Source organism: Chiloscyllium punctatum, chromosome 1, assembly GCF_047496795.1.
Source record: "Chiloscyllium punctatum isolate Juve2018m chromosome 1, sChiPun1.3, whole genome shotgun sequence".
Taxonomy (NCBI): Eukaryota; Metazoa; Chordata; class Chondrichthyes; order Orectolobiformes; family Hemiscylliidae; genus Chiloscyllium; species Chiloscyllium punctatum.
In genome coordinates this window covers 49,259,163-49,492,069 of record NC_092739.1, presented here as the reverse complement: position 1 = coordinate 49,492,069, position 232,907 = coordinate 49,259,163, and the positions used below count along the sequence as shown (strand labels likewise).

Here is a 232,907-nt window from a genome sequence, read left to right as displayed (position 1 = left end):
TCATGGACTGCTTCCTCACCAAGTCTGAAGCTATCTGACAACTGTGTCTGTCAAAGACCCCTTCTGTCCTAGCACTGAACCCAAATCATTCACTTGTTTTTCTCACATCTTTCCTCATGATCTCTTTGTACTCATCTTGTCCAAGAGGTACACCTCCTGATCGTCAGTTCTATTTCCATGAAACTGCTGATCAACCTATTCTCTTTTTAGTTCAAAGCAAAGGCACAATGCTGCAAATGTGGGAAATCTGAAACAGAAACAGAAATTGCTGGAGAAACTCAGCAGCTCCGGCATTATCTGTGGAGAGACACAGAGATAAAATTTTGAGTTGAATTTCATTCTTATTCAAAACTCCACTGCTGAATTTGTCCAGCATTTTCAGTTTTTATTCCCCGTCTAGATCCTCCTGTTCACTGGGCCTCCATCTTTAAATTTCTCCACCTGAATCTTGCCATAAAACTGTATTGTAATGGGTCATACTAAAGTCACAAACAATACCCTAAGAGTCTGTGACCACGGTGAACGAACTCTCCTTATTTCTCTGATCTGACTGCAGTCTTTGTCTTATTAATCACATCTTCGTCCTCCAACAAACCTCTAATACCATCCAGCTGGGTGAGACAAACTCAGCTCTTTCCAATCTGAGCAACTAAATTATAGTCAGATTAACACTTGGAATGACTTCTCTTCCTGCTCCTTCTGGTGCCCCCCCCCCCCCCCGGACAATCTATCGCGTATTTCTTGCCTAAATACTGTCCATTCACCTCATTAGCTGGAGACACAGCAATGGGTTTCACTGCAAGCTAACTGCTCACTGCTCCACCTCACTATCTCCACTCATGACTCTTCCATTGTTGTTAACTGATTGGATTTGTAGTTTGACAAATAGGACTGGATAACCAGAAAACTCTTCCAATTCATCCTTACAAAGAATGAATCTGTTTTCTTCAGTTCCCACTCCAAATGCAATTCGCTTGCTATTACCTCAACCTTTCCCTAACAACTTTGAGAATTTGAAACACATTGTCCACAACCTTAACTTAAATGGGATTCTTTCCATTAAATATGTGTGCAATCACTAAACTTGCTTAGCGAGTTTTGAGAAGATTTGTAGCTCAGGTTGAGGTTCTTTGTCCAGAGGCCCACTGAAGATGTTACCTAATATATTGATGAAAATGAACCTTGCAGCTCAGCGAGCAAACCTACATCCAGAACTAAACTTGCTTATTTCTTTATCCATAATTTTGACCCACCTGCTGCCTCAGCTCATCAGCTGCTCAAACCCTCATTCATTCCTTAGTTAACTCTAGGTTTGAGGTCATCCAAAACTCTAGTTGCTTTACCAGGCCCATTCAATCATCTACATGTCCATTGATTCACATTGGCTACTGGTCAGGAGATGCCATGGTTTTAAAATTCTTGTTTTTGTTTTTAAGTCTTGTCCCTCTCTATCTCTGGGATCACCACCAGCCTCACAACCCTGTTGGAAAGCTACACTCATCTAACTGGCCTCTTGAACATCCATATTTTTAATTGCAGTAGCATTGGTGGCCTTGCCATCAAAAGACAAGGCTCTCAATTCCAGAATGCAATTCCTAAACCTTTCTCTTTCTTTCTAGAAAACACTTCTTCAAACTAAGCTCCCTGGATATACTTTTAAAAACCTGTCAGCATGGGTTCCACAGTGTTAGTGCTGCTGCCTCATGGCACCAGGGACCTGAGCTCAATTCCCACCTCAGGTGACTGTCTGTGTGGAGTTTGCATGTTTGCCCTATGTCTGTGTGGGTTTCCTCCCACAATTCAAAGATGTGAATTGGCCATGTTAAATTGCCCATTGTGTTGGGTGCATTAGTTAGGGGTAAATATAGGGTGGAGGAATGGGTCTGGGTGGATTATTCTTCGGAGATTGGTTTGGACCTGTTGGCCTGAAGGGCCAGTTTCCATACTGTAGGGAATCTAATCTGTTCACCTGGCTCAGTCCCACATTTTGCCCTATACACCATCCTGAAGCTCCACGGGATGATTTATAGGTTGAAGGCAAGTGTTCTAGCCACTGCAACTCACTGATGCAACTCAAATAATATCCAGAGAATTTTGCTGGATCCCAATGGCCTTTGATGTTTTCAGGTGACACTCCAATTGTGTTTTGCACTCAGGTCTCACACCAATTGATTTCATCCTTTTGCGAGAGCTGGAAGAAACGAACATTTTAAAAGAAACAAAGAGTGGAAAGGGACAGCTCGGAAAACACATGCACACACAAAAGAAGACATACTGAGGTGTAAAGCGTTTAAATGGAAAATACAAGTTGGTTAAAGGACATTAGACAGCAGGTGGAGGCAAGCCTGCGGAACATTCCTCCTGCAACTTAAAGCGCTACTGGGAGGAGACGTCTTGCTAAGCAAATGAAATGGAGTTAGGGGAGTAACTGAAGTAGTTGTCTATCTTGTTGCTGACAATGGAAGTGATGGCCATCAAGAGCTTTTCAGAGGAAAATGCAACATTCCCCTTGTAATGAAGGGCTACATTGTCTAATGTTCAGGCTAGTGAAGCTTCACAAGACCCTCCTGTGGAGATGGTAGCATCTTGTCAACAGCAGCTTGTAACACATTGCAGTCACTTTCATGAGCAGAGTTGTTCAGGGAGGTGATTGCTAGGCCCCACATGCTGAATCTACCCTTGCACCTATCTCTCATGCAACTGAGTCTTGCCCAGGAGTCTCAAGAACAAAGAACAGTACAGCATTGAGAGTCACACAATGTCATAGCAGAATAAAACTGTTGCTCAGTGACAGCAGGCCAGCAGGGTGGTGTGTGCTCAGGATGTATGACATAAAGAGATTTTAGGCTTCTTGATTTCATGAGCCCCATTCCATAATATCAGGCTTTGCTGAGTAAGAGAATATTCCCACATATGTGTAGATAGATGTTGTTTGAGAGACCAATCAAAGCCAGAAACTATAAAGATGATATACTTCATTATCATATCATCGAGGAGGCTATTGATAGTGAGGGTAACTCCAGTTTATTTCCCTGATATCAGAATGCTATGTATATGCACCAAGGAAACACGTTTATATGATATCTCCCCTACAATTGAAGCTAATGACTTCCACATGTTATAGGCTGTGGGTTCATAGGAAGCTGATGTAGTTAGCAGCATCACATGTTGCAGATGTAATAAAACAGTGATGATGGATACTAGAACCAAATGGACAACGTGGAAATTAGGAGGAGGTCTGGTGAATACAAGTGTAACTTCATCATACTCTATGTACAGTCACTGCATTACCTTTGGCACATACCATCACATCAGTAGGACATACATTTTAAGTCATATTTCCAGCTGGCACTTTTGGCTGGAGGGCATAGCAATATAAAGCTATGACTCATTGATCGCCTTTAATGTAAATAACTACCGTCCAGGCTATGAAGTGTTTCTCAATGTGTATCTATTGATTATCTTGAGGTCAAGGTAAATGGCAGCCATGGTTTCAGCCCCGCTGACGACTCAGACTTTCAGTATGTCCTAGTGATTTTCAACCTTGTTGGGAGTGAACATTTCTCTGAACATGTGCAGTTTCCATGAAAAAGGACAATAATGTGGATGCTGCTCAGTAAGAAGAGGCTAACAGACTTGGTTACCTATCCTATTGTGCAATTTGGAGAATTTTCTATTCAGAGATATTTGGCTATTATCTCCTTTTGTATGAGCCAGCAGTGGTACGTGGGTCTGGCCATCAGGTGGTCTCCCATTACTACTCTCTGTCTCCACGCGAGTTTCTCCACCTTGCACCACTTCCTCACTACCTACTGTAGCAGCACATACCAAACCCTCTGTCTGTAGGTGCTGCTAAATTCAGCATACTATTGTGCTGGAGACCCTTGCAGGGGAATATCAATCCTTCTTCAAGTGGTCAAGTCATCTGAAGTGTAGTGTCACAGTGCTATGGGTTTGCACATGTCTGCTACTGCACTACCTTTCAGGCATCTGCAGCCCCCTACAGGAGGTCATCAGCCCCATCTTCTGATCCTCCAAAAAGAACAAGAGACCCATGTTGTACTCTGAAATAGTTGAGGTAGCCGTGAATTTCTGAGTATAAATGAGTCATGGCAGCCACAAATCTTGTAATTATACTGGTGGACATTCTGTAGCATATCTTTACATTTTCTGTGTTCTCCAAAAATATCATCAATGTTTCCAAAGACCTTCCAATTGGTTTCCAAATTTGTCACAAAGTTACGAGCAGCATTTGGCACTGACGTACATCAGTTCTAATTTAACTCAGTTTTAGTTTAACTCAGATAGAGTTTTAAATGTTCCACAGGATTTGTAGAAACTGACTTGAACAATGTCTTGCCCCCTTTCCAAACCTCTCCCTGACAGATAAAAGCAAATTACTGCGGATGCTGGAATCTGAAACAAAGGGTCAGTTAGACTCAAAACGTCAGCTCTCTTCTCTCCTTACAGATGCTGCCAGACCTGCTGAGAGTGTCCAGCATTTTCTCTTTAGCTCTCCCTGACAGAGCCTTTGGCTTATATAACATGGCAGTTGGTGAGTGAGGACTTCAAATCTGGGCAGCATGCATCATTTTCAATCGACTGCAGAGTCCCCAAGATTCCGTGAAAATCTAGGACAAAGGTTCAGGAAGATGATCTTTCCTCAAAGGGGAAAGTCCCACTCTCACACTAAGGATACACTAGGCTCAGTCATTTTGTTAGTCAATAGCATCGTGCAAAATACTACAGATTCAGAAGTGAGTTAGCAACTCAAAATTGTGAACCCATGAACTGCTTTGGGCCATTATTTGAAATACAACTTTTAATCTCATGACAGACTACATATACATACTACCATTCCAACCCAGCCAAAAACCAATGCTAGCTCACTGAGGTATGTAGAAGGGCATGCCAGAAGCAACACCAGGCATATCTACAAATGGATGGCATGCCAGTGAAACAATAAGACTGCAAGCATGCTAAACCGCAGAGGGAAGCGTGCTATAGGGACAGAGTTAGGCGATATCAAAAATGGATCAGTTCATATTGCTGCAACCCTACCACATCCCATTGTGAATAATGGTGGGACAATGAATCAGTCAAAGGGAAGAGGTCTGCTCCATTAACACCCACATCCCCAACAATGGTGAAGTCCAGCACATCAGTGCAAAAGAAAAGGTTAAAACACTTGCAAATATTCATCAGGCAGCAGTCCTGACTGGACCTGAAGAACATCACTGGAGGCCCAGGGAGTGGTGGGATCATGAAGTGGGTTGTGTGGAGAGTGAGTCAGCATAAATGCAAGGTTAACAGCCATCTGCCTGTCCCACTAACCCTGCCTCAAACTGTGGTAATGGAAGGACGCCCCATCCCAGCAGGGAGACCCTGTTGGATAGCAGCCTCTTACTCCCATTGGCCAGGAAGGTTTGGTGGTGGGTTGTGAATGTTGCCCATGGGAATGCTTACCTAGAACTTAATTGCTGAGGTGGCAGGAAGGTGTTGAGTCTTTCCTCGTGTCAACATACCCAATTATTTGCCCTTTATGCCACCTTCAGGAAAAATTACATGCTGTGTGCCCCTGTGCTACAAGACTTGGGCAATATTTGTTTCTGGGTTGCTAAGTGGTAAGTAACATTTGTTCCACACAGGTGACAACTAATTACCATATGTAAAAATTAAGTTTCATTTCCCATCACCAACATCCAGGGGATTATCATTGCCCTACAATTTAACTGGACAAACCACATAAATACTTACCAGAGCAGGTCAGAGGCTGAAAATTCTGTGCCGAGTCATCTCTTGGCACTCCAAAGCCTGTCCATCATCTACAAGATATAAATTAGGCACATGCTGTCCACTTGCCTGGATGAATGCAGTTCCAACAATACTCAAGAAGCTCGACACCATCTAGGATAAAGCATCCCATTTAAATTATAAGCATTCAATCACACATTATAAACATTCAATCCTTACAGCATGAACACACAATGATTGCAGAATGTACCACTGTCTGTTCCAATATGACGCGAAAACTCATGTGAACCTGCGATATAAGAAAATCACGTAATAGCAGCACCATTTAAACCAATGGGACTGGAATCGCGTTATAGTTAATACGAGTAAGGAAAGTTCACATTCTACAAATAATAGTGTATATTCTTGAATGGCATTATAGCCAATTCGCGTTGAAGAAACGCTTAATATAGCAGAACTGACTGCATCGACAAGTTGTACTGCAACAATTTGCCAAGCTTCTTTTGACATCATAGTCATAAGATGTAACCTCTACCATACAGCAGACAAGGGCATTAGAGGCATGGGAATATCTCCAAATGCCCCTCCAAATCACACACTACTGACTTGGAAATTGAGAGTCCAGAGTCACATGTAGATCAGACTAAGGAAGGATGGTAGCTTTCCTTCCCTAAAGTGCATCAGGTTTTGTTTTTACAATAATGGTCACATGGTTACCATTGAGCAATTTCAATCTTAGACTTTTGAAAAAATCAGATTGAAGTTCCACTATGGTGGGATTCAAACCCATGTCCCAGGAACATTAGGAAGTAGATTACAAGGTCAATGACATTACCATTACACCATTGCTTCTCTTGCTGGTGTTAAATTCTACTTTTTGGCAAATGCTCAGTAATTTTATACATGGTTGTGCAGATAACCTCTTTCAAAATCTCTTTCTTCTTCTAGTTTCATGTTCTTCCTATGTACAATTAAGTTTTTAGATCTATTCAGTTCTATCTATTCGATATGATCTACATTAATGCTTTCCAAACTTGTTTCCAAGAGCCCATTTTAATGCTTCACTATTGGTGAGAATCCAGAGTGAAAACTGGGAGAGGAAGGAAGAGGAGAAGGAGCTATGGGTGGATGGAAGAAGAAGAGTTGATGAGAGGGTTAGAGTTAGATCGGGAATTCAAACATGGACTAGGCACAACAAAATAATGGCAGCGCTACATTTTGCTGTTTGGCCCTCAGGACTCATTAGATTAGAACATGTCCACAAACAGAAAAAAGTGCACACTTAAAGGGGCCTCAACATCAAGACTTTTTAACCTGATCCTTTGCACCACAGTCACCACTCCTTCAGAATTCATGACCACAATGGCTCATCCTGCGACTCTACCAGTTTTGGAAGCCCTGGTCTAGCTCCTATTCTAATTTCTTGACTCCCCTAACAGATCCCTTTTGTTCACTAACTGCAATCCCAGGTTTTGTAGCTTTGTGAAACTGACCACATTACATAGCAACATTAACATGAGACAGTTTCAGGTCACTCTTTAATCCATATGGAGCAATCAGGAATGGAAACATTGTCCAACTCTCATCTCTGGCTTGGCCAATTCCATTTTCATGATGAAAACTACCTAATGCAGCACAGACCGATGATTCAATAATCATCACCTTTGTATGATATTAGTTATATTATAATTTTAGTAAACTGTAGTGGAAACTTCTTCAAGGTTTACATAACACAATTTAAAATACCACACCAAGTATCCTATCCTAAAGAAATACTTGGGGTAAACAGTTACCTACATTTAAAATCTTTCAGTAGAATGAGATTTTTAAAATAGTCACTCATGGGAAGTGGACATTGCTGGCTTTTATTATCCATCCCTAGTTGCCCTCGAGAAGAGGATGATGAACTGCCTTCTTGAATCACTGCAGATACCTCCGTCAATGCTTTCAAGAAAGAGTTCCAGGTTTATAACCTAGCAACACAGGAGTGGCGATATACTTCCAACTCAGTATTGAGAGTAGCGTGCAGGTGAATTTGCAGTTCCCACTTATTCCCTGTCCTTGTCTTTCTCAATTATCATGGTAATGAGTTTGGAAGGTGCAGTGTAAGGAGCTTTGGTATTTTTCTGCAATGCAATACTTATTGCTGCCAGTGAACGTTGATGATAGAGGCAGTGGATATTATAGTACTAATCAAATGGGCTGCTTTGCTCTGTATGGTGTCAAGCTTTGAGTTCCTGCACTCATCCAGGCCAGTGGGGAGCATTCCATCATACTCCTGACTTGTGCCAGTTAGATGGTGGGCAGGCTTCGGAGAGTCAGGAGTTGCTTTAATTGCTACAATATTCCTAGTGTCTGAGCTGCTCTTGTTGTCACAGCATTTAAATTGGCAGTCTAGTTCAGATTTTGGTCAATGGTAATTGCCAGGATGTTTACAGTAGGGTTTCAGTGATGGAATGATGGCTTGATTTGCCTTACTGGAGATGATCATTGCACGGCATTTGTGTGGCATGAATGTTACTTGCCACTTGTCAGCTCAAACCTGGAAACTGTTGCATTTGAACATAAATAGCTTCAGTATTGGAAAAATCATAAATGGTGCTGATCATTGAGCAATCATCAGCAAACATCCCCATTTCTGACCTTTTGACGGATGCAAGGTCATAAATGTAGCAGCTGAAAATGGTTTGGCCAAAGACACTATCCTGAGGAACTCCTGCAGAGATACCATGGAGCTTACAGCCCAGCAAACACCACACCTGTAATGATCGTAACAAAGTCAGCCAGCTGAACCTTACAGAATAGGAGTGCCCTAATTGGGGCTGTTAACCTGGCCCAATCAGGGAGTCCTGGCTGACATAAAAAGGTTGAGTGTCAGGGATACTGACAGTTTGGTGGCTGACTCTGTATGAGGCAGTACTATAGTCAAGGAATGATGGATGTGGGGTGCAATTACAATGTTTAAAAGGCATTTGGATAAGTACCTGAATAGAAAAGGTTTGGGGGGGATATGAGCCAGGAACAGGCAGGTAGGACTACTTTACTTTGGGATTATGTTTGGCATGGACTGGCTGGACCAAAGAATCTGTTTCTTTGCCGTATGATGCTAAGACTGTTCAGATGTAAACAAAGGGTGACTTGGTGACTGCATACCAGCCTCTCTAGAATTACTTCAACCAGCGTCTTTCTTTGTGCCAGACATGACTCCAACCAACAGAGAGTTTTCCATGTTTGAACCAAGCCTTCAAAGAGATCAGGAGCTGAGAGGCTCTGATGGAACCCCCAAACTGGGCATCACTGAGCAGGTGCTGCTTGATAGCACTGTTGATGATACCTTCCATCACTTTTTCGATGATCAAGAGTGGCCACATGGGGCCAAATGTGGCTGAATTGCGATTATCCTGCTTTTTGTGGCCATGACATACCCGGGCAATTTGCCTCATTGTGAGGGAAAAGCTAGTGCTGTCACTGTTCCAGGACAGCTTGGCTAGGGATGTGGCAAGTTCTAGAGAATGAGTATTTAGCATTATTGATGGAATGTTGTCACAGCCTTTGCAATATCCAATGCCTCCAAGTGTTCCTTGATATCACATGGAGTGAACTGAATTGGCTGAAGACTGCCATCTATGATGCAGGGGACCACTGGAGGAGACTGAAATGGATTGTCCATTTGACACTTCTAGCTGAAGATTATTGTGAAATCTTCAGCCTGACCTTTTGCGCTGATGTGCTGGGCTCTCCATCACTGGAGATGGGGGTATTTGTGCAGCCTTCTCCTCCAGTGAATTGTTTAATTCATCCATTATAATGTACGACTGGAATTAGAACTGATCTACTTGTTATGGAATGACTTAGCTCCTTTTATGGCATGCTGCTTATGCTGTTTGGTGAGCAGTCCTGTCTTGTAGCTTCATCAAGCTGACACTTCATTTTTAAGTAATATCTGGTGTTGCTTCAACCATTCCCTTCTGCACAGTCCACTGATACAGCATAAAATGAGGGTGTGAGTGTAAGCTGCAATGAGATTCTAGTTTTTAAAAAAAAACACATATTCATAAATTTAACAATGCATAATTTAATATTTCAATACCTGGCAAGTACATTTCTCTATAAAAATACAAATGTGGATAAAAACATGTATAAAATTCTTAAGTACATCGGCATGATATAAAACATCTGCAAATCCTCAGAATAGAATCACAAATAGATTTGGGTTTACAAAAAAACTAATGGCACACCATATTTTATGCAAAAGATGTAAAATGTCAACTGATTCCATATAAAATCTTACTTATAATGCTGGTGGAGCAGTTTGTACCATGTTTGGCTGCACAGTATAGGAAGCATAGCATCTAATTTGCATTCTATCAGGAAAAGTAAATATTAAGACTTATACAAATTTAAGGTATTTTCATTCAACAAGAAATTTTCGGATGATTTGTTAGAGGTGTTTAAAATTAGATAGGAGATGGTAAAAGATAGAACCATTAATTCTAGTGATTTAATACGACGAGAACAAAGCCACATAAATAAAATGCAGGTGATTTAGGGTAAGACAGCATTAGATTTTGATTTAGCTATAAAGATGTAAGGCTATGAACTGTATTACCAGAATTAATGACTTAAGCAGTCAATTTCAATATTTAAGAACTTGGTTAGATTGAAGGGAAGAGAATAAAAGGGATATGGGAACAGAGTAGATAAATGCTTGGTAGTACAGAATTTAAACATTGCTAAAAGGAGACTAGACGCTGAGGCTTTTCATCTTGTACTCATCAGATCCAGGATGCAAGAAAAAGACTTGAATGAAAGAGAATGAAAATTATATAAAATGGCTTGTCTTTTTTCCAAATCTATTTCTTCCATTCTCGTTTTGGTGAGTGCATGACAAAAACTTTAACATCTGTTTCTTTTTAGCAAAGAACACAGTAGACACATACTTGACCACTGGTCAGACAAAATATAAACATGGATGACTCCTGGTTTATGAGTTGTAATTTATATCACAATCTCTGCTGATGTTTTCCAATATTAAAAACATTATACTTTTTTGTTGTAATTCAATGTAAATAAATACTTGTAACATACAATTAAACTCATTTCTATGAAACAATTGTGTTCCATATATCTCACATGATCCCTGGAAGAATGGACTGTCACAAATTCCATCACTCTTATCATGCAAGTTATTTGAACAAACATATTCATACAGTTGTAAGATTTACAAAATATTATGGCACATGTAAAATGCTATTCCTGTGGTTCTCAGCAGACAAATCAAATCATTTTACAATTATTGTTTTTGAGTAAAAAATCTTATCTTAAAAACTACAATCACATCTAATATATTAAAACAGTATTTACTGTGATGAGTAAATCGATTAAACATGGACTTTAGAGGTCCCACATGGTTTTCACTAAAGTAACAGAATGGGAATGGAATGAAATAACATAAAATATTGTAGGATTAACTTATTTTCAATTATTATGATCGGATTAAGCAAAGGAGGAATCAAATTACATTGTTTAATTACCATAGATGTAAAACACTTTCTGTGAGGAAGAATACCTATATGGCCTAGGTGAAAAGTTGAATCATGGGTTTATACTTTTATAACAATTTTTATGGTCCAGACTAATGCAAATTCAAGCAAAGAAATATGAAAGTAGTTTGGTATAAAAAGCTTATAGACAAGGGACATTAGAAATTGTTCAGTTTTGTAACTTAATGTAGGTAATAGGTCTTTGTATATCTATATGATAATTTTGAGCTTTTTGCATGTTGTTGTATCACTGTGTTACTTTGTTATTTTACTTCTGTGATAATGAACAATTCTTATTAATGTGGCATACTTCTCTTTTAGAGAATAAAAGAAGCCAATAACTTTCAAAGGAACGTTTGTTAATTTGTTTCAGGCATCACCCGCTATCATGATGTCACAGATAGTTCTTTTAAATAAAGAATATTGATAGGATATTTTTTAAAATCAAACTTTAAAAAAAAAAGGTTGGTTGTAAATTACTTCCACTTGGCATTAACTTCATTCTGTGTTATGTTTAAAGCAAATAAAACTACTATTGGATTCAAAATTTAGTGCAATAAAGACACAACACCAGCTCAAGTATACAGGATATAAGCAATGCTCGCTTTTCTGCTGAAATCAAAAATGGTAAGGATTATAGTTATATTTTTGTTATCTGCTGCGCACCAAGGATGCCACATAAATCCAAACAGACAAAACGTTGTTGGGATATGGGTGAACATATACAGCCAAAGCGAACTCCACCTGAGGAATCATTGTGTTATGGACGCCAGTGCTATGTACAGCTTCAATAATGGGACTCAATTCAGAGAAAGACATATTAATGGGAAAGCCAGAAATCTGCAGGGAAAAAAAAAGTGACAGAAAGTGAATGAAGACCAATTTCTTCATTGAGCAACAACAGCCTGTTCAATAACCAGTACAATAATTAAATGGGGCAACGACTCTCTAATACTTAAACAACACTTTTAAGGCAATGGTGAATTCTGGATATTATAAAAGCCAAATTCTGAAGCAGTTCTGAAGAACAGTCATATTGGACTCAAAACATTAACACTGTTTCTCTCTCTGCACTAATGCTGACAAACCGGAATTTCTTCAGGAATTTCTGCTTGTTTGAGAATTTTTAATATTGTCTATCTAATAATGGAAGAGAAGATGAAGAAAAAAAGATGTTTTCTTTGATTTGAAGTGTGGAACTATTTAATGTCAAGACCAGAGCAGAGGTTGTTTAAATAACATTGGTCAATTCAGTCAAGTAATGCGGCACAATTGGATAATACATATACATGGAATTGATATGGACCATACAGCAATTTCCCTGAACAAGGCTTTTTGAGACCATCTCAAAATTACATTTCATACTTTCTAAAATAGGTTAGGATCTCATACTTAACATCAGCAGAGAAATGTACTGAAGGAACTTAAGGGACTAAAAGACAATAAATCCCCAATCTCACAATCAAAACACTCTAAAAGAGGTAGCTGCAGAAAGACTGGATGCAATGGTTAAGATTTTTTCAAAATTAACTGGGTTCTAGAATAACCTGGGTAGATTGGGCGTTAGCAAAGGTAACTCTGATATTCAAAAGGAGGGAGAGAGAAAACACAGAATTACATGCCAGTTAGCCAGAAAGACATCAAGAAAATGCTAGAATCTATTATTAAGGAAGTCTTAACAACCACTTAACAACGCACATGGAAAATCATGCTATGATCAGACAATGTTAACATAGCTTTGCTGTAGAAAAATTTAATAAATTTATCTGAGTTTTTATAATTGTGGTGAATATGGATAATGGAATTTTAACATACTCATTTGATTATTATACTTGAGACCTTTCATGGACTAAAATGGTTTTCAAAAAGAAACATAGGACTAAAATGACTGTAGTGGTCACTTAATCACAGACCGAGGTAAGTCTTTGTAAGACCCTGGAAGTGGAATAATGACATAACAAATGGAATAAATAAAATGACATGCATTGAGATCATTATATTGTTGAAAGACTTTAAAATCAAGTGAGTCAGGGTCATGAAACTGACAGCTCCTGCTCTATTTCAGACATTTATGTTAATTTCACACATTGGGAGACTGTGCTATTCGGTTTGACAGCATAAATATGGAACAAAAAAACCCCAAAGACCTGTGGGTGCTAGAAATCAGAACCAAAATCAGTAATTTCTGGGAAAATTCTGCAAGTCTGGTAGCAACTACCGAGAGAAACAGAATTCACATTTTGGGTCCAGAAATCCTTCTTCAAAATAGAATGTGATATGGAAGCTGTTTCCTCTGGCTGCCGTGAACAAGAACATGGTGGTACAGAGTCTAGAGAATGGTCAATCATTCAGGACTGAGATGAGGAGAAATGTCTTCACTCAGATAGTGGTGAATCTTTGAAATTCTTGCCCCCAGAACATTGTGGATACTCCAGGGAACATATTCAATATTGGGATGGACAGAATTTCTATCTCTGAAGGAATCAAAAGATAAGTAGGAATGTGGAGTGAATTAGATTGACTGTTATTGCAATTAATGTTGAAGGAGACTCAAGGGCCCCATGACTTATGCTTAGTCCTATTTTAAAAAATCTGCTTTGATTCATTTATTCCTTCACAGCATGTGGATAGTGCCTTGCAAAGGAGATGGTGAAAAATCATTTAAATGTACAAACATGCTAAAATGCCATATTTGCAGGATAATCAGTCCTCAGAAATACTGCTCCTATTGTGAATCACTGCAGTTACAGGTCCAATGGTCAGGGTTGTGAGTGATGCCAGACAATTGAATCAGTAAATTTAGGTGGTGATGGCAAAGTTGAATCAGAGTTTGAACCTTGTGGGACAGCAGGTCTAAGGTATTTCAGGAAGAGCAACTGTGTATCTGTTAAGCATAAATGAGGAAGGAAACAAGAAATCAGCTCATGAACTCAGTGCCCCAGCCATGATGCTCACTTGTTGTTGAGGGTGAAAATGGGAGGGAGGCTTTTGAGCAGCAAAGAGGAAAGCGCTGAGGTGTGGAGGAATGAGCAAAGTTGAGGGAGATCACCACTACACTTGCAAATTATTTAGAACAAAATAATCGAATTTCTACATTTCATTCAATCTTAGGAAAATGTATTTGGGTTTTAAATAACTGTATAAACCAGTAAAATTCTAGCATAGCAAATTTTGATCCCTATCCCAACTTCCTGTACTGTTGTTGAGTTTGGAATTGGTTATTACCCTGTAGTCTCCAAGCTGATTTTGCAGTTCTGCGCTATGGTCATCTCCAACCTCCCCACCACGGCTGAACTCCAGCTTTGGCAGGAACTGGCGAAGGGTAGCAGTACAGTATCTATTCCATCGAGTTGGATGCCTTGGTCTCCATTCCATAATCTTCTCTTTCAAGATCTTTTCAATCCTGCACGAGATGACATAAAGGATAATTTAGTTTTTAAAAAAAATATATCAAGTACCTTAATCCCTTTAGAGGACTGATTATGTATAATGGAGAACAGTTTAATAGGTTTCTTTAGTTCCGCAACACTGTTCTGGAACGGTCTGTGGTAAATGCCATGTTGTACACTGTGTGTGTGCAGGCCTCCTACATATGGACCAGAAGAATGCAGCAAGCGCACATTGTGTGCTCAGTCAGTTATAGTCACAACTTGATTTTGGAACTTGACCCTTTCTCTGAAATATATACAACAGGGATTCTCTCAAGTGATATTTAAAGTCAGGCTACACCATTCTCCTTCGAGACGAGGTACCTTCACTATCTGACTTGCAGCAGTTGAGTTATCAGAAGTCATCTTTGACAAGACATGTTGCCAAAGGTTTGGAAGTAGTTTTGTGCTTTTGAAGGCTTGAGAATGGCCGCAATCAGGAGGTTCACAGTTTAGAGGGAGATGGACTAGGAGGTGGGAAGAAGGAGGACTCTCAGCAGAGACCTTTCCCAGGTAAGTTTTCCAGGGTTTCTTCTACCTCCGACACAACCAGAAACAGTGTGTTTGGCAACTGTGCTTCACTGAGGAAGTGGTAATGTAACTAAGAAACCTCCATATAGACCTGCAACTTCAAAACAGGGCAAGGATGACCCTCTAACCGGCTGACAATGTACCACTGGTCTCAGAGTCTACACCATTTGGTCCATCCTGGTTGAAGTATGTGACAGTCAGTAGGTCAATAGTTCACAGTTTGTACATCACAATACCAATGAGGACACCAAGCAAGGGACCATACTTAACTGTTTTTTTTAAGAACAGATAGGAGAAGGAATGTGCACATGAACAATTTGTTTCAGGTACTGATAACACTTCTTAGGATAGGGTCTTCTGACTGGGTCAATGGTCAGGGCCAGCAGGGTGTGTCTGAGTGAGACAGATGAAGGCACTCACAAGGCAGGATGGCAGGAGCCCAGCCTTTGTACGTGCCTGATCATTTTGAGGATCTCTCAGCCTGTTTGATGAGAGTGTGGACTGCACAGTGGATGAACTAAACCCCATACCATTGTATTACAGAAAGTTAAAAAAGCAGAGGGCATGAATAGAAATGTAGCGATCACAGGGGACAGTATATTCAGGAGGACTGTCAGTTCTCTGTCCAGGCTGTGCTTCCTGCCCATTGATAATGAGAGGAAATACACTGGGAGGGGAGGGATACAGATGATGTGATCCACATGGGCATCAATGACTTAGGTTTGCTGAGGACAAAGTTTCTGCTGAGAGAGCCTGAGCAGCTCAGGTCTAGATTAAAAAGCCGAACCTTAAAAACCAATAGCTCTAGACTATTGCAAGAGCCATAAACTAAGTGACATAGGGCAAGCAAAATTAGAGAAATGAATGTGTGCCTTAAAAATTGGGTTGGGAGGAACATGTTTCAGTTCACATGACATTGGCTTCAGTGTGGGAGCTATACTGTTGGGGTGGCCCACACCTGAACTGTGCTGGGATCAGGCAAATTGTACAACTAGGATGGTAAACAGGGTTTTACATTAAATTGGGCGTGTGAAGGGATCAAGTGAAGGGTGATAAAGTGAAGTAAGAGGTAACAACAACAAAAATGAATATGGGGGCTTTTGGGTAATGATTATCAGAGTGTGATAGGAAGGGACAGAACATACAAATCTAATACTGGCACAGCAGACATGACCAGAAATTGTAAAAATGGTCAAAAAAGGAGTTTAAGACCCTGCATTAATAACAAGGTCGATGAATTCTTCATACAGATGGAGATACGTATGTATTATTTGATAGGCACTACAGAGACATCATGGTTGGTGACCAAGACAGGGACCTAAATGGGGAAGGTATTTCACATACTGGAATGATAGAAAGCGAGATGCAAAGTGACATGGTGATGCATGTATGTAATGAGCTGTAAGAGGAAGTGGTGGAAGTGAGTACAATTACAGCATTTAAAAGGAATCTGGATGGGTATCTTAATAGGAAGGGTTTAAAAGGGACATGGGTCAAATGCTGGTAAATGGCACTCAGTCAGATTGGGATGGCTGGTCAGATGAGTTGGACCAAAGGATCTGTTTCCGTGCTGTATGGCTCGATGACAACACAAGTGACCAATAGCAAACAATAATGGAGAGCACTACAGTGTCATTTTCCATTTAAACAAGGAAAGGATCAATTATTTTTGATACCCTTTCACAGAATGGAATTAAATATAGTAGATAATTGGTTAATGGAACCTAGAAGACCCTTACGTAGGGGACCCATAACAAATGATACTAAAAATCACAAATTCAATTGAGAGTAAATCAGTATTACTTGTCCTGAAGTTCTACTGCAGCAGCCTTGTCAGTACGGCGATAAACCAGCTCTTCTGGCTAAAACAAAAGCAGCAAAAACACATGAACATGTAGAACACAGTGTCAAAGAATCTCACACAAAACAGACAATACTGGTACATTTTCAAAGACAAAACTAACTGAATCAATTTATGGCATTAGCTACAAAGATGCTTTACCTCATAGATGTTTGCTAAGCATAGAAGGAAATGATAATGACATGAACGTTTACATTATGGAAAGAGACCATTCAGCCCACTGTGTTTCTAGGAGCACTTTGTTAAACCAAACTACAACTAACCTCACTCCCATACTCCTTTTGATAACTGTATCAATATTTTGAAACATTTTTCTTCAGAAGATAGCAATGATAATCAACCACCTGCTGTGGTAAAGCTCAAAGCTCCAACTAACACCCCCCTCCCCCACCACATCAGTTTCATTTTTAGTCCCTCTCCTCATTCAGTGTAACCATTATCTTTGTTTCTTATTCTCTCTTACAAAGCCAGCTACAGTTTACAAAAAAGTAACTTAAATCTCCTGTTAACTTTTGTCAATCCAGTGAACATGTCCCTGTGTAACAAGGTTATCCTTCTCAACAGAATTTCTCCCTTCTCGCATTTTTCTATTTGATCTATACTGTACAAACTTTATAGCTGTTCTACAGGTATAATATCCTTTTCATAACGGGATACCTAAAACTAAATCTAGTCCTTTGTGGTCAAACATTCCTTTGGAAATCTTTATACTTAGTTTACTTTCATCCTCTTATCTATGATGACAAAAATGGCAATAATCTTTTTATATTTGACTGTCTGCATTTGAGCAGAGAGAATTGCTATATACTCATAGATGAGTCAATCTTTATTCCATTATAATGCTCTTTTTTGGATTTTATTTGGGCCCAATGAAGAATGCATATTCTTTCTGTATAAAAGTTGACACTACCATTTTTGACCTAAAACACTTCTATAAAATTCAATGTTTACATTAGTACATACAGTATTAATTTGACAACCTCAATCCCATTTACAGTGTCAAATATTTCCCGTTTCTGTTTATTCTTCAAAAATATATTACGTCACATGCATCCATTGTCCTATCAGAATATTTATTTGTACTCTATCCAAATTTATCTAAACTGTTGGAATATTTTCTATTGTTGAACAATCAGCCTGCATGTTACATTTTCTACTGAGTGAATTTGTTCTTGCTTAATTGACTCTTCCTTAAGTAGCTACTTCTGTTTATACCACAACAGCTCTGCCATGATCAGTCATTAGTTGCTGGTTTGCATTCCAACTTTTGATGACTGCCTCTACCTAGCTACACACCTACATTGTTGTAGCATGAACAAGTACACACTTGTCATTTTATTCACTGTGCAATAAAACATCACTGTACTTTTCTGACAAATATTTGTAGCATTACTAACATTTTTGCCAACATTTTATTCATATTATAAACAGAATCTCTGTACAACTGTACCTGCACACTTGACAAGCCAGGAAAAGGAAAGTTTCGTGAAAAAAATGGCTTCCAAAGGTTGGGTTTGCTGGTGTCAAAATGTACGCGCATGACAGTTTCATATTTCTGTACATTGAACCAGACCTAGAAAATAAATCCTACAGAGATTAGCCCAAGAGAAAAAAAATTGTAATAGAGCCTTTTCATATGTCACATTGATGTGAGAAAACAGCAACAATATAAAACACTAACTGATTAATTGCACTTTCCAAAAGTACATGTTAAGGATGTAATGTTTATATAACATTCCTTTGTTTAGAATCTGAAATTTCTATGTATGAAACAATTCATCAAAGTAATTCATCTGAGCTTCATCATCAGAGACTGGTTTTAATTTAATTACCCTTCAGGATTCAGATCCTTTGCTGGATTTCACTGTCATTTCAAGAAGAATGTTTAAGTGAGACTTACATTATCAGCACTAACCAAGCAGCTGACGCTCTGCAATGGACAGAACGCATCAAACTGTCCATAGTACTGTCCAGTGGTGGAGTTCCAGATCACATACTGGTTCTGTTCATAGGTCAGTACATATGCTGTTGGGCCCTGAAAATAAATTTGAGCATTGTTTTATCATGAACATTTTTATATCAACTCATAAAAAGATTACATTAGAAAAATCTGAGAAGATAACTACAAGGTCAATGTTATTTATATGGAGGTTTCACACTTCTAGGTCAAAATTTTCTGCTCTTGCTAGTGGTGAATTTGAAGGTGGGAAAGGCATTAAATCAGTTCACTGGTAGGTAACTGAACCCCATTACTGTCCCACCTCAGCCAGAATTAAATTCTAGGTAAGATGACCCATGGTCACTTCCAGTTTCTGACAGTTGAGGCCCTTGAATGGACAATTAAAGACCATTAAAGGGCCACATCTAACGGACACTGAGAATAACCAAGTCGCAGTTGGGTCTGTCACCAAATGGCCTGGACAGAACTGCTCAAACAGTGTGGATTGCTCCATTCGCCAGACAGAACTGCCAGAGGTGGCTGCTCAGTGATATACCACTGGGAAGGAGTTGCCTGGTTAACATTGATTTTGGACTGCATGAAGCCACATGGATTAGGGCAAACATAGACAAGGAAGCACCCTGCTGATTACTGCTTATTGTCTGCTCCTTCACCTGATGAAGATATTGACTATCACCTGGAGAAAAGTCTGAGGATGACAAGAGCAAAGAATAGACTCTGGGGGGAGACTTCAATACCCATCACCAACAATAGCACCATTACTGACTTAGCTGCGCAAATCCTCAAGCTGCTGGACTGGACCTGCTGTAAGTGACAAGGGAGGGAAAAATCTATTTGACCTCATCCTCACTAATCTACCTGTAACAGATATGTCTTTCTGTGATCATGTCAGTAGCAATGATCATCAAAGTCTTGTTTTCTCATTGAGAATACTCTCCTCCATGGGGCACATTTTGAATAGATCGAGTAACTCAAGACTGAGCATCCATGAGATGCCAGTATTCAACTAAAATCAAAATCTCTTGTCTTGGCTACTCCTATTTTACCAATTTATCCTAATTAACCTCTTCAGAGATGTAATTACACACTTCTGGAGGAGGTGGGACTTGAACCTGGCCCTCCCAGTCCAGGAGTAGGGACACTACCATCATAACACAACAGGGCCATTGTACCATTACCATCAAGCCAGGACATGAACTCAGATTCAGTGAAGAGGGTAGGAGAGCATCCCAAGACCAGCAACAGGCAAACGTAAGAGTGAGGTGTCAGGCTGATGAAGGTGCAACACAGGACTATTTCCAAGCCAGATAACAGAAGCAGCATGCAAAGACAAGGCAGAGTGATCCTCAAACAGTGAATCTGATCTACAATCTGTAGTCTTGCAACATACAATTATGAATGACAGTGGGCAAATAAAATATCTAACAATAACTAACAGGTGGAGGATCCACAAATATCCTCATCTTGAATGTCTGGGGAGGACAGCACATCACGGCACAAGGTAAGACTGAATCATTTGCATCCAACTTCAGCCAGAAGTGTACGCTGCATCATTGCCTCTTCGGGAAGTCCCAAGTATCAAAGATATCAGTCTTCAAACAATTTGATTCAGTCCATGTGATTTCAAGAAATGGCTGAAGGCAAGGCAATGGGCCCTAGCAATATTCTGCAATCATACTGAAGACTTGTGTTCCAGAACTAGCTACAACCTTAGGCCAGTACAGTTATAACACAGTCCTGGAGTTATAAAGGTCAAAAGCATTGTTTTCTCGGCCTTTCAGCATACCACCTTTCAAAAACAAGGACCAAACTATTCTAACCCCATTTTCCAGCACTTGGCCCATAGCCCTGTATACATTGGCATCGTAAGTGCACACCTAAATACTTATTAAATGTTTTGATAGTTTCTGTCTCTATCACCCTTTCAGGCAGTGAATTCCAGATTTTCAACTCTGGGTGAAAAACATTTTCCTCACATTTCCTTGCCTTAAATCCATGCCACACAGTCACTGATATCTCCACCAAGATCTATCCTATCTACGCCCAACAACATTTTATACATCTCAATTTTGTCACCTCTTAATCTCCTAAGCTCCAAGGAAAACAACCCTAGTCTATCCAACTTCACTTCATAACTAAAACTCTCCAGCCCAGGCAACATCTATTAAACTTCCTCTGTACCCTCTCCAGTGCAATCAGACCCTTCCCACCCGACAATGTAGAAAATTGCCCAGTTTTGTCCTGACCACAAAAAGCAGACAAATTTAACCCTGCCAATTACTGCTCAACCAGACTATAATTGATCAGCAGCAAAATGATGGAAGGTGTCACCCATTGAGCCAGCAAGCTCCACTTACTAAGGAATAACCTGCTCACTGCTCCTTAGTTTGCACTCCGGCAGGCCCACTCAGCTCCTAATCTCATTACAATGATGGTTCGAGCATGGACGACAGGGGTGAACTCCAGAGGTGAATTAACAGTGACAGCTCTTGACATCAATGCTGCATTTAACGGATTGTGGCATCAAGGAATCCTGGCAAAACTGGAATTACTGGGAACTGGGGAAACTTTCCACTGATTGGAGTTATACCTGGCGCAAGGGAAGATGGTTGCTGGAGATTAGTCTTCTCAGCTCCAGGACCTCTCTGCAGGGGTTCCTCATTCTGGGTCCAACCATCTTCAGCTGCTTCATTCATGACGTTGTCTCCATTATAAGGTCAAAAGTGGAGATGTTCACACTGATGACTGCATGATGTTCAGCACTATTAACAACTCCTCAGATACCAAAACAGCTGGTGTCCAAATGCTGCAAGACCAAGCCAATACACAGGCTTGAGCTGAAAACTGGCAAGTAACATTTGAACCACATAAGTGCCAGTCAAAGATCATCGCCAACAAGTATCCTACCATCGCCACTGCCATCAATGAAACCCCCACTTTGAATGTGCTGGGCATTACCACTAATGAGAGACTGAACTGGACTCGCCATAAAAATCTAAGCACAGGACAGAGGCTAGGAATTCTATGGAGAGGAACTCACCCTCTGACTCCCCACTATCTACAAAGCACAAGTCAGGAGTTTGATGGAATACTCCCCTCTTGCCTGGATGTGTGAAGCTCCAAATACATTCAAGAAGTTCAACACCATTCACTACAAAGCAGCCTGCTCCATTGGCACACCACCAAGATTCAACATTCAATCTCTTCGCTACTGTGTCAGCAATATTTATCATCTACAATATCCACTGATGGAACTCACCGAGGCTCCTTGCACCTTTCAAACCCATGATATCTACTACTTTCAAAGAAAAGGACAGTAGATGTATGGGAGCACCATCACCTGCAAGTTCCCCTCCAAGGTGCACGCCAATCTGACTTGGAAACTCGCTGTCACTGGGTGGAAATCCTGCAACTTCTTTCCTGACAGCATGGTAGGCATCTCTGTACCCTGCAGCAATTCAAGAAAGTAGCTCACAAACACCTTCTCTAGGGTTGACCAACTAGGGATAGTCATCAAACGATGGCGTGGCCAACATTGTCTAAATCCCACAAATCATATATTAAAAATATAGAAAATTCTGGCTGATTTTCATCTCATATCCTTGTTTCTGTAACTCTTGATACCTTTACCCAACAAAGGAACAAATATCTCTCAGTTGTGGGATTTTCAACTGAATGACCCTCAACTGTTTCCAGATTAGTTACATGAAGAGCAGCTTCCTGCAATAAGTCCAGAAAGATCGAGCTCTAATCTTAACATTATGACAATTGATCTGGACGTCCTTAATAGAGGAAATCAGTTCCTTCCATCTGACCCATCATCTCCAATTAGATCATCACTTACTCATTGATTGCCAATTTATCACATAAAATTATAGGAATCGTCATTTTATGAGAAGGGTTGTTTAAAGAATTAATTTCTCTATGGAAACTCTGCCAACATAGTAATTAAGAATACACAATCTCTTACCTCGGGGATGGCAGTTCCTATCACTAGCCAAGCTTTCTTCCCCATTGCTAGGAAATAGTTACAGAGCAGAACTGCATGTTCCTCTTCATCACCTGCTAACAAATTCAGGAATTGCTGCATTGAAAGGAAGACAGAAAGAAAAATGTTGATTTGAAAAGAAATCTACACAATCACTATAGTAACCCTGATCCCCAAGCATAAAGGACTTGGCAGCTGAAAAGTGTTGTTGATGAAGACGGTATGTCTTCACAGACACAGGTGACCCATTGTTAGATATATGTAAAGTGAGCATTGAGGTTTTGAAGCATAGAAAAAATACATATGGGTCAAAATAGAGGCAGCTGCAGACTAAAAGCCCTTTTCTCTTTTGATTATGCCCTCAGCCTCAAAAAACACCCTTAACACAGTGGTGTGACATCATTATATCTGTCACATCTGTCATCTGTTTGGTCTTTCAGTCAGATTCCAGCTTAGAGCTGAATTAAGATGTAGTATTTTGTTGCTGTACTGGTGAGTGAAGTACAATTTACTTTTCCGTTCTGAGAAACGTGAATGGAAGTTTCATCCTGTCAGGGTACTGTAAGTTAGATAGCTAGACTATGGAGGATAGAAATGAAATCTAAGGTGGAACCTTCTCCTTTCTGTTGCGGCAGTGAGAAAAGTGTGAAAATACAGCAGGAACAAAAAACAAAATCAGATCCTCAACAGCAAGGAAAGTTTTCCCAAGTTTCCCCCAAATGGTGAGTTCAGAATTTTGTCATTAAGAGGTGACAACTTTGTTCCCATACAATTGCAACTCATTAAAGTCCCAATTCACTTTATTTGGACACCATTTCCAATTCTCTGCTCCTTCTGAGCAAGTAAATGGTGCACATTCCTGACGTGTTAATCAGAGTGGTGGCTTCAGCTCACCGAATGCTTGTCCCTCTTATCATGCAACTCCTTCTTCACAATAATATTCCTACATACTCCACAGTCAACATCACTTTTGAACCCTCATCCAAACAAGTCAACATCGACAATTCACTTGTCTTACCATGTCATTGTCACTCTTCACAGAACAACACAAAAACTACTTCAGCCCTTCAATGGTTTACACTGGAGTTCAGAAAACCTTCAGGCAGGTCATTTTATATGGAGGGACAGACATGTTCCTTGTGCATTTACAAAGGACACTTTTATGTTCACAAGGATTTGTGAACCTGATGTCTCTTAGCTTGCTTTCTTCAGGCTTACTCACTTCAATTCTTACTTGTAGGCTCCCAGCCACTGTCTATTTTACATTGCTTTCTTAGCGCAAACATGACTTATAGGTTACCGGACCCTGTGAGACTTTCACCACGTCTTCAGTGCACAGAAAGAGGCAGACAGATTGTGACAATAGGAAGCACTGAGAAAGTAAACCCGTCAGTCAAATAGGGGTGGACATGTTACTCTGCAACACCATGTTACATCAAAGTTAGAACTGTAGCAAACACACTGCATGTGCTTCAAGCCAACAGCCATTGGCAAAAGTCAAAGGCAAGCTGTCCTTGTAGGGTTGACAGGAGACTACTGTCAATCAGGGACTACAGTTGTAGTCAGTCAAGGGGCTTGTCCTATTCTGGGCCCTAGGGTTGATCAGGCATTTAGTTCAATCAGAGTCTGGGGACCCGTGTCCTTTGTAATCTGGGGACTGAGCCACAGTCAGTCCTACAGGCCAAGTGCAAGAGGTCCAGGGTTGACAAAGGCCGATGTGACATGAGCCTGAGACATCAGCCTGGGGAATAGCCTATGGTCAGTCCTGGCTTCCCAATCAAGTCGGTCTAGGGCTGGGCAGGTCCTGGTTAATCCTGGGAGTTTGATCAATAATATTCAAGAAGCTCTTCAAAGGAAAGGGCAGTCAATGGACTGATGGGGCAAATGGGCAAAAAGTGTGGAGATGAGCCTCACTGGATCACTGAGGGAACAAGTGAAGAGAGTAGGCTGAGATCTCAGGGAATAGCAGAGGTCTGGGAGCTCTGGAAATTGGAAAAGAATTCAAACAAGTCATGTTAACTCTGGCCCTTTGCAAGGGAAGGCTATAGGGTCAACAAGGGGTTAGGAAGTAATGACATGAGATCTCTGGGGCAAACTGGGGATATTAGGAGTTGTGTTAAGGTGGTCCAATGGAAATGTGATGGTGGTGATGAGAGGGATTTTGGCTGGAAGATAATAAGGCCTATAGAGGTGGCAACACAAAAGGTAACAAAGGAATGGAGGACATTCATGCTTCACAGGCAGAACCGTCAAGTCATCCAAGGTTAGCATCTTGCCATGTCAAAAGATACCTACAAAATAAATAGTGAACACTCAAGTACAATTGTCACATTATGTTTAGATTAGGTTAGATTAGATTCCCTACAGTGTGGAAACAGGCCCTTTGGCCTGACAAGTCCACATCGAGCCTCCGAAGAGTAACCCACCCAGACAAATTTCCCTACATTTACCCCGACTAATACACTTAACACTATGGGCAATTTAGCATGGCCAATTCACCTAACCTGCACATCTTTGGACTGTGGGAGGTAACTGGAGCACCCGGAGGAAACCCACGGAGACACGGGGAGAATGTGCAAACTCCACACAGACAGTCGCGCGAGGCTGGATTCGAACCCAGGTCCCTAGCGCTGTGAGGCAGCACTGCTAACCACTGAGCAACTGTGCCGCCCCATGAAAATAAGTTTTGTGGGCACATCAGAATTTCAAAATCTGTTGAAGTGAATCTGTTGAATGGGCTGAAATGAAATGGGAACCTTCTCTGAAAGGCTGTCCAACTCCAGTCACACCAAGAGCAGTATAATTCCAGCTTTAAAGCTGTGCTCATCTGTATGTTATTTTCTCTAAAACACAATGTAATTTCTCATTATAGCCAAGAACACAAAATTCCAGGAGGAGGGTAACACAGGTATTCAACAACTTACATCTGAAGTGCACCATAAGTCACAAATACCAGCAAAAGAAATACTGTCTGGAAGAAAGGGCATCAGAGAAACGTAACGAGCCACCAGCTCCTAAAACATACAAGAGCAAGAAATATTTATTTCTTGACATGTATCAATACAAATTGACGAAATAATCTATTCACATCGACAAAAATGTTTTAATTAGAGTAAATCAGCATCATAATTGCACCTGTCGTGGACATCAAACAACATACAACTGATGAATTTTTAAATGTACATTGTATTAACAACATAAAGGTTTTTTAAAAAGTTGTCTCACAGTAATTACCACTCTACAAATTAAACTATTTTGGTGAAGCCAAAATGCATTTTAAAATGTGCACAAGTTTATCAAACATTCTTGTCACTGCAACACATTACGAAATGAATGACTTTTTAAAGTGTGAAAGAGGAAAGCAAGGGTGGTAATCAGTTTTCACTTTTTACTTACAGTGATAAATTTTTTTTGGGGGGGGGAGGTGGAAGAGAGGAATTAATACAAAAAGCATTTGGGTCTTGCTTTCATCTGTTCAAACTGCTCACCACTCCACTTCCATCCTGGTATGCAAAAATAAACCTCGGCTTTGCTCTCCCCTGTAACTTGCCTTCTTCAACCCCACCACCCTTGTCTCCTTCATGCTCACTTCAAACAGGGTGAGAGAAAGTCCTGGATATTTTTATCAACTCGATCAATAAAACTCAATTAGCTGCCCTCACAAGTCTGTATAGTAGGCCACACTTCCTTTAGTGTTCCTATTGTCCAAATCCTGAACTTGCAACTTTCTTCAGTTTCTCCTCTATCTCCCATCATGTCCTCTTCAAGTTTTTACTTGCTGATATATGAGACTTACATTGTGCTCGCTTGAGCCTATTCCCACTAAAGTGCCTACTGTTAAATTTCCACTCTTGGTTTGCTGTTTGCTGATACTGTTAACAGTTCTCTTCTTCAGATGTTGTCCCTTTTTCCTATAAACGTGTGGTCAACATCCCTCTCATCCCTCCTCGCAAACTACTGCCTATTCCTAACTCTCTCCCTTTCCTCCTCAAAGTCTGTGAATATCCTTGTTGCTGCCTTCCAACTTCACTCCCACCTTTACTCAAACTCTACATTTGAATTCCTCCAGTTTCTGCACATGCTAGAGTACTGAAACAGTTCTTAACAGAATTACAAATGACACCTTCTGCGACAGTGACAAAGTTGAGCTATTTCTCTCCTAGTCTTCGACATGGTTGACCAATGTCTCCTCACTGTCATCCAGGGAGGACTTGCAGCTGGTTCTATTCTTATTGAAGCAATCACAACCAGAATCAATTGCACTGTGGGTCATCCTACACCACTACTGTGGTTCAAGAATGCATCTGACTGCTATCTTCTCAAAGACAATTTGGAATGGGAAATAAATGCTGACTCAGACAGTGAAGCCCACGTTCCCTGACTGAAGAAGAAAAGACAGAATATCACATGCAATGGCTTCTTTTTCTGCTCTTGCATTGTTGCCTCTGATATCTCACCCGTATCGCATTTTTAGTTCCCTCTAATTCTCATGTCATGCTGTCCTTTGGTGGCATCATCCAGAGGGTCATACTTATTTCCATTGAGGGCACCCAACTGCACCTCTTTAACACATCTCTTGACTCCTCCACAACTATGATCAGAAAGCTGATCTGTCATTCAATACTGGATTTTTAGGAATTTCCTTCAATTAAATATTGGGAAGACCAAGCCCTGCTCCATAGCTACCAAACCTATCGCACTCTCTGGTCACAGTCTGAAATTATAGCAGACTGCTCACATAACCAATACCACATTTGATCCCAATCAAATGTTTCTGACAATCTATTCACGTTATCACTGAGATTGCCGACTTCCATCACCAATGTGGCAAGTGACTTTGCCTTGTCACTGGTCAACTGTTGCTAAAGCTTTCAGCCATGCTTTATTAACTCTAAAATGGTCAATTGCAATGTACTCTTGGTTGCCTTACCACATTCTACTCCATAAACTTGAAGTCATCCATAAGTCTGCTCTCTGTATCTTAATGGGCAGCATATCCTATTTATTTATCGACTCCTGTGTTTGCCAACCTATGTGACTCCTCATCAAACAATATGTTGATATTAAAGTTCCCATTCTTGATTTCACATTCCTTTATGGTGTCACCCTTCTCTAACCTTGGAATCACCTGCAATCCCACAACCCTCTGAGATATCTGTACCTATCTAATTCTGGTGTTTGAGCATGCCCAGTATACAAGCTGCATCACTGCCCTACGCTGTGAAATGTCTTCCCTGTATGTCACTGTGTTGTTATTTCACTCTGAAGGTTTTGTGACTTTGAAAACACTCTGTCTCAAAAGATGGTGAAAGCAGGGTTACTGAAGATTTTAAGGTGGACGTCGATAGGTTTTTGTTAGTCGAGGAAATCAAAGGATATTAAGGGGGGGTTTGAAGATTACATGGGAATATGGAATTTGAAACACCATTGGATTAGCTATGAAATTATTGAATGGTGACACAAGTTTAATGGGGCTGTGTAATCTACTTCTATTTCACATGTTCATGTGGAAAACCACTTTGTCTGATTAAGGAGTCAACAAAGAAGAATCGCTATATAAAAATAATGGTCAGCAAGTGAGAAGCTGTTGTGAACATGTCATTTATACAAGTAAGTTGTTAAAAAACAGAATCCTTTGCTGGGGACAGTGAAAGAAGAAGCAATAATAGTTGTTAAAGGAGATGTTCAGGTAAATATTTGGATCAGAGACAGATACAGGATTATGCCTCCAATTTATCTCTTGGCCCACAACACCAACATTCTCCAACATTCCTGATGATGGGCTTATGCCCGAAACATCAATTCTCCTGCTCCTTGGATGCTGCCTGACCTGCTGTGCTTTCCCAATGCCACACTTTTTGACTCTGATCTCCAGTATTTGCAGTCCTCATTTTCTCACAGTACAATTTGTCTTAAGTGATTCTCGCAAAAAAAGCAGCACAGACATTCTGTGGTGGATGATAATCAGAAGTGAATTAGATTAGTGAGGCAAAGGAGTTTTGGGGTCAATGTCATAGAATGGTTTGCTTTCTGAGAGCCACTGGTAATTGGTCTATCCAACAGTTCATTTTATAACCGATTCTTAAGTATAAATTTAGTTAACTAGTCGGGTAATGTTTGCAAATGACACAGAATATATCAAATCAAGTTTCATTTGTAGTTGTCATGTAAAAAGAACTCACTGTTGTGGCCTCATAATCCTGAGGGAAGGCATCAAGGAGCTCCTGAGGTGGAGAAAGTGCTTTAATGAATCTTGTAATGAAAACCAGTTTGCCAGTGAGATCTGTGACCAAAGTAACACACCTACGATTTGGAAACTTCTGTTTCACTTCCTTCTGGAACTTTTCTGCTTTTTGAAGTAGTTTCTCATCCTCCTGAGTCTCAAGCTAAAAATCAAATCAAAACATTAAGTACCAGGAAATATTTATTTTAAAATCCAGCAAAAATCTCTGATATGACATGAAACACTAATATGAATCATCAAAACAAACCACAAGTAAATTATCACACATATTACACTCATCAGCAGACAGAAAGATGTTATTTTGTGATAATTAAACAAAACTTAGCTGTTTTTAAGATGTACAGTGTTCTGAGAAAAACTAAATGTAAAATAATCTTAAGCTATTGAAACATTTAAATTATTTGCCCGAATATTTTAACTGTTCATATTATAAGCTCAAAGCAGTTAAACCTGCAAGATAATTTACCTTTCTCAGCATCTCAATCATCTACAAAAGAGCAGCAAAAATGAGAGAGAAAATAGAGACAGATATAAAGAGCAGGAGGTGAACAACTTTATAGGTGTAGAAGCTGATTACTGATATGAAAGTTGAATAAAGCAAAACTTCAAAATCTAAACAGCACAGAACAACATTTCACAATGCAGATTGGTTTGCTTAGGTAAACAAAATATCTACATATTTTCTCAGAAATTTTGCAATAGATTGTTCCTTTTGATGAGCCTTGTCAATTGGAAGTTCACATTAGAAAATATTTTTCTACTCAACATTTGTTAACCATTTATTTTAATTGCGTAAAAAGTAAGTGAAGCGGGTGATAACTGTTGCCACATGTGTACCACAAGACAAAACCACCCATAATAATATAAAGGAAAAACATTGTTGCTCTGGCTACATCCAGTATTCTTTTCTTTGAGAAAGATTCAGCTGTGTGTTTTCTTCTTCATTTTCACTACATGTGACCATTTTCTAACGAGATGTCCATTTGTTTGGTGAATTCTGATAACACACATGTTGTTGGATAACTTAAAATATTAATACCAAAATGGTTAATGGTTAATGAAATGTAGTCTCTATTGTAATATAGAAAATGTGGTTAAAAGAAACTGCAGAGCAAATTCCCACAAACAATAACAAAATAAATGACCAGGTCATCCATTTTTATGTTTACGTTAAGAGATTCATGTTGATGATAATGCTGGGAGAAACCCTTTACTCTAAGGAACACAGATGGATCGTTTATGTAAATCTGAGTAGGCAGATAGCACCTTGGTTTTAACAGCTGAAGAACCTTTATAAGGCACTGATCCAATTACAGATGGAGCATTGTGTCACTTCCATTTCCACTCATTCACGGGATGTGGGTATCACAGGGCTCAGCCACATTTATTGCCCATCCCTAATTATCCTGGAGAAGGTACTGCTCTTCTAAAATTGCTGCAGTTCATTTGATGAACCTACAGTGATGTTAGGAAGGATTTTGGCACAGTGACCGTAAAGGAATGGCAATATATTTCCAACTCAGCATAGTTTATGGCTTGAAGGGAAACTTGCACGTGGCAGTGTTCCCATGGCTCTACTGTCCCTGTGTGCCACATCAGAAAGACAGCATCTACACCAGTGAAACGATCCCTCTGTACCCCAGCAGATATTCTATCGGAAGAGGTGGTAATTTTAAATATCAACAGCAGCAGTTTGAGAAAACCTTACCACCAGCTTTTCAAGGGCAGTTAGGGATGGGGAATAAATTTTGATCTAGCCAGTGAAGCCCACATCCTGTGGACAAACAAATAAAAAGACAACCTACAAAAAATATTGGGGCAATTGTTCAGTACTGTCTATATTAGAAATAGTGGGAATGGAGGAAACACCTTAATACATTTTTAAAACTACAAGTCTGACTTTTGTAAAAATACATTCTGTCAATTAGCACCTATAAGAAAAAGAATGTGTGTGTAGATACATAATAAACATAACAAATGAAAACTGTAGAAAATTACATCAGTTAAAGGATGTTGACATTGCTGGAGCCAGATCCCTCACTAAATACAGTGGCAGCAATTTTAACATTGTGCAATAGAGTAAATGGGAAAAAGTGAATTTTCAGCATGTTTCTCATCTTTACAATGGAAATTAAAAATCATGAGGTGTAAAAGAGCCAATATATTATCACCAGTATTATGTATCACAAAGTAAAACTATCCCTACTGAGTTATATCATCCAGCATTAGAAATATGTCACTGGTTAACATTTGCACAAAACACACTATATGTAATTTCAAATTCAAGTCTATGGTGGTCTTATGCACTCTGAAATTTGATATTTTTTTCCTGGTGGCATTATCCTGTATGATAATGAAGGTTTGATTGTGTGTTCTCTCACTGAAAGCAGAAACCTTTTCCAGATTGAAAAAAAATTAATTAGTTAACATAAATGCCCTTTTGTTATGACATTACATTGCTTGGTAAATTTCATTCTAATATTTAAGCACAAAACCTACTCTGCAATACTGGAAAATAACTGTTCCACAATGCTAGCTGTGCAGTCAAAAGCTCCTGTTTCAGCTGTTTCTCCTGCTCTGCTCTTCTGTCAGCATTATATTCCTCAGACTCTGGCTCCACCAAGCACTGTAACTATTCCTAAGATCTGGGGAAAAGTTAATTCAATTAGACTCTCACTCAACATGAGCTGAAGTACATTTCAAATAGATTCCTCAATTTTCCTTTCCAGCAACGTCATTTAAACATTCAATTCCATATCAGAAATAACAATGGGAGCAGAATCCATAGTTTATGAAAGAGATGCATGTAATTATTTGAAAAATAATTAAACAGGGCATGGAGAAATAGCTAGGAGAAAGGGAACCCAGGGTTCCATCACTATGTGATGTCTGCATCACAACACTATTTTCAGAGGGGAGCTTGGCACCAAATTAGTCGCCTAGAATTGAGACCTGACTCTAGAGGGCATTTCTCAATTAGATTACCTAGATTAGATTACTTACAGTGTGGAAACAGGCCCTTTGGCCCAACAAGTCCACACCGACCCGCCGAAGCGAAACCCACCAAGACCCACTCTCCTACATCTACCCCTTCACTTAACATTACGGGTAATTTAACTTGACCAATTCACCTGACCTGCACATCTTTGGACTGTGGGAGGAAACCGGAGCACCCGGAGGAAACCCACGCAGACACGGGGAGAACGTGCAAACTCCACACAGAGAGTCGCCTGAGGCGGGAATTGAACCCAGGTCTCTGGCGCAGTGAGGCAGCAGTGCTAACCACTGTGCCACCGTGCCACCCACGAATTGTAGGCCATAACCATAATTGGATTTCTTATGGCCTTGCAGAACGGAGCAGATGGGAGAACAGACAGTAAGCAGCCTCACACGGTTCATCTAAGTGTCCAAATGGTCACAATGAAATACTACAAAACATACCAATTGCGAGTATAAAATAATTCCATTCTTGAATTAAGCTGATTTCTATTGAAAGTACGAGTATATAAATATTAATGATTTGCTTTGGTGAAACATTTCATAATCCCATTTGGACACATGAAAAGGATCTGACTCTGACAGCTTGAAGTGAATTTTAGGAGGCATTTTCCATGAAAGCATTTTTAACATTGAGAATTTATATTACCTTTTCATTTACAGCTTCTCCAGGTACAAGGTGAGGCTCAACAGTAATAAAGAGGGACAAATAAGAGCCTTCACTTAAGCTTCGAACTGCCTCCCAACCCCTTTCACTTGACAGGTTACGCTCTTTGCTGTAGCCCAGAAGAACTGGTGGTGTATTAATCCTGAAGGTACCATCAATCTATAAAACAGACAATTCAAAAAGTGATTTGTGACACCAATTGCACGTCCTGACAACGTTTCTCCATTGTTGTCAAATCTGAACATAAAAATGTGTCAAGTTACAGAGTTAGGTTGGTTCAAATTAAAAGCTGGAGTCTAAAGTGGGAGTGACTTGGTCTGCAGCAAGTTGCACAGCAACAACCAGCAAAGGTGATGAATAACTAATCGTTAAATGACAACACACAAAAGTTGTCCAAGTCTCACACTTTACAACATGATTTATGAAAATGGCATTTTCATCGACTGCTTCAGCACAAATGTGTATTGAAAGTAATAATGTTCTATAATTGACAAGTGTTGTGATTACCAGTGCAAAAAGCAGTTACTAAAATCATGATTATAACTGATTACTGCAAATTTTTTACACTAAAAGTTAATCAGATGCACAATATAGGAAGTCTAAAACTTTCAGGACAGTGACAGTGTTGGATTTCAAATTTTTCTCAAGTATGGATTAACAATAAATTTCTCAGAGATAGAGAGAAACAACTGATTTCTGATCCTCTCCCCTGAAAGCAGCTGAGAATGTTGCAATTGTAAGTGCAGTGTTCGCACAAATGGAAGAGGCAGCTTTGTGTCTGGGGATTAGGGAGGGCCAAGTGGGGAGGCAGACCTTAAAACTCAGCAATGGACTCAGGTCCTATACAAAACTCTTTCTGATCCTATTCTTTGGGGTTAAGCTAAGAATGGCCTCTCAATTCCCATATTTTCTCTGCCCTGGGTGTGGCCTCGGGAAAAAAAATTGTTTTCACAAAGCTGGGCTTGGCCAGTAGTACAGTATGGAGCTTCATTAAATATAAATAAGTCATTGGAGATTTTCAAATGGGAAATTTAAAACAAAATCCTGTTAGTATCTGTTTTTTAATCCAACTTTTGTTTTCTCTTTCTCTATCTGATTTGATCGAATTGACTTTGTTTAATTCATTCTCCTTCTCAATTCTTTCATTCTGGGTTGTGTTCACAAAGGTCCCTCAGATTTGTTTCTCTCAGATTGTTGCATCAGCTCGTACTTGTCAATAACATTGTTGATAAAAATGTTTTGAGCTAAAAGAGATTGAATCGTTGGAAAACATGACCCCATATAATTATAAATTAATTCTCAGCACCAAAAGCAGAAGTTCAGTATTCATGTCAGGTCTAGCAGACATCGAAAGAAAACAAAATCAAAACACTCTTCAAAAATTACAATCAACCGTAACAATTTATAAGTTGCAGCATTTGTCAGTTTTTAATTTGCACCCTTTTTGCTTGCTTGGAATCTCTTGCTGAAATTTCACTCGAGGCAGTTCAGAGAAGGTTCACAAGGATGATCCCTGGTGTGGAGGGATTGTCTTCTGACCATAAGTTGAACAAGTTGGGGCTCTACTCATTGGAATTTACAGAAATGAGACGTGATCTGATCATATAGGATTCTTAAAGGGCTTGACAGCGTAAATGCTGAGAGGATGTTTCCTCTTACCGGAGAGTCCAGAACCAGAAGATATAACACCAGGATTAAGGGTTGCCAATTTAAGACCAACATAGATAGATTCTTGATCTGTAGGGGTATCAAGGGTCATTGGGAAAAGGAAAGTGGGCAAGAGAATTGTCAAATCAGCCATGATCCTGGTGACTGGGGAGGTAATTTCAAGGGGCTGAACATGCTACTCTCATTCCTATTTCTTTTGGTCTTATTGTCCATGTCTCCCCAAACTGGCTACTGGTTGTGCCCTTTCACTTGAATGCCATCGCCTTGAGTACCAGTAGACATAAATATTTTTCTTTAAAATCATAAAGTTATCAGAGAAGTTAGTCAGGTTCTGTAGGGATACGCCAAGTCTTCAGAGATTGGACTCTGAGTACAAATGCAAGGGCACCATTTTGCCATACAGTTTGTTCAATGGATGTATCTGGACCAGTGAACCCAGTTTTAGTTTCCTCACATGAGATGCCATCGTGGCTGTGCAAAAGGATCAAAATCTACGAGATGCCATCGTGGCTGTGCAAAAGGATCAAAATCTATTTGCTAGTTAGATATGCTTAAGCAGCTGGGCTTACTTATTGAAGAGCAGTGTGCCAACTTCAGGATAGAGGTTTACATCGTAATGAAAGAGCTGGACAGTAAGCCTTTTGACAGATTTTTTTTCTTTCTTTTGAAAGAGCATACCAGTTTGAGTGGGAACAGCCAGGTGTCATTCATTTAACTAATACATCATTAAAAAGTCAGAGAAGTAGGATGTTCTTTAACCAAAGTATGAGACCACAAATCTCTGTCCAGCTGCTGACACTCTACATGCCTTCAAAAGAGAACTGGATGAGTTTCTGGCTGACCAGAAATTGCATCATCTCAAAGACAAATGGATCAAGAGATAACATATTTTTGCTTGATTGACCCTGGATTTGTTTTTGTGTTTTCTCTTTATTCAGAAATTTCATGACTGCAGATGAAAGCATCAAGCTTAAGTGCTCCAACCCTCTTCAATCAACTGAAGGCTTCCAACTGTCATGACTTGGAACTATATCGCAGGGGCTGAGGAGATTGACTTCCATTGGGCTGTCTCCCATTGAGCCATGTAGAACTCCAACCAGAAGATCATTCTCTCTCTGATTTCCATTGACTCCAGTTTTGTAAGGGTTTCTTGATACATCACAGCATCACCTCACCTTAGGGGGAGTTGATGGCCTAGTGGTATTATGGCTGTACTGTCCTTTCAGGGACCCAGGTAATGTTCTCGCCACTGCATTTGGTGGAATTTGAACTCAATATTTTTATAAAAATCAGGAATGAAGAGTCTAATGATGACCATCGATCCTTGTCGATTTTCTGAAAAACCCATCTGGTTCACTGATGTCCGTTAGGGCAGGAAATGCAATCCTTACCTGGTCTGGCTTATATGTGACTCCAGACTGACAACAATGTGGCTGACTCTTAACTGCCCACTGGGCAATAGAAATGGGTAATAAGTGCTGGCCTAGCCAGTGATGCCCTCATCCCATGAATGAATAAATGTGGCCTTGGTGTTAAAAGCAGTCATTTGCAGCTCACAGATACAAACAATAAATTCTCAAGATCTTGAGCTGTAGAGCTATTAATTATGGAAAAAATAAACATGCAAGTGTAATCACACAAAGTTCGCAAAGGAACTGAGTTGCAAAGTGGTGAAACTTGCATAAAACAAATACAAATGACATAGGCTAGCTTTTGGATACATATATTTCTCACATAAATTTACATTTTACCATTATGAAAATACTCTCCACTACAGACAAACAAGACTCCTTACCCTGGACTGGGAGTAGATGGTACTGAATGGGACCTGCACAGCCCCTAGCCAGTGTCGCTCAACACGGGTATGAACATCACTTCCTCTTTCTCTGTCATCCTAAAAAACGAGAATTATTTTTCAAGAGTTCATATGATTATTTTAGGAATGGGGTTGATTTTGTTAAATATGACAATCATTTAAGGTTACCTCGAGAACGTCATAAACAACTTCGTCGAAGACATTGATGAACACGTCATCAGAAACAGACTGCAGACTTGCTGTGCTGTAATCGCCATTTGGTGCTCTAAATCAAACAAAACAGGCACTAACTGTTACAGCACTCACACACCAACTCATCTTTGCAGTTACTACTATTTAATAACAAATTCTTAAGAATTAGTAAATAATTTCACAGCAGGATGCTTTGTATCGCTATTTGTATCACTGAACAAATTAGGAGTAGTCTACCATTGTGCTTATATTAATTTTGAAAGGGCAATTAATCAATCCCACTCCCTTGCTCCTTCACCAACTGACCGAAAATCTTGCCTTTTTAAAGTACATATCCACTCAATGTTGCCCCTTGGGGGTACTGGGTCCAGGGTAAATCACACTGTGCACTCTTCACCCAGCCATTCCCTTGCTCCTCCCCACCACTCCATAACTCTCTAGCTTTTCCTAACAGTCTGGGAACAAAGGTCCTTTACATTGCTTATGCCTAGCTGCCTTCAAGCTTAAAAACAAAACGTAAGGTTACATTGTGCAGCTCTCAGCTATTCAAAGGTTACCCCTTCCTGACTTCTAGCTCCTCCCAGGTGCCTATGCTCACAACATGAAGTTGCTCATGGGACGAAGGACAGTCACTCTAGTGATGCGCTGTCTGCACTGAATTACAAACCTTAAAGAAAGGCCAGAAGAGAAAATTAAAATGATTCATAAAATAACCAGAAAATACTGAGAAAATAAAAACATACTAAGTTGCAATATGGTAATCACTAGACAACATTTATTTAGCTCATCTATGGAATGTGGATGTCAATCTCTGGCCAGCATTTATTGCCTGCCCCTAGTTACCATTCAGAAGGTGGTGATGAGCGAACTTCTTGAACCGCTGCAGTCCATCTGCTATTAGGTTGACCCACAATACCCTTAGGGAGAGAATTCCAGAATTTTGACCTAGTGACTGTGAAGGAACAGCGATATATTTCCAAGTCAAGATGGTGAATGGCTTGGAGGGGATCTTGCAGGTGGTGGTGTTCCCGAATATCTCCTATCCTTGCCCTTCTAGATCAAAGTGGTCAAGAGTTTGGAAGATGCTGTTTGAAGAGCCTTGGTGAATTTCTGCAGTGCATCTTGTAGTAGTACACACTGCTGCTTTGAGCGTTGACGGTGGAGGGAGTGGATGCTTGAGGATGCGTTGCTAATCAAGCGGGCTGCTTTATCCTGGATGGTGTCAAGCTTCTTGAATCTTGTTGGAGCTGCACCTATCCAGGCAAATGAGAAGTATTCCATCACACTCCTGACTTGTGCTTTGTAGATGATGGCTAGGCTTTGGAGAGTCAGGTGAGTTATTTGCCGCACCATTCCTAGCCTCTGACCTCCTCTTGCAGCCACTATATTGATATGGTGAGTATGGGAGATTTAGTGATGGTAACTCTATGGAATGTCAAGGGGCGGTTGTTAGATGACTTCCTATTGGAGATGGTCAATGCCTGGCATTTTAATGGTATAAATGTTACATTTAGTTTATACCCTCTAAAGTAGAAAAAGAAGCACTTATTTTATAGATAGCAAATGGTATCATGTGTTGGCACACATTCTTCACACTTGTGAAATGGATCTTGTACTACATTCAGGAATGGCATTCCTGAAGAAGGGCTTATGCCCGAAACGTCGCTTCTCCTGCTCCTTTGATGCTGCCTGACCTGCTGCGCTTTTCCAGCAACACATTTTTCAGCTCTGATCTCCAGCATCTGCAGTCCTCACTTTCTCCCTGTACGACATTGTCACAGTGGAAATTGTTTTTAAACAGTATTAATCATTGACAGAGAAGAACCAAAGAAACGTGAAACTGAAATTAAAAATGTTAAACCAAAAGGGACAATAACATTTATTGGTCGACTATTCAAAGATCATTGATCAGATAACAATATCTGTGACTCAGCTCAGAATTACTGGGGAACTATAATAACTTCCACAGATGCACGCAATTACTCCTAAAGGTTAGAATCCATAGGGCTATTGGAAACAAACAATAAACATACATACGTAAGCACCACAAATTTGCCAAAGCAATTAATGGCAATGCGTTGAAACTTGCACATAACAAAATTAAATCTTATGAAACACAAACTGAGTAGGCTAATTTTCAGGTACAGCAAGTAATTGCATATACTTCCCACACAAATTAACATTTCACAATCTTAAAAACAGCCTGCAAGGAAACTTGTAAATTGACAAAATTAGTGTTTGACTTTTCTTTTAGTTTTAGATAAAATGCAGTTAGTGTAATCTAACTTTCCCAGCCTCAGAATGCCATGGGCAATGCCAAATCAGTTGGGAAGATATGGGGAGGTGAAAATGAGATTCTCTACAGCGGGAAAAAAAAGTTTAATTGTGCAACTAAGTGGTGGGGGGAGAATCAGAGTGGTGATCGGCAAGTGGCCTATTTGCACTAATTAACAGCACGTTATTACCTATTCTCGCCTCACTCATGCACAATTGCCTGTTCTCCCTCATGGTGGAGAGAAATCAGACGATAACCATTCCTGACGGGAAAGTCAAACTGCGTCACCTGCTGCTCCAGCACATCATTTGCTCCAGCTCAGCCAGTGATCTCCAACATATCAGGGCATCCTCCACAGACAGTGACTGTATCTCCCACCCCATCGCCAGGAAATGGAGATTGGCATCAGACGCACACCAGTCTCTTCATAAAACCACAGTACATCTCTCAACCCCTTCGAATACAGTTCATCCCTTCAATCTAGCACCTTGGACCAAACTGACCCCTTTCATCAGTACGTTGATGTCAGGCTGATTTGAATGGCGATGAAGAGCTTATGCCCGAAATGTCGATTCTCCTGCTCCTCGGATGCTGCCTGACCTGCTGTGCTTTTCCAGTGCCACCCTTTTCAAGTCTGACCCTCCAGGATCTGCGGTTCTCATTTTCTCCTGATTTGAATGGAGGGACAGACACATATCTCATGCATTGAAACTTGATTTTTTAGCGCTCATTTTGCACTTACAACATCCCTGCCTTGCTTTGTCTTTTTTTATGTGGCCACCATTCTTCCAAGTGGCAGTGGAGCAGGTCTCCTGAGCTGGAGCTCATCTCGTCCATTGCTTTTCTTTTCTCTTTCTCTCCTTTCGCATTTTTTAGCTTTTTCGTTTTTCCTCCCGTTCTCGGGTGGCACGGGCGAAGTCCAAGTTGAAAGCCAGCACGGACGTGGACTCTCGGCCTCCGTGTGGAGTCAGATGTCTGGTACTCCTGCCTCAAGAGTTGGAAGGACTGTTATTCTGAACTCTTATTTCTGTATTTTTCGAATTTATTGCTGGACTTTTTATGTCTTTATTTTCCTAATTTTTCCCTAGGTACCAAAGATGGTGCAGTAAGTGGTGACTTGTAAACTTTTCACTGTACTCATGTGAGTACATGTGACAATAAAGCTAATTCCAAAACTTACAGGTTAACAAAGTTTCTGTCTTATCACATTTCCTAGCAGGAGATGGACATGTTGTTGCATGGTGCTGTGCTACATCAATGTCACAGCTGCTTAAGTGGCAAAGACACTGCATGTGTTTCAAACAAACGAGCATGTCTCAAAGTCTGTCAGGAAAGGGGAAGCTGATTTTCTCTCATCTTAGACTGCAGGTACTTAACAACCTGTTTTTCTATGCAATGTTACCTTTCTTGAACAATGTAAAGGTTCAGATTAGGGTAGCTATATAGTTTCAGAAATCCTCCCACGCTGGTACTACAGAGATTGAATTAAGTCCCACTATGTCAAAGGTCCACACACAAGCATTCCATCGCCCTCTTTGTCAAAGTCCTCCATGTCCCAAATCATCGTGTGTGCAAATACTGACTGCTCACATTGTTAGGGCATGATGGTCCTCATATATATCTTTTAAAATCAGGACTGATGAATTCATCCACAGCAGGGATTATCATCACTGGCTGCAGTACAACAAAGATGCAGAGAGATTGAGGAGGGACAGTTGCACAAGACAGCCCAAGACCAGCAAAAACCTCCAATGGCTGCCAAATTGCATCCACATGAAGAAGTCGTTGCTATAAGATGTGTAAAAGAGGTTTACCAGGATGGTGCCTGGATTGGAGTATATTAGCTATAAGGAGAGTTTGGACAAACCTGGATTGCTTTCACTGGAGCGTCAGAGGCTGAGGGCGAGTTGAAAGAAGTACATAAAATTATATTGGCAAGGATAAGGTGAATAATCCCCAAAGCGAAAATGTCAAACTCTAGAGGGCATAGATTTAAGGTGATGGGGGGAAATGTTTCAAGGAGATTTGCAAAGCACTTTTTCTTTTAATGCAGAGTGTGGTGGGTGCCTGGAACACATTGCTGGGGAGATGGTAGAAGCAGATATGACAGGAATGCTTAATAGGCTTTTAGACAAACATATGAATAGGCAGAGAATAGAGGGAAAAAAGGTAAAAACAATGACTGCAGATGCTGAAAACCAAATACTGGATTAGTGGTGCTGGAAGAGCACAGCAGTTCAGGCAGCATCCAACGAGCAGCGAAATCGATGTTTCGGATAAAAGCCCTTGTCCATGTGCAGGCAGATGGGATTAGTTTATAATGGCATCATGGTCAGCACAGACATGGTGGGCCGAAGGACCTATTCCTGTGCTGTACTATTCAATGTCTACAGGTCCCCTCAGGATACAGAGGAAGTACAGGAGGTCACTTGAGCAGGAGGTCACTTCTCCTGTTACTAAGACAGTTGATCAGACAGGTGATGATGTAAAGCAGAACACTTTTATGGATGTGAGATTCTATTTCCAACGAAGTCTCTCCAATCCCATTTTTATGTGAAACTTTTTTTTTGCTTCCTTCCCATTATATTTACTGTATAGGGCAGTTCCTGGCTGATAGTGGAAATCTCAGGTGGTCTCTTCTGCTGCTGGTGAGTGCAAGATAAAGCAAGAAAGGCACATGGAGGCATGATGCATAGATCATAAAGTGAGCAGCAGACAATTGAGAGAGAAAACTCACTGGGGCTCATGGAGAGAGACCCTCTATTAAACAGGCAACCAGTGTCGATTGTATCATTGAGGGAAATCTGCCGTCCATAGCTGGTGTGACTCATATACATATGACTCACAGCAACATGGTTGGCCCTTAACTGCCCTTTGAAATGCTGAGCAAACTACATTGTTGAAGGGTAATTAGGGATGAAAACAAATGCTGCCCTAGTCAACAACACACACATCCCATAAAAAGAATTTTAAAAATTGATTTGGAAGGAATAGATCAAAAGGATTAAAGGCCACTTTAATCTAAATAACTTCTTTTTTAAAAAGATTACCTGAATGGTATTTCCAATTCTTCATTCCAGTTAGGGTTTTGACCTTCTGCAGTACTGGTTTGACGGACTGTACGTTGGAATGAAACCTCCACAAAAGGACGCACTGAGGTCTTTGACAAAAAGAAATCCCAATGTTAGTCTGCTTATTCTCGATATGGCTTTTCTCAGTTTTTGCACAGCTCATTTTTCATACAGATGAAAAACTGCCATCCCAAACTGGGAAAACCAGGGAACAATGTCACTTCAAGATATTTCAAATTTGCATTAACTCATCGAGTTAAACAACAAGTCAGTTCATAAATTATCATTGTGCTTGCGACAAAGCTCTTTAAAGAAGAGTAGCATACACATAGGCCAAAACAGACACCATGTACTAAACACACTGTAAAACCAAAACAAAAACTTGCATTTCTGTAGTGTTCACTGCTAGTGTAGTAAAAACGTCCCAAAGCAATTCACAGTGGTATTATTTAATAAAATCTGACACTAAACTGTATAATGCAACATTATGGCAGATGACCAATAGATTGGTTAAAGAGATCGGTTTTGAGCAGAAGTTGGAGAAACTTAGGGAGAGCAGTCCAGAACTTAGGGTCTAATTTGAATGCACAACCGCCAAAGGTGCAGTAATTCAAACTGAGGTATACAAAAGTTCAAAATTGGAGGAGTCAAGGTATCTTAGAGGTTTCTAGGGCTGGAGAGATTAGAGAGAGATAAGCACATAGCAGTGGAGAAACCTGAAACAAGCTTAAAAATAATGGCTCCAAAAATCTTCATGGGTCAGATTGGAGGCAGGAAATATGGAAGGATAGTTCAATTAGGGCACAAAGCAGCTCAGTTTCTAGTTGATATGGTGCTGATTCCACTGAAGTTGTTCCACTCGAAATCAATGTCTTCCTGCTGATGCTTATGTTTTCGAGTAAAGTGAATGATTTCATTTGAAGTATTCAATACAATTAAAAGGATTGATAGGTTTTCCAAACATTCTGAAACTATTATTTCACCTTGTGAAAACTAGCATATTACACTCAAGACTGAGTTTAACCACTTATCTTCCTAAAGCCCAGGGTTCAAATGTTTTTTTGCTGTCCCAATGTAGACTAGTGTTTTTTTAAAATAAAAATGTGTTCTCAATATGGTAAGATTCACAAGGCCACATGTACTATCTGCAGTTATAAGCAGCTGTCATCAGAGTCTAACACTATGGAAAAGTAAGTGAACATGTCTCATCTGATGTTCCATAGGAGCAAAAGTTATTGATGCAGCAGCTAAGGATCTTTGGTTTGATGATCCTTTTCCTCAGAAACCCCTGCAGCAATATGCTGGAAGTTTGATGACAGAATGCAGCCATCACAACCATCTTTGTTTCTGTCAGGCAAAATTACAGTCACTGGAGAATCGAGCTGATGTTGTTTAGTAAATGAGTTTCAGTACAGATCCCTGTTGCTATTCTCTGTTGGATGCAGCATTATGTTGAGAGGAGGTATTCAGATCAACTGTTTGCCATTCAGCTCTTAAATCCAGTATTACTATGGGTCTGATGAAGTTTGTAATAGAAGGTGGTTTTTTTTGGTTGCCTGCAGCAGCAATAGCAATGGTGAGAAAGTTGGGAAAAGCGCAACAAGAATGAAAAAAAATCAACTCCCCAATGTTGAAAAATAAATTCCTACTTTCCCATAAAGTTTACATGGCAAGTTCTGAATCTTGTTAATGAGCAGTAATTATCTTATTTCCAGGTATCTGTATCTCATTAACAGCTAATCTCATCTCATTTTTATATGACTCACATCTACCTGAGAAATGAGGCAGTGCCAGTTCCCGACAATAAAGTCAGATTAGTTACCTGGCAGCACAGCTCACTGCTCACTTCTCCATCATTTCCTTGCATGCTCTAAGAACACTGTCCTCTTCCACCTTCTCTCTATTCAAGTGGGCATCGCTGATTCATCAGCTTCACCACATCATCACAGCTATGCAACCCACTCAGCATTTTAGCCCTTCAGGAGTTCACCTGCAGCTCAGGGCACGATTATGGTTTGTACATTTCTGCCTGGTTTGTTTGGCCACAGGGGTACACACAGATCTCACGCATCTGCACATGGTGCATCTTATGTCACTTGAATTACTTTCTTGGTGCTCACAAATTTTGCACTGGCTTGGAGGCTGCCAGCCTCTCTGGCTTGCACTGCTTCTCACCAAATAGGCTCTTCAGTCCTAAATTACAGACTGACAGCCTCTGTTACTTGCACTGCTTTTTAATGCAATAGGTTCTTCAGCCATAACTTACAGGCTGCCAACTTCCCTGGTTTGCATTGCTGTTTTGTGCAGAGGAACAGGCAGACAGCTTGTTACGATTCAGAGCCCTGAACAGTTTAAGGGGTAGATATATCACTGTACAGCACCAGCCCACATCAATGTCACAGCTACAACAGGTTATGTAACAACACAGCGTCTGTGTTTCAACCAAATTCAATCATTACTGGCAGTCAAAGGAGACCAGCCCTGAGTGAAGTGAAGGAGGTGGTGGCAGCACGGTGGTAACGACACTGGATTAGTAATCCAAACCTTTGTGATTGGTGTTTAAATCCCATGGCAGATGGTAACATCTGAATTCAATAAAATCTAGAATTAAAATCCTAATGATGACCAAGTAAACACTATTAGAACAACCCTTCTGATTCACTAATGTCCTTAAGGGAAGGAAATTACTGTCCTTACCTGGTCTGGTCTGCATTTGAATCCAGACCCACAGCAATGTGGTTAACTCTTAACTGTCCTCTGAAACGGCCTAACAAGTTACTCAGGTCAAGAACAATTAGGGATGGGCAAAAAACCCTGGCTTAGCATTAAAAAAAACTGGGAAAAATAACTATGACCTAAAAAACTAGACATAGCTAAGAAAAATAACTACGGCTAGTTATTGGTAAAGGGATCATCTAATGGCAGACCATTGTTTTAGCTATGGTTACTCAGGCAATTGGCTCTACTAGAGTTGGCGAACAGTGCCTTTGCAGTCCAGGCATTGGGCCATGGTCAGTCCTGAAGGTTAGAAAGAGTCATCTGGGTATCACAGGTACATCGGTCAGTGTGGGGAATCCATTTGAAGACTGTGCTGTCCTCCCAACATAGCCCAGGCACTAGCCATAGTCAGTCAGGGGTCTGGGTATTAATAGTGAGAGTGCTCATCAGTGGCATTCTGTACAGAACTAGCAAAAGTGGGAAGCCAAGAGCCTGAATCTCCCAGCATCATTGTCACTATCTACGGCTGTCAGAGAACCAATGCAGGCAGAGATTAAAAATATTGCGAGCCATTATCAATGAACCTTGTCATCTGGAGAAGGACTTGAACTCAGAAAGACTGGGTGACAGCTGTTAGTGGCTGCCATGTCATAGCTGCCCTGAATTTTATTCCAATGGCTTGTTCCAAGGAACAAGTGAGACCTGTGTAGCATCTCCTATTCTTTGGTTCTCAAATGAATGTGAAAAGTCGCAGGTACGATTCTCTCCATATCGTAGTTTTTGATATCCTTTCCCTCTGAGGAGGAGAGTTAAGCAGCTTGGGCAGTGGGATTCTCCAGCACTGTTTGCTGCCCCCGATGCAGGATGCTATAAACTGCACTCATGCTGCTTTGAGACAATGTACTGAAACAATGGTATTGCTGATGAAATTATACCTGATAATAGTCCACACCTTGTACATGAAAACTTTGTTTGTAGAAAAATACAGTTTTCACTAAGTAGCCAGTTCACTACACCATCCACAAGCTACCAATGAAAGAGAGAGAGGTGCAAAAACGATAAAAATGCTGATAACAAAAAAAATGAAGTTGAAGCACAAGGTTTACAGAATGACTGAATGACACTGAGAGTAACACTGGTCTTCAATGGGCTAAATATTCAGCAACAGAAGCTCAGGCCTAATGTTGCATTACAAGACCATGACCATATTAAAATTACACAAAATAAGCCAAAGCAAGCAAGCATCTGAAGTGGTACAACCACAGACAATGGACAAAAATCATATTCTGCCAGGGCAGAACGTGTGAATAAACAATCAACATGCTGAAGTTATAGTTATCAAAAAGTGGAACAGCTACAATCATGTCTTGTCCAAACAACAACTGGATTTTCCAGGCGAAACCAAAGAGCTTTGATACTTTTATAAAACATAAGGAGTGATTCACAGGAATACTATTGAAACTGAGTAACCGAAACACATCCTACAGCAAATTCCTCACAGAATGTAACCAGAGTCCAAGAGTTGAGAACAGTCCATCGACCCAGACCAACAGCACTGAGAACAAGATCAGAAAGAACAGTGAAACCACCAGAAACTCAGCATATGAAAATACAACTTCTTGGTGGGAGGGAGGTAGTAGGAATGTAAGTAGTTTAATAACTTCTTGGAAGTTAAACTGGTAAGAGAATGTGGAGGAAGGAATTAATGTAATTCAGTCAGTGATGTAACTGATGATGTTAGCATTACAAAAACTGAAGAGTCTGAACTGGAGATGGTATATACTGTGAATAAAGAGAAGGAATTACATTACTAATAATCTAGCCGTGGGAATAGTAAAGTAGATGTACAGCGGGATACATGTACAGCACAGCAAACAAGATTGACTGACCAAAGTAGTAGAAGAGGACAAGGACAAAAGCCTCCTCCACATTGATCACAATCCCAAACCAGTCCTGATCTCCCAAAATGACACAACAGGAGCAGGCAGGTGGGACTAGCTTAGTTTGGGATTACGTTTGGCATGGACTGGTTGGATCGAAGGGTCTGTTTACGTGTTTTATGACACTGTAACTGGCCGAAAAGATCATAGAGATAAAATTGAATTCGTGCAACGAACCAGCTTGGCGTCATTCCTTTGAAGGACATTAAATAATGCAACATAAATGTTCAGATGATAATTTGTACCTCTCATTTATTATTTAAAGATTTCATTAAAATACTGTATTTGGATTTGTAAAATTGCATTGCAGAAACAGGCTTATATTTCGATCTGCATAAAGGCGCTTAAAATTCCATGAATAACAAAAAAAAAGGAGACGTTGGTGACAACAATAAATTAAACAGAGTTCTATATTCCCCCTTTATACATCTAGTCCCCAAGCCTCTGAGTTTCCTGTTTGTTTCATACCTGGTTAGTAAACCATTCATGGCTTTGAGTAGGACTCTGAGGTATCTGAGAGGTTGAAAATGTTTCATTAATGGATCTTGCTGATCTGGATGTCAGCGCTGGTTTGCTGGAAGAAAACAAAGAAAACTTTTATCTTCAAATGATGTTCTATTAAATAAACCTGCAAAAGGAGAACTTTAGAGTCTACGTTACAAACAATATCCAAGAATATACTATGCATTCATTCAAAGGCAAACTGATCAAAGGATAAGTAAGTTTTAGCTTACAAAAAAATTGTTTAAGGAGTTAGGATGCCACTGGCTGAGCCAGCATTTATTGTCCATCACAAGCTGCTCTTGAGAAGGTGGTGGCGAGATGTCTTCTCCAACCAGTGCTGTTTATGTGTTGTGGGTAGACTCATAACACTGCTCCGGAAAGAGTTCCAGGAAATTGGCCTCGCAACAGTGAAGGAGAGGGGATGTATTTCCAATTCAGGATAGTGAGTAGCTTGCAGGGGAATTTGTAGGTGGTGGCGTTCACAAGCATTTCCTTATCCTTCAAGATGGTAAAGATTGTGGGTTGGAAGTTGCTCTTTCAGGAGCACATTTCTGCAGTGCATCTTGTAGTTGGTATACAATGCTGCTACTGTGCTTCTGTAATAAAGGCTCTGAATGTTTACTGATGTTATGCCAATCAATCGGGCTTCTTTGTCCTGAATGGCACTTAACTTCTTAGTAGTGTTGGAGCTGCAGCATCCAGACAAGTGGGGAATATTCCATCACACTCCTGATTTGTGCTTTGTGAATGGGGGCAGGCTATGGGGAGTCAGGAGGTGAATTACTGCAAGATTCGTAGCCTCTGCCCTGCTCTTGTAGCCACTGTACTTTTATGGAAAGTCCAGATGAATTTCTAGTCAAAGGTAACCTCCAGGATGTTGATAGCGGGGAATTCAGTGATGGTGATGCCATTGAATGTCAATGAGCGATGATTAAATTCTCTAACATTGGAGATGGTCATCACCTGGCACTTGTGAATTTCGAATGCTACTTGAGAAATGTTACAAATCAATAACAAAGTAGTAGGATAGTAATAATTTCAAAGCAAAGACAAAATCAAGTATTTTGCTAGTTTACAAGTAACTTAATTTTAAAGATCAAATTTTCTGCAAATCACTTCACTGATGATTATTTAATCACACTAATTGTTACAAAGCAATATCTAAATTCTCAGAGATGTACAAAAAGTCTCTCAATGACATTCACATTGTATATGAGCCTGGAGAGATCAGTCAGTTCAGTTAGTTGGACGGCTGGCTTGCAACTATGACATGGTAATCCTCAGGTTAAACTCAACACAAGTCATCTCTCTCCAGAGCAGCCTTCTGGACCTCTGGAACTATGGCGACTTTACTTACTTGCTGTATATAAGCTTGCAAGGGTCTGCAAGCATCAATACTTGATTGAATGTAATAAGGCCCACATGCTGTGACTTTGTGGGAGAGTAAGGTAGGATATTGTGTAAGTTAGACCTAAGGCTAGGTTTTCCTATCAGTTTCTGCAGTAATACAAAGCCTAATTTTATAACTTCGAAATAGAGCAGAGACTGTTCTCTTATTCAGCCAGAAAGTTCCTGTGCTCGTACACATTAGAACATGTAAGTGCCTAAAGAAACTACATACCAAGATGATATGGGTGGCAGCACAGACAACAAGTATTGCTTACCCTCCAATGGATTTACGAATAGGTACATCATAGGCTCGGATAATGTTGACCAAAAGTTTGATGTCCCCATCAGAAAGGTTCTGGGCTGTAACTTTTTTTCTTTCTTTTCTTCGTGGTCTAAGTGGTCTCCTTGGTTCAGCCAGTTTGAACAGGCTGATACCTAACATACTATTGGGCACAAAATATTAAATTTTGCTCAGCACAGGTTCTATACCATTCACCATCACTTCTTAAAAGTAGCAAATGATAATTGCAATGTGAATTAAATTCTATTTAATAAATTAAGTTAAAAAGCAAGCATTGATAGTAAGATATCTTAGTGATAGACATGGAAAGGAAATGATGAGAATAGTACAACATACCGTGAGTCACCAGAACTGCACAGAAAATGGAAGAATAAAGAGAGATGAAGATACATGAAAGGAAGCAAAGTAGTGGCAGACCTAATACTTTAAAATAAAAATACTTTTTATAATGAAATGCAAGCAGTTTTATAACAGAAATATTAGAAAGGAAATTGAAAAGAAACGTGCCCTTTATGCTACAATTTTGCTTATACTTAGACATTTTTCTCAACTTGGTGATATGTTGCAAAGATATTCCCATTAAAGTCTACAGTCCAGATAATGGTCTATCACATACAGTAAATATCTGACCATGTCATGACCCTAGTGGCCTAAACAAAATCCTTCATACTACATCTACTTCACTGAATATTACCAGGTTATTGTCACCATCAAATGCCCTCTTGTAAATCAGTTTCTCTCTGTACAGATACTGCCAGAATGCTTACACCTTTATTTGAGTTCACCTGAGACTGATGTTCACTGTTCAGGCAGACTGACTTACTCAGCAACTTGATTTAAATAAGAAAATAAATAGAGAACTACAAAAATGTGGAGACACTCTTATAATCTGAAATCAATTCATCACAAAACCAAGCAGGTCAAAACATATCCATGCTCATTCCATTCAAGTATTTATAAAATGGATGCCAGAATGTACAAAAAGAAAGGCAAAACAGAAAAAATAAGTTTTTGCTAGTTCTTCAACATTTGGAGTCAATGTTTGACTGATTAGCAGTTCTAGATATGATAAAAACCTATCTGTGCAGTTGAATTCAAAATGTTGCTGCTGGAAAATGATGAAAATTGCCTGTTGTAGCTGGAAGTTCACATACTCAGTTGATGGCTGGAATCTCAATGAAGCTGGGATAAAAAAATAAGCCAAGTAGTCATGCACTGGCCGAAACAGTGAAATGATAATTCACATATTTCCATGAGCAAAAATAGATCACGAGCTACTGGAACAGCTTCTTAGTAGAAACATCAGAAATACTCTGGGGTCCACAGTGAACATACTTCCTGAAGCACATTTTGCTTTGAAGAAAGCAAATGCTCCAGCAATCGTAACATTTCTTTAAACAAGTCAAATACCAGAGATTAATTGCTGGTTAGTGAGAATCCAGACATATATTTTTCTAGTCAGAATTTTACTTGCACCCCACCAGTTCCCATCACACTGAGCATTTGTCTCGCAGATATATAGACACCCAGCCAAGTTCTCATCCATTTACCTCTTCATTAACATGCCTTGTTATTCCATTTGGTTTCATGTGTGTATATTCTCTCTGGAAGTGTGATGGCAAAGCACTGCCAAAGATGGCTGAGGGCTTGTCTAGACCAGAGTAAACCTACTGTGTTGGAAAACATCATAAAGTAACTCAAAATCTGATTTTCAATTATTGGAGAGCCAGAGGTTCCCAGACAGCTGTATCCTGATTCCCTCCTTGTCTTCCAAAGTAAAATGATTCCATCGTATGGCACAAGAAGAATAAATAATAAAACACATTTTGACATTCAATTCTGATTTTTTAAAAAAATTAACCCCATTAATAAGCAGACAGTAAGATGTTTGAAAATAATGCAAAGTACAATACACACCTTATGCTGGGGACTGCTTCCTCAACAACCATATCTGACAAGATGTAATGATGCTTTGCCAACAGAAATCTATTTTTTACAGAGTCCCGAACCTAAGAAATTAAAAATATGACAATTATTCCTTACTATCAGAAATACTTGTGCAATTGCTACAGTAGTCATTCCATGTTATATTAAGCCATCCTTACCATTGTCTCAATTACCACTGAAAACAATTTAAATATATTTTTTAAAAATCCTTTCACACTGGTCTAACCGATACCTTGTTCAAATTCTATATCACTTTCTCACTTTTATATTTCTTACTTCTTAATTCCATTCCCTTTATTATGGTGTCTTTAACTTACATTGAACATTATGCAAACTCTCTACACACCATCTGGACTCTAGCAATAAAAGAATTCTGTGATACAAGTTGCTATGTCCCTAAAATCATTATTTTCAGCAAGGAATGGTATTATTCCTTTTGTAACTATATCCAAATAATTTGTAAATATGGAAAATAAACCATTCCAATACACTACTCACATGATATCAATTCAATTATTCATCAATTCAAATTCAATATTTACTCCCTACTTTCCCAAGCCAATCCGCTCCATTTTGCTCTTCCAGAACTCTGATTTTCACAAACAGTTAAAATAAATGAATCAGGGCCTTTTGATTTAGTAGACTCTGATTTAACAATTACTTTATCATTTTCAGAAAACATACCAGATGTTTCGGCAAAACCTGTAGGCTTACAGTCCTTGGATGGTCCTTTTGCTCTTGCCTGAACAAGAATTTGGCACACCAGTCATTTTGCAAAATTTGCTTGGAAAATTGTAGTTGACAGTATATTGCCCCAATATAACTTATTACTACATGACTCACACATGACTCAAAGTGAAACTTTATGTTTTTGATTTGAGTTTTCTCCTCAATAATTATCTCCAAGAGTAGCTCTGATATATCTTCTGATAGTTCTGCAGTTCTTCGTTTACCTTCCTTTGTAAAAGGTATATGATAGAAATGTTTAAGTATATCATTCCCTCTTTATAAAGTACAGGTTATCTCCTTGAGCTTTAAAAAAATCCTTTCATGAGATTTGGATATCACTGGCAAGGCTGACATTTATTGCTCATCTTTCGACTTGGAATCATATTTGGGTCAAACTAAGAAAGAATGGCAGATTCCTTCTCTAAAGGAAATTAGTAAATTAGGTGGATTCTTATAATAATTGATAATAGTCTCTTGGGATTTACGGAGACAATTTTATGTTCCAGCCTTTTTATTAACTGAATTTAAGTTCTAACAGCTGCTATGGTAAGATATGAGAGGGTGTCCCTAAAGCATTAGCCTAACCCTCTGGGATTTTAGTCCGTTCTTTGACTGCACTTGAGAGGAAAGAAATGTATATTTTGTTACGTTTTATATTTGTAGACTAATTTATTTGACAGCTATTTTGCTAGTACTGTTAGGTGCACTAACTCAAGAGATAATATTCGAGAAGAATATGATGGTGCACAAAAAACCTGGAGAGACAGATGGCACTAGCGTAGTGAATAGTAAGTTAATGTATGAAGTTGTCGTAATGGAGATGGTAATGAGGTCCAAAGCATGATGACTGTCCATAAATGTGAATGCACAGATCTTAGTAAATAAGATTGGGTAGTTACAGATTGCCATGTGGAATGTGATGTTGTGGCAGTCATAGAGAGGTGACCCAAAGGCTGGGTATTAAATATTCCTGGATACGAATGCTCAGAAAAGATTGAAAAGGATTGAAGGGAGAAGAGTTGGCAGTATTGGCTAAGCAGTCAATTGAGTACTGGAACAAAGACAGAATCAATTTGACTAGAACTAAGGAACAAAATGGACACAATTATATTGTTCAGTGGCCAGCATGAGCATTTATAATGGAGGGCTTCAATAAAGACTGGCATAGTGGTAGTGTAAGGGACAAATAGGGGCAAGTGTTCCTAGAGTGAGTTTAGGAGAATTTCCAACAGCAATACATGCCCAGCCCAACAAAAGGGATGCACTGTTGAATGCAGTTCTTGGAAATGAGTCAAACCGAGTCGATCAATTGTCAGTGGGAACTGTGATCATTGTATTATAAGTGGAGAATGCCAATTGTCAATCCAAAGTGACAAAAATCAAATGGCAAAGGGCTGACTTTAACAGGACAAGAACAAAGCTACATAGGATGGACTGGAGTGAAACGTTGACTGGAAAACCTATAACCAATTAATGGGCTATCTTTGTAAGAGGATGGATCAGGTATAGTCAAGTGTATTTCCTTAAAAGATAAGGCACACAAATGCAGAGATCCTCAGGTGACAAAGGAGTTAGAAATCAAGATAAAGAAAAATTTGTGTGTTTCTGAAGGTGCCCTGTAGAAGGTCCAACTGAGAGGTCTTTCCTGTTAATCACTCTTGAGTTGTGGACATCACTAACAGGCCAGCAATCTGCCCATAGTTGCTCTCGAGAAGATGGCAGTGAGCTGCCCTCTTGAACTGCTGCAGTTCATGTGCTTAGGTAAGCTCACAATGCTATTAGGAAGGGAATTCCAAGATGTTGAACCAGCAACAGTGAAGGAATGGTGATATATTTCTAAGTCAAGATGGCGAGTTGCTTGGAAGGGAACTTGCAGATGGTGGTGTTCCCATGTATCTGCTCCCCTTGTCCATCTAGGTGGAAGTGGTCATGGGTTTAGAAGTTTCTGAAGAATTCCAAGAGAAATACAGAAGTTTGGAAGGGAGGTGAGAAGCATATTAGAGAAGCAAAGGGAAAGACTGATGGTCAACATGTTGGAAAATCTTCTCTTGTCATATCAACAGAGAAGTAGGAGGTGTAAGGCTGATTAGGGACCCAAATAGCGATTTGCACAGGAGCTAACTGTATAGCTGAGATATCAATTGAGTACTTCGCATCTATCTTTATACAGAATTTTACCAAGAGTGTAATGGCATTCAGGCAATGGTGTCAGAAGAGCAAAATGTTGTTAGAAGATTTCAAAATAGATGAGGAGGAATTGTTGGATTGAATTGCTAGTACTTAAAAGTTGACAAAACACTGGAAGGATTTTGATGGAACTGAGAGTATAAATTTGCTAGGGCATTAGCCCCAATTTTTCGGTCATCCCTAGATTTGAGATAAGGTGCCAGTAGAGTAGATAATTACAAATCATGCCCTTATTCAAAAATATTTCTATGGATTAGCAATTACAGACCAGTCAGATTAATTTCAGTGGTGGGGAAGCTTCTAGAGCCAATTCAGGATAGAATTAGTAGACACATAGAAAAAAGGTGTATTGTTTAGGAAGAACTGGCATGGATTTCTAAAGGCAAAATCATATTTTACGAACTTGTTGGGTATTTCGGAAGGTCATGCGGTTTACGTGGACTTCTCCTAAGCACTGAAACATTGTCATAGATTTGTGACAAAAGTTTTAACTTTTGGACTGAAAGTTACAGTAGCAACATGGATACAAAATTGTCTGAGTGATAAGAAGCAATCAATAACAGTTAATTTTGCTTTGAGCTGGAAGGAGCCTTTTAATGGAGCTCTCTAGAAGTTGCTATTGGGAGCCTTGGTTTTCCGGATAAATAGTCTAGCTCTTGCTCTGCAGGGAATATTTTCAGAATTTGTAGATAATCCAAAACGTGGAAGTATTTAAACTGTGAGAAGGACAGTGTAATCCTCCAAAATGACATAGAAAGATTGGTACAGTGGGTGGATATGTGGCAGATGAAGTTCTATTTAGAGAAGTTTTTTTATTCATTCACAGAATGAGGGCATCACTGTCTGGTGCAGCATTTATTACCCTTCCTTAATTGTCCAGAGAGCAGTTGACAGTCAACCACAGTCCTGTGGGTCTAGTGTTACATGTAGGCCTGACCAGGTAAGGATGGCAGTTTCCTTCCCTAAAGGATATTAGTGAACCAAATGAGTTTTTACAACAATCGACAATGGATTAATGGTCATATTCATGGTCATCATTATATCGTTAATTCCAGATTTTTTTAATTGAATTCAAATTCCACCAACTACCATGGCTGGATTCGAACTCGGGTCCCCAGTACATTATCTGGGTCGCTGGATTAACAGTCCAGCGACAATACCACTAGGCTATTACCTCCCCTCAAGAAGACTGAGGTGATGCATTATGCTACAAAGTACATCAATACCCATTAAAAAATAAGACATACAATTCTAAAGGATGTTTTGGAGCTGAGCTAGCTGGGTGTACATATAAGTCATTGGATGGGGCATGTGGTGTGGAGAGAGCAGCCAAGAAAGCATACAGAATTGGGGACTGTCTTAATAAATGCACAGAGTACAAGAACAAGGGGAGCACAACACACTTGTGTTATAGTTCTGGATGCTGCTCTATAGAAAAGGTGTAAATGCATTAGAAGAGATTTACAAAAACTGTTTGAAAGAAGAGAAACTTTAGTTAGGAAGATAAATTGAAAAGGAGATAACTGGAGAGAAGACAGCAAAGAGGAGATTTGGCAGATGTTTTCAAAATCATGAGGGTTGGATAAAGTTGATCGGGAGAACTGTTCCCACTTGTGAACAGATCAAGAACTAGAGGGCACAGATTAATGTGATTTGTAAGAGAAGCAAATGTCATGCAAACAAAAAAAAACTTTTTCCACACAATGAGTGGTTTGGGTTTGGAATGCACTGATTGGGAAGTGTAGTGGAGGTAGAATCAACTCAGGCATTAAAAGGGGTGCTGGACAATTAACTGTATAGAAACAATATACAAGGGACAGGGGAGAAGCAGGAGAATGATACTGATTCCCAATGCTCATTTGGAGAGTGAGTAAAGACATAATGCCCCAAATGATTTCCTTCTGTGCTGTAACACTTTGACTCTGAGATTTTTTTATAACATATGAATTCTATTTATGATGTCCTTTCTTTCTCCCTCCACCGCCTCCACCCTCCACCCACCCCCCCCCCACCCCACCCCCACCCCACCCCCCAACCCCGACCCCCACCTCAAACCTAGCTTTGGCTCTATTATCCCACAGCACCCAAGACTTTCATAAAAACCCTTTATGTCTGATTCAAATACATTTAAACTGCATCTTAATCAGTTAATTTTTAAATATAATCCCACCATTCAAAACATCTCCCTGTTTGATCTGACATATCTTCAAAGTGATTTACAATTCCTTTGAGCTAATGTGGTTGGGGAGGGATTAAACTAAAATAGCAGGGGGATGGGAGGCTATACAAGGAAACAGTACAGAGGGAATCAAAAGCAAAAATAATAAAAAAAAACAAATAGGGAAAAATAAGAGAAGAATAAGTTTTCAGGGCACATAGAAACCTACTGTACAAGCTTCTGTCAGTATGTGAAGAGAGCAAGAATTAGTAAAAACAAATATAGGCTCCTTACAATCAGAAGAAGGGGAATTTATCAAAGGGAAAATTAAAGAGATGGTTGATCAATTAAATATATTTTTTGGATCTGTCTTCATAAAGGAGAACACAAATAACATCATGGTCTCATGACAGACAGGAATTGAAGGAAAGCAGCATTAGTAGTGAGAAATGGTGTTGGAGAAATTAAAAGGATAAAGGTCAACAAATCCTCATGGCCTGATAATCTACATCTCAGAGTGCTTAAGAAAATTGCCCTCGAAATGGTGGATATATTGGTGGTCATCTTTCAAGATTCTCTAGATTTTGGAATAGTTCATACAGATTGAAGGATAAATAACATAACTTCACTATTTTAAAAAAGGTTAAGTCAAAACAGGGAATTGTAGACTGGTTAGCCGGTTATTGGTATTATGAAAATGTTATAGACTATTATAAAAGAATTAGTAGCATAATACTTGGAAAAGAGAGACATAATTGTGCAGAAGCAATACTGACTTAAAAGAGGGAAATCATGCTTGATAAATTTATTGGAGGTTTTTGAGGATGTAACTACTGGAGTTGATAAGGGGGAACCAGTGGATGTGGTTCACTTGAAGTATCAGAATGTGTTTGATAAGGCCTCACACAAGAACAGCATGGTGGTTCACTGGTTAGCATTGCTGCCTCTCAGCGCCAAGGACCCATGTTCCATGCCAACCTCCGGTAACTGTCTGCGTGGAGTTTGCACATTCTCCCCATGTCTGCATGGGTTTCCACCTGCAGATTAGGTGAACTGGCCATGTTAAATTGCCCAAAGAGTCCACAAAATGCAGGATAGGAGGAATAGCCATGAAAATGCAACATTACAAGGTTAGGGTGGATCTGGGTGGGATGTTCTCTGGTGGGTTGCTGTAGACTCAATGGGCCGAATGGCATGGTTCCATACTGTAGGGATTCTATGATTCTACCCAGAGATTAGCATGTAAAACTGAAGCACATGGGATTGAAGTAGTCAACTGACATGGATAGAGAACTGGCTGACAGACAGGAAACAAAGATTAGAAATAAATGGGTAATTTAGAGTCGCAGCAAGTGACCAATCAAGTATCTCAGGGATCAGTGTTTGAACCCCAGCTATTCACAATAAATATTAATGATTGAGATGAATGAACTAAATATAAGATCCCGACACAAAGCTGTGTGGGAGGGCGAGGTGTGAGGAGGATGCAGAGAAGCTCCAGTATGGTTTAGACAAATTAACTAAGTGGGCAAATATATGGCTGATGAAGTATACTGTGGAGAAAAGTGAGGTTATTCACTTTTGCAGCAAAAGCCTTTGCAGGCATATTATTATTCAATGGCAATAAGCAAGACCTGGGTGTCCTTGTACATAATCGCTGAAAGTAAGCATGCAGTTTCAGCAGCCGTGAAGAAGGCAAATGGTATGATGGGCTTCGTAGCAAGACAATTCAAGTACAGAAGCAGGAATGCTGCAATTATACAGGGACCTGTTGAGAGCACACCCAGGGTATTGCATGCAGTTCTGGTCTTGTTCTGAAGAAGCATGTTCCATCTGTGTAGGGACCACAACACAGTGTCGAACTGATTCCTGGGATGGCAGGACTGATGTATGAAGACAGACTGGATAGGTTAGGTTTATTTTCACTGGAATTTAGAAGAATGAGAGGGATCTTTTAGAAACTTTAGAATCCCAACAGCGTAAATGCATGACCAGGCAGTCCAGCACCAGGGATCATTTGTCTTTAAGGACTGAGGAGGAACTTCTTCCACAGGACGGTGAACCTGTGGAATTCTCTGCCACAGAAAATGCTTGATGTCAAAACATTTAATGTTTTCAATGAGATAGACATAATTCTTAGAGCTAAAAGGCTCACAGCTTAATTCCTTAATTATGATGGTCAAACTTTGCCAAATACTTGCCAGGCTCTTTAGCCTTCTTCCCCGAAGACTAACGTTTCCTTGATGATTTTAGTCTATTCAAACATTCCATTACATTTATGTCGAAGTCATTTTTTCAGAATATTTGCTATCAGTATACTTGCATGGCTCTCACCCCTTTTGACTACTGGTTACTGTGGTGGAGCTAATTTTTTTTTAATGTTTACCTTAGCAACATTTCAATCTAAATCTTTCTTTATCCCTCTGATCATACTTTTGTTTCTGCATAATATAGGGCTGAATCTTGCTGGAAAAATAATGGTGATTAAATGAATGAAAGCATTAATGAGAAAGTTAGTCAACAATTTCATGAAATTAGAAGACATGGCAAGAGTTTATAAAGTCCACAACTTTCTAACTGCATCACACAATATTCCAGTTTAAGAATTTACTGCAATTGCTCATAATTGGCCATTAAACTAGTTAAGCTGGTGATTAAGAGTGCAAATTCCCTTTTAATGACCTTATAATTATATTTCTATAATTACAATCAACCTCTTTTGTATGCTCAGCCTACTATTAAATGCACACTTAACATCTAGCAATGTAATGAAAAACTTTCTCAATTCATCTGCTTTAGTTACACACTGCTTTTAATTGATAATAATTCTCATTAATCTGGGCCAGAACCTTCTTATCATGTTGATTATTCTGTTGTCAATACTCCTCAGGTGGCATAAATTCTATATCGTACGTGTTCTGCATAATAAATAAATACCAGATAAAATGAGATTTCACTCACTGGATGTACAATAAGATCAGTAAGAATTTCATTGTAAATAATTCACAAATATGCATTTAATGAAAAGCACTGAAAAAAACTCTTTTGTAAATTGTTCTTATAACACTAAGTCACTTAGTTTGACAGTTGGAATTATGCAGTGCTGAACTGCAGCTGTATACTTAGACTTTGAAAGTAGTGCCAAATCCTAAACCTATGCTGGTTGTATATACATTACCTTCTGGAGGAATCTAGCTACTAGTGCTCTGTGTGGATCAAGATGGCTTGTGATATCAACTGTATCTTTTTCATGACATTTCTTCTCATATTCCTAACGTAAAAAAGAAAATAAAACAAAGCATGGTACACAAAGTTAGGTTGGTTTACAAATGGATTCCAAACTTAGCAAATTTCTTCCTCAGTCTTTTGTTGATTAGCTCATCCACCCAGTTTCTTCCTTTCTCTCATGAAACCCCTGTGGCTTATTATGCCAGTGTGACTGAACTCATAAACTCAATGTGCAGAATGATGACCAAACATCCCTAAAATGTGGAAGGAGGCCGTTTGGCCCACTGAATCAACATCAATCTTCAAAAGGGCATCTCACCCAGATCTACCCCTCCCACCCTATCTCCAAAATGCTGCATTTCCCATGGCCAACCCACCTAGCCTGCATATCCCTAGACACAATGGGCAATTTAGCATGTTCAATTCACCTAACCTGCACATCTGTGGGAAGAAACTGGACCACACGGAGGAAACCCACACACACACGGGCAGAATGTGCAAACTCCACACAAACAGTCGCCTGAGGCTGGAATTGAACCTAGAATTGAACCTGGGTCACCGGTGCTTTGAGGCAGCAGTGTGCTTTGTACGTTTATGGGATTGGTGCACACAAGTAGATTGGATCTGAAAGGTGTGCAGGGTAAAAGCTTTGCAGCAAGACCTTGTGAATATGTGCTCAGATGTTTTTGTTGGGGAGCTCATAAAAAAGTTAATCAGGGCTCATGGCAGTGCTTCCTTATTGTAAGTGAGCAATTTTTTTCATGATAACTTCGATATTGACGCTAAGAACAATCTTCTGATTTTCATACTGAGGAACCTAGCAATGTTAACAGTCATTATTTGTATGGAATACTGTTCTTTGCAAATTAATCTGTTGGTTCATAGCTGAAGCCTCATATAGAATTTGCAATCACATGCTTTTTTGAAGTGGAGGTGCCAGTGTTAGACTGGGGTGGACAAAGTTAAAAATCACACAACATCAGGTTATAGTCCAACAGGTTTATTTGGAAGCACTAGCTTTCGGAGTGCTGCTCCTTCATCAGGTAGCTGTGGAGCAGGATCATAAGACACAGAATTTTTAGCAAATAACTGAAACAATATATTGAATAATATGGGATGTAGGTTTGCTCACTGAGCTGAAAGGTCCATTTCCAGAGGTTTCATTACCTTACTAGGTAACATCTTCAGTGGACTTCATGCGAAGCAATCTGAAACTTCCTGCTTTCTATTTATATTTTTGGGTTTCTTTGGGTTGGTGGTGTCATTTCCTTTCGTGATGTCATTTCCTGTGGTGAGGTCACTTCCGATTCCTTTTCTCAAGGTGTGGTAGATGGGGTCTAACTCGATATGTTTGTTGATAGAGTTCTGGTTGGAATGCCATGCTTCTAGGAATTCTGCATGTCTTTGTTTGGCTTGTCCTAGGATGAATGCATTGTCCCAGTCGAAGTGGTGTCCTTCCTCATCACTATGTGAGGATACTAGTGAGAGAGGGTCATGTCTTTTTGTGGCTAGTTGGTGTTCATGTATCCTGGTGGCTAGTTTTCTGCCTGTTGTCCAATGTATTGTTTGTTACAGTCCTTGCATGGTATTTTGTAAATGACATTAGTTTTGCTCATTGTCTGTACAGGGTCTTTCAAGTTCATTAGCTGCTGTTTTAGTGTGTTGGTGGGTTTGTGGGCTACCATGATGCCAAGGGGTCTGAGTAGTCTGGCAGTCATTCTCAAGATGTCTTTGATGTAGGGGAGAGTGGCTAGGGTTTCTGGACGTGTTTTGAATGCTTGTTTGGGTTTGTTGCTGAGAAATCGGAGGACTGTGTTCATTGGGTACCCAGAAACAGGTACTACCTAAATATCTTCAATACAAACCTCCCCTTAACACCCCACCAGCCATAAGAATAGCAGAGCAAAACGGCTGCAGAATATTTTGGAAAATGAATAATGATGCCCACTACAGACTCCGTAAATACAACAGAGAAATTTTGCATCAAAAATCTTTACTTAGTCATGCAACAGACCATGAATGGACAGACCCAGTACAACAAGCCGTAGATATTAGACAACGACAAACACAGAAAATGAAAAAACTAGGCCTGCAGAAAAAACTAGATAAACTTACACAAAGTAACAACACTGATAACACAGAAGCATAGATAAAAAAAACTTATCTGATTGACCCTTAACAGATACTGAAAAAGCCGTCTTAGTAAGAGGATTAAATTACAACTGCCAGGATGCGGACAAGAAAGATTTCTTAGCAGCATTAAAAACAACACTAAAAGACAACCAACTCACAGGAGAAACCCAACAATCCAATCAGACAAGTAGTTGCACCAACATTAAGCAGAAAAAAGGAAACACATTCAATACACAAGAAAGGAAAACACTGGAAAGACTAAAAAAAGATAAAAACATTGTTATCCTATCTGCAGACAAAAGACGCTTGACAGTCATTCTAAATCGAAGAGGCTACATTGAAAAAGCAAACTCACTACTTACAGATACCAACACTTACCAACAAGGACTGTAACAAACAATACATTGGACAAACAGGCAGAAAATTAGCCACCAGGATACATGAACACCAACTAGCCACAAAAAGACATATAGAACATAGAACATAGAAAAATACAGCGCAGTACAGGCCCTTCGGCCCTCGATGTTGCGCCGACTGAAGCCTACCTAACCTACACTAACCCAATAACCTCCATATGCCTATCCAATGCCCGCTTGAATGACCATAAAGAGGGAGAGTCCACCACTGATACTGGCAGGGCATTCCATGAACTCAAAACCCGCTGTGTAAAGAATCTACCCCTAACATCTGTCCTATACCAACCTCCCCTTAATTTAAAGCTGTGTCCCGTAGTAACAGCTGACTCCATACGCGGAAAAAGGTTCTCACTGTCAACCCTATCATCTTGTACACCTCTATCAAATCTCCCCTAAACCTTCTTTTCTCTAATGAAAACAGCCCCAAGTGCCTCAGCCTTTCCTCATACGATCTTCCTACCATACCAGGCAACATCCTGGTAAACCTCCTCTGCACCCGTTCCAGTGCCTCCACATCCTTCCTATAGTATGGCGACCAAAACTGCACCCAATACTCCAGATGTGGCCGCACCAGAGTTTTATATAACTGCAACATGATCCTCTCTCACTAGTATCCTCACATACGGATGAGGAAGGACACCACTTCGACTGGGACAATACATTCATCCTGGGACAAGCCAAACAAAGACATGCATGAGAATTCCTAGAAGTATGGCTTTCCAACTGGAACTCTATCAACAAACACATCGAGTTAGAACCCATCTACCACACCCTGAGAAAAGGAACAGGAAATAACATTACCAAAGGAAATGCCAACACCAGCCAAAAGAAACCCAAACATATAAATAGAAAGCAGGAAGTTTTAGCATTGCTTCGCATGAGGTCCACTGAAGATATAACCTAGTAATGTAATGAAGCATCTGGAAATGAACCTTTCAGCTCAGCGAGCAAACCTACATCCAAAACCTCAACCTGAGCTACAAATCTTTTCAAAACTCGCTATTGATTAATATGTATCTGTTCAACATATCATTTCAGTTGCATGACACTGTAATCTTTTGCTATAAATTGTGATTTATGATCATGCTCCACAGCTACCTGAAGGAGCAGCGGTCGAAAGCTAGTGCTTCCAAATAAAACTGTTGGACAATAACCTGATGTTGTGAGATTTTTAACTTTATGCGTTTTGAAGACAAGATTACTCTGCAGCACATGTAGTATTACAGTAAGTAACCATGAAGTAAGAAGGCAATCTGTCTAACCCTGGGACTCACTATATTTACTTTGATATTGAGCACGTAAAAGGACATTCTAATTCTTTGAAGATTTGAGATCTAGCAAGTCTATCTAGCAGTTCTGAAGATTCATCATATTGGATTCAAAACATTTAACTTTGTTTCTCTCTCCACAGATGTTACCAGACCTGCTGAGATTCTCCAGCATTTTGTTTGTTTCAGATTTCCAGCATCCGCACTATTTTGCTTTTATTATTATGTAGAGTTGACTCAGTTCTCAAAGCTCCACAGCCAGCCATGAAGAAGCCATGACAGGGTATTCCAAACTGGAGAAGCTGTTCGAATCCTCCCAGTTCCCTCTCCTGATTAGTGAGCAAGATTTTGTTGCTTGCACAAAAAAAAAGAACCTGTTAAACTTTGGTCTTCCAACTGACACAAAGTTTTCTGAATTAAAACTAAATGAGTATGGTGTATCCCTACAATGAGGCTGAATGCACCTCTTCCTGAGCAAATAGACATGTTGCAGACTATCAAGTGAATCACACACCCACTTCTGAAAATCTTATGAAGAACCTCTGTTAAATTAAAATGAGTGGTGGAAACTTTGTGTCACTTCCATATATATTAAGCTTAGTAGCCTTCACTAGGTGCCTAATTACTTGATTTTGTTGGAGCAATGGCAGAGGCAGGAGTGTTTTTGCCCTCGTCCTGAGTAATCAATGCTTATGTAAGTGTAGTGACATCAAATAATCACAAAGTTTGATTTAAAGCTGATTTTGTTTAAGTTTTAGGAATATTTTACTGCAATGTGAGATGGACAGAACTCACTTTTATTAATCAAAAGTTATGAGTTTAACCTTTACTGCTAGACAATTTACCAAAGTGATCTGGGTTTTCAAGCTAACATAGGTGAACAGGCGACAACAGCTTTGGAGAAATACTGGATTAGACAATTCTTGCCTTAAAGCTACCTTTATAATCAGGAGTGATGAGTGAATTTGTGACCAGTTTCACAGCCCTCCGTCTCTCCCCTGCAACTTCCAGAGGGAAGTCTTAAATGGTACAACTTCATGCTCTTATCAGAAAAGGAACCACTGACATTGTCCAGCAGAAATCTCAGCAGTTCCATCTCCTTTGACCTCAATAGAAAGCATGGCAGCTTGCTTGCCAGGCCAATGACAAATATATTTGGACCAGACTTAAACAAAAAAAAGTTCACAGTTGAAACCATTATCTACTCCCCCATCTCATAGGCATCCAGAAAATACTGTCACTAGCTCTTTGATGCTAATAAGCCCAACCCAGGATTTGGCCAATGCTCATTCAGGCAGGTGGTCCGCAAGTACAGCAAACCTCGCTTCCCAAAGGAGCAGCCAATGAAGAATTTATAAGCTAACATTTCGAGGAAGTCATAACCTCTTTGCTTTCTCACTTTGCAAGAGAGCCAGGGGTGTGGGGGCAGGGTCCTCAACGACCAACACCCAATGCATGACCAGCTTCCCATGCTGGGCAGAAGGTCGAGTGCCATGTGGGTGCAGATGTTAGGAGGGAGCTACTGACAGAGCCTGAGCCTCCTGAGGCAATGGTATCTGTAGATGTCGTGTTCGCTGATCCATTGCCTTTTGACTATCAGCTGGGTTCTCATTTCCTTCCATCTGTATCTCAGTGGCCGTTACTTCTAGTCTGTGGAAGGACATGAGAAGGCAGCTGGTGCAGCTGTCAGTGTTACAGAGTCATAGTCATAGAGTCACAGACATGCATACTGCCATGGGAAGCACCTTGCATTAGAGCCTCAGCATTGTTGAAGGAAAAGCTACACACTCTGTCTCTATGGTGCTGTGAATGCTGTTATGAAGATGTGCAGCTGAAAGTGGGTAAAGTGCCTTCCAACCATGTTATAATTTCCCATTATGCATCTTTTAACAGTACATGTGCTTGCAAGAGCAGCTTTTCAGCTTATCTGTTTATTACTTGGAATAATCAAATCACAGTTTGTCAGTTACACTGAAACAGTTCCTGGTTTATTGATCGCTTCTGTTCACCTTTGGTTTGGAGACAGCCTGAGACTGCTCCCATTTTGGTTATGAGGGACCTCTCTCAGATAATCTCTCTTTATTGCCCCTTTAACAAATTCAATGATCATCCCTCCTCAGCTGTGAGAATTCCAGACTTTTTTTTCTGAAACTGCCTGGGGAAAGACAGGAGGAGATAGGAAAATGGTGAAATAATTGTCTGATGATACTTAGGAACCTGGAAGGATTTCCCTCATTAACACTGGGTCACTATTCCAGTACCACTACCATATAAATGATTTGCATATAAACATAGGAAGTATAGTTAGTAAGTTTGCAGATGACACCAAAATTGGAGGTGTAGTAGACAGCCAAGAAGATTATCTCAGAGTACAATGAGATCTTGATCAGATGGGCTAATGGGCTGAGGGGTGAAGATGGAGTTTAATTTAGATAAATGGGAGGTGCTACATTTTGGAAAGGCAAATCATGAGCACAACTTATACACCTAATGATATGCTTCAGGGAAGTTTTGCTGAATAAAAGAGAATTTGGTGTGCACGTTCATAGTTCTTTGAAAGTGGAGTCGCAGATTGATAGGATAGCGAAGAAGGTATTTGGTATGCTTGCTTTTATTGGTCAGAGCAGCAAGTATACGAGTTGGGAGGTCATATTGCAGCTGTACAGGACATTGGTAAGGCCACTTTTGGAATATTGTGTGCAATTCTGGTCTCCCTCCTATCGGAAGGATGTTACGAAAGTTGAAAAGGTTTAGTAAAGATTTACAAGGATGTTCCCAGGGTTGGAGGGTTTGAGCAATAAGGAGAGGCAAATGGGACTAGATTAGGTTAGGATATATGGTTGGCATGGATGAGTCAGACTAAGGGTCTGTTTCCATGCTGTACATCTCTATGACTCTATAAAGTAACATACTAGATTGTAAACAGACTGATCTTCAAAAAACAAACATTTTAAATGCTATGGGTCATACCTGGAAAATCTTCTCAGAAATCTCACGATCTAAAATCGGAACTTGTTTAAAATTATGGAACTCTGCCACCTCCTCATTTCGAAGCTGTAGAAGTCGGAATCTCTTGGATTTATTAAACACTTCATCTGAAACAAAGTTAAATTCTTCTTGCAGCTGCTCGAGCCTGAAGTAATCATGGTCAAGAGCCTCACCACTTGTTGCGCTCTGTCAAAACAAAAACAGTGTGTTTGGGAAAACAAAAAGCAACATAGACTCGCTTTTCTCACCTAGCCTCCTTCCCTGAAGTATGACTTTGTAGCTCCTTTAGTACAATGAGATACTGTATAATGCTTCACCGTAAAGGAAAACTATACCAAAAGCAGGAATTGGAGAAATTTGGAGAAGGTTGCCTGAACAAATGGATCTCTTGAAAAGCCTCAGAAATCAGAACTGTCAAACTTCATTACCCACTGCTGGTATGAACACCCAAAACGTAAAGTAGTTAACCCATCTCTAACAACTGGCTTGCAGGGTCAGTAATGTTGGTCTTCACAGGGTTATATCTGTATAATGGTGGCAGCAAAAGACTGTGGGAAACTGAACAAGAATAACTAACTTGCATTTTCATAGCATTTTAATGTAATGAAAATTCCCAATGAACGTCACAGGGTCATCATCAGACTTAACATCAAACCACATAATTCCTCAGGACTGTTGACCAAAATCTTGGCTGAGATAGGTTTGAAGAAGCACATTTTAAGAAAGAAAGGAAAGGGACAGATGGATTTGTGGTGGAAATTCTATATGGTGGTTAGCAACTGGGCAATGGAATCCACAACTGTGAATGACGGATTCATTAAAAATAGGATGTGCAGGAACAAGTGCTCTTGAGCACACAGTGGTAGATGGTGATTTGGCAGGTAAGTGGAGCTGAGGCCATGAAAGATCAGTCATGATCTTATTGAATGGTGGAGCAGGCTTGAGGGGTCAAATGTCCTACTCCTGCTCCTACTTCTTACGTTCTTATTTTCTTATGGTGTTGTCCCTACCTCTGAACCAGGAGACCTGGGTTCAAATCAGATCTGCTTGAAAGGTGTCCAATAACATCACTGAATAGGTTGATTTGAGTGAGGAGTCTCAGGTTCAAACATTCACACCCACCCCCCTTAACCAGCTCCAGAGGTGTGTCATAAAATCTCTGAACAGGTTCGTTTGGAAAATATTTACTTGGGATTTCCAGGAGGCCAGAGATTAGGGACTGTAATGAGTTTGGAAGGTTACAAGAGACTAGGGAAAGGGGGTGGGTTATGAACAAATCTGAAACAAGGTTTGGACTTTCTTAGTTGAGGTGTTGTTAGACCTGGAGCTAATATGGGTCACTGGGCCCAGGACTGATACTGGGTCATTTCATAATTTAGGAAAGCAGTACTTTGGATGAAATTCAGCAATGAATGATATGTAATCCTACTTCAATTTGAACATTAAAATAATAGTCATTGCTTTATTGTAATTATGGGCCTGAACTGAATGAACACATCAATGGAACCCATCCACCAGGTGGAAAACCAAGTGCAACTCAGTCAAACAGGTTGTAGGAGATTGTCATGGGGATGGGTTAGCTATTGAATTCACTTAGGGTCATAGAGATGTATAGCACTAGTTCTGGACTCCTCCACCACAGGGAAGGCCTTGTCTATTTATCCTATCCATGCCCCTCTTTATTTTATAAGGTCATCCCTCAGCCTCCGATGCTTCAGGGGAAACATCCCTAGCCTATTCAACCTCTCCCAATAGCTCAAATCTTCCAACCCTGGCAACATCCTTGTAAATCTTTTCTGAACCTTTTCAAGTTTCACAACATCCTTCTGATAGGATGGAGACCAGAACTGCACACAGTATTCCAAAAGTGGACTAACCAATGTCCTGTACAGCCGCAATGTGACCTCCCAACTCCTACACTCAATGCCCTATCCAATAAAGAAAATCGTACCAAATGCCTTCTTCACTGTCCTATCTACCTACAACTTTACTTTCAAGGAACTATGAACCTGCACTCCTAGGTCTCTTTGTTCAGCAACACACCCCAGGACCTTACCATTAAGTGGATAAATTCTGCTCTGATTTGTTTTTCCAAAAGGCAGCACCTCACATTTATCTAAATTAAACTCCATCTGCCACTCCTCAGCCCATTTGTCCATCTGATCAAGATCGCATTGTCCTGTGAGGTAACTTTCTTCGCTGTCCACTACACCTCCAATTTTGGTGTCGTCTGCAAACTTACTAACTATACCAAAAGAGAAAATGCTGGAAAATCTCAGCATGTCTGGCAGCATCTGTAAGGAGAGAAAAGAGCTGACATTTCAAGTCTGACTGACCCTTTGTAAAAGCTAAAAAAAAGGGAGAAATAGGGAGGTATTTATACTAGGCTGAGAGAAGGTGAGTCATGGCTGTAGAAGCAAAGGTAGCAATAAAGAGGTGATAATGACAGTGCATAGAGAGATTATAGGGAGATTAGGAGCTGTGAATGACCAAGGCTGAAGCCAGTGCTGTGTGACAAAATATGTAGGGGATGTGGGGGATGGATGAAGTAGAGACAAAATGGAAAACAGGGGAGAAGGGTAGCAAAGGGGGGAAAGAGGAGAGGAAAAAGAGGATGAGAGAGTGAGGACTGAGTGAGCGAATGAAAGAGAGACAATCAATAAATAAGAGGTACAGAACAGTGAGATAAATATATATAAAAAAAAGGAAGAAGGGCTTATGCCCGAAATGTTGATTCTCCTGCTCCTTGGATGCTGCCTGACCTTGATGTCAAAGGCTGTCATTCTCACCCTACCTCTGGGTAATCACTCTTTTGTCCATGTTTGAACCAAGACTGTAATAAGGTCAGGACCTGGTGGAACCCAAACTAGGCATCACTGAGCAGGTTATTGCTGAGTAGGTGCTGTTTGACAGCACTGTTGATGACACCTTCCATCACTTTACTGACAATATGGAGGGGAGTAACGATTTATCAGCCAGGAGAGGGTGGTATGTGCTATCCAGCAGGAGGTTTCCTTGCCCTTGTTGACTTAATCCTGTCAGGTAATAATATTTAGTTTTGGATGCACAATGGGATGTTTCAGTAAGGGCGGCTGTCTGTGATCTGTAGGTCACCTGATAGATCACTTGCTCTTTAATAATGGCTTCAGCTTTGCTCTGATGTTAAGAGGAGACATTCCTTTTGTACACGGACTAGCAAAACCTTTGATAATTTTAAAGGCCGCAATGAGATTGCCACCTAACCTCTTCCTTCTGAGCAAAATGAAACCCAGCATGTCAATCCTTTACTGATATAGTAGTTCAAGTGTTTTGTTCAATAATATCCATAATGAACTAACTCTGTATGGCTCTGAGTGATTTTTTCCCATGCTCTTCATCACTAATTATACCACCAAGCTCTCTGGCAGCCTTCTTGGGACACCGTGCAGTATGAGAGGTGAAAACACTTATCAGTATTGGGGCCCTCTGCTGGTACACATCTGGCAATATATTTCAAGCTCAACGCACACCACATCAGACATCATAAAGCAGGGAATGCCCCTTACACCTTGGTGCTCCACCACTGAGACACTGACGGGAAAACCCTCCCTCCCCACCTTGCAGACAGGGAGGTGCTGGTGCATGTGGTTGTGGAGAATGGGGCCATCCTTTTCCATGTGAACTGCCACAAGAAACTGCATCAGCAAACCGAGCCAGACTGAACCCAGGTAGCAGCACAAGCCAGTGTTGTTTCCCAAGTGAAGTCGGAAGCCCAGAACTACAGCAAGAAAGTCAACAATTTCCTACATTCTGCAAGGGTAATGTTCTTTCTACTATCTCACCCTCACAGGCCACCATGCACTCTAAACTCTGCCGGTGTACCACATATCATCAAGGTCCAAAGCCCACAGTTCTCCCTTACTATTGCATGCATCACGTCCACACAGTGGTTCTCACCCAACTTGTCCTCCCAGAGGATTAACCCTTCCTGCCAACCTCATCCTGTAAAAGTATCAACCCTTTCTACCCACTGTGTTTCCTACTCACTCACTGGGCACACCTCCACACCTCTGCTACTCTTGTATCATCACTAAGGGCTCTTCCATCGGCCTCCAACATACTTAGTCCCTTCCTTCATCTCATTGTGAGAATCAATAGACCACAATCAGATTGGGTTGGTTTGGGGGGGGGGCTGGAAATAGTCATATCAGGCTGCTCACTGCCTACAAAAGGGGAAAAAATTCTACAATTAGCTGGAGAAGAACATTGCCACTCATGTGGGGATGGTGAGATCTCAATGGCTAACCGACCTGCTGCTTTTTCATTGATCCGTTCTACGTAACTAATCCGTCTCTTCAATGCAGGCACTAAAGGCAAGCAGCGAACCTCTGTTAAGAAGAAGCCAGCACTGGAGAGCGTCAGCTCCAACTCCATCTCTGAGGAAGAAGTCAATGAACCCTCAAGCAACGCAACAGCAAAGCTTTTACCTGCACTTCTACAAATCCCATCGATGTTGAGACACTCACCTGAGTGAGTATTTTATATAGTTACAATCTAGATGCACAATCTGGTGAGCATATCACTGACAGGTCTATGCACGAGACCAAGGAAGAAAAACCCGAGGTCACTGACACTCAAGGAATGCTGCAGACGAGGCACCCTGCTCAGTCCCAGGTAAAAGACAATCCCATGGCCTCCACCATTAATGATATCATCAAACTGCACAGGCCAGCACAGGAACAACAGGCAGTCAGACATGTTGGAGGACTCCATCAACATTATTAGCACCATGCTGGCATGTTTGAATCTGGTTGTCTCTACGGGCAGGCTGGTGATCGCTGTGGAGAACAGGATCAATGCACACAGTATTCCCCAGATATGCTCACAGATCTGCAAGTCATCGCTTCAGTATGCAAAGTAATTAATGTCTAATGGATCAAGTACGACTGCTGCGAGGCAGTGAGAAAATTATTCAGAGGCCTACATCTGCACTGAACCTGACCCACAATGAGAAGTCAGCTCAAACATCCATGCTATAATGGTGCTCCCAGCAAGTAATATTCCAGGAATGCTACAGGCTCCAAAGTTACAGGTACTAGAACCACATTACAGGACCTGCTGAAGTAACATTTTCAAACAGTGGCCAATGGGTGGAGTACAAATTAAGAACTACAGCTAGGTTTTGGTAAGGCACCTCTTTTAACAGGATATCTGGGAGCATAGTGCACGTTGGACACATTGTAAGAAGATCCTTCAACTGTATTGAAGAGCTGCATTGAGAAGGACTAAGCATACCATACATGTTTTAATCTCAGAATTCTGTACTCAATAATCTTCTGAGGTACCATCTGATCATTACCAGCATCTCAGGTATTAATCAACGTAATAACAAACCCAAAACATGACTACTAAGAATCCACAACATTACTTACTCATTGCGTGTGTTTTACGTCAAGTTAAACCAAACCACTATGGTGTTTGGAAAATGAAGCCCTTTAAACAAGCAATGATTATTGCTGTAATATAATTATTAAAACAATGTATGGTGGACAATTGTAATTTACAGCAGCTAGACCATGTAAATCTTTATAGCACTCATCTTGGTTCATAATACAATAGAAAAATATATTTTTCTTGATTTACCCTACACGCCCTTACCATTATTAACTGCATCAGACACGCATTACTGGGGTCATTTGGATCAAGTCTGGACTCTGCTGCCCACCTAGCCAACTTTTTCATGTCTGTTAATCCAGATGTTCCAATAGACAATATGGCATCCACGTGTTTCAAAGATCTAAAATGAAAATAAATATACACAAGTGCTAATGTCTTATTAACATTCAGTTCTTTAAAAGAGAGAAAAAAATACAGTCACAATGGCTCCAGAGTTTGCCAAGGTGAAAATACTAGAATACTTTGGGAATCCCAAGCCCTGCACCTGAACTTTCACAGGAATGTTTCAGCTTCTTCCACTGGAAAATGAATTCAGAGTCCCTGGTGTCTGGAATGAAGAGTATGGCGGTGTGATCAGGTAAAATAGATCTCAGTGCATTTCTTTTGGATAGACAGGATATCGCCTTGGACAGCTAAGATACTCCTGTGATACTGGCCCAGCCCATTCTGGAGGTGGGGCTTAGCAATGTAATGAGGAGGTGCCCTTGGGACTGTGGATAAGGTTGTGCATAAAAGATGTACATACCCCGTGGAACTGTCCAACTTGTCGAGGCCTATCACCACATGTCGACCTATCAAGCAGTGTTAAGAAATGTCAAAATGTGTATTTATGAATGAGAGTGCTTTTCTCAATAATGTGAAATCTGAATTATAAAAATACAAGTTATAGATCTATGATTTTATCCTGTTTACATGGGACTTATGGATATTCACTGAGTTGGCATGGTAGATGAAGAAAACATATTTGAAAGTAGCATTAAGTTGACAGCTGGGTAAAAGGATCATAGGGAATAAGTGGAGAGTGCTTTATGCATTGGCATGGGTGGGGAATGAGGAGTGTGGAGTGTGTGGAGATGTTGGGCATGGAAGATTAAGGTTGGACGAACATCTTGTAATACTCCTCTTTTGAAGTGATACGGTCTGGTTTTTATCTGATTTTGAGACACTGTTGATGAAGGTAAGTCACCTTTCTGCAAGGTAAGGTACCTTTTTGCAGAGGTAAGGAAATCGTTGGGATTGTGAAAAGGTAGGCTAAAGGGCCTGTTCCTCTGCTGTACAGTTCAGTGTGAAAATACATAAGCTCACTGGGACTGGCCAAACTGTGAAGAAGCTGTTCAAAAACTTGTGGAGTTAAAAATAAAGTGCTACATTTTAGAGAGCCTGTTCACACAGTAATTATGTCATTTGTACTGAATGGATGATTTCCCAAACTATCATTTTAACAATGGGGTGCTGGTGGATGGACAGCTCCAAATGGAAATTCTTGTACATAAACAAATGTGCATTTAAGCAAAACGTTTATTTCCTACAGGATTAGCCAAAACAACTTCAACTTATTAGATAGTTTTTTTGTACCAATGAGTGTACTGCATATCTTTTTCAATGTGGTATCAATAGACTGGCAACTTTATTTTCTGTCAGGATACATCCTGGTGCCTATGTGTGCATAGAGAGGGAACAGCAAAGACTGATGAGTCGACAACAGAGTTGGCATCAATTTTGCACAGGGACTAATGAAGGTCCAGGGGGTGCTCAACAAACTGATAAGAACTTGCCCTTTTAACTACTAATCCTTCTGTGTAAATTCTTGGAAATGAAACGCCTTGAAGGTAGGCGTAATTAGGTTTTTAACAATGCACTAACTTTATAATCATTGCCAAAAAGCTTTCAGGCTTGAAAACGTAGTTCTATACTTGTTGATATGAGGAACAAGTTATGAAAGTGACAGTTACTGACTTTTCAGTGCCTGTCCTGGGGATTTCAGATTTGATCTTAAATCCATATGAATGTCACAATTGTTTATTTTGCTCTCTGTAACATGTAGTTAAATGTGGAAAAACAATGAGAAAATATTATTTTCCATATTGTTGCAGTGAAAATACTTCAATGTGCTTGGTTGCTCAATGACCTCGCCAATGCTGGATGGCTGGAGATTCCCTGGACTCAGTAGCTGATTCAAACTATTGTCGGGAAAGGGAAAACGTTTGCCACTTAGATCATCTGATCATTGTGAGCAGTTCTCTTGGAGGTTAGTAGCAGTATTGTTATTTTGTAAAATCTTTGCAATGTTTCAAAGCAAGGTGACTAATTTACCTTTGAACCCCAACATTTTCATGAAGCACTGGTGGTATCAATGGCACACCGTCCTCTCTGACAGCCCAGGAGACACTACAGGCTAACTTGCCAGAAGTCAGCAGGATCATCTGATTACTTCCATCTGCTTCAAAGGAAAATGGCACACCTACGACAAAAACAACTCAGAATTAGTCTTCTGAAAATCGACTGACAATACTACAATAGTTGATGGATTAAGAAAACATTCACAAAACTTTTTTTTTCTCTCAAAGGGTTGAGTGACTTTGGAGTTAGCCCCTTCAAAAGGGAGTGGATGTAGAATCTTTTTAATGTTTTTATTGCAGAGTATTTGGGGCTTGATTACTAAGAGGATGAAAGATTATCATGAGTATACAGGAATCGGTTCAGCCATAATCTTATTGAATGGCAGAACAGGCTCAAAGGACCAACACGCCTACTCTTGTTCCCTGTTATCCTTAAGATAATTGAGCAATTTTACCACAGCATCATTAAGTGCAACCAAAACTTTGTTCTTTCAGCTGTGATCGATAGGTTTAGAGAGAATAAGGAAGACGATAACATTGGACAGAAAGGACAAACTCGAAATAGACAGTAATGATGCAAAATGAACATGGGAGGGGAATATAGCAAATAATGTTCAGAGTTTTCATTCTTTTCTTCAGTATAATTTAGGATGTATGAATGGGAAAGAATAATGAAAAATTAAAAGGTAAAAAATATCAGAAGGATTATTTCTGGTGTCTACCACATGAGGAAGTACTAACTCAGTAGTGACTATATAATGCTGAACATTCTACAGGGCTTTCAGATTAATATAAAGAAGATACTTGATCAAATGTAGGAACTGATAACCAACTTATCCTCTGAAACTAAATTTTCTCAATCATAGAGAAAGAGAAACACAATTGGTAATGTACCGGCTAAAATCAGTACAAAAGGACAATCAGATACTGGGGAGGGCAAACAAGACTTAGAAACGAGTCATTATTGCAGATAGATTTTTAAAAATGGCGGCAACAAACCTTAGTCAAGTGTGTGATGCAGGAGAAGCACAGCAGGTCAGGCAGCATCCAAGGAGCAGGAGAATCAACGTTTCGGGCATAAGTCTTTTATCAGGAATGAGGCTTAATATTGATTAAGGGATTATGTCGATTCGCCTGCTCCTCGGATGCTGCCTGACCTGCTGTGCTTTTCCAGCGCAACACTCTTGACTCTGATATCCAGCATCTGCAGTCACTTGCTCCTAGACAACAAACCTTACCCTTGCAACCACAGAAGGATTGGCTCAATAACAAGCTATATACATCAGCTGAAGGAGCAGAAAGAACTGCCTGTATAATAATATTTTTTAAAATATACAGCTACCATAGGTCAAGAAGAGGAAATTCCTGGTGGTCAAACCTCCTTGATCTCTGAGGATTCAGCAAATAAGTCAGGAACTGCTGTTCCTTCTGGTAGTAAAGCTCAACTTCTTAATAAAGATGCAAAGCATTTTCAGTCCAATTGAGAATTGACCCTCAGTGAAAAGCAGGAAATACCATCCATTATTTAAAGCTTGCAGCTATTGCTCAAAAGAGGAAGTCTCATTGTCGCTGGTGAGACAATTTGAGTGGCATGATGTACAATGTACAGCATCTCTAATATTTCATGCTGCTTTAGTGGATCTTTTATAAACCAGACGACAAAGAGCACTACTCTGTTTCGACATCAGGATGGGCAAAACTGTATATCAAGAGTAAATCTACATGTCATAGATCTCTTCTTGTGATATTCATTAGCATGCAGAAAATAATAAATAAAAAGGAATTTTCAGAAACATTTTCAACATCAAATACCCAAAGTCAATGATAACTTGTACATTTTATACTTCAACATTAAATTTAATAAATGTTGAGAGTGTTGGATGTTTTAGTTCACAAATTTTAATGCAAAACAACAACTGATGCAAGTAGAATGCTAATGTTCTTTTGTTTCCCTAAATTAATAATCTGATCACTCTAAACTGAAGGACAAATATACCCAAACGATCAGTTGCTTTCTCATTGAGTAAAATTACCAAAGCTTTGAAAACTTTGTTGTTGAAACCTACCACTTCCAACTCCCTCATGGTCAAACGTTATACGGTGAGCATTGCTAAACTCTATTTCATCAATTAGGGCACTCCCTGTGAGGACAGTGGTTTCTGGGATGGGAATGAAGACTTCTGTCTTTGTGCTGCTCATTCCCATGGTTTCAAATATCTAAAAACAAGAAAGAAAATAAAACACAATAACGTCATGCAAACAAATTGATTATTGCTGAATGTGTTGATTCTTGCCAAAATGCGAAAGGCGATGGCTTTCTATGCCCCAGGATTCTCTGACACATAGGCTGAACTTTTAGAAGAAATTTAAGTGCAACATACAGTGGTACAATTAGTATATAAAGTAGTTTTTCAAGCAATCTAATTATCATTCATAATTTAGAATCAAAAACTCACCAGTTAACATTTGACAATGGTAGAAACCAATCAGATAGCATTAGCCAGGTGATAAATCCAAACTGATCACTTTTAATTTATGCAAGCCATCCTTTCCAACTGAATAACACACATTTTGCCAGGTCTTTATGTATAGTACTAATTATTTTAATTAATGCTGCTACAATTCCAGACCACAAGACCGCCAAATTCATGTCACTATCTGGTCTAGGGGACTAGTTACTTTCAAAATAGAACAGTTTATTCTAGTTAGTTCAAACTAAACCTTATACCAAAGTTTTATGAAGTTAGAACATATATATTGCAATTTACATTTTAACATTCACAATTATCGTTAGGTAAATATGGATTGACAGACAAATTATACAGAGCACATCAAGTAGCAGATATGTTCAAGACAAAGTACACAGATTTCTCAGCAGCTCATCAAGATGTCAATGACAGGATCTATCACCAAATCTGATAAAAACTTTATTTACAAGAGCTTCCAATTGTTCACTTTCAATGATCTAGCTGTGGACCTCCCTCAGAAATTGTACCGTCATGAACTGCCTCAAATGCTGCTCATATCTTGACATTTGTTCTCTCCTCGAGACTGCATTCTACTGGATTCCTGAGGCAGTACATGGGTACAGTTACAGCTCCTTTTCAGACAGGTAGCTTCACTAAGCTGACACTGCTACTGCGTTTCTCAGAGTCTCAAATACTGCTTGTAGTCTTCTTGCCCTCCTCATTCTCAGATGCACAAAATCATCAGTGGTACTCCAGGGCTATTCATGAGCTCAAACTCTCTTCAAAATACAACAAACTACTTCCCACCATTATCTCAACTTCCCAGGACCACTCCTGAGTCCTAAGTGCATGGAGTTACTACATGGCTCCTGGGACTTCATACTGAACTCCATTTGCACAAAGCTAGTTTTCAGAGACCTTCTCAGCAACACAGCGAACAGCAGCACTTGCCCTGCATGGAATCTATCTCCCTGTTCCTCTCCATCTGACTCAGTAATCGGTCATGAAACTCTCCCTTTTTTTGGCCAGTCCGGATTTCATTTTGGGTCAAATTTTCGCACCACTGCCACCACAATGCATGCATCTCAGGATGGCTGAGCTGTGCCTGGTCTTGGCAGATCCTGACAAAAATTGGAAATTATAAGTTTAAAATGTGTGGTCGGTCCCACTTTGCGCATGTGCTGGAACTCTAGTGTATGCTAGGAATTGTAGTCCTTGACCTCAACCCATAAAAATAGCTAAATTTGGGACTTTTTTTTTGATGATACTTCCATTCGAAATGGAAGATAGCTCTTTTAAAGCTATTATTTACTAAATTTATAAATAGGTAGTTACTTTTCTTAAGAAAAATAATTGGATGCAATTGTGATTGGTAGATTACAAGAATTACATAAAATTACCTAGGCACAACTTTTTCAATCAACAGTGTGGAAAATCTGTAATTATTGCATTTATTTGTAGCATTGTACATGTTGATAACCACAATGTGACAGGTAACACTGAACTCCACTATTCACACCAAAATAACAAATCTATAATACATTGGTCAGTCCAAAGGACCACCTGATTTAACAGAAATCTATTAAGGTTCTGCAAACTTCATTGCATTATAACTTACAGATATAAATTTCTTTAGCTGTGATGAAATGATGCACACTTAAATTCAATACGTAGTTTAGGAAAGTAACAGCATCCCTCAATTGTACACAGCCTTGGTCAGATCCCATCGCAGTATTGCATTCAGCTTTGTGCATGCACCACAGCAATGATAATAATGGACTGGAACTCTCAAGTTTTCTGCACAATTTTGCAGCACTTGCTGCTCTAACCTTTCTAAATCTGAGCACATTAGGGTTTTGGTTAACAGCAGATTAAAGCAGAAATCCTGAAGTCACAGTTTACCACCCTCGACAGACTATACTGGGAACAAACCATGCTTGATCAACAAAGTTTTATTTGAAATCAGTGGTGAGCAATCTCGCTTCACTGTTGACTACAAAATCTATGCCATAGTGGTTTAGGGAGGGGTTTAGGCATAATTTGACAAGAATGATGCTCTCCTTTCCAGGTTTCATTGTCAGATTAAATGCATACATTTTGCTTCCATTTGAATGCTGGCTTTGAGAGGTGAACTGGGAAATACGGCAAATCAAGTTGATAGAAGGTATTTCCTCTCATGAGAGAATCAAGAACATGGGATAAAATCTGAAAAGGTCTTCCTCAGAAGAATATGAATGACAAGTCAATGTGGTTGCAAGTCCTATCCTAATATATTTTCTTAGGTAAGGATAAGAAATATGAAATATGGTGTGGCAAAGTGGCCAAAGGCTGAAGCAACTAGGCCCATCATAAAATTGGCTGAACAGTTTCTGCAAGCAAGGCCTGATGGAAAGTAAAGAGGTCATGGTTCACAGAGGTCAAAAGCCAAAAAGGAATCAGCCTAGACCTGGAGGACATATTGAACAATAGGACAGTTGTTATGACCAGAAACGCATTGAGATGTACTCAGCCAGAACAATAGGATGAGGCATTATGTTTGTGTATCTTGGAAAGGGATAAGTACACTGAGCCTGACATGGCTTAAACTCACTGGATGCTGTGACCCCATTGGCTGAAGCTAATGAACATTCCAAAAGGGCTCAGAAAGGTGAGAGGGGAGAATAAGAAAGGACACATGACAGCTATCCCCTCAGTGAAAACTCCGCCAGCAAAGATCCCATCACAACCTCACCTTCATACCAAGACAACTCTGAGTGCACCCACTGATTGAATTCAGTGAATTGAATCCAGCAACCTAACCAAGTTCACCCGAGTGGGCAGTATATGTGTAGGCAGTCAGCATTGGGACAAGGTTTAACTTAATTTGTTGCTCAAGGGTTTATTTAACTTGCAATTGTTTTAAAAAAATTGAACTTGAACCCCAGTTCTTCATTTTTCTCATAAATTAAAATTGGGTAAATGCATTTTTGAGCAATAAACTGGTCAAAGGGTCTGGAAAGGAAGTTCTACAGGCCACCAGTGGGGAAACTGAAGATGAAGTAGACTAAACAAGCCATTCCAACAATCCATTCAATAGTGGCTGATCTCTTGTCTGTTTCCCTTATCCCATGATTCATTCGGTCCTCAACTGTCAGGGATAGATGGAGTTGTGAAGATCAGCCATGGTCCAACAGAATGCCCCTTAGGGGCTGAACGGACTACTTATGTGAAATCATTGCTCAAAGCAAGGAAACTGGATATAGTTAGTTTTATGCCAATACACTATTCGTTGGTATAGAATTTACTTTCTCCAACCATTGAGCATTTTCTTCTGCTACCTTTCTGAAACAATCCTTTTGTGTCTTTGAGCAATTCTAACCATCAGGATGCCAAATCTCATCACTGGTCTCTGCTGGGAGGCAATAATGATGTAAGCTCTAGTCACAGGACTCAGAGATAAAATCAGCTGCTGTTTACCTCCCAAACACTCTCGTTAGAAAATGTAGATTGATGTTTGTGAGATGAGAACAGAACAGGATTGAGCCATAGATCAAGATTAAAGTTGGCACATGACAAATAATCAAGAGCAATATGCATTAACATAAGGGAAACAAAAGAAAAAAAACACTAATGGCTGAATGTTTACAGATGCTTTGGCAAAGTTTGAGTTGTGTTGGATATTTTGTAGAGATTTGTGCTGCAAGGATTAACAGGTTCTCTCACCATGTTTTATCAATCTCTCCTCATTAATTACTGCCCCACCCCGTTACATCTCTCAAGTCCAATCCACCTGACCACACACTATTCCTGGAACAACTCGCTACTCAGTGGACAGTCCAGAATTCACTTCCATCCCTTAAGCCTGCAGAATCTTTAAGAGCCCTCTGTCAGTCCAGAGTTCCGAATATTTTCTCCAGACACAGCAGGCCTAGCTTTGCATGCAGGGTCTCTAGAGGTCCTGCTGGATAGGGTAGTGCACTGGAGGGATCTTCTTCATCCCCCAAGACCAGTGGAGCCTACAACACCAGATCATGTCAGCCTGGTCCTCGAGTGCTCTCTAGAATATGGGAGTCTCAGTGCTCAAGAGGAATTCACACCATTATAGGAAGAAGGTCAATGTCTGACAAGGTAAGTGGCACATCTTCTCCCTAATACCTCATACTCATGCTATTGCTGCTACAGTACCCTTCACCCAACAAGGTTCATGCCATAGCACTCTCACTAATGCCTGGAACATCTTCTCTCACTCACTGTGAAGAGCCCAGAGATGCACAGGCCAAGTCCATGAGCTGGGTACGTGTCCCTGAACACAGTGTCCTTGCAGCTGCATTACAATAATAGTTGCTGGTGAAGCTTGCAATTCAGCACTGAAGTGCAGTAGCGACTTGCAAGTGGATTGAAGATGTGCCATAAGGGTTCTTAAATGCTGGTACGTGCTGGATACCAATATCTATGGAGGCGGGAGTATGTGGACAGACGTTGGCGCTCTGTGTCCAACATGGAGGTTGTTTGGAAGAAGTAGCAAGTTGAATCCACCAGAGGCTAACTCTGATTTCCTTGTTGAGTTTTCCTGATGTCTAGCTTACTTGGTGAGTTTGGTGAGATGGGAGTCTGAATATTAATGAGGCAAACATACAACATTAAAACAGGTCTCACAAACAATAATAACCATCAACTGACACCTCACCATTGCCTAGCGAGAATCACATCACACCGATTGCAAAATATGGAGCTAGATATTGAGATGTGCCTCAGTGCACTCGTTCCCGATTTTGCCAAACATCCCCGCATAGTCCACATCACCCAGACCCCTATAAAAAGATTCTGCTCAATGTATTCAAGTAAATATTAAGAAGCACCCATTCAACTCAGAGAACTGCTCCTGTACAAATACCTGGATCTTTATGCTTTCGGGCCAGTTGATTATTTGCACATTGAATATTTGTCCAAAATGAATCCTGAAGTCAGCAGATAATGTTTGGCTGCTGGTTCTGGAGACCTCTTTGTTGTTAAAAATAATTTTGGCATACAGGGTGGACCTCTGTACATCTTGTCTTCGCAGCTGTTCTCCTCTGAGAAGAAAACATATTTTCATAGATTTTTACTAAATTTTGACTTACTTTGCTCTACAAAGTAGAGCAAACAAAAACTGGATGGGAATATACTAGAGGTGAGCAAAGTGTACAACAAATGCACATTTTTAAAAAACCATTATACTTGAAGGAAAGTTACACAATCTTCAATTTAAAAATTCCACAGCAGGGTAAAACCAAAGTAATCTTTTCAAATACTACTCCATTTTCTACAAGAATCTAGAACAGAAAATGTTTTAACATAACAGAAAATTAAAAAGCTATTGTGCATTTTCAGAAATTTTCAAGTCTTCTGATCTCAGCAATTAGATGGGCAATAAACACTGGTCTAACCAGTGACACCCTCATCCTGTGAATGAATAAAAAAAAGTTAGACATTCACATTATTTGCTCCAAATTACAAAAGAACTACTGAGGATGAGAGCGTAGAGTTTGATGCCTTTCGGCCCGCCACATCCATGTCAGTTTTTTCATTTTTGTAATAACCTGATCTCTTCACCAAATTGAAGATAGTTTATGATCTATTACCATCTGCATCACTTCATCATAAAATTAAATCTGATGTTTCATTTCTAATCTAGTGCTCTTCTCACTCCGCAGCATGCTGAATAAATGAATATTATTTTCTCACGTTATTCTTGCCTCTTTTGCACATCATTGTAAATCTGTGACCTCTCATTCCTTTTACAACAGGGACCAGCTTCTCCCCACCCACTCTATCCAGCTGCTCATGATTACGAAAACCTCGATCAAATCTCCTCTTAGACAACTTCTCTCCAAGGAGAACAGTCCAATCTATTAAATTTATCCTCATTACTGAAGTTTTTCATCACTGAACCATTCTTGTGAATTGCTCTCCCCAATACATTTGCAGCATTCCTATAAAGTAGGGAAAGTTATCTCTTCATATGTGCAAGAGTTCAGTTTCTGTGGGGCCCGTTAAAATAATATATAAAAATCAAGAGTTCGCCAGTTGATGTTGAATTTTGTTGCTACTTACTCTTTGGAGTGGATAGACAAATTCACAAGTACAATCACAATGTACAGAGCATTTATTGTACATTGAATGGAAGGACACTAGCTTGTGGACACTAACTTACCAAACAAAATCGGTTCCTAATAATCCTATCTGGATGGCAAGCCACCTGAAGCTCCAGAAAGAGCTTATCATTTTTAAGTGGGGTGGCATGGTGGTTCAGTGGTTAGCACTGCTGCCTCACAGTGCCAGGGACCTGGGTTTGACTCCAGCCTCGGGTGACTGTCTGTGTGGAGTTTGCACATTCTCCCAGTGTCTGTGTGGGTTTCCTCCAACAATCCAAAGATGTGCATGTTAGGTGAATTGGCCATTCTAAATTGCCCGTAATGTTCAGGGATATGTAGGTTAGGTGCATTAGTCAGGGGTAAATGTAGAGTAATAGTTAGAGGAATGGGTTTGGATGGGATACTCTTTGGAGGGTCGGTGTGGACTTGTTGGGCCGAAGAGCCTGTTTCTACACTATACGGATTCTATGGTTCTATAAATTACCACAGCTGAGCTGCAGACTTTCTCAGACTAGAACTGAATGAAGGAAAAATAGAACAAAGTGCATCAAAAATGGAGAGACAACTTATAGGAACCTCTGATGATGCAGTTGTTGATGCAGGCTTGCTCCGAATCTTTTCCTTCAACATGAAAAATATCAGTTTGTCAGGAAAATTAGTTTTGAACAAGCTGTTGGATCTCAGGAGTCAGGTCATATAATCTCCGATATGTTTGAAGAAAATAAAACTTTTACAACTACAAATCTAAAAATTTATGATAGGGACAAAGAGTTCTGAAAGTGTGAAAAGCCGTGACAAATCAAGAGCCATGTTCTGTAGAAAGTGTGCATAGGGAATTTTTTTAATACGCAGAGTGAAACCAACACTCTGAAGTGGATCATCTCAGCACAGCTATCCTGCATTCTATAAATTTGATAATTCAAAAGGCGCAACATTCTGGTATAAGCCCTTTCACTTCTCTCTTTCTAGCTGTACGTCAGAAAACCAGGAACATGCTCTTACCTTGGACACTGGTTGGTAGGTGTGACGGTGGCTGTCATACTCAGTTCAGGAGTTAGAACAGGTTCTCCTGGTTTACGACGAATTCTAGCTGCTGTTGTTCGAACTTGCTGCTCGACAAGTGAAACATCCACTTGCTCTGGAGGATCAGGCTTTGGAAATTCCTCAAACATTGAACTCTCTTCTGTATCATCAGTCTCCTGCTCATCAGAACTTTTCTTCTTTTTCTTCTTTGCCTTCTATCAAATGACAGGAGTCTAGTGTCAGGATTAATTTTTTTTAAAGAAATATAAGTTTGGACAATGGACATTTGGACTGCTGTGAGAAAGAGAATTTTTAAAAAATAATTGGAAGGAAAAATGAAATAGCGTAATGTTACTGATGAGTTCTTAACTAGATTTGATACTTTGGAGAGGCATGCTGGTACCACATTTCTTCGGGTTAAAAATTTCCTAAAAGCAGCTTTTGATTGGTTACGTTGCAGTTTGTCACAGGGTTGAGGGGAAAGCAGCTGCACTCCCATCTTCCAATCCCTACAAAGAGTCTCGATCCCCCTGTGTAGGTGGAAGGAAACCAACACTAAATGACTCCGAAAAGGAAGAATTTCTCATGTAAGTGAAAATCTGGGGCAACCTGACAGTCAATGTGGTCGACAGCAACGTGGTGTCATCCCCGGCAACCAAAGGAATTGTGAGAAGGGCACCTCATCCCAGTCTGGTGCTTCTGCATTTTCCAGACATAATATTTCTGCAAAACAGCCTTTCCATCTAATTTGTGAATGAATATGAGTGTGTTGGGATTTTAAAGGGAATATAATTTATTTTACGTATTAGTAAATAATAATCTGTCTTGCAACTTATTAAAGGATATTTGTTTGAATAAATTGTATGTTTTCTTGTTTATTGATTAAAGCTGATGTGAGTTTTTTTAAATTTGTGATAATGGTTACAGTTTGACATATTAAACTTTTCAGTGATTAGACTGGTCATTTATATAAGTTTGTGATGACCTGTGGAATAGTGAAGCTTGATTTCCAGTGCACTCTGCCCATCAGAATCATAGAGATCTACAGCTCAGAACAAAGGTCCTTTGATTCATTGTATCCCTGCCAATCAATAACAGCCAGCTAACTATTCTTCTGTCATTTCCAGCACTTGGTCCATAGTCTGTATTGCTGACATCGCAAGCGAACACCTGAATACTCCTCAAATGTTATGAGGATTTCTGCCTCTACTTTACAGACAGTGAGTTCCAGATTCACACCATATTCTGGATGAAAAAGTTATTCCTCACATCTCCTCTAAAATTTCTGCCCCTTACCCCTTAAAACTGTACCCCCCGGTCACTGATACCTCCATTAAGGGGAAATGTTTCTTCCCACCTACCTGATCTCTGCCCTCATAATGTTATACATCTCAATCATGCCCCCTCTCAGTCTCCTGCGCTCAGTAAAACAACCCCAGTCTGTCCAATCTTCCTTCATAACTAAAACTCACCATCCTCAGTATTAAGACATCTTAGCCCTACAAGACCATAGGGCCGCTCTCTAAATTAGAGAGAGGTGATTGGTGTGGTTAAACCTGAAGGTCACCATGCGTCAGGCAAAGGAGAGGTTGAGAGGGAGAGACCTTCATGCTAACATCAGCCAGTGCGAGAACTGAACCCATGCTGTTGCTGTTACTCTGCATAGCCAACTGGGCTAACCATATCCCTAATCAATATTGTGACACTGGGTAACATCTCAATTACTATCTATAGACAGCGATATCAATCAAACATAATCTCAAGCATGACAAGTGAAAAGTAAAAACAAAAGATAGATTCTACTTATTCTTCTAAATACATGTTGGATTTCTGTCTAAAGTTCCTAAAACTGCAGGTGGGAACAAGACTCTAGGCTTTGTGTAAATTGGAGAAAGGGGAATTTACAGGCTGCAATTCTCTTAGATTTTTGTTGAACTTGAATAAGCTGATTATCAGTTCATAAAATGCAGGTGATTGCTTCATGTCGCCTGGCCAATTTCATAATGGGTGTGGTGGAGGAGTAATCAATGCCTTAATGAAACAGAGGCATTTCATTCTTCCCTCAGGCAGTAAGCATGTTGGTCATAAACAAATGCATTCTGTTTAAAGAGAATGAACTAAACATGTAGCAGGTAGACAGAAAGCCAAAATAGCCTTATGAACCAGTAACCTGGAATGAAATATGCCTTTTAATCAGACATGCATCTAACTGTAGTTAATCATATTTATAATAATCATAATTTGCAGGCAAGACAAAAGCAGAAACACAAACCTTCGCCTTTCTCCAGGCCTTCCATTCTTCATACTTCTTTTTATATTCTGCTAGTTTATTCTCATATTCTTCTTGGTAGTCTTCCAAAAGTTCCGCGACCTCAGTTTGGATTTCACGTTCATAATTTATTTCATCAGCTTTCCGGTTAATCTGTTGCCTGCAATATTGGCACATACTTGATTTTTTAAAAAAAAAAATATTTTGGGGCGAAACCCTGTTAGAATCATTCAGTAGACTAGGTCTATATTCATTGGAATTTAGAAGAAGGAAGGGTGATCTTAAGGAAACATATAAACTTATGAAGGGAATAGATAAGATAGAATCAGAGAAATTGTTTCCACTGGCAAGTGAAAGTAGAACTAGAGGGCATAATCTCAAAATAAGGGGAAGCAGACTTAGGACTGAGTTGAGAAGGAACTTCTTCACCCACAGAGTTGTGAATCTGTGGAATTCCCTGCCCAGTGAAGCAGTTGAGGCTACCTTGTTGAATTTTCTACAGCAAAGATAGATTTTTGAACAGTAAAGGAATTAAGGGTTATGGTGAGCGGGTGGGTAAGTGGAGCTGATTCTACAAAAAGATTAGCCATGATCTTACTGAATGGCACAGCAGAATCGATGGGCCAAATGGTCTTTTTCTGCTCCTACGTTCTTAACCACACACAGAAAGTAGTCCACACATTTGAACAATCAAGTCTCAAGACCTGGTTGATATTGATTCTTGGTCCTCACTTTACAAAGCAGTGAACTTCTGACACCTACCATACTGCCATAGGCTGTCTGTTGGAAAACTGCTGGGTGGAATGGGGCAAGCAAAGGCTGACCATTTCCCTCAGGAATGGCCTGTAAGGTTCCTTTAAGGAATGCTGGGTAAGCAGGACAAAAGATTGATTGAGGCAAGTGTCATGTCTGAAACAAACACAGAGAATGGTGGAAAAACTCAGCAGGTCTGGCAGAATTTGTAGGGAGAGAAACACAGTTAACCTTTCAAGTCCAGTATGATTCTTATTCAGAACTTCCTTGAGTTTCTCCAGCATTCTGTGTATGTTTCAGATTTCCAGCAGTCGCTGTACTTAGCATTTAAGGTCTCATGTCTGCTCGGCTCAATTGCAAAACATACCTCGAAAGGGAAAAGACATGTAGCTTACTGTCTGTTCCAAGTGATTGCTTGGGACAGTTGCAAAGCCTCTATACCCACACGGCATAATCCATGACTCAAGCGTAGAGTGAATGCAGGATATGTCCTTCAAAGGTCATTTGTTTTGCCCTTCTCTCCCCCACTGGAAAATTGACCTAACTACTGAAATGGACTTACTGTTACGCTCTTTAAAACAAAATCCAAATTAAATTTTTAAAAATCCAAAAATCTTCAGAATCTATGGTGATTTATTCTCAGCGTAAGTGTAATCACGCAGCAAGGCAGGGAATATCTGATAGGAATTCACTCCTGATTTATATTCAGCAATCCCAGCTGGTAGCTGAACATATGAGCATATTAGGAAAAGGAGGTTGAAATCAAATGTGATGTTCGACATGATCTTATAGGCTGCAAATACTCTGGGTCCAGACCTACCCAAGAATCATGGTAAATATAATAATCTACCACACGGTTATCTGAGCTTGTGATCCCAGTGTGTGCCACCCACTTCAGAAAACATTATATAAACACTACTCATCTTACAGAGATACTGGAAAATTCTGTTGAAGGATTATGTATTGTATTCAGCCAGCCCATCCATAGTCTGGTTATACTCAGTCTGTGGCACTGGCTAGCTTTGCAGAATTTTTCCAGCTGCCAGAGGTCAGACTTCAGAGAAGACCTACGTTATTGATATAACTGGGAAGAGAAACCGTACATCCTCTGAATACTGCCATGTGTTGGAAGCAATTGCTACACTATTGGACATAGTAATGAGTTGCAAGCTAGACAAATTCAAACAGATGTGACAAGTCGTTTGATTTGTTTTCCAGACCTTGATTCATAATGGAAACCTTAAACTGAATACCAATGACCTGGTTCAATAATTTTTCCCTGCCCCACTACCCAAAATGTTGTAATAATTTATTACAGATAGTATCTGGAAATGATTGTGATGTTGTAATTTCATCACAGGGATCAGCAGATGCATGTACACATTTCAATATCGGAATCATTCTATATATCTAACATTTACGTGCTATTTCCATCAAATTTTTGGCAGACGTTTGTGTTAAACTCTTCCATTATAAATCCTAATGTTCACATTCATCATGGGTTTTGTCAATCATCGATTTACACCATCTGGTCCCTGCGTTATAACTTCTTTCCATTTGCTATTTTTCCTCCTCAGTAACTTCAATTTAATCAAAATAGAAATTTAACTGATTTAATATTTTGTTGAGTTTCCTCAACTTTCTGCTCACTATCTAGGGGTCTCCAATTTACAAACATCTGACTTAAGGATGCTTGTATTTAGAAGTGCCATCTCGTCAGTGGTGCAATTGTAAAGACCTGTTGTGGTTCTGTTCGCCGAGCTAGGAATATGTCTTGCAAACGTTTCGTCCCCTGTCTAGGTGACATCCTCAGTGCTTGGGAGCCTCCTGTGAAGCACTTCTGTGCTGTTTCCTCCAGCATTTATAGTGGTTTGTCTCTGCCGCTTCCGGTTGTCCGTTCGAGCTGTCCGCTGTAGTGGCCGGTATATTGGGTCCAGGTCGATGTGTTTGTTGATAGAGTCTGTGGATGAGTGCCATGCCTCTAGGAATTCCCTGGCTGTTCTCTGTTTGGCTTGCCCTATAATGGTAGTGTTGTCCCAGTCGAATTCATGTCACTTGTCATCTGTGTGTGTGGCCAGTAAGGATAGCTGGTCGTGTCGTTTCGTGGCTAGTTGGTGTTCGTGTATACCTACAGCTAACGATCCGTATACACAAACACCAACTAGCCACGAAACGACACGACCAGCTATCCTTAGTAGCCACACACACAGACAACAAGCAACATAAATTCGACTGGGATAACACTACCATTATAGGGCAAGCCAAACAGAGAACAGCCAGGGAATTCCTAGAGGCATGGCACTCATCCACAGACTCTATCAACAAACACATCGACCTGGACCCAATATACCGGCCACTACAGCGGACAGCTCGAACGGACAACCGGAAGCGGCAGAGACAGGCCACTATAAATGCCGGAGGAAACAGCACAGAAGTGCTTCACAGGAGGCTCCCAAGCACTGAGGATGTCACCTAGACAGGGGACGAAACGTTTGCAAGACAAATTCCCAGCTCGGCGAACAGAACCACAACAATGAGCACCCGAGCTACAAATCTTCTCCCAAACTTTGAATTGTAAAGACCTGACATACAAGTGTTTCCTTGTACTTACAAACAACTATTTTATATTGCCCTGCATTATGCTCTGACTTGCATACCAATCGATTTGCAAACAGACTAGAGAATGGACCACGTTCACAACCTGGGGACTGTCTGAATTTTCTTCTTGATGGAAGGTAGGAACTGAGGTAAAGAAGGGTGTCTGGGATGGTCATGCTTTTTACAACATTGTAAGATAAGCTCTAGGCCAAAGTGGCCAATGAAGCAAATTAGAACTAACATACAAGAATTGTAAAAATTGTCAGACGTTTACCTTCTAAGACACAGTTTTACAGGTGTATTAGTAAATTTCTGGAATTCTCTGAGTGACTTGACGTCTTTCCACACTTTGACAAGGTTCTTCAGCAGAGTCCAATCTTTCTCCTGTTCCATGTGACACATTCGTCGGGTTGTTCTGTGAAATGACATTTGGACTGATCATTAGCTTATGGTCACAACTAACTTGAACTGAATGAAAAAATTTCCATTCTTGCAACCATTCATTGCACATTTGTTTGGTGTAATAGTGTTAATATCTAGATTTTAGTGAGACCTTCCATTCCTTTGCATTGCTGGTTTCCAAATGACACCATCATATTGTTAAGGATCCTGCAGTAACATCTGACCTAGAAAAATGACAGAACCTATGCCAAGAGTCACTTTGTGAGGTTAAATGTAACCTATTTGATCTGACTATTGAATTCAACACTAGTAAATATTTTAAAATTGAAGGCACATTAATTTACTATACATAGAAATATAGAAAAATACAGCACAGTACAGGCCCTTCGGCCCTCGATGTTGCGCTGACCGAAGCCTACCTAACCTACACTAGCCCAATAACCTCCATATGCTTATCCAATGCTCGCTTAAATGACCATAAAGAGGGAGAGTCCACCACTGATCCTGGCAGGGCATTCCATGAACTCACGACTCGCTGAGTAAAGAATCTACCCCTAACATCTGTCCTATACCTACCACCCCTTAATTTAAAGCTGTGTCCCCTAGTAACAGCTGACTCCATACGCGGAAAAAGGTTCTCACTGTCAACGCTATCTAAACCCCTAATCATCTTGTACACCTCTATCAAATCGCCCCTAAACCTTCTTTTCTCCAATGAGAACAGCCCCAAGTGCCTCAGCCTCTCCTCATACGATCTTCCTACCATGCCAGGCAACATCCTGGTAAACCTCCTCTGCACCCCTTCCAGTGCCTCCACATCCTTCCTATAGTATGGCGACCAGAACTGTACACAATACTCCAGATAAGGCCACACCAGAGTCTTATACAACTGCAACATGACCTCAGGACTCCGGAACTTAATTCCTCTACCAATAAAGCCCAGTACGCCATATGCCTTCTTCAGCGCACTAATTACCTGGGTGGCAACTTTCAGAGATCTGTGTACATGGACACCAAGATCCCTCTGCTCATCCACACTACCAAGTAGCCTACCATTAGCCCAGTAATCCATCTTCTTGTTACTCCTACCAAAGTGAATGACTTCATACTTAGCTACATTGAACTCCATTTGCCACCTTTCTGCCCAGCTCTGCAACTTATCTATATCCCGCTGTAACCTGCCACATCCTACTTCGCTGTCCACAACTCCATCGACTTTCGTGTCATCCGCAAACTTGCTCACCCAGCCTTCAAGCCCCTCCTCCAGGTCATTTATAAAAATGACAAACAGCAATGGTCCCAAAACAGATCCTTGTGGAACACCGCTAGTAACTGCACTCCAAGATGAACCTTTACCATCAACTACTACCCTCTGTCTCCTTCCAGCCAGCCAATTCCTAATCCAAACCTCTAAAGCACCCTCAATGCCATACCTCCGTAATTTTTGCAGTAGCCTACCATGGGGTACCTTATCAAACGCCTTGCTAAAATCCATATACACCACATCTACTGCTTTACCCTCGTCCACTTCCTTAGTCACCTTCTCAAAGAACTCAATAAGGTTTGTGAGGCACGACCTGCCCTTCACAAAACCATGCTGATTATCCTTGATCACATTATTCCTATCCAGATGTTCATAAATCCTATCCCTTACAATTCTCTCTAAGACTCTGCCCACAACAGAAGTGAGACTCACTGACCTATAGTTACTAGGACTGTCCCTACTCCCCTTCTTGAACAAGGGGACCACATTCGCTATCCTCCAGTCCTCTGGCACTATTCCTGTAGACAACGACGACGTAAAAAGCAAGGCAAATGGCTCCGCTATCTCCTCCCTAGCTTCCCAGAGGATCCTAGGATAAATGCCATTATCTATTTTCACCCTTTCTAGCATTCCCCAGACCTCTTCCCTACATACCTCAAAGCCATCCATTCTAATCACTTGTGACTCAATATTCACATCAGCAACAACGTCCTGTTCCTGAGTGAATACTGACGAAAAGTATTGATTTAGTGTCTCTCCAATCTCCTCTGCCTCCAAGCACAACTTCCCACTACTATCCTTGACTGGACTGATACCCACCCTAGTCATCCTTTTATTCTTGACATACCTATAGAAAGCCTTAGGGTTTTCCCTAATCCTACCAACCAAGGACTTCTCATGTCCCCTTCTCGCTGCTCTTAGCTCTCTCTTCAGATCCTTCCTGGCTACCTTATAACTCTCAATTGCCCCTGAACCTTCATGCCTCATCTTTACATAGGCCGCCCTCTTCCCTTTTACAAGGGATTCCAATTCCTTATTAAACCACGGCTCCCTCACAAGACCCTTTCCTCCCTGCCTGACTGGTACATACTTATCAAGGACACCCAATAGCTGCTCCTTGAACAAGCTCCACATATCATTTGTGTCCTTCCCTTGAAGCCTATTTTTCCAATCCACACATCCTAAGTCATGCCTCACCGCATCATAATTTCCCTGCCCCCAGCGATAACTCCTGCCCTGCAGTGCACACTTATCCCTCTCCATCACTAGAGTAAAAGTCACCGAGTTGTGGTCACTGTCCCCGAAGTGCTCACCTACCTCCAAGTCTAACACCTGGCCTGGTTCATTACCTAGAACCAAATCCAGTATGGCCTAACCTCTTGTTGGCCTGTCTACATATTGTGTCAGGAAACTCTCCTGCACACATTGGACAAACACCGACCCATCTAACGAACTTGAGCTGTAGCTTTCCCAGTCAATATCTGGGAAGTTAAAGTCCCCCATAACAACCACCCTATTACTTTCACTCTTCTCCTGAATCATCCTTGCAATACTTTCCTCTACGTCTCTCGGACTATTAGGAGGCCTGTAGAAAACTCCTAACAGGGTGACCTCACCTTTCCTATTTCTAACCTCAGCCCAAACTACCTCAGATGGCAAGTCTTCCTCCATCGTCCTTTCCACCACTGTAATACTATCCTTGACAAGCAATGCCACACCTCCCCCTCTTTTACCCCCACCTCTGACCCTACTGAAACATTTAAACCCTGGAACCTGCAATAGCCATTCCTGTCCCTGTTCTACCCACGTCTCTGTAATGGCCACAACATCGAAGTCCCAGGTACCAACCCACGCTGCAAGTTCACCTACCTTATTTCTTATACTTCTGGCATTGAAGTATACACACTTCAAGCCACCTTCCTGTTTACCGGCACCCTCCTTCGAGATGGATGCCTTGTTCCTAACCTCCCTACACTCAAGGTCCTGTACCCTAAAGCTACAGTCCAGGTTCCCATGCCCCTGCAGAGCTTGTTTAAACCCTCCCAAAGAGCACTAGCAAACCTCTCCCCAATCAACTTCCAAAACTTGATGCCTTAATTTTTCTAGTAAAAGACTGGAATAAAATAAAAACAGAAAATGATACTAATACTCAGCAGGTCTGGGAGTATCCATGGAGGGATGCATAGAATTAACATTTCAGATTTGTAGCCTTTTACCAGAACTAAGAGAACTGAAATGTTAACAGTTTCACTTTACATAGATACTGCCAGACTTCCTGAGTATTGGCAGCATTTTCCGTTGTACGAGCATCTTGCCAACATCCTTAACAGAGTTCACCTTTAAGCTTTCTATCTGTTGCATATATACATTGTTGAGACTCTGCCTGGCAATCACATGATCTAAAACGTTTGCAAAACTTCAACATATCTGTCTTCTGAAAACTGGAGACTCATTATTCTTTGCTAGGATGCACATAAGGTTTAGTACTACTACAGTGTTCCTGAAAATTTCAAACCACATGCATTCACACACAAAGTCAAGCCTACGAAAGCAAAATGTCAGTATATGATAGTTCACCAGTTCCATGTTTAGAAACAATCACTTTCAAATGCAAAAGCAATCAATTCACTTGGATGTTTTAGACTGTCCTCTATAGACTGCTGCTGGACCAGCAAGTGCAGGTCGACCCTGCAAGAATGCCACCATCTCAAACCAGTCACAATTCATGAATCAGTCGAATTGCAGAGACATAACATAGACTACAGTTACTTATTCAAGAAACACTGGCATAACTGAAAAGAAAGAAGAATGGAAAAAATAAAACTACTGGAGTAATAAAGCCTTACTTCAATTGTATTGGAGCTTGATTAGGCCAGACTTGGAGTCGTGTATGAAGTTTTGGTCTTCTTGTCCCAGGAAAGATAGTACTGCCACTGAGGGACAAAGGTTCACCATGGTGGCAGGACTTAAGGAGAGTTGGCTAAACAGTGTCTGTATTCTCTAGATTTTTGAGGAATGAGGTGACCTCACCGAAACTTACAATATACTTAATGAGATTGACAGGGTAGATACAGGTTTAGAACCTGGGGCTCAAAATAAGAGAAATACCACTTTGATCAGAGAGGAGAAGATTTTGTTTTAATTCAGAGGGTTGTGAACCTTTGGAATTCTCAACCACAGATGGCTGTGGAATCTTAGGCTTTGTGTATGTACAGAGATAGATAAGTTTCTGATTGCCAATGGTACACAGGGGTAAGGGGATTATATGTGTAAAAAGATTGAGTATTCAATCAACCACAATTATATTAAAAGGCAGGGCAGGCTCAATGGGCTGAATAGCTGACTCAAGTTCCAATGTTCCCATTTCACATTCTTCTCAATTAGTGAAACTAAAATCTCAGCTGCTTTCGTGAAGAGAAAAATGAAATCCCAAGAGGAAAAGCCTGAACTACAGGTTGGGGATAAATACAATTTTGAAAATATCAACTGAGATGAAGAAGTCTTGAGGAGATGCCTTTGCTCAGCTTGCAAAGATGAATAAAGAGCTGCAAGGAACAGGAAGCTAGATGAACTACAAACTTTGTATCAATCTGATTTAAATCACTGCCAGTTTCTAGGAAGATCTGACGCGACTCAAAATATAAAGTAGATCAAGCTCAGCAGTGGCAGCTATTGAGAAACTGACTTGAGCTCAAAATAACGCTGAAGAGTCCAGAACTAGAGGGCATAGGTTTATGGTGAGAGGCGAAAGATATAAAAGAGACCTACGGAGCAACTTTTTCACACAGAGGGTGGTACGTGTATGGAATGAGCTGCCAGAGGAAGTGGTGGAGGCTGGTACAATTGCAACATTTAAGAGGCATTTGGATGGGTATACGAATAAGAAAGGTTTGGAGGGATATAGGCCGGGTGCTGGCAGGTGGGACTAGATTGGGTTGGGATATCTGGTCGGTATGGACGGGTGGGACCGAAGGGTCTGTTTCCATGCTGTACATCTCTATGACTTTATACCTACAAGGACAGGTGGAGATGCACAGCACATATAAAGGAACTGCAAATCATTCATGAAACTGACCTTTCGGGAATAAATGCCAACAACGATATTCCAATGAACAACCCAAGCAAGACATACACAAAAAGCCAAACAACTATGAAAGCAGCAAGTGGAAGAAGTCCAGGTTTCAAAGAAAATAGAAACAAAACTAAAACCTTTGAAGAGTTGAACACGACATGAAGATGAAGATATTGGACCAACAGAAAGCTAAATCCTTAACAGAATGAGAAGAATGCAGGATATAAAACCAGAAACTTCAAAATGCTATACAAGTCTTTCCAAGTGCCCACTATAACTTCCTTAATATTGATTCAACCACTTTCTCCACAACAGACATCAAGTTAACTCTCCAACAGGTTCTTGTTTTCAACCTTCCTCCCTGCTTGAATAAAGGGGTTAGATTTGTTTCTTGTCAGTTTAATTGAAACTTTTCCGAAACTACAGACTTTTGAAGAATTAACAACAATGCATTTACTAGCTCATTAGTCACTTCTTTTAAGATCTTTGGATGAAATCCATCTGGGCCCAGAGATTTGTCAGACAGCAGCTCCATCAGTTTGATTTATGCTGCTTCCCTCTTGATTGTAATTTCATTAAGTTCCTTTCTCCTTTTGCCCATTTCCTTCATATCTACAATCAACTCTTCATTCCCGTTCTCCAGAGGACCAATGCTCACAATTCTTACTCTTTACATTTTTAAGTACCTGTACAAATTCTCGCTTTCTGTTTTACATTTTTAATTAGCTTCTTTTCATTCTGTAATTTTGTCCTTCTGCTTAACCATTTAATCATCCTACATATTCTGTCCAATCATCTGACCTGCCACTTATCCTTAAGTAGTTAAATTACTTTTACTTCAGTTTGATGTTTCCTTAACTTCTTTAGTTGACCACAGATTGTGGGACTTCCCTTTAGAATTTTTCTTTAAAGCAGTAATGTTCTTATTCTGAACATTATTAAGTAGCCCTTTAAATGTCTGCCTCTGATCTATTCTCCATTGATCTATTCCCTAGTCTATTCCAGCACTTCAGCAAGACAGCACAACTACATCTTCTATTCATCAATTATAAACCCTCAACTTTAAAACAATCTCCTCTCTCTCATTATGATGAGGTCATCAACTTCTTTGGTGTAGTCAGATATCAAGCACTTTTTCCCCCCAAAAAACTTTACTCATTAAATTTGCAACAAAGTCATTTCAACTTAAATACTAGACAACTTTCAAGAAAATTCAACTTGTACAATTTTTATAATCTTCACACTTAGCAATGTGAATACATCCTATATCACATATGAAGGCTCAGTGCAAGACATTACAAATTATAATTGATGCAATCAATGGAAAGTTCTCCACACAGCATTTCACTCTGACATATGCTATTACCATTTCAATACTCTTAATCTACAACAGAATTCTCTGATGTACACAGCCTAAGGTTTTAAAAAATTCCAGCTCCAAGGTATACTATGGCTGAAAGGCCTTAGACACAAACTTTTCCCATTAAGCCTTTACAGAAGCTGCACCAAACTTTACTACATCCCTCAATGTGCAGTCCTGTACTTTGGAATGTGTCAGTCCGCAACATTCCATCAAAGACAATCCTCACTCTGGCAGTGAGCTTCAGGCAGATTAAGGATTGTCTTGCAGGAAGTGGCTGGTTCACCATGCGGAGATAATATTTGTCTCAGGGTGCGCCCTGGGAAGAGTCCATTGAGCATTCCAAAGCTGCTCAGGATGAACCTCAATAAAAACCATTGCATTTCTCTTCAGACTTTCTCTGCAATGGACATTCCATGAGGAGATAGATAACAGTCTCTTCTCTACCACTGTCACCTTTAGGGAAGCATGCTGAAGGAGTGTGATTTTGGGTTTGCAGAAAGGATTTGATGAGGTGATGAGGCACAGCCCAAGTGACTCTGGTAGGCTGGAGAAGGAACTGACAGGATCTACTGTCTCCTCTGCTTCTGGGCCTCAGGAGACATTACGTGCTGATCACCGCTTGATAAAGGTGTGGTCACAGAGATTTCCTGCATTACCTTACTCATGAGGGTCAGGTGATATGGCATAGTTTAACTGTCTGGAGCTTTCCATGATAACGTGGTCAAACCCATCCTTAAAAACACTGGAGACAGGTAGCAAACTTGGTGTTTGCATATTGAAGGACTCGGCTTGAAGAAGCTGCTCCAGAAGTGGTTACCAGGATGAGGGTGGTGTTGGTTCTTTTTCTCCCCCTTTATCTAGAGGGCTGTACATTGTGTTAATGTGAACAGGGTCCATTTTCATCGTCCAGATAAAGGGGAGGTGGATTGGGTGATTGCCACAATGCATTGTGGGAAATGGGTCTGACCTGCACCATGCATAGCTACATGGGAAGGGCCTTGCACTAATGACAAGGTTCTTACCCAGAATGGAGTCAAAGCATCCCTCCCATGTGTTCAGATGTCAGTACATGACTAATTATTCCTTTCCGTTTTTAATGTTGCAGCCTCTCTGATCCATATTCCTCAGTACCTTCATTTAATCTGACCTCACGGTGATGGGACAGAGGATCAATTTTCAAACAGCATGGCCTTGCTCATGCCTTGATTTATGTGGGCTTTGGCAATCAGTTTGTTCTGGTCACAGATGCTTACGCATCTGCACACTGACAGCTGTCCTGAACAGAAAATGGTGCCATCATCTATGTACAGGGATTGGAGAGCCTCCAAAAACCTGGAATAGTCACCCATTCACACTTGCAGCCTTCCTGACAGACTGGCAAAAGCTCTATACAACATATGAATAGGGGAAAGAGGGCAGCACTGTCTGACTACAGATTTGATCAAAAAGCTGTCTGTTTCCACACATGTTGATGGTAACTGTGCAACTGATATTTGCGTATAATCAAATCCAGTTACAGATTCCCTCCCTAAACCCAATTTTAGGCAGCACAACCAATATTCTGTCAAAGGCCTTCTCCTGGTACAGACCGATGAGACAAGGTCACCTTTCAACCTCCCCGTCCCACGATAGGAGATCGTATCCCTGAGCAGCACAAGTCTCTCAGAGATCTTCCTGCCAAATACAGCACAATCTGGTCAGGGTGAGTCAACAACTCCACAGAACACCTGACCCCATCAGCTGGCTTTGGACCAGAAGTTGATAATCCACATTCAGCAGTGAGATGGGTTTCTAAATTCTTCCCTCTTCTCCCTCCCACTTGTGGAAGTGGGTAATAAAGCCTTTCCTTATGGAATCGGATAAGCTGTCAGCCAGAAACATACTCTGAACACCTCCAAACAGGTTTTGCTTGATCAAGTCCTACAAAAATGAATATAACTTATCATTTTACTCTTCTCAAAGGGCCTTAATAGTTCCCCCAGTATTAGTGGTTTGTCTAGACCTTGGTACAGATTTGTGACGGAGGGCAGGAATTACTGGGAGGTCAGTAATCTGTGGATTTCATATCATAGTCTACATTAAAGGATTTAATGATTCTCAAAATGTTAGACTGCAATGACTTCACCAAGTCATCCTCTTCCTTCAGGCTGTTAGTCCCAGAATTCTTTCTGTATCTTCTGGAAGTAGAATTGTAAGCATGTCTCATCCCACTCCACAAACTCTGACCAGAGATGATCTCAGAGGTTCTGAGACCATGAATAAGGCTTGCTCAGTCATGTCGCTGAGCTCCTCATTGATATCAATCCCCACTGACTGCAGCTGGAGAAGAGAGTGCGTACTTTCCTGGAGTCAGCACGTTTCCTTCCGCTCCTCTGTCACTTTCTGAACACTTTTGAAGATGAAGAACCTCTTGATGCTCACCCTGATTGCCTCCCACTAGAGTCCTGGAGAGTCAAAGAGGCTTGTCACCGTTCTCCAACCTTTCGACGCTCTTAAGTTCCTCGATATTTCCTGAGGGAGGTTTCCTTGTTCTTCTGGGAGCCCTTTGTCTCCTCCAAGAAGACCAGTCAGGGAGCAGACGGCAAGGGTCAGAGAAAACCAACTGGACATTGTTAGATCTGACCGTGAGCACACCGTATACAAACAGGAAGTTTATCCTAGAACAGAAACACCAGTCTGGCCTTGACCAGGTGTATCTAAGCAGCGTAAAATCTAATCTAATCCAGTCTAGTCTAAACAGTGATTCTTCTTACAGGATTGCTGAAAATGTTGTGCAGCCTGACATCTTTTACCATTTCTAGGAGCGCCAGGTTGTCTAGCTACAGCAGTTGGGGGGGACAGCCTTGCAGGTGTAAGCTGCAGTGAAGGGGTCTGTGGCTCTGAGATTCAGAAGGGAAAGGGGGAGAAGAGGAGAGCGCTAGTTATAGGGGACTCTCTAGTTAGAGGGACGGACAGGCGGTTCTGTGGACATGGGCGAGACTCTCGGATGGTTTGTTGCCTCCCAGGTGCTAGGGTCCGAGACGTCTCGGACCGTGTCTTCAGAATCCTTAAGGGGGAGGGTGTGCAGCCAGAAGTCGTGGTACACATTGGCACCAACGACATAGGTAGGAAGAGGGGTGGGGAGGTCATTCAAGAGCTCAAGGAGTTAGGCTGGAAGCTAAAAGCTAGGACAGACAGAGTCGTCATCTCTGGGTTGTTGCCGGTGCCACGTGACAGAGAGGCAAAGAATAGGGAGAGAGTGCAGTTGAACACGTGGCTGCAAGGATGGTGTAGGAGGGAGGGCTTCAGATATTTGGACAATTGGACTGCATTCTGGGGAAGGTGGGACCTGTATAAACAGGACGGGTTGCACCTGAACCAGAAGGGCACCAATATCCTGGGGGGTAGGTTTGCTAGCACTCTTCGGGGGGGTTTAAACTAATTTGGCAGGGGGATGGGATCCGGACTTGTAGTCCAGCAAGTAAGCTAGCTGTGTGTCAGGATGCCCAAGACTGTAGGGAGGCTGTGGAGAAGGTAGCACTGACAGGGACTACTTGCGGACACAGAGATGGGCTCAAGTGCGTATACTTCAATGCAAGGAGTATCAGAAATAAGGTGGGTGAACTTAAGGCGTGGATCGGTACCTGGGACTACGATGTTGTGGCCATCACGGAAACATGGATAGATGAGGGACAGGAATGGCTGTTGGAGGTTCCTGGTTACAGATGTTTCAGTAAGATTAGGGAGGGTGGTAAAAAAGGAGGGAGGGTGGCATTGCTAATTAGAAATGGTATAACGGCTGCAGAAAGGAAGTTTGAGGGGGATCTGCCTCTGGAGGTAGTATGGGCTGAAGTCAGAAATAGGAAAGAAGCAGTCACCTTGTTGGGTGTTTATTATAGGCCACCCAGTAGCAGCAGAGATGTGGAGAAACAGATTGGGAAACAGATTTTGGAAAGGTGCAGAAGCCACAGGGTCGTAGTCATGGGCGACTTCAACTTCCCAAATATTGATTGGAAGCTCTTTAGATCAAGTAGATTGGATGGGGCGGTGTTTGTGCAGTGTGTCCAGGAAGCTTTTCTAACGCAGTATGTAGATTGTCCAACCAGAGGGGAGGCCATATTGGATTTGGTACTCGGTAACGAACCGGGACAAGTGGTGGGCTTGTTAGTGGGTGAACATTTTGGTGATGGCGACCACAATTCTGTGACTTTCACCTTGGTTATGGAGAGAGATAGGTGCACACAACAAGGAAGTTTTTACAATTGGGGGAAGGGAAATTACGATGCTGTAAGACAGGATTTGAGGAGCATATGTTGGGAGCATAGGCTGTCAGGGAAGGATGTGGTGGAAATGTGGGACTTTTTCAAGGAGCAGATACGACATGTCCTTGATATGTATGTACCGATCAGGCAGGAAAGAAATGGTCGTGTGAGGGAGCCTTGGTTGACGAGGGAGGTTGAATGTCTAGTAAAGAGGAAGAAGGAGGCTTACATAAGGTTGAGGAAACAAGGTTCAGACAGAGCAGTGGAGGGATACAGGATAGCCAGAAGGGACCTGAAGAAAGGGATTAGGAGAGCTAAGAGAGGGCATGAAAAATCCCTGGCGGAAAGGATCAAGGATAACCCCAAGGCATTCTATGCGTATGTGAGAAACCTGAGAATGACGAGAACGAGGGTAGGTCCGATCAAGGACAGTGGTGGGAGACTGTGTATTGAGTCGGAAGAGATAGGAGAGGTCTTGAACAAGTACTTCTCTTCAGTATTTACGAACGAGAGGGACCGTATTGTTGAAGAGGAGAGTGTGAAACGGACTGATAAGCTAGAAGAGATACCTGTTAGGAAGGAAGATGTGTTGGACATTTTGAACAACTTGAGGATAGACAAGTCCCCCGGGCCTGACGGGATATATCCTAGGATTATGTGGGAAGCAAGAGAGGAAATTGCAGTACCGTTGGCAATGATCTTCTCGCCTTCACTGGCAACTGGGGTGGTACCAGGGGACTGGAGAGTAGCGAATGTTGTGCCCCTGTTCAAAAAAGGGAATAGGGATAACCCCGGGAATTACAGGCCAGTTAGTCTTACTTCTGTGGTAGGCAAAGTAATGGAAAGGGTACTGAGGGATAGGATTTACGAGTATCTGGAAAGACACTGCTTGATTAGGGACAGCCAGCACGGATTTGTGAAGGGTAGGTCTTGCCTTACAAGTCTTATTGAATTCTTCGAGGAGGTGACCAAGCATGTGGATGAGGGTAGAGCAGTGGATGTAGTGTACATGGATTTTAGTAAGGCATTTGATAAGGTTCCCCATGGTAGGCTTATGCGGAAAGTCAGGAGGCATGGGATAGAGGGAAATTTGGCCAATTGGATAGAAAACTGGCTAACCGGTCGAAGTCAGAGAGTGGTGGTAGATGGTAAATATTCAGCATGGAGTCCAGTTACAAGTGGAGTTCCGCAGGGATCAGTTCTGGGTCCTCTGCTGTTTGTAATTTTTATTAATGACTTAGAGGAGGGAGTCGAAGGGTGGGTCCGTAAATTTGCAGATGATACAAAGATAGGTGGAGTTGTGGACAGTGAGGAGGGCTGTTGTCGGCTGCAGAGGGACTTAGATATGATGCAGAGCTGGGCTGAGGAGTGGCAGATGGAGTTCAACCCTGCCAAGTGTGAGGTTGTCCATTTTGGAAGAACAAATAAGAATGCGGAATACAGGGTTAATGGTAGGGTTCTTGGTCAGGTGGAGGAACAGAGGGATCTTGGGGTCTACGTACATAGATCTTTGAAGGTTGCCACTCAGGTGGATAGAGTTTGTAAGAAGGCCTATGGAGTATTATCGTTCATTAGCAGAGGGATTGAATTCAAGAGTCGTGAGGTGATGTTGCAGCTGTACAGGACTTTGGTTAGGCCACATTTGGAGTACTGTGTGCAGTTCTGGTCGCCTCACTTTAGGAAAGATGTGGAAGCTTTGGAGAGGGTGCAGAGAAGATTTACCAGGATGTTGCCTGGAATGGAGAGTAGGTCGTACGAGGATAGGTTGAGAGTTCTCGGCCTTTTCTCGTTGGAACGGCGAAGGATGAGGGGTGACTTGATAGAGGTTTATAAGATGATCAGAGGAATAGATAGAGTAGACAGTCAGAAACTTTTTCCCCGGGTACAACAGAGTGTTACAAGGGGACATAAATTTAAGGTGAAGGGTGGAAGGTATAGGGGAGATGTCAGGGGTGGGTTCTTTACCCAGAGAGTGGTGGGGGCATGGAATGCGCTGCCCGAGGGAGTGGTAGAGTCAGATTCATTGGCGACCTTTAAGCGGCATTTGGATAGGTACATGGATGGGTGCTTAATCTAGGATAGAAGTTCGGCACAACATCGTGGGCCGAAGGGCCTGTTCTGTGCTGTATTGTTCTATGTTCTATGTTCTATGTTCTATGAAACCACTGCCTCGATGGCAGCAGCCCCGGGTGCTGCTGAAGGACATCCAGTTGCCCGTGGTTTGGAGACAAGGAGAACATGTTAGTTAACCAGAGCAGGGCATTTTTGTACATTGCATCTGCTATGATGAAATGCTCATTCATCAACTCCTGAATGTTAGAGGTAGTGAAGTCATCTGCTCACAGATAATATTCAGGCCAGAGTTCACCAGATCGATGGTCCCTGGTCTACTATTGTGAGCTAAGAGGCAAGGTGCAGTATCACACACAACTGCTTTAATATTGGCCAGGTAATCAAAGGTTCAAACATCGTATAGTGGACTTAACACTATGCACATTAATGGAGTGATCTTTACACTCATTTTGAAGCCCATTTTTTCCCCCAATTGTCCTCACCATTTGTCTTTTACCATTCCAGTACTTAGGGCTGTTCTTGCACCTCTGTAGTGATTAAAGATTATTTCACATGTATTAGATTAAAGAAACTGCTTTGGTCTGACCTATTTGAACTAAATAGTCCCTGGATGTTATCAGTGGTTTCTTGCCAAGGGCAGGATTTAGACTACTTCCCTGTTATAGAGTCCTCCTTTGATCCAATTGCTTTGGCAGAGGGCTTGGTGGGTGGATAGTTGCAGGTCTGCTTAGTCCTGGTCACATTTACATTCCAATGCACATGTTGCTCCTTATTTTTTGCTGCATACTGCTGGAGGTTCTTTTGTAAAAGACAGGTCTGCAACAAGAGTGATAGACTTTGAGCTGCCCATAAAAGACCTGGTAGCAATGCAAGTGGACGGAGGATCACTCCATTTTGATTCACCTTCAGAGTTACCTCAACTTGCCTTTTGCTGGTCCAGATCCCAAACACGCCTGTAACTTCAGTATACAGTTAGGAACTTGACTATACCCTCAATGGGGTGGAGTAGGTCAGATTATCACCACTGAAAAAGAATCCACTGGGGTAATTCCTTCGTCATCCTTCATTGACACCTTTGGGGCATCACTGGTTATAGCCAACATTTTCCAGCTCATCCTCTCTCCACTTCTAGATAAGATCCAAAGTATTTATTTAATATCTAAGCCCTGTCCCCTGTTTCCATGCACACATTTCCTTTTAGCACCTACTCAGCTACATGTCTGCTTTTACTACTGTTTTACTCCTACTTGCTACCTTTGTGTCTTTATTATAAACTAACTTATAAAATAATATCTTAAAAAGTTGGAAACATGACACTCCAGAAACAATTTGTCAGGGCCATAAATATTCCTCAGCAGGAATATGTTTCTCAGCAACATTTAGTATGCAGTTAAATATCCAGTTACACTCTATGCAACATTTTTCAAGGGTTTCTACAGTGAGACAAAAATAATAAACATTGTTAATTCATAGAATCTTCACAATGCAGAAAGAGGCCATTCAGCCCATTGAGCCTGCACTGACCCACCAAACAGCATCCCACCCTTACCCAGTTCCCCATCCTATCTCCATGGCCAATCCACCTAAACTGCACATCTTTGGATTGTGGGAGAAAACTGGAGTACTCCATGGAAACCCACACAGGTATGGGGAGAATGTGCTGACTCCACACAGAGAGTTACCCAAGGTCTGGGAATTGAACCTGGGTCCCAGGTAATACGAGCCAGCAGTGCTGACCACTGAATCACCATGCCACCCTAAGATCAGACTCTGACAGATTTGTATAATTTTTTTATATTATAGCCCCTTCTACACTTCTAGGTAAGTACATCACTTACGTTTCTCGTGTACAGATTATTCTATGTTTATTTTCAGATTCTTGCCCATGACTGTTGATGTTAATTTTACATTATCACATACATCACTTTCCCATTACTCTATATCTCCCTTCAAGTATAATTTCAACTTTTTCATTAACATGTTTAACCTTTTATTTACATTCTCATCACTGCCTCCCAAAAGTAATAAATTCAAAAGTTAAACTTTGCATTAGCTTTAAAACTCTCCCCGATCTTGATCTTTTCATTGTTTATCAAAGATGATGATCTTTAATCAGTTCATTGACTCAATCCTCATTTAATGAGATGATTGATACAGTCTTTCTGCTATCATCCCAGTGCTTGTGTTATTTTGGTTTTCAATAACGTTAGGATGTCTTTATTGCTCATGAATGTTCCAAAAGGTGTTTGATCGAAATAGGATCCTGTCTGTACAGTTTGTTTAAGGACTGTGCCTTCAGACTTTTGGTCTCTGATCCACAAATTTCAACCTACTATTATAATTGATTTAACTGCACCCCTAGAATCTCTGACAATCCTCAGTTTCCCTGTTTAACTTCATGCGTACACTTGAGAAGAAAATGACAGCAAAGCCTGACAATTTCACAATTACTACCACAAATCTCAGCTCTTAATAAACGTGGTTGCTGTTGTGATGGATTCCACTGACTTATCTGCACTATTCATGAGCAAAACCAAACACGGTTATTGTACATAGCACCACCAAGTGGATGATACCAACCAGAATGAGCCATGTCATTTGATATGGGAAGCTGGAATCACACTGTGCAAGAACAAATATCTGGTGGCATCTATCTGTCTCAGGAAATGCTGTACCTCATTCAGCTGAGCTGTATGTTTTTTCTGAACTGAACATTGTTCTGGTTGTAGAGAATGATTCATGAATGGTAATTAGTTCCAAATCTGGCACCAATGACCAATGATGTTTAAGGTTACTGATGTTTTTTTTTCCTGCATCTGGTCATTAATTTTAGATGAAGCTGTTTCACCTGACCCATATCATAGCTTGGAAAAATTGAGCCATTACTTCTACATGTGCCACAGCACAAGCTCTGCTGACCTGGTGCTGCACTTCACTGCAGTAACTTCACAATGTTGCTCATTTCCAATCCTACTCATTACTGATTTAATGCTCTGCTAGAATGAGCAACAAGTCAACAGCTTGCACAAAGAAAAGTTATGGGGAAAGGAATCTCCCCACCCAGCTCCTGCCCTTTTAGTTAAAAGTAACTTTCACATAGATATAAATTCTGAAGAGTTGGAAATGTCAGACCTCGAAAAATATAATGGTAAATGACAATACACGTTGCAACAAGTGAAGGCTGTGTATCAATACAGGATGTGCGTTGTCAAGAGTAAAGGTCAGATCAGATACAAAGGGTCTAATTTCCTTCTTTTAACACAATTCTAACATCTGCTTTATGCTCATATTGACATTTTATTGTTATGACTAGTGAATAAGAATACTCTTCAGATCTATATATGTCATTAAAATCGACAGAATATGAGAATCAAAATCAGAAATTGCTGGAAAGACTCAGCAGGTCTGGCAGCATCTGTGGAGAGAGCAAAGTTAACATTTGGAGTCCAGTGACACTTCTTCAGAACTTAAAAGAATGAGACCATATGAGAATGATGACTTATTAGAACATAGAACAGGCCCTTCGGCTCATAATGTATTGCAGAGGATCATTCCTAATCGAAAATAAAATAATCTAACCTACGCACCCCTCAATTCACTGCTGTCCATGTGCATGTCCAGCAGTCGCTTAAATGTCCCTAGTGGCTTTGTTTCCACCACCACCACATTCCATGCATTCACAACTCTCAACGTAAAGAACCTACCTCTGACATCTCCTCGAAACCTTCCTCCTAATATCTTAAACTATGATCCCTCATGCCAGTCAATCCTGCTCTGGGGAAAAGTCTCTGGCTATTGACTCTATCCATGCCTCTCATTACCTTGAATACCTTGATCAGGTCAACTTTCTTCCTCCTGCCCTCCAGCGAGAAAATTCCAAACATAGTCAATCTCTTTTCATAAGACAAGTCTTCAAGCCCAGGCAGCATCCTGGTAAACCTTCTTTGCAACCTCGCCAAAACCTTTGTATCTTTCCGACAATAGGGCGACCAGAACTGGACACAATATTCCAAGTGTGGTCTCATCAGGGTCTTGTAGAGCTGCAGCAAAACCTCGTGTCTCTTAAACTCGATGCTCCTGTTAATGAAGGCCAAAACACCATATGTTTTCTTCACAACCCTATCCACTTGGGTGGCAACTTTTAAGATCTATGCGTGTGAACACCAAGATCCCTCTGTTCCTCCACACTACCAAGAATCCTGTCTTTAATTCTATATTCAGTATTCAAGTTCAACCTTCCAAAATGCATCACTTCGTATTTATTCAGGTTGAACGCCATCTGCCATTTCTCAGCCCAGCTCTGCATCCTGTCTATGTTGTGCTGCAGGCTGCAATAGCCCTCCGTACTATCAACTGCACCTCCAACCTTTGTGTCGTCGGCAAATTTACTAACCCACCCCTCAACCTTCTCACCCAAGTCGTTTATAAAAAATACAAAGAGCAGAAGACCAAGAACAGAGCCCTGCGGGACACCACTCACCACTGACCTCCAGGCAGAATACTTTCCAACTACAACCACTTTCTGCCTTCTGTCAGCCAACCAATTCTGAATCCAGATAGCCAAATCTCCCTGTATCCCATACCTCATGACTTTACAAATGAACCTACTATGTGGAACCTTATCAAATGCCTTGCTGAAGTCCATATACACCATATCCACTGCTCAACCTTCGTCGACCTATCTCGTCTCCTCCTCAAAGAACTCAATAAGATTTGTGAGGCATGGCCTGCCGCTCACAAAGCCATGCTGACTGCCTTTAATCATGCTATGCATTTCCAAATAGTCATAAATCCTATCCCTCAGAATTATTTCCAAAACCTTGCTGACCACAGACGCAAGACTGACTGGTCTGTAATGGCCAGGGATTTCTCATTTGCCCTTCTTGAAAAGAGGAACAACATTCGCTTCCCTCCAATTCTCCTGTACGACTCCCGTGAAGAGTGAGGAAGCAAAGATCTTCGCCAGACAGTGAGTCTGGCGTTATTAGTGAGTTAAAATTGATTAACTTTGAGCACTATCACATTTGCCTACCTGATCTCAGATTTATATTCCACAAGTCTTCGCTGTGTCACTGAGATGTGCACATGATGATAATCAGTAATGCTCTTCACTGCATTCCTTAGAGCACACAGCTGAAAACAGAAACCATTACAGAGTAGTCACTTGAAGAAACATTTAACACCAGTTTGACACTCCAATAACAAGAAACTAATAAAAATGAAATGAAATGAGAAACCTGTATTTTATCTTTCCTGCAACTGATAAGTCACAGACTTCCTATAAGTGACTGTCACCTTGTATCTCTTAACAACCAGCAAAAGCATCTGGAGAAAGATGACTGAAGCAATGTGCTGGCCAGTAGAAGTCATAAATCAGCAACAGAACCTGGGAAAAAAAGACTAATGATCTGTCTTTCTGTTTGTCTGCCTGCGTGGAAGGGGGCATTCATAAGGGGAATTAGAATTTCAATTAGTATTGTCATATGCCAATAGTTTAGAATGGTTTACCTATAGCGGACATCGAATTACTTGTAATAAACAGTAATTCCTGTTCAGCATAAGAGAGAGATGACCTACGATCAGGATGCAGAAGTGATTTGGGTAAAGATGAGAAATTATAAAGTCAAGAAGACATTCGTGGAAAAAAGTCCAGACCGCCTAAAGTGGCAACATGGAATGATGGAGAATAAAGAAATAAATAATGGAAACCTTTCAGCAATAACCATGGGCGACTTTAATCTTCATAAAAATGAAAACAAAATCAGATGGACAAAGGTAACCTAGAAGAGTTCACAGCAAGTTTTTGGAGAGTGTCTGAGAACGGTGTGTTCTGGAGCAAGTCAGTGAGCAGACTATATTAGAACATGTTTTATTTAATTATGTAGGATTAATAAATTGTTTCATAGTGAAAGCACCTTTAAGTAGCAACCATTTGATTAAATATTACATTCAGTTTGAGTGGAGAGGAGTGAATCCAAGACTAGTATTACAAATTTTAAATAGGATAATTATGAGGGCATAAAAGCAGAGCTGGCTAAAGTGAATCGGCAAATTGGGAATCTTAGGTAAATAGAAATGAAGCAACTGGCATTTAAGACAATATTTCAGAATACACAGAATAGGTAAATTCCAAAGGGAAAGAAAAAAATTCAACCTGCCATCCACATTACAAAATAAAACAAAAAAAAGTGTAGCTGCTGGAATCAGAAACAAAAACATCTGCAGGAAGAAGGCAGAGTTAACATCTCAAGTCCTGTAACTTTTGTTCTGATGCACAGTCACTGGATTCAAAATGCTAACTCTGCTTTCTTCTTTCATTTGCTGCCAGATCTGCTGAGTTACACTGGAAATTTCTGCTTTTGTTGCAAACCCCCCCATCCACAAATAATTTAATAAGTTAAAGATATTATCAAACTTAAAGATGGTAAATCAGAAGATTGGACAGAGTATAAAAAAACTGTAAAGAATAAAATAATGGAAAAATTGGAGTATGACAGCTAGCTCGAAATATAAAATCAGATTATCAGAGTTTCTATAGATGTTTGCAGTTAACAAGGTGAGCACTGGTCCTGTACGAAGTGAGTCTGTTGAATTAATAATGAAAAATAGGGAGATGGCAGTAGAAATCAACATACATTTAGCATAAGTCTTCACTCTATGGAATATAAGTAATAACAAAGAAATAATTGTAATCAGGAAATGGAAAGGAGAAAGAAACTCAAAAACATTACCAAGGAAATGGTACCAAGCAAACTGCTGTGACCTGTGAGCAAACAGCTGGTCTTGATGAACTTGAATCCAGCATTTTAAAAGAAGTACCTAGTGAGATAGCTAATGCACTCGATTTAATTTTCCGAAATAACATAGATTTGGGCAAAATTCATTAAATTAGAAAGAAGTGTATGTAACTCCTTTATTTAAAAAGAGTGGGAAAGTGGATAATTAAAGACTAATTAGATGAACATCTATCATAGGGAAGATGTTAGAAGCTGTTATTAATTGCATTGTAGAAAGGCAGTTAGAAAAGTTCAAGGTAAGCAAGCAGGATCAACAACGTTAATGAAAGCAAAATAAAATTTATTAGAGTTCTTGCAAGAAAATAACATGTCCTGTGGATGAAAAGGAACCAGTCTATGTATTGTACTCAGATTTCCAGAAGGCTCCACAGCAAACATTACTGGGGTATAAGGGGGTAGATCATAGAACATAGAACATAGAACAATACAGCACAGAACAGGCCCTTTGGCCCACGATGTTGTGCCGAACTTCTAACCTAGATTAAGCACCCATCCATGTACCTATCCAAATGCCGCTTAAAGGTCGCCAATGAATCTGACTCTACCACTCCCACGGGCAGCGTATTCCATGCCCCCACCACTCTCTGGGTAAAGAACCCACCCCTGGCATCTCCCCTATACCTTCCACCCTTCACCTTAAATTTATGTCCTCTTGTAACACTCTGTTGTACCCGGGTAAAAAGTTTCTGACTGTCTACTCTATCTATTCCTCTGATCATCTTATAAACCTCTATCAAGTCACCCCTCATCCTTCGCCGTTCCAACGAGAAAAGGCCGAGAACTCTCAACCTATCCTCGTACGACCTACTCTCCATTCCAGGCAACATCCTGGTAAATCTTCTCTGCACCCTCTCTAAAGCTTCCATATCTTTCCTAAAGTGAGGCGACCAGAACTGCACACAGTACTCCAACTGTGGCCTAACCAAAGTCCTGTACAGCTGCAACATCACTTCACGACTCTTGAATTCAATCCCTCTGCTAATGAACGATGATACTCCATAGGCCTTCTTACAAACTCTATCCACCTGAGTGGCAACCTTCAAAGATCTATGTACATAGACGCCAAGATCCCTCTGTTCCTCCACCTAAGAACCCTACCATTAACCCTGTATTCTGCATTCTTATTTGTTCTTCCAAAATGGACAACCTCACACTTGGCAGGGTTGAACTCCATCTGCCACTCCTCAGCCCAGCTCTGCATCATATCTAAGTCCCTTTGCAAACGACAAATGCCCTCCTCACTGTCCACAACTCCACCTATCTTCGTATCATCTGCAAATTTACTGACCCACCCTTCGACTCCCTCATCTAAGTCATTTATAAAAATTACAAACAGCAGAGGACCCAGAACTGATCCCTGCGGAACTCCACTTGTAACTGGGCTCCAGGCTGAATATTTACCATCTACCACTACTCTCTGCCTTCGACCGGTTAGCCAGTTTTCTATCCAACTGGCCAAATTTCCCTCTATCCCATGCCTCCTGACTTTCCGCATAAGCCTACCATGGGGAACCTTATCAAATGCCTTACTAAAATCCACGTACACTACATCCACTGCTCTACCCTCATCCACATGCTTGGTCACCTCCTCGAAGAATTCAATAAGACTTGTAAGGCAAGACCTACCCTTCACAAATCCGTGCTGGCTGTCCCTAATCAAGCAGTGTCTTTCCAGATACTCATAAATCCTATCCCTCAGTACCCTTTCCATTACTTTGCCTACCACAGAAGTAAGACTAACTGGCCTGTAATTCCCGGGGTTATCCCTATTCCCTTTTTTGAACAGGGGCACAACATTCGCTACTCTCCAGTCCCCTGGTACCACCCCCGTTGCCAGTGAAGACGAGAAGATCATTGCCAACGGTACTGCAATTTCCTCTCTTGCTTCCCACATAATCCTAGGATATATCCCGTCAGGCCCGGGGGACTTGTCTATCCTCAAGTTGTTCAAAATGTCCAACACATCTTCCTTCCTAACAGGTATCTCTTATAGCTTAACAGTCCGTTTCACACTCTCCTCTTCAACAATACGGTCCCTCTCGTTCGTAAATACTGAAGAGAAGTACTTGTTCAAGACCTCTCCTATCTCTTCTGACTCAATACACAGTCTCCCACTACTGTCCTTGATCGGACCTACCCTCGTTCTCGTCATTCTCAGGTTTCTCACATACGCATAAAATGCCTTGGGGTTATCCTTGATCCTATCCGCCAAGGATTTTTCATGCCCTCTCTTAGCTCTCCTAATCCCTTTCTTCAGGTCCCTTCTGGCTATCCTGTATCCCTCCACTGCTCTGTCTGAACCCTGTTTCCTCAACCTTATGTAAGCCTCCTTCTTCCTCTTTACTAGACATTCAATCACCCTCGTCAACCAAGGCTCCCTCACACGACCATTTCTTTCCTGCCTGATAGGTACATACATATCAAGGACACGTCGTATCTGCTCCTTGAAAAAGTTCACATTTCCACCACATCCTTCCCTGACAGCCTATGCTCCCAACGTATGCTCCTCAAATCCTGTCTTACAGCATCGTAATTTCCCTTCCCCCAATTGTAAAATCTACCTTGTTGTGCGCACCTATCTCTCTCCATAACCAAGGTGAAAGTCACAGAATTGTGGTCACCATCACCAAAATGTTCACCCACTAACAAGCCCACCACTTGTCCCGGTTCATTATCGAGTACCAAATCCAATATGGCCTCCCCTCTGGTTGGACAATCTACATACTGCGTTAGAAAAGCTTCCTGGACACACTGCACAAACACCGCCCCATCCAATCTACTTGATCTAAAGAGCTTCCAATCAATATTTGGGAAGTTGAAGTCGCCCATGACTACGACCCTGTGGCTTCTGCACCTTTCCAAAATCTGTTTCCCAATCTGTTTCTCCACATCTCTGCTGCTATTGGGGGGCCTATAGTAAACACCCAACAAGGTGACTGCTTCTTTCCTATTTCTGACTTCAGCCCATACTACCTCCAGAGGCAGATCCCCCTCAAACTTCCTTTCTGCAGCCGTTATACCATTTCTAATTAGCAATGCCACCTCCCCTCCTTTTTTACCACCCTCCCTAATCTTACTGAAACATCTGTAACCAGGAACCTCCAGCAGCCATTCCTGTCCCTCATCTATCCACGTTTCCGTGATGGCCACAACATCGTAGTCCCAGGTACCGATCCACGCCTTAAGTTCACCCACCTTATTTCTGATACTCCTTGCGTTGAAGTATACGCACTTGAGCCCATCTCTGTGTCCGCAAGTAGTCCCTGTCAGTGCTACCTTCTCCACAGCCTCCCTACAGTCTTGGGCATCCTGACACACAGCTAGCTTACTTGCTGGACTACAAGTCCGGATCCCATCCCCCTGCCAAATTAGTTTAAACCCCCCCGAAGAGTGCTAGCAAACCTACCCCCCAGGATATTGGTGCTCTTCTGGTTCAGGTGCAACCCGTCCTGTTTGTACAGGTCCCACCTTCCCCAGAATGCAGTCCAATTGTCCAAATATCTGAAGCCCTCCCTCCTACACCATCCTTGCAGCCACGTGTTCAACTGCACTCTCTCCCTATTCTTTGCCTCACTGTCACGTGGCACCGGCAACAACCCAGAGATGACGACTCTGTCTGTCCTAGCTTTTAGCTTCCAGCCTATCTCCCTGAGCTCTTGAATGACCTCCCCACCCCTCTTCCTACCTATGTCGTTGGTGCCAATGTGTACCACGACTTCTGGCTGCACACCCTCCCCCTTTAGGATTCTGAAGACACGGTCCGAGACGTCTCGGACCCTAGCATCCGGGAGGCAACAAACCATCCGAGAGTCTCGCCCATGTCCACAGAACCGCCTGTCCGTCCCTCTAACTAGAGAGTCCCCTATAACTAGCGCTCTCCTCCTCTCCCCCTTTCTCTTCTGAGAAAGGGGGACCATGCTGGCATGGTTAGAATACAATAAGCACAAGTAGAGAATTTAATTAATGACAAGAAAGGTACATTTACTAAACTTACTGATGACATAAAAATAGGTAGGGCATTAGAAGATCTCCCTGCTGACTTCATCTGAGGGAAGTGCACCCAACTCCAGCTCCTTAAGAACCGTGTAAGAGAACTGGAGCTGGAGATGGATGAACTTCAGATCATTCAGAAGGTGGAGGGGCTTATTGAGAGGAGTTACAGGGAGGCAGATGGGTTACCATCAGGGGTAGGAAAGGGAACCGGCAGGCAGTGTAGGGATCTCCTGTGGTGGTTCCCTTCAACAACAAGTAGTCTTGGATACTGTTGGGGGGGAATGACTTACCAGGGGTAAGCAATGGGGCAGATGTCTCTGGCATAGACTCTGTGCCTGTTGTTCAGAAGGGAAAGGGGAAGAAGAGCAGAGCTTTAGTCATTAGGGACTCCATGGTTAGGGGTACAGATAAGTGATTTTGTGGAAACAAGAGAGACTCATGGTTGGTGTGTTGCCTCTCAGGTGCCAGGGTTCGTGATGTCTTTGGTCGTGTTTTTGGGATCCTTGAGGGGGAGGAGCCCCAAGTCCTGGTTCACATAGGCACCAATGACATAAGTAGGAAGAAAGGTGGGGATCTAAGGCAGAAATTCAGGGAGCTAGGGTGGAAGCTTAGAGCTAGAACAAACAGAGTTGTTATTTCTGGTTTGTTGCCTGTGCCACATGCTAGTGAAGCGAGGACAGGGAAAGAGGGGAGCTGAACATGTGCTTACAGAGATGGTGCAGGAGGGAGGGTTTTGGATTCTTGGATAATTGGAGCTCTTTCAGGGGAAAGTGGGACCACTACAAACAGGATGGTCTTCATCTGAACCAGAGGGGTACCAATATCCTGGGGGGGAGATTTGCTACAGGAGTGTCCAGGAGGTTCAGGGTAGTAAGGTCAGGGATAGGTTTACAAGGTCGCGAAAGGGCACCGGCAATCAGGATGTTGGTTTGAAATGTGTGTACTTCAATGCCAGGAGCATCTGGAATAAGGTGGGTGAACTTGCTGCATGGGTTGGTACCTGGGATTTCGATGTTGTAGCCATTTCAGAGACATGGCTAGGGGAGGAACAGGAATGGTTGCTGCAGGTTCCGGGATTTAGATGTTTCAATAAGAACAGAGAAGATGGTAAAAGGGAAGGATGGGTGTGGCATTGTTAATCAAGGGTAGTGTTGCAGCAGCTGAGATAACATGAGAGGACTCATCCACTAAGGTAGTTCAGGCTGAAATCAGAAACAGGAAAGGAGAGGTCACCCTGTTGGGAGTTTTCTATAGGCCTCTGAATTGTTCCAAGGATGTAGAGGAAAGGATAGCAAAGATGATTCTCGATAGGAGCGAGTAACAGGATCATTATTATGGGGGACTTTAACTTCCCCAATATTGACTGAGAATACTATAGTTCAAGTATAGTATGGATGGGTCAGTTTTTGTTTAATGTGTGCAGCAGGGTTTACTGACACAGTATGTAGACAGGCCAACAAGAGGCGATGCTATATTGGATTTGGTACTGGGGAATGAACCCACCCAGGTGTTAGATTTGGAGGTAGGTGAGCACTTTGGCAATAGTAACCACAATTCGGTTATGTTTACAATAGCAATGGGCAGGGTTAGGTATATACCGCAAGGAAAAAGGTATAACTGTGGGAAAGACAATTATTATGCAATTAGGCAAGATTTAGGATGCATGGGATGGGAAAGGAAACTGCAGGGGATGGACACACTTAAAATGTGGAGCTAATTCAAGAAACAATTACTGCGCGTCCTTGATAAGTCTATATCAATGAGGCAGCAAGGTAGTAGTCAAGAGAGGAAGCAATGATTTACTAAAGACGTTGAAGCTCTTGTCAAGACAAAGAAGATGGCTTAGTAAGGATGAGGTGTGCGGGCTCAGTTAGGGGAATTGAGAGTTATAAGTTAGTTATAAGATCTAAAGAGAGGGCTATGGAGAGCCAGGAAGGGACATGAGAAGTTGTTTGTGGATATGATCAAGGAAACCCTAAGGCCTTCTATAGGTATATCAGGAATAAAAGAATGACTAGAATAAGATTAGGGCCAATCAAAGACAGTAGTGGAAAGTTGTGTGCGGAATTTGAGGACATGGGGAGGCGCTTCATGAATACTTTTCATCAGTATTCACATTGGAAAAGGGCAATGTTAGTGAGAATACAGAGATACAGACTACTAAGATTAGATGGGATTACAATTGACAAAGAGGAGGTTTTAGCAATTTTGGAAAATCTGAAAATAGATAAGACCTCTGGGCTGGATAGGATTTATCCTCGGATTCTCTGGGACGCCAGGGAGGAGATTGCAGAATCTTTGGCTTTGATCTTTATGTCATCATTGTTGACAGGAGTAGTGCCAGAAAACTGGAGAATTGCAAATGTTGTTCCCTTGTTGAAGAAGGGGAGTCCGGCCAACCCTGGTAACTATAGGCCAGTGAGCCTTACTTCGGTTGTGGGTAAGGTGTTGGAAAAGGTTTTAAGAGATAGGATCTATAATCGTCCGGAAAGGAATAACTTGATTAGGGACAGTCAACACGGTTTATGAAGGGTAGGGCGTGCCTCACTAACCTTATTGAGTTCTTCGGGAAGGTGACAAAACAGGTAGACGAAGGTAAAGCGGTTGATATGGTGTATGTGGATTTCAGCATGGTGTTTGATAAGGTTCCACACGGTAGGCCATTGCACAAAATACGGAGTTTCGAGATTGAAGGTGATTTAGTGAATTAGATCAGAAATTGGCTAGCTGAAAGAAGACAGAGGATGGTGGTTGATAGGAAATGTTCATCCCAGAGCTCAGTTACCAGTGGTGTGCCACAGGATCTGTTCTGGGTCCACTGCTGTTGGTCATTTTTATAATTGATCTGAATGTGGGCGTAGAAGGATGGGTTAGTAAATTTGCGGATGACACCAAGGTAGGCAGAGTTGTGGATAGTGCCAAAGGATGTTGTGGGTTACAGAGGGACATAGATAAGGTGCAGAGCTGAGCACAGAAGTGGCAAACAGAGTTTAATGCAGAAAAGTGTGAGGTAGTTCACCTCAGAAGAAATAACAGAAAGGCAGTGTACTAGGCTAACGGTAAAATTCTTGGCGGTGTAGATGAACAGAGAGATCTTGGTGTCCAGGTGCATAAATCTTTGAAACTTGCCACCCAAGTTGATAAGGTTGTTAAAAAGGCATATGGTGTGTCGGAATTTATTGGTAAAGGGACTGAGTTTCGGAGCCACGAGGTCATACTTCAGCTATACAAGACACTGGTAAGGTTGCACCTGGAGTACTGTGTACAGTTCTCGTCATCGTATTATAGAAAGAATATGGAAAGGGTTCAAGGAGATTTACTAGGATGTTGCCTGGTATGGAAGGAAGGTCTGATGAGGAAAGGCTGAGGGAACTGAGGCCGTTTTCATTGGAGAGAAGAAGGTTGAGAGGTGACTTAATCAAGACGTATAAGATAATCAGAGGGTTAGATAGGGTGGACAGTGGATGGTGAAGGCTAACACGAGGGGACACAGCTTTAAATTGAGGGGTGCTAACTTTAGGACAGATATCAGGGTAGTTTCTTTACTCAGAAAGTAGTAAGGGCGTGGAACAGCCTGACTGCAACAGTAGTAGACTTGCTGATGTTAAGGGCATTTAAATGGGCATTGGACATGGATAATAATGGAATGGTATAGGTTAGATGGGCATCAGATTAATTTCACAGGCTGGCGCAACATTGAGGGCCGAAGGCCCTGTGCTGTGCTGTAACATTCTATGTTCTATGTTACAAAGGGAAATAGATAGATTATTCATGTGGAGAAAGGTCTACCAAATGGAGTATCATGTAGGAAAATGTGAAACTATCCATTTTGCCAGCAAGAATATAAAGAAGCATATAATCTAAATATTGATTTACTCCAGAGCTCGGAGATCCAGAAGGATCTGGATGTCCTATTGCCTGAATCACATGGAGATGCAGCAAATAATTATGAAATGTAATAGAATGTTGTCATTTGTTGTGACAGAAATTGAATGCAAAGTAAAAAGGTTATGCTTTGGTTATAAAGTACCTTGATCATCCCACATCAGGAGTACTGTGTACTGCATGGATGCTCTTATTTAAGGAATTGATTAAATGAGCTGGAAGTAGTTGAGAGGAAGTTTAACAGACTAATACATGGAAAGGCAGGCTGTCTGATGAGGAAAGGTTGGACAGACTAGTTTTTTATCAACTGAGGTTAGAAAAGTAAGAGATGACTTGACTGAAAGATATAAGGCCCTGATAGATCTTTACATGGTAGATGTGGAAAAAAAATGTTTCCTCTTGTGAGCAAATCTATTAATAGAGGCAATTGTTTAGAATTAAGATGTCATCCATTTAAGACAGAGACAAGGAGACTTTGTTTTCACAGAGGATTGTGTACCTTTGGAATTTTCCTCCCGAAATGGTGGTGGAGGCAGAAGCTTTGGACATTTTAAAGGCAGCAGTGGACAGATTCTCAATAAGCAAGGGTTATTTCTTCTATTGAAGAAATAGAATAATCACATCAGCATGATCTTATTAAATGGTAAAGGTTACTTGAGCAGCTGGGTAATCAAATTTGTATGTTTGCGTGAAACTCACATTGATTGTTGTAAAACCCACTTGTATGACAGCGTCTTGTAGGGAAGGAAATTTGCCATCCTTACATGGTATAGTTTACATGTAACCCCAGACTCTCAGTAAGGTGGTTAACATCCAACTTCCCTTCCAATTGCCTATCGATGTCAGTTCAAAGGCAATTTGGAATGATCAACAAATGCTGGCCTTGCCACCTGCCATGAAGGAATAAAATGTGTTGGCTACCCCCTCCAATTGTATTTTGATTTACTCCCTCCTCTCCTCTTCACTTCACTTTGTCGATCACAAAGGCATTGCCCTTGAAGTGCTTGTCACTGGCCAATCAGGTGTTTTTTGCTTCCTGGTGGTGGAATATGAATAAAGTTTTATACACTTGTTTCTTCATTGTGTCCTACATCCACACGCACACAACAGGGTGCTGGGCAGAAATAAGCACTACTGCTGTTTGGCAGCACTGAGGGATTTAAATAAAGAAAAGAAAAAAAACCAGAAGATTAAGGAAATTTCTCCTTAAGAAAAAGAGAAAAAAATAAAATGGTTGGCCAGTTAAAGGCTCAGCTTCATCTATCAGGGTAATGCTGCATGCTGCAGAAAAGCCACTTGAGGCACTTTGCAAGCCCTGCCTGCAAACCCACTGTCAAATAACAGTACTTTGTGTCCATTATACCAAAAGCAGTGACTGAAAATTCATCATTTGATGAATGAATGCAGTGTTAGAAAAGAAATTGCTTTGTCAATACCATTTGATATTGAGCTATAGTATTGGGTCTTCACTTGCCCTGTTGGAACATCTGAATTGAAGTTATAGTGCTACCTGCAAGTTAGGAAGGACATTTAAAATCGTCAGCTGCGAGGCACTTTCACTTATGGCTCTTACAGCTGACGTGACATTTGAGGTTATAATGGTCACTCGTTCATACCTCAGTCTCATACCTTGTCAGAGTAAAGGCCAGCAAGATTATGTTGCTGTCGACACAGGTACTGATCATACAGCTGGACTAACTTGGCTGCCAACACATGCTCACGGCTAAACATGGGGTGGTGTGTGAATACTATGCCAGAAATATCGATGTCCAGTTGAAAACGTCCCTGTAGTTCCATTGAACCAGCAATGTATCGATTATCATCAATGGACTTCTCAGCCTGCAATTACAACACAAACAGAACTTGTAAAAATTAGGGAGTCTGCCACAAATATACAAACTCACACTCCCAGAAATTATAACAGTCAGATTGCACTTTAAGCTGAAGTGTTTTAGCTGCATCACTGTTAATTCGTGCAATTAAATGACCGCTCAGTTATTGCTGACAGGAAATGAGGTGACCCAAAAATAGTTTATTTATTCAATTCCATTCGCAGGGACTTGTAAAGATCTGAACAAAGTATGATTAACAAAACTGAGGGCACAACAAATTAGCGCTGACTTTACAATACAAGTAACTAAATGGACGGGAGAGAAAATTGGATGGGACACAAAATAGATAAAAGGGTATGTTCTCTTGTTCCTGGAATATGGTAATTGATGGACTGAAGTCTCAGCTTTTCACCAAATCTATATTAATGACTTTTATTAATCATCTGGGCAGTAAATGGCAGCCTTGCCAGCAACTCTCATATCATATGACTGCCTTTCCACATTACCATTTTTCAGAGAGAAAGTGCACACCAACAAAATTGTCAAAGCAAATTTAACAGTTTCCTTGATGGTTTTACGGATCAATTCACTATTTAATGTGACTTTAAGCCGTATCAGCTAATTCAGACAAGCGAGTTCACTGCAACAAGAGGAACAGAATGGCGAGACTACAATCAACACCCGCGTACCTTAGTGAATGAAGGAGGTATGAGGAAATACCAGTCCGTATTCTTCGTTTTAATTGTGATCTTTGGGCCATCGGAAAATATGTTTCAGCAGATGGTGACAGGATAAGGGGTCAAATGTCTCCATTTCCACACTCTGCTATAACACTCAAAGCCTAGGCTCAGATGTGAAAAATAATAATTTTGCTGGCACCACAGAAGGCTTCTGGCATTGGTACACTCTACCCCAACAAACATGCATATATAAAAGTGGGAAAGGAGGGGAACTTTCCTTTGCAACAACACAATGTTAATAGTGCAAAACAAACATTTTCTGACTGAATGTGAGGAAGCACTGATTTATAGTAATTAGCAAAAGAAGCGATAGTCACAGAAAGAGAAACATTTCATGCATGAGTGGTTAAGATCTAGGGCATGCTGCCAGACATGTGGTTGAGGCAGACTCAGTCAGGATATTATCGTAAAAGGAAGACTGAGCAGTGCTATAGGGAGTAGCCAAGGGAATGTCTCTGCTGAATTGCTCTTTAGGTCAGCTGATGCAGGCATGATGACTTGAATGGCCTTCTTCACTGCTTGAATAATTCTGCACACTTGTGATTCATAAATAAAGAAGACTAGAGGCCAGGAACAATTTGGGAACTGAAAATTCGAGGGACAAGGAGAGAAGATTCATGTTAACATTGAAGTGACTATTATGATTCCTGAGCTTGTGGGTAAGCTAAGCTATCTTTGAACTGGCTGACCAAGCAGACTCCACTTTCAGGCAGAGATGTCAATTGTCCAATGAAGTACAAAGAACCATAACGCTCCACCTGAAAGTTATCTAATCCTGGAACAGCTGACTTATTATGACTTTTGACCAAATCCAAGAATTATTGACTCAGGCATTACGCTGTGCACACAAATTTATATAATATATATACACATTAAAAAAATACATAAACATGGAGTTTAATACCAGAAACTCAATGCATACGTAGCATTGGAAGACAATAGTCCACAGCTTCCACATTCGCACAGTGAACTGTAACCTTGCAAGAATATGACCAGTGATATGAAAGGGAGCATTTTCTTTGGGATGGATGCTGTAATGGTGGCTTACAAGGAGAATTCTACTTGCCCAAAGTAGCATGGAAAAGGGGCTTTTTCAACCAAAAACATTTGAAAATCAATGTCTTAGTCAACTCCACTCAGCATTGCTGCTTAATCACAAAACAGATATAACAGTTGCTTATGAATAATATGATAACTTTGTTGGGAAACTGAGAAAACCTCCAGAGATACAATGTGAGCATTCATTCTGAACAATTTGTGTCGCTTCTCTGGGAGTTCTGCCAATTTCCGGCCAAAGTTATGGCAAGAGACCTGACAAACTTTAGTGTAAATTCATTGCCAAGAAATTTAATATATAACTGTAACTTGACCCTAATGCAGATGGGCCTCTTAAACAATCAGAGATTTCCAAGAGTAACTGGTGCCATCTCTGCTTTTCCCTACTTTAGAGTGAAGGATTTGGCTTTCTGAAAATAAATCTGATATCCTTCAGCATTAATAGCTTGAAGGAGCCAGGAAAAAGGAAAATTTCAGAGGCAAGCTGATGTTCTTTCAATTGTCCATCACTTCGCAATAACAAATACCTATAGTACTATAGCAAATGATTAACTAATATCCATCTCATCCAAAATGGAGAAGCTAACAGCAATGTGCTTGTACATGGCCCTATATAAAACTACGTTTAAACACTTTGTCAAAGTGAAAGATTCATACTGCAGACTTAAGATTTCTTCATACTCATGGTCTCAATACTGTCTCATTCTCACTAACATACACGATTATTTTAGACAACGCTATTAGATCACTCTAATTATAACTACCAGCAGCTCTGCCCCAGACAAAGAATCAGGGAAATGATGTAATAAAATAATCATGTATGTTGATGAGAATGAGACAGTGGTGTCACCGTGAGTATGGAGAAATCTTAAGTTTGCTGTATGAAACTTTCACTCTTATAAAATATTTAAACATAGTTTTATATAGAGCCACGTACACGCACAGTGCTGTTAGCTTCTTTATTTTGGATGTGATGAACAGAATTTATTTGCAGTTGGAAAAGAATGGGATTTATTAGAGGGAGTCAGCATGGCTTATGCAGGGGGTCTTGGGTCACAAACTTGATTGAGTTTTTTTTGATTAAGTGACGAAGATGATTTATGAGGGTAAGACAGTGGGTGTTGTCCACATGGAATTTACTGAAGTATTTGACAAGGTCCCTCGTGATAGGCTTATCCATAAGACCAAATCATATGGAATCCATGGTGAGTAGGCAAGTTGGATACAAAACTGGCAACTGGCTTGACCATAGAAGACAGAAGGTAACTGTGATGGGTGTTTATTTGACTGGAGTTCTGTGACCAGTGATAGAACATAGAACAAAAGGTAGAACATAGAAAGGTACAAAACGGGCCCTTTGGCCCACGATGTTGAGCCGAGGATTATTCCTATTCTAAAATAAATTGACCTAACCTACACACCCCTCAATTCACTGCTGTCCATGTGCATGTCCAGCAGTTGATTGAATGTCTCTAATGACTCTGCTTCCACCACCACAGCTGGCAACGCATTCCATGCATTCACAACTGTGTGCAAAGAACCTACTTCTGCCGTCTTATCCATATCTTCCTCCAAATATCCTAAAACTATGACCGCCCTCACGCCAGTCAATCCGGTGCTGGGTAAAAGTCCCTGGCAATTGATTCTATCCAAGCCTCTCATTACCTTGTACACCTCGATCAAATCACCTCTCTTCCTCCTTTTCTCCAGTGAGAAAGATCCGATCTTAGTCAACCTCTCGTCGTAAGATAAGCCCTCCAGTCCAGGCAGCGTCCTGGTAAACCTCCATTGCACCCTCTCCAAAGCATCCATATCTTCCCTCTAATAGGGCAACCAGAACTGGACACAATATTCCAAGTGTGGTCTCATCAGGAACTTGTAGAGCTGCAGCAAAACCTCACAGCTCTTAAACTTGATTCCCCTGTTAAGGAAGGCCAAAACATCATATGCTTTCTTAACAACCTTATTCACTTGGGAGGCAACTTTGAGGTATCTATGCACTTGAACACCAAAACCCTTCTGTTCCTCCACACTGCTAAGAATCCTGTCTTTAATCCCATATTTAGCATTCCAGTTCGACCTTCCAAAATGCATCACTTCGCATTTATCCAGGTTGAACTCCATCTGCCATTTCTCAGCCCAGCTCTGCATCCTGTCTATGTTGCACTGCAGCCTGCAATAGCCCTCCATACTATCACTGGCACCTCCAACTTTTGTGTCATTGGCAAATTTACTAACCCACCCCTCAACCTCCTCATCCAAGTCATTGATAAAAACTATAAAGAGCAGAGGCCCAAGAACAGAGCCTTGTGGGACACCACCCACCAGGCAGAATACTTTCCAACTCCAGTTACTCTCTGCCTTCTGTCAGCCAACCAATTCTGAATCTAGATAGCCAAATCTCCCTGTATCCCATATCTCCTGACATTATGAATGAGCCTACTATGGGGAACCTTATCAAATGCCTTGCTGAAGTCCATATACACCACATCCACTGCTAGACCTTTGTCGACCTGTCTCGTCACCTCCTCATAGAACTCATTAAGACTTGTGAGGCACGACCTGCCCCTCACAAAGCCATGCTGACTGCCTTTAATCACTCTATGCTTTTCCAAATAATCATAAATCCTATCCCTCAGAATTCTTTCCAAAAACCTTGCTGACCACAGGCATAAAACTGACTGGTTTTCCCTATTACCCTTCTTGAAAAGAGGAACAACATTCGCCTCCCCCCCAATCCTACCATACGACTCCCATGGAGAATGAAGAAGCAAAGACCTTCATCAGCAGCTTAGCAACCTCTTTACCTGCTTCCCAAAGCAACCTAGGATAAATCTGGTCTGGCCCTGGGGACTTATCAATCTTAATGTTTTCCAAAATGTCCAGCACATCAACTTCATCAATCCTGATCTGTTCAAGTCTGTTTCCCAGCTCTTCAAAGTTCTCATTCACAACAAGTCCCTTTCCTTAGTGAAAACCAAAGCAAAAAAAAACTTATTTAGGGCTTCTCCTATCTGCTCAGACTCCACGCACAAGTTCCCTACTAGATCCCTGACAGGCCCTACCTTCTCCTTGATCATTCTCTTATTCTTCACATATGTGTAAAATGCATTTGGGTTCTCCCTAATCCTTCCTGTCTCTTTTTCATGCCCCCTCCTGGCTCTCCTCAGTCCAATTCTGAGCTCCTTTCTAGTAAGCCTGTATTCCTCTAAAGCTGTGCTAGATCCTTGCTTCCTCCACCTTATGTAAGCTGTCTTCTTCCTTTTCAAGAGAACCTCCCCTGTTCTTGTCATCCAAGGCTCCTTAATCTTACCCCTTCTTGCCTGTCTCAGAGGCACAAACTTGTACATCACTTGCAACAATTGCTCCTTAAACAGTCTCCACATGTCTGTTGTGACATTTCTGTGGAACAATTGCTCCCAATCTGTAATTCTCAACTCCTGTCTTATAGTGTCATAATTTCTTCTTCCTCAAATAAATATCTTCCCTTGGTAACTGCTCCTTTCCCTCTCCAAGGAAATGGTAAATGTGAGGCAGTTGTGGTCACTGTCACAAACTGTTCACCCATCGTGAGATCTGACACCTGTCCAGGCTTATTGCTGAGCACCAATTCCAAAATGGTCTTTCCCCTCGTCGGCCTGTCTACATACTGAGTAAGGAAACCCTCCTGAACACACCTGACAAAAACAGCTCCATCCAAACCATTTGCACTAACGAGGTTCCAGTCAATATTGAGAAAATTGAAGTCACCCATAACAACAACCCTGCTACATCTGCATTTTTCCAAACTCTGCCAGCCTATATGAGTTCTTCAATCTCCCTACTGCTATTAGGGGGTCTGTAGAAACCCCCAATGAGGTGCCTGCTCCCTTGCTGTTCCTAACTTGCACCCATACTGACTCAGTAGACAAACCTTCCTCAACAACCTTCGTTTCTATAGCTGTGATGCACTCTCTAATTAGCAATGCTCCACTCCCTCCTCTTTTTCAGCCTCCATGTTCTTTTTAAACATTCTAAACCCTAAAACATCTAGCAACCCTTCCTGCCCCTGTGAAACCCATGTCTCTGTTATGACCACAACATCATAGTCCCAAGTACTGATCTTTGCTCTACGTTCATCCATCACTTTTATTTCTGACACTCCTTGCATTAAAGCAGACACACTTTAACTGATCCCTTGGTTTCATCACGTGAAAAACCGTCCCGATAGATTCACTATATCTTGTCACTGTCCCATCTACAACTATCCCTCTCTCAGATATGTAGCTCTGGTTCCCACCCCCTTGCCAAACTAGTTTAAACCCTCCTGAACCACACGAGCAAATCTCCCACCCAGGACATTTGTGCCCTTCCAGTTCAGGTGCAATCTGTTCTTCTTGATAAAGTCCCACCTTCCCCAGAAGGTACCCCAGTGGTCTAGGTATCTGAAGCCCTCCCGCCTGCACCAGCCTCACAGCCAAATGTTAAATTGCACTCACTGACTGTTCCTCACCTCACTGTCTCGTGGCACAGGTAGCAAACCTGAGATCATCCTGCTCTTCAGCTTCCAACCTAGCTCTCTGTAGTCACTTTTCAGATCCTCAATCCCTTCCCTGGCTATATCATTGTTACCAATATGTACCACGATATCACCACCAGTGATGTTCTGTAAGGATCAGTGCTGGGACCACTGTCATTTGTAAAATATATAAATGATTTGGATTAAAATATCAGTGGTCTGATTTGCAGACGATATGAAACTTGATGGAGTTGTGGATAGTGGGTAAGGATATCAAAGGAAGCAGTAAGATACAGATCAGCTGGAAAGCTGGGACGAGAAATAGCAAATGTAGTTTAATATGTACAAGAATGAGGTGATATACTTTGGGAAGTCAATTGCAAGAGGAAAGTATACAATAAATGGCCAGACCCTGAGGAGCACAGATACCCAGAGGGATGTCCCTGAAAGTGACAACACAAGTGGCTTATGCCCAAAACGTCGATTCTCCTTCTCCTTGGATGCTGCCTGACCTGTTGCGCTTTTCCAGCAACACATTTTTAAGTGGAAAAGGTGGTAAAGCAAGTGTCTTGCCTTCATCAGTCAGAGCAATGATAATAAAAGTTGACAAGTCATTTTGCATCTGTATACGAGTTTGATCAGGCCACAAGAGTGTGAGGTTGTGGTCGCTGCATTATTGGTTAGGATGTGGAGACTTTGGAGAGAGTGCAGAAGAGGCTTACCAGGATGTTGCCGGGGTTGGAGTGCATTAACTGTAAGGAGAGGCTGACAAACTTGGATTGCTTTCACTAGAACGTCAGAGGCTGAGGGACAACCTTATAGAAGTATATAAAATTATGAGAGACATGGATAGGATGGATAGTCAAAGTTATTGTCCCACGATGGAAATGTGAAACAGGGGGCACAGATTTAAGGTGAGAAGGGGAAAGTTTAAAGGAGATCTGCTAAGCAAGGTCCTTTTAAACAGAAATAGTTGCCTGGAACATGCAACTGGGGAAAGTAATAGAAGCAGATATGACAGCAGTGTTGAAGAGGCATTCAGACAGACAGATAAACAGGCAGGGAACAGAGAGATATGGACCATGTGCAGGCAGACGGGATTAGTTTAGAATGGCATCATGGTTGGCACAGACATGGTGAGCTGAAGGGTTTGTTCCTGCACTGCACTATGATTTAATTTGAATAATTTTTAATTGTGGGACATGGGATGAAGAAGCCATTAAGAACTGTAACAAGAAAGCTTGCTGATTAAACTGAATGTGAGAGTATTCTGCCTAAACACACCCCAAAGTATTCCAAATCTGTTGGGATATTGTATTGGTGTCTACACTGTACTTTGCCTAAGCTCAGAATCATTGGTTTTGGCAGTGGACACCAAAAGTAAAAATATTTTATTTCCCATTATTTACAAACTTGATTCAACTTAGTTGCATTGGAATTCATCACTGGAGGATTGTTGTGCAGTATTATTGTGATTTTCACAGAATTTCCTGTCCAGCTGTGTTGGCTATTCACTGCCATCTGTTGGATAATAAATGTCCGACTAATGGCATAATTGGTATGGGGGTGAGGGACCTTGTGCAGAACAGAAATTCATGTCTGCACATAATCAGTGGCACTACTAAATGTTTACGATCAGATTTCCCTCCTTCCAACATCACCAAACCTAACTTTAGCTGAAGTCATGAATAATACGTTCTGAGGTGATGGATATGGTGAATTATCACCGTTGAAATGTCCAGAACTGAATAGCACACAAGTTTGAACCGAGTGCTAGCAGTTTGTGAACAAAGTCCAAAAATTGAATTACATTTTTATTTCACAGTTAATATTTTATGGCAATTTTCTGCTAAATTCTAATTTCATTAGGTTTAAACCTCTCTCTACTTGAGATCAATTACAAATGGTTAATTAAGGTTTCTAGTGAAACTGTTTCACTATACCTGGGGCTGAGCACACAAGCACATGAATAGCAACATCTCAATGTGACTTTGCAAGCTTGAACAGAATGCCTGTGAGTTAGATGAGGAGAGGAAGGAAGTACAGGTACTCCTCTGTTCTTTCTAACTTTTTCACTCTGTAGGAATTGGTTCTTCCTTTCTATGGGGAAAGAACTAACTATTGCTGAGTGGTTAGAATCCATTCAATTCCTATGGTTTAAAATAAGCGGTAAAGTCAGTAAGTATATATATCAAAAGTGAGGACCATTTTCTATGGTTAACTAAAAATGTTAAAGACAGTATCAAACTTGAGGAAAAAGAAATACTAGTGCAAAGGTGAATGGCTTACAAGATTAGATAGATTAAAGAAAAAACAAAGAATTGCTGTAAGATTAGTAAGGTGGGAGATATCTCAAACTGGCATGACAAAATACTTGTAAACTGTTTAAATTCGTTTAAATGAGTTGGCATTCAGCCAATTGATTTGCCATTGGTACAGAACATCAGTAACCAGCAGTTAATTGAAATCAACAATGCCTACACCTTTATTTGCATCAATTTTTCAAATAACTTTTCAATTTCAGTTTGTAAAATTCAGTAAGTAATAAAAAGCCCATTGATCAAATTCCTGTCAATAATCAATGATATTTGCTCAAGTTGTGGATTCATGAAATTGAAGACTGTATAACTGAGGACGCACAAAATAATTTCACCTTGACAAAGTCACACATTACATCTTAATTGAAATCCAAAGTCTATACTTTTAGCAAGGGTTTAGTTGGGGTAAAATTATTGCCTTGGGAGCTTATATATTGTTGATTTAAGATACATACTTTAATTCAGTACGTATAAAATTTCAAAAAAAAAGGTAAAGTTGCCATAATCTTACCAGAGCATAGGGCTGTTCTCTCATTAGTGAGAAACAATCCAAAGATGTGCAGGTCAGGTGAATTGGCCATGCTAAATTGCCTGTAGTGTTAGGTAAGGGGTAAATGTAGGGGTATGGGTGGGTTGCGCTTCGGCGGATCGGTGTGGACTTGTTGGGCCGAAGGGCTGTAAGTAATCTAATCTAATCTAAAAAATAACTGGTGGTGGGTTTATCCTGAGAGTCACCATGCCTCAGGTGAGGGGAGAGGTTGAATGGAGAGTCCTTCATTGTAACCGCAGCTAATGCATAAAATTACATGCCTTTCAAATCTAGTTTCATTTATATAGGTGGGTAGATTTAACACAGAAACTTCATTATTGATACAGCCTTGGAATTCAAATCCTCAGCAGTTACTTCAGAAAATTACTCTCTTTATTGATGTATCATTTTCCAGTGATATCATAGCCCAAATGCAAATATTTCCATGAGGAACTTGCATCAAGATATTCAAGGAACTTTACTCAAACATATCAGTAAAGGTTCACTTCAATATGAGATAATCAGGCAGAATCAACATGAATTCGTGAAAGTGAAATCATGTTTTTGAGTAAATAACATAGAAGGTGGATATAGGAAAACCAGTATATGTGGTATACATCAATTACCAAAATGCAATCAATAGGATGTCACATAAAAAGTTTTTACACAGAATAAGATCACAAGGTGTAGAGGGTAACATGTTAGCATATACAAAGGATTAACTAACAGGAAGCAGAGCATAGGAATAAAGGTTTATTTAAGGTTAGCAGGCTGCAACTGGAGTGGCTGGGGTGGTACAATGGCTCAGTGGTTAGCACTGTCGTCTCACAGCACCAGGGATCTGGGTTCGATTCAGGTGACTGTATGGAGTTTGCACGTTTTTCACGTGTCTGCGTGAGTTTCCTCCAGGTGCTCTGGTTTCCTCCCACAGTCCAACAACATGCAGGTTGGATGAACAGGCCATGCTAAATTGCCCATAGTGTCCAAGGATGTGTTGGTTAGGTGGATTTCTATATTAAATACAGGATTACAGGGATAGGGTAGGGGGTGGATCTGGGTGAGATGCTCTTCAGGGGATCATGAACTCAATGGCCTGTTTCCACATTTTGGGATTCTATGATTTTTCTGTGGAGGGCCACTGGAATCGGTGATGGGAATCAACTGTTTACAGTCTATGTCAATGATATAGATGCGAGGTGAATAATTATATTTGCCAACGACACTATAATAGTTAGGAAAGCTTAGCAATCTAGAGGTAGAGAATCTGCAAAGGGATGTAGATAGGTTAAGTTACAGAGTAAAAAAAATTGACAGGGGAAATGTAATTTGGGAGATTCTGAACTTGTAAACTTTGACAAGAATGTAAAAGCAGTGTATTGTTTACACAGAAAGGGATTGTAGAACTCTGAAATAGAGAAGGATCTGGATGTGCTGTTATGTAAATCACAAAAGGGTAGTATGCAGGTACAGCAAGTGATTAGGGAGGAAAATGTAACGTTGGCATTTATCGGAAGAAGCACAGAATATAAAATCAGGGAAGTTTTACTGCAGCCATACAGAACCTCGGGAAGACATTTGGAATACTGTGTGCAATGCCGAACTCCTTATTTCATAAAGCTATAATTACATTAGAAGCAGTTCAGAAAATGTTCTTCTGACTTGTTCCAAGGATAAGGGGTTTATGTTTTGATGGAACATTTCACAAGCTGGGCCTGTATTCAATGTATCTTAGAAAAATGAGGGGTGATCTTATTGAACATATAAGATCCTAAGAGATTTCCTAAGGTGGATGCTGGGAGGAAGTTTCCTTTTGCGGAGGAGGCTAGAACTAGGGCACATAGTTTAAGAATAAGAGGTCTTCCTTTTGGGTGGAGACGAGCAGAAATGTTCTTTTTTCCCTCAGAAGTGTTATTCTTTTCCCCAGAAAGTAATATCAGGTAATAGTGAACTTAATCAAGGCAGAATTAAATAAATTTTCAACAGACAAAGGAGTCAGGGACCATGGGGAGCAAATAGGAAAGTGAGGTTGAGACCACAAACAGATCAGCCATTATCTTAGAGTAAGCGTCATACAGCACGGAAACAGACCCTTTTCAGTCCAATCGATGCTGAATATAATTCCAAACTAAATTAGTTCCATCTTCCTGTTTCTGGCCCATATCCCTCCAAACCTTTCCTATTCATATTTCTATCCAAACCTATTTTCAAGGTTGTAACTGTACCCGCATCAGCACTTCCTCAGAAAGATCATTCTACACGTGAACCACCCTCTGTGTAAAACATTTGCCTCTTGCATCTTTTTTTAAAATCTCTCTCTTCTCACCTTAAAAATCTGCCCCTTAGGCTTGAAATCCCCCATCCTTGAAAAAAAATCAACTACCACTAACTCTATCTATATAAACTTCTATAAAGCTGCCACTCAACCTCTTATGATCCAATGAAAAAAGTCCCAGACTATCCAGCTTTTCTTCATAACTCAAAGCTTCCGTATCCGGCAACATCCTGACAGATGCCTTCTGAACCCTGTCCAGCTTGATAATATCCTTCCTATAACTGAGTGACCAGAACTGGACACAATATTCCAGAACAGGCCTCACCAATGTCCTGTACAAATTCAACATGATTTGCTAACTCCTATACACAAAGCACTGAGCAATGAAGACAATCGCTTTTAAGCCCCTTGTCTATATGTAAGGCAAATTTCAAAGAATTATGTACCTGCACGCCTTGGTCCCTCTTCCTACAACACCACCCAGGGCCCTATCATGAATTGTATAAACCCTTCTTTGTTGTGCAAAATGCAATACTTCACAATTATGCAGACTGAATCCCGATTGCCATTTTTCAATCCACTGACCCATTTGATCAAGACTCCTCTCGAAAGACCAAATCCTGCTTCCAGGTCATAGCCCTGTTACATATTATCAAAGTTAAAAATCACACAACACCAGTTGGACTAAAACCTGGTGTTGTGTGATTCTTAACTTTGTCCACCCCTGTCTAACACTGACACCTCAACAACAAGTTACTTTGGAAAACTTTTGGCTCAGAAATTGAGAGAGATGTGAAATGACTACAAGTGTACCCAATGGTACAGAATTAAATGATAGTCACAGATTATCGATCTACTTGGCAAATTAATTGTATAGGAAAATAGTACTGAAATACTACAGATGGGCAGCTTTGGCATGTCATGAAACATTGGTAGACCAATAAATCATAGTGCAGGAAGAGGAAAGCCAAGTCAAGACTGGAACTGTAGATTTAGAATCGACATACCATTTTGATAACCATGAACTGACGGAACAAACTACAACTTGAAACTCCAAATGTAAGCAGCAGGTCTTTTAGGACGGAGTTGAGGAGAAATTATTTCACTCAAAGTGATGAGCTTGTGGAGTTCTCTGCCATGTGGAAACGCTCAGACCAAAAGATCAAAGACTTTCGAGAAAGACGTAGATATAACTCTTACTAATCAAGGGAATCATCGGACAAGGGATAAAAGCAGAAACAAGGTACTGAGATGATTAGTCATGATCATACTGAATGGTGTAGCAGGCTTGAAAGTTCGAATGGCCTGCTCTTGCTGCTATATTCTATGTTTCTTTTTCCCTTACTTTAGTAATCTCACAAGAGGTGATAAACCCACATATGACTTTATTTACTTGCAATCTACGGACATTCAATTTTTTCCTTATCAATACATTATTCTTGTGATATGTAAATAAAATTGCAGTTATAAAGAATAAGAAACAGTCAATTCTACTATTTAATATGTAATAAAATCATTTATAGAACTATAAAGACATTTATTATTTTATTATAATGGTTTTACTTACTTTTTTATAGAATGTTTCTATTGCAGGATCCACTTTTTCATGGAGTGAGAAAATTGGCGGTCTGGTGTAGGTCTGTTTAATAGGGTTAGGTAACGCTATAATTCTGCCATCGCTTCCGAACCATTTCTTCCCCTAGGATTATGAATGAGAATATTTTTGCCGAAGTTCTTAAACAAATATTTTGTGCAAAATACAATGATTACTTATTTTATGAAAGTGGGGTCCACGCCACTTATTATTTGTTCAACCTACCTCTTTGTTTTTAAGTAGACGATGCTCAAGGATATTCTGGTTAGATTTGGAAACTTTTGGTCTTTCGCCAACATAAATGCCTTCATCTTCAAGAAACCGTGGCTGCATGTCTTCAGGAATCTTCTCTGATGTGGCCACTGAACATCAAGAATAATTTAATAAAGACAACCAGCTCACGGAACAACAATAAGAGCCAAAGATCCCAGCTTGCCTGAATAGGGAATAAATCCTACACAACTTCATGAGGTTTGCGTGGGTCAGCTCTATTGTGGTATCAAATAATCTTAAACAGTACTCAAGGTATGCAAGAGTTTAAGAATAATAAGTAGATATGATCAAAAATGACAAAGTATCACAGATCTGATAAGAGTAGCAGTCACCTGCCTGCATACTCTTATTGGAAAAGCTTCTGGACCCTCAAATGGTTGATACAGTCATGATGTGGAATCCAAAAGAATGGGCACTATAGCTCCTATATTAAAAATAAAATTAGTTTCCAAGACATAATTATGATGTCAGCAAACCCGAATGTGACCGGGATCTGTGAAGTCAGGGTAGTAGAAATATTCCAGTGGGTCTGTTATATACCTGAAGAAGAACACACATCTTATTCCATAATATCGTCAAATTCTTAGACACTTGCCCATTGTTGGGGCTTGTTTTTAGCTTTTTACCAACTGTTAATATTCTGAAATGGCCACTCTGTGTGCTCATGACCTTCAGTCGTACTGGTTAAGCAAAGGTCTCATCAATATGTTCTTTTCCCACCACAATGTATGCCTTAAGTCATGGTGGTGACTGTTCCCCACTTTTGTTCCAAACTTTCTGCCCATGAAATTTCTGTATGCCCTCCATATGTATACCTGTAATTGTCAGTCTTACAGTGCTGTTAGCAATGCAGTCATCTGTTCTGTGTTGTAATCATTTGCCAGTTACTCACTCTTCAACTCACTGATGCACCGTTCTGAAGAAAGATCATTGAAACTGAGACGTTAACTTTGTTTTCTCTGCACAGATACTGCCAGACCCGCTGAGTTCAGAAGCAATTTCTGTTTCTTTTTGAGACTGATACTCTAGTTTGCTACCTTCTGCAGCCTCGACAGTGAGATGTCGATGTGTTCCTTGCTATAGGCTTTTCTGATGCCTTCACTCTCTTTATGTGAGTGTAGAAGGAGGTTAGTGGCAGACTGTTGAAAGATGCTGAAGGTCTGTTTTATACTTTATCTCTGACACCTTGGATTCTTCAGATTGATATGTTCAGTGCTGTTACTTTTGACTGATTATAAGAGTTAGATATTCCACAGGATCTCAAATATTTGTAAGCCAAGGCTATTGAGATGAAGGAATGTGTACCCAAAAGAAAGGCACTTCAGATTGATTCTGGAGTGTCTCTCACTCCATAGCACCAGATGATTGATCATCTTCTTACTGCTTTGAGTATTCCCTGAGAATTCATGCTGCATAGATGATGACTTCACCTTTCATGGTGTCATCCAGGATTCTTACCAAAGAAATTTGTAAATGGCTTGCCACCTTGTAGTAAGAACACACTGAGTTTGTTGATAAAAGTTGATTAATTGTTTGTTAGTGAACATCAACCTTATTATTAAATATGCACAATGTACACAAGAGGGATCACAACAGGATAGCTCTCGAATTCTACACACTCAGGTTCAGGTTCCATGAAATGTGTTAACATCTGACATCACTGATGATGTAATTAAAACAGTGTAGTGTAAAGGATTAATACAAACCACGAACATCAATTAATAGAAAGTGTTTAAATGAACATGCAAACTCCACACCAATGCGTAACTATTCAATCTACAGATCAGGTATTCACTTACTTTGGCTAAATCACTGTTCAAAATTATTAATGAATATAGCTTCACCTGCCTTGCGTTTCAATAAAGACATCAGCTTTTTAAAAATATATAATTAAGTTCATTCATTAACAAGAAAAAAAAAGGAATTTCAAATACTGTTCAGACATTGCGAATATCACAAAATGCTACTTCTACCATGAGTCTTTCTAACCTCAAAATAAGCTCCAAAATTTAATCAGTCATGCTTTCTGTAGACCACCATCAATACATGCCAGAAGCTATACTTCAAAATACATTACCTGTAAGAATGCTGGGAGTAAAAAGGACCTTTTTATCCTTCTGTTGTCGACTATAGTAGCTTTCATAATCAGGAGCCCTTATTACAAGAAAATCACGAGCAGTCTGGTCAATTATGAAGAGATAGTCATCCTCATTATCCATGTTATCTTTTACAAGTGGTTGATCCTCTTCCTACAACAACCAAGAGACAAGGTATTATTTTACATTCCAAGAAATATTTGCAAAAAAAGTAACAATTTCTAAATACTGAATGTTTAATATACTTCCATCTTGCTTAGTTACCACAAATTTGTACGTTATTTTTCACTGTTTTGAATTCAATCTTCATTTACACATATGTTGCATTATTCTTGCCAAATACATCAATAGTTTCATAATTTATTCACAAAACAGGACGCAACAAACACTTCTTAGTTATAGATAAGACACTCCCTCTGAAACAACTTTGGGATGTTTTTTGTAATAATACTTTATAAAGAGCTGTCTCTTTCAAAGAAAATACACTGAAATGGGGTTCTAAGTACATCTTAATCTGGCTCAAAAAACTTAATGCTATATAACTTGGAAAATAGTAGAAAATGTTATTTTTTGCTTGAAACAAAATCTATCTCCAAACATCTTTTGTTTTTCCTCTCTCCTTAGGTCCTTCGATGCCACGCATGCATTTAAAGAATGCTGGCAAGAGACAGTGTGACATTGTTTTACCAAGTGCATTCTGGACTGGTCAACTGGAGAAATGCCTGAAGTGCCTTGGATATGCTTTCTTTCATTACAAGACCATTAATTTTCAAATAATTGAGATCATGTTGTGAAGAATGCAGGGTAGGGTAAGCAAATCAATGTCCTAACTCCCATAATTAATCCAAAGTAATCACTCTGCTTAATACAGCACTGAGGAAGTCAATCTGAAGAAGTCCAAAGAAGTAGTAATAGACTAAGAACAAATTCTTCAGTTATTTTATTGTCACCTATTGACTGTTATTGGAAAGGTTTAGACCAATAAGAACCACAGTGCTTACATAAAGTGGATGTTTAGTTAGATGTGGTATTAAAAGGCTATCGATTAATCGTACTCCGTGATGAGCCACTGCCTTCAGTAAGGAAGAAAGTAGCAAGTGAAATAGGAGAGATAACAACAATGAAACAAAGAAACTCCAAAAACTGACTTCTAAAAGTATCTCTCTCTTTCTCCAGCGAACAATCTAGAAACATATCAATAAATGTTGCAAACTCTTTGGAATGTTTTGATAAATAAAACCTCACCCACTGCTCATTGTGCTATGAAAGTTGCCTGGTAGATTTGCTGAATTTCCTTAGAGAGCTACAGGGCCTGCTTGGTCTGGTAATGCCCACACACAAAGAAAGATCGTCTAATGAGAAGAGGTATTAAAATATATCGTATTGCATGATAGTTTTTATGTACAATTTAAGCTGGTCATATAAACATTATTACAGAGACTATGATGAAGACTTAGGCAGAATTTCTTTGTCCTCAAGATCCTGAACGGTCTTCCCACCAAGTCCATATGACAGCATTGTAGTACATGATGCTTAAGGTACCCCTCAGCATAGACTCTTAATCTTTGGATATGTTTTCCCCAAGCTTGTTTCCATTTCTATTTTAGCCATCTAGCCCCAAGTGGCTGACTTCATAAACTGTGATGGTTGAAGGACTCGCTGTTCTCCCAAAATTAAGTCCCTGTAAACATACTAAGAGTGGCACGTCTCTAGCTTCAAAACAGTTGATTAGGATTCTATTCTTGAAAATGTGAGGTGTATAACTGTGCTTATTTAATCCCTTTGATTTCCTTCACGGAGGATGTAGTTTCAACTAAAACAGACAATTGCTTAATTGCAATAATTGGAGCATCTGTAATCCCATGAATTCCCTTTTTGGAGGATGGCTGCTCTGTGAAACAAACCTTTTTTTTTGCAATATCCTGGATCACCAGATCAAGTAATTTCTTTTTGACCATGTTCTGAATCTTTTTATGTTAGTTATCCCTTTTCAGTGGTGGCTTCATTGGAGTTGTATGTACCAAGTATTCAAACGGTATCAGTAAATTTTTATTCTTAATCTGCTGGCAAATTTGTGCAGGAGTGTGTACACTTTTAACTTCAATCTGTTGATTAATTTGTTATGATTATCTCTCTGCGATTTTAATCACAAGTGAAACAGCTATGCTCACTTCCTAAATCAGCAATTTGAGGATTATTTCTTGTTTGGCATGATCTCTCTCATTGGCACGAATTCTTCTTGGGAACACAAGAAAATAAAGTTTGCTTTTTGAACTTTCACCTTCTGAATTACCTTGCCATCTATAACAGTCTTAAATGTTTCAGGGCTATTTGCTCAGCAAACTGTGTTGTACCCTGAGTTACATTAGTTGTCAATGAGTTTTTATCTGGGCATACTGTTAAATTTGCTGATTGATTGCTTGGGTTGTCTCACAAACCTTGCTGATTTTTGCAACCTGAAGTCTCTGTAATATTGATAGCAGTGAAAAATGTTCAGGGTTGAAAGCTAATCTGTATCTTAAAAAGTGTTTTCTCCAACAAGTCCAACTTTGCATTCAACCTGGCCCATCTCTGAAGCTAAATGTTCCAAACATCATTAGTTGTGTTGCTATGTCTTCCTTATATGATCATTTGTTTCCAGTTGTTTAGCTCTGAACTATAGCAATGGTTTTACTGCAGTTTTAGATAGTTTCCCTCAATTTTACCATAAAACACAGAATTCCTATTTTTCACAAGTGAAATACGAATTGTGGCCTGTGTGTAAAAATGGGTGATTTCACAAAAAGAAAAAGAACTGTAGATGCTGGCAATCAGAAGCAAAAACAGAAATTGCTGAAAAAGCTGGCAGCATCTGTGGACGGAAAGCCAAATTAATGCTTTGGGTCCAGTGACCCTTCATTAGAACTGATTTTAACACGGCAAAGGTTGGTATACATGCTGAAGATGGGTTGGAGGGCAGGCGGTGAAAGAGAGTGAGCAATAGGTGGAGGTGGAGCTCAGGGAGGGAGAAACACAGTCAGGTCCAAAAAAAAGGAACATGTAATGGTCAGCCTGGGAGAATCAACAGTTGCTAATGGGGACTATTAGCGACTGACAATGGGTAGTTTGTCGTAGCAGCCCATGTGATGACAGGTTCTGGTGTTTGGGGGTTAGGGGAAGGACATGTGAGAAGGTGTCCAGGCCCTATGATTATTGAACTCAATGTTGAATCCAGAAGGCTGCAGGATTCCCAAGCGGAAAACGAGATGCTGCTCTTCCAGCTTACACTGAGCTTCACTGGATCACTGCAGCAAACCTGAGACAGAGATGTTGGCCAAGGAACATAATGGAAGTGACAGGCAACAGGAGGTTTGGGCTCATTTCTGCAGACAGAATGCAAGTGTCCTGCAAAACAGTCACCCAGTCTGCATTTCGTCTCCTCAATGTAGAAGAGACCGCATTGTGAGCAGCAGATACAGTAGATGAGATTTAGTGAAGTGCAAATCAAATCCAAAGACTGGGACATACAGAGGAACCTTGATTATCCGAAAATTGGATTATCCAAAGGAGATCTCAAGGTCGCGATGGAAACATTACATTAAAGACCTGTTTCCAACAGTGATCGCATCTTTTGTCTACAGCGATTAAAAGGGCATCATCTCCAAATGACTGACCTCCCGCCCTCTCTCTCACCATACTTTCCCTGGAGTTCTTTAGAGGTGTGTCATTGTCCTGTACAGGGCAAATGTGGAACCTGTCAAAAAGTTGCACTAAAAAGGTGTGTGTGTGTTTGTGTGTGTGTGTGAGTGAGTGAGAGAGAGAGCGCGCGAGAGAGCAAGAGTGTGCACGCTATTTGGAGAATGACCCCATAGAGGAAACTGCAGCAGTCTTGTTGCTGGTATCCAGTCCAGCTGCCCCGGAGAGGGAGCAGGTGTGTACAGGGTCAGGGGGCGGGCGGTGCTGGACGATATTGGGGAGTGGGGGCGCAGTGTTGGACAGGGGTTAGGGGCGGCAGCGCTGTTGCACGGGGTTGGGGGCAGGGGAGCAGAGTTGGGGGCGGGGCGGTGTTGGACGGGGTTGGAGGCAGTGTTGCATGGGGCTGGGGTTGCACGGGGCAGGGGGATGGTGTTGCACGGGGTTGGGGGGTGGGGTCTCGCATGCTGTTTGCTGCTGCAGTCTCTTGAATAGGGAGCAGACTTTAAAAATTCCAAGCCCCAGAGGAAAGGCAGTTAATTAATTAATTAAGAGAATAATCAATTATCCGAACGAAATAGTGCCCACCCATCACGGTCAGATAATTGAGGTTCCCTGTACTTTCTTCACAAGGGTGACAATCACAAGGTAATTTTTTCCTTTACTGTTGTTGACAAGGATCTCAATTTAGTCACAGAACATTTTCAGAAATTCAGAAACCACTTTCTGATCAGTCATTTAAGTATTTGGAAATCCATACACAAAGTACATCTACATTTTTGACAGTTACCCTGTTCATGACAGCACTTGTCATATTTCGTCAGAGTAAAATTAAAAAATAAAATACCAAAAAGTAGAAAAACAATTTTATCACATTCTTTTTTCTTGTACTTTTTAAATAAAGCTTACTCAGAGGGAAATGGAGGTTAGTGCGGGAGGCGAGTCCCAAACTGGGGGCTATCGCAGGGAGGGGAGTCCCCGATCGGAGACAATCGCAGGGAGGAGAGTCCCCTATCACAGACCATCATAGGGAGGCAAGGCCTCACGTTTTGAAGCCCTGTATGGTCTGGACACTCACTGCTGGCACAGACTTGGTGAAAAGGACTGTAATTTCAGTACTTTCTTTAAAGAAACTTCTACTCTGATGGACTTTTATTCATTATTCTTTCAATTTTGTACCAAACACTTAAGAATTTGTACCTAGGTATCTTCTACCTAAGATAGCCCCATAAGCGGCAACACTACAAACTTTTCACTGTACTCAGCGCACGTGACAATAAAACTAATTCATTCATCCATATTACATTATCATTTATGTAACATTAACTTATAAATTTTAGTTGGTCTACATTTGGAGTACTGTGTGCAGCTCTGGTTGCCATACTATAGAAAGGGTGTGGCTTTGGAGTGTAGTAGCGACAAGGAGAGGTTTGCCAAACCTGGATTGTTTTTGCTCGAGCTTTGGATGCTGAGGAATAACCTGATATAACTACATAAAATTATGAGAGACATGGTAGGGTGGATTACTTGGGAGTTTTTTTCCTAGGTTGGAAATGTCAAATACTAGTGGGCACAGTTTTAAAGTGAGAGGGGGAGTTTAAAGGAGATGTGTGAGGCAAGTTTTTTTTTCCACACAGAGGTAGGTGTCCGTAACACACTGCTGAAGGAGGAGATAGCAATGTTTAGGAGGTATTTTGACAGACACAAACAGGGAATAGAGATATGCAGACTATGTGCAGGTAGATGTAATTAGTTTAACAGAGCATCTTGGTTAGCGCAGTTATGGTTGGCTGAAGGGTCTGTTCATTTGCTGTACTTTCTGTGCTCTATGTATCTGGTTCGTGATAGAATTCACAGTGTCAGAACTACATTATTGAAGTTAACTTAGCTACACAGCAGCATCAAAATATTTTAATCAAGCTACATATTTGATAGTTATCATCTATAATTAAAACCGCTATGTTGCTTCCTAAAATTCTTTTTGAATAATTTTGCATCCCAGTTGTTTCTCATCTCTGGATCAAAATAAAGTCATTCTTTGCAGTGATTAAAAAAAAATGTAACTGACTTACATGGAGTCAACTACCTTTGCTTCCTGTGCTATCCTGATTCATAAGCTGATTCTAGTTCTGCCATTGTACGCATCAGCTGGAAAACAAATTTTCATCTTGCATGACTTCCTTGATAAAAGCAACTTGTAGTCCTAAAATACAGTTACATGATACCTTTGATAGAAGTTAAAGGTAGGACTGCTCCCTCATTAGAGAGACGACTGGTGGTGATTTAATCTGAAGGTCACCATGGCTCAGGCAAGAGGAGAGGTTGCAAAGGAGAGTCCCTTATGCCAACTCAGCCAGGGCAGCAAGTGAACCCACGCTGTTGGTGTCATTCTGGTGTCATCCACCCAACTAGACTTTTTGGGCATGTATTGGCACACCTCCAGACTACTTGAACACACACCTCCTGGCCCCAAAAGCCCAATCCTCCTTTCTACTCTTGTGAAATAAATTGGAAACAAGTTGGTCAGCCTGTGATGGGGCACTGTAACAAGGAGGAATAGCTAAATGGTCAAAGGAAACACGCAGAACTGCAACAGAAGCTTATCAAAATATTCTAAATCAGTAGAGTGAGTCTAAGTGCTAAATTGATCATCAGTGGTGGAAGAAAGTGAGGAGTGCAGATGTTGGAGATCAGAGTCGAAAACTGCGGCATTAGAAAAGCACAGCCGGTCAGGCAGCATCCGAGGAGCAGGAGAGTCGACCTTTCCAGCATAGGCTCATTCCTGATGAAGGGTTTATGCCCAAAACATCGATTTGCCTGCTCCTTGGATGCTACCTGACCTGCTATGCTTTATCAGTGGTCGAAGATGAACCACGAGTGAGTCTTAATGAGAAGAGGAAATTGTCTTAACATTATGTTGTTTATTGCATGATAGCAATTTTGACATGTTACATTGTCTAATTCAACACAAAAAAAACTAAGTCAATCAGCAGACAATGATGTTTCATCTGAATCCATCAGGATCTCCTACAAAACTCCTTTCTTCCCCACCCAAAACCATTTGTTATCAGATTGCATGGGGCTTAATTCAGTCTCCCACATTAACCCTTTCACAATCATTACCTCATACATCACAGCCCTGGCCAGTTTGTTGTCACCCAATAGTTGCTCCAATTGAGGACAGTTAACAAGATACAAATAGAGACCGCTCTAATTGCTATTTTAAAATCTCTTCCTCCCCTTTTAAGTTGTCACGTAAAAGTAAGAGAAAAAAGATCATTGTCAGCAAACTTCATTTTGTGCAGCCTATTCATTTCTTGGCATGTTTAGCTATTGGAAAACGTACCCGGGAAAAAAAAATTGCAGTAAATGGAAGCAGAATAAAAGATACAGTATTACCATGAAGCTGCATAAAACTTGTCTTGGTACAATCATGGATTTAGATTGCAGAAAGGATGGACAACTTATACTCCCTTTGAGATGCTACTGTACTTTGTTTACCTCTCCCTCTTCTTCTTCCTCCGCTTCTGTTCTGATAGTTGACTCCTCTTCATCCCAGTCACCCTCAGATTCTTCTTCATGGTCGATCTTTTTAGGTGCTCCAACTCGTTTTTGCTTTTTTGACTTTTCTTCTGCCTCTTCAGGTTCAGGATCAAAATTGAAGGTGAAGAAGTTATATGCCTCTTCAGCAGAAGGAAACCCATCCTATAAATTACATGAATATAACAATGTAAACAATGCTACACTGAGAAATGTGCATATTTTTCAGCTGAAAAGACAAGGAGTAATGCTGCTGATGAATTTGCTATAAATGCTAGAACTCATTTCTTTGCAAAATCTGAATATGTCTTTCTTCTGCAAAGAGAAACTAAATATGAAATAATAAAAATCAGGTATGATTGGCATCTGTACATGTCCATCAATCCCTAAAACCACAAATCTTGTCATTATGATCTATACTACTTCATCATTTCCAGCATCGATAGTTAAAACTTTCTATAAATTCAGTTCCTCTTCATTTAACAACAGCTAAATATGATCTGAACACAGCATTACAGTACTTCCGTTAGCCATCTGAAAATAGGAGCATTCCCTAAAAGTTATTCAGCTTTCTCTCTATATCTGCTGCTAGACCTGCCGTGTTTTTTCCATTGATTTGTTATTGTTTCTGATTTCCAGCATCTGTAGTTCTTTGCTTTTTTTGACAATAAACCTAACCTATCAATTATTAAAACCACAATAAAAGTATGTACATTAGGCTGATGTACTGAATTCAGTCTAACATTTAATAGTTAGATATTTGCACTGAAACATCACTGTGTGTTATGATGAAAATGTGATAGCACATTCCCATTCCCTTTTCTAATTACGTGTATACCCATGCTGGCACATTATGATGACTCCTGAATTTCATGGAACAGAACAATTGCAAAATCCCTTTAACATGCAGATGTTAATTGGAATTATACAATTAAACAAACAATTAATCTCCTGGCTATTTAAAATTCCTATTTTCTACTTTGTGGAATTTGGGAGATTTAGTCATTGCACAAAAATGTTATTGACTTGAAATTATAATTTACCTATTTGTATACAGACTGGATAATATTTAAAATACATTCCCAAATAAGTTACATCACAAATACATGTTCAGAAGCAAAGTATAACTAGATTGCTCTGATTTAATCAGATGTACTTTGCCTGAGCATAAGTAATTTTTTGAAAAAAACTTGAAATTGAGTGCACTACTATCTAGGCAGGTATTTATTCTCATTCCTAATTGATGGTGAGCTGCCTTCTTGAACTACTGCAGCACATGGGGTGGGGAGTGAAGGGGGTACTGTTCACACCCACAATTTTAACCCAAAGCAACTACTTCTCTTGAGGTCTGGGTAGTGAAGGTCACTAGTTTGGAAGGCCCTATCGATGGCATCTTTGTGAGCTACTGTTGCACATCTCATCGACGGCACACATTATTGGCACTATTGAAAACCTACATAGGGTAGATACTAAACAAGTGAATTGTTTTGTCTTGGACAGCCTCAAGACTTTTGATTGTTTTTGGAGAGCTGCTCTCATCCATTTAAGTGGAAAGTATTCCACCACACACCTGTCTTTTGCCCTTATAGATGTTGGACAGGCCTCGGGGAATCAGACGTTGAATTATGTGTGACAAAATTCTAGGCCTCTGACCTGCCTTTGGAGCAACGGTGTTTGTATGGTTGGTCCAGTTCAGTTCCTGGCGAATAATAATCCCAAGATGTTAACAGCTGGGTATTCAGCCATGGCATTGTCATTCAATGTCAAGCAGAGATGGTTAGATTCTCTTTTGCTGAAGATGGTCATTGTCTTGCATTTGTCTCATGCATGTTACTTCCACTCAAAGCTAACTGTTGTTCAGATCCTGCTGTATGAAGATATTGTCTGTTTCAGTAACTGAGAAGTTACGACTGTATTGAATATTGTGGTATCATCACCAAACCTCTCCACTTCTGACCTTATCGTAGATTGAAGGTCTTAGGTGCGGCAGCAAGATGATGGTTGGCTCCAAGATGCTACCACTGAGAAACTCCTGCAGTAATGTCCATGGACTGAGATGACTGACGTCCAGCAACTGCAATCACCTTCCTGTTAGCTAGATATAACTCCAACCAGTGTCATAGAGTCATAGAGATGTACAGCACGGAAATAGACCCTTCGGTCCAACTCGTCCATACCAACCAGATGTCCTAACCTAATCTAGTCCCACCTGCCAGCATTTGACCAATTTCCGTCTAAACCCTTTCTATTCATGTATCCATCCAGATCCTTTTAGATGCTGCAATTGTACCAGGCTCCACCACATCCTCTGGCAGCTCATTCCATACACGCACCACATTCTGTGAGAAAAAGTTGCCCCTTAGGTCTCTTTTATGTCTTTCCACTCTCACTCTAAACCTATGCCCTCTAGCTTTGGACTCCCCCCCCTCCCCCACCCCAGGGAAAAGACTTTGTCTATTTAGCCCATCCATGCCCGTCATGATTTTATAAACCTCCACAAGGTCACCCCTCAGCCTCCAATGCTGTAGGGAAAACAGTCCCACCCTATTCAGCCTCTCCCTATAGCTCAAATCCTCCAACACTGGCAACATCCTTGTAAGTCTTTTCTGAACCCTTTCAAGTTTCACAACATCTTTCCAAAAGGAAGAAGACCAGAATTGCACATAATATTCCAAAAGTGGCCGAACTAACATTCTGTACTCCTATACTCAATCCTCTGACTAATAAAGGAAAGCATACCAAACGCCTCCTTCATTAGCCTATCTACCTGCAACTCTACTTTCAAGATCTCTTTATTCAGCAACACTCCCTAGGACCACTACGTGTATAAGTTCTGTTATGACTTGCTTTTCCAAAATGCAGCACCTCACATTTATCTAAATTAAACTCCATCTGCCACTCCTCACTCCACTGGTCCATCTGATCAAGATCCCGTTGTAATCTTAGGTAACCTTCTTCGCTGTCCACTTCACCTCCAATTTTGGTATCATCTGCAAACTTATTAACTATACCTCCTATGTTCACATTCAAATCATTATATAATTGACAAAAGGTAGTGGACCCAGCATCGATCCTTGTGGCACTCCACTGGTCACAGGCCTCCAGTCTTAAAAACAACCGTACACCACCACTCTCTGTCTTCTACCTACGAGACAGTTCTGTATCCAAATGGCTACATGGTTCTCCTTGTATTCCAAAAGATCTAACTTTGCTAACCAGTCTCCCATAAGGAACCTTGTCAAACGCCTTACTGAAGTCCATATAGATCACGTCCACTGCTCTTCCCTCATCAATCCTCTTTGTTACTTCTTCAAAAAACTCAATCAAGTTCATGAGATATGATTTCCCATGCACAAAACCATGCTGACTATCCCTGAAAAGTCCTTGCCTTTCCACATACATGTAAATCCTGTGACTATTAATGATGCAAATATCTCAGTAAGGGGCCCAACAAACACTTCCCTAGCTTTCCACAGGGTTCTAGGGTACACCTTATCAGGTCCTGGGAATTTATTCATTTTGATGCACTTCAAGACATCCAGTACCACCTCTTCTGTAATATGGACATTTTTCAAGATGTCACCTTTCTATATCTTCCACAGTAAACACTGATGCAACATACACATTTAATATCTCCTCTTCTCCTGCAGCTCCAAGTACAGGTGGCCTTGCTGATCTTTCAGGGGCCCTGTTCTGTCCCTAGATACCCTTTTGTCCTTAATGTATTTGTAAAAACCTTTTGGATTATCCTTAAGCCTTTTTGCCATAGCTATCACACATCCCCTTTTTGCCCTCCTGATTTCGCTCTTAAGTATACTCATACTGCCGTTACATTCTTCTAAGGATTCTCTCGATCTCTCCTGTCTATACCTGACATATGCTTCCTTCGCTTTCTGAACCAAAACCTCAGTTTCTCAAGTCATCTAGCATTCCCTACATCTTAACAGGAATTTACTGTCTCTGGACTCTTGTTAGCTAATTTCTGAAGGATTCCCATTTTCCAGCCGTCCCTTTACCTGCGAACATCTGCACCCAATTAGTTTTTGAAAGTTCTTGCCTAATGAAGTCAAAATTAGCCTTTCTCCAATTTAGAACTTCAACTATTAGATCCGCCTATCTTTTTCCATCACCAGTTTAAAATTAATAGAATTATGATTGCTGGCCCCAAAGCGACATCTCAGTCACTTGCCCTGTCTTATTTTCCAATAGTAGATCATGTTTTGCACCTTCTCTAGTTGGTACATCCACATACTGAATCAGAAAATTTTCTTGTGTACACTTAACAAATTCTTCTCCATTTAAACCCTTAACATTATGGCAGTCCCAGTCTGTGTTTAGCAAGTTAAAATCCCCTAACATAACAACCCTATTATTCTTACAGATAACTGAAATCTCCCTAGAACTCTGTTTCTCAATTTCCCACTGACTATTAGGGGGTCTATAACACAATCTCAATAAAGTGATCAACCCTTTCTTATTTCTCAGTTCCATCCAAATAACTTCCCTGGATATATTTCCAGGAACATCCTCCCTAAATACAGCTGTAATGCTATCCCTTATCAAAAACACCACTCCCCCTCCTCTCTTGCACACACCCACCCCCCTCCCCCACTTTGTGTCCTTCCTATAGCATTTGTATCCTGGAACATTAAGCTGCTAGTCTTGTCCATCCCTGAACCACATTTCTGTAACTGCTATGACATCCGAGTCACATGTTCCCAACCACGCCCTGAGTTCACCTGCCTTACCTGTTAGACCTCTTGTATTGAAGTACAGGAAGTCCTCAAGTTATGAATGCCTGACTTCTGAACGCCCATACTTACGAACTGACCCCATTGAAGCCTATTATCTGAGTTACAAACAATGGTTCGTGCTAACGAACGGGTGGACTACTGTACAGTACCTGTCTGTACAGTAGTCCGCAAAAGACTACACGTTTTTAGCAGATCGTTGGCCTGCCGTCTTCACCATTTTAAGTTGTGTGTTTTCCCTGGTGACCATAGTTTCAAAGCGTAAATCTGACGCAAACGGTGATGCATCGAAGAAAAGGAAAACGATCACAATCGAAAGGAAAGTGGAAATAATAAGCAATCAGAGACAGGTGAAGCATCAACAAACATCGAAAAAGCGTTAGGCTACAGTTGGTCAACCATAGGGATAATTATAAAGGACAAGGGGAGAAGAATGGAGCATTTCTGTCCCAATGAAAGTGACAATTATCACTAAGCAATGCAGTGGTTTAATTATCAAAATGGAAAGGCTATTGGTAATTTGGTTAGAGGATCAAAGTCAGCATAATATTCCTATTATCCTTGGTTTAGTGCAAGAAAAGGGTCAAAGCCTTTTCAGTGATTTAAAAGCTGCACTTGCAGCAAGTGAAGGTGCTTGTGATGAAGAATTTGTTGCGAGTAAGGGTTGGTTCACCCATTTCAAAGGGAGGGTAAATTTACACAATATTAAAGTACAAGGTGAAGCAGTAAGTGCTGCAAGAGAGTTTCCTGAAATGTTTCATAAAATTATTGAGGAGGGAGGTTATGAGATGCCTGAGCAAACATTTAACATAGACGAGACCGGCTTATTTTGGAAAAAAAATGCCTAAAAAGAACATACATTTCAAAAGAGGAGAAAGCTGCTCCAGGGCAAAAGGCATCCAAGGATAGGCTAACGTTATTGCTTGGTGGTAACGCATCCAGGGATTGCAAGTTTAAGCCAATGCTTGTGTATCGCTCCTTAAATCCGAAGGCACTTAGGCGAATTATCAAGGCATCTCTTCCTGTTATTTGGAAGGCAAACACAAAGGGTTGGGTAACAAAAGCTCTCTTTGATGACTGGGTCCTGAATTTGTTTTGTTCCTGCTGCTGAATGTTATTGCTTGGCCAAGCAGATTCCTTTCAAAATTCTCCTTGTGCTTGACAATGCCCCCAGACATCCAAGCACTTTACATAACCTTCACCCCAAATGTAAAGGTCAGCTTTTTACTGCCCAACACTACATCACTACTTCAGCCAATGGGTCAGGGAATCATAGCTTCCTTTAAGGCTTACTATTTACGCCAGACCTTCTCACAAGCAGTCAGGGCTACCCAAGATGATGCAATGACCCTAAAGAAGTCCTGGAGGAATTACAATGTCCACAATGGCATCAAAAACTTTGCAGATTCATGAGAGGAAGTGAAGAACACCAACATGAAAGGAGTATGGAATAAATTGTGCCCCCAATTCGTAGACAGTTGTACAGAGTTTAGAGGTAAGGACATTGCTGAAGCCAGGCAAGCTGTGGTCGACATTGCTAACAATCTATTGCAGTTAGACATCAATGAAGATGATGTTTTAGATTTGCTTGAATCCCATGCTGAAGAACTGACCAATGAGGACCTTATGGAGCTGGAGCAGCAGATGATAACATTTGAGGAAGGAGGCTCGGACCTAGAAACCCTAGAACTCAAGAGGTTTTTGAAGAATGCGTTAGTTGAAGCCTTTCATCTCATTGAAACAGGGATGACAAAGTTAGAGAAGTAAGATCATAATACAGAGAGGTTCACCAAAGTTTACTGGATAGTTACCGATGGACTCAGCTGCTACAAGACCATTTATAATGAGAAAAAGAAAAGGTCTGTTCAAGCCACCCTTGATGTTTGGTTTAAGGAATTGACTTCAGCACCTGGCCCATCCTCTCCAACACCATGACCATCATTCAATTAATAAAGTCATCTTAATTGTAATTCCAGTATGCAAAACATCGATCGGAACAAGGGTAAGTGTTAACCTTTCATCATTATCTTTTCTTTTCTATCCAAACAGTTTAAGAATGTTTCTTTACTGTTTTAGGTAAAATATATACTAAGACAAACATTTGATGTCAGATGTGAACCGTACGTAACTGTTCCAACTTACATATAAATTTGACTTACATACAGCCTTAAGAACGGAACTCGTTTGTAGACCAAGGACTTCCTGTATATGCAGATTATCAGTCCTACTTTGTTCTCTGCTATGTCCCTGCCTGCCCTGACTGTTTGACTCGCTCCTTTTCTCAACTGTACCAGTCTCAGATTGATTTCTTTCCTCACTATTTCCCTGGGTCCCACCCCACCATCTTACTAGTTTAAATCCTTCCGACCAGCTCTAGCAAATCTCCCAGCCAGTATATTAGACCCCTTTAGGTGCAATTCATCCTTCTTGTACAGGTGACTTCTGTACAATGATTCCAATGATCCAAAAATGTGAACCCATCTTCCATGCACCAGCTCTTCAGCCACACATTCATCTGCTCTATCCTCCTATTCCTACCCTCACTACCTTGTAGCACCGGGAATAATCCAAGAATTACTACACTTGAAGACCTCCTTTTTAAATTCCTGCCTAACTTTCTATACTCTCCCTTCAGAATCTTATCCTTTTCCCTTCCTACGTCATTGGCTTCAATGTGTACAATGACATCCTGCTGGTCAGTCTCCCCTTTGAGAACGTTCTGCACCCTCTCTGAGATATCCTTGATCCTGGCATCAGGGAGGCGACACACCATTCTGATTTTTCGCTGCTAGTCACAGAAACGTCTGTCTGTGCCACTGACTAGAAAGGCCCCTATCACAATCGATCGCTTGGAACCCCACGCACCCCTCATTATATTAGAGCCTGTCTCGATAGCAGAAACTTGGCTGTTCGTGCTACATTCCCCCGAGAGCCCATCACCCCCTACATTTTCCAAAACAGCATACTTGTTTGAAATGGGGATAGCCACAGAAGACCCCTGCACTACCTGCCTACCCCTCCTACCTTTTGCTGGAGTTAGCCCATCTACCTGACTACATCAGCAGCTTTTCTCCCTTCCTATAACTGCCATCCATCACACCCCCTTGCTCTTATAAATTCTTCATTGTCTCTGACTGTCACTCCAACAGATTTATTCGATCTGAGAGGATTCGCAACCAAAGACATTTCCTGCAGACATAATCCTCAGCAACATCTGAAAAGAGCATATCACTCTACTAAAGGCCTTCTTTGCTCCTTCACAATCTACAGTCCCAGAAAATAGCACTGTCTTATTGCTCTAAAATTACTGTTCCAGGCTAACTTACTACTTATAGCTTATATTTTTAAAATTTAATCAAGAGACAGATCTCAATAAAACATATAATCAAGAAAGGACTCATTTTACTCACTATTGTAGATTTACAGCATGGCAACTCTTCAAAACTATACACTTATCTGTTCCTGTGCTGTGAGTCTCCCACACAGGTTCCGCCAAGGTCAACTGTGAATTTCGCTGTTTGTTAAGTTTTCCTAAATGCACTTCAATGTCTAGAGATACATAAATTCAAACAACGAAGACAGTAACTGCACAGATTCACTGTTGCGTCAGTTTAGCAATGTAGATTTCTTTCTCTCTCTCCTTCAGTGACCATGTGTCACTGCCTTTTGTCTGTCCTTCTCCATTTTAAAAGTACTGATGTTTTGATTTTTTTTCTCCCAAGTTCCAAAACAACACAACAGCATATAAACAGTAACTGCTGCTCCTGGAATTTGAGGAAACCACCTCCAATACCGAAAATACTTCAAAAAAAAAGGAGCAGCTCCTACTGTCACAATTTTTACCCATCCTCCATCTTGGATTACTGTGGACAGCTTTTCCTCAATTCCTGTTGACTCCAGTTTTTCTCGGGCTTCTTGAGGCCACATTCAGTCAATGTTGCTTCGATGTCAATGGCATTCACTCACGGCATAACACTGGAAATCAGCACTCTTGTCCATGTTGAACCATGTAACGAGGTTAGGACTGAGTGTGTGGGCCTGGGGAAACCCAAGCCGGGCATCAGTGAGCAGATTATTCTTGAGTGTGTACCACATTTGATAGCAATGTCAATGACCCCTTGTATCACTTTGCTGATGATCAAGAGTAGACTAGTGGGCAAGAGTTGGTCAGGTTGGATTTGTCCTACTTTTTGTGGACTGTAAATACCTGGGCAATGTTTCACATTGCCACGTGGATGCCAGCATTGTAGCTGCACTGGAACAGCTTGGCTAAAGACGCAGCTAATTCCAGAGCACATTACTATTGCTGGAATTTAACAGTGTCTGCAACAGTATCCTTGTGCCTATGTTTCATTGTCTAACCAGCAATGTGAAGTAACGGTTATTAAGCAATATTTCTTAAGTCAGTTACAGATATTCAGGGGAAATTAGGTGCTAATAAACAGTATTAATATTAATTACATTACATCATTCCTGTTAAACTTGGTTATAAGCAAATATCCTGTTTCATTATTAAACATGGTATTTGGCAACTAAGCACAAACATTAATGTCTGAGCATCTGGAATCTCTTACTAGTATATACAAAAGGAAAACTCTCTCTTCAACACTATTTTATTCTGAACAAAGTGCAAGCTATCCAAGGGAAAACAAATTAAGCAAATGGCCAGTTCAGTTAAATAGGCAAACTGGAGTATCTCAATGACTGTGCAGGGAAATTCAAAGTTGAGAAATCTGTTGAAAAATACCAAATTATGCAGTTATAATTCTCTTAAAAGAGACTTTCAATTTTCCTTCTTTGGAAACACACTATTCAAACACATACTGAAAATATGAAATAAAATTAAATTCTGTCAACGTGCAGAAAATCATTCAACATCCTTTACAGAAAATAGGTTCACAGTTTAGGTGGGGCCCTTTATTAGGGCCGACCAACTCTGACAAATTTTACATCTTTATTTCAGAAATGTTGACCTCTCTTTTAAATACTCCCTACTGTACATTCCCCATCTCCTTTTCTTGAGACACTTACAGCTGGGGAAGGTCATTTGGCTCTCTTTCGTTCATCTACCTGCCATTTAAGTGAGTGATGGATGTTTCCAGGGTAATTCCCTCCACTACTTCAACTGGATGCATCCACACACAGATCACTACTAATGTGAACGATGTCCTGCTCACAATCCCAAATATACCTTTTATTTATTTTAATTTGTGGCACTTTGTCTTGCTTTCAAGTTTAAAGTATGTTTTCAGATTTATTTTTTCCATAGCTATAACAGTTTCTTCATAAAATCACATTTCATGTGCCTACTTTCCAAGTTCATCTTGACTCAGACCTCTGGATTAGGAATTAGCCTTAGGCTGTTCATGGCACTGCCTCCAGTACTTGAATATGAACACTACATTGAAGATATATTCTGATAAGAACAATGTACAGTTTGGCCATTACTGCACCTGACTTGTAGTTCATCATTCCATTGATTCTGCTGAATACAAATCTGCATTGTTTGGGCATGTTCAGCAACGATCGTCGTTCTCTGGAAGACTGGTTAGCAAGGTTAACTAGGGAAAACTAGCTATTAGGATACAGGACGGCTTGAAGGTAGAAGACTGAAGGGTTATTTTTAGACTGGAGGCCTGTGACCAGTGGAGTACCACAAGGATCAGTGCTGGATCCACTACATTTCGTCATTTATATAAATGATTTGGACGTGAACATAAGGGGTACAGTTGTAAGTTTGCAGATAACACCAAAATTGGAGGTGCAGCGGATAGTGAAGAAGTTTACCTCAGAATACAATGGAATCTTGATCAGATGGGCCAATGGGCTGAGGAGTGGCAAATGGAGTTTAATTTAAATAAATGCAAGGTGCTGCATTTTGGAAAAACAAACCAGAGCAGGACCTATACACTTAATGATAAGGTCCTAGAGAGTGTTGCTGAACAAAGAGACCTTGGAATGCAGGTTTGTAGCTCCTTGAAAGTAGAGTCGCAGGTGGATAGGATAGTGAAGAAGGCGTTTGGTATGCTTTCCTTTATTGGTCAGAGTATTGAGTGCAGGAGTTAGGAGGTCATGTTGCGGCTGTACAGGATGTTAAGTTAGGCCACATTTGGAATACTGCGTACAATTCTGGTCTCCTTCCTGTCAGAAAGATGTTGTGAAACTTGATAGGGTTCAGAAAAGATCTACAAGGATATTGCTTGGGTTAGAGGATTTGAGCTACAGGGAGAGGCTGAACAGGCTGGGGCTGTTTTCCCTAAAGTGCTGAACGCAGAGTGGTGACTTCATAGAAGTTTATAAAATTGTGAGTGGCATGGGTAGGATAAATAGGCAAGGTCTTTTCCCTGGGGTGGGGGAGTCCAGAACCAGAGGGCATAGGTTTAGAGTGAGAGGGGAATGACATAAAAGGCACCTAAGGGGCAACCTTTTCACGGAGAGGGTGGTGCGTGTATGGAATGAGCTGCCACAGGAAGTGGTTAAGGCTGGTACAATTGCAACATTTAGAAGGCATCTGGATGGGTATATGAATAGGAAGGTAAAAACAATGACTGCAGATGCTGAAAACCAGATTCTGGATTAGTGGTGCTGGAAGAGCACAGCAGTTCAGGCAGCATCCAACGAGCAGCGAAATCGACGTTTCGGGCAAAAGCCCTTCATCAGGAAAAGCCTGATGAAGGGCTTTTGCCCGATATGAATCGGAAGGGTTTATAGGGATATGGGTCAAGTGCTGGAAAATGGAACTAGATTAGATTAGGACATCTGGTCAGCGTGGACAAGTTGGATCAAAGAGTCTGTTTCTGTACTGTACATCTCTATGACTCCATGACTCTATAACACCGACTGTACAGAAGCTCATAGTACTTCAAACTCAACTAAATAACTGATCATGACTATTGCTGTTAAAACAATAGGCTGCTCACTACAAAGAAAAGGGTGAAACATGCTCATTTCAATATCAAAGCAGATTGTCTGTCAATCAAATGTGGTTAGATTTTTACAAGAGTAGATATTTTTTCAAAGTGTCAAAACCATTTGCATTTAGAATCAGTCAGAAAAATTCAGCCACACCAGAGAAGATAATAGCACCAATTGATAGGGCATTCCAGTGCCCGCTCTCTCTCTGTCTCTCCCCCCGTCATTGGAAGAACACTGTAATGCATGACAACAAATGCATAACACTGATCAATGTAAGAGTAAACTCATCTTAAAAGGATAAATCCCCATGATGAATCACTAGCATTAACAACATATCTACATTGTAATACAGTAAGTAAAAGTGACATTTAAAGGTTTTTGAAATCATTGAGTCGCAGAGAAATAGAGATGAATAGCTTGGAAACAGGCCCTATCATCCAACTCATCCATGCCAAACAGATATCCTAACCTAATCTAGTCCGTTTTGCCAGCAGTTGGCCCAGATCCTTCCCAACCCTTCCTATTCATATACCCATCCAAATGCCTTTTAAATGTTGCAACTGTACTCCCCTCCACCACTTCCTCTGGCAGCTCATTCCATACATGTACCACCCTCTGGGTGGAGAAGTTGCCCCTTAGGTCCCTATTATATCTTTTCCCTCTCACCCTAAACCTATGCCCTCTAGTTCTGGACTCCCCCACCCCAGGGCAAATACTTTGTCTATTTATGCTATCCAGGCCCCTCATGATTTTATAAACCTCTATAAGGTCACCTCTCAGCCTCTGAAGCTCCAGGGAAAACAGCCCCAGCCTGTTCAGCCTCTCCTTATAGCTCAAACCCCCCAACCCTGCCAACATCCTTGTAAATAGTTTTTGAACCCTTTCAAGTTTCACAACACCTTTATGATAGGAGGGAGACCAGAACTGCACACAGTATTCCAAAAGTGGCCCAATCAATGTCTTGTACAGCAGCAACATGACCCCCATTTCACATACCTTTAAGCATGCTTCAGACACCCTCAACTGATTTCCATTTTCTTCATGAATTCTCAAGCCTGACATGTTTTAAATGGGCTTCCAAGGACCCACCCCACCAAATAAATGTGGAGAAAATCCACTTTTTGTCCACCATTTAAATGGGGAACCCACTCAGCAAGGGCAGGTTGGTGTCCTTTTTACATTTAGATTAGATTACTTACAGTGTGGAAACAGGCCCTTTGGCCCCACAAGTCCACACTGACCCGCCGAAGCGCAACCCACCCATTCCCCAACATTTACCCCTTTACCTAACACTACGGGCAATTTAGCATGGCCAATTCACCTGACCTGCACATCTTTGTGACTGTGGGAGGAAACCAGAGCACCCGGAGGAAACCCACGCAGACACGGGGAGAACGTGCAAACTCCAAACAGTCAGTCGCCTGAGTCGGGAATTGAACCCCGGTCTCTGGCACTGTGAGGCAGCAGTGCTAACCACTGTGCCACCATGCCGCCCACTAATACTCACGACCCATAAAGTGGCCAGAGGAAATTGGTGCAGAGTTGGGAATGCAGAGCAAAACTGAATTTCCTCCAAAAAGAGACTAAATATGGTCATTCATACACCACCGAAAGCCTCTGCACCAGATGAAAATTGAGCCCTGTATGTCACTGATATTCTCTTAATGTATATAATTACTGTTACACATGGTACCCAGACGATCTCACAACAATATCTGCTTTGACAATATACTGACATAATGCAAACATTTCTCGTTCACAGTCCTGAGAACTGAAAAATATTGTTACTGACAGTCATACATCTAGTTCTGAAAACAAATGCTGGACATCATAATGGGTCAGACAGCATCCATGGAGAGAGAGCAAGTTAACTTTTTGAGTCTAGATAGCTTTTCCTCAGAGCTGAAGTGAAGCGTGGAGGGTATGCATGTATGCTATAGTTCAGGCAGGTGGTGGGGCTAGTGGGTGTAGGGTGCTGATGGAGAAAAGATGTTAATACAGAGGAACCTCAATTATCCAGGATTCGATTATCTGAATCTCAGCTTATCCGACAAGATCGCAATGTCCAGGGGTTTGATTAAACTATGTTATCCGGCATTCGATTATCCAGAATTCGATTAACCGAACAAAATACTCCCCATCCGTGTCCCTCCTATAATGGAGATTCCTCTGTAGTTTACGTTAAGTGATGGGAATGTGAGAATGTCAGAACAATGGTGTACCTCCTGGCAGATTTGAAAGGACAATAAGTGGGATAGGGGATGGGAAGGACATAATTCAAGCGAAAAGGAAGGAAAGAAATGGTTCACAATTTAAAGGTGTTGAACTCAATATTAAGCCCAGGAGGTTGTAAAGTGCCTAATTTGAAGAGGAGATGTTGTTCCTCCAGTTTGTGCTGTGATTCACTGGAACACTGCAGCATGCCGAAGACAATGTGGGCACGTGAGCAGGACATTGTGTTAAAATGACAGAATACGGGAAGGCTGGTGTCCTGCTTGCATACAGATTGTGGCGGGGGAGGGGGTTCTGCGAAGCAGTCACCCAATCTGCATTTGGCTTCTCCAATGTAGACTTAGCCAAACTGGGTGCAGCAAATACAATACATAAGATTAAAGGAGGTACAGGTGAAATGCTGGTTCACCTGGAAAGACTTTTTCAGTCCTTGGACGGTGAGCAGGAAGGAGGTGTAGGTGTTGCACCTTCTGCTGTTATATGGGAAGGCGCTGTGTGTGTGCCTTTGTGGGGGTGTTGCTTATGGATTCGACTAGGGTGTCCCGGTGGAATGATCCCTGCAAAAGGCAGACAGGGAGGGAGGAGAAGATGTGTTTGGTACTGGCGTTCTCCTGGAGTTGTCTGACATGGAGGAAAATGATCCTTTAAATGTGGAGAATGGTGGGACAAGGGGAGCCTGTTAACACCGTTGTGAGTGATGGGAATAGGAAGGGCAGAATCACGGGTGAAAGGTTGGAGGAATTTGAGGGCCCTGTCAATCACTGTGGGCGGGAAACCACAGTCATAGCAGAAGGAAGATGTGTCAGCAGAGCTGTTTTGGAAGGCATCATCATCCAAACAGATGTGATGTAGGCAAAGGAACTGGGAGAATAGGATGGAGTTCTTGCCGGACATAGGGTGTGACAAGCCACACTGAAGGTAGCTATGGGAGTCCGTGACTTTGTAGTGGATGGCAGTGGACAGTTTGTTCCCCAAAATGCAGACAGAGAGGTCAAGGAAAGGAAGGGAAATGTCAGAAATGGATGATGTGAAAGTAACTGGGGGATGGAAACGGGAGGCAAAATGTGCGAAGTTTTCAAGGTCCTACATTATCTCTGAGGATGATCTTAACCGACCATTGTACCTGGTTTGGGGGGGAGTGGCCACAGTGATCTGTGAGCATTATCAACTCTCCTGTATAAAGGGGATGTGCTTTCTTTGTTCAGGGTCCTCTTTTGACTTGACTTTGCGTGCCTGCAAAGCGTATCAGAGGGGTAACCCAGTTGTACAGGTTTTAACAAACTTTAACTGTTTGCAGAAGTTGGTGTGTGAAACCTAGGTAAAAGAACCTAACAGATCCAGCACCGATCCTTGTGGCACTCCACTGGTCACAGGCCGCCAGTCTGAAAAGGAACCTTCCACCACCACCCTCTGTCTTCTACCTTCGAGTCAGTTCTGTATCCAAATGGCTAGTTCTCCCTGTATTCCACAGATCTAACCTGGCTAACCATCTCCCACGGGGAAACTTGTCGAACGCCTTACTGAAGTCCATATAGATCAAGTCCACCGCTCTGCCCTCATCAATCCTCTTTGTTACTTCTTCAAAACACTCAATCAAGTTTGTGAGACATGATTTCCCCCACACAAAGCCATGTTGACGATCCCTAATCAGCCCTAGCCTTTCCAAATGCATGTAAATCCTGTCTCTCAGGATTCCCTCCAACAACTTGCCCACCATCGATGTCAGGCTCACCGGTCTACAGTTTCCTGGTTTTTTCCTTACCAGCTTTCTTAAGGAGTGGAATCATGTTAAACAACCTCCAGTCTTCCAGCACCTCACCTGTGACTATCAACGATACAAATATCTCAGCAGGGGCCCAGCAATCACTTCCCCAGCTTCCCACAGAGTTCTAGGGTACACCTGATCAGGTCCTGGGAATTTATCGACTTTTGTGTGTTTCAAGACATTTAGCACCTCCTCCTCTGAAATATGATTGGGACCCATGCGGGTGCCCATTGCCACTCCTTTGACTTGGCAGACGTGAATTGAATTAAAGCAGAAATTGTTCAGTGAGACAACAAGTTCAGCCAGGCGGAGGAGAGTGGTGGGTGATGGAGATTGTTCAGGCCCCTGGTTCAGGAAGAAGCCAAGAGCTCTCAGACCATCCTGGTGTGGAATGGAGGGATAGAGGGATTGGACATGCATGGTGAACAGGAGGCAGGTAGGGCCGGAGAACTGGAAATTGTCAAAATGGTGGAAGGCATCAGAGAATTCTTGTAGGTGAGCAAGGTCTGGACAAGTGGAGTCCTGCCAGAAGAGGTGAGCGCGGAGACAGAGGCAACGGAAAAACAGTTCCACAGCATGACCAGCCTGAAATTCATTAAGGTGGGGGCATAAGGGTATGAAGTTAAGTCTTTTGCTGAGGACAGTATGTTCAGCCTCAGACAGGGGAAGGTCAGGAGGTATGGTGAGCACCCACTACCACCACCCCTATCATATAAATGCTGTCCCTTCCACACATCACTTCAGCTCTGATGAAGAGTCATGCAGACTCGAAATGTTAGCTTGCTCGCTCTCCATGGATGCTGCCTGACTCATTGTGATCCTCAGCATTTGTTGTTTTCATTACAGATTTCGGTATGTGCAGTAATTTTTTTCATACGCCTAGGTCTGCTGTGTAACTGTCAAAGCATCAACAATTATAAATCATATATGCTATCAGAACTCACACTGTTAAATTTTGTAATGGTTTCCATCCATAAGGAACTGTACAAAATCAAAACATTGAACTTTAAACAAGGAAACTGTCTGCCTCTGATGTGAATACCCCACTCAGTAAACCTTGCAAGAAAGGGAATGCATGGTGGGTGGCGTGAGGATGGAATAATAAACAAATGATTTAGATATTTCAGAATCTCAGCAATATAGCATTATCTAAAGATTCTCAGTAGCAGGCATTCATTTCTCAATAAGACAACAAAAATTGAATGCTGGAAATCAGAACCAAAGACAAACAGAAATTGCTGCAAAAACTCAGCAGGTCTGGCAGCATCTGTGAAGAGAAATCAGACCCTTGTTCTTTATGTACCCAGTCGCTAGAACATGCCTGGCTCTTAAAAATGATATAATTCTGGGACCTGACTGATTGCAAGGAGTGGGTTTGGTCTAATCTGATTTGTGTAAATAAACTCTACGCAAATGAGCAGAAGCTTCCAAATTTTCTGGAGCTTGGCGAGGATTTAACAGGAGGTTTTTTTGCCTTTAGGCATACAGTGAGCAGGAAATTGAAATCAAGTTGAGATCTTCCACCTCTCCTCCTGTCCCAGCCCCACCAAAGCACCCTTCTTGTCCCGATAAAGCATCAGGAATCTCATGCACAGAGTTAGTATGAGTTGTTAAGGGAATTGCAGAAAATCTTATTTGTTAACTTTATAAATACATCAGTTACAACCCTGACAATTGGAGAAAAGAGTCCCAATCACTTCATCCACCTTGGACCTATAACCCTTCACCTATCAAATTCAGTTAAATTGTGCAGTTTCTGTTTTCACCACCAAGCTTGGAATTGAATTAGACACTCATGTTTCTGATGCTCTATGTTCTAAACTTATTGCATTTAACTTTGATTCTAAGATGTCTTTTTTTAGACCTCCTGAACACTACAGAAACAGATGACTTCTGGCCACTCTACTGCACCCTCTCAGAATGGTGAATACCTGTATTATATTGCCCAACATAGATGACTTTCCCACTGGGAGCAGATATTCAAGGGAAGGATTTTTGTTGGCTCCATCCAGTGCCTGCTCTGTTATTTTAATGGGTGGCACCATTCCAACTAGACATGAAGCACCTTACTGGAGAAAAACACTTACTGCAGCAATGCAGGCAACACTTAACTTGATAGTTCAGTACACAGACCACACCTATTAGCTTGGGCATAGAGGGTTACACTTTGGCCCTCTGGTCCTGCCAGGACTGTGGCCCAAGAATTTCAAAGTCAAGCTTTTAGTATAGAACTAGAGTCATAGTGATACACAGCATGGAAAGAGACCCTTCGATGCAACTCGGATAGATAAAAGGCTCACACAAGAAAACAAACATTAAACTCTGATGATGATAAAGCAACAGAAGTTATAGCAAAAACAAATGAATAATACACCCAGATTTCAAAATCCACTTGGATAACGGATCATCTGATTACAGGAAAGATACCTCAAGAAGGTACAAACAACAAAGAGACAACCAGTTACTGGGAAATTCAGTTTGAAAGGAAGATTTCAAGATAAAGAAAGGTAAATGTGTACTTGCAGAGTGAGATTCATGATTTACAGATTTTCCAAAATATTTTGTAACAGCTGAACTATATTCACATTATAAAATATAAAATGTGACAGCACATACAAGCTCCCACTCAAGGCAATGTAATAATGAGCGAATAATCTCTTTCTGTGCGATGTCGATTGAGGAATAAATCTTGGGCAGAGTGCTGGGATAATACCCTTATTCTTTGTTGAAATAGTATTCCAGGATCATATCAACTTGAGAAAGACGGGAAAACCTCTGTTTAACATCTCATCTGAAAATCAGCCCTTCTGCCAAAACAGCATTCCTTCAGTATTGCATTGAAATGCAAGAGTTTTTTTGTACTCAAATCATGGAAGTAAAACAGGTTATGATAAAACTGATAAAAGTGATCCAAACAAATTGTTCACAGACCAAAGCATTAAGTAACAGGAAACAAATAAAAGGAATAACAGTAAGGAAAGAAATTGGGCCTAACATTATCAGTTTAAAGAGCTGTGAAACAAGGCATGGAGAAGAATATTAAAGCAATCTGACACAAAATTGCTGACAATTATAAAATTTTGAAAAAAATAAGGGATCAGGTTAAAGAGGGAAAGTAATGATATTTGCTAGAAACTGGATAGAATCATGGTTCCAAAATGCTGATTACACAGAATTCAGACATCTTTTAGATTAGATTCCCTACAGTGTGGAAACAGGCCCTTTGGCCCAACAAGTCCACACCGACCCTCTGAAGAATAACCCAGCCAGAACCATTTCCCTCTGACTAATGCACCTAACACTATGGGCAATTTAGCATGGCCAATTCAGGTCCTTGGGCTGTGGGAGGAAACCGGAGCACCTGGAGGCAATCCACGCAGACACGGGGAGAATGTGAAAACTCCACACAGACAGTTGCCCGAGGCTGGAATCGAACCTGGGACCCTGGTGCTGTGAGGCAGTAGTGCGAACCACTGAGCCACTGTGCCACCCCATTTAAAGCAATATTGTTAACCATAATCATTTAAAGTAGTTGTTTAGTGGTATAGATCTTGAATATTGCTGAAAAGAAAAATATGTTGTCTGTTTTTTTTCATTTTGTACTCTTAGGACAAATTTAATAATGCCAAATTTCAAACAATCATTCAAGTTTACAATAGAGGAGAAAAGGATGCTGAAGAATTGACAAGTCAACAGAACTTATCATGGAGAAAACAGGAATCAGTAGGTTTCTCAAGCTTAGTGGTATTTCAAAAAGGAGCAACTTGAACAAATTTCTTTTGTTCACAGAGAACAGGTCCCTATTTATGAAAGTATGTCACTTCTAACAAATGTCAATGATCCACATTAGAAGTTCAACTGATTATCTTAAATTGATTGTTTATGTAGCTATTAGTACACCCAGGATTGTTGAACAACCGTGATATGTTTCTAAAATTAACAAATAAGATTTTCTGCAATTCCCTTAACAACTCATATTAACTCTGTGCATGAGATTCCTGATGCTTTATAGGGACAAAAGGGTGGTTTGGTGGGGCTGGGACAGGAGGAAAGGCAGAAGATCTCAACTTGATTTTGCAGAGAGTCTTGGTGGGGCAGATTCTGTTTTATTTCAATTTCCTGCTCACTGTATGCCTAAAGGCAAAAAAACCTCTTGTTCCATCCTCGTCAAACTCCAGAAAATTTGGAATAATCATACAGAAGGCAGTGATCAACTCAAAAATGTGTGCTGGCTTCCAAGCTCCAATTATATTAAGTACTGCAAATGTTAATTTTAATTAATTTAACTGCACAACATGCATACAATTTAAAACATGAAAGAAAACTTGAATGATTTAATATGGAAAACTTGCCTTTGATTTCTGCTTTATTTTATTTGCTATTTCATGAAATCTCACTTTTGAAGACGGATGGGGTAATTCATCAACTCCTGCTGTCTTCATGTCCTCTTCATCCACCTGAACATATAACAATAACATTACATCGACTCCATTATCACATAACATTTAGTTCTTAACTGCTAGCAATGGGATTTGGCGTCACAGCAGGATCCTTATATGACTTCTGGTAAAATAAAACCAACTAAAATTTGGCTAACAAGGAGTTAGATGTACCTTGCACTCGGCTGGATTTAACACTACAAACTATGCAGGCTGCGTCCCTCCAAACCCTCCACAAAAGGTAAAATAAGATGCAATGACATCAGGTTAGCAATACAACATCATTATGCCAATCTCTGAAGTTACAGAAGACAGGCAGGCATTTAAGTCAGTAACCTGCCTGCCATACTGAAACCATTCATTAGCAAGCTATTGCCAAAGGACCAATCATGTCCGATTTTTACACTATCCACAGCATTTTCTGAGCATTAGAGGTTGAAAACATTTGGAAGTATTTGCCAGCAGCTACACTAAGGCAGCACATGAGCCGATGAAAAGACTTGCCACTGGGACCATGCCTAAATGTAACATGAAGCTGGCTGCACCTGCATGATTGTTAAACTCTTTTCTTAGCTTTCTTTATACTTTATTGGTGTAAAGAGAGATTAATAGAGCAGGAAACTTTTAAAATCTGCAATCACGACTGCTTCCTTGTTTGCAACCTTACTGTTCTAACCCAGAACCTCTCAAACCAGTGCTTCAATTGGAGGTGGAACTCCTTTGTGCAGCTCTGACTGGCTTCTTTTCCATTGGACTGCCACTGACTGACAATCTGGTAGCTGATTGGACGAACTCAGGTGATGTAAGCAGCAGTGAGGAAAACACTCAGTTTCCATTCCACATCCTTCACCCCACCAAGAAATGGAGAATCTAATCCACAGATTCTGGAAAATGCAGGTTAAAGTCAGACAAAGTATCAATTCAAATTGCTTGCGACACAGATATTTGAGTTTTGCTTGAAGAAAACACACTTTGTTAAAGTTTTTGTCTGGCACTCATTGAGAATTGGCATGAATACCATTCAAGTAGAAAATCAACATCTATACTGCATAAAAAGAGAATGTTGATTCATTTGAAAGTGGACACTGATTGGTAGAAATGTTGGAAAGGTACCTCTTAATGATATAAAGCCAAACTTTTCTTAAATTTTAAATCAATGCCAGGCCGACTTTGATTGGTCAGGGCACTGTGCTGAGAAATAAAGCAGCAAATAGCTATCATCGATCTTGTTGAGTTGAAATAGGCTCAGTGCATGTACGTGGTCTGCTGTCTGCAAAGAGGAGTCCTGTGTGTTAACATATCCAGTACATGCAAATGCATCACACTGAGGGACTTACTGACATTCCTAAATTGTTTGTCAGTGTATTTCTACACATCCTCAGAACTATCCAGTAAATTTCATCCAATTGTACAATCACTTCTAATGTTGAATATTACATTGAAAGGGTGCGCTTTTGGGTATCATTGGAACTTGCTTGACGCACAAGTGTGAAAATGTATTATTAGGGATGATCCACCAGTCATTGAAGCACATAGCTTACATATTTGACATCACATCTACAAGATTCATAAGATCATAATAAGACCATCAGATGTCGCAACAGGAAGTAGACCATTCAGCCCATAAATACTGCTCTGCCATTCAATGAGACCATGGCTGATCAGAGAATCCTCAATTCACTTTTCTGCCTTCTCCCTAAAACCCTCCATTTCCTTACTGATTAACAATCCATTTGTCACAGCCTTGAATATATTTTAACAACCCAGCCTGAACAGTTATCCGCAATAAAGAATTTCACAGGTTCACTACCTTCAGAAAAGATTTCCTTCTAATTTCTTAAAGATGTGCAATCTGTTATTTCAAGGTTATGCCCTCTGGTCTTAGACTCACCCACAAAGGGAAACCTTTCTACATTTATCTTGCAAAGTCACCCAAGAATCTATTATGTTTCAATAGATCATACTTGCAAATTGCAGTGAGGACAGGTCCAACCTGCTCAACATCTCGCAACATCAACCTTGTGAACCTTCTCTGGATTGCCTCCAATGCGAGTCTATCTTGCCATAAATAAAGGGCCTAAAATTGTTCACAATATTCTATCTGTGGTCTGACAAGTGCCTTCTGTAGTTTTAATAAAGCCTCACTACTTTCATACCAACACTTCATTTGCCTCCCCTATTACTACTAAACCTGGATGCTAGCGTTTTTATTCATGGATGAGAACGCCCAACTCTCTCTCTGTCTCCTGTATTTTCCTGCTGTCTTTATCCACTTAAGTAATATTTAGTTCCTCTATTCTCCTATTCAAGCACACAACCTCACATTTCCCTGCATTACATTTGCCAAGATTTTACCCACTTGCTGAACCTGCCTATGTTCCTCCAGAGTCTGTGTGTCATCCTCACCATATGCCTTCCTACCTATTTTTGTCATTTGCAAACTTGGCCATTAGTGCGTTGATATACCTCATGCAAGTCATCAATATATATTGTAAATAATTGTGGCCCCGGCACTGATCACTGTGGCATTCCACTAGTTACAGTCTGCCATCTTAAAAATGCTCCCCTTATCCCAATTCTGTTTCTTTAGTTAGCCGATCCTCTATCCATGCTAATAGACTAACTTCAAAACCATGGCTCATACCTTAATAAATTGCCCATTGTGTGGTACCTTATCAAATGCCTTCTGAAAATCCAAATATATTACATCCATTGCTTCCCCTTTATCTACTTAAGCAAGCCAGCAATGCCCACATCCGAGTAAACTAAAAAGGTGTATTTCTAAATGCTCTGCTGTTACGTCCTTTATAACTGTTCTCAATTACAGATATTAAGCTAACTGACCTGTTTTTTGTCTCTCTCCCTTTTACATTGACAGTTTTCCAATCCCACGGGACTTTTCCAGACAAGGATTCTTGGAATATTACTATCAATGCATCCACAATCTCTGCAGCTACTTTCTTTAATACGCTTATGTCATTTGTCTGATGGGTAAAATGCTATTTTGGAATAACAGTTAAGCTTCTGTTAGTGGCGAACAAACAACATTAATGGATACGTTGGTAGAGGCATTGCCATAGGTAATCAAGGTCCACATGCCAAGCAAACAGCAGTCTTCCCTCATACAGTTCAAATGTTGGTTTTCCCCTGAAATGATTTCTTGAAAATTGTCCTAATAAGTGTTAGCCAAATAGCTTCAACAAAATGTGTCTTATTTTAGTGGAACTCAAGTTCTTTACTGCAAGTGACACATTGACATTTTTTTGGACATTCTACTTGTCACTAACACCTATCATTGTTAGGATGAACTCAAAAGGTTAACAAATTAGCAGAACGCTCTCAGTTCAAATAGCTGATTCCTCACCAAAGAAAGCACAGCTTTTCCAATCTAGCTTAATAATAAAGGACAAATAGCATTCAAATTGAATTTTACAGTCCATGGTAAAAATAAAACCACTCACTAGTCATAATGCTTAAAAACATCATGTAGGTTTTTGCATGGCAATTTACAATAAACAAAGTACCATTCCAGCACGGCCTTACTCTGTAGATGAGAAGAAGAAAGTGAGGACTGCAGATGCTGGAGACCAGAGTTGAGAAGTGTGGTGCTGGAAAAACACAGAAGGCCAGGCAGCATCTGAGGAGCAGGAGAATCGACGTTTCAGGCATAAGCCGAGGAGCAGGAGAATCGACGTTTCAGGCATAAGCCCTTCTTCAGGCCTGCTGTGTTTTTCCAGCACCACACTTCTCAACTCTGTAAATGAGAAACCTTTATGACAGGGCAGTCAATTTTGTATGTCACCAACTAATCACCTATTACTGCGAGCTGAATCCGGTTACAGTAATTTTGAATATTTTACTTAATGTAACATTATGCATAGAATAGAGGAAGGAACACAAGATGGGACTGAGAGGGAAGAATTATTCCAAAAGAAAAAGAAATTAAAATCTCTTGCAATAGTTATTGTCAAAAGGAATATGATTCCACACTGGTAAAAGTGAATTTGTACTGCTGTGCAACTGAGACTTATCACTTGTTAAAAATTCAACTGCTTTGAATAAGCAAACTCTATATTTTCTACAGTGCTTACTGAGTATCTATTACAAAAACCATTAAAACACATGTATGACATGGAATCTTTCAACATGTAACTGATGTCATCAAGCCTATGGAGTATCAAAATGAATCGGACAGCAATCTCCCCATTTCCAGGTTTTACAGTGCATAAGCAGACGCCAAACATTGTCTCATTTACTTCTTAATAAAGGTGAGCACTGATAGCCTCACTATTATTTTAACTAAAAAATTCAAACCATCGTCTAAGGCAGGAGAGAGGACCTGGAGGGAAGACATACAGTGAATAAACATGCTCTCCTTAAGGCAAAACTGATTAGATTCTGAGAATTTATTGGCAAGAAAACGTAAATATAGTTTTCTAAAAAGAAAAAAAGGTGTGTTCTGTTGTCTTTTTTGCTGTGAAGACAGCTATGAAATATTGGTTAACGTTTGAAGTGTTATTCCTTTTAGTTAGAAATATAAATCTATCAGGTATTTTATAACCAGATGATCTATGACGGACAGCATGGTGGCTAAGTGATTAACACTGCTGCCTCACAGTGCCAGGGACCCGGGTTCCATTCCAGCCTCCGGCAGCTGTCTGTGTGGAGTTTCCACATTCTCCCTGTATCTATGTGGGTTTCCTCCGGGTGCTTCAGTTTTCTCCCACAGTCCACAGATGTGTAGGTTAGGTGGATTGGCCATGAGAAATGCGAGGTTACAGGGACAAGGTAGAGGGATACATCGGGGTGGGATGCGCTTTGGAAAGTTGGTATGGGCTCAAATGGGCCGAATGGTCTACTTTCACACTATAGGAAGTCTATGATTTGATATCTCACGAGAGTGCTCATCATACCATGTATCACAACATTTCAGGGGCACGTGACAGCTTATGAGACACTGCAGTGTCCAACTCATGAAACTATAGTTTCTATTATTACAATCCTGAGTATTGTAATAAGATCACCAAATATTGGGCAGTAAAAGTAAACTCTAACCTCAAAGCATTTGAGAAGATTGTTTAAAGTACTGCCTAATAAAAAAATCCACGTTGTCCATTGTATAAATGTTCTATTTACAAATTTCAAAATAAGCTGTTTATGCTTTACATCAATAGGGAAGTGCTGAGGCACTAAGAAAATTACAGAGTTAAGATGTTAATCAGTCTATAAGGCCCAGATTTCTAAAGTAAATAACAATTACAGTAGAATGCACAATGTCCCACTTTATAGCTCTGTATATTTTCTTTGTTCCATACCCAGCTGACAATTATCTTAATGAAATATCTTCCACATCTTCTGCAAACAACTCTGATCTGGCAGTCAGAACATCATTTATTACTTCAGTGCAGCTGTGGCCTTCTGATTTCCATTATGCGATTCCAAAGGGAAACAAATAAACATGTGCCCTGCTGGACTGCCAAATGAGATTCATCACTTCGCACACTGCAACAATTTTGCTATAGCTGTAACTATAACTATAAGGAGAGATCACCAATATTTCACACAAGGGCCAAATCTTCATTATTCAAATGAGAAAAGATTGGAGGTGGGACACAAGGCAATGGTGTGCAGCCAGATGCTCTGCTTTCACTCTCCCAGGGATGAACAATGAGGTACAGTGCAGACCAGCACACTTGCATCTCCTTCTCAAACTGTCAATTAAGCCAGTTGAGCTTTGACAAAGGGTCAGTTAGACTCGAAACATCAGCTCTTTTCTCTCCTTACAGATGCTGCCACACCTGCTGAGATTTTCCAGCATTTTCTCTTTTGGTTTCGGATTCCAGCATCCGCAGTAATTTGCTTTTATCCAGTGTTTAACCCTCTGCCACCTCTCTTCTAGGAATGCCTACCCTGAAGAAGTACTGCTCTTCTCTCCGACAGGATTTTTGTTTGTCTCTCTCCCCCTGTCCACCTTCACTGCTTTCCTTTTCTCTCTCAGTGTTAGACAATGTATTTACTAAGACTCACTTCCACAGCCATATTTCCTTCCTCAGTGACTGTCTTCGCCTCCGACTTACTCCATGTGGATTTCAACTCCAATTCCACCCTGCATGCAGCCTCCAAGATTACAGGTACTGAGCTTTGACAAAGGGTCAGTTAGACTCGAAACGTCAGTTTTTTTCTCTCCTTACAGATGCTGCCAGATTTGCTGAGATTTTCCAGCATTTTCTCTTTTGAAGCCAGTTGAATGGTTGCTAAAATCACATCTTTGCAAATTTTTTGAAAGCAGCCTGTATTTTGCAGCTGCCTGTCTCAGGTAGGTGTGGGGTCCTACAGGGTCATGACAGGAAGCCAGAAAAGTTTCTCAAGCATGGCTTATCACAGATGAAAGGACTTATCCGTTTGAATCGACGGATCAAGCAGCAGGTACCTTTGGCACAGTGGCAGTTTCTCTGCCTCAGAGCCAGAAGTCCCAGGTTCAAGTCCCACCTGTTGCAGAAGTGTGTAGTAACATCCCTGAACAGTCTGATTAGAAAAGATTTAAAGATCTAGCAGACCATCACAGGTGAGGAAAGGGTCAAAATTAAGAACTTTGCCCATTCAGGGGGTCATCATCTTCATGGCATCAGATTAATGAGCAACTGCTGTTTGTACTGCACCTAAATACCAGGAAGAGTGCTGCTGGAAAAAGACAGTGAATAGGAGGATACGCAACCCCCGCAGGAAGGGGGAACACCAGGCATGGGGGGCCAGAGAAGAGTGATGGATGAGAGGTACAAAGAAGGAAACAGTAACCTGAGCACAGGATCTAGAGGCAGAAATGAATCTACCCAGAGATTCAAACAAACCAGTACGAAAGAAGACAAAGTCTCTAGGCTGATGGTGATATGGTTCTGTGGCATCTTCAATGATCACCGTGGAAGCATCTCACCGACAGGTGCATAACCTCCACATCATCCAAGTGACCGATGCCTTCTTCAGTAAGAACAGACCATACATCAGACTAAGTTACTATTGATTATTTTTATTGCTTAAGTCGCCAAATTTGATCATTTTTAGCAAGTGATGAGATTTGAAATTCGATTTGGTTGCCACCCCTTACAGTGAAAATGTCTTGTGTGTGTGGGGGGGGGGGGGGGGGGGGGATGGGAGGTGTGTGTAACCTGCACCAATTTCACAGTCTGAGGGGTGTTAACTAACTCGAGACAATACGTCTGCTCCCATCTCGGCAGGAAATACACTTCCACAAGCCAAGCAACTCCCTGGTGTTAAAGGAGGAATATAAAGGCAGAACATACTCATTTCCCAGCAATAACCTGAGAAGTGAGACCTGGTAGGCTTCAAACCTGAATCTGGACTCTGCTTGCTGTGGCAAAATTGCAGAGCGATGGGAAGAGCAGCCTTTAATTGGTTAATAAGGGACTCAAATAGCCCAAGGTTGGTTGAGCTTCCCAATACCTCTCCCATTACACGTACCATTGGGTGAGGCAGGGTGGCACCAAAACAGAACTTATGGCACAATGTCTCCCTGTCACCTGCCACACATTCCTGGGGGAGTATAAAACTCAGTCCCAGCAGTGGACCACAGATGGAATAAAAGATTACCTTTATGAAGGAAAATTTACTCTTAAATGCATCTTTTTGTTTTAAAGAAACAGTCCACAACATCAATATACAATTCAGATTTGCCTTAAGTTATTAACTTTACCCCAATTCAGATTTTATTCAAACATAAAATTCAGTTCAGAGTATCATCCAGTAGCACAACATAAAGAAATGGAACATAAAAACTGACAAATAGGAAGTGAACAGAAATCCCAGAATTATGAAGCATCAAAATGAATATGAAGCGGATATTAATATGAACTATTAATATTTTTAACAGTCTTTTCTCACCTCCGTGTCAAATTGAATGACTGACGTTTGGTCTTTGAAAGGTGTCAGATGTTGAGGTGGTGCACTTGCTTCCTCTTGTTGGATGGCACTCTGTGCTTTAGACTAAATAATATATTTAAGGATACAAATATTAATTCAACATGCTTAAATATACGTATCACATTTGTGAGAAGATTTGTAACTCATGTGCTCTTTGTTGTGGTTCTGTTTGCCGAGCTGGAAATTTGTGTTGCAGAGGTTTCGTCCCCTGTCCAGGTGATATCCTCAGTGCTTAGGAGCCTCCTGTAAAGCATTTCTGTGATGTTTCCTTCGGCATTTATAGTGGTTTGTCTCTGCCGCTTCCGGTTGTCAGTTCCAGCTGTCCGCTGCAGTGGTTGGTATATTGGGTCCAGGTCGATGTGTTTGTTGATAGAATCTGTGGATGAGTGGTATTGTTGTAGTAGTAATGTTGTCCCAGTCGAACTCATGTTGCTTGTCATCTGTGTGTGTGGCTACTATTATAGGACAAGCCAAACAGAGAACAGCAAGGGAATTCCCAGAGGCATGGCACTCATCCACAGATTCTATCAACAAACACATTGACCTGGACCCAATATACCAACCACTGCAGCAGACAGCTGGAACTGACAACTGGAAGCGGCAGAGACAAACCACTATAAATGCCGAAGGAAACAACACAGAAACACTTTACAAGGAGGCTCCCATGCACCCAGGATATCACCTAGACAGGGGACGAAACATCTGCAACACAAATTCTCAGCTCGGCAAACAGAACCACAACATATATATCACATGTATCTTTGAATGTATTACTCAACTGCAATAAAATTACTGTCTGATAAAACCAAGCCACCTGTCTTCAACTCTAAGTTCAACAGCCAATCCAATGGCTTTTGTGTCATTCAGCAATCCCACAATGCATCAACTCCACATTGGAAAGTAGCTATCCTCCATTTCTTGATTAAACTGAAGGCAGTTTTACTGATTTAAGGAGGCAATAGGGCTTAATCAGATGTTCATAAGAATTCACCATTGTGCATGCAATTAGATAAATACCCTCAAATTCAATGGAACCAGCTCTCATCAATCTACTTCAACTCTATGTTTCGAAACATCAGCTGATCCTTAGTCAAGATATCCTTTTGTTAGAACTAGAAATACAATATGGTCAACTGATGGGGAAATGTACAAAAGAGTTCATGTACAAAGAAATCTAAAGAAATTGACTTGTCTAGTTGTGGGATGCAAACAGATAGAGAGTGGTATCTTGCTGGTACATCAGGGCCCTTGCCTACCAGCTGGAGAGTCAGCAAGAGACCTACACGGCTTCATTTTGGGAAGGGTCACTAAGCCAACAGTGGGCCTTCCCATGGATTCAAGACCCCAAGACAGGAGGTCTTGCCAACTAAGAATGGCCAGCCAACGAAGGGACGGAAGCTCTTGTGCTTAGCAGTGTTACTGGATAAGTTATGGCTGCTGCAAGATTTTCAAAAGACCCTCCTGAAACTAATTCTGGGGGAGGCAGGAAGGCAATAGGATTGAAGTACATTACACCCCCACTTAAATAACATACTTCCTGAATCCAAGATCACTACAAGATAGAGCAAAAGTTTCATTAAGCCGATCACTTGTAGAAGATTGTCCACAAAGGTAGCACAGTGGTTAGCACTGCTGCTTCAGTGCTGGGGACCTGAGTTCAATGCCAGCCTTGGGAGACTGGCTGTGCAGAGTGTGCATATTCTCCCTGTGTCTGTGTGGGTTTCCTCCAGGTGCTTAGTTTTCGTTCCACAATCCAAAGATGTGCAGGTTAGGTGAAATTTGCCCTGTGGTGTCCAGGGAATTGTATGTTTGGTGGATTAATCCTGGTAAAACAAATACCGTGTGGGGTTACAGGGATAGGGGAAGATGCTCTCCAGAGGGTCGATGCAAACTAGATGGGCTGAATGGCTCTTTCAGCACTGTAGGGATTCTATGAAAATGTGTACTGAAAAGTTAAGCAGTCTGCTCTAAAAAGTCTACGACAAATTATCAAAAGTAGGGTAATTATTTTATAACAATTGTTTTAATAGTGAATGTTACATCCCATTTCTCTCCTGCCATAAATATACATTTGAAGATAAATGAAATTACTAGGACTTTAATTTCACATTTACCTTTTTGCACATTTCAGCAAATGCACTTAGAACACCTCATGTTTTTTTTCCCCATGTAAAACCTTTAATAAGCAGATCATAATGCAGAACATTTAACAATAAAAACAATTTAGCCTACGTGAAATGATTTGATTGGTCATTTTAAGGAGTGCATCAAGCCTTATCGTTATATACCTAGAGGCTGTCAATTGATGAATTAAAGATTTTAAAACTTCATTGTAACATTCAGGGACTGAGTGCACCAAGTAAAACCTGAAATAAAGGTATGAAAGACCTTTTTTTGATACTTATTTTCTTACATGTGATATGCGTATTGTCAGCATTTGTTGCCCATCCCTAACTGCCAGAGGGCCAAGAAGAGTTAACCACATTTCTCTGGGTCTGTAAACCAGACAGGTAAGAATGTCCATTTTTTTCCCTAAGGACAGTGGTGAGCCAGATGAGTTTTCACGACAATCGACAATGGATTTGTGGTCACTATTAAGGGTAGCGTCTTATTCCAGATTTTATTGACATCATGGAATATGAATGCAGTTTTCCTGACCTAAGCCTCTGGATTGCTAGTCCAGTGACAGGACAACTACCTCCCCACTTAAAAGCAGATGTGCCTTTTCCAACCTCTGCCTCAGCTAACAGCATTTTGCGTTAGACAGCTGCTACTATGATTTGAAGGGTGGAGCCTGGAATGTCATGTAATTTGGATGGCTGGAGAAAGGGTGGCTGATCAAAGCACACAAATGATGTAAAATAGCACAGCAAATATTTAGTGCCATGGAGCAATTCAATTGAGTTCTGACAGCCAAGCACAACAGTGAACTTGTGCTTCATTACTGCAAAATCCAAATACTGAACTGTTGAGTTCACTTTCTTCCAGAGGCATTCACTTTGACTTTTACATGGTGGATTCCCTGAGTGAATGCAGAACTTTCAAAAAGTTGCATGTGATTTACAATTTCAAGACACTGCATTAGAATTATTTTTCTTTAAAAAGAAACAGCAGTAGATTATCAGGATACCATCTATTCATAGTACATTTCAATGACGTACAATCTGTGACTTACAATAATTAAGGATTGAACTAATACAAAAATATTTTCAAAGTTATTTAGCATGATCAAATACATTAAGTAATGATATTGCAATGTTGATTGCAACAAATACAAATTTCAAAGGTTTAAGAGTTTAATAACAAAACTGTCAATTGAGTACAGGAGTTAGGAAGTCATGTTGCGGCTGTACAGGACATTGGTTAGGCCACTGTTTGAATATTGCGTGCAATTCTGGTCTCCTTCCAGAACATCAGAAAGATGTTGTGAAACTTGAAAGGGTTCCAAAAAGATTTACAAGGATGTTGCCAGGATTGGAGGATTTGAGCCATAGGGAGAGGCTGAACAGGCTGGGGCTATTTTCCCTGGAGCGTCGGAAGCTGAGGGGTGACCTTATAGAGGTTTACAAAATTATGAGGGGCATGGATAGGGTAAATAGACAAAGTATTTTCCCTGGGGTCGGGGAGTCCAGAACTAGACGGCATAGGTTTAGGGTGAGAGGGGAAAGATATAAAAGAGACCTAAGGGGCAACTTTTTCACGCAGAGTGTGGTACATGTATGGAATGAGCTGCCACAGGATGTGGTGGAGGCTGGTACAATTACAACATTTAAGAGGCATTTGGATGGGTACATGAATAGGAAGGGTTTGGAGGGACATGAGCCGGGTGCTGGCAGGTAGGACTAGATTGGGTTGGGATATTTGGTCGGCATGGACAGGTTGGACCAAAGGGTCTGTTTCCATGCTGTACATCTCTATGACTCTACGGGTCTAACAAAGGAAGTACAAGTCCAACAGCCAATACTGGGGAAAACTGAAAACATGATGATACCTCAGAAACAATACATACCCTGGCAGCTTTAAGTTTCTCCCTCATTTTCTCTCGCATGGAGTATTCAGCGAAACTTGTTCTTGGAGTGGGTACAGGAAGTGGAGGCAGAGCTGAGAGGAGTAATTAACAATAGCCATCAATAAAAATTTAACATAAATGTGACATACCGAATGAGTTTATCAGACAGGAAGATTAGGGATTTTGTGTAATTTGATTAAATATTTAACTTGTGTGACAACCCTGGCAGAGTAGTGGGACTCCGAATATCAGCACACATTCACAAGTGAAGGAAACTGGTCAGTAGGTGAGCCTCTGGGGGCAGTGACCTTAACAGTTAAGTTTCAGTCAATACGGAAAGGGATAAGGGTACTGCAGAAGTTGTGTCCAAACTGGGGAAGGCTGATTTCAACATCATCATCACACAGAATCTGGCAAACATAGACTGGGAGCAACTATTTACATTAAATTTGGAAAGAAATAGTCATTTAAAAGTAGTACCATGAAATTTTAGGGCCAATGTGTTCCTCTAAAGGGCAAGGGCATAAAGTCCAAGCAACACTGGATGAAAAGATGTCGAGAGTTTGATAAAGAAAAAGCAGCATTTCTTTTTGTTTTTGAATTATTGTCACTTATATTTAAGAGAAAATACAGTGAAAAGCTTTAACTGTCGCCATGTTCTGGTGCTATTTTGAATATTGTAAAAATAAAAAGATATAAGTGGAAGAGAGACTAACTTTGTTGTTCATCCCCTGATCCACCACCATCGCCTAGAGTAATATCTCTGTCGGCCCATAAATCCACCGCTGTTGCTGCCTCGTTGCCCCACTGACAGGATTCCCCGTTCTACCATCGCAACCACAACCTTGCTGCCAGAGAGCTGCTCAGCGACCACACATCACCAACAGCTGCAGACACTACCTTGCCTTCGACAGAGTCCTGATACGGACCCAAGACTTCGCCACAAACGAAGCCACCACTTCTCTGCCGCTGCTAGGGCTCGGACCCATAAAGCCATCGCCAAGAGACAGTTACAGAACATTAAAAATGGGAAAGGTCCTTCAAAAATGTAGGAGGTCGCTTAAAAACAAAATTAGGAGGGCAAAGAGGGGCCATAGAATATCTTTGGCAGATGGCGCCAAGGAAAACCCCATGGCTTTTTATATGTATATTAAGAGTAAGAGGATTACCAGGGAAAGAGTGAGATTTATTCATGACCAAAGGGGTAACCTGTGCGTGGGGCAGTGGATGGGGGTGAGGTCCTAAATGAATACTTCTCATCTGTATTCACATTGTAACTGGGGATGTCAGTTGGGTTGGTGAGGTTCTTGAACATGATGAAATTAATAAGGAGGACGTATTAGATGCTTTCGTGGGCAGAAAAGTGCATTATTCCCATTCTGAGATGTATCAGCTGTGGGAGGCAAGGGAGGAGATTGCTGGGGCCCTGACAGATATTAAATATGTCCTTGGCCACAGGTAAAATGCCAGGAGAATAGCTAATGTGGTTCCTTTGTTCAAGAAGGGCAGGAGAGATAAGCCTGATCATTACAGTTAGTGTCAGCTCCTTTCCCCCTCCCCAATCCTGATGAAGGGTCCTGACCTGAATTGTCAACTTTCCTGCTCCTCCGATGCTGCCTGACCTGCTGTACTTTCCCAGCTCCACATCTTATCGACTGAGTTAGTCTGATGTCAGTAGTAGGGAATTATGGGAAAAAAATTCTGAAGTACACGATTAATCAATACTTAGATAGTCAGGGATTGCTCAGTGATATAGGCCTGAAGAAGGGCTTATGCTCGAAACATCGATTCACCTGCTCCTTGGATGCTGCCTGACCTGCTGCGCTTTTCCAGCAACACATTTTTCAGTTCTGATCGCCAGCATCTGCAGTCCTCACTTTCTCCCATTGCTCAGTGATAGTCAGTATGGATTTGGCCGGGGAGATCCTGTCTGACTAATTTAGATTAGTTTTTTGAAAAGGTGACTAAACATATTGATGAGGGTAATGCAATTGATGTAATTTACATGGACTTCAGTAAGGCCTTTAACAAAGTCCAATGTGAAGGCTGGTCCAAAAAGTAAAATATAAGGCAAGTTGACAAACTGGATCCAAAAATGGCTTACAAATAAGAGGCAAAGGGTGATGGTGCAGGGTTGTTTTTTGTAATTGGAAGCCTGTGACCTGTAGTGGACAATAATGTCCGTGCTGGGGTTCTTGCTACTTGTTATGTACACTGATGACGAGGATGTCAATGTAGTCGTTATAATTAGTAAGTTTACACATGACACAAAAATTGGTGGTTTGGCTGACAGTGAGGAGCATGGTCTCAAGCTTCAGTCTGATATTGGTCAGTTGGCAAATTGGGTGGAGCAATGGCAAATGGAATTTAGTCCCGACAACTGCAAGGTGATGCATTTTGGAAGGTCTACTAACAGAGGGATTTACACAATGAATGGTAGATCCCGAAGAATACTGAGGAACAAAGGGACTCAGTGTTCAAGTCCAAAGATCCCTGAAGGTATCAGCACAGATGGACAGGGTGGTGAAGACAACTTATGAATGCTTGCTGTCATTAGCTGAGACATCGAATTCAAAGTTTGGGAGAAGAACACCTATACAATGTATTCGCCAAAAACAGATACCCCCGCAATTTCATCAACAGATGCCTAAGGGAAAGACAACGGAATGAGGACATGCCACAACCCAAAGGACTAGCCACACTACCATACATCAAAAACATTTCTGAACTGACAGCCAGACTACTGCAACCACTAGGACTCATGACATCACACAAGTGAACAGCCAATCTCAGAAAACAACTCACCAGGACAAAGGACCCGATACCCAGCATGAGCAAAACCAATATAGTGTATGAGCAAAATCCAATGCAAGGACTGCATAAAACACTACATGGGATAAAGAGGAAGACAGCTAACGATCCGCATCCATGAACACCAACTAGCCACGAAACTACATGAGCAGCTATCCTTAGTAGCTACACACTCAGATGACAAGCAACACAAGTTCAACTGAGACAACACTACTATTATAGGACAAGCCAAACAGAGAACAACCAGGGAATTCCTAGAGGCATGGCACTCATCCACAGATTCAAATCAATAAGCACATCGACCTGGACCCAATATACCGGCCACTGCAACGGACAGCTGGAACTGACAACCGGAAGCGGCAGATTCAAATCACTATAAATGCCAGAGGAAACATCACAGAAGTGCTTCACAGGACGCTCCCAAGCATTGAGGATGTCACCTAGACAGGGGACGAAACGTCTGCAACACAAATTCCCAGCTTGGCGAACAGAACCACAAGAATGAGACATAGAATATAGATAGAGATAAAAAAAAACTACAGATGCTGGTATCCAAAGTAGAAAAGCGGGAAGCTGGAAGAACACAGCAAGCCAGGCAGCATCAGGGGATGGAGAAGTCAATGTTTTGGGTATAACCCTTCATCAGGATGGGGTGGGGGTGAGGGTGGAGTGGGGGTGGGGAAGGCTGCACTTCAATAGAAGGTGGGGTGTGATTGGGTGAGGAGCCTGATATTTAAGAGTCAGCCGGATGAGCACTTAAAATTCCAGGGCATAGTAAGCTAAAGACTAAGTGCAGGTAAATGGGATTAGTTCAATAGACATGGAGGCGCAAAGGGTCTATTTCTGTGCTCTATGATATAATTCAGGGCATTTTTCAGCATCTAACTTCCACCATGCTGCATCATTCTTACTCATCATACATGGGAACAATCGCAGCACTGGGGATTGATATTTCATGTAATCATGCTAATTTCTCCTCATGTTTTATCTTCCCATACGCTCAATAAGCACAAACCCAACCAGACCTGGGGTGTGAGTGTGGGTGGGGCTGGCAGAGAGGGGGTGGGTGGTTGATATGGATGGGGTGAGGTTGTAGGAGCTGGCCTGAAGCTCCTGACACTCTTCGAGCAGCAGGACAGCGAAGGGAATGTGCTGTGTTAAAGAGGAATTCAATAGGTCCATCCAACAAATGAGAAACTCTCACAGCTGCTGCTCCCAGCTGCACATTAAGCACCAACATCCGAATGAAGCTCTGGGTGAGGATGGGGGTTCATGATGCTAACAATCTTTGTATGTTTCCAAATAGCATCCCACTTTCATGATTTATAGAAGAGCCCAGCTGTCCCGCCCATCTGTACCAACCATGGAACCAAATCTCTAAATCTTAACATCCTGCTCCAGTGAGCACAGCATTGGCAGGGACCTGCAGCTACAGCAGCACAAAATGGCAAAGGAGTCTGATTGACCGAGGAACATCCAGGCTTGACTATTAATGAGCTGATGGAGAAGCCTGGACAACTGGAGAACGTCTAGCAGAACTGACAGAGATCATCTACAGACAGCAAAGGGCAGAAAACTCTGTGCAGGCTCTATCTAATATCATGGCTCTGGTAATGTGAGCATGTGGCTGCCCCCATGGTCCGGACAGTGGGCTGTCAAGTCCAGCAGAGCAATCAGTATCTGCAGGAGGACTGCCAATCCGTCACTTGTGCCATCAATACATTTATTCACTAGCTCAGTGAGAGGGGGCTAAGGAACCTTGACCTCCCTTTAGGTGCACCATGCCCTCAAGGGCTGAAATAGTGCCATTAAACACCGGCAAGGAGGTGGTGTGACAGACAGGCACCCAAGGACATCATCTCAGGCTCTTGCCACACCACCTGCCCTCTCTGCCAGGGATCCAAATGCCTTTTATCAGGTCAGACCAAAGAGGGTGAACCTGCCCCAGTAGAGGAGGCCCATCACCCGCCCAGCAGTCTGCTCTGCAAAATCATCTACAACAAGCTGCAAGACTGCCTCAGATTTTGCGAATGGAAAAATCACAGTATAGGCCCTTTGGCTCTCGACGTTGTCCGTTTGGACATTTCCCTCAATGTGGAGCTGTCAGAGGGAGCAAAACCATGCTGTCAGCCATCGTACTCTAAAATGTAAAAGGTCCAGATCATAGCCACTGTAAAACCACAAATACATGAAAGAAGTGTCATATTAGGGTGCAGGAGAGTTGGGCATCAGCTTGGAACAGGTTAGGTGCCACCTAGAAAAGGTGCCAGCTAGGGAGGAGTTAGGGTGCAAGGTGACAGTTAAGTGTTGACGATGGGTTAGGCTGGGCGGAGAAATCGCCGTCCAATAGGATTGAGAAGGGTAGGTGTCAGCACTCCGTGGGCTGGGGGTTCAGATCTGACAGTGGGAGAGGTCGGATAGTTGCTCTGGGCAGAGGGGAATGGATGATTGGGTGGGTGGGGGTGGTTGGACCCTGGGGTGGATGTGAGGGATGGGTTGAGGGTGCTTAGTGCAGGTGTGATTGTGAGATTCTAGGGGGTGATAGGTCAGGGTCCAGGGTGTAAAGGATCTGGGGGTTGTGAATGAATTACATTTAGCTACTCAGGAATATTTAATATTCTAACATTTCCTGTGTTAACTATTTTGTTTAATTTTATTGGAACCATCCAAAATCTCTGATTTTCTGTGCACTTCAGAGGGTTTCAGACACATTGGAATTGCCCGGCGGAGAGCTCAATTTCCAAGACAATTCCTTCAGAGTCTGTTACGATGGAGATTTTGCAAGGTTCCTATGCACAATTCCTACCTACAATGGAGTAATGAATGTCTGACCATCAGAAAACCAGCCATGGAATTTTCTGCCTCCCACCAAATTAGGTTCACCCACTCACTCTTCTAGAAGTTCTGGGCTGGAGCAGGAAATTCCACCCAAAGAAGCCAACGGAATTTGTTACACCTGATTCAAATTTACTCCTAACATGAATTCTGTGTATAATTATTACTAAGTAAAATGATGACTTATTGTTCCATATATGCTTTTAAAGTAAAACACAAAACCCTGAGCAAAATAAAAGATTTCTGTGAAAAGCAGTTGTTTTGGTTGTAGTACATCTTTGAGTTATCAGGACACACTCCAATACAGCATGGAAATATGTTCTGTGCACCACTGGTTACTGGAACACCATCTGGTCTGGGAAAAATTACCGTTACCTCAGTTGGCCAGTTTTTTTTTCATTGGGTGCACCACATTTATGACTACTACCTCATCTTATCCAGGAATACTTCTTAAAAATGTTGTCGACAGATTCTGTAGTTTTTCTGGCTTGCAATGTTTCCTCATGAACAGCCAAACCAATTTTAACATTTTCCTGGATAACACTGGATTGTTCCTCCAAGTGTCATTTGAGCAAATAGGAATTTAGCGATTTCTTTGCCATAAATCTGAATTAGACTTATAATATCTCATTAATTCTATTAATTCAGTCGATAGAAAGTATGGCTTGGCATTGATCTTTCATTTCCTCAGGATATCTCAAAGCACTTTATAGATAATGAAGTAATTTGAAACAAAGCGGCAAATAGCACAATCCCACAGGAGATTAGATGAAGGATAAATTTTGGCAGGACAAGTAACACTGGTAGCTGAAAATGTGTTGCTGGAAAAGCGCAGAGCAGGTCAGGCAGCATCCAAGGAACAGGAGAATCGACGTTTCGGGCATAAGCCCTTCTTCAGGAATGGCTTCCTGAATGATTCCTGAAGAAGGGCTTATGCCCGAAATGTCGATTCTCCTGTTCCTTGGAAGCTGCCTGACCTGCTGCACTTTTCCAGCAACACATTGTCAAGCTCTAATCTCCAGCCCTCACTTTCTCCTCGCAGTAACACTGGTAAGCAATAATTGCATCACACAAGTGCCAGATAATGACCATCATCAATTAAAAAAAGAGAATCTAACCATTGTCCTTTGACATTGAATGGCACTACAATTGCTGAATCTCCTGCCAGCAATATCCTAGCCATTGCCATTGAACAGAAGCTCAACTGGATTAGCCATATAAATATTACGGCTACAAGAGGGGAAGGGGCTTGCAGCGAGTAACTCACTTCCTGACTCCACGCAACTTGTCCCTCATCTACAATGTACAAGTCAAAACTGTGATGGAGTACTGCCCACTTAACTGGGTGAGTGTCGCTCTAGTAACACTCAAAAAGCTTGACACCATCCAGGACAAAACAATCCTCTTGATTGGCATCACATCAACAGACGTTTCCTCCATCACTGTCGCACTGCTCACACTATGTACTATCTACAATACAAACTGCAGCATTTCAGCAAGGCACCTTAGACAGCAGCTTCCAATCCCATGACCACTTACATCGACAGGACAAGGGCAGCTGGTACATGGGAACACCACCACCTGCAAGTTCTCCTCCAAGCCACTCAGCATCCTGACTTGGAAATACACCATTGTTCCTTCACTGTCGCTGGGTCAAAATCCTGGAATTGCAATCCTGGAACTAACATCTACCTATAACAAATGATCTGTAGTGTTTCAAGAAGGCAGCTGGTCACCACCTTCTCAAAGGCATCTAGGGATATGCAATACATGCTGGCCTAGCCAGTGAATTACATATTGCCCGAATGAGTAAAACAATTCCTCTGCAGGAGCATTGCCAGTCTTGTGACAAAGCATAAAAGAATCTCACTCCTCCCACCAGCAAAAGACTATTTGCTAGAATCTTCCAGAACTGCTTTGTGCAATTTCTCACTGCCAGAGAGTCAGTGTAGTTCCAAAGATGATCAAGGAACTACTAATATGATGTTTACAGTCAGACATCTCCAGGAAAGATGCCAAGAACAGAACATGGACTTCTAACCCATGTTTATTAACCTGGCAAGACCTTTGACACAGTCAGCCCTGAGGGCATTTGGAAAGTAATGGAAAAAAAAACAACTTTATCGGAAATATATCACAATGGTTCAATAGTTGCACAATGACATGCTCGTACTTGCCCTGAATGATGTAGACTATATATTTTTCATGTTATTTTTCTGTATTTTCACTTGTGGACAGAAATGGGAGAAGGACCTTTTTTAGAAACTGAGAAGGATTGCCTTCATGATTGTGATCCTGACTTCAGTTAAATGTCACTTAAGAGGGAATCTGCTCAATCTCAGGTGACTCCAGACAAAAACAAAGTTCTCCAAGGACATTCTTCTTAACTTCCAGGCAATCTAGAACTGTGCATGAGCTGCTGATACTTCATATATCAGTCTCAAAACCAGCATGAAGAAAACTTTAAAAAAAAAGTAGCAGCCTGCTCCAGGAAAGCCCCACGTTAAGCCAGTGTTCACTATTCAATACCAGTAAGTCAGAGGGATCAATGCCAGTTCAATGAAGAGTGCAGGAGGACATGCCAGGACCAACACCGTTGTCGACCTGATGAAGCTACTAAACAGAATTACTTGCATGCCAAACAGCATATGCAGCAAATAATACAGCTAAACAACTCCACAATAAATGGATCAGATCAAAACTCTGCAGTTCTACTACATCCAGTCTTGAATTGTGGTGGATAACAAAACTCACTGGAGGCGGAGGCTCCTCAACACTGCAAACGATAAGGCTGATGCACTTGCAACAATCTTCCGTTAGAAGTGCAAAGTAGACAGTGCATGTCGGACTCCTCCAAAGGTCCCTGGAATCACAGCCACTCTGACTCTCACCACATGATATCAATAACTGGCTGAAGGAAATTGGATACTGCAGAGATTATGGATTATAACATTCCAGTGACAGAACAGAAGAGTTTTGCTCCAGAACTAGCCACAGCCCTAACCAGGCTGTTCCACCACAGCTTCAACACTGGCAAACATCAGACAGCCACCTCGCTCTTTCTCTCTCACTTGCATAAGTACCTCTCTCCTTCTCTTTCACACAGCCATCTCTCTCTCCCACTCACACTATCTGGGATGCACATGGAAAGCACAGAATTTGAGATAGTTAAACTAAAATCCTTTCACTGTAATGTACATCACAGCAACAAGAGCAAACTACCCACAGTATTTTGTTATGCCATATATACATATAAAGCTAGTCACAATATTTAACAATTTTATACTGAAAAAGACTGTAGTCAGATTATGACTATAGTTTGCTTTAAAATGTTATGATCTTGCTATATTTTATTCAAACTAGTTATTTGTGAAGTTGAGAAGACAAAACAAATTGGTGGAACACACAGCATTCGTATACATGAAAACATATCAGTGAGTACGTGCAACATAAGAAAGAATGCAGCATTGCTCTTTTTAGTTAAGAACAGCTTACTTCTTTGTTGATGAGTAATTATGTTCACTTCTTGTATGGATTCTTCAGAATGTACATCATCAATGTCATCAATAAGCTACAAAGAAGAATACAGTTCGTGTTAACAACGACCACTGACATCTCTCAGTTTGAAACAGGCGGAAGAAAAAAAACATTAAATTGCTGAGCTACTTGTGGTACTTCCTACTGCACATATCAAGCAGAAGATCTTAGAGCAAGTCTCTCTCCTGAATTCTGCTGCAAATACTGCAAGACTTGGGAAGAAGAGGAAAGCAAAGAAGATCAACTTTTGTCTAAATTATAAGAGCTAGGTTCAGAAAATTAATACACTCTTGTAATTATTGCTTTGAAAAGCTTAGTGGTTCAAAATGTATATTTAAGAACAATACCAAGGTATGGAAAGGTGTTTTCCTAAATCTAGAATGGGCACAATGGTTTTGTTTGAAGTTTAAAAATCCATATTCATCTTCTCTAGCATCATCACACTGCAGCTACCATATCTACAAAGAAAAGAATGGATACCAGTAACCAACTAAACTTCTGATGACAACTTCCTCTTTTTCCTGACCTCCAAATCCACGGGCAGGAGCAACAATATTTTGGGAATTCTATTACCTCCTAATCTCATCATAATGCTAACCTTCGTGGCCACTTGAGTTAATTTCCCAGAAATCTCCACCCAACTCCAGGGTTACAGCAACTCAGAAAGAGGCTCAGCATTAACTTCTGATGGCAGCCAGGATTGGGCGATAATGGTGAGCTGGTCAATGTCAAGCACATCAATAGAAAAAGTTGCACCACAATTGGTTAGAATTTTGCTAAGTATGTAAACAAATTCCATTTTTCTATGGGATTCTCCCAATCTTTTGTCAGAACCACAGCAGAAATTGCAGGCCATTTATTTAATATCTGCTTAAAACCCAAGAAAAACAACAGGTAGGCATAACCTTACCTATAAATCTCCAGAACAGTAATATCATAAGTAAAGGTTAAATAACACACGTGCCCATACACATATATCATACCATTTTCTTCCTTCTTTGTCTTTGGGCTTTCATGGTCCGTTTCAGGTTCTCCACCTGTTCATCCTCATTCTGAATTTCCTGCATAAATCACAATGCAAATGGAAAAGGTCAAAGGCAAAAATTTAAATCGGGATAACAACTTGTCAACATAGGGAGAAATGTCTGTCATCACTGTATGGATGGTAATTTTTCAGAAAGGGAACATGCATCTGTTGCAGAACCTGCCCTGTTAACGTCACACAAAATTCTTACAGGGCTCAACGGAGAAAATGTAGGAAGGGGATTTTCCCTGGCTTGGAGGCCAAGAATCAACAGTCAGAATCTCAGAATAAAGATTAGGCTGTTTCGGACTGAAGTGAGCAAGAATTTATTCACTCAGATAAGATTAGATTAGATTCCCTACAGTATGGAAAAAGGCCCTTCAGCCCAACAAGTCCACACTGACCCTCTGAAGAGTAAACCACCCAGACCCTTTCCCTACCCTATATTTATCCATGAATAATGCACCTAACTATGGGCAATTTAGCATGGCCAATTCACCTGACCTGCACATCTTTAGATTGCAGGAGGAAACCGGAGCACCCAGAGGAAACCCACGCAGACATGGGGAGAATGTGCAAACTCCACACAGTCGCCCAAGATGGGAATCAAACCCGGGTTCCTGGCGCTGTGAGGCAGCAGTGCTAACCACTGAGTCACCGTGCCGCCCAACTGCACCCACTATCTCTGTTGCTACTTTCTCTAATATTCTAAGAATATATCACATCAGGTCCAAAGGACTTTTGGTCTTTAGCCCGGCTAGTTTTCCTGCCAATTTTTCTGTAGCAGTAGTTAGTGATTTATTTCTCTCTACTTTTGGACTTTTGATTATTTAATATTTGTAATGACATTGAGGTAGATAATCAAATTCTGTAGCCCAGATGTCATGGAAGCTCAATCATAAGTGTATGTTCAAGACAGAGGTCAACAGATTTCTAGATGTTAAAACATCAAGGGATATGAGGATAATGCAGGAAATGGCATCAATTTGGAACAACAGACATGATTTAATTCAGTGGTTACATCCGAGGATCCTGAAGAAAATAGGATATGAAATCAGACAGATTATATTAGAGAATTCAATTTAAAAGAAACATTTAATGTATCTTAAAATCCCTACAGTGTGGAAACAGGTCCTTCAGCTCAACAAGTCATACAGCCATAGAGTCATAGAGATGTACAGCATGGAAACAGACCCTTCAGACCAACTCGTCCACGCCGACCAGATAACCCAACCCAATCTAGTTCCACCTGCCAGCACCCAGCCCATATGCTTTCCTATTTATATACCATCCAGATGCCTTTTAAATGTTGCAATTCTACTAGCCTCCACCACTTCCCCTGGCAGCTCATTCCATACACGTACCACCCTCCGCATGTAAAATGTTGCCTCTTAGGCTTCTTTTATATCTTTCTCATCTCACCCTAACCCTATGCTCCCTAGTTCTGGACTCCTCTACCCCAGGGAAGAGACTTTGTCTATTTGTTTTTGTTTTTGCCACTGTTTACCTATTATTTACTTATCTATGCTACTTAACAACGCAATCTGCCTGTATTGCTTGTAAGGCAAAGCTTTTCACTATACCTTGGTACACAATAAATAAATTCAATTCCTATCCGTGCCCCTCATGATTTTATAAACCTCTGTGAGGTCACCCTCTCAGTCTCTGATGCTCCAGGGACAACAGCCCTAGCCTATTCAACCTCTCGCTATAATTCAGACCCTCCAACCCTGGCAACATCCTTGTAAATCTTTTCGGAACCCTTTCGAGTTTCACAACATCTTTCCGATAGGATGAAGACCAGAATTGCACGCAATATTCCAACAGTGGCCTAACTAATGTCCTGTACAGCCGCAACATGACTTCCCAACTCCTGTACTCAATACTCTGACCAATAAAGGAAAGTATACCAAACGCCTTCTTCATTATCCTATCCACTTGCGACTCCACTTTCCAGGAGCTAGGAACCTGCACTCCAAGGTCTCTTTGTTCAGCAACACTCCCTAGGACCTTACCATTAAATGTATAAGACCTGCTAAGATTTGCTTTCCCAAAATGCAGCACCTCGCATTTATCTAAATTAAATTCCAACTGCCACTTCTCAGCCTATTTGCCATCTGATCAAGATCCCGTTAAATCTGAGGTAACTTTCTTCACTGTTCACTACACCTCCAATTTTGGTGTCCTCTGCAAACTTACTAACTATACCTCTTACGCTCACATCCAAATCATTTAGATAAATAATGAAAATTAGTGGACCCAGCACTGATTCTTGTGGCACTCCACTGGTCACAGGCCTTCAGTCTGAAAAACAACCTCCACACTGAACCTCCGAAGAGTATCCCACACAAACCCATTCCCCAATATACTACATTTACCTCTGACTAATGCACCTAACCTACACATCCCTGAACACTATGGGCAATTTAGCATGGCCACCTCACCTAACCACATCTTTTAGATTGTGGGAGGAAACCGGAGCACCCGGATGAACCCTACGCAGACACGGGGAGAATGTGCAAACTCCACACAGACAGGAATCAAATCTGGATCCCTGGCACTGTAAGACAGCAGTGCTAACCACTGAGCCACCATGCCACCTTAATGCAGTAATACAGAACAAGTTTACACCTGAGAATGAAAGGCTCCATTTCAAAGAAAAAGCAGTTGTGCACAACTAAAGAGATAATGGATAGCAGAAAACTACAAGAAAGGGCTTGCAAAAACACAAAGAACAGCTCAGACATAGGGAATAGACAAAGACTAGCAAAGCGCCACAAAGCAGCTTATGAGAGCTACCCCTAAAAGGGATTATGAAAGGAAATTTGCAAAGGACATCAAAATCAACAATAAATGTTATAGTTACATAAAAGGAAAATGTGGTTAGCAGCAATGCTGGCCTACTAAAGTGGGAACATTGTCAATAACTATGGGAAAATTGCAGAGATGTTGAATAATTACTTTGTCTCAGTATTTACAGTAGAAAAGGAGGATAAGTAGTATTTGCAAGTGAAGAGGAGAACAGCTTGCTGGAGGTCCAAGGAAATTAAAGAGTGACAAATCCTCAGGACCTAATGTTTTCCATCCAACGGTGTCAAAGGAAATAGGGGAGCACATTGTAGACATCCTCACTACAATCTTTCAAAGTTCTGTAGACACAGGAATCATCCCTCTGGATTGGAAAATTGCACGTCATACTATTTTTTAAGAAGAGACAAAGAGGAAAGCTAGGATATTATAGACCAGTTAACATAACATGCCTAGTGGGGAAATTGTTGGAGTCTATGTTCAAGGATGAGGTAACAAAAACACCTTGAAAATTTTCAGTTAATTAGGGAACACCAGCATGGATTCATGACAGTAGGTCATGCTTGGAAAACTTCACTGAAATTTTGAAGAGGGGACTGAGGTAGTGGACAGGGAATGTCTATGGGTGTTGTTTATGTGGTCTTCCAGAAGGCATTTTGTAAAGTTCCATGTAAGACACTGTTAACTAAGATAGAGCTGAAATACCTGTAGAGAGGGCAGTACCCTGTCAACAAGTCACCCTTTATTTACAAGTGCACGGTACAGCCAGCTTGGTGCCAGTCCCTAGAATGAGGAGACTCTCTGAGTCTCCTATCTATATGTACTACCCAGGGCTGCCTGATTAGCCCAGGTTAACAACCCCAATCAAGGGTCTCATAATCAATGAGCTCCAGCTGGCCCTCATTCCAATTACTATAGAAACCCAAGAAATTGAGGACAAATTACTGACATGACAGCAAAATTGGTTGAGCAGCAAGTAACACAAATCAGAGATAATGGGTTGAACACAAATTGGAGGGATGTCACCAGTGGTGTCCCACAAGAATCTGTGTTAGGGTCTCAATTATTCACAAAAATTATTAATGACTTGGATAATGGTACAGAAAGTCATATGTCCAAATTTGCTGATGCCACAAAATAAGGCAGCACTGTAGATGTGTAAATGATAGCACAAAAGTACAAAGGGATATTGACAGACTAGGTGAATGGGCAAAACAGTGACAGATGAAGTTCAGTGTAAGTAAGTGTGAGGTTATCAAGTCTGGACTGAAAAAGATAATTTCCAGATGGTATGAAGTTAAAGCACCATATGTTCCAAGAGATTTGGGGTCTCTTTGAGACCTTTAAAATGCTGCAAACAGGTGCAGACAATAATCAAGGAAGCAAATGGAATGCTGGCCTTTACTTCCAGAGGAATGGAATATAAGTAGTATAAAAGTAAAGCTGCAATTATTCAATACCTTAGTTAGACTCCACTTGGACTAGCGAGAGCATTTCTGGACACCACACCTTAGAAAGGATATACTGGCCTTGCAGGAAATACTATATTGGTTTTCAAGAATGACACCTGGACTTGAGTCATGTTATGAGGGAAGATTATTCAAACTAGGCCTGTTTTCACTAGAATTTAGAAGGTTAAGGGGTTTTCTGAATTAAAGTCTTCAAGGTATTAACAGGAACACACAGGATAAATAAAGAAACTATTTCTGCTGATTGGGGATTATGGAACTAGAGGGCACAGTCTTAAAAATTAGGGTCAGACCATTGAGGAGAGATGTTAGGAAGAAGTCTATGCACAAAGGGTGGTAGAGGTTTGGAATTCTTTTCCACAACAGCAGGAGATGCTAGATTGGTAGTTAAAGTGTTTTTTCTTAAGTAATGGCCACAGACAGATAAATGGGAGAGGCCACAGGACAACCATGATCTCAATGAATGGAGGAACAGGCCCGAGAGGCTGAATGACCTACTCCTGTTCCCGCTTCTAGAGTGGTCACTGCAGCACCAAAAGGTAAATCAGAATTTAAGTTCATGTTCTGAGAAAAAAATTTCCAGTCTTTAATTAAAGATGGAAATACAAAATAACTAGACAAATAGCAAATGAGAGACAGCCAGTATGAAATTCAGAGAGGAAGATTGCAGTTGACAAATATAACAAATTTCAAGAGACGAGAGCAGAGATAGGTGAATGCATGAGCTTCTACTGCCCATCACTGATGCCCAAGCGCAAGCACTGGGAAAACTCATATTACAAAAACCTAGATATAAAGTCTCCACAGCCTGAACAGCTCTGAGTGACAGATGTTTTCTTTATTCCCTTGTGGGAAGAGGGCATTGTTGGCTGACTAACATTTTTTGCCCACACCCAATTGTTTTTGAAAAGCTGGTGGTGAGCTGCTTTATTGAACTACTGCAATCCATATGCTATAGGTAGACACATGATCCCATTAGGGAAGGAGTTCCAGGATTCTGACCCTACTGACAATGAAGGTACAGTGATACATTTCCAAGTTGGGATGGTGAGTAGATTGGAGGGAAACCTGTAAGCGACAGTCTTCTCATGTATTTGCTGCCTATGTTCTTTTAGATGGACGTGGTCGTGGTTTTGGAAAGTACTGCCTAAGGATCTTTGGTGGATTTCTGCAGCAAATCCTGTAAATAGTATACAATGCTGCCAGTGAGAGTTGGTGGTGAAGGGAGTAGATGTTTGTGGATGCGGTGCCAATCAAGTGAGCTGCTTTGTCCTGGATAGTGTGGATAGAAGATCAAATGAAAAAGTGATGTGGGACCACCTTTCTCACCATAAAATAAGCCTTATCAATTTATGAGGATCGAAGGAAAAAAGCTGAAAATCCTGCAGATGCGCCTGCCTTCAGTGCCAGTAGTGGCTGGTTTGATGAATGTAAGAACTGCTGTGCTTTTCATAACGTGAAGTTATGTGGTGAAGCTGCCAGTGTAGACGAGGAACATGCGCCGTCATTTCCATCTGTGGTGAAAAAATTAATTGAGGAAGAAGGCTACACCTTAGATCAAATCTTCAATTTGGATGAGACAGGTTTATACTGGACTGGAAGCGAATGCCAGCAAGAACTGACATTTCGAAGAATGAAACATACGCTCTAGGTTTTAAGGTTGCAAAGGGTCATATGACTGTGTTGTGGGCGCCAATGCCAGTAGAGACTTGAAGCTTAAGCCTGTGGTGGCATACCAATCTGCGAGCCGTGAAAGAATACCTTAAGTCCACTCTGGGTGTTTACTTCAAGTCAAGCAGAAGAGCTTGGATGACGGGGCGAATTTTTTCTGACCATATTGTTGACGTTTGAGGATATTTTTAGAAATTATTGCAGGAGAAAACATTTGGATTTCAAGATTCTCCTCACTCTGGACAACGCACTAAGACATCCTCCGACCATTGGTGAGCTTTCTGAAAATATTGCAGTGCTATTTCTACCTCCGAACACAACCTCACTCATTCAACCCATGGACCAGGGTCCAACAGCAGTTTTTAAAAGCTTATAATTTAAGGTGCACCCTCAGGAAACTGATTGCAGCTACTGAGAGGGATAATGAGGACAGGGTTCTTCAATTTTGGAAGAGCTTTAACATCAAGAATGCTATTGACATCATTGTGGAGGCCTGAGGTGATGTCAGTAAGGACTGCTTGTATGCAGTTTGGCAGAAGCTTCCCCCCCCCCTCCCCCCCAAGATTTTCATCATGATTTTAAAAGTGTTGAACTGTCAGAGGAGCTTCCAGTGATCAAAGAACATTGTGTCGCTCTTACAAAGCAAGTTGGATTTGAAGAGGTGGAGAATGAGGACATTTGATGAGCTGCTCGAGTGCCATTGTGAAAACCTCTCCACAGCTGATCTACAACAACTTGTTGCTGCGGGGGAAATTGAAGCTTGAGATGAAGACGATTAAGTCCAAGATGTAGCACCATGAGAACTTTTCACTTCTCTTCTGTTTTCTATCCTGAGGGAAGTTGAGAAACAGTTGCAGCTCTTAGAAGATAATGACTACAATGCAGAATGCAGCAGGATAGCAGGTTGTGGCATAACGTCTTATCAGACACCTATGGACAGCTTCTTCATGAAAGAAGATGGTAAAGCAGCAAAAACTAGAGGCCTTTTTTAAGCCATCTCCCAAGAAACAGTCTGAGGACAATGAACCACAGCCATCCACTTCTGAACTAAATATTTTCTTTCATTGCAACCCTGCACCAAGAACTGCATCTGAAGGTAATGAGGATGCTGATGATGATTCTCAGCCCCTGTCTTAATTCAGTACTATAACTCAACAAATTCAGAAACCCTTTTAAGTGTTAAACTTACTGTATTATTTCATTAAAATGTAAGATTTAAAAATTTACTTAGACTGTGCTACCATTCGTGTTTGTCTAACTACTATATTTGCTTCAGTTTTTACTGATATTATGGGTGATCTGCCCTAACCATGTTTTTCCCATAGACCCCGTTATTTCTATTGCGCCATTTTCTATAATACGAGGTCTCACGGGAACGGAACTACTGCGCTGTACCAGAACCGATTGTAGAAGACTTACAAAAGTTACCAGAAATAGTAGTAAATCTGAGGATTTGGGTGGTTTTAAGAATAAAGCATAGAAAGATCAAGAAACTGTCCAGGAAAGAGAGAAGAAAGTACAGATGCAATCTAGCAAAATGCTTTCAAAAAAGAAACTATATAAGCATCTTTTGGTACACAAAACGGAAATGTTTAGCTAAGACAAAAGTGGGACCTTTACAGGCAGGATCTGGACATTTGTAGCTCAGGTTGAGATTCAGTTTTCAGACGTTTTGTCACCATGTTAGATAACATCATCAGTGACCAATCATTAAGACTCATGAATAGAAAGCGGGACAGAATACCAGCGCTTCCTCCAGAAGCTCACTGATGATGTTGCCTAGCATGGTGACGAAATGTCTGAAAACAAACCTGCCAGCTCAGCGAGCAAACTTACAACCTGAGGATCAGGACACTTTATTGTGGAGAATAGAGAAATAGCAGAGGCGCTAAATGATCACTGTGTGTCTGTTCTCACTGGGGAAGATGCAAAGAATCTCCCAGAATTAGAGTTATGAATAATCAACAGGAATGAGGAGTTAAAGAAAATTAGTATCAGTAAGAAGGTTTTTGTAGAGAACTTAATGGGTCTGAAGACAGATAACATCCTTTATATTCTACATCACAACATTGAAAGAAAAGTCTATAGAGTTGGTTAATACACTGGTGATCGGGTTCTAAAAATTCAATAGAACATAAGAACATACGAACGAGGAGCAGGAGTAGGCTGTCTTCTGCAAAAGATTCTAGAATGATTCCTTCAGATTGGAAGCAAGTACATCACCCCATTATTTAAGGAATGAGTGAAATAGAAAACAGGGTACTATAGTCCTGCGAGCCTGCTAACAGTAACAGAAGGAATACTAGAATCTATTACAAAGGATGTGACAAACAGACAGTTGAATAATAATGTGATATTGTACAATCTGCATAGATTTGCAAATGGAACATTTTGAATAATCATGTCTTATGAACTTGGAGCTTTTTGAAGACATTACTTACAAAACCGGTGAAGAGGAGTACTATATGTACTATATCTGGATTTCCAAGAGGCTTTTGATAAAGTTCCCCCACAACAGGTTAGTTCACAAAATTAAAGCACATTGTGTTGGAGTTAATGTACTGGTTAACTTAACTAATGGACAGTAGGAATGAATACATCATTCTCACTTTGGAAGGCTGTGAGCATTGGGTCACTGAAAGGATCAGTTACTTGGAGCCCCAGTTGTTCACAATATACATCAATGATTTATATTTGATGACCATATGTGATATTTCCAAATTTTCAAATGATACAAAGCTAAGCTGGAATGGGTGTTGTGATGGAGATGGAGAGAGACTTCAGGAGGTTTTAAACAGGTTTAGTGAGTGCATGGAGATATGCTAGATGGAGTATGTGGGGAAAAATGTAAGGTTACCTACTTTGGTGAGAACAGATATGCAGAGTTTTTTTTAAAAAGGTAAGATGTTGGAAAGTGCAGATGCACAAAGGAACTTAGGTGTCCTTGTCAATAAATCAATGAAGACAAACATGCAGGTTCAGCAAGTTATTAGGAAGATTAATGGAATGTTAGCCTTCTCGTAAAAGGATGAGAGTGCAAGAATAGTGAAGTTTTGTTTTGACTGTATCAGAGTTTGGTTAGCCTATACATGGCATACTATATGCAGTTTTGGTCTCCTTATCTGACAAAAGAATGTTATTGCCAGAGAGAGAGTGCAACAAAGGTTCACCAGACTAGTTCTGATAACAGGACTATCCTATGAAGAGAAACAAAAGACGGCAAACAAGGTCTGTATTGTCTCGAGTTACGAAGAGTGATGTTGATCTCATTGAAACCTGCAAAGTACTTAGAAGGATAGGCAGGATAGATGCAGGTAAGATGTTTCTCTTGGCTGGTGCATCCAGAAGAAGGGGGCACAATCTAAAATGAGAAGAGAAACCATTTAGTACAGAGATAAGGAGATATTTTTGTTTGCTCAATGGATTGCAAATCTTTGGAATTCCCTACCTCAGAGGGCCTTGGAATCTCAGCCTTTGAGTATGTTTAAAGGAGAGATCAATTAATTTCTGATTACAAAATGCGTATCTAGAGTTCAGGTTAGTTTGGGTAAAGTTTGATCAGCCATGATAGCTCAATGGGCTATTCGTGGTGCTTTGTTTATAAATCTTACAAAAATTAATCAAAAAAACTAAAGTAAAATGTGATTACAATAATATATAACGTGTATCATACAATAACATTTAAACGTTTGGTGTTCATTGTGAAGGTTTTTAAACTTGGAAAACTGAAACAAGGTCACGCAATAAACGGACTAGAGTTATGTGATGGATTAAAAGCAGGTAGTTCATGAACAGTACATATAAGACCACAGTTTTAAAATAGAGTTATAAACCTCATTAAAATTTCCAACAAAACAAAGATATTGCTTGATTTATCCAGCAGCCATTCCCAGGAGACAGAAGTTACTAAAACAGAATTGACTGTGTGCAACAGTTTTACTTAGTAGTGCCAAACCAAAGATCTTCAAAAAAATTCACTCTGGCAATGTTTTTGTCTCTGTTGAACTACAGAGGATTGAGGACACATTAAATAATTTACCATGAAAGAAAAATAGGACTATTTTTGATGATGCAAAACATTCAACAGTTTTAGAATGGCCCACTTAATCAATAATTAATTATTTATCAATAAATATGCAGTCTCAAAGGGAAAATTGGATATACTTATCCAACAGATTGAAACTTACTAAGTCATAAATTAGTTTCAAGCTTGGGCACTTTGAGAAATAGGAAAACAAATAAACTTTAGTTTGCTTGTGAAAAAAAAACTTGTACAATAAATGTTTTGTTCCATTGCCTGTATATTTTTGTGGTTTGGCACATAAAGCACACAGTGTTTGTTTCAGTCCAGTTGTGGAGTGTGTGTAGAAATAATAGTCTTGGGATTATTTTGATTAATGCAGTGGAAATAACCCAGGTGGTGAATTCTGTATATTCTATTGTCATTCTCATTCCCGTATCACTTCGCCCAACTAGGTGTGCCTTTCCACATAAGTTTTAATATTTTAGTACACTTCTATTTCTAGTAAGTTTTCTTTATTGACTAAATAAATTATAGTTATTTAAATCTGAAAAATTTCTATATCTGTCGGAATCAAAATATCCTGGTGTAAAATGGTGGTGATATAAAAAGATGAAATTTGGGAAGAGACATTAAAAAAAAACACAAGTATAGAAAATGTGCAAGATTATGCTTGGATCATCATATAGGATACTCATATTGAGTAAGCATATTGAGGATGCCTGAGAGTGAAGGCATTTTGCAAAGCAATAATTCATTTTCTGGAATATTATTAAAACATTAGAGAAAAGATTGTGAGAAGATTTGTAGCTCGGGTGCTCGTTGTTGTGGTTCTGTTCACCGAGCTGGGAATTTGTGTTGCAGATGTTTCGTACCCTGTCTAGGTGACATCCTCAGTGCTTGGGAGCCTCCTGTGAAGCGCTTCTGTGATCTTTCCTCTGGCATTTGTAGTGGTTTGAATCTGCCGCTTCCGGTTGTCAGTTCCAGCTGTCCACTGCAGTGGTCGGTATATTGGATCCAGGTCAATGTGCTTATTGATTGAATCTGTGGATGAATGCCATGCCTCTAGGAATTCCCTGGCTGTTCTCTGTTTGGCTTGTCCTATAATAGTAGTGTTGTCCCAGTTGAATTTATGTTGCTTGTCATCTGCGTGTGTGGCTTCTAAGGATAGCTGGTCGTGTCATTTCGTGGCTAGTTGGTGTTCATGGATGCGGATCGTTAGCTGTCTTTCTGTTTGTCCTATGTAATGTATTGTGCAGTCCTTGCATGGGATTTTGTACACTACATTGGTTTTGCTCATGCTGGGTATCGGGTTCTTCGTTCGGGTGAAAGCAACCACCCCAACACACACAAAAGAAGTTGCATCAAGATACTATTCCAAAGAGCCACAACACACTGCAGTACACCAGAACTGCAAAAAGAGGAAGAAGAACACCTATACAATGTATTCACCAAAAATGGATACCCACGCAATTTCATCAACAGATGCCTAAGGGAAAGACAACAGAACGAGGACATGCCGCAATCCAAAGGACTAGCCACGCTATCATACATCAAGAGCATTTCCGAACTGACAGCCAGACTACTGTGGCCAGTAGGATTCATAACAGCATACAAACCAACAGCCACTCTCAGACAACAACTCATCAGAACGAAGGACCCGATACCCAGCATGAGCAGAACCAATGTAGTGTACAAAATCCCATGCAAGGACTGCACAAAACACTACATAGGACAAACAGGAAGACAGCTAACGATTCGCATCCATGAATACCAACTAGCCACGAAATGACACTACCAGCTATCCTTAGTAGCCACACAGCAGATGACAAGCAATATGAATTCAACTGGGACAACACTACGATTATAGGACAAGCCAAACAGAGAACAGCCAGGGAATTCCTAGAGGCATGGCACTCATCCACAGATTCAATCAATAAGCACATCGACCTGGACCCAATATACCGACCACTGCAAAGGACAGCTGGAACTGACAACCGAAAGTGGCAGATTCAAACCACTACAAATGCCAGAGGAAAGATCACAGAAGCGCATTACAGGAGGCTCCCAAGCACTGAGGATGTCACCTAGACAGGGGCCGAAACGTCTGCAACACAAATTCCCAGCTCGGCGAACAGAACCACAACATTAGAGAAAAGAGGTAATCAGTTCCAATACATCAAAGTCTTGTGTAACCTAAGACAGCTTTTCTACCAAAATACAAAATATTACTGAATTTCACCCCTTTTTCTGATTTCTCCAAAAGAAAACATCACACTGATGCACAAGACGGTAAAGGCTAAAAAAGCTAAATCAGTTTTATCTCGTAATAAGAATAAGAGAAATAAAACTAAATAAAAGCAGCAAGGTTAGTTAGATTTTTTTTCCAAAAGACTTCACTATCGTCCAGTGCAATAAAAGGTAATAAAAGAAAATAACCAAGCTTTGACGGTTCACTGAAGTTTGCACCTGTTGATTACTAATGTTAGGAAACACAAACTTCCTTGCCACCGTCTCCCCTTTTGAAATTCTGAAGGCTTCTGGCATCATTCATGCCTATAAGCTGTTAAGCTACCCAGGAATCAACCACATAGTTGGCAGATAGATGGGTTTCGTCATCCACAACTCCCCAGACCAACCAACTACTTGTTGCCAGCCGAATCTCACTTTGTACACACACCCTGGTGCTAGCCCATCTGCAATTAACTTACCCGCAATGTTAACCAAACAGCAGTGTAAATAACACTTACAGTGAATGGTGTAATTTGGTTTTTTTATATAAATGTAGCACTCCTTCCATAATATTTGTTTTTAAAACAGCTATTTTCCTATTTTGGTCCACAATCAAAAATACAGAAAAATTAAAATGATACAGTCTTTACACTACAAGGTCTTGTCATTTTGCAGTCATTTCATCTACCCATAACTCCTATCCTTTACTGGAGGTTTTGTACCCCTGAATGAAATAAAAACATTTATGCCAGCACCTAATTTCCAATTTGTTCTTTCTGCCACTGTTAGCAACTTCTGAAAATTTGTAAAACATATCAATCCAGTTAGATAGTCACGGACAATAGTGTGGCACATATGGAAGCAACCTGTACCTCTACAAAAATTAGCTAGGCTCTTGTTCACTGGATCCCAGATGGAATAACAGATTAACGCAAAGACAATAATCACTGGGAATGGACTTTGTATTTCTATAATCTAATGCAGTCATAGAGATATACAGTGTGGAAACAGAGCCTACCATCAAACTCGTCCATGCCAATGAGATATCCTAAACTAATCTAGACCCATTTGCCAGCATTTGGCCCATATCCCTCTAAACCGTTCCTATTCGTGTAACCATCCAGATGCCTTTTAAAATGTTGGAATTGTACTAGCCTCCACCACTTCCTCTGGCAACTCATTCCATACACTCACCATCCTCTGCATGAAAAGATTTCCCCTCTCACCTTAAACCTATGCCCTCTAGTTTTGGACTCCCCTACCCTGGGAAAAAGAGCTTGACTCTTCATCCTATCTATGCCCCTCATGATTTTATAAACCTCTGTAAGGTTGCCCTTCAAGCACTGACGCTCCAGTCCCAGCCTATTCAATTTCTCCTTGTAGTTCAATCTTTCCAACCCTGGCAACGTCTTTGTAAATCTTTTCCGAACCCTTTCAAGTTTCACAATATCCTTCCTATGGCAGCACTCCAACAGTGGCCTAACCAATGTCCTGTACAGACGCAGCATGACCTCCCACTCCTATACTCAATGCATTCATCAATAAGGCAAACAAATCAAACGTCTTCTTCAGTATCCTATCTACATGGGACTCCACTGTCAAGAAACTATGAACCTGCACTCCAAGGTTTCTTTGCTCAGCAAGATTCCCCAGGACATTATCATTAAGTGTATAAGTCCTGCCCTGATCTGCTATTCCAAAATGCAGCACCTCACATTTATCCAAATTAAACTTCATCTGCCACTCCTCAGCCTATTGGCCCATCTGATCAAAGTCCCGTTGTATTCTGAGGTAACCTTCTTCACTACACTTCTAATTTTGGTGTCACCTGCAAACTTACTAACTATACCTCCTATGTTTACATCCAAATCATTTATATAAATGACAAAAATCTGTAGACTCAACATTGATCCTTGGCACACCGCTAGTCATAGGCCTCCAGTCTGAAAAGCAACCCTCCACCACCACCCCTTCTCCTACCTTCCAGCCAGTTCTGTATCCAAATGGCTAGTTCTTCCTGTATTTCATGTGATCTAACCTTGCTAACCAACCTACTATGAGGAACCTCATCAAACACCTTATTGAAGTCCATGTAGGTCACATCCACCTCTCTGCCTTCATCAATTCTCTTGAACAGAGCATGCAACTCTACAGAAATGAGTTTTTATGAATAGTTTTATATATATATCACAGCTTTACAAATTAATTGGACAGTTAGCTATTCCAAGAAATCAGAAGACATTTTATAATTTGAGAATTGCTTGAAATAGAGACACACTACATAGAAAGTTCAACCAATAATCTAAATCTAAAAAGGAAAATAGCCAGACATTGCACCTTTTGTTTTAATTCAGTGAAAGCCATTGAAGGGCAACAGCACCCAGTATATTTTCTGTGGCATAGCTTCTACCAATCAGAATTAACTTGCAGACAATAAGCAACTTTTCTCATATAATACAAATTGCTGCTCCTTTTGAAATTTGGTGTTCTTGAAATTCTGTCCTGTTGAGTGCAAGACAAAGATCTTCAACGGCATGGTCTTTTTCCAGCAATATTCAAGTTCTGCATTATCGAGTAACATTTTAAAACTTTCAGAAAGTATATATTCAGATGAAGTACAAAATGAAGGGATTATGATGGATCCAAGTCACAGACACCAACTGCAAAGCAAACATACGGCATGCATTTTGATGTTGCAAAAGCAGTCAAACATAATCAACTGTAAAGGAAGAAAATAAAGCATGTAGTTTAGTCTTTTTCATGGGCTTCAGAAAATATCAAAGAACTGTTGAGCAACAAACCTCCACTTTTCTTGCATTTTCGTTTCTTGCACCATTTTCTATTTCTACAGCAACCGATGCCTAGTAAGTTTAAAAAAAAAGTTAAGATTGCTCTTCTTTGCAAACCTAATTACCTTTCTTTAACTACTCCCAATTCTTTCTTGCTGATAGTTTCATTTTTCAGTCTTTTGTATTGTCGTTCAATAAGCTGATTGAATTTGTTATTCAATAAGCTGATTGAATTTGTTAAAGATTTAATGCAGTGTTATTTATTATTACTGCATCTATGTATAGGAAATATTTAGAAGGATATGGGCCAAGTTCAGGCAAATGGGACTAATTTAGTTTGGAAAACTTGTTTGGTGTGGATGAGTTGGACCAAAGGGTCTGTTTCCATGCTGTATGACTCTATTCAAAAATTTATAGCTTGTCTGCTTTTGGATATTTCTGCATTAGAGTCCAAATTGTATTCTACTAAATCATTCTAAAAGCGGCCAATGTTAGAAGCATTTGGATGAGGAGAATATTTCATTTTCGCTTCTAGCTAGAGAGAGAATATTAACATGGGACATGCCAGATAGCAATGGTGGAAATTTGCTTGTAAAAATTCAAATCCAAGACATATTGCAAGAATTGCTAGATTTACCAGGCCATACGTTTCCTTTGGCTGTGCTCTCCATATTAGACCCAACAGTTAATACAGCTGAGGAGACCATTCAGCCAGTCAAATCCATGCCAGCTCTCTGCAGAACAATCTAATCAGTCTCATCACCCTACACCATTCCCAAAGTTCTGCAGTTTATTTTCCTCAAGCTTTGATCCAATTTCCTTTTGAAATAATTTGTCACCTCTGGTCCTGGAATTCAGGCAGGTTGAGTTCCAGATCATTGTCAATCAGGGCTTTAAAATAAAGTTCTTCCTTCTATCCCTCCATCATTTGTCCATAAATTTAATTCTATACCCTCTCGGATTTGTACCATGAATTAAGCATTTCTTTTCTACTTTATCTAAATCTAACATAACCTTATACAGTCCTATCAAATCTCCATACAATTTTCTTCGTTCTGCAGAGAACAACCCCAGCTTCCCCAACCTAGCCGTATAGCTAAAATCCCTATTCTGGTAAATCTCCTTTGCACCCCCTCAATCTGTCACATTCTTCTCAAAGTGCATTTCCCAGGACTGGACATAATATTCTAATTTTGACCTACCCAGACATTTATAAAACTTCAGAAATATTTTCTTGTTTCAATATCTCTATTTATAAAAATCCCATTTGTTTTACTGATTACTCTCTCAATATATCCTAACAACTTCAAAAATCTATTTGTACAAATCACCAAATCATCCTGTCCTGTACATTTTTTTTTAGAATGGTGGTACTTAGTCTCTATTGCTTCTGCTTATTCTTTCTACAAATGCAACACTCCAAATTTCTCTGCATTACATTCCATGACTTCACCATTTTGTCAGCATGTGTCCTGTTGCAGTCAATTCATATCATTCTCACTGTCTGAAGGGAATTTAACAATAATGTGATGAAAAATATACAATTTATCATCATCAATATGATTTTTGGAACATGAACTTTTCCATAAAGGCAAATAAATGTGGCTTATTTTTATTAAGGTTTCTTCAAAATAAAATCACACAATCAGAATCTGTCTGAAACAGTTAACTTTTTCCATATTACTCAGAAAGCAAATGTCTGTAAATCCTATGGTACATTAACAGAAAATTGTCCTGCAGTTGTTAATGACAACTGGGTAAACAATGAAGGTTAATCCCTTGTTTTTAGTGCAGGCTAATCAAGGATTGATTTCAGTTTATAAACGCTTTTTAAGGTAGTTATGAGGAGACCTGGCTGGACTCAGAAGGGAGTTTAGTTTCACTCCTTAAAGGAGTTCATAACAGTTCAGGAAAAACAGTCACTTCAGAAAAAAGGTTTTGGTTATGCAGTTTCCAAACCAAGAGAGTTTGATTAGAATTTTACAATTCAATAAAAGCTGAGAAATTTTAAGTTCTCAATTTTGTGAGTATTCATACAAGACAACTCCATGGTTCGGGAAAGGAACTTGTGAGAATCAGTTAGGTAGTACTGAAGTAGAAGTTCTTTGTTTTGGATTAGATTACTTATAGTGTGGAAACAGGCCCTTCAGCCCAATAAGTCCACAACAACCCTCCAAAAAGCAACCCCACCCAGACCCATTCCCCTACATTTACTCCTTCACCTAACACTACGGGCAATTTAGCATGGCCAATTCACCTAAACTGCACATCTTTGGACTGTGGGAGGAAACAGAAGCAGACACGGGGAAAATGTGCAAACTCCACACAGACAGTTGCCCGAGGCAGGAACCCAGGTCTCTGGCACTGTGAGGCAGCAGTGCTAACCACTGTGCCACCGTGCCACCCAGTTCTTCACTTGATCTTTGTAAATTGATGTAATTGGGAAATAGATTGAAAACTTTGTTTTGCTATGTGTTTTAAGATATTTTAAAATTGCCTTCTATCCAGAGATAGTTTGGTCTGCTTTTTTATTTTCACCTTTTGTATAATAAACTTCTGTTCTGTTATTAAAGAAGCTCTACAGTCTCTTGAAACTACATTTCAGTGAATTATTTCACAGATTTCATTCTGGAATCTGACTTGTCCAGTAGTACTATGGGCTGTGATCATGATGATACTTAGAATGCAAAAACAAACCAATCTTTAAGGCATCTATTGATCAGCCATGTTTCTGCCTTTTTTTAGGAGTCTTCCAACCCAAAGGAATTATGAAAGCTGCTGAGTGTGCAAGTGTAATAGTGGCCTAGGTGGAGAAGGGTTTGCTAAGCTATGATTATAAGTTTGCATTGAGGGCTCTTCTTCTATTCTGAACAAAAAATATTGCTATATAAAAAAAGGTTGAATGAGACAAGAACTGTAGGTTTTTACAGCAGGGTGACTGGGAGGGAATTATTCAGCTCATCATGTCTATGTTAATTCTTCAAAACAATCCTCCTATTAGTTCCATTTTACTACTCTTTCTCTGTAACTCTGTAAACTTCCCAATAAATCTATATCCAATTCCAATTTGAATGTACTATTGAATTTATTTTTCAGGCAATATATTCCAAATCATACAAACTTGTTACTGAAAAGATTTTCATCACTCCATTTGAAAATGCAAGAATCACAGGCTTTTCATTCTAATTGTCTTCAGGTTTTCCTCAGTTAATTCTTACCTGACACCTTTTTTTAAACTGGCCACCTGTTGAATTTTCTAGACTGACTCAGGTTGGTTTGCAGAGAATTGTATCCTGAAAGGTTTAGAACACTCTTGTAACGACACAAGCTTTCTGGATATTCTTGACGGATAGGAACCACCTTCTAAAGAAAATGACTGGTGCAATGAGAAATGGGATGACAGTGCCATGACTTCCTCTCTAGATAAAAAGGCAACAATCTTCTAATTAAAAAGAATACTTGTAATTATATTGTGTTCTGACTGCCAAACATCTCAAAACATTTCACATTCAATGAATTAATTCAAGATGGTCCTAAGGCCACGTCAGAGGATCATAAGCCGTAACTAAGTACAATAAATCCTAAAAATGTATGGCATACTGTAAGTACAGGAGAAAGTGAGGACTGCAGATGCTGGAGATCAGAGCTGAAAATGTGTTGCTGGAAAAACGCAGCAGGTCAGGCAGCATCCAAAGAACAGGAGAATCGACGTTTCGGGCACAAGCCCTTCTTCAGGAATGAGGAAAGTGTGTCCAGCAGGCTAAGATAAAAGGTAGAGAGGAGGGACTTGGGGGAGGGGCGTTGGAAATGCGATAGGTGGAAGGAGGTCAAGGTGAGGGTGATCGCATTTCCATCGAACTCAGCACCGCCTTCCTAACCTGCAATCTTCTTCCTGACCTCTCCGCCTCCACCCACTCCGGCCTATCACCCTCAGCTCATACTGTAAGTATAATTCTTTACCTGAAGGTTTGCTTGGTGTGGATAGACATTGTCCCCAAAATGGCCACAATCTTCCTATAGAACATCGCCAGATCTAAAGCCTGGCCATTTTCAGCAGAAGACCTGATTTTTTGCAAGTGATTTGTCCAAGGCAAGCACCAGATAATCTTTTACGATACAACTGTAATTATGGAAGTTGCATGTAGTGCCTACTGCTGGTGGCCCTATTGTTAATCTCTAATAAGTGGAATAGTTTCTACCTTGCAGAATACCAATCTGTTTATTCATTTACCTTTCAGAAGTGTGGCTATTTTTAAAAACATGAAATTAAAATCAATATGAGGGAATGGCATGTAAGAACACTCTAATGGTTTAGCCGTAGATCCATTGGCCAGTATAAAGCTGTGACAGGAAACTTTCAGTTTAGATCACACATTCAGTACTGTAGTGGAGAGTGGGTTACTATAATGAGCTACTTAGCTAGGTTTGAAAATAAGGGGAATTAAAAGGTCAATTAGAATTTTCACGAGGAGGTTGAACAGTTCATCCACCTTACTAACACCTTCCACCTCGACCTCAAATTTACCTGGACCATCTCAGACTCCTCCCTCCCCTTCCTAGACCTCTCCATTTCTATCTCGGGCGACCGAATCAACACAGATATTTACTATAAACCGACTGACTCCCACAGCTACCTAGACTACACCTCCTCCCACCCTGCCCCCTGTAAAAACGCCATCCCATATTCCCAATTCCTTCGTCTCCGCCGCATCTGCTCCCAGGAGGACCAGTTCCAATACCGAACAACTCAGATGGCCTCTTTCTTCAAAGACCGCAATTTCCCCCCAAGACGAGGTCGACGATGCTCTCCACTGCATCTCCTCCACTTCCCACTCCTCCGTCCTTGAGCCCCGCCCCTCCAATCGCCACCAGGACAGAACCCCACTTGTCCTCACCAACCTCCATATACATCGTCTCATCCGTCGTCATTTCCGCTACCTTCAAACAGACCCCACCACCAGGGATATATTTCCCTCCCCTCCCCGATCAGCGTTCCGAAAAGACCACTCCCTCCATGACTCCCTTGTCCAACCCACCAACCCAACCTCCACTCCTGGCACCTTCCCCTGCAACCGCAAGAAATGCAAAACTTGCGCCCACACCTCCCTCCTTACTTCCCTACAAGGCCCCAAGGGATCCTTCCAGATCCGCCACAAATTCACCTGCACCTCCACACACATCATTTACTGCATCCGCTGCACCCGGCGTGTCCTCCTCTATATTGAGGAGACTGGCCGCCTACTTGCGGAACGTTCCAGAGAACACCTCTGGGACACCCGGACCGACCAACCAACCCAACCACCCCGTGACTCAACAGTTCAACTCCCCCACCCACTCCACCAAGGACATGCAGGTCCTTGGACTCCTCCATCACCAGACCATAGCAACACGACGGTTGGAGGAAGAGCGCCTCATCTTCTGCCTAGGAACCCTCAAACCACAAGGGATGAACTCAGATTTCTCCAGTTTCCTCATTTCCCCTCTCCCCACCTTGTCTCAGTCCCAACCCTCGAACTCAGCACCACCTTCCTAACCTGCAATCTTCTTCTTGACCTTTCCGCCCCCACCCCCACTCTGGCCTATCACCCTCACCTTATCACCCTCACCTTAACCTCCTTCCACCAATCGCATTTCCAACGCCCCTCCCCCAAGTCCCTTCTCCCTACCTTTTATCTTAGTCTTCTTGGCACACTTTCCTCATTCCTAAAGAAGGGCTCATGCCCGAAACGTCGATTCCCCTGCTCCTTGGATGCTGCCTGACCTGCTGCGCTTTTCCGGCAACACATTTTCAGCTCTGATCTCCAGCATCTGCAGTCCTCACTTTCTCCGAGAATTTTCACCCAACTCACAAGTCTATGACTCTTATCAATCAACATGCAGGTATCACTAGCTGGGCCAGCATTCATTGCCCATCTCTAACTGCCCTTGACAAGGTGCGAGTAAGCTGCCTTATCAATTTTTTCCAGGTTGACCTATAAAACCATAAAGGAAAATGATCCAGGAATTTGATTCAGCAACAATGAAGGAATAGTAGTGTACTTCCAAGTCTGACCATGAATGGCCTAGATGGGAACTTGCAAGTGGTGACCTTCCCACGCACCTGCTACGCTTGTCCTTCCAGATGGTTGTATTCACAGTGCTCTCCAAGGAATCCTGCTGAATTTCTGCAGTGCATCTTGGAAATTGTATACACTGCTGCTACTGTGTACTGATCATGGTCGGAGTGGATATTTGTTTATGTGATGCTTTGTCTTGGATGGTGTCAAGCTTCTTGAGTGTAGTTGGACCTGCACTCATCCAGGCAAGTGGGAAATATTCCATCACACTCCTGACTTATGCCTTGTAGATGGTGAATACAGTTTGGGGATTCAGAAGGTGAGTTACATGCTACAAGATTCTTAACCTCACTGTGTTGGAAGAAAATCAGAGAAGGATAAAATAAAGGTTTGTGCCTGTCAAGTAAGATGTGAACTAAGTCTCGCAAGTGGTGTGCATCACTTTTCAGTAAAGATCAAAAACTGGCTATAAACTACTCTTTTCTCTCAGTGACTCTTATGTTGAACTCTGACCTATTTCCTGATTTGGAGGAGCCGGTGTTGGATTGGGGTGGGCAAAGTTAAAAACCACACAACACCAGGTTATAGTCCAACAGGTTTATTTGGAAGCACTAGCTTTCGGAGCGCTGCTCCTTCATCAGGTAGCTCTCTGAAAGCCAGTGCTTCCAAATAAACCTGTTGCACTAAAATCTGGTGTTGTGTGATTTTTAATTTTGACCTATTTCTTGCATTTCAATGTTCCACACTTCTACCACACTAACCATGCATCTTCAAGAAAATATTCCGATAGATGCTTACATACTCACCCGGTTATCATCAACTTGTCTGCTTCCACCAAGAGATGCTTGTAGTGCCTTTCGTTTACTTTTAATCTTCTCACGAAGATTTCTGAAATGATTGATAGACTGTTAACATCCAAAAATTGTGAAGTACATACCACACTTATCATTTTGTGTTTGACCCTTATAATTGATTAAAGCAATTGAATTGAGTTCCAAACAACATTCAAAATACTAACTTTGAATTATATAGCAAATAAGCAATCATTTGCTCTTGTGTTTCACTCATAATGATTAGATAAAAGTAGCAAGTCAAACTATTTAAAATCAACATCACTGTATAACTGGCCATACTTCCTTGATTCCAGGGATAGGAAGGCTGTCCTGAGAAGAAATTGAATACAATGAGTTTATCTTCTCCAATGTTTAGAAAGAATGAAAAATGATCTCACTGAAACATATACAGTTCTGAGAAGACTTGACAGGATGTAATGGGGTGGTTTCCCCTGGGTGGAGTATCTAAAAGTATTGACCATAGTTTAAAAAATGGCGGTTGACCATTTCGAACCGAGATTGAATGCATCAGAGGATTATGACATTGAACACTCTGCAGATGCTTGTGAATGCTCACCATTGAGTACATTTAAGACTGAGATCAATAGACTAAGGCATCAAATGAATCAATTGCTTTGGGAATAGGGTAGGAAAATAGACACATGATTCAGCCATGATCCTATGGAATAATGAAGCAGGCTCATCAGGCAGTTGACCTGCTTCTACTCCTACTTTGCACACTCTTATGAGCTCATGCTACTTACCAGATAATGCTAACTTATTACTTTAAAGAGTGAGTGTGGAACCACCAGAACCTGGAGGCTAAAGAGGGAAGATTGAAGTTCCTGGGGCGACTAACACAAAAAATAACTGGGTGGAGCCATAATACTTCTGATTTTCAGAACATAGATTGAAACTCTTGTTGAAATAAGACACAAATGAATTTTTAAGCTATTTTCAAGTAACAATTAAAACAAATTCTACTTACTTATATTAATCTCACTTGAAGAAACATAAAAATAATAAACAATCAGCCACATGCCCTGTGTTTTTTATGGGCATTATCTGTTACATAGAACATAGAACATAGAACATTACAGAGCAGTACAGGCCCTTCGGCCCTCGATGTTGCGCCGATCAAAGCCCACCTAACCTACACTAACCCACTATCCTCCATATACCTATCCAATGCCCGCTTAAATACCCATAAAGAGGGAGAGTCCACTACTGCTACTGGCAGGGCATTCCATGAACTTACGACTCGCTGAGTGAAGAACCTACCCCTAACATCAGTCCTATATCTACCCCCCCTTAATTTAAAGCTATGCCCCCTTGTAATAGCTGACTCCATACGTGGAAAAAGGTTCTCACTGTCAACCCTATCTAACCCCCAATCATCTTGTACACCTCTATCAAATCACCCCTAAACCTTCTTTTCTCCAATGAAAACAACCCCAAGTGCCTCAGCCTTTCCTCATAGGATCTTCCTACCATACCAGGCAACATCCTGGTAAACTTCCTCTGCACCCGTTCCAGTGCCTCCACATCCTTCCTATAGTATGGCGACCAAAACTGCACACAATATTCCAGATGCGGCCGCACCAGAGTCTTATACAACTGCAACATGACCTCAGGACTCCGGAACTCAATTCCTCTACCAATAAAAGCCAGTACGCCATATGCCTTCTTCACTGCACTATTTACCTGGGTGGCAACTTTCAGAGATCTGTGTACATGGACACCAAGATCCCTCTGCTCTTCCACACTACCAAGTATCCGACCATTAGCCCAGTACCCCATCTTTTTATTACTCTTACCAAAGTGAATCACCTCACACTTAGCTACATTGAACTCCATTTGCCACCTTTCTGCCCAGCTCTGCAGCTTCTCTATATCCCGCTGTAACCTGCCACATCCTTCCTCACTGTCTACAACTCCTCCGACTTTCGTATCATCTGCAAACTTGCTCACCCAACCTTCTAACCCTTCCTCCAGGTCATTTATAAAAATGACAAACAGCAATGGTCCCAAAACAGATCCTTGCGGAACACCGCTAGTGACGGCACTCCAAGATGAACCTTTGCCATCAACTACTACCCTCTGTCTTCTTCCAGCCAGCCAATTCCTAATCCAAACCTCCAACTCACTCTCAATGCCATATCTCTGTATTTTCTGCAGCAGCCTACCATGGGGGACCTTATCAAACGCCTTACTAAAATCCATATATACCACATCTACCGCTTTCCCCTCATCTACCTCCTTAGTCACCTTCTCAAAGAATTCAATAAGGTTTGTGAGGCACGACCTGCCCTTCACAAAACCATGCTGACTATCCTTGATCACATTATTCTTATCCAGATGTGCATAAATCCTATCCCTTACAATTCTCTCTAAGACTTTTCCCACAACAGAAGTGAGACTCACTGGCCTATAGTTACTAGGATTATCCCTATTCCCCTTCTTGAACAAGGGAACCACGTTTGCTAGCCTCCAGTCCTCTGGCACTACTCCTGTAGACAAAGAGGACACAAAAATCAAGGCCAATGGCTCTGCAATCTCCTCCCTTGCTTCCCAGAGAATCCTAGGATAAATGCCATCAGGCCCAGGGCACTTATCTATTTTCACCCTTGCCAGAATTTCCAACACCTCTTCTCTACATATCTCAAAGCCATCCATTCTACTTATTCGTGCCTCAGTATTCATATCGACAACAATGTCCTGTTCCTGAGTGAATACTGACGAAAAGTATTCATTCAGTGCCTCCCCAATCTCTTCAGCCTCCACACGCAACTTCCCATTACTATCCTTGATTGGACCTATTCCTACCCTAGTCATTCTTTTATTCCTAACATACCTATAGAAAGCCTTAGGGTTTTCCCTAATCCTACCAACTAAGGACCTTTCATGTCCCCTCCTTGCTGCTCTTAGCTCTCTCTTCAGGTCCTTCCGGGCTACCTTATAACTCTCAATCGCCCCTATTGAACCTTCACGCCTCATCTTTACAAAGGCCGCCCTCTTCCATTTAACAAGGGATTCCAATTCCTTATTAAACCACGGCTCCCTCACACGACCCTTTCCTCCCTGCCTGATAGGTACGTACTTATCAAGGACACTCAATAGTTGCTCCTTGAACAAGTTCCACATATCAATTACGCTCTTGCCTTGGAATCTACTTTTCCAATCCACACATCCTAAGTCATGCCTCAACGCATCATACTTTCCCTGCCCCCAGCTATAACTCTTGCCTTGGAGTACACACTTATCCCTCTCCATCACGAGAGTAAAAATCACCGAATTGTGGTCACTGTCCCCAAAGTGCTCACCTACCTCTAGTTCTAATACCTGGCCAGGTTCATTACCCAGAACCAAATCCAGTATGGCCTCACCTCTTGTTGGCTTATCTACATATTGTGTCAGGAAACTCTCCTGCACACATTGCACAAAACACTGACCCATCTAACGAACTTGAGCTATAGCTTTCCCAATCAATATCAGGAAAGTTAAAGTCTCCCATAACAATCACCCTATTACTGTCACTCTTCTCCTGAATCATCTTCACAATCCTTTCTTCAACGATTCTAGGACTATTAGGAGGCCTGTAAAAGACTCCTAACAGGGTGACCTCACCTCTCCTATTCCTAACCTCAACCCAAACTACCTCAGATGGCAAATCTTCGTCCATCTTCCTTTCCACCGCTGTAATACTATCTTTGACAAGCAAAGCCACACCCCCCCCCCTCTTTTACCCCCACCTCTGACCCTACTAAAACATTTAAACCCTGGAACCTGCAACAGCCAATCCTGTCCCTGATCTAGCCATGTCTCCGTAATAGCCACAACATCGAAGTCCCAGGTACCAACCCACGACGCAAGTTCACCTACCTTATTTCGTATACTTCTGGCATTAAAGTATACACACTTCAAGCCACTCTTCTGTTTACATGCACCCTCCTTTAAGATTGATGCCATATTCCTAACCTCCCTACACTCCAGGTCCTGCACCCTAAAGCTACAGTCTGGGTTCCCATGCCCCTGCAGAGTTCTTGACCTTAATTATGTTTTCATCCAAATTCTGACTGTAAAATGTTGATCATCAGTATTTTAGCTTCATATCCAGACAAGGAACCATACCTCACAATATCTTAATACAAAATTTGACTGAGGTGCCCTTTCACCATTCCCTCTGCATTTCCAGACAGGCATGCTGTAATGCTGACCATTCTCCTAGTCACTAATTTGCCCTCAAACCTAATAATAAAATTGGCTTTGTTTCTTTCAATGAGGGTGATGGTTTAAAGAAAATACCTCCTACTGTTTTAAAGAGAATGACAAATAGGACTAAGATGAAACAATTATCACATCAAGAGAAGACTTAAATGGGCAAACACATTGTGCGGAACTAATTAATGTTTTCCCAATAAAATGTGAAGAGTTATACTATATGCACTTAAAAACCTCACAATCACTACCTTCTTTAACTTTTGAAAGCAATATTCCAGCTTTGCTCAATTCTTAAAAACCTGCAATGTTTTGCTTTCGTTATTAGCAGCTGAACTGCTATTTAAACATTTCATCATCTCCTAACACGAAGATTTAAAAATTCAAAAGACAACATAAGGTACAAACTGATATACTTTTTGGAATAATCAAGATCCAAACAGCAAATATTTTGCCACAAATTGCTCTTTCCTTTCTTCCTTTTGCACTTGGTACCTCATTTCAGATGCACTTCTTTTCTGATTTAGCCTGATTTAGTTCTTCTTCATCCACGACCACCATAAAGCATTCACTTTTTATATTATTCTTCAGCTTTAATAAAGCCAAATACATATAATAAACCTTATACTATAGTTCTGTACATGAATTGAATTTATTGCTGACTAACTGTTTCTGTTAATATGATATTTTATATCATAAAGTCCGTAGTCTTATTTTTCAGACTGGAGGCCTGTGACCAGTTGTGTGCCACAAGGATCGGTGCTGGGTCCACTACTTTTCATCATTTATATAAATGATTTGGATATGAGCATAAGAGGTACAGTTAGTAAGTTTGCAGATGACACCAAAATTGGAGGTGTAGTGGACAGCGAAGAAGGTTACCTCAGGTAACAACAGGATCTTGATCAGATGGGCCAATGGGCTGAGAAGTGGCAGAATGAGCTGCATTTTGGGAAAGCAAATCTTAGCAGGGCTTATACACTTAATGGTAAGGTCCTATGGAGTGTTGCTGAACAAAGAGGTCTTGGAGGATTTGAGCTACAGGGAGAGGTTGAACGGGCTAGGGCTGTTTTCCCCGGTGCGTTGGAGGCTGAGGGGTGACCTTACACAGGTTTACAAAATCATGAGGGGCATGGATAGGATAAATAGACAAAGGCATTTCCCTGGGGTGGGGGAGCCCTGACCTAGAGGACGTAGGTTTAGGGCGAGAGGGTAAAGATATAAAAGAGACCTACGAGGCAACTTTTTCATGCAGAAGGTGGTATGTGTATGGAATGAGCTGCCAGAGGAAGTGGTGGAGGCTAATACAATTGCAACATTTAAAAGACATCTGGATGGGTATATGAATAGGAAGGGTTTGGAGGGATATGGGCCAGATAGTGGCAGGTGTGACTAGATTGGGCTGGGGTATCTGGCCAGCATGGATGAGTTGGACCGAAGGGTCTGTTTCCGTGCTGGACATCTCTATGGCTCTATGACACTTTGATAAGAAGCAATGGTGATTCATTTGTCTTCTCTGAACCATGCTTGTATCATTTGTCTTGTTTAGTTTTAAATGGGAAGGATGTTTTGTCAGTTTTTCTTTTTCGTGGCTACAGCAACAAGAGTACAGCAGGAATAAATCACACATCCAAATCAGACAAATGAAAATCTACAATATGTATATCTATGGGAAGTCATTGTTGTAGCTGAACATCCTAGAAGTCCTTAACAAACTGCACCATGAGTTTGTCTGCACTACATAAACTACAGTGGTTCAAGAAGACAATTCACTACTACCTTTTCAAGAGACGACCATTAATGCTGGCCAAGAAACCATCAATCATATCCTCTAAAAGTCGAATCCATTTAGACAACATTATTACAGGTACTATGAGATGGAAAATTTGAAACTCTTGCATTATACTACAATCAATTCTCATTGAGGAAAAGATAGAAAAATAAAAAAAAACTATTTCACTTACTCTGTGGAAGCCATTTTAATTAATTCAGTTATGAAATGCCTTTGACTTTCATACAGTCTTCACTTACAAAAGTCTTCGCACACAAACTAGGTATAGCCTAAATCCATTGGTGGTGTTTTATATGCATACTGCTGTGAAGGTAATGGATTCCATTATGTAACTTTTAATGCCTGTTGAAAAAGATAGTGCAAATTAAATCACTAATTCAGTATTAATATAATCAAATAACTATCTAAGTGGAGAATTACAAGTGAACAATATAAACAAAAATACAAATTCATAAAGCACAGTAATAATGCAAAAAATACTGCTAGAATTTTGCATTAATTATGCTGTACTCTGTTCTTGAAACTCTATTTGGCTTAAAAATCAATATTTTGCTGTCCCAAACACAGCATTCTTAATATCTAAACAATAATAGAATTATTAGAGGAATAGTAAACTATTGCTCTATTCCTGATGAAGGGCTTTTGCCCAAAACGTCGATGTTCCTGCTCCTCGGATGCGGCCTGAACTGCTGTGCTTTTCCAGCACCACTCTAACCTAGAATCTGATTTCCAGCATCTGCAGCCGTTGTTTTTACGTATGTTTTGTGTTAAAAACTTTGAGGAATGAAACTATCAGAGTTTAAAAATTGAATTATCATACAAGTATTATCGGATCATTCTAAATTCTTCAAAGTTCGGCTCAGGCTTGGAGGGCCGAAGGGCCTGTTCCTGGGCTGTAAATTTTCTTTTCTTTGTTCTTTGTTCAAGTGCAATATCATGCAAATTTGTGATCTTAAGAAATTATTTCTATCAGCAAATTCTATAAATCACGAGGAATCAAAGCAGATTACCACAGCAGAAATTGCCAAGTTTGCTGAAAGAAATGAGAAATCTTGTCAAAGCTTTTTGAAGTATTCGCTTCAGGACAAGCAAACCAAAACAAACTTCAAATGGAACAAAAATTGACACTGCATGAGAAACAAGGCGCTTAAAGGCTGGTTAGTGGACTGGTATTTACATGCATAGGGAAATGCTCGATGAAGGCAGAAGGAATTTGTCAAGGCATTGAACCTTTCCCATTAAACAAAACTTTGGGTATCACTATTCCCTAGTGCATTCCTGATGGTACATCATAGTGAAAATCAATTTTGCCTTTTTTGAATTTATATGAAAGCTTTAAGGTAACTACTTCGTTGTTATATTCTTGATGTCAAGATCTGGACTGATCTGAATCCATTTGCCAGCAAACTGGAACCCTGTTTCCAATGCAGTAAAAACTATTGTTCCCTTTGAAATTTGGTATTCTTGATGAGTGCAAAGTTAAAAGTTTCAACAGCATGTCTCTTCTTTCATCAGTACTGAAGTTCTCTATTACAAAATGATAATTGCAAGATTAACAGAACAGGTATTATAAACAAGTTGACTCAGGGAAAGTAAATGGCATTTATTTGGGGACAAGCTGATTTTATACAAGTAGTTGAAAAACATCATTGCAAATATACAAAGTATTCACAAGCTCAATAAGGCAGTATATGTAGTATTGGTTAAAAATTAATCTCACAAGGAAGCTCAACGACATGGTGCAGGGTACTGAACCATCTTGAAGTATTAAGATTTTAAACCTGGGACATATTAACATTTAAAATGATCCGGATGAGTACATGGTGAATTAGGAATGAACACGAGCACTTGTGTTAACAAAGACTTGAAGAAAATAAAACAGACTTGATACAGAACAAAACAACTACGTGCATTTGCATAAAGATTTAGCTTAGAGAAAAGTTATAAAATGCTTCACAGGAGCATGAGCTATTGTAAGTGAGGTATTAGCACAGGTAACCTATCAGCAAATATATAATGTAATTTAGGACAATGGGTACAAGGAATAAGGGGAATTATTTATCAAAGCTGGAGAATGGACAGAAAACATATTCCTGCAACCACGAAATAATCAAAATAAGAAGATTCCAGGAAAACAAAGCTCCTGCAACAGTTGACATAATTTTAAACAGCTGAAGGAAAAGCACTGAAAAGAAGCCGTGGTGACAGGGGATAAACTGTAGTTCAGTTAATACACTTACATTGTTTTTCTGATTTACCTTCTCCTCCAATAACGTGTCACTGACCCTGCATTGACGCCGATTGCGTCTAGGAAACCACTCGCTTAGTAACCACTCATTAACCGGCCTCGAGAGCCCCAGCGCCGAGCTGCAGCCTGGGAGTCCCAGCGTAGAGCGGGCAAAAACAATGGATCCGGGAGCCCCAGCGCGGAGCTGGAGACCGGGAGCCTCAGCGCGGAGCTGACGTCTCAGGCTCGCGCACAAGAAAGGGGCCCGCGATCTCCACTGCGGAGCTGGTACCTGGGAGAACACGAATCTGCTGGAGTGCTTCCCTGTCAATCATGCAGCAATGTTAGATTAACTTTCAGCTACGGTGGCCTGGAAGGGGAAAAAGGAAATCTCAACTTCATTTCCGGTTGCCTATTCCACATTCCAGCTCCACTATACCATTCATAAACGTGGATACGTGCATTTTGTAAAGAATTATATGTCTTACAGCACTGAAACAGATCTTTGGGTCTAACTCGTTCATGCTAAACTATACTATTCCCACTTGCTGTGTTTGGCCCATATCCCTCATTCCTATTCATGTAACATGTCCAAATGACTTTTAAATGTTGTAACTGTACCTGCATTTACCTCTTCCTGTGGCAGTGCATTCCACATACAAACCACCCTCTGTGTGAAAAAAATTGGCCCTAGGACCCTTTAAATCTTTCTCCTCTCATTTTAAAAAAATGCCACTTAGTTTTGAATTTCCCCCGTTTTAGGGAAAAGACCTTTTAGGGAAAAGGCACTTTATCTATGCCTATCATGATTTTATAAACCTTTATAAGGTCACCATTCAGCCTCCAATACTCCAGGGAAAAAGGTCCCAGAGACGGAGGGTTCTGTTGTTTTCTCCAGAAAAAAGGTCTCTGTGGTAGATCTCCAAAATCATAGCATGCCAAAAAACATGCATTACAAAATGCAGGAACCACTAAACTCAGCCAATACCTCAGCAAAAATGGTTCTCAATTATTGCTGTAGATTCTCTAGGTTACCATATAGTAAATGCAAGAAATTGTTCCTATCAAAGGGATTTAATGGTGTGCCAATGGTTCTAAAATCTCAGGCACCTTTTCATGAATAAAACCAGCTCAAGACTGAGGGTTTGGTGGAGGATTCTGTTTCAGACTGGAGGCCTGTGACCAGTGGAGTGTCACAAGGGTCGGTGCTGGGTCCACTACTTTTCGACATTGATGTAAATGATTTGGATGTGTGCATAGGAGGTATAGTTGTAAATTTGCAGATGACACTAAAATTGGAGGTGTAGTCGACAGCGAAGAAGGTTACCTCCGATTACAACAGATCTTGATCAGATGGGCCAATGGGCTGAGGAGTGGCAGAAGGGGTTTAATTTAGGTAAATGCAAGGTGCTGCATTTTGGGAAAGCAAATGTTAGCAGGACTTATACACTTAATGTTAAGGTCCTAGGGAGTGTTGCTGAACAAAGAGACCTTGGAGTGCAGGTTCATAGCTCCTTTAAAGTAGAGTCACAGGTAGATAGGATAGTGAAGAAGGCGATTGGTATGTTTTTCTTTATTGGTCAGAGTATTGAGTACAGGAGTTGGGAGGTCATGTTGCGGCTGTACAGGACATTGTTTAGGCCACTGTTGGAATATTGCGTGCAATTCTGGTCTCCTTCCTATCGGAAGGATGTGGTGAAACTTGAAAGGGTTCAGAAAAGATTTACAAGGATGTTGCCAGGGTTGGAGGATTTGAGCTATAGGGAGAGGTTGAATAGGCTAGGGCTGTTTTCCCTGAGGTGACCTTATAGAGGTTTATAAAATCATGAGGGGCATGGAAAGGGTAAATAGACAAAATCTTTTCCCTAGGGTGGGGGAGTCCAGAACTAGAGGGCATAGGTTTAGGGTGAGAGGGAAAAGATATAAAAGAAACTTAAGGGGCAACTTTTTCATGCAGAGGGTGGTACGTATATGGAATGAGCTGCCAGAGGAAATGGTGGAGGCTAGTACAATTACAACATTTAAAAGGCATCTGGATGGGTATATGAATGGGAAGGGTTTGGAGGGATATCGGCCGGGTGCTGGCAGGTGGGACTGGATTGGGTTGGGATATCTGTTTGGCATGGACGGGTTGGACCGAAGGGTCAGTTTCTGTGCTGTACATCTCTATGACTCTGACTCTATAAAAGAAAGAGCTGCAATAATAAATTGCTGGAGAAATTCAGCAAGTCGATCAGCATCAATTAGTTTAGAAGAAGGGTCACTGGATCGAAATGTTAACTGTGCTTTCTCTCCACAGATATTGCTGAGCTTCTCCAGCAATTTATTCTTCTGTTTCAGATTACTAGAATTGCAGTTCTTTCTTTCATAGAGTCAGAGTCATAGAGATGTACAGCACAGAAACTGATCCTTCGGTCCATCTCGTCCATGCCAAACAGATATCCCAACCCAATCCAGTCCCACCTGCCAGCACCCGGCCCATATCCCTCCAAACCCTTCCCATTCATATACCCATCCAGATGCCTTTTAAGAAATTCAGCAAGTCGATCAGCATCAATTAGTTCAGAAGAAGGGTCACTGGATCAAAATGTTAACTGTGCTTTCTCTCGACATATACTGCTGAGTTTCTCCAGCAAATTCAGTTTTTGCATCAAATTTCCAACATCTGCAGTTCTTTGTGTTATTGTATTGTTCCATTTTGTATGTTGTTTCTTCCTCATTGGTTCCAGAGTTTACATCTCCAATAAACTGGTCAAAAGTCCACTCCAAGTATTAATTATGCTGCCCAAAGAAGGATTTCATGTATGGAATCTAAAGTTATCTTTTTTACTAACTAGTGTCCCTTGTCTCCCAACAGTTTACTTTAAACAATTTAATTTTAAGGGTTTCACACTACTTTTGTGATCTACATTAAATTATCTTTCAGAAACCTGATTCAATGCTTAACATCAACATTTGTTGCTTAGCAACAGAAACGTATAGCAGATCAGACTATTGTACATTCCAACTTCTTTAGACATATATTCAATCATGTACACTGTGCAGTTCTGATCATACGGACTTTGATTTATGCTCATGATGAACATGTTGAGCATAAAATTGGCTTACATTCTGGAGTCTCTTTCAGGTTCTGTCGTAATTGCTGCCTCACAGCACCAGACACCCAGGTTCGATTTTACCCTTGGGAGGAGTTTGCACATTCTCCCGGTATTTCCGTGGGTTTCCTCTGGGAACTTCAGTTTCCTTCCACAGTCCAAAGATGTGCAGATCAAATAGATTGGCCAAGCTAAATTGCCCGAAGTGTCCAGGGATGTGCAGGCTAGGTGGATTAGCAATGGCAAATGCAGGGTTATTGAGATAGAGTACGGGGATGCACCTGGGAGCTCTTTGTAGGGTCGGTGTGGGCTCTATGGGCCAAATGGCCTGATTCCACACTGTAGGGATGAAAAGCAAAGTATTGTGGACACTGGAGATCCAAAATAAAAACAGAGAGCACTAGAGGAAGTCCACAGGTCTGACAGCATCCCTGGACAGAGATATAGATCACCTTTCAAGTCCCATGACACATTTTCCAAAGATGCCAAAGAAGCCACAGGGCAAAATAGGTTTGCTCTGTTTTTCTCTCTCTCTGCAGCTGCTCAGTTTTCACCAGCATTTTCCGTTTTTATCTAAAACTTTGATCTAGTCAGTATTAATTTTCATCCCCACCCTTTGGCCTATTCATATATTTCAAATTCAACCTTTCCTTCTATCCTATTTTTTCTCATTATCAACTTCAAAATCAGTTTGCATTAAGAATAGGATTGGCTGTTAAATATTTGAGTGCAAACACAAGAAACCAAATATGTATCAATTTTTGCACTGATCCATACCTGATTCTCCTTGTTTACGATTTTTTAAAAACTATTTTATGCTACTCAAAGGCTATGGCATGAGTCAGAGCAATCCACTCACAGTCATTGTACTCAATTAAAGTTAAGGTTTTAAATGTTTTTGGTTGTGCCCCTGCTTCAGACAAAATAGACATAGCATCTCCCTGTAGTTACTAAGTATCTCAAAACAGGAAAAGTTCCTCTTTTCTGGAATGCTAAGTGTCTCTAACATCTCATTTCCAAAGGACTTTGCTATGTCTTATCATCAAAATGTTTAATTATGGTAATCCTCTTAATTCCTTTGTTTTTGACTCCTACTGCCAAGTTTGAAAAGTCCTGTGTATTTAAAGCCAAGTAGGACTGTGCACACACATTTTGACTCAATTATTTGAAACCACAGTGCAGTTTTCATGGGCCAAAATTCCTGCTTCATCGCTACATTGCCAGAAATATGGTAGACAAGACTTCTGCCCATCAAAATGTCCCAATCTTGACCCCTTACCAAATCCTGTGGTTAGGGTCGTAAATAAACAATGTTTTTCAGCTGTCCACATCCTTTATTCTGTCGAGTAATATCTCAGAAAACATCAAAATATTATTCCTTTACATTGTTTCAATTTAAAGAATTTTGCAACAATAATTCCATTTTCTGTTTACCATGAAGGAAACTGTAAAGTTTTATGTTAAGCATCCCTTTTCCTGTATATTTCTCACAACCACATGTGGTAGTAAATTAGGCATTCTGACTCTGGTACTGCATGTTCCGGAATGTGTCACAGAATCCCAGAATTGTTACGGCACAGAAGGAGGCCATTCCTGCATGCGCCGATGCTACTACCGACTGTCAATCTTATTTTCCCAATATCCTTTCCCCTGCCTTTTCCCCACACTCCCACTTCTGTCAAAATAATTATTTAATACCCTCTTGAATGTCTCAGATGAACCTGCTTTCATTATGTTTTCTGGCAGTGCATTCCACATCCTAACTACTTACTGTGAGAAACGTTTGCAGATGACACTAAAGTTGGAGGTTTAATTGACAGCGAAGAAGGTTACCTCAGATTACAACGGGATCTTGATCAGATGGGCCAATGGGCTGAGAAGTGGCAGATGGGGTTTAATTCAGATAAATGCAAGGTGCTGCATTTTGGGAAAGCAACTCTTAGCAGGACTTATACACTTAATGGTAAGGTCCTAGGGAGTGTTGCTGAACAAAGAGACCTTGGAGTACAGGTTCATAGCTCCTTGAAAGTAGAGTCGCAGGTAGATAGGATAGTGATGAAGGTGTTTGGCATACTTTCCTTTCTTAGTCAGAGTATTGAGTACAGGCGTTTGGAGGTCATGTTGCAGCTGGACAGAACATCGGTTAGGCCACTTTTGGAATGTTGCGTGCAATTCTGGTCTCCTTTCTGTCTGAAAGAGTTCAGAAAAGATTTACAAGGATGTTACCAGGGTTGGAGGACTTGAGCTATAGGGAGAGGTTGAACAGGCTGGGGCGGTTTTCCCTGGAGTGTCAGAGGCTGAGGGGTGACCTTATAGAGGTTTACAAACTCATGAGGGGCATGGATAGGATATATAGACAAAGTCATTTCCCTGGTGTGGGGGGAGGCCCAGAACTAGAGGACATAGGTTTAGCATGAGAGGGGAAAGATATAAAAGAGACCTAAGTGGCAACTTTTTCACACAGAGGGTGGCACATGTATGGAATGAACTGTCAGAGGAAGTGGTGGAAGCTAGTACAATTGCAACATTTAAGAGGCATTTGGATGGGTATATGAATAGGAAGGGTTTGGAGGGATATGGGCCAGGTGGTGGCAGATGAAACTAGATAGGGTTGGGATATCTGGTCAGCATGGATGAATTGGACCAAAGGGTCTGTTTCCATGCTGTACATCTCTATGACTCTATGACTCTATGTCTTTCCTCACATCACTGGAGCTTCTTTCACACATTATTTTAAATCTATGCCCTCTCGTTCTTTTACTTTTTTGACTGGAAACAGCTTCTGCCTGTCTACTCTAACAAGCCAACTCATAATTTTGAAAAATTATATCAAATTTCCTCTCAGACCTCTCTCCAAAGACAACAGCCCCAACTTCTTCAATCTATTTCTAATAAATGAAGGCTCCTATCCCTGCAACCAGGTTATGTTTCATAATGTAATCTCTGCCTCAAAATAAAATTCCCCTCTACTGGTAAAAAGGAAAGTTCTGCGGATGCTGGAGATGTGAAATAAAATCAAAAATTCTAGGGAAGCTCAGTAGGTCTGGCTGTATCTGTGGTGAGAAACAGAGTTAGCATTTGAATTCCAATAATGACAACTGCAGAACTGAAGAGGGCTAGAAAATTATGGTTTTTATTCTATTGGCAAAGGGGGAAGAGGAGCAGATGGTGAATGTGTAATTCTTTGAGGCTTGTCTTGGAGATTATGGGATAAAGAATTTTAAAAACCTTCACTGACTTTGATACTTCATGTGGGATCTTTGTACATGAATCATTGTAAGTTAACGTGCAGGCATTAAAACCCTTTGTCGTAACAGAACTGAAAAGGTTGGATGAGGTACGATCTTGTTGAATAGTGGTGCAGGCTCGAGTGATCAAATTGTGTTCTCTTTAGATTAGATTCCCTACAGTGTAGAAACAGGCCTTCAGCCCAGCAAGTCCACACCCAACTTCCGAAGAGTAACCCACCCCTCTGACTAATGCACCTAACACTATGGACAATATGGAATGGCCAATTCACCTGACCTGCGCATCTTTGGATTGTGGGAGGAAACTGGAGCACCCAGAGGGACCCCATGCAGACACAAAGGAGAATATGCAAACTCCACACAGACAGTCGTCCAAGGCTGGGATTGAACCTGGGACCCTAGTGCTGTGAGGCAGCAGTGCTAACCACTGAGCCACCGTGCCACTTTGCTCCTATTTCTCACATTCTTATATACCATTAGTAGTCATGCTTTCATCTGCCATCACTATAAGTTCTGGAATCCTCTCCCTCAACTTCACTTCTTCCTTAAAATGTATCTCTTTGTCAAGCTTGCAGGCCTGTAGTCTTAACATCTCTTTAATGTGTATTGGTGTCAAACTTTGCTTTATAACACTCCTGTATATGGCCTTAGGATGTTTATTATATTAAAAGTGTTATAAAATGTAAGTTGTTATATTAACTTAGAATTCCCCAATTCTATAGTAACAAAAAACAGATAAAATGCTAGAATTTTCTGCTACCAGCAGGGAGGTTTGTCTTCTGGCAATGACATGTAGCAGGAGAAAGTGAAGATTGCAGATGCTGGAGAGCAGAGCTGAAAATGTGTTGCTGGAAAAGCGCAGCAGGTCAGGCAGCATCCAAGGAGCAGGAGAATTGACTTTTTGGGCATAAGCCCTTCTTCAGGAATGACATGTAGCAGTTCAGACAGTTATGTTACATACATTTCTGATCATATCTAACATGTAACTGATTCTCCAAAACTGCTGCCGGTGGGTGAGAGTTGTGATTGACAAAGAAGACTTACCCTCGTGTCCAACTGTTTCCAAAAATATCAGCGTGAGAAGTCTCTTAGTTCAATTTTTTTCTCAAATTCTGCTTCATAGAAGTTTCATTTGTGAAAGGGGCATCTATTTGAGCTGCACAGATTGGAATGTTTTGAACCCTTACTTCCTACGGAAATCACTATTGCCTTCAAAGCCTTAGTCAAGGGGAAGAAAAATGAGGACAAAAAGAAGATACAGTGGTTGCTTGAAATCTGCTTTTTTTAAAACATGCTAGATACTCTGGAAATATCTGCAGGTGAAGAAATTGAGTTAACAACAGGAATTTTTATCAAAAGCTGGGATATCCTGCCACTGCAACCAAAGGTGGCTCCTGCGTCCATGGTGATGAACACCATGATTCTGGATGGGATTTTATCAGTAGTGGCTGCTTGAGAAGCTTCCATTAAGACTGCCATCCAATTCATTTGGAGGTCTTTATCAGAGGTGTCAGCTCAATCAGTGGTGGCAGCAGCTTAGCAGTGACCAGGGTGTTTGCATATTGAGACTCTCCCAAAGGTCAGGTATGCTGTTTTTCACTCAATCAATCATTGAGAAAGGGCATTTGCCATGTATTAGCCAGGAGGCTGCCATGATTTATCTGGTGATCTCCAGCACCACTCTAATCTTGACTCTGATCTCCAGTATCTGCAGTCCTCACTTTCACCAAGGTAACAAAAGAGATGAATCGAACAAAGGTGGAATTGACCTCCCACTCTGCCGAGGACATGGAGGTCCTGGTCCTCCTTCACCACCGCTCCCTCACCACCAGACGCCTGGAGGAAGAACGCCTCATCTTCCGCCTTGGAACACTTCAACCCCAGGGCATCAATGTGGACTTCAACAGTTTCCTCATTTCCCCTTCCCCCACCTCACCCTAGTTCTAAACTTCCAGCTCAGCATTGTCCCCATGACTTGTCCTACCTGCCTATCTTCTTATCCACCTATCCACTCCACCCTCTCCTCCCTTACCTATCACCTTCATCCCCTCCCCCACTCACCCATTGTACTCTATGCTACTTTCTCCCCACCCCCACCCTCCTCTAGCTTATCTCTCCACGCTTCAGGCTTACTGCCTTTATTCCTGATGAAGGGCTTTTGACCGAAAGGTCAATTTCAAAGCTCCTTGGATGCTGCCTGAACTGCTGTGCTCTTCCAGCACCACTAATCCAGAATCTGGTTTCCAGCATCTGCAGTCATTGTTTTTACCTCTATAGCAAAATAATAGTCAGCTGCTTTTCACCCATTTTGGGCAGGTAGTTCATTGACTGTATTCAGCTGAATCCAGGAATTCTTCAGACCCACAAGTGCATTCTTACACTTGCCCCACCTCCTGCCCATTTGAAACCAGCAGCATGTTAACATTAATCCATCAGCTGGCCAGTTGTGCTTGGTTAATATTCAAAATGTGGAAAATTGTAACTTTATGACACTATGGCTCATTGCATAGTATTTATTGACCATTTGTTTTAAAAATCAAGATAAGCATTCAAACTTGACATTAAAACCCCTCTACCTGTATAGTTACAAAGTAAAAAAAACACACGCACAACACCAGGTTATAGCCCAACAGGTTTATTTGGAAGTACTAACTTTTGGAGCGCTGCTCCTTCATCAGGTAGCTGTCAGCTACCAAAAGCTAGTGCTTCCAAATAAACCTGTTGAACTATAACTTGGTGTTGTATGATTTTGAATTTTGTCCCCCTGAGTCCAACACCAGCACCTCCACATCATAGTTAAAGTAGAGGAGATTGTCTGCTGTTGAAAATCAAATAGTTTGTGCACAGTGTTGTGTTCGGCCAGGACATAACCTATGCAATTTAAGGCAACCAGCATGCTCTATAATTATAGCTGCAAGTTCAAAAAAGAAATAACATTGCTCTTAAGTTACTTGTTCAAACAGATGTTTAAATATTTAACTGACCATTCTTGTTGTTTTAAATCTATTTGAACAGTTATGCATCCGGTGCTTCAAAATTTTGTAACACGCTGATGTTTTCAATTACATATTCCAGTGGGATATATTCTGATTGTAAAGCAAGCATTTCATCAGAAATGAAAGCAGTAGTATATGTGTTTTGAAGGGAAAGCCATATTTATTTTGCATGTAACATGTACTATTCGCATTCTCTCTTTACGTTTAAATAGTGAACAAATGATAATTGATCCCAGCTAATAAGAACATGACATTTTACGTTTAATGATTTTAAATGTAGTCCACTTAAAACAGCATCTTGCACAATATGCTGATATTGACCAATCATCACATCAATACATTAGTAATAAAGGGGCGTTCATTACTCATGTCTGAGCCAAGTTGGAAAAATGTTGGCATAAGGAAAGAAATGTTCAAAGTATAACAGATCAAATGGTAAGATGTGTTTGGAATTTATTACTTTAAAAAGCTTTTAAAAAAGAGATCCAATTAATGGATGACTGAAATATCATTATTTCAGTCTAATTTTGCTTTTGTTCCGTTCTCTGATAAATTACACTATTGTTACTCAGTGTGATTCCACAATAATTCTTCAGTAATGTATTAAATTGCCTTGTAGTATCTTAACTCTTCTAATGCCTTCCATTTCATCACAGAGATAGAAAGAGATAAAATGGAATTTGTTCATGTTTCACTCACCATCCTGGTCTTCCAATCATTTTCTGAATAATTACAGAAAGCAAACTTTAGTTTTGTGCGTGAAAGTTTTGTACTGGATGCTCATTTTGTAGATGATTTAATTCCTTGTTTGCTTTAAAATCCCTGAAGGATCTAAGATTTGGAAACAGATTTGGATTGCCATTTAGGATGTAATAGGACAGATCTCTCAATGTGAATGATCTGGCAGAGTACAGTGGGATTCATGCCCAGGAGTACAATTTCATGGTTTGGATTATTACGGAGTTTAAAACAGACAAAATAGTGAAATATTCTGCACCCAAGCTGTACAAGCAGAGAGCACACTACAAAATTCATCAGAACATTTTGTTTCGTGCAGTGCCTTAAAGAAAAACAGTTTTCTGTGGAACTAGAAGGGACAGTGATGTCTCCTCATCCAGTTCCCATATTCACACCCATCATCATGCCCTCATCCTCTGCCCTCCCATTGTATACTCCAACCACTCTCTTAGACCTCACCTGAGGACCTCTGCCAGTGGGCAGGCATCCTTTGATTTTGACATCCTGGAATTGTGCTAAAAGTTGGGTGGACTACTTGGGAATCCCATAAATAAGACTCCAAGATCAATTTCTCGAGGTCTTTAGGCCTTTGTTGAGAATGTTTGATTCAACAATTGGTTTAGACAAAAATCTGTTGGAATGGTTTATTAGAATAAAGTAAATCATGAAAATAATAACTTTGGAGACAATATATATTAGAAGATGAAGAGTGCAATCTTTGATATTATATTAGGACCTATCGTATAGAGGGACGGTGGCACAGTGGTTAGCACTGCTGCCTCACAGCGCCAGAGACCTGGGTTCAATTCCCACCTCAGAAAACTGTCTGTGTGGAGTTTGCACATTCTCCCTGTGTCTGCATGGGTTTCCTCTGGGTGCTCCGGTTTCCTCCTACAGTCCAAAGATGTGTAGGTTAGGTGAATTGGCCATGTTAAATTGTTCATAGTGTTAGGTGAAGGGGTAAATGTAGGGGGGTGGGTTGCTCTTTGTGGACTTGTTGGGCCGGAGGGCCTGTTTCCACACTGTAAGTAATCTAATATAATCTTTAGTGACCCATATTATCTGATATTACAGCTCAAGGCCTTTTAAGTGAATCTTATGTGGATTGCTGACTGCCTGGAGGTTGTGGGCTTTTTGAGCAAAAATAGAATGTTATCTTCAAATGCAATTCCGAAAATGCAAATTCACCTCATAGACTTATGTGTGTGTGTGTGTGTGTGTGTGTGTTCATGTGAGGGAGAGTGAGAGTGTGTGCATATGAATGTGAACGTGAGTGTGAGTGTGAGAGTGTGTATTTGTGTGTGTGGTTGGTAGAGTGTGTGCATGAGTGTGACAGAGTATAAGCTTGTGAGAAGTTGTGTGCGTGGGTGTGAGTGTGGGGGGTGTATGTGTGTGTATGTGTCTGAGAGATGTTCTGCGTGAGTGTGTGAGCAAGTAAGAGTGTGTGTGTATGTGTGCTTGTGTACATGTGTGTGAGAGTGTAGAGTGTAGTGGGGTCACCTTTAGTGTGACATGAATCCAAGGTCCTGGTTGAGGCCAGGAGGACGTTCATCCGGAGATCCGAGACTGAATGTCCCTGACCACTTTCGCCTCGGATCTTCAGGTGACCATCCTCTAAGGCGGACTATCACAGAGTAGCCAAGCCAATGCTGATAGGAGAAAGTGGGGACTGGAGATGCTGGAGATCAGAGCTGAAAAATGTGTTGCTGGAAAAGCGCAGCAAGTCAGGCAGCATCAAAGGAGCAGGAGAATCGACGTTTGAGGCATAAGCCCTTCTTCAGGAATAAGCCCAGAGCCAATGCTAATAGCCAAGTTCAGCATCTATGAGGATGGCCTCAACTGAAACCTTGGGTTCATGTCACATCAGAGGTGACCCCACTACACTTCACACACAGGCACATATACACACACACTCTTACTTACTCACACAATCATGCAGGCCATCTCTCATACACACAATCTCTCTCAGACCCACACTCACACCCACGCAAATACCCTTGACCAGCTTATACTCTGTCACACTCACGCACACACTCTAACACACAAACACTAACCCCTACGCGGTGAATTTGTATTTTCAGAATTGTATTTGCAGATACATTCTATTTTTGCTCAAAAACCCAAAACCTGCAGGCAGTCAATCCACATAACATTTTGTAAATTTCTACTTTGGACATAAACAATCTGACTCAAACGTGGAATACAGACAGAGTCTAATCTCACATCTTTAATACATTGTCTGAGCTGACATGTCACTTTTTTGTGTAAAACCTTAAGTTATTTTGAGAATGTGACTTAAAAGAAGTTCTTGGATTTACATATTAATGAATCAAAACATGCAACCCATTCTAAAATACAAAAGATTTAACAGCATTCTAGGTTTGTTCAATATTTTGTTTCAATTACATGATACTGTAATCTTTTGCTATAAATTCTGGGTCTTATGATCCTGCTCCACAGCTACCTGATGAAATAACAGTGCTCAGAAAGCTTGTACTTCCAAAGAAACCTGTTGGGCTATAACCTGGTGTTGGATGATTTTTAACTTTGCCTTTGCTGATCACTGAGCCACAGGGGCAGCAAGGTGACTCAGTGGTTAGCACTGCTGCCTCACAGCGCCAGGGACCTGGGTTCAATTCCAGCCTCGGCAACTGTCCGTGTGGAGTTTGCACATTCTTCCCATGTCTGCGTGGGTTTCCTCTGGGTGCTCCGGTTTCCTCCCACAGTCCAAAGATGTGTCAGTTAGGTGAATTGGCTATGCTAAATTGCCCGTAGTGTTAGGTGTATTAGTCAGGGGTAAATGGATGGGCCTTCAGCGGGTCAGTGTGGACTTGTTGGGCCGAAGGACATGTTTCCAAACTGTATGGACTCTAATCTCTTCTAAAGAATAGCATTGTACAGAATGCTATGATGTTGTGGCCATAACAGAGACATGGGTTTCTCAGGGGCAGGAATGGTTGCTGGCTGTTCCAGGGTTTAGAGCATTTAAAAAGAATAGGGAAGGGGAAAAAAAGGAGGGGGTGTAGCACTACTATTCAGAGAGGTTATTACAGCTACAGAAGCTTCCATTGTCGAGGAAGATCTGCCTACCGAGTCAGTATGGGTGGAAATTAGGAACAGCAAGGGAGCAGTCACCTCGTTAGGGGTTTACTACAGGCCCCCCAATAGCAGCAGGGAGATGGAAGAAAGCATAGGTCGGCAGATTTTGGAAAAGTGTGGACGTTGTTGTAATGGGTGACTTTAACTTTCCCAATATTGATTGGAACCTCCTTCGAGCAGATGGTTTGAAAGGAGCTGTTTTTGTAAGGTGTGTTCAGGAGGGTTTCCTAACTCAGTACATTGACAGGCCGATGAGGGGAGAGGCCATTCTAGACTTGGTGCTCGGAAACGAGCCGGGGCAGGTATCAGATCTTGTGGTGGGAGAGCATTTTGGTGATAGAGACCACAACTGCCTCACATTCTACATAGCTATGGAGAAGGAGAGGATTAGGCAAAATGGGAGGATATTTAATTGGGGAAGAGGAAACTATGATACGATTCGACATGAGTTAGGAAGCATGGATTGGGAGCAATTGTTCCATGGTAAAGGCACTATAAACATGTGGAGACTGTTTAAGGAACACTTGTTGCAAGTGATGAATAAATATGTCCCTCTGGGAGAGGTAAGAAGGGGTAAGATAAAGGAACCTTGGATGACGAGAGCAGTGGAGCTTCTCGTCAAAAGGAAAAAGGTAGCTTACATAAGGTGGAGGAAGCTAGGGTCAAGCTCAGCTCTACAGGGTTACAGGCAGGCGAGGAAGGAGCTCAAAAATGGGCTGAGGAGAGCCAGGAGGGGGCATGAGAAAGGCTTGGCAAAAATGGATTAGGGAGAACACAAAGGCATTTTACACTGGAATAAGAGAATGGTCAAAGAAAAAGTAGGCCGATCAGGGATAGCATAGGGAATTTGTGTATGGAGTCTGAGGAGGTAGAGGAAGCCCTAAATGAGTTTTTTGCTTCTGTCGTTACGAAAGAAACAAACTTTGTAGTGAATGAAACCTTTGAAGAGCAGGTGTGCATGCTGGAATGGATAGAGATAGAGGAAGCTGATGTGCTGAAAATTTTGTCAAACATTAAGATTGATAAGTCACCAGGCCCGGACCAGATTTGTCCTCGGCTGCTTTGGGAAACGAGAAATGCAATTGCTTCGCCACTTGCGAAGATCTTTGCATCTTCACTCTCCACTGGAGTCGAACCTGAGGACTGGAGAGAGGCAAATGTAATTCCTCTCTTCAAGAAAGGAAATAGGGAAATCCCCGGCAATTACAGACCAGTAAGTCTCACGTCTGTCGTCTTCAAGGTGTTAGAAAGGATTCTGAGGGACAGGATTTATGACCATCTGGAAGAGCATGGCTTGATTAAATGCAGTCAACATGGCTTTGTGAAGGGCAGGTCATGCCTCACAAACCTTATCGAGTTCTTTGAGGATGTGACTAGAAAAGTTGATGAGGGTCGAGCTGTGGATGTGGTGTATATAGACTTTAGCAAGGCATTTGATACGGTTCCCCATGGTAGACTCATTCAGAAGGTCAGGAGGAATGGGATACAGGGGAACTTAGCTGTCTGGATACAGAATTGGCTGGCCAACACAAGACAGCGAGTGGTAGTAGAAGGAAAATATTCTGCCTGGAAGTCAGTGGTGAGTGGTGTTCCACAGGGCTCTGTCCTTGGGCCTCTACAGTTTGTAATTTTTATTAATGACTTGGATGAGGGGATTGAAGGATGGGTCAGCAAGTTTGCAGATGACACAGAGGTTGGAGGTGTCGTTGACAGTATAGATGGCTGTTGTAGGCTGCAGCGGGACATTGGCAGGATGCAGAGATGGGCTGAGAGGTGGCAGATGGAGTTCAACCTGGATAAATGCGAGGTGATGCATTTTGGAAGGTCGAATTTGAAAGCTGAGTACAGGATTAAGGATAGGATTCTTGGCAGTGTGGAGGAACAGAGGGATCTTGGTGTGCAGGTACATAGATCCCTTAAAATGGCCACCCAAGTGGACAGAGTTGTTAAGAAAGCATATGGTGTTTTGGCTTTCATTAACAGGGGGATTGAGTTTAAGAGTCGTGAGATCTTGTTGCAGCTCTATAAAACTTTGGTTAGACCGCACTTGGAATACTGCGTCCAGTTCTGGTCGCCCTATTATAGGAAAGATGTGGATGCTTTGGAGAAGGTTCAGAGGAAGTTTACCAGGATGCTGCATGGACTAGAGGGTTTATCTTATGAACAGAGGTTGACTGAGCTTGGGCTTTTCTCATTGGAGAAAAGGAGGAGGAGAGGGGACCTAATTGAAGTGTACAAGATAATGAGAGGCGTAGATAGAGTCGATAGCCAGAGACTATTTCCCAGGGCAGAAATGACTAACATGAGGGGTCATAGTTTTAAGCTGTTTGGAGGAAAGTATAGAGGGGATGTCAGAGACGGGTTCTTTACACAGAAAGTTGTGAGAGCATGGAATGCATTGCCAGCAGCAGTTGTGGAAGCAAGGTCATTGGGGACATTTAAGAGACTACTGGACGTGCATATGGTTACAGAAATTTGAGGGTGCATACATGTGGATCAGTGGTTGGCACAACATCGTGGGCTGAAGGGCCTGTTCTGTGCTGTACTGTTCTATGTTCTATGTTCTAGAACCTATAGAGTATCAGTATTTCACTAGAGGTTAATCTCTATTAGCAGTTTCCTATGAAATATTAATGGTGGCAATACAGATTCCTGGTTACATCATGGTTGCTCATGAATAAGTTTCCTGCACGTCATTACCCACAATTTATACTAAGGCACTTGTACCAACACATGTACATAGGGTATATTCCCTTAGATTAAAGCTTCAACATTGTATACTATGCAATTTTTATCATGTTTCATGTTGTGAAAATCAGCATGCTCTCAAGTTTCACTGAAAGAAAAATTTCAGACACATGGTAATCAATGTTCTAAGATAGTACTTCTGAGCATATTTCCCAATCCCTCATGTTCAGTGAGAAATCACACTTAAAAGGAAGCTGTTCCAATATTGCAGTATCACTGTGTCTATCTAACAATGTGAAAAATGGTACAACTATGCATTTTACACAAGAACAAATCCAATCTAGTCAGTTCTTGAACAGGACAAATTGGACAGTATTTCACACAGTCATATAGATGTCAGTGTTATAGTTCTACTGAAACAACTTGGCTGAGTTGCACCTAGGTCTGAAATACAAGCCTTCAGTTCTGATGCTGATTGTACTCAACAAAGGTCTGAGTTTTATTCCTCAGTGCCCCACCTTAATAAATTTTGGGCAAGACATGACGTTGAACTATTCTTCTGTCACCTCCACATCTGTGTCCATTTCTTTGGTTAGAGTCCTCCTCCTCATCACACACACCCCTTCACCCATCTCTAATACTCTTCCTCCACCTGGACCCCTCTCTCTAATCTTTTACCTGTTCCCAACTTGTTCAATGAAAACTGTCATCATGACATCAGTCACATTAATTTCTCTGCCCCAGTCCCTCACCCATTTGATCCTATCTCTATGCTCTCAGATCCAATCCTGACTCTGTAGTCAAGCCTGCTGACAAGGCTGGTGCTGTGTTGTCTGACATACTGACTTCTACATTGTGGAGGCTGAGCACCGCACTCAGATACCTTCTCCTTTCTCCTCTTAGACCAAGACCACACCGTCAAATGCCAGGCCATTTTGTCCAGGACTGTCACCAATCTCATCTCATCTACCTTCTCCTCAAAATCCATAAATGGAACTGAAGATCCATTGGTTCTGCCTGGTCCTGCCCCATGGAACTTTCTTCTTCCAACCTTAAGTCTATTTTGTTCTCCCTTTCTCCAGTCCCTTCCCACTTACATCCATGATCCTTCTGATGCTTGACGTCAGTTTCAGAATTTCTAGTTTGCGAGCTCCTCTTCACCATGGATGTTCAATCCCTTTTACACATCTATCGCCCATCAAGATGGTCTCATGGCTCTCCAATGTTTCCTGGAATAAAGGCCTCAATCCAAAATCACCCTCCTCCACCCACCTAAGCCCGTCCTCACTTTGAACAACTTCTCCTTTAAGTCCTTTCACTTCTTTCAGGTCAAAGGGGTAGCCCTGGGTACCTGCCTGGGTCCCAATTGTGCCTGTCTCTTTTGTGGGGTACTTGGAACTTTCCTCATTCCAATCCTACTCTGGCCCTTCCCCCCAACAACACTTTTTCCAGATATCAATGGCATCATCGGTGCTGCTTCCCTTTCTTGTCCGGAATTGGAAATATTTATAAATTTTGCTTCCAATTTCCAGCTCACTCTCACTTTCACCATCTCTGACTCCTCCCTTCCATTCCTCTGTGCTTGGCAGTGACTTCTGAAACCATAAGTGGATGACTCAGTTGGCGTGCCAACGCTGGTCACCACATGTGGAATCTTGAAGTGGCCGCAATCACTCTCAACTGTCCCATTTAGGGGAAATGCTGCATCAGGATTAATTTGGCTATGTGTAAATTATCTAAAAGGAAATCATGTTTAACGAACTTGCTGGAGTTTCTTGAAGTGGTAAAAGTGAAAGTTGATGAGGAAAAGGTCATTGATGTAGTGTGATAGTAGTTTTCAAAATCATGAGGGCATTACACCGACTCTACAGGGAAAGGGTTCATACTCAAAAGGGGATTAAGAACATTAAAGTGTTTTGCTAATGAAATAAATGAATGATGAGAAAAAACCTTATTCACACATTGCATAGTTAGGGTCTGGAATGCACCAGCTGGAGGTGTGATGGAGGTAGGTTGAATTGAGGTATTCGAGAGGGAGTTGGATGATTATTTAATGCTGGGCAGAATCTTCCAAGCCAATGAACGATGTGAGCATTGGCAAGAAAGTTGGGACAATAGGTTGAGATCATGTTGGGGATGGACAGTTTATGCAGAGGGTGACTGGCTCGTAGTGGTCCAATTTAAAGGAACAATGAATCGCACGAAATAAACCCTGGGTTATTGACTGTTTATTCATGAGCTCACAGGGAGATACAAGTCGACCAAATGGTCACAAGTCACTCCGACAAAATACAGAGGGTTGCGTGATTATATAGGTTACAATCATTTAACAATTAGCAAACTTTTAATTGCAGGATAAGGCAAGTTTAGGCACTTTGCCCAGTCACTAGTCTCAGTGACGTAGTATCTGGATAATACTAGTTAGTTGTTGATAAGCACGTGTTAGAATACAATAGGTTCTAGTAAAAGAAGAACATTCCCACGCTGGAAAAGAGTTCAATATCAGGTATCAGTACAGCTGCAAGGTCAACCACCTCACTGAGCCTGGGAATGTATGAGGTCAGCAAGCAGACACTAACATAAGATTCAAAATGGTTTCTAGGCTTTTAATATGTGATAAAATGACTGCTTTGTATCTAATAAATCTCCCACAGATCAGGATATCCTTGGTGTCAGCAGCAAAAAAAATCACATTTTCCAAGAGTTGAACAGGGAGATGAGAGTCTCACTAGCAAGAGGCCTACTTGCAACCATTTGCCTGCATTATTATCTCCTTATCAGTTACTCTTTCCTCACTGATATGCAGATTCCCATACTTCAGATAGAAACTAGATGGTAACAGTTTCTGACATGAAAGTCAAGTGGTTACCTCATAATTCTAGCCCACCTCTTGCTTCTCCATACCTCCAGCTTGGACATCAACCAGCAACTCAGAGCAAACTTCATAGGCAGCAACCACACACAACTCTAATCCATAGGCGTTAGCATCAGACATGTACCAGCCTCAGTGCACCCTCAGGACACATCTCCAATCGCTTGCACTTCACTGCTGCATCTTGTTTGTATAGATAATAAGGTCAGAGCATGGCATCATGCACAATAACTCACCCTGGGCCAGGTAGAAATAACAGCATTTTACTTCAATTGTTTCCATACTTTAACTTCAAAGTAGAAAATCACAGCCTTATTTTAACCGGCATGCTTTTTATATACTTGTGAACGTTTTTAAATTCTATTTTATATTCGTGGCTAATTCAGTCATTG

The 232,907-nt window shown here is 41.0% G+C and overlaps 1 protein-coding gene across 5 annotated transcripts; it reads right to left on the bottom strand.

Moving 5' to 3' along the window:
* Positions 1–9,809: 9,809 nt before the first annotated feature.
* Positions 9,810–214,063, bottom strand: cc2d2a (coiled-coil and C2 domain containing 2A). Of its 5 annotated transcripts, XM_072556139.1 has the most exons (41): positions 213,793–214,063; positions 211,725–211,894; positions 205,516–205,597; positions 198,666–198,725; positions 183,623–183,700; positions 182,598–182,673; positions 173,457–173,548; positions 169,409–169,510; positions 161,426–161,530; positions 141,372–141,575; positions 134,180–134,351; positions 132,055–132,191; positions 131,803–131,934; positions 118,620–118,829; positions 107,348–107,448; positions 89,175–89,315; positions 85,553–85,709; positions 83,260–83,495; positions 81,018–81,195; positions 75,743–75,893; positions 73,651–73,798; positions 71,539–71,677; positions 65,884–66,087; positions 59,047–59,139; positions 50,765–50,856; positions 49,184–49,198; positions 48,822–48,989; positions 47,122–47,227; positions 41,975–42,084; positions 36,626–36,722; positions 36,437–36,535; positions 32,956–33,132; positions 29,776–29,796; positions 29,248–29,451; positions 25,990–26,079; positions 23,048–23,161; positions 19,018–19,152; positions 18,568–18,690; positions 17,060–17,118; positions 14,523–14,700; positions 9,810–12,137 (listed from the first exon to the last, which is right to left on the bottom strand). In XM_072556139.1, exons 2-41 carry the CDS (start codon positions 211,736–211,738, stop codon positions 11,949–11,951), a joined length of 4,989 nt encoding a protein of 1,662 aa, XP_072412240.1. In that variant the 5' UTR covers positions 211,739–211,894; positions 213,793–214,063; the 3' UTR covers positions 9,810–11,948. The 5 variants fall into 5 exon arrangements, with proteins under 5 accessions (XP_072412240.1, XP_072412419.1, XP_072412328.1 ...); XM_072556318.1 differs by lacking the exon at positions 29,776–29,796; XM_072556227.1 differs by lacking the exon at positions 49,184–49,198.
* Positions 214,064–232,907: the final 18,844 nt, after the last annotated feature.

Coding starts and splice junctions, on each gene's coding strand:
- cc2d2a (XM_072556139.1), bottom strand. Junction 118,830..131,802: donor TAGAAACATTCTATAAAAAA/GTAAGTAAAACC, acceptor TTGTAATTGCAG/GCTGAGAAGTCCATTGATGA. Junction 47,228..48,821: donor ATTCGTAAATCCATTGGAGG/GTAAGCAATACT, acceptor GTTTTCTTCCAG/CAAACCAGCGCTGACATCCA.